At 37.2% G+C, this 288,358-nt stretch overlaps 1 protein-coding gene and 2 pseudogenes across 3 annotated transcripts; 1 reads left to right on the forward strand and 2 right to left on the reverse strand.

The window, feature by feature from the left end:
• Window positions 1-12,175: 12,175 nt before the first annotated feature.
• On the reverse strand, window positions 12,176-45,075 carry PTGFR (prostaglandin F receptor). Its single transcript, XM_081055849.1, has 3 exons — window positions 44,743-45,075; window positions 42,446-43,315; window positions 12,176-16,095 (listed from the first exon to the last, which is right to left on the reverse strand). The coding sequence occupies exons 2-3, from the start codon at window positions 43,241-43,243 to the stop codon at window positions 15,808-15,810; spliced, it is 1,086 nt and encodes a 361-aa protein (XP_080911975.1). The 5' UTR covers window positions 43,244-43,315; window positions 44,743-45,075; the 3' UTR covers window positions 12,176-15,807.
• A 34,986-nt stretch (window positions 45,076-80,061) lies between these two features.
• On the reverse strand, window positions 80,062-202,032 carry LOC308501493 (peptidyl-prolyl cis-trans isomerase D-like; annotated as a pseudogene). The gene is made up of 2 exons: window positions 201,841-202,032; window positions 80,062-81,173 (listed from the first exon to the last, which is right to left on the reverse strand). The product of its transcript is annotated as a peptidyl-prolyl cis-trans isomerase D-like (transcript).
• Window positions 202,033-254,519: 52,487 nt separating this feature from the next.
• On the forward strand, window positions 254,520-255,333 carry LOC308500640 (small ribosomal subunit protein eS1-like; annotated as a pseudogene). The gene has a single exon. The product of its transcript is annotated as a small ribosomal subunit protein eS1-like (transcript).
• Window positions 255,334-288,358: the final 33,025 nt, after the last annotated feature.

The raw sequence follows: 288,358 nt of genomic DNA on the forward strand, positions 1-288,358 counted from the left end.
AATTAAAAATTAAATTAATTACCAATTATATATAGTAAGAAAGGATGAAGAGGAAGGGTACACCTTTATAAAAATATTTTTTTCAACTTCCACATTGTCCCCAGTGGATGTGAGTTAAATTTGAGACCATTAGTAATATAAAACTAAGAATACTTACCGCCACCACCTGCCCAAAAGAAGAAATGTGCATCAAGCAAAATCACTGGACTAGAGTATACTCAAATATGCATATTTCACCCTTCTGTCCTATACACATACATATCCCCCCTTTCCCAGCTGGCCCCTTGCAATTGGTACAGAAGTATACAAGCATTAGTAATGTCAAGTGATTTTATTGCCCCAAAATTTCTTAAAGCCAATTTTCAACTTGAAGTAAAGATTTCTTGTTAAAAATATGCATTCATTCTGAGGGCAGACTCAAGTTGGTGAAGTAAATAAACACTGTGCTCCAGTCCTCCCATGAACACTTAAATTTACAACTAAATTATAGAATAATCAACCTGGAAAACCATCTCAAGTCTAGCAGAACAGAAGTTTTATAACTATGAATATAAAACTAAATACTGGTAGGAGGGGCGGAGACCTGAAATGGGCCCAAAACCTTCGTGTGGTGCTGGAGAATGATGAGGGATATCTCAGCTATGGAGTTTCCCCGTAGAGGAACAAGGAACCCCAGCCCCCCACGCCAGGATCCCCAGCCCAGAGTACCAGCGCCAGGAAGGGGAGCACCCACAACATCTGGCTGTGAATAGCAGTGGGGATTCCGACCATTTGGGAGGCATGGAAGGCTGAGGGAAACCCAGGTGTCCTTTTAAACAGCCCGAGCATGGACTCACTTTGCTTGCAGGCACTCACCTTGGACTCCGGTGGAGGGATGGTAACTCAGATGGCGTCGGAGACATACGGGAGCAGACTGAGATGTGCACCTTCATAGTGAGGGCTAGAGGACAGCCACCATTTTTCCTGTGTGAGGTCCTCCTCTCATCAAGCCCGTAGGCAGCTGCCATCTTTAATTTATTAAGCCCTCCCCTTACGCTTACAGCCAAATCTGAATCTCATTAGTCTGGTGAGCTCCAGGGCTCTGTTCTGCTGACTCACTGAGACCCCACCCCACACAACTGCCCCAATGCTGGAGGCACTTTCTCCAAGAGCAGCCAGCCCCACCTGAATTGCATTCTTCCTTGAAAAACTATTGGAATCTTTAGGCCCCAGATGGGCGGCAACCAACCTCCATGTGCCCTGAGACTTTTGCTAAGTAGTTCCAGGCATAGCACTGGCACCAAAACAGATTCACATTGGCCTGGTGACCACAACTCTTCCCACTCTAGTGATGCCCTTGAGATCGTGCCTCACCCAACTTGCATACTACATGAGGCTTTATCAGTGGCTGAACCTTAAGGGAACTGGCAGGTGGCAGCAGGCCTCTGGGTATCCTGGTTTTTTGTAGAGCTACCCCAGGCCCAGTACTGGTGGCAGCCATCCTTGGTTTGCAGCGTGGCCTCTTCCACATGCCTCCAGATTTAGCACCGGCAGCAAAACACTGTGGATTATTTTGTAGCTCCTATCAGGTAATCCCTGGCTGGTCACAGGCAGTAGGTGACTTGGGCCTGCACCAGAGCCCCTCCCCAGAGGCCCCAGAACCAACATACTTGGAGGCTGGCTTCAGACCACAGCAGAGCACCACCTAATTAGCCCAACAAGCAACCCATAAAAATGGTGGTCTCAATAGGCACGAGAGTCCACTGGGGCAAATCCCACTTGGTGGAGTAAGCCCACCCACATAGCAGCCCATAAGCTGTGGACGTGGTCAAACCTCATAGCCAATTAGCCTGAGGGTCAATCTGTCCCACTTATATGATAATAGCAATCAAAGCTCAACTATAACAGTAGGGCACACACAGCACATACAAGGGACACTCCTGGAGCACCCAAAGCAGGTGACCAGGGAGATTGTGCCAGGTCCCCACAGAGCACCTACTAATAAGGTTACCCAGCTGAGACTGGGAGACATAGCACATCTACCTAATACATGGAAACAAACAGACAGGCAGCCAAAATGAGGAAACAAAGAAATACATCCCTAATGAAAGAATAGGAGAAAAATCCAGAAAAAGAACTAAATGAATTGGAGACAAGCAACCTATCAAATACAGAGTTCAAAACAATGGTTATAAGGATGTTCAAGGAACTTAGCAAAAACTTCAACAAAGAGATAGCAAGCATAGAAAAATGACATAGACACCATAAAAATGAATCAGTCAGAAGCGAAGAATACAGGTATAGCATAAGGATTATAGTCAATAATATAATAACTACATGGGCTATCAAATGGATACTAGATTAATTGGGGTGATGGAAGGGGGCTTGGGGGCAGGGTGAAAAATGTGAAGGGATTAAGAAGTACAAACTAGGGGCCAGCCCAGTGGCTCAGGCGGTTGGAGCTCCGTGCTCCTAATTCCGAAGGCTGCCAGTTTGATTCCCATATGGGCCAGTGGGCTCTCAAACACAAGGTTGCCAGTTTGATTCCTCGACTCCCGCAAGGGATGGTGGGCTGCGCCCCCTGCAACTAATAACAGCGGCTTGAACTGGAGCTGAGCTGCGCCCTCCACAAGTAAGATTGAAAGGACAACAACTTGACTTGGAAAAAGTCCTGGAAGCACACACTGTTCCCCAATAAAGTTATGTTCCCCTTCCCCAATAAAATCTTTAAAAAAAAAAAGTACAAACTAGTAGTTACAAAATAATCACGGGGGTGTGAAATAAAGCACAGGGAAGATAGTCAATAACATGGTAATAGCTACGTATAGGCCAGACAGGGGATCGCTTATTAAATTATATAAATGTCTAACCACTCACCTGCAGACCTGAAATTAATATAAAGTAATATTGAATGTCAATTGTAATTTTAAAAGTTTTTAAAGGGGGAAAAGGTGATGGGGAATAAGAGGTCCAAATTTCCAGGTATAAAACAAATAAGTCTTTGGGATATAATGTACAGCATAGGGAATATAGTCAATAATACTGTGATAGTGTGGTACGGTGTCAGATGGTTGCTGGACTTATCATGGTGACCACTTCTTTAGGTCTATAAATGTTGATACCACTTTATTATAGCACAAAACCATACAACCCCCATATATATCCAAGCTCCTTTTCACTCAAGGTCTTGGCACATGGCATTCTTCTTGAAAAACTCTTCTTGATCATCACAAGATTCTGATTATTGCAATCAATAAGGGCTGGGAAGCATGTCCCACAAATCAGAAAGAGGGTAAGATGCATAGAAGCCATAAATAGATCTTCTGTAAAATTGTACCTTATGGGAAATGCCATTATTTCTTAACGCATCACTAAAGGACAATTTTAATATTTGCCTAATTACAATTTGGAAAGCAAATAACTATGTAGTACTTCTCATTTTAGATTCTTTAATTCTTAGTATGTTTTTGAGCTCTCTGTTTTTCATTTTCTTTTGAGTTTTCCCTGAGGAAATCTCTAATCTTATAAAACCCAAATCAAAAAGTGATAACAAATTGTCATCATCTTCAGGAGGCGATATCCTATTGCTGTTTTCAACTCTTCTAATAGTTCAAGTTTTGCAAATTAGTATGTTTTACACAGAGATTTCAGAATTATATATTTAAAGAAGTGACTACTGAAAACGTTTTTATCTGTGTTCATGCTTGATAATCTTTGCAAGTCTCCCAGTAACCAATGATATATTACTCTTAAGAGGGAGAGGAACTTTCCTGGGTAGAATTGTATTTTGAAAAAGCACATCTTGGGCTTTTGCTTCTGTAGCTTTCTTCCCCTTACCTTAGAAATACCATTTATTTGGAATTGTATAAAAGAACTTGTATTTTTATTGCGTATAGAATGAAATTTTGTGTTCAAATATTTTTATTCAGTTTTTGTCCACTTATGCGCTACTATCATTCTATTAGATTGGTGCAAAAGTAATTGCAGTTTAAAAGGTTAAAAATAATTGGAGAAAACACAATTATTTTTGCACCAACTTAATAATTGTTTCTAATTACATCCACTCTAATAGTTGACTTGTCCCCAAGGTATTAGTATTATACAAGATCAGACACCTAAGTTTGTGAACTCATCCTAGACAAAGTACTATATATCTCATTACTGAATATCACTATGGTCACCTTCCAAATATTCCCCGTGGGAAGCTATGCACCAATACCAACGCCTAGTTCACCCTTCAAAGCAATTTTGGAACTCTTTGTCTTGAATGGCCATCTGAGCTGTCATCATATCACCCTTGTTGTTCTGAATGTTATCAAAATGTCTTCCTTTCAATATTTCCTTTGTCTTTGAGTAAAGAAAGAAGTCAGTGGGGGCCAGATCAGGTGAGTAGGGAGGGTGTTCCAATACAGTTATTTGAATCAGTTAACTGAATACAGTTATTTACTGAATCAGTTATTTGAATACAGTTTGCTGGCTAAAAACTCCCATGTGAGCTGGTGCATTGTCATGATGCAAGAGCCATGAACTGTTGGTGAAAAGTTCAGGTCATCTAATTTTTTCATGAAGCCTTTTCAGCACTTCCAAATAATAGACTTGGTTAACTGTTTTGTCCAATTGGTACAAATTCATAATGAATAATCCCTCTGATATCAAAAAAAGGTTAACAACATCGTTGGAACAAGTTCGCGAACTTACTTGTCACACCTCGTATTTTATTTCGAAACTGAAAAAGTCAGTACCTCTTTGGAAAGACAACAACTGACTAAAGATTTATTTCACTAGAGTAGAAAATTATTTAAAAACCATCTGGACTCAAAGAATGGAAAATGCAAGGATCAAAGAAGATTATAAACATTTGAAGTGTAGGGAGGACAATGCAAAATTTATCCAAATAGCTTTGTACTTTTTCTTTCAAAAAAAAAAAAGGCTTTTGGTTAGAAACATAAAATGTAAGCAATATTTTCAGGTTACTATGGGAATATTGCCTGCCTACACTACAACAAAATTTCTTTTGACGCCAGTAAGAGATTTGCAATCAGCTAATCCACGGCCTCACCTATGTCTGCTTTGTTTTTTTGTATGTGATTTTTACTGTCAATCTATATCATCTCATGTTATTTTAGCTCTTAGATTTTTCAGGTCAAATTTTTGGGGGCTTGGAGCAAAAAAGTATTTGGGAAAGGAATTAAATTTCCAATACTAGAATAAAGGTACATTTTGCATTGTCAAGAAGCTTTATGGGGATTAGGCAAATGCTATGCATATGGCATCCCAGGATCACACGACATTACAAATAAATTATAGAATAATCAACCTCAATAATCACCTGAAGACTAGCTGAACAGAACCCCTATAACTGAGGATATAAAGAAGAGGCCACACTGAGACTAGTAGAGATGGGGAGATGTGAAGCAGGCTTACCCCAAGACCACCAATGGTGGTTGAACAACAGGAGGGACACCTTGGTGGCAGAGGTTCCCCTGAAGAAGGAGGGGTCCCAGCCGCAAGCCACACTCCCCAATCCAGTGGTCCTGTACCAGGAAAAGGAGTTCCCATGGCATCTGGCAGGGAAAATCAGCAAGGACTCTCTCTGCTCCTCCCAGTGGGGCAGAGAGCACCTGGAAATCCAGATGCCCTCTTATAAAGCCTGCATACAGACCCACTCGCTGGCAAACACTCACCTGACCTCTAGTAGAGGGGCAGCAGCTTGGAAAACGCAGGGATGTGCAAGGAAGGACTGATTTGTGTGGCTTCAGGGCAGGAGCTGGAAGAACAGGAGCCATTGTTCTCCCTGTACGGAGCCTGATACATAAGAGGCCTACAGCAAGACGCCATCTTTTCAATATTAAGCCCACACCCAAAGGGCCAACTCTATGACCACATTGGTCTGGTGGAATCCGCACATATGCCCACCACCTTGGTGATGCCCTAGATCTCTGCACCACACCACCTCCCCCACAGAGCTCGTGCTACATCACCTAGGACACTCTTGACTACTGGCTGCTGGCCCCACCCCGCAGGCTGTGGAAGCCTATTTGCCATGGCTCCAGGCCCTCAGAGGCCCAGAAAATATTTACTGGTGGGCGGTCACCCAAGATATGTGCCACAGTGTCCCTTGGGCAACTCAGAACCTACAGGCCTGAGATGAGCAGTGACTGGCCATGGGGCCCAGCACCAGGGGTGGAAGCCGAGACTGCATTGACTTTGTAAAAAACATCAACCATACCCCTTAGATTCCTGGAACCCCACCCACTTAGAGCTGCATTGCCGGGGAGGGGGGGGCTGCCCCTCACCCCTGACAAGCCCCAGAGGCCTTTTGTAGCAACTGAGGGACCCTGAAAGCCCAGAGAGATTTTGGTGTTAGACAGTGACCCAAAACCTGCTCCATAGACACTCTTGGGGATTTGTGAGCCTGAGGCAAGTGATGGCTGGCTGCAGTGTACTAAGCGCATTTCCCAAAATGGTCACAGGCCAGGCACTGCCCCAAGGAGAGCGGTGGCTGGCTGCAGGGTTCTCAGGGCTGTGCAAAGGGGTCACAGGCTGGGCACTGGCATAAGCATTGAATCTGCATTAATGTTGTAAAAACCACCAGCCATGTCTCATGACTCCCTGGGACACCATCCCACCCAGCTAATGCTGCACCACTGAGGACACTTTCAACCCTGGGTCAGCCAGCCTGACCCACACACCTAAGGAGGTTCTTTCAGTGGCTTGGTCTGATGAGCCATCAGCAGCAATAGGCTGAGGGGTCCTGGGCTTTTTGCTAAGCTTCATCAGGCCTACTACAGGTGGCAGCCAGCCTCGGTTCACAGTGAGGCCACCCCTACATGCCTTCAGGTCCAGCACAGGCAGCAGCCAACCAAATACAGCTTTGTGGCTCCTTCCAGGTACAGACTGGTAACAGGTAAGGCTGAAATTGACCTGCGTGAGAGCCCCTCCCAAGAGACACCAGAAACAACACACCCAGAGGCCAGCTTCAGACCACACCAGAGTACTACCTGGTTAGCCCCACAAGCGGCACACACAAAGGGAGGTCTCAACAGGCACAAGAGCCCGTAGGGGCAAATCCTCCTCTATGGGTCAGCCCATACACAGCAGGTCATACACTGTGGGCGAAGCCAATCCTCACATTCAGTCAGCCTGGGAGTTAATCCTGTTCAATGTTGTGCCAATAGCAATCAAGGCCCAACTACAACAGGAGAACACATACACACACTTAAGCATCCTGCTCAGGAGATCAAGGAGACTGCACCACTGGACCACTCAGGACACATACTGCATAAGGCCACCCAGCAAATACTGAGAGACATAGGAGATCTACCTAATACATAGAAGCAAACACATAGAGGCAGCCTGAATGAAGAAACAAAGAAAAATGTTCCAAATAAAAGAACAGGAGAAAACTCCATGAAAAGAACTAAATGAAAAGAAGGCAAAAAACCTACCAGAGACAGAGTTTCAAATACTGATTATAAGAATGCTTAAGGAACTTAGAATTTCAACACAGATATAGGAAGCTTAAAGAAGGATGTAGAAACCATAAAAAAGAACCAATCAGAAATAAAGAATAGAATAACTAAAATGAAGAATACACTAGAAGAAATCGACAGCAGATTAGATAAAACAGAGGATCGAACCAGCGGTTTAGAAGACAAAGTAGAATAAAATACCCATTGGAACAACAAAAGAATTAAACAAAAATGAAAATAGTTTAAGAGACCTGTGGGACAACATCAAGCATAATAACATTCACATCATAGAAGTACCAGAAGGAGGAGAGAGAAAACAAGGGACTGAGAACCTATGTGAAGAAATAATGACTGACAACTTCCCTAATTTGGCAAAGGAAATAAATATATAAGCCCATGAAATACAGAGAGTCCCAAACAAGATGAACCCAAACAGTCCCACAACAAGACCCATTGTAATTAAAATGGCAAAGGTTAAAGACAAAGAGAGAATCCTAAAAGAAGCAAGAGAAAGACAACTAGTTACTTACAACTGAGCTTTCATAAGACTGATTTCACATCAGAAACTCTGCAGGCCAGAAGGAAGTGGCAGGAAATATTTAGTGATGAAAAACAAGGGCCTATAACCAAGAATGCTCTACCCAGCAAGGCTATCATTTAAAATTGAAGGAGAGATAAAGAGCTTCCCAGACAAGAAAAAGCTAAAGAATTCATTACCACCAAGCCAGTATTACAAGAACTATTAAAAGGACTTCTTTAAGTAGAAGAAAAAAGAAAACGAACAAATTTTGTGTGTTTAACATAAAGTATTAGTTAAGTACGATTTGTTTTTGCCTGTCAGATTGGTGACAATGAAAAGATTACTGAAATACATAGTGAGTGACGTCAGAAATAGGGCATTTTCTCTTAGAAGAGAAAGGGAGCACGTGTTGCACAATTTAGCAGTACATATCAACACTGAAAAATGAACACGCATTAACCCAGCAATTCCACAAAACACAAAGACAAAAGTATAAGGATGTGCATATTGAAATAGCATTATTTGAAAGAGGGAAATAACTGGAGACAAAAACAGCTCTCCCTCAATAGAAAATTGTTCATTTAAATTATGGTATATCTATATTATGTAATACTATGTAGCTGTTAAAAAATATTCGTACAGATTGACATAGACTATTGAAATAAAGAAATGGAGAACACAACAGCATGTCTAGTAAGATCTCATTTTTTTAAAACTTAAATTACATCGGTGTATACTAATGTAGTTCTGGTTCATTAAACATGGGAAAGTTAGCACAACAGAGTGCATTTTGTTAATCTGGGTTTTATCAATGAGAACTTGAAAATAATTCAAACGAAATTAAATATGAAACTCTAAGACAGAATTTATAACTTTCTATAAGTAGAAATGTGAAACGCTCTCCAAATTCAAAATATAGTTTCTTTAGATTTCAATAATTCTGCCTCCATTATACTACGAATAAGATGTTTGTAAAATGGTATTTTCATTATTCTTTCATAAAGTATATTGTTAACTGAAATATATACTTTAGCAAATACGAGATTTTTGACAACCTAAGAACCTTCAAACTACTTTCTCATAATTGCACGTCAAATATTTATCATATTATTTTCAGTTGATATTTTTGCAGGGCAGAAAGATGGCTCTACCAGAAATTCTTCACATAACTCCCTATGGAAGCTTTGAACAGAACACTTGGTATATAAACATACATCTCCAGAGTACTGAGATTTAATATTAGCCAAGATTCTGATTTACTGTCATGTTTGGGTTCAAAATGAAGGGACTGTTCTCACTTGGAGAAAAAGGAAAGAAATGTAGCTTAATTTTGTTTCAGTGCTATAATACTACTTCAGGTTTTCTGACAGTTTGATAGAATTAAATGGCATGGGTTATATCAAGGTGCACATATTCTAGCATAAGGATACTGAAAGTGCAAAGACAAAAATATGTTTCAAATATCCTCACTTATTAGAAGCAATAATTTCAGACAATACTGCAATTAGACAATGCCTGGGCAGTATATAGAAATGTCTCACTTCCTGTATTCTAAGAACGAAGTTTTTCACTTTTTATTTTATAGTGGGTTTTTTATCATCTAAAATTTCTATTAATTGCAAAGAGCATGTAGCATGTATGTGGCATTCATTCTTCCTTTTCTTTATAGATTGCAAGATACTTAGAGGAATTAGTCCTAAATATTTTCATTCCATGATGTTTTTGTTTTGTTTTGCTTTGCTTTGTTTTTTGTATTCAAAATAACAGTATTTTATTAAGTAACACTTCTTTTTTTTTTTAGAGTCAGAATAGAGACCACGCCCTGGAAGTGATCTCAGCAGTTGAAGGAATAGTTGTTTCCGAAAATTAAGTATTAAGGACCTAATACTGGAGTACAACTTGGAAGAATGATTATAATTTTGTCTTATAAATCAACTTTTTATTTATAAGTTTAAAGAACAGTCCCCACATTTTCACAAACTGGCAGATAGTTTCATTGGAAAATTTAATTCTGAGCTAACCTAAATTAAAATTGGCTTTATTTGGTATCCGTGTAGCAAAGGAAACTTCAGTTAATTCAAATAAATTGAATACGAGTAGCTACCTTCATTCAGCTGGCCTTTCTCTCTGGTCTGGAGTAAGCAGTCGCCATTCTCCCTTCCAGAATTGGCCCTTTATATCCCAGACTTTAGATCCCAGTCTTTCCATTTTCTTCAAAAAATTATCAATTTTGTTGGCACCTTTCATTTTCTGGCTCTACTGTATCCTTTCATCTATGTCTGTAAGTGGTCTCTCTGTCCTGGAATGAATTATATCCATTAACCTATATCCCTCTCTAGCCCTGACATCCCTCTAGGATCTAGTCCTTTCTCTTGTTTCTTTCGCCGAACCTTTCTTGATCGGCTGTCTCCACCCATTCCTTCGGTGTTGACTCCACCCAAGCTCACCTTTACCCCTGTGGTGAAGCTCCTACTCCACCATTCTACCCACAGCAATAGTTTCCTGTTCATCAAATCAGTGGATTTTTCTCAAACAGCATTCCTCTTGAACTGTACACCATCTGGCCCTATTGGTCAGCCCTTCTTCGGTAACAACCTTCCATTCATTGGTTCGTGTAAAATTAGATCATTTGAGTTTTTGCAATGGTTGACATAGACTTTGTTGTCAAGCAGACCTGGCATTACTACTTAGTAGCTATTTCACCTTAAGGGGAAATTTTTAAGCTTCTCTCAGTCTCAGTGTGCTCAAATTGGATAACTCTTCTTCCTGGGGGACGCTATGAGGATAAGAGAATATATGTAAAATTTTCAGTACATTGAGAGTGCTCAATAAAAATTACCTGTACTTTCCTGAATGCTCCCCGGTCTCCTTTGCTGACTCCTCTTTATTCTTCTGTCCCCAAATGTAGATTTTATTTTCCATGATGTTTTTAATAATAAATTAAAACAAATGTGATTCCACTTTCAATTATATTAGGAAGGCAAGAATGATTTTTTTTTTACCTAATGTGGAAATCATTAGTGTTGTCCACCAATTATTTTTAGTTCTCTTCCTGGGCATATCATAGTATTGTACTTACCCGTCCCCCTTGAAGTTAGTAGGGCCATATCACCTGCTTTGGCTAGAGATGTCTGAGTAAAAGTAATATGAGATTTGACAATTAAGTTCACGAACTTGTTGCAAAGATGTTGCTAGCCTTTTTTGATATGAGAGGGGTTATTCATTATGAATTTGTACCAACTACACAAACAGTTCACCAAGTTACTATTTGGAAGTGCTGGAAAGGTTGCATAAAAAAGTTAGATGACCTGAACTTTTCGCCAACAACTCATGGCTCTTGCTTCACGACAGTGCACCAGCTCACACGGCACTGTCTGTGAGGGAGTTTTTAGCCAGTAAACAAATAACTGTATTGGAATACCCTCCCTACTTACCTGATCTGGCCCCCAATGACTTCTTTCTTAACCCAAAGATAAAGGAAATATGGAAAGGAAGACATTTTGATGATTTTCAGGACATCAATGGTAATATGACAACAGTTCTGATGGCCATTCCAGACAGTTCCAAAATTTCTTTGAAGGGTAGACTAGGCATTGGTGTCGGTGCGTACCTTTCCAAAGGGAGTACTTGGAAGGTGACCATAGTGACATTAATCAATGAGGCATGTAGCATTTTTTCTAGGATGAGTTTGCGAACCTAATTGTCAGACCTTGTATGTGTTACCTCTAGGTGGAAGCTCTAAGAGCCAGTGCATGAGCCACCATGCTGTTTTTTCCCCGTAGCATGGCAAACAGCAACATCTAATGTGGTGGCTACTTTGTCACCTGAGGTCACTGAGTGATTACAATAATAAGAGTTCCCCTTATGAGTGAATCAGAGCCATAGATGAGATACAAATCTTTGTGGGTTTATGGCACTGAGATTTTGGGGTTTGTTATCACAAACATACTTTGGCTATCCTGACTGAGACAGGCCACTGTATTTTGAAAATGATCAGATTCCCATCAGAATTATGACCTATCTAGGTAAGGTGAAGCAAAGGAAAAAGAAAGCAGATGTCACAGAAGAATAAGCAAGAAAGGGACAGCAAAAGGTAATAATGAAAAATAAATTGAAATGCCTCCCATCTAATAAATAAAAATAGGAGTTTAGGTTCAAGAGTTCTAAGTCTTATATGACCTTCCTGAAAATAATCACTCTTCATAAATGCTAGTGCAAGTTTATTATAACATCATTTGTTTGAAGTTTTAAACGAGTCAAAGCACTAAAATTACATGAGTTGCATACTGATACAAGCAACAAAATACACATATCACTATTTAATCTCTGATACAATCCAACAAGTTTGAAGAACACAAAATACACTTATTCACGTAAGACATTCATCTACTGTTAAAATGTGTCAGTTAACAAGTTGAAGTCCAACATTACTTACTAGGTGGTAAAGTATTTTGACACTCAGATGAAGTAAGAAAATGTGTATTTCCATCCTATGAATTCTGACCTTAGACAGTTAATTAGTTTGGAGCAATGATGGTGATACAGGTGAAGCTAGCAACAAGTTTCACAAAAAATTCACTCTATGTACGTATTTAACAAGTTCTCTTTTTTGGGTTGTAAGATTAGACACAACACCAAAGCAGGTTTTTCTTTTTAAGTCTGAAAATGAGCCAACAAGACTGTTTGTTACATAAGACAGATATCTCTGTGTGTGTGTGCGTGTGTGTGTGTGTGTGTGTGTGTGTGTGTGAACTTTTAGGTATCTTCCACTTCAGCAATACAGATAAGTAGAAGTAAGTTTCTGCCTTTAGAAAAAAAAGAAATGCAAAAAGCGTATTTCTATCATCTATTTAAATCCATAGTAAAAAGTCTGATATTTGGGGACCCACCCACAGCTAATTGTGAGTAAGCATCATTTGTATTTGTATTCATAATCATAAAAACCCATGTGCTGTTGGATTTCTTTCTCTCTTTTGGTCTCAATTTTAAAAAGTTTACTAACATCAGAAAAAGTTTGCTATTTTCAAGTCATTTGCCCAGAATAATATCCAGAAATAAGATAATCAAATAGCATGAGGAGTTGCTTAGGTACTATTTTACCCAGTGACAAGAGAAAGTCAGTTACTGTGTTGGTTTTAACTACAAATTTTAAAATAGAGCTTAAAACTTCTAAATTGGTAAACTTGTTGAACATTGTTTGTACTACTTATTTCCAGTAATCTGAATAAATATACTTCTACTTTGAACATTTGTATGAAAGTTATTGGGGGATGCTTCATTCTATTATTCATTATACAATAAATTGCCAAACTACACTATATAATATATGTATAATGCCAGGAATAAAATTCCAAAGTCATATATACATATTATTTCATTTTTGTTGGATGAAAAGGCTAAAATGATGTAAATGCATTTTGTTTTACTGATGTTTTTTTCAGTTTTTCGTGTCTACTTCTTGGGTTTAACATCATCATAAAACCAATTTAGTTGCCCTAAACCTGTGCTCAAATAATACAATTCTTCCAGGGTATCACAGAGTGAGTCCCTTGTCACTCCTCAAAACCTTGCATGCTAATGCATTCCCGTACGTGGTCATTTCACAATATCTCCTCAATATAGATACACATGGCCAGGGTGACATCATGGCAATAGAGCAACAATTCTGCCATTCGATGACAAGAAGCTGCAAAAAGAAGAAGCCTGGAACTCTCAATAAGAGTTTCTCCCCTGCATCTGTCCTAGGTCCCAATACATGGAAGTGTTCATTGCAATATCCTACACAGTATAAGGAAAAAGGATGGAGCTTTGGTTCCTTGTGCCTCAGTTCACAGGATACTAACTTCTAAGTAGCTGTAAAAAATAGATACCTCCTTTAAATCAACTAAAAGTTCTGGGCTTTAAGTCCTCTTGAAACTGAAGAGAACATGTATGTAATAAAATAGCAGTCATAAATTGCAATGGCTTTTTAAAGTATATACACTGGAGGTGTGTCTGTATATCTGCACACACAAATATATATGCATATGTATACATATATATCACAATAACCAATAGGTAACTGTCAGTTTAAATTAAAAATGTACAAAAATTTGCAATTTCATGCTCATTTTGCACCAAGAATTTTTGAGATTTGGCGAGTATTTATTGAGCACCTACTGTGTGCTCTATAAATGAGAGTAACCTAAAATTGTGGGATTAATCATCTACTGGTCTTAAATTAATTATATCATGTACCAGTGTATATAAGTTTCTCTTCTTTAAACTTAGTGGGGGGAAAATGGTTGTCTTTAAATCTTCAATAAAGCTATTTGTTTAATTTCTTTTAATTTATTCATGAGAATTTTCTAAAATAATGACTTCCAATGTAAATTACCAGTCAAAAGCAAAAATCTGTGAACATAATAACCTATGTGGAATTGAACTACACAAATTTCCCAGAGAATCTGAAATCAGTCTCACAGGGAAGATTAATTTTAACATGGACCTCAGTTAATGAAGGCAATGAACTCTTTTCCAAAAATGCATTTCACTATTATAAAGCAGAACTACTTACCCTAGGCTGTGATGGACCCAGGACATTTTTAAAGATTTCTAAAATTCTTTGGGTTGAATTACACAAATAAGGAAAGAAAAGGTCTAAAGTATTACTTGGAAATTTGAGGAGAGATTATCATCCCTTCATCTCTTCGTTACATTAGAATGATTTCCAAATGCCTGGCTAATTGCCAATCTTCCCCTTGACAGTGTAGCACAGGCTTTAGAAGATGCCATCTTACAAATTTCATGAAGCCACTTTCAACAGAAATTTCTGATGTCCTTGTGTGTGTGTGTGTGTGTGTGTGCGCGCGCGCGCATGTGTGTGTAAAAGTGGAAAGCAGAAACACATTACCTGCAGATAGTCTTAGTATATTACATATAGATTGTATCTTTTGTCTCTGACACAGAAATGACAACTCAAGGTAAAGTGCCTTTGCCAGTGTTCTTGCACCTGTCACTGGGTGTAGGTTTTGATTGTGTGCATTATCCATGGCAGAACTTCAAGGAACTGCTATAATGCAAATTGCTGATACATGTGCTAAGATAGAGACTTTGTTTCTCTAAAAATTGTTACTGTACACTAGAATTTTCCGAGGAAAGGGGGATTATTTGAAAACTGTGCAAATCTATGACTTACCAAGAAAACCTTCAAACAACTGACCTTCATAGTATTAAATGCAAGCAGTCGTATTTATCAAATATGACAAGGATAGGCTCACTTGAAACAGGTTGCAAGATCAGGCAACCTGACAGTCACAGCTGGTGTTTACAGAGGTCATTATAAGCCACAGTGAATCTCATGTGACTTAACCACACTTATATTGACTGAGGATACACAATGAGGGGTAAGACAGACCAGATCAAAAAATGAGGGCGCTCCATCTCATTGGGCCTAGTCTATACAGAACATCTGCAGAGCAGTGACCCCCAAATAGCCATTTCACTGTGCAGGTAGTTTTACAATGTTCTTTGGCAAAAGGGCCTAGTAAATGCTTTAGGATTCAATAGTCACTCATTCAAGAAGCACAAATAACACAGATAAGCCCAAAATTGTTTTCAATTTGACTCCCATGGCATTATTTCATCAGGTTTATCTCCAGTTGACAAAACAAATGTGCAATTATACAGTTAATTTAACAAATTTCAAAAGCCAAATCTGACAAAAGTGCCCTCAAACTACCCACCAAGGTCTGAATTTTCCAGTTAGGCTTTGTATATCTATACAATTAACTAAAACATTGTCAAAACTTTTCTTAATTCTGTCCTCGACATACACTGACTTACTGTCCAATTAAACTAGGTACTTTGCTGATTTATTTTCTCTGCAACTGGTGACTCAGAGATAGCAGCAACCTTTAAGGAATTTTTAATGGAACTGAGTTCCCAAACATGTAAGCTGATGACATCCACTCCACAACAGCGTCTGGCAAGCTTGAAGAGATTCTTAAGGACAGCCTTCCGTAGAAGAATATACACCCAGGGATCTAAGATTTGGTTCCACGTTGCCATTCGGAGAGCAAAAAGTGTTGTTTCACAGGTCTCCATAGAATGATTTCCATTTATTCCAATGTTAGCCATAGTCACCTGCAAAACAAACAATATAGGGAAATCGGTTGATAGACATTTTCTCAGTCCTATAGCTTTTATTTTAATTTAACTAGCTATGCTACATAGTATTCATTTCACCTTCCACAAAAGTGATGTTATTTTACAAATGCTGACAAAAAGAAATGAACAGTAGCAGAAACATTGATGCATACATCTAAATCCTTTGAATTCAAATTGACATCAAACCTATAAAATTTATAACTTATATGGTAAGCCAAATGTACACAAATAGAATAACTCAAGAGAGGACAACCACTGATACTAGTAACTGACCTCTTTCTACTTCTGTAAATGGTAAGTTCAAAGTCAACACACATTTGTACATCTCAATGAAGAGAACTAAAGTTTATTTATATAAATAAAGTATAGGTAAGCTAAAATATACATAAAACTATAGATAAGAGGTTTTAAAAATGAATTTACACCATCTGATATTAATTTGCACATGGCATAAGATATTTTTCTGAAATGTTACTTTTAGAATTGTCTGCTTGATGACTACAATGATACCAATGTCTTCTATTTCATTTTCCCTCTCTCTCACCCTAGTCTTAATTTAACTTGGCCAAAACTTCCCCAAAATGCAATGGAATTTTGTAAGGGCTCTGAGGACATGAGTTCCCCTCTGTACTACCATTGAGATCTAATGTAGATTTTTGTCTTATATGTCCATTTGCTGACCACCAGGGATGTAAAAGAGATCGTTTTGTGGATTAAGTTCCATGAATGGTCCCAGTTACATGTTAGAACTGGTTTAATCACTGAGCCCAGTTTTAACTTCCAAATAAATAGTTGCAGAACACACAAACAAGGCAGAAGAGGAGGGGGCTTAAAACAGTTTGGATACAAAAATAGATAGATAGATAGATAGATAGATAGATAGATAGATAGATAGATAGATAGACAGACAAATAAATAGATAAATAAAAGGTGAAACTGAAAAATTAAGGGAAGCCCGGACCATTATGCCACCAGGATTAAGAGGAAATATAACAAAGCCAAATAAGAAGAAAACCAAGTCTTCTTGGTCTTCTTAATGGACGATTATCAGAAGAAAATGTCTTAATTTGGTCTGATGATACTCATGGTGGAAGGATAAATGTTCCTTATCAAAATCTTCATTATCTGCACAACAAAGTATAAACTCCTTAGTCAGGCCCTTGACAAAGCATATGAAGTATATCTCTACAATTCGACCTCCTCTGCGTATAACCTAAGCTCCAACAGCTGTGAAGGCCTCACTTGCCCCAGATGCACCTCGCCCTTCTGAGCTTTGGCTTGTGTGACTCTGTTTTGAACTCTCATTCCACCCTTTGAACCTCACCTCCACGAAACTTTCCCCAAGTTCATTGAGATGAGTTAGCGCCTTCCTTTGTGCTCCCACAGCTTCCTGTTCATACCTAATTATATCACTTACCACACTGCAAGATAAGTATGCTTTTATTTTGTATATCTATGAGCATCTCTTATTTTTGTTTATAATATCCAGAAAAAAGCTGACACCTAAGATGTACACAGTAAGTGTTGGAATGAATAAAACTGTATTATTTTTACTCATTGAGGTTATTTCTAGAAATCATCAGAGAAATATCGGATCATTCATCACTATAGTCTAACATGTGGAAGCTTAAAATGTTTCTAAAAGTTTTAATATGACAGCATCCACCAGTGAAGGATTCCAACCGACGTGGTTTGTTGTCACTAAAAGGAGCAAGACTTACAGTCCATGCAGATCCCTTGGGAAAAGGTTCTTTCCCTTGGGGTTCATTTCCTAGGGGAATAATGTGTAAACTGCAGGCCTAAAGAGTCTACAGCTAAATAAAGCCAAGCAAGTTTCAACACAGAAAAAGATTACAGTTCCCACATAATAGTACCTGGGTCAAGTACAGACCCTTATAACACTGTTCCCCAAGTTAGTCAACAGGATTCAAGAACTATACCTCTATATGCCCAGTTTCTTTTAGAAAAAAGCAAGGCCACGACCCAATTGGCAGTTAAGTTGAGATATTGTCATTTTATATTTTTTCTTTACTCATCAAATATGTGTTGATTATCAGCAGATAATGTGCCAGGAAATGCGCTTGGCACTGAGGACACGATGGCAGACCAAGCAGGCGTGGGCCTGCCCTTGTAAAACTTACAATCTATTTGCTAGGTTTGGGGAGGGGATTTGGTTCAAGAATGAATGAATAAATATTTCTCTTGCCTCACAAGTATTAAATGAATGCATTTTCTATATGACTAGGTGTGTTCGTGGGGATCTCAGAGCTCCACACCGTTGTTCTGCATAGTTGGGAACAGATGGTCAGTGTAATTGCATGGAACAGCTGGGCCTACTTTAGAGACGTGCAAATCTAAAATGCCCGAGTTACATGTCAGGCACTTCTCTGACTCTTCCCTCACCTCTGCAATCAGCAGTGTGTCACCAGCCATGAGAGGACATTGAGGTCCCAGTACCCAGGCAGTACCCAAGCATTAACTCTCACTCTCTTCCTCCTTCCACCCCCAGCTGAGCCTGAGAGAGAGGGTATTCTAGGGTCTAGCTTGTGAGAAGCACCAATCACTTAGCCACTAACAAATATGTGGGTGGAATATTTATGTAAGACAATTATCATTAGTACATTATTGATGATAGTATATTATTAAAAATGTGGGACAATCTACATATGCAATAAAAGATAAAGTATAGTAATTTTACATCATGGAAAAAATATGTAAGCATTAATGTTTGTAATTCAGGATTAACGTTTTGAAGAGCAAGTTGTGTGATCTCAATTTTGAAAAAAAAATATGCAATTTTGTGCTTGCTTAGAAAAAAGACTGGGGTGTATTTCAGTGTTTTCATTGGTAAACTCTAGATAGTAGAATGACAAAGGATTTTGATTTTCCTTTCGTTTCTGTTGAATTTACTAATTTTTTAGATAGATCATGCATTGCTTTTATAATTTGTACTTTTTTTCTTAAGTCATTTATTGAAATATATAACTGCACTAAAGAATCATAACGAACATGGATTATTTCTGCATATCTATGTGCATGTGAGTGAGGTGCCACAGAATTGCCTGAAAAATTCAAGCCCTAATAACACTGGCACAAGTGTGGGAGCTGGGTTAAGAATAAGGAAAGTCTGCCATTTTTCATGAACTCTGTCAAGACAATTACATCCATTATTAAGGCCACCAAAATTAATGAATCTGCCAGGATGCTCTACTCATAGGTAGCAGAGCTCATGTTCACTAAAGTTTTATTCTGGAAGTTATTCCATCATCCCACACATACCCTAAGTCTATACATCTGTTGGTCAGTACCAGGACTCCAGAGCCTGTTCATAATTAAAAGCAATGGTAAATTCAAGAATTATGCTTCTGTTCCTTTGAGTAATCGTAAAAGTGAACCAATCCAGCAGTGAGTACTTTTTGAGTGTCTGCTATTTCCAGGCATTGTGCTAGATGCTACTACTGATGCAGAGATAAATCCTATCTAACATATGGTATATTTTGCTTGTTTATCTTTTTCTTATTACTTTCTCTCACACTAAAATACACTCTTCTTGAACGCATATGTTTTTGTCTGATTGATTCTCTGCTGTATGCCCAGCACCTGGTATTCTGTAGGGCATTCAATATTCGTTGAATGAATGAGTTCCTCTGAGGAGAGACTGACAAAAGCAAAGTTATGATGTTATAAGTAATAAAGACATGTAAAATGTGTCACAGACAACTGCTAGCCAGATGCGGTCATTGAAAAGTGTAACTTTTTGCAATTTTTCTAGGCCATCAAAATCAGTTATTCAGACTTGACTAACTGTTGTTAACTTATGGTGATTCTACTGCAGTTTGTCTGAATTTCTCCTTGGCACAAGTTTTTAAGGAAATTTAAATGAACATATAACCAAAACCATTTCTGGTGGAATGTCCAATTTCTTTAGATACAAAACCATATTTTAGAATATCATCAACACCTATTTTCATATAAACATTGTCTATGACAATTATACATGGTTCTCATCTAGTCACTGACGCATGAATTTTCACATGTAGTTACCTTATTCCAGTAAGCAGACCACTCCTTTCCTCTTTTCTGTCATTACAGAAGACTAGTTCAGGGACAGTTTCTTTGGGGGAATGAAAGAGTACACAGAAGTACAATTCACTGATTGACAAGTTATTGTCCTTTATAACATTATCATCCAAAGACTGATCTTAAGGTTTGGCACCTGAATTACCACAGAGATAGGGGGCTAATTATGATTATGCGATTACAATCCAGCCTTAACAGATGATGAGAAAGGTCCATGGGGAAGCTCTGCCAAGGGATTACTCCATTCCATCTCCATGAGAGAAGTTTAATCTATCTGTTAATTTGGATAACTAGCGACTTAAGAACTATGTGTAAATGGTTGATTTTTAAATGTTACAGTACCCAGGAGTTTTTGCAAATGAGAAATTTCATTTTAATTTAACTTCAATAGCAATTTTGGAAAAGACACATTATATAAATCACTGAATCCATTTCAATTCAACAGGTGACTTTTAGAGTTAAATATATGTGTGGTGATTTAACTAGTGTTTAGTCTTAAAATACGAGATTGTTTCATCTCTGCAACAATGACTACAAGAACCTTCAGAAAAAAAACTTACTCTTGTGACACTACAGAATAATAGGCTTTAAAAAAAACTTTAACAAATTGAAATGTAGAGGCTCTAACAGGATATATCTTTCAACAATGAACTTTCTTCATACCTAAATTATATAAATTTCTACATTGTTGAATATAGAAGGTTATGATATTTCAATCATTTCCAATTTATTGAATAGTCCTTAGAATTAAGGCAGCACTTTGCACATGGTGAATGATTCAGAGCTAAGACATAAGTATTACAATAGGGAAAAATTAAAGAACAAAAGTGTATGGTAATTCTTATAGCCCAACTCTAGAACAGCTGTGAAATGTTGCTCCCCCCAAAGTATACATCAGTGCTGCAAAATACAAACACTTGTGCAGATTAACTTTTTTCTGCTTGACTTGTTGGCAGAGGACTAACCAATGGCAAAATTGACCACACATTCCTGTCTCTGCCTAACGACTTTGAAAGTTGCAAAGAAATAAGAAAACAGGACATGCTGTGTACATACTGTTCTCCCAGCAAAATGGGACAATCCCAAATCATAATACTTTACATGCATCTTCACTCCTTCATGCCACCTGAGGAAATGATTGTAAAATATAAAATTTTAAATGGAATAGTACATAGAGAAGAAAAAAAGTATGACACTTGAAAAACAAAAAAGTTAGTCTTTCTAGAGAAGGTTCTCATTTGCAGAATCCAAGTATTGTCATTTGCTATTTCAGTCTCTTCTCCCAGGCCTGCATTGTTTGGTGGGAAGCTTTATGCCAGAACTCCTAGGAATAACTGACATGGTCCCTTGCACCTAGTCCTTACAAAATGATGTTGTAATTTATTTTTATGACACTTTTTGAGGGAATAAAATATAGTCATTTATCCCAGAATGCCAAATAAAACAAAAAGTAAAATTAAATAACATTGGTATAGATGTCACATCATGTGGTAATTTCTTTAAGGAAGTATAAAATGAATACGATCAAAAGATATGTTCTACAGACCAAATAGAGATTGCACTGAGTTACATTCAGTGAAAGTAAATTAGTCATGACAAAATGAGAACAAACTACACAGTTAAGAGAACGTTCTTATTACCAGCTACAGATTCTATCATAGAACTTGACCACTATCAAAACACAGGCTGGCACCAATCCACAAGAACTGGTCATTCTGGCAGTTATGGGATCCTGAATCAAGGGAAAGGCAGGAAGTTTCCTGTAAAGCAGAGCACCATGCTATGCAACCCAGGAGTGAGAGATCAGACATGAATAATAACAAAAGGTAGAACTGAGTATGTCCTTATGCTAGGAAGGCTTTTTTTCTAGTAGGGCAACGAATCCTCATAACAACCCATGACATATTTATTGTTATCTGTATTTTACTGATAAGGAAACTATGTTTCAGCAAGATAAGGGAACCTGCCACTGGTGTCACTGATTGAAGAAAAGCCTGCACAGGCCCTGTCCTCCTAATTACTACGTTAGCTTGCCCAGGGGCCCTGCAGTTTACTTGCTCAATCTTCTACCAAACTACAACCAGGAGAATAGAAAAGGCTTCCTCAATAGTGGGAGACACTTAGAGAGGCACGTTCTAAAGGAACAGAGACCTCACGGCAACAAGACCTCCAGAAGGAGGCCCATGGAATCTGTTGCGGAAGAGCTGCTGCTCCTGCCAACATGTCCATCCACTCCAAAGAAGCAGCGGAATGGAAGGAGAAAGCATATTATAATGCTTCTCTCCCATTATGGGCTGGGTAGGACAAATTTTAGCCTTTCACTTTCTCTGAAGAATTTCTCTCAAATAATTATCTTTCCTGTAGCCAGGAAAAAAAGGGAATAGGACACAGATCAACAAGGCAATATAGCTTACTTAAAAGACTGCACGGAGCAAAAAATAGAGATGACATAGAAGGGAGAAGAGCGTGTCTATGAAGAAGGAGAACAGGAAAATCAGAAACGGGAACTATCACGTGGCTTGCACCTGACCAGCAGGCTAACCATCCTGTCCTGCTTGAGAGGACAGAGTAAAAAATGTGTAAATGTGTAGGTCAGATTTCATCTCCCTGCATGAGCTCAGTTGTTCCAAGAATGTGAATGCTGGGGACGGTGACATTACCTGCCTTCAAATTAGGAAATGATAAGGTTAAAAATCCCTCGTGGAGCTTGATTGTCAGACCCCGGCAGTAATCAAAAGATAGTAATTAATGCACATTGACATACTTCATAAGTACTTTTACAAAACCTACCAGAGTGGTACGTAATTTTACCATAAAAAGCAGTTTAAGATTAAGGTCAAATTGTTTTCACTTTATAAACACATTCAAGATAGGGTATGGAGATACCCTCTATGTACTTTAACCATAAATGATCCCAAGCTGAAGGCAAATCATCACCAAATTACACTGATGATTCACTCATCTCACTAAGAGTGAATCTAAGTAATCCAATCTGAAAATGACCACCAAAAGAATCAAGATGGTTCTCCTTCCCTTAGAAGACTGTCAGCAAAATCTCAGGAAATTTCTTCCTTGTACTACTATAAAACTGTGGCTCCAATTCCACTCCCTTCTTTCCATTGTATAAATTCTCTGTAATTTTTTCCATCAAGACACCAATTTTTGTGGTATTATTTGCAATACCAGAAAGCCAAGCCCTTCTTCTGTGGTTATAGAGAAGAGACTGTATTCTTGAGAGGTTTTGCAAATAATACCACAAAAATGGCCTCACTTAAAAGAACATGACTTTTCCCAGAATAAACAAGAGGAAATAAACATGTGTAATCCACAAGAAATAGGGCTTTGCATTCAGGTAAGTGATTTGATGAAGAAGATGGGTTGAACTACGTATCAGATTTTCCTTGTGGGATTAGCCAGTGAAAGATACAAGATCCAAAACCCCTCAAACCTTGAATTTCAAAGGCCCCAAATGCCAAAAGGTAAAATGGTCTCTGGTTGGCATCTTACAGAAAAATTGACCTTATTAATGACATTCATATTAAGAAGCACATTACGAAAAGAAAAAAGGTGGTGCTAACCTAAAACGGCAGTTGCTACAAGTTTATGGAAAAGACATCATTGTGAGGAAAAGATGAAGTAATTTAATCCAAGGAAGAAAACAGTTTATAAATCAACGATAAAATTAAAAGAGAAGAATTGCATTTCTAGAAAGAACTCAGTCAGTGATTGGTAATTAAGAACCTATTTCACTAAACCCAAAGACCACCAGAGACCACAATAAACCTGAACCCAAGGAGGCTTTGGTCAAGAACTCTCTACCCTTCGTCGTTTGGCATAGACTAAACACAGACAAAGTTTCTCAGCAAAACTGCTCTTTGGAAAGCCATGGGCATTTGCTCACATGGTTCTTTTGTAACAGAGCCAGTTCTGCTCATGTCTCCTCAAATAAACTACAAATTCCTTTGAAGTTGGGATCCCATTTTAGTCATGTTTATACACCCATATAGCACATGTGCAAAGCCCATGGAAGGCACTCAGTGGATGTTTTTCAAATTACCACTGAGTTTCCTAAAACTCAGTACCAAATGGAATAATGGTCAGAACAGTAATAACAACAATCACGCAGCACTTTCACTGGACGCTTACCCAGGTATCCTGTGAAAACTCACGTCACATGATTAAATGAGTGATATAATCAGCATTTTTATCAATATTGCACAGAAGTTAAACATTGAAGCTCACTACAGCCTTAATAATTTGCCAAAGGACGTGTGGCTGGCATGTCCCAACTCAGGTAGGGAGACATTTTTGCACCTTCCAATAGCTACAGCAACTTACCTAATTAGAAGTAGAGATTCAAGCATAGGCTTCGGAGAGTTAGGATACTCATATGTTGTGGAGTCATTGGTATAGACAACATAAATCAAGACATCTTTGCGTACAGTAAGTGCCTACTAAATATTTGGTAAATGAATGCAGAACTGAAGTGGGAAACTCAATTACCTTTCTAAATCAGGACCTCTTTCGGTCCTAACTGTGGAATGAATACTGATCCTTTCTTCCCAATAACAGAAGCTGGAGAATAGTAAAGTACCTTGACTCACAAAGCACAGTCACTTCTTGAGTAAGAATTTGGTATGGCGTGTTAGGTGGGGCCATCTCTCTTTCTCTGTCCAGAAAGATTTGTTTCTACAGGGTATTCAAATTTTAAAAATATTTTAAGTCCCTATAGAAAAGCTCTGCAAAATAAAATGATTTGCTTCATTCATGTTTTATACAGTTTAAACAATGAGAACTGTGGTATTAAAATCAATAGTAAAAAATATATTTTTTTTTATCCCAGCCTCAAAGCCTAAATAAATCCCAAACAAGGGATATGCAAACTCCGGGCCAATGGCCCATGACATTGTAATACTTGTTCTCCTATATGTATATGTGTGCCCTTCATACTATAATCACAAATGTAACAATGGCTGAAAATTTCTCTTTTGTAGTAAAATAATTATTAGGACATCTCAAAGATGATTTCTCTAAGATCAAGAAACAGAAAACTATTTGTAACTAAAACATAGAATCTAATGTGTGTGTGTGTGTGTGTGTGTGTGTGTGCGTGCGTGTGCACACGTGAGTGTGAAGCTGTCCAAAACCAAAAAATTAACAATAATTAAGAGAATTAAAAGAGAGCCAAATAACTTCATCTCAAAAGCAAACTACAAATGGATAATTGCATATTGTCAACTACATGAATGCTCATCAAAATGCCTTTTGCTAAACAAGCAGAGAAGATATATTGAGAGTATTAACCAAGTAGAAAAGATAACATATGACTAAATTTTTCCTTAAAATTTTTGCCACAAATATAATTGTATTTTAAGCCTAAAGGAAAATCATTTTGAAAGTGTTTCCTCTGTTACAAGCTAATCTCTATTAATGATGTATTAACAAATCATTGATAATGATTAATAATGATTTATTATTTGCCTTACTTCCCAATATAAGTTCTAGAAAATTTATTCATTACTTTTGTGTGAAATGAGATTTCAAGCAAACAATTTTCTACTACCGTCCATGCTCCATTGTAATCCAGTAGCCAAAGTGCTCTTTTTACACCATGCATCAGATCCTATCTTTCCCTTGTTAAGAAACCCTGCCATGGTTTCCAACCAAATTTTAATCCAAACTCCCCGATGGACTACAAGGTCCTAGACAATCAGACCCTTGCCTTCCTCTCCATCCTCAAATCCTACCACCTTCATCTGTGCTCCCCTTGCTCCAGGTAATGGCCCTGGTTTTGTCCCTGACTACAAGTAGCTCATGTCTACCACTGGGCTTTCTGCTGGCTGTTCCCTCTGCCTGACCATCCTGCCCACGTATCTACCCAGAGCTGGCTCCTTCTGTCATCTAGGGCTAACCTCATCATGAGGCCTTCCTTGACCATCCAGCTTAAAAGAGCCCCATCGCCACCACAGCATTTAACCACTATTCCAGAATATCCTGTTATTTGTTTTCTTATTACCTCTCTCTCTCCAAAGAGCCCCTAGCTCCTGGCAACCACCACACCCAGAAGAATGTAACCTCCATGCGAGAGGGCATATTGCCTGCCTTGTCAAGCGCCATAGCCTTAGCACCTAGAACAATGTCTGACACGTGGAAGGCACTGAGAGAAATATTTACTGAATAAATGAATGAACATATTATGTGTATGAATAAGCTTTAATCGTTTTATAGTGCCATGTCTTAAGTACATGTCTTGGGCTCTCTTTAAAAATCAAGAACTGTGGCATTGTTCAGCTGCAGATATGCCTTGGGATGACTGCAAACAGTAGTGTCTTGATAACAAAACTATCAGATTTTGCAAGACGTTTGGAATAAACAGGCTGTTCAGTGAGAGATGAACATATTTTCAAGATAAAAGTTTGTTTTGTTGTAACCAAAATTCTGAAACTGGCTCCTCATGGCACCCTCTGGTTTTATAATCAAAGCCTCCCTGGTCCCTCAAAACATTCAGCAAGGCCTTTTCTCCCCTGGATGAGGTTTAATCTTTCAATGACAGGAGAGAAAAAAACATGTATCGAAGGGTAAAAAAATTCTGCACAAAAATCCAGGTTATTTTTAATACTCAATACCAACTAACAGATCTGCCATGTTATTTTAATTTGGAAGCTTTTCATTTACCCAGATAAATTAGGACCCATTTAGGTTGGGAACAAAGGAAGGTAGGAGACTAAGGGCATTGTCAATGCACTGGAAGAGAGAAAAGCAAATTTCTTTTTTAATTTATTAAAGGCAGCCTTTTTAGCAAACTTGTTTAAAGATTTTTAACAAACTTGTTCAAAGTCAGACCTATGTCAGTACAACAATAAAGTATAAAACTAATTCTTTTAATCATGTTTATCTTTCTTCACAAATCACAACCAATTCAATATCTTTGAGCTGCCTTCATGTCAGAACTCTTTCCCATAAATCTCGACTTAAATCTGAAGTCATTTTAATTTTCACTGAAGTTTCAGTTATAACACACAGCCAATAATGTTGTGCAACAATAATGTCTGCTTATGATGCTACATGTAAATAATTCAAGCCTCATATGATTGCATCCTTTTTGTAAACCCTCTGAACATAGTCATAAATATTTTCCAGGTCTGAGGAAATATACAACTGAAAACGAAATATGGATTCAATGGGTTAACATTTATAAAGTGTTGAGAGCATATTCTGGCATACAGTAGTAGTAGTAGCTACAAATGAGAGTTTTTAATTAATTGATTCCTACACCGCAAAACAAAAATTTCTAAGCAAGAGCTTTACATTTAAAATTATCATCACAGTTAAGGTTTTATAGCTATACTTCAAAAATTTTACTTTCTTTTTCAAAAAATAAAATTTGTTTTAAGAAAATCCTTATGTGACATCAGATGTGTTTAATAATCATAGTTATAAGAATGTTGTTTCATTCACTGATTTATTTGCAATTAAAGAATTCTAACAAATGAGCTGCATTTTCCTTGGACCTTTCCAAGTAGTGTACCAGGCAACGCAGGAAGTAAAGTAGGAAAACGTGACATTAACTCTGTCACTAAGGAGCTCCCTATCCATGTAAGAGGTTAAACAGTCACAAAACAAACAGTGCAAATTTTATTATGTAGAATTAGATGCTAAATTTTTATCCATAGAGAGATAAAAATATGCACGAGAAAAATCAAAGCAGGTTTCATGAAGAAAACTATTACAAATTAAATAAAAACAAATCAAGACTATCAGAACTATAATTCTCTCTAATAAGAAAGTCAGATTTGAATCAGTTTAATGTGCTATGGTAACATTCTTCTTAGAGATAATTTTTAGCCACATGGACATTTGACTACACTTCATGGTAAACCATGCAATTTTGGCATTATATTTGTGAAAGATTGGACTTTATTTAAACAATTTTGAAAGTAAAAATACCTAATTACTTAACCAGCATTTATATAGGAGTGTTCTGTTTTACAAAGTTTAATTATAAAAGCATTATTAGTTAATGAACATATTTACCTGTTCTTAAAGTCATGACAGCACATTCATCCCTCCCCTCTTCAGTCTGGGCAGACTGAATAGGGAGGCCTAAGGCCAAGTTTCTTTCGCCACCCACCACCAAGAAGGCTCCTGACTGTGCCACAGATCCAAGTGGCCTTTGGTGACAGATAAAAGAAGGTTAATTCCAAAATACAGAACTTCATCCTCAAAGCTGAAACATTTCTGAGTGCTTGGCCTGATTGTGATGTGGTGTGGAGATGGCGGGTGGGGAAGTAACAGACAAATACAGCAGGACTCATTTGGGTTCTATTACTTTGTTCAGTTCCTGAATATACCGGGCATCACTCAGAAATCAACGTGATGCATGATTTTTAATTGATTGCTTGCTTGTTTCTTTATACTGTTGAGTAGATAAATAATCTCTGGGTGAGTTGAACTGATTTGAACTTGAGTTTTAGGCAACCATGTAAAACAAACCAAAAAGTCCAAGAGAAAGGTGGTACCAGTGCTGTGGTCACATATTAATGTCAATTCATACTCAAGGAAGGTATTAGAGACCAGGGCACTGATATAGAGAAAACAGGTTATTCATTCATCTTTACAACCAAATATGAAATGGCTTGCTAAACAGACCACATGGAAGTCCACATCAATCTAAAACTATGTAAATAGGTAAACTGGTTTTTATATTCCTACCATTTGCCCTAAACAGACAAACCTAAAGTGGGCAATTAGGAGAAGGTAAACAGCACAAAATGGAAATTACTCCTGGACAAACTGCTATCTTCTCCACCATCCAGGAAAGCTTTTAGCAAGCTGGCTTCAGACTCTGTATCCATAGATGAGCCTGATATGAGCCTGGAGATGAATTAAAAAGGCAAAGATCTCTAAATGCAGTGCATTTGGAACTGCTTGATATATTTTTGTTGATGGAAAACAGCAATTCTTTATACTCCCTTGCAACATGATACGTCTACCTTAGCTGTGTTTGTACTTTCAGAGGAGAAAAGAGTCACCACACATCCTATAAGAGGTTTAAAACCACCTCATGCGATCAAAGTTTATAATGACTACAGAGTTTTTCAAAAATTCTTTGGTATGTCAGGTAGTTTTTTTTTGGTTCAAAAATTGTATATGAGAGAAATATTGAAATTGTCAGTCACAAAATGTCATTATAGAAGTGTGTAAAGATTAAACTGTCAGACATTAATTCTCTGTTCACTGCAATGAACACAGGAATATCGATAGAGATATCTACTGCTACTTTTGTGTTGCAACTTGGGGGGCAGGGAAAGCTTTTATATTAGGAAATGAGGAGTAAGAAGGCATTCACACAGTTCTTTCTTGCTATATGCAGTTCTAGTCTATCTTTTCCCCCAAACAGCACATTTCTTATTTAAGCAGATCTAAATGATATGCTCAGTTGAAGGAACATTCTCAGAAGTTTCTCCTAGTGCTCAGGTCTTGAACAATTCCAAACTAAAATCTCAAGCCGAACTGGATGAGGGTCAGGCCAATTACAGATGCTGAAGTCCGCTATTGTCTGAGGCAAATTTCTGGGTCTTGGCAGAACTGACCTGTATTCTAAACAGGAAATTTACCCATGCTCTTCCATTCACTGACTCCCTTCTGATTTAACTTCATACTTCCTAAATTAGCAGGATTGAAGCAGCTATCAGAATACAAGCAGCAGGCTATAAGAAGAAAATTTATTCCCTGCATTCCATTTTTTTTTCAATATTAGAATTCTAGAGCCTAAACAAGAGGTATTGGGGCATGAAAGAGACAGGGAAAAGCACTACTTGTTCTGTTTGAATGCTATGATGATACTGTATTCCATTAATAAGAATGGTATTAAAAGTTTCTTAGACTATACCAAAAATAGTAAATGCACAACTAAATCCAAAATACTCAAAAAGACTATTGCTATGATTGCAATAATAATACCTTCATATGAGATAAAGAATTCAAGGCAAAGTGTATTAGAGTGGAAAGGGAAGGTTACTTTATATTTATAAAAGGAGTAATTCACAACAAAGATAGAATATTCAAACATGAATTTTTAACCTCTGATGACATTACACTGAAATCTACATAATCAAAACACACTGTAAACTATTAGAAACACAAATATAAACCAACAAAACACGAATGTAATGAAATTCTAAGTTCTCACACACATTGTTTGATAGGACAGTTAGAAAAAATAAGGAAATAGGGTTCTATAAATAATAATCTTGATTTAATAGCTGTGTATTAAACTTTGTGACTTTAAAAAGGAGAATGTAGATTCTTTTCCAATGCCCATAAAAGATTTACAAAATCTGATAATGAGAAGTTAACTAATTTGAAAACAGTATGATTAATCAGTCGATATAAGAAAATTTTAAACTATTGAACTAGACAAGTGTCTGGAAAAGCTAATTGTAAAAAATATATAAATGTTATATGAAATGTTGGTGGTGCACAGGAAGTGGGGAATGACTGTTTAATGGGATTTCCTTTTGGAGGATAAAAATGTTTTGGATGAGACAGTAGTGATGGTTGCACAACACTGTGAATGCACTAAATGTCACTGAATTATACCCTTACAAGTGGTTAAAATGATAATTTTTATGTGAATTTTGTCACAAAAATGAATAAAAAATAAATGTGCCAAGATCAGTGCTTTCTTAAATACTGTTATGAAGAAACTACAAAATTATTATTTAAAACATGATTTCAATAATAGGGCAGCTAGATCATGATCATGAAAGGAAATACTCTATATTGTAATTGACAAATTGAATACAAGTCTCAATAAAATGTGAAGATGACAGTTGTAGAGAAAGTTAGAGTTAGATCAATAGGATGAAATAAAGGGTCCAGAAAGATCCAAACATATTTAACAATTTCTGAAATGACACAGGTAGAAATTTAAAACGGTTGCAGAAAGATCATTCAATAAATTATTTGGGGACAACTAGCTAACCATTCAAAAGAAAATTCATATTATTAACTTGCAAACTAAAGCAAAATAAACTACAAATGTATTAAAAACATAAATAAAAAAATGAAAGGGCAGAAGTGCCATAAGATAAAAGAGATGACTACTGGTATTACTTTAGCGTAAGAAAAGTATTTCTTAACATGAAACAGAAAGCAGTAACCACAAAAGAAATTATCGATTCATTCACTACTTTTATAAATTAAAGTACTAAATTAAAAGGCTAACAATGAACCTGGAAAAACAATTGCTTTTACAACAATTGCTTTTATAACAATATATATATAACAATATATATATGTCTATATATATATATACACACATATATGGAGCACTTCATGAATTTGCGTGTCCTTCTTGCGCACGGGTCATGCTAATCCTCTCTGTATTATTCCAATTTTAGTATACTCATATGTGCTGCCAAAGCGAGCACGATATTTATGTTTATATATTAGCATTACCTGTTCTTTGTTAACCAAAGAGTTCTTAAAAATCATTTACACATAAAGAAAGAAGATAATACTCAATAATAGAAGAAAAGAAAGTTTAGCTACTCTATTAATCAAAGAAATTAAACTAATATATTTTCCCTATTGAATGAGTAAAAAAGGATGTACCCAGAATGCTAACAGTAAGAACTACTGTGATATAAAAGATTCTTTCTATTTTAAGTTACAGTTTACTGTATTTTATTTTTACAACACGATTTAATAGTTAATGAAAACACTGCATTTTTAAAAGTAGCTTGCGGGAACATAATACACAAAATTTAATATTCTTCGATAAGGAGACCATGTCCACGGAAATAAAGGGAGGTCTTTTCTCTCTAATGGAGTTCCTAATACCTGAGAGTGCCTCTCTCCACCCTTCCACTTTGTACACCACCTTGTACCTTGTACACCACCAGCTTGTCCCTGTTCCTCTCCCCTCTCCTGCATTCTGTCTCTCTGTCATTCGTGCAGCTTTTATTTTCCTTGTTTTCTGGTCCTCTGCTGTAAACATAAATGCAAGAAGCAAAACAAAGGACTAGATAATCAAAGGAATATCAATAATGACTGTTGCTACTGCTGCTGCTGCTGCTGCTGCTGCTGCTACAACAACGTTATTATTTAATACTTATTAATGTACCTTTGGGACCAGAGGTGCCTCCCTTTTACTAAAGCAATTAACCCTCTGCCTTGCTCTCAGGCAAGGCCAGAAAATTAGTTATATTTATCCGGTATTAAAAGTGGAGAGAGACAAAAGGAGGATACACCTAAGAATTAGAGGTTGGAGAAGGGAGTTCAAAGATCGTTGATTAAAATAAAGTAGCTACAAAGTATTATTCCTACAATTTGCCTCAGGATCATTTCCCCTCTATGCTTTACTCTCCACTTGGAGAGACAACCAGGCTTTTATTTAGCAAAAGCTTGCCAAAAATTAAATGAATGAGAAAATTAATAAGTAAACTAAAGGATTAATGAATATTTTAAATTTTATTCACTTATACAGAGGATGCCAAAAAATGTACACACATTTTAAGACAGAAAAACTATTAAAATTGTAATACTCAATACATATCGATAACAAAAGATGAATACAAGTCACGTTTGACTTCTGCAATTACAAGAGGTGCTTAAAGTGGTTACCATCAGCATCCAGACACTTCTGATTACGGTGAACTACTTGAGCAATGTTGACCAAAGTGTCCACTTGTATACATTTTTTTGGCACCCTCAATATTAATGTTCACAGCAATTTTTTTTCTTCTTTTTTGTCCTTTTTAACACTTGCTTAACTTAAATTCTTAGAAAGAGTTGTTAATTTTTGTAATACTTCATCAGATATTTCTCTTGTAATTCTGAGCCTCTTTCCTTATCAAAAGATTGTATAAAATACTAATTTGAATTATCAATTTTTTACTATCTGATTTAATTTTTCTACTACTCATGTTTCATTAGTTGAAAATTCTTCTATTTTTTAATATTAATTTATTACAACCTACTGTATTCTAATCTTGTCAAGCCTGAAAAAGCTTCTTATTCATAACTTTTTATGTCCCTACAAATTGTATGCATTACTATCTCTTTTCTCCTTAGTTTTTCCAATTTACATTACTTGAGAAGATCACATTAATTTCCATTAATTTTTCCTTCTAAATGACATACTATGAAAGTTTTTTCCTTTTATAAATAATCAAAATAATCTCATCCGTATACATTCACAACAGAATACTTACTCTAACAAAAAATATAATTAAATATGTTCAGATTTGAATTTACTACACATGTCCTCTCTTTTCATTTTTTATAAGTTCTGTTGCTTAAAGCCATAGATATCATGAACAGTTAAATCACAGAGATTGTTATTCTACTATATGGAACACTGCCTGGCACATGGTACATGTTCAATAAATATCTGTCAAATAAATAAACATATAATTACTTGTGGATCACCAATTTGGAAGTGACAGCGCCTTACTGTAGTACCCACTATTCATTTAAAAACTAATTTAAAAGTACCTTTGCTCATCTTGACAAAATTATTTTCTGGCAGCATTAATATTTAATGGTAACTACCAATAATGATAATAGCATAATAACTGAAGCATATGGTACTTACAATGTCAGGCACTAGTTTAACTTACATATATTAATTCATTTAGTCCTCACAACAACCCAAAGAATCAGGTAGTATTACTAAATTTATTTTGCATCTGAGGAAATTGAGGCAGAGTGGTTATAGTCCCATAGTCAGAAGTGGAAAAAATAGGACTTGAACCCAGAAGCTTAACAATATATTACCTCTCCCAGAGTTATCTTATCTCTTAGATAGGTGCTATGTCTTTTATTCCAACTAAATTATAAGCTCTTTGAGGAAAGAACTTTATCTTTTACTCCCTGCAAACATGACTACAAGAGTAGTACTTTATACATAACTGCCTCCATAATTTTTTGCTCACTTTAACTTGATTCCAATAATTTAAAAATTAATACCTTATAAATTATTATAACTATCATTTATAGCATATTTATATTTGAATAAGATGTGAAAGATTAGCAGGCAACATCTTCACGTCTAGTGAGACAGTGAAATAACTTCAAGTTGAAAATGTCCAAGAAAGTTTTCTGAAGCTATGAGCTCCCTCTGTTCTTTTCCACTGCAATCAAACCTTCCTAACAGAGGAGAAAATGGAAAACATCTAAACTAAACACAGATGACTATTTCTAATTGAGATGGTGGGTGCCAATAATAGCATTAGACTTTTCGAGGGCTTTTGGATTTTGGTTGAGCATTTCCTATGTGCCAATTGCTGTGTTCTGAGATTATAGGGAGGTCAAATCATTTTTTTCTGTTAGTACTTTTAAGTACTAATATTATATTAAGTTCACAGATGCACAAAATTGGCTTAAAGTGACTCCAGGTCACACCAAGAGGCAGTGGGGCCGGAACCCTGTCCCCTGCCTATACTTGAATAACTAAAATATTCTAAAGAGAAGGCTTGATGGGGGACTGTGCACAAAAAGCTAAAACAAATGTTTTTTCATAATCCAATTGTCTCTGTCTCCTTCACTGTCATGCCACAGCCACACTCTATCTGGGCATTCCACAGTCTGAATTTTTATTTAGGGATTCACTAGGTTAGGAAGAATGAGAAAAACCACCTGCCTGTCTGCATAAAGCCACAATATATCCATTCCTCTGTGACAATATCTTCCTTACACCCATGACAAAGGATGAACAGAATGACAAATTTACACAAGCTTTGCAAGGTGATATTTGCAAATAACAAAAGACAAATTTCTATTGGATAAAGTCCTCTCTAAATACAGACAAATAGCACTCACATAACAGGTAAAATTTGGTATAGCTATAAATGCCTACCAAAGCAAATATAAATGGAATCCATTTTATACACCTCCTGTAAGGATAAGACCAAGCAAATGAAGTTAAAATTGGTAACCCAGAGAGATTTGAGGCACATCAACATCTGGAATTGTTCTTCAAATGTTTGGGGGCTTGATAAAAACCCCAAAACACAGTAAGCCAGAAGATTTTTATATCCATGAGGATATAAATTTAATCCACATGTTTCTGATTTGTTTATACTTGAATCATTCAAGGACTGTTTGGTAAGTGCTGTCTCAATGTCTATGATATCTTTGGGCATGTTTATAGATCTTTCTCCATAAAAACAGAAAATTATGTTTTGCCAAGAGTAAATGAACGTAAAATACCAAAGTATTCCAGACTACCATGCATATATAAAGCAACAGATTTCTGTGTAAATTCTCAACCCAGAACTGTCTTTTTTTAATAGACTGGCCTTTGAAAGGCCAGTTTTTACACCATACACTTTCATAAAGGGAAATAATGTACTCAAATGAGTTCAATTCTAAAGGTCTATATATAGCTCAACATATTTATCAAGTCATACTGTAAACCTATGTGTAATAAAGTCCATACTTTATATTTAGATAATGTATGAATAAATGGACTTCTTGAAGATTATCCTAAGGAAATAGGCTTTGAGACAGAAATCTCATGCAGGAAGTTTTCTGGGGAGTGTGAAGCAGTGAGGGAGGCAGGATTTGGCAGCGGGAGAAGCAAAACTGCAATGCAGGTGCAAGAAAGGCCTCACCAACTTCTGAAGCTTAGATGACCCTTCAGAAATGTCCCCCAAACAAGGCAAAGGGGTAAGTTATTTGTATCCTCATATCCACCTATCACTGCACACAGAAAGACCAAAGAAAGGAGAGCACAGCCATGGGCTCAGCAACTCCATTCAGCTGAGGGTAATTTTGCCAAAAGCAAGACTTACCCAAAAGGGTATCTGGATGGGGAACCACAGTGTCCACTAAACAGGAAGAGTGATAAAAACCACCTGTCTATCTGTATAAAGCCACAATATATCGTTTTCTGAGAATTGGAGTTTTCTGAGAATTAATCCTCTGTAAGTGTAAAACCTACCCAGTCTTTTAGTCTGATTAGCAACGTCTGATTAGCAAAGTCTGGTAAGTCATACTCGTATATACACTTTATCAGCTGGTAGAAACATTAGGTAAGCAAGCCCATTTCACAGAAAATTTTCAACTCTTACTACAGAGATTTTTATTTACACAATGAATAACCAATATCTGTAGGTCTTTACTCAAAGTTTCTCCACTTGTCTCCTGGCATGACCCCGTCAAACACAAAACATCAATAAAAAATAAATATATTCGGGGTGGGAGAAAGTGTATGGGTACAGAGAAAGGCAGTGCTGAAGATAATGGGGCAAAAATAACTTACAATAAGTTCTATTACGTAATTATTTTCCTTTGTTTTCAATACTTCCCATTCAATACTTGGTTCCTTAGTTTACTCATTCAACAAACATTGGTTTATGGCCTACCATTTGTAGAATCTAAAATACAAACTACTAATATAGAACCTAGCCACCAAGGACCACTGAGACTAACAGAGGGAATTTGCATAAAAACAAATGATTGTAATACCATCATAATAAAATAACACAATCATAGTTTATCCATGAAATTTCTCTGGGTGCTGACAAAATTCCTGAATTCTAGCATCAGATTCAAACTGTAGAATGTACAGGAGGCTCCAAGACTCCACTTTCAACTAATACTCCTGGGGAACCTCTGAGCACATTTCCCCTGCTCAGACCTCTCCCGTAATAAATTCCAATTTGAAGTATGAGAAGCATCCCCAAGGCTGAGTAGCTGAGTCCAAACCTCATCAGCAGAGTGGCTCCCCGGTGGTAATGAGTACGTCACTGACTGAGTCCTCTTTTACATGAAATTCATTGAGCAAATTCCTATCGACCACAACCATGTGCCAAGCATTGGTCTAGCAATAAACAAGGTCCCTTTCTTGAAGGATATTACATGCTAGAGGCAGAAGTCAAACAACAACTTAATAAAGAAATGTATCTATTCTACGTTATCAGCTATGGCTAAGTGCTATGAGAGAAATCACAGAGGAAGGGAAGAGGTAAAAGAAAGGGTGCTTTTTAAGACAGCCTAGACAGAGGAAGTGATATTTAAGAGAAGGGTAAGGGAGAGAACATCAGGGCTCAGAGACAGGAATGTGCTCTCAAATATCCTAGAACCCGTCTCCTGCCAGCTATTGACATTGACCTCATGCCACTTATTCCATGTCCACCCAAACACAAAAGCAGCCTGAATTCTCATACTGTAAACTACATTAATATAGCTCTAAAATACACTGTTTCTTCTTAACATGAATTTTGAGTTCTAAGTGCCTGACTTGTTAAAGAATTTTGTAGAAGTAGAACCCAAGTGTCATCATCAGTCCTTTATCATGGCTGCTTCCACATTGCACTTCATAAAGAAAACCCCACTTCATAAAGAAAACCAGCTAAAACAATTTAAGACAATATTGTCTCTAAAATCAGCAGCAATCCAGAACAAACCAAAAAGGCCTACTTCCCAAGGACTTTTTAATTTTTAATTTCTAATCCATTAGAAGTTTCTAATTTAGTGCAGTTAGATCCAAAGATGGATTGGCCAATTAATGTTTTTTTTTAACTTTGGAAAGAATTTACACATGTACACAGATTATGTACATACATGTTTATACAGTTTCCACATTTTTCTTTTTACTTAAAAACATCTTTTTGGTGTACTGGCAAGTGCATAAGACACATACACAGATTACCATTACAGTTCTTAAATATGAAAATGAGGGCCCGCCTTTCAAAGAAAACAATTTTCACTCAGAGTCGAGATGTTCTATGATGTTGTTTTGTTCCATCATTTGCCATTACCTTTCTAAGACCTGGTCATTATGATGCCAATACCTCTAGTCATTCAGTCAAAATCCAATTAACTAAGTCTGTCATTTATATCTGACAAACGTTTTAGTGACCAAATGTTTAACTACATTGACTAGAAATACTAGTGTTAAGAGTAACAAAATCAAATGCAAACTCTACATATGCAAGAGAACATGTTTTTTAGGAAAACTCACCTCCATTAGAAATCATTTTGTTCTTCATATACTTTATACTTCTTTTCCCAATTCAAAATGATCCTCTAACCCCAAAGAGAAGTTAATCAAATGTGTGGCCTTCTAATGAAAGATCCCGGAAGTTTAATAGTCTCAGAAGTCTATAGTTGTTAACTTAGAGAACAGATTAAAAATTACCATTTGGTTTCAGTATTTGCTTAATTAACTCTTACCTACAAAACTCAGAATCCCCATTCTGGTCAATCATTTGCAATCTCTTGACATTCATACTACTTAAGTTACAGTCAACCAGTCAACAAGTATTTATGGCTCTATCAAACTAGTGAAATAAGCATAGCAATAATAATAAATTCCTTTTAGGGTTACATATTCTAGAAATGAAACATCACAAAGAATCTTACCTGTATAAAGACGGAAACAAAAATATTAAGAAAATGTTACTTGAAAGTGCTGGCAAATGTCTTTTTTCCCCCTCATTTGAGAAACATCAAAAGAATGTCTTCAAGATTTATTTATTAGGGAAAATGATTCACCTACTATGCACACAAGACAATTTTAAAATTGCCATTTGACTCTCAAAAATTTTGTATTAAGATATTGATAAATGGAATTATCAGCTAATAAATGCCTATTGCAGTTTCCTGTATTTTTCAGTTGTGATTGTAATTAAGTTAATTTATATGTGTTAACCATATAAATTGGTTAACTATAAAATCCAGATTTTGAAAATTTGAAAAGTCACTGACAAATTATATTTTAAGCTAATATTATGATTGTACTACATTTCTAAATCTCAATTCCTGAAGACACACACATATTTCCTCTTAGGAAAAATGACATATTAAATTAAAAACAAAAACTACAGGGGATTTTCAGGGCAGTGAAATTATTCTGTATGAGACTGTAAAGGTAGAAACATGTCAACAGACATTGGTCAAAACCCACAAGATGTAAAATACTCAGAGAAAACCCTAATGTAAACTGGAGACTTTAATCAATAACAATACATCGATAATGGCTCATGAATTATAACAAATGTACCACGCCAATGCAAGATGTTAATAATAAGGATGACGAGGTGTATAGTGGGAGATGTGAGGGGGTAAATGTGAACTCTGTGCTTTCCACTCAGTTTTCTGTAAATCTAAAACCACTCAAGAAAAACAGTCCGTTAAAATCAGAGAGAATTCAAATAAACATTCTGATCATCTTGCCTTCATATGGGTTAAACTCAATCATCAAAATTAATAATGTATCCCCTTTGTCATCAGCTACAAATTTAAATCATTTTAGAAATTATGCCACTGTTGATAAGTGTCGATGCAATAAATCATGTCAAGCACAAACTCCATCTGCATTTCCTCCTCTTAGTGTATGCACATGTACCTTTATTCTAGTTTCAGTCCTGAAAATAACAGTGAACACAGGTGGAAGAGTATGTACAGATGTTCATTAAAATTACAAAACCAACAATTCATACTTATCAATCCAGAGAGAAGGCACATGGCATAAAGGAAGGCATTGATCTAGAAGCTGTCACTATCATAGTACATCTATGGGAATCTAGAAGCTTGGGTTCAGAGGTATTTTTAAAACTAAGAAGCTTTTAAAATATAGGGTGGAGAACAATGGCTCGGTCATCAACCTCTATGCAATTCCTCCTAGGCATTTAAGGAAAAAGGGAGAAATGTTTCAACTGAGATACTCATGTTCGATATTATTTTGGCATTCCCAAGCCTGAGTTTTTGATGAGGCCTCCATTTAGAGCTGTCTGAATGGTCTTAAGCTAATGTCCAAGGCACTTGTATCCAGACCACAAAAGTATTAATCCGTTAGCCTTAACTTGCCATGAAGACCCAAGTGTCCACAAGAGAAACCAGGAATGCAAAGAATGCTTAAAACAAAATATCAATCCATCATGGAGTATCTGTGGTATATACCTACAAGGCATCTAACACAGAAATCATTTTCACACTAAAAAGCATTTTGGAAGGATTGCTACATTGATGCCATGGGTATATCAATAATTTATAGTTAGGTGCAATGTTGACCCCAAAAAATGTTTCATGATAATAAAATTACGTTTCCATTAGAAAATATGTTCAAAATATTAATGAAAATGTAATATCCATTTTAATAGTGAAGGAAACCAAAAATTCAGGAAAAGACATTAGAGAAAAACATAAATTCAAACTATCCACAGCAAAAGTGAAATTTACTGCCTTCCACAATCTTACAGTAGTTAGCCTATCACTCCGATTTCTCAAAGTCAAAAGCCAGAACTAAGCAGTTTTAAAGGCGATTTAGAACAAACAAAAAGCAAAGCATTAGTAATTACCTCAGTTGCCACATTATCTGTCTCCCACTGAATTCACTATTTCATGGTTCTCAGGTTTTTTTCCAGAGCTATGACCTTCATTTAAGAAAATGTCTTTAAATACCAGGGGTGCCAAAAAGATGTATACACATGACTTGTATTCATCTTTTGTTAGTGGTATATATTGAGTATTACAATTTTAATAGTTTTTTTTTTCCTTTCTTAAAATGTGCATACATTCTTTTGGCACCGTCTGTATTCTCAGCTACCTCTTTTCTCACCTTCTTCATATTCCCTTTCCAACCCCCAAATTAATTTCAATTTTAGTCAGACACTTTTTATTTTGAAAAGCTACTCTATTCAAAGTTTAAGAAGAAAAAGGAGCATTATTTTAAGTACATTACCTTTGTGATGTGGCATAAATTAAACTCTTCAAAAATGAACATTAAAGTGATTCCCAGTATTGACAGAACTGGTCTCTGCTATTCAGATTCAAATAACTATATTATGAGCACAGGTCAGATCTGTTTGAGTTCACCTAAAGCCTCCTAAATTAACCACAAACGGGCCTCAGAATGTTGACTTGCCACTAACAGACCCAGCCTCACCTCCCCTTGGTTGGGTTCCTAGAAACACCACGAAAAAATCTTTAAATGACTTAACAATTCAAGATGCTAAATTCAAATGGTGAGAAAATAATATGAATAAAAAATACCTATTCAAAAATTAAAAGTCATTTTTTTAAAATAAAATTGTTTATCATAGGTTCTGCCTGCAGCAGCAGCTCTTACAAACTTTTCAGTGCATTCAGGGTCATCAGAATTGTTTATTAAAACTTCACTGGCAACAATCCTTGGACAATGAGCCTGTTGGGTGCTTAGGAAAACTATATGAGTAACAAGCACCCTCATACTACCATGTAGGGTATAAGCATAATCTTTGTGTTGTGTTCACCTTTGTCTTACCCCTTTGCCTCACGTCTACCTGTATATCAGCTGTATCACAATCTCTGAATACCAGCCTGTTTCTCCACTGGTACAGAAAAAGTAATGAAAACAATCAGTAGCTCCATACAGAACGATTTTTTTTTCTTTGCTTTTTGTCACTCTTTCCATCACAAAGTAAAATGTTGAAGGGAATTAAGGTATACTTATCAATCGTAAGTATTTTTTTCTCCTACCTGGAAAGTAATAGAAATGACTTGTGTTTGTTGATAATTCCTTAACCTTAACCTTCATTTCCAATAAAAATAGCAAGCTGTCAAATTAGCTTTCAGCCAATTTTTTTAAAGGAATGAAATGATAAGGGAAGGATTCCTGACTCTCCTGTCAATCATACCTCTCCCTGCACTACTGGCATTATTCCTGGGGTTCTGAACTAGTGATTTCTCCACCTGATCTATGCATATAGTTCACTGGAACTATCCAACCATCTCAACTTATCACCTCCCTTTGCAAGGTGAGGCCTGGTCATTGTGTGTTTAGAAGAATCCTGTAGCTAATACACATTTTTTAATAAATAAAAGTCTGTGTGACTTTCTACCAAGACTAACTGGAATCCATTCCAATATTGTATTTGAGTTTATCACTTATTTTCACATTTGAGAAACAAATCATAATCAGTATATTAAAATTATGTTACTTCTGTTAAAATTACTTTATATTGCACTACAAGCCGGTAATAACACAGTTAGAACTGGTTAGCAAGACATTTCTTTCAACTCAAAGCCTCTGAGAAAATAACCATGTGTCATAAATAGCATAATTCGGAGTCAGAGGTGAGTGCTGAAATAAGTTTAAAGTAGGAGTAAACTCTAGTATTTAAAAGATTGAACAGTGTTGCCCATCAAGACTAACAATTTTGAAGAAAAAAAAAGACAACAAATTTTGTATTGAACCTGAAAAAAAAAAAAATGGAAGAAAGCAGAAATTGTCAAAATGTTAGGCTCTTACCAGAAACGGACTCCAGCAAATGCAGGAGACACACATTATAGCCAGGAGCTGGATCACCATTTCGAAATGATGAGACCTGCCTTGTCTGTGCTGCTGACCCTTAAATTTAACTCTTAAAAGTGTAATTCCTGTGATGGCGTTGCACAAGAATGAAACAACAAGGGATAAGAGCCCCAGAAAAGAAAAAAGGAGAAGATAAAACCTATCTTCCCAGTCTTTGACGTGTTCTGTTTTGTAGAAACACCAGGTCCTTGAAGCTTGAATTTTATAGTCTCGATGTCCAAGGATGGGCAGCAAAGCTATGAAAACAGCAAACAAGCACACACCACTCAACATCACTTTCACATGTTTGGATGTGATTTTCGTAGAATGAAATATTGGTTTGGTGACTCCAATACATCGCTCAATGGCCATCACACTGCCCAGAAAAAGTGGGCACAGACCAGAGAAGACCATGCTGATACCAAAAATACTGCAAAGGACGTTTGATTGGTCAAAGCGGATCCAGTCTTTATCGGAAGCATATACAAATACCGCTATAGCTCCATTGATGAGGTGGCCAAAGAAGTCTGTGATTACCAGGCCACTAGCCAAAAGCAGAAACGAAGCCTTGGACTTCTGTCTAAATCTCTGATATGCCTTCATGAGTATAGCAATGGCAAGACTGTTTGACAAGATTCCCACCGTCATGAAGATTATTGAAAAAAATACTGAAAGCCGGTTTTCTGTCTGGCAAGTTGTATTTGAAAGGAGCCCAGCTGCAGGAGACACTGGCTGTTTGGAATTGTTCATGGACATTGTTGTGGAGATAAAAGCTGGTCGCTCAAGTCATCTCCCTCTCAGAACCATACAGGCTTGTAGTTCAGGTGTCTGGAGCATAAAGAAACAGGAATTATGAGCACTGCCTCACTGCTGATCTGTCATTGAAGAATGGAGGGCACCAGCACCCTGTGGTAGGAGTCGGATTCATCTGACCTATCATAAGCAAGGTTGCGTGTACTGAAAGCAGCACACATCTGCCTATGGTTCCACATTTCTTTTTCAAGGTAAAGAAGCTACCAAAATTGAGCCTCCTTGATTAACCTCCATGGCCCCTCTGCATATGAGCACCTCATAAATCTCCTCTTGACACTGAACAGTCACAAAATCACTAGCAAGATTAGATTAAAACCCAACTAAGTATTTAAAAGAATAATAGTCTATTTAAATAACTTAGATGACCTTTTAAAGTTTCTGTTTTTTTCTCTGATGGGCTTTGTCCCCAAACTACAGATTATTCCTCAGCTGAACTACCTGTTTGTCAAGGAGACAAAACCATTTTTTCCAAAACTTGGGAAGAGGCCAGAGTGGACCAGCAAGGTCACTTTCGCGAATGTCAAATGGAGCTTCTCTGAGTAATTTCTAAAACTACTTGACTGATATCAAATAAGAGCAAACCACTCGTATCAGTAACCCACAGGAGGTTTTCTGGTCCAGCCACCACCTGTGCAGAATTCCTGGATCTCCACAGGAAAGGAGGCGAGTCCTGCTCACTGTGGGTACATCTCCCCAGATGCTGTTGGTTAAGCTACAGCTTCAGGGTAGCAACATCCAAAACGAAATGTTTATCGTGGCTCTTTCCCTAGGGAGTTGAGGCCTGAGTCACAGACCCTGGATAACCAGGACCACAGCCACCCCGCCCCGAACTAATCCGATTGGCGTTTCCCCGAGCAGCTTTCCGGGAGGCTGGGAATTCTGGAGCCAGCCTTTCCTAGTACCCTCCGTGGTGGGTCCGGCCGAGCTGCCCCGAGGACAGCCGCCTCCTCCAGATCTTACTCACCGCTCGACTTTCGCTGGTTAGTACCTCGCCTCCCTCATGCGACAGCTTGCAACATCCTTCCCAAACCTCCTAACTTGCTGAAACTTTCTGCGATTGCTCAAACGCCAGGGGGCCGGTTTTCCTCCCACCCCGGGTGGCGTCCAAGGCCTGCGCTGGCCCCGGTGCGGGACTCGTGGCGCGGGCAGGGAACCACGGGGCGCAAAGGGGATCTCTTCCTTTGTCCGTGTCCCTCCTCTGAGACCTTTCCTACCTAGCTGCTCCCCATTCCGCAGCCCAGGAGCGGAACAGGTCAGCCGGAGTATCCTTCTCACTCGGGTCACCCCAACTTGGGGCGTCTGATCCCAACTAGTCACGCGCAATCTCAGGTGCCCTCCAGGGCGGCCGGCTGCAGCTGCCGGGGGTGGGATGGCTAAACCGCAGTCGCGTCGAGCGTGGGGCGGCGGGCGCGAGGGAATCCAGCGGTTGGAGGAGTGGTTACCTTGTCATTCTTGGCCGCCCGCAGGGCTCACGGTGGAGCAGAAGAGCGCGCAGCTCCGTGAGCCATCGTGCGCCCGCAGCCGCTCAGCCTCGCCCCGTCGCCGCCGCAGGTGGCCGGGCGCAGCGCCGCCCTCCGGTCCGGCTCCCGCTCCAGGTCCAGCTGCTTCTCCGCACGCGTCCCTCCCCGCTCTCCTTCCGCGCGGCACCTGCGCCTCCTTGGATCCCTGAGCACCTAGCAGCACTCGTAGACTGGGCGACACCGAGGGAGAGGGTGACTCCCACCCCCTTCCTCTTCTCTCTCCTCTCCGCCCCCTTTTCAAAGAGCCCAGAGCGCGATCAGGAGAGACCCGGGCACAGCGCCCAGGGCTACGCCCCCACCCCCTCCCATCAGCATCAGAGCTGCCCTCTCAGCAGCCCGACCCCTTAGGGAAAAGTTTTGTTTTAAACTCATTTTCAAGCTAAAGGCGCCATCTCTAAGGTTGCACAAGAGGAATCTGGAAAGCTGAGGAAAGTCTAGACAGCTGTCGTGACAGCGTGTTGGACGGTCAGATTGTAAGTCTGCAGACTGAACTCATTCCAAAATCCAGCTCGAAGAGGGTAAAGAAACCAGGTAGAAAGATGGTGTATTTGAGGAAGGGCTTAGTGGCCAATATCCAGGGGATTCAAAACAGGGATTCAAGCAAACCACGTGTTGTAAATGGAAAGGGTCACCGCTTAGGATTCACTGTCACTTAGCGGACTGGACTATGTTTCCAATTTTCTAAATAATGTGAGAAGGGAAAGGGATGTGAAGAAGTCTTGAAGGACACCTGCAGGTAAGGGATTAGTAATATTTTAAAGATTTCAAAAACCTAATGGTGAGAGAATTTCTACTGATATGTTTACCCAAAGAGATGTGAACCTAACAAGTTTTGTGGAGATCATTTTACGATCAAGAAATATCCACTACTTCATTAGGAATTATGATTTGAGCCATTTTAATAATGTAACTTTTTTTTGCTAATATTGTTTTGATCCATACCTATTAACGGGGTCTCATTTTTCCAGATAAACATTTATGGGAATCTATTACTGACCTTTGCTCTTTTTATTTTAGTAAAATACTGCCACCACCTATGAGAAAAACCAGTACATAGAAATAAACACTCTTTTCTCCGTTCTAAAAGCAGAAGGGGCCTCTAAATTCCTGGAAATTGAAAAGGATCATAAAATGCTTAAGCAAGATAAAATAAATTAGCCATTAACTATAGAAAAGAACAATTGTACAGTTTTCCCCTGGGGTAGGTATTGGGGTGTTTTTTTAATGATAATAATTATAACTTGTAAAATAAAGTCTTACTCAGGTATGGTCAGGGAATTGAAAATTTTGGTTAATTAAATATTCTAGTTAGTAGAGAAATATTATATCTGGATGGCCAGTATCCAAAAAAAAACTATGTAATAAACCACAGTAAAAATATGAATGACATGGAGCACTATTCGTTCTTTTAATGATTAATAGCACTTAACCACATTACATTGCAATTATCTGTTTACTTATGTTTCTCCCACTGAACTGAATTCCTTCAGAGATCTTGTTCATTTCGTCATCCACACCTAGTCCTATGTCTGGTTATTTATCAAATGTTGTTTGAATTCAATGTTACAATCAGCATTTCCAGTATTATAGTTCGAGATCTTGAAAACTCTCCATCTCTCACTAGTGTACCTCACTAACATCAGCAGCTCTATCTACCGGATAAAAAAATAAAAATTCTCATATTGCAGTGTCAAATTATAATATTCATTATGTAACATATTCAAAAAATATTAATTTAGTTTTCAAAGTACTAGATAAATCCCATTTTTAAAAAAATAAATTATCTAATTTGCATATATTCTTGGAGTTCGTTTTTTAGAATCCATTCCTTAATCAAGATATATTTAACCTGAGTAGCAATAAAAGATTCTAAAGCACCCACACCTCCTTTCCTCAAGCTAAAAAGAATATATTACAATTCATAGTAATATGGGAAATTAAAGAAATACCTACTCTTAAAAGAAACACACACACACACATACACACACGAGTGCTCGGATAAGGAAGAAGAGCTGCTGAATCAGCAAACGAGGGGAATAAACAGCTAAAAAATTAGTGGGTGGTAGGGAATAGCTGATAAATTCTTCTGAACAGTAGTAGTTGGTATTGTTACTTCTGAGAAGTGGACACTCACATAAAACTATTCATTTACACCTTCATTCAACAAATTTCTTGAGCACCTATTTTGTGTCAGGCACTGTGCGAATAAAGCATATCCTGCTCTGGTGGGCTTCTAGTCTAGGGACAGGCACTTATTTTTGTGGCATCCATACTCAAAGCCTTGATGTGATTTTACATGTCCCGGATTCCCTTTGTGTTACGTGTCAGCCTGTCTGCATAAAGATAACATACCATGACAGGTGGGTGCTTGACAATCACCTTCATTCAGGATTAGATGCCGGACTCTTTGCTCAGAAGACGTGCACACTATAATGAAAGTCACAGAAACAGGGACTCACTGACACTGAGGTTGAAATAAATACTCCATAAAAATCAAAGGGATTGTTGGAAGTTGATTTTTATAGTTTTAATAAAACTGTCTAAAAAGCTTTTCTGGAATTCCCCATAAAGATTAATAGTAGAAACATGCCCCAGTTTACTAGCAATGAAAATAATAGTAACTTCTTTTGTCTTTTTATTTTTATGATATAACTATTTGATACATAAAAAGTAACATATGTAACACATTTATAAGTTGTAAATGATAATATAAAATAAACACCCATTAACCTACTACCTAGTTTAAGACTGCAATAATTTCTTAGGGCTGCTGTACCAAAGTACCATAAATTGGGTGGATTAAACAACAGAAACTTACTTTTTTTTTAGAGTCTGGAGGTTAGAAGTCCAAAATCAAGGTGTTGACAGGGTTGGTTCCTTCTGAGGGCTGTGAGGGAGAATCTGCTTTATATCCCTCATCTAGCTTATGGTGTCTTCCTGGCAATCTTTAGCATTCCTTAGCTTGTACAGGCATCACTCCAATCTCTACCTTCATTTTCACATACGATTCTACCTGTGCCTGTCCTCACATGACCATCTTCTTATAAAAACCCCATTCATACTGAAGTAGGGAGTCCACCCTACTCCAGTATGACCGGGTCTTAATCAATTACATCTGCAATGACCCTATTTCCAAATAAGGTCAAATTCTGAGATTCTGGGGGTTAGGGCTTCAACATATCTTTTGAGGGTGGTGGGAGCAATTCAATCCATCACAAGGACTACACTAGAACATTAGTAATATTATTACATCTATCTGTATGTTTCTGCCTCCATTCCATTCCTCTGTACCCCTCCCCAAGACACAGCAGAGATAACACTATCCTAAATTGTTCATCATCATTCTCTTGTATTTTATTGTTTTGTCACATAAACATGCAGATGAACCAATATATTATTTAATTTTTCTTGTTCTGTAACTTATCCTTCTGAAACTCACTTTTTTCATGCAAGATTTATAACATACATGCATATTGTTATATGCAGTAGTTTATTCATTTACAAAGTTCTTTCTATAATACCTCAACATTTGGATATCCAAATATTTTAATATTATTCTGTCAATAATAATAGGGGTTATTTCCAGTTTTTTGTTCTTAGGAAGTATTCTACTATGAATGTTCTCATACTCATCACCTTGTGTAGGAGTTTCTCTAGGATATATACCTAGAATGAAATTACTGTGCCATAGGGTATACGACTGTTCAACTTTGCAAGAGAATGCTAAATCTTGTATCAATTCACACTCTTTCCAATCGTGCATAAGAGTTCCCCCTGAGTCACATTCGTGGTAAGACTGGGAATTGTCTAGTTTTTTAATTATTACCAACCAGATGGTTGTAAAATGATATCTCATTGTGGACCTAAATTATATTTCCCTTTGCATTCATTTTTCCTCTCCTATGGAATATCTGTTCATCTTTTTTGTCCAATGCTTTACTAGGTTGTCCTTTTCTTAATTCATTATATGTTCTAGGTACTAGAACATGTCAGTTATATGTTTTACAAACATCTTTTTTCAAATCACAGCTTATCTTTTCATTTTCTTTATGCTATCGTTTTTTATAAACAATTCTTAATTTTAATGCAATCAAATTTAAATATTTTAAATCTCATCTTTTGTGTTGTGTCTTGGCAATTTTATGTCAAATTTTAAAAGTCCTTCCAGAACCTGGATTATAAAGGTATTCTACTGTATATTTTCTAAAAATTTTAACATTTTTGCCTTCCACATTTAAGTCTTCAATCTTTCTGATAATGATTTTTTAGTATTATGTGAGGTAGGATCTAGGCTTTTCTCCATATGGATAACCAATGTTTTTGGTGTCGTTATTAAATAATTCCTCTATTATGGGCTGAATTGTGTTCCCCCAAAATTTATATGTTGAATTTCTAACACCCAGTACCTCAGAATGTAACCTTATTTGGAGGGAAGGTCTTTACAGAGGTAATCAAGCTAAAATGAGGTCATCAGCATGGGCCCTAATCCAGTATGACTGGTGTCCTTATAAAAAGGGGAAATTTGGAGACAGACACACATACAAGGAGAACACAATGTGAACATGAAAATGGCCCACTATAAGCCAAGGAAAGCAGTCTGGAACAGAATCTTCCCTCACAGCCCTCAGAAGGAATTAACTCTGCCAACACTTTGATTTTGGACTTCTAGCATCCAGAACTGAGACAATAAATTTCTGTTGTTTAATCTACCCAGTTTGTGATACTTTCTTATGGTATCCCTAGCAAATTTATACACCCTCCCTTCCCCCACTAATCTGGAATATACCTCTCTGATATATCAAGTTTCCATATATGCATGACAAAACTATTATTTGTTGACTGCCTACCATATAGTAAAAACTATACTAGGTACTTTGATCGTGTTACAATATTTAATCCTCTACACAAATGTATGAAGTTCAAGTGGCCATCATTTCTCACCTGAACCCATTTTGTTCCATGACCCAATGCAGTCAGATTGATCAGTTGAGCATAGGATCCAAGGCCAGACTGGCCAAGTTCATATTCAAAGCCCTCCATTTATAACTAGTTTCATAACCTTAGGAAATTATGAAATTCTTTTATGCCTTAGTTTCCTCCTTTCAACAATGTAAAAAATAGTAATACCTACCTCATGGGCTTGTTATAAAAATTAAATTAGTTGAGTGCTTTGAAGAGTACCTGGTATTTCATATGTGGTAGCTATTACTATACTCTGATAAAATGCAAATATGGTTATACTGAGCTCCAACTTACAACCAGAAAATGGCTTCCAGTTTTTCATCATTTCCCCCAAGCAGATTTTCTGGGTCCTTATTTCAGAATAGATTAATTTTTTAAAAATATTAATTAGGTTTGGGAAAACTATTAAACAATTGTTAAACAGAATTCTTTACCAAAGAATGTTAATCGATACTAATGTGCACTGTGAATCTTCTGGAAGGGAGAAAATGCTCAGGGGGTCCCAGTGGACTTGGTCCCTCCCACTGGGAAGCATACTGTTTAGGAAGTGCTACTGCTACCCTTAAGATAAACTCAGAATTCTTTAACATGGTTTTCAAGACCCTTCCTACTCTATTCAGTTACTTCTCCCCTGAGGCTTAACTCTCATTCCTCACCCCTAGAACTCTATGCTTCAGCAACACTGGCGTTCTCACTACTGAAACCTGTCTCTTTGCCTTCATTCACCCACTATTTTGAACTACCTACCTTCACACCTTCACACATTGCCTGACCCCTATTCAAGCTTCAGGGCTGAACACCCACTTAGTGGTGTGCTTTCTGCACATCATGCTAACTGCACATCTGTCATCACCAGTGTGCTTCCAGCATTTTGCATGTGCCATGCAGGTGCTCAGGAAGGAATGGAAGGAGGGAAGGAGGGAGGGAGGGAGGGAGGGAGGGAGGGAGGGAGGGAGGGAGGGAGGGAGGGAGGGAAGGGAAAGGAACACAGATTTAGAAACACAAATATAAAGAAGTGAAGTAAATTGCCTGATTAGGATGGCAAGCTCATGTGATAAAATCAAATCTGTTTCCCCACAAAACCCATACTCACGCCAACTCTTTGTATTGCCTCTGGGTTTAATAAATCATAAAGTGCTGTCCTTTACACACACGATTTGTTGCTGCTAATCCTACCACCAGGAGAACAGATGCCTGTATTGTTTTTCCTCCAGTGCAAAAAGTTTTGCAATAATCCATCTACATTCTTTCACAAGATTCAAGACCAATGGTGGCACTTTTTTAGCACTAATGTTTTTGTTAACTGTTCATGACAAGGGCAGAAAAGAAAGTCTGGGAGGTAGAAAGAAGGGAAAGGTTGGAAAGAGGCAGAATAGCAAGATAATATTTATTGATTTCCTGTCCAGTGCCCAGCACTGTGACAGGCTCTGCTAGTGCCCACATTAACACCAGCAGGTGGTTATTTGATCTTCATGATACGGAGGAGAGACAAGGAAACCAAGCCCAGAGAGCATACACTATTTGCCCCAGATCACAAAGCTATGCTGATAATGAGATACAACCCAATCCATGAAGTACTCTGCTTCATTTCGGGGGACAGGCAGCAGTTCAGACCCTCTTAAAAACCTCCTGTTTATTCCCCAGCTCCCTTCAGCCCGGACACTAAGATGGCCACTCCCTCCACAACCTGGGTGTCTATCACTATTTGTTATTTATTCTACAAATTTCTTGGGCTCTTAACACGAGCAAGGTATTATGCTACGGACATTTAAATGTAGAGGTCGTGTAGCCCCAGTTTCTGCCCTCGAAGAACTTAAAATCTAGAGTGGCATGCTAGTTCTTATTAACATTACCCCTTATAATTATTTTTTTTTTTAACTTTCCAATTCACCTTCATCCTTTTCCAGGCTCTCATTTGCTCTTTTGGAACTTTTCTTCCTGACTTATCTGATTTCAATATTTGATATAGATATGTAGGATTCAATTAAGAAACAACTTTAATCCACCCAGTAAACTATCTTTTTAAATGGCCCTGAGCAGGTGGGACACAAGACATACAACATGTGACCATTAAGTTCACGAACTTGTTACACTGATGTTGCTAACCTTTTTTGATATCAGAGGGATTATTCATTATGAATTTGTACCATCTGGACAGTTAACCAAATTTACTATTTGGAAGTGCAGAAAAGGCTGCGTGAAAAAGTTAGATGACCTGAACTTTTCGCCAACAATTCATGGCTCTTGCATCACAACAATGCACCAGCTCACATAACATTGAGAGGGGGTTTTTAGCCAATAAACAAATAGCTGCATTGGAACACCCTTCCTACTCACCTGATCTGACCCCCAATGACTTCTTTCTTTACCTGAAGATAAAATAAATATGGAAAGGAAGACATTTTGATGACATTCAGGACATCAAGGGTAATATGACAACAGCTCTGATGGCCATTCCAGAAAAAGAGTTCCAAAAAGTGCTTTGACGGGTGGACTAGGTGCTGGCATCAGTGCATAGTTTTCCAAGAGGAGTACTTTGAAGGTGACTGTAGTGATATTCAGCAATGAGGTAGCACTTTTTGTAGAATGAGTTCACGAGCTTAATTGTCCAACCTCGTATAGTGCTTGACAAGAGTGAAAGTTAGCAAGCAAGAGTTTGTTGCGTGGAAGGGAAAGGGCCAGGTGCAGTATCACAGAAATGCCTGAAGGCACTAGGGCCCTCAGCACAGGGTGCCAAAAAAAAGGACAGTGTTGTGCAAAGAAACTTTGCCTCCTTCATGTCTTTTGTTCTTACTTGCATATGACAGATATAGAATTTGCATCTTTCGAGAACTGACTATGTCTTGAATACCATGCTAAACACTTTATGTGATAAACATCCATTAATTTTTATAAGGACTCTATAAAAAATGCAAAACCATGATCCTCATGTTGTACATGAGGCAACTGAGGCACAGGAAGATTAAGGGATTGAGTCATACAACAGCACAGTATGAACTCAGTCCCAAGTCTGGTCGACTCCTGAGTCCCTTGGCCTTAAGCCCTGGCCCACACTGCCTCACTGAAAATGATAAGCGGCCAACACTCCTCTGCACAGTGTGGTTGGACACACAGGGTTGTCCACATATTGGCAGCTGTCACGGAATATCCTGTCGTGGCTAAGTGATTATCAGGAGTCATCTTGATTCCTTGACTGCATTCAATACTTGTCTACAATTTTCATATGAACTTCACTTTAGTAATGCTTCAAAACCCAAATCCAAACCAGCAGCAACCAAATCCAAAGTAAATCTGAAACCACCATGAAGAATAATGAGATCATCCTTGGAAAAGTAAAGAAAATCAACCCTTAAAAAAAAACATTAAAAATTAATCTTGAACTGCAATCTAAGTAAAGAGAGACTGAACGGGAAAATATTGATAGGCTCACTGTTCCCCTAACTCAGCATGAAGAGGAAACTGCTTTCCCTGAAAGATGGAGCCATCAGAGCTGTGGGAACAATATCAAAAAGCCCAACTCCAAAATAGGACTGGCTTCTTTGGCATGCAGCCAGTGTGATCTTGAAATTCTGAATCATTTTACTTTTGAATTTGTGTTTTATAAGTAAAGTCCAATGGGACAGTGGGACATGCACCAGGGCTTAGAACCTCTGGTTCCTTTCTGCACAATCCCATCTTACTGGGATGCGCCTCCTGGAGACAGGTTCTTGGCCCCACCCATTCCCCTGTTCCAGACCCCAGTCAGACTCCCCCTCCCTCACTCCCCTCCTCATCACTACTGCCACTCTCTAGCTAGGAAGGGGCCTGGCCATGAGCTTGGGTAAGGTTAGAGTCAGGCACACACCCTGTGGCATCTGAGGGCCAGGCATACTTGCTGCCATTGCCACTCTAGGTGAGACTTACCTGGGCCAGGGCAGGGGCAAGCCTTTCACCCACCCTCATCCAGGTACTGAAAACAACCTGGCATAGAGGCTTAAGATCTATAGTGGTTGCCCATCTACCATGGGCTGGAGCAGTAGGCCCATGGAAATAGGGGATACTTGGTTCGACTCCCCTGGCCCCAATCCCCTGCTGAGGCATTGCACATAGATAGTCCCTTCTCTGGTGGGAAGAGGAACCCAGAAGCCATTAGTCCCAAGCGAATATGCACCCCAAATCACAAAGGGGAACCCCTGGGTGCCTGTGAGGGTCTGCATTGGAGCTATGAGTACCCCTATGTCCAAGGAAGCCCTCAGCCAGCTCCATGCCTGGGGGATCTGCTCTTTTTCCAACCTTTCTCATTCTGTCTTCAGTTTGTCTCTGACCAGCTAGAGGCACCCTTGAAGGACAAGCCACAAAATACAAATTTTGTGAGTTTGGTGACTCCACACACAAATGAACTATTCTGATATTTGCATTTGAATTGGCATTGCACAATACAGAGATGAACGATAAAAAGTCACGCTAATAATTTACCATTTTAATTTTTCTTTACTTAGAACATCAAATAGCAAATAAATAACACGATGACAAAATGAGAAAGAGACTACAAAAAAAAAAGTTTTCTATTTTATACCTTTAACAGAACTTTCTTCCTGCTTTTTGCGTTTCTCCCAGCTCCACACATTGAATGCTGGACCTTAGCCATCGATGCATCCCCAATTCTAGTGCCTAGGCTCTAACATACAATCAATAAATATTTGGTAAGTGACCAATTATTCCCTCTGGCACTAAAACCTTTCTACCTGCTAACTGGCAAAGAGGCTGTGTCTTCCTTTTTTTAATCTTCGATAAAACTTAGCACAATTCCTTTGTTGATGCTCATTAACGTGTATTGAATAACTATAAACAGTTGTGTTTTCCCTTGTCTCAATTACCGTATTTCTCTAGACAATATGAAGTGGAGACAAAATTACAGACTGAATAAATTAAAACAAAAAATACTCACAAATCATTCAACACACAAGGCAGGGGGAAAAAACTGGGAAGAAAAGTGATTCTCAGCCTGAACTGTACAAATATTTACCCACATTCTCCACAACATGTTCACATCTAGGCATAGTTGAAGCACCACATCTCATTTTCTAAAAGCTAGTTATAACTCAGTGGTGACACTGTTTTTTCGACTGAAAAAAAATTTTAAATCAAAATGAAAGCACAGTATTGTCATATTTTTTTAAAGATCAAAAAAATCTTGGCTTTCAGAGTGTGACTTCTTTGACAGTAAGAGGATCTCATCTTGTGAAAGTGTCAAAGCCAGTTATCACTAACCAGAGAGAACAAAGCTGCTGTCAGAATGCTGTGTCCTTAACAAATGGAAAGTGATTTTTTTCACACATGTTGGAAGTTTGTTCTTTCACATAATCAAATCTTTATTCCCAATAGGCTAATCATCAGACAGAAATGTCTCCCTTTCCAGAATGCCTCTCCTACACATTGAGTGCCTTCTGCATCTCTGCCAAAGTTGATGCTTGAAACACAACTGAATGAGGGTAAAACTTTGTCTCAGAATATGTACCTTCTGACATATCTATTCCTTCAAACAATCCCAGATATCTATCTGGTCAATATATTAGTCATTGTTAATGCCTCCTCTCTCCCCATCCCGCCAATAGGTCAACATGCCAAGTTAGTCACGAATTAGCTGTTTATCTTGGACAAGTCACTTGACCTCTCTGAGCTTCAGATGTCTTATCTACATAGTGGAGAGCAACAGGCAAAGGAAAGAAAAAGAGGACAAATGGCTAGGCCAGTCTTTAGGATTCTGTACCAGTCAAGGTTCTCCAGAAAAACAGAAATAATAAGGTTGTGCATGTGTGTGTGTGTGTGTACATAAACATTATATACATATATTAATATAACATCACATCACAATACAACACAACATAACATAATATGAGGTCTGACAATTAAGTTCGTGAATTTGTTGCAATGATGTTGCTAACCTTTTTTGATATCAGCGGGATTGTTCATTATGAATTTGTACCAACTAGACAGTTAATAAAGTGTACTCTTTGGAAGTGCTGAAAAGGCTGCGTGAAAAAGTTAGACTACCTGAACAAATTATTTCAGCAAAATTATGAAAGTTTGACCTCAAAATAATCAATCAGAAATTTATGAAATAAAAGGAAGCGGTGACATCAGCTGAAATTCAGTGGCTTCAAGTAGAATCCTTACATATTTACACTCACAAGCAATGGAAAACTTTTGTCTCACCCACATATACAGTTGACTGATATCATTCTTCTAAACTACTTGGTATTCTGAAACTAATTTAGAAGATATCTCTGTGTCTATGGCTACCCTCTAGTTTACATTATCAATAATTTATTTCAATTGAAAACTGTTTAATTGAATTGACCAGATATGTAATATCTTCTAGAAAATAACCGCTAATAAATCTATAAAATGGTTTCCTTTTCCCAATATAGGCTTCACAATGGCCTATGTAATCAGCCTGCAGCTATCTTTCACTCAGATCTTGAACCCACATACAGCAGTTGCATTCTCAACCTCTAATAAAACCAACAAGGGATCAAGGTTGAAATAATACATAATCAGGAATAGTAAGAATTAAAGAATCTAGGAAAACTTAGAGTATAATTACTGCATGTTGTTACTCATTTTATGACACACAACATGTTATGAATTTGTAACATTTTTTTTACATTATAATTTTTATATATATATAAAAATATGTATTTACTTTGGGTGGTGAGCACATAATGCAATATATAGATGCTATACTACAGAATTACACACCTGAAACATATAATCTTATTAACCAATATCACCCCAAGAAATTTAATAAAATAAAAAATATGTACTTATTTTATACATTGTTATATTTTATATATTTTATATATTTATAAGATTTCTCACATTGCAATTTCATTAAACACTTTTATAACCTTTTCTCATTTCTTTTTAAATCAAACTGTTTCCATACAAAACATAATACGTAATTATATAGTTTTCTACACTGTTACAAACTGAAAATATATATACTAGACACATTCTACTGCAATTTTCTCCTTCATGGTTTCTGAAAGTCATTTCACAACTGAATTTTTTTTATGATGTTACCTGGGATGGAGAAAGGAGCAGCCTGAATGTTCATTTTAGAGTCCATTGTTCTCCCTTTCACTCGATCCCTACGCCATTCATTGTAGCAGATAAGCAGAATGCAGTTCTATGAAGCTGTATTACACACTGAATAAGAGTACCAGCCCTAACACCAATTTTCTGGTTCAACTCCAGCTTCACCACGTTTTAGTTGAGACCTTAAGCAAGTTACTCGATCTCTTTGTGTCTTGATTTTCTCAACTGTATACCAGGGTATAATAACAATATTACTGCTGTGATAATATTCCCCAGCATGCACTACTATGGAAGATCTGGTTCTTAAAATATGAAACACCTTCATGCCAGTAGATAAACAGCTGCCTACTCAAGCACCCCAGTGCCCCCACACCCACCACCTCCACCAGACCCCACACCCTGAGTCTCCTCTATATAATGTAACATTGAATTAAGAAAAAGCTAATGCCTTGAATAGCAAAAGCCCCGCACCCCCACCCCCCACTCCTTCCCCAACCCAGCTCTGTGTCCTGAATCTATTCTAATGCATCAGAACTCATGTCTTACAGGTTAAATGTTTTGAATATCACTTCTACCTACCTCAGGGTTGTAGAGTGAGGTACACTCTACAAGGAGAAAAATTAATCTCACATTTCTCCTTTTCTGTAAGGAGAAAAATTAATCTCACATTTATTACAGTAAATGCTCAATAAGTGTTTATTTTTACTCTTATCAAAAATATTAGGGAATATTCAGTGACAACCACATGCACAACTTAAAAACAATACCCCTAAATATTTTCTTAGTTATCACATACCATCAATTCTTAAGTCTCTTTGAAGGACAAAGCAAGTACTTCTCAGACTAGTGAAAGTCAAACAGCAAAAAGAATTCCTCTGAAAAAAAGGTCATTTGTAAATGTGTGCTTATTATTATTACTAATAATACTAAGCAAATAGCTTTTTTTAGAACTAACAAATTTGAAGGGGTTAAGAATACTCTCAATAACAAAGGATGTTGCTATGTGTGGATATAGTTGCAATACTTCTCCCAGTGTCAAACATGAGCTTTTCTAATATAATAAACACTTTCTTAAAATGTCTATTTTCTAGAGTCCAGTAAAAACTTAATTAAATTGTAAGAGCTCTTTAACAGCATTAAAAAACAAAAGCAAAATTTCAAAATAATCGTCCAGAGAGGTTTTGTAGTGCTTTTTTAAGAATTAGATTGATAATTGTCTGAGCAAAAAAGTTGATTTGTATAGATCAATCCTTAAAAACATTTGATTTTAAAATCTCAGGAAAAACTGTGTGTATAGGCTGATACTTTTTCTTTCTCCTGGTGGTTCCAAGGTATCTAAGTTCAAAACCAGACTTTGCATGTATGTGTGTGCAGTGAGGGGTGCAGTAGACTGAAACTTGTGCAGGCTAAATTAACCAGCTATGAATTATTAGAAGTAACAACAAGCGGCTCAAATGAATTCATTTTTTTAAAACAACAAATAACAATTAAGAAAAAGATTTTTAATCACTGAAACATTAACAATCTTAACTGTTATTTCTTTGTCCACCAGCATATTCTCTCTATAAGCACTGAAGACAGGTTTTATGATGCATAGCACTCAAAAATTATCTTTGGTATTTTTATGAGGTTCAAGATAATTTTACTAAAACTGAAACCTAGATTCTGGACATCTTCCAGGAAAGGAAGATACGGGGTAATATGAAAAACAATGTTAGCCAGCATCACTGTAAAACCCAGAAAAGTAGACCAAGTAATTCAGAAGGACAGAAAGTATAAGTCCAAAAACTCTGGGAAGACCCTCTAATTCAGGCTGTTCCCAGCAGCTGCAGACAGCAGGTCCAGCCAGGCAGGAGTCTTAAAACTGAAGGATCCTGTTCTCTCCAAAATCGGTGCCTTTGGGGAAGAAGTAAGTATTAAACTACTGGGAATTGGCTGGGCAGGAGTTCCAAAAAAACGCTTGAGGCTTACTATTCCTCATTAAAAAGGGGAAGAGATAAAAAGCTTCCATGGAAAAATAGTCATTTTTCATTGTTTATCAAAGGAAAACCTGAAATCTGTACATTCCAATTGTTTTCTTTTTGTTGTTTGAAAAACACTGCTGATTAACGGCTAATGGATACCGGAGATGATACTGAAAGCAATATGTTTTTTTTATTATTTTTAAGTAGAAGTTCAAAAAACTGCAAAATAAAACTATACATTATGATTAGCTTGAAAATATTTCCTCCCAAACGACAAGATAAATATTCAGGAAGAAAATTGTGTTCATACACAATTTTGTATGAGATAAATTTTTGTAACTTTTCCTATTATGTTTTAATCAATATCACAAATCTTAATATACACAATAAGAAAAAAATATCAAGTGCAAAGAAAACTGGATCACAAAATATAATTTCCCTACTCCCCTGTCCTTCCTTTTTTGAAGTGGAAAAAAAATAGTTTGTGGAAAGATCATGAAAATATAAAGCACAACTAAAAGGTGGAATAAAAAAGAACAAGATAGTCAAGGCAGAAAAGTAATAGTAACAAAAATAATAATTATTTGCAAACTTTCTATAATTTTGTAAAAAATAGTATACCAGAAATCCATAGGTGCCCTGTCATGAGATATCATTAAAAGTGAAAATGCATTTACTTAACAACAATTTTTGAGGCATTGTACAACACTGGCATTGGACAACACTGTGAGGACACAGCAGAGAACAAAACAGACCAAAATCCCTTCCCTCACAGAGCTCACATTCTAACGGGAATAGACAGTGGGCCCTCGCACTAACTGTTCCCTCTCTTATGGCTGCTCTTACCATGTTCTCAGTTGACTCCCTCTCATACTTCAAGCCTCCAGTTAGAAAGTAATCATATAGTCCAGGAAGGATATGATAAATGCTTAGACCAGGCTGTGGAAATGTGAGAAGTTGTTGGATGTATTTTGAAGGTAGAGCCAATAAGATTTGCTGATGGATTTGATGTGGGGTGGGTGAAGAAAAGGGAAGATTCAGACACCTCCAAATATCTGGCCAAAGCAACTGGCAGGATGGAGTTTCTATTAGTTGAGAAGGGTAAGACTAAGGGTAGAAAAGGTTTGGTAACAGAGACAGGAACTCAGTTGGAGACATGGTAAGTTTTAGATGCCTGTCAGAAATACAAGTAGAAGTATTGACCAGATAGTTGTATACATAAGCCTGGGGATCAGATTAGAAATATATATTTGGGAATTGTCCTCCTATAGATAATATTTACAACTATGAGACTGAATGAGATCATCAAAGACGTAAGTAAAGACAGAGGCAAGAAGAGGAGAGGCTCATGTTCAGGTTGACGAAGAGAGAACAGCAAAAAAGACTAAGAAGAAACAGATAGGTAGAGGGCAAGTATGACCTTCTGGAGAAAAAAAGGTAAAGAAAGGCTAAAGGACTAAACAATGACCAACTGTGACAATTGGAACCAATAGGTCAAACAGAGTCCTAAGAATTGATGTTTAAGAGAGTGGAACAGGGAAACGTCATCAAAATGGCGGCGTGAGGTGAGCCTCTGTAGAGCTCCCCTGGAATTTACAACTAATTGAACAACTATAACTCCACAAAAGACTCCCTGCACAGCAGACAGGCAAGACGAAGAGGCCCACTACTGAATCCACCTAAAGGTGGGTGAATCATGCAAGCGGGGGAGGAGGGAAGGGAGAAGTGCGGAGAGGGAGCCGCGTGGGCACAGGACGCAGACCTAGGTCAGTGCTCCGAGCTCGCTGCATCCCAGAACTACCGCAGCTGAGGGACAGAGAAGAACTCAGATTGTTGGGGCTCCGTTTATGGCCCACAGGGCTGAGGGGACAGCATATAACATGGCTGAACCCAATGCTCACAGCAGAGACCTCGGAGAAAAGACTGAGGGAAGCAGGCTAAAAACAGTGGTTTAAACCCTCACTGCCAAGCAGAGAATGGAAGCCTTAGGCACTCAGACTACCCGCCCCTTTCTACCCTCTCACAGCTCGCCCCGTCCCCACCTGCCTGGTACTAGAAGTGGAATAGTAGCAGTGTCAGATCAAAAGAAAAGAATATTTGCTGTTCTGGGAACTGTGGACCACAGACACAGATTTGCAGCCCAGCTAGTTCCAGCAAAGGGGAGGGAGCTGTGGAAGCAGGACCAGCTGTGGTGGTGGTTGCTGCCATTGCTCTGGGCCACCTCTCACAACTCACCCCGCCCCGGGCCCCACCTATCTGGGCAGATCCCTGCAGGCGTAAACAGAACTGCTGAAACATACGAGCTCTGAATCTGGTGAAGGAAGAGCTTTGGAACTTCAAAAGCTCTCCGCATACCCACACGGACACTGTGCCCTGTGACACAGGCGAACTATTAACAGAAGAGAAGCCCATCTCCCAGGAAATTCCCCCATTGTGTGAAAAGCTGAAATACTTCAGAGAAAACATAGCACTACCATGTGAGAGAGAAAAAAAGGCTACAGTCAAAGAGAAAATGAAACATTCTACCCACAAGTACTGGAAAACAAAAGAAAGACCTCTTGCTATCACCCTGTTGCAGAAGCCACTCCTGTAGATGTCTAGGAAGAAATAATAAATCATTAATTGCCATGAATAACCAAGACAACAAGACAGCTCAGAAAGAAAGTGAAAAGTATCTAGAAATGGAACTCAAAGATATGGAAATATGTGACTTAAATGACAGAGAATTCAAGATTGCAGTTCTGAAAAAACTCAATGAGATGCAAGAAAACACAGAAAGGCATTTTAATGGACTCAGAAACAAAGTCAAAGAACAACATGATCATTTTACAAAAGAAATTGAAATTTAAAAAAAAAAAAAACAGAATTTCTTTTTGAAGATTAAGAACTCAATAGAAGAAACTAAGAATGAAATAGCCAGCTTAGGTAGTAGAGTTGACCAGATGGAGGAAAGAATCAATGACATCAAAAATGGAAACCTGGAAATTACACACATGGAAGAAGAAAGAGACTTGAGACTTAAAAGAAATGAAAGAAGTCTACAAGAACTTTCTGACTTGCACAGAAAGAGCAATATAAGAATAATGGGCGGACCAGGAGAAGAAAGAGAGAAGGGAACAGAGAATATATTCAAACAAATTGTTGGTGAGAACTTCCCAAACTTGAGGACAGAACTGGATCCTCGAGTGAAGCAAATAGAACACCTAATTACCTCAACCCCAACAGGCCTTCTCCAAGGCACATTGTATTGAAGCTGTCTAAAATCAATGACAAAGAAAGAATCCTCAAGGCAGCCAAGAAAAAGAAGACAGTAACCTACAAAGGAAAGCCCATTCGATTATCATCAGATTTTTCAGCAGAAACTCTACAAGCGAGGAGGGAGTAGAACCAAATATTCAAACTATTGAAAGAGAAATTATGAGCCAAGAATAATATATCCAGCAAAGATATCCTTTAGATATGAAGGAGGAATAAATACCTTTCCAGACATACAGAAGCTAAGGGAAATTTCTAATACACGACTTGCACTACAAGAAATACGAAGGAGCCTATTCAACCACCATCAACATGGACAATTTGTGGAAACCAAAACATAAAAAGGTTGGAGGAGGGGATTAAAAGCCTGAACCAGAATATGGGAATAGAGAAAGTAAGCGTGCTGAAGAAAATGGAATACTCTAAATATCAAACTTTCTTTTATATAAACTTAAGGGTACCCACACACAAAAAAAAATCCAGAACTGAAATATATACTGTAATGAAAGAAGAAACAGAGGGAAACATCATAGAATACCACCATACAGAAATAATAGACAACAACAAAATTCAAAGAAACAATGGAGACACAGCCTTACCAGAAAACTAAAGATAGAATGATAGGAAATCCTCACATATCAATAATCACCCTAAATGTAAATGGACTGAACTCACCAATAAAAAGGCACAGAGTAGCAGATTGGATCAAAAAACTAAACCCAACCATATGCTGTCTACAAGAGACACATCTCAGCTACAAGGACAAGCATAGACTCAAAGTGAAAGGGTGGAAATTGACACTCCAAGCAAATGGTATCCAGAGAAAATCAGGTATAGTCATACTGATATCAGATGAAACAGACTTCAGGGTGAAAAAGGTAACAGGAGACAAAGATGGACATTTCATAATGGTAAAGGGGACTATACAACAAGAAGACATAACAGTCATCAATATTTATGCCCCCAATCAGGGAGCACCAAAATATACCAAGCAACTACTAAAGAACTAAAGGGAGAAATTGACCAAAACACAACTATACTAGGGAAGTTAAATACATCATTGACAACTATGGATAGATCATCCAAACAGAAAATAATAACAAACTAGCAGCCCTGAATGACACATTAAATGAAATGGACATAATTGACATTTATAGAGCACTTCATCCTAAAACATCAGACTACACATTTTTTTCTAGTGTACATGGAACAGTCTCAAGGATAGACCATATATTGGGACATAAAATCAGCCTCAGCAAATTTAAGAAGATTGAAATCATACCCAGCATATTCTCTGATCACAAGGCTTTGAAATTGGATATCAACTGCAAAAAGAAAGCAGGAAAAAAACACAAATACATGGAGATTAAACAATATATATTTAAAAAATGACCAAGTCAAAGAAGAAATTAGAGGAGAGATCAAAAGATACATAGAAACAAATGACAATGAAAATACATCCTACCAAAATTTTTGGGATGCAACAAAAGAAGTTTTAACAGGGCAATTTATATCATTACAGGCCTATCTCAAGAAACAAGAAAAATTCCAAGTAAATAACCTCATGTTACACCTTAATGAACTAGAAAAAGAAGAACAAATGAAACCAAAGGTCAGCAGAAGAAAGGAGATAACAAATATCAGAGCAGAACTAAATTAAATAGAGAACAAAAAGACAATAGAAAAAATTAATGTGACAAAGAGCTGGTTCTTTGAAAAGATTAACAAAATTGACAAACCCTTGGCTAGACTCACTAAGATAAAAAGAGAGAAGACACTAATTAACAAAATCAGAAATGAAAAAGAGGAAGTTATCACGGACACCACAGAAATACAAAGGATCATCCAAGAATATTATGAACGACTATATGCCACCAAATTCAATAACCTAGAAGAAATGGACAAGTTCTTAGAAACATATAGCCTTACTAGGCTGAAACATGAAGATCTGGAAAATCCAAACAGACCGATCACCAGTAATGAAATTGAATCAGTCATCCATAACCTTCCCAAAAGCAAAATTCCTGGACCAGATGGATTCACTAGTGAATTCTACCAAACTTTTAAAGAGGATCTAATACCAATCCTGCTCAAACTCTTCCAAAAAATTAAAGAAGAGACAGTACTCCCTAACTCACTTTAGGAGGCCAACATTACCCTGATACCAAAACCTGGTAAGAACAACACAAAGGAGAAAACTACAGACCAATATCTCTGATGAATACTGATGCAAAAATCCTAAACAAAATTCTAGGAAATCAAATACAATAATACATTAAAAGGATTATTCATCACGACCAATTGGGGTATATCACTGGGGCACAAGGATGGTTCAATATCCGCAAATCCATCAATGTGATACATCACATAAACAAAATAAAGGATAAAATTCATAGGATTATGTCAATTGATGCGCAAAAAGCATTTGATAAGATACAACATCCATTTATGATTAAAACACTTAATAAAATAGGTATAGAAGGAAAATACCGTAACGTATATGACAAGCCCTCAGCTAATCTCATAATTAATGGTGAAAAACTGAAGCCCTTTGCTCTACGTTCAGGAACACGACAGGGCTATCCTTATCACCTCTGCTATTCAACATAGTGTTGGAAGTCCTTGCCAGAGCCATCAGGCAAGATAAAGAAATAAAAGGCATCCAAATTGGGAATGAAGGAGCTAAATTGTCACTCTTTGCAGATGACTTGATGCTATATATAGAAAACCCTAATGATTCCACCAAAAAGCTATTAGAAACAATCAACGAATACAGTAAATTTGCCAGCCACAATATCAACATACAAAAGTCCATTGCATTCCTATATACTAACAATGAAATCTCAGAAAAAGATATGCAAAAAAAAAACACAATTCCTTTGCAATTGCAGCAAAAAGAATAAGATACCTACGAATGAACTTAACCAAGGATGTAAAAGACCTATATGCTGAAAACTTTAAGACATTTTTAAAAGAAATTGAAGAAGATATAAAGAAATGGAAAGACATTCCATGCTAATGGATTGGAAGAATCAACATAGTTAAAATGGCCATATTACCCTAAGTAATATACAGATTTAATGCAATCTCCATCAAAATCCCAATGGCATTTTTTAAAGAAATAGAACAGAAAATCATCAGATTTGTTTGGAACCACAAATACCCCGAATAGCCAAAGCAATCTTAAGAAAAAAGAACAATACTGGAGGTATCACACTGCCTGACTTTAGCTTGTACTACAGGGCTACGATAATAAAAACAGCATGGTATTGGCAGAAAAACAGACACATAGACCAATGGAATAGAATTGAGAACCCAGAAATAAAACCACATAAATATGGACAGACAATTTTTGACAAAGAAGCAAAAAACATACAATGAAGAAAAGACAGCCTCTTCAATAAATGGTGCTGGCAGAATTGGATAGCCACATGCAAAAGAATGAAACTGGACTGCTATCTGTCACCATGTACCAAAATTAATTCAAAATGAAAGACTTAAGCATAAGACCTGACACAATGAACTGCATAGAAGAAAACATAGGTACTAAACTTATGGACCTTGGGTTCAAAGAGCATTTTATGAATTTGACTCCAAAGGCAATGGAAGTAAAAGCTAAAATAAACAAATGGGACTATATGAAACTTAAAAGCTTCTGCACAGCAAAAGGAACCATTGACAAAATGAGGCAACCAACTGAATGGGAGAAGATTTTTGCCAATAGTGCCTCCGATAAGGGGCTCATATCCAAAATATACAAGGAACTCATGAAACTCAACAACAAAAAAACAAACAACCCAATTGAAAAATGGGCAGACGACCTGAAGAGACATTTCTTCAAAGAGGACATACAAATGGCAAATAAACATATGAAAAAATGCTCAATATCAGTAATCATCAGAGAAATGCAAATAGAAACCACAATGAGCTATCACCTCACCCCAGTCAAAATGGCTATCATCAATAAGACAAATAGTAACAAGTGTTGGAGAGGCTGTGGAGAAAAAGGAACCCTCATACACTGTTGGTGGGAATGCAGACTCGTGCAGCCATTATGGACGGCAGTGTGGAGTTTCCTCAAAAAATTACAAATAGAATTACCATATGACCCAGCAATCCCTCTCCTGGTTATCTACCCAAAAAATCTGAAAACATTTATACATAAAGACACGTGTGCTCCGATGTTCATTGCAGCTTTGTTTATGGTGGCCAAGACATGGAAACAACCAAAATGTCCTTCGATAGATGAATGGATAAAGAAGTTGTGGTATATATACACAATGGAATATTATTCGGCATTAAGAAAAGATGATATAGGAACATTTGTGACAACATGGATGGATCTTGAGAGTATAATGCTAAACGAAATAAGTCAGACAGAAAAAGCAGAGAACCATATGACTTCACTGATATGTGGTATATAAACCAAAAACGACAAAAGAACACGACAAATAAGAAACAAAAACTCATAGACTCAGACAATAGTTTAGTGGTTACCAGAGGGTAGGAGGGGAGTAGGGTGGGAGATGAGGGTAAGGAGGATCAAATATATGGTGATGGCTTAGAACTGACTCTGGGTGGTGAACACACAATGGAATTTATTGATGATGTAATACAGAATTGTACACTTGAAATCTATGTAATGTTACTAACAATTGCCACCCCAATAAATTTTTAAATAAAAGAAAGTGGAACTCTCTGGTGACTTTGACAACAATACGGTCCTAAAATACTATATTAAATATTAATACTACACACTAAATTCTATATACTATATGCTATATGAGTATATATACTATATACTAAAAATATATATTAAATCTTCAATACTATAAATTTTTCCTTGTGCTGTGTCTTGAGAAAAGTTGGATGCTGAGTTATGGAATCAGGTCCCAAACTTAGATTCAGACCCTAACTTTCTGTTCTCTTTCTATGTACTATGCACCCTTTTAAATTTATCTGGTCTGCCAGGCTGGAGACAGTTTTCATCACAACAATTCTCTAAGGGTTATATTCTATTTCTTGAGTTGGGTAGTGATTACTTTGTAATAAATTATCAAGAGGTAGACTTAGGATTTGTGTGTTCTTCAGTGTGCATATTTCAATTTTAAAAGTTTATGAAAACTCAGTTTCTAGCTGCTGTGTGAAAATAATGGATTGACAGGAGCAAAACTGGCATCAGAGAAACGAGGTAGATGTTCATTTGATTACAGATAATTTTCTAATTCTACATATGGAACAAGAGCAGATTTATTCCTGTAGTTACACCAGACTTTGCACACATAGTGCAGACTCCCAAGAGAGCAGTAAACCAAGAGCAGGCCTTATTGCTTCTTTCTGTGTCCCTAGAATCAGTGAGCAAGAAAGGAGAGAGCTTAGGGAAGGGCATGAGGCAGCCCATACAGTTGGAGGATGGGTGACAATCTGTGAGCCATGAATTTTCCAAAAAAGACTGGTCTCGCTTCCTGTGGTCAAGGGGAGAATAACAATTGACCCAGAGAGTCTTAGGAGGTACAGAAGAAGCAGCATGGCCAAGATGGGGGTCTGGTTGTGTCAGGCTGTCCTAGAGATAAAGTTTAAAAACAAAACAAACATACAAAAAAACCTTGCTTCTATGGGGCTAGCCAGATGTCACGCTGGATCCTATGGAGAGAAACCAGGCATTCAGGGTCTGGCCTTCTCAAGCACGAGTAATCCACAAATTCTTTTACAATATTTTGTTACATTCCAATAACATCCTTATATTGTAAACATAGCATTGGTACCTAAATTCAAAGAAGTATGTCACATTGTTAATTTTCTGTCTAAAGCCCGTTAGCTTCATTTAACTTAAGTGATGTAAGGGAGAAAGTGTCATTATAAACTGGCATTTGGAAGAGACGCAGACCCCAAAATACATCTACTGATATTTGAGCTTGGCAGAAATCCAGATGAGAGATGAGAGACTAAAACGATGGCACTTGTGATACAAAAGAATGGGTAGATACAAAATATATTTTGAAGATAGTAGTGACAGGATTACAGAAGAGGTGAGTGAAAGGAAGAGGAAAAGAATGCCTAGGTTTCTAGATTTCATGTCTGGACAGATAGTGAAGCGCTGTTTATTGGGATAGGGAAGAGAGGTGGTAGACCTGAGTATAAGACTATCAAGAGCTCTGCTTTGGACTTTGAGGAGATACTGAAATGAAAATAACAGCTGGGTATCTGAGTCTGGAGGTCAAAGGCGAGGTTTGACATGAAGATATACATTTGGAGAATGTTGACAGGTACACAGTATTTAAAATCACAGTTCAGAGCGAAATAACCTTGTTCAGGAGAAATGAAGATAAACAAAAGAGGAAGGCCACTAAGATGTTAAGCACAATAGAAACAAAGAAAAATCAACATAAATACAACATGAAGGTCATTAGTGAAATTAACAAGAGAAGTTCCAATGGGGTGTCAGGCTAGAAGCCAGATTACAGTTGGTTTAAGAGTGGAGGTAAGGAGTAGGAAACATATAGAACATGTCTTTCAAAGAGTGTTGTGTTACGTGGATTAATCTGTTTTATTCTCTCACCAACTTTATGAAATGGGTACTCTCATTATTCTTATTTCACAGATGAAGAAACTCAGGCTTAGAAAGAGTAAGTAATTTGCCCAGGGTCACACAGCTATTAAGTGTCAGAGTTGGGATTTGAACCCAAGTGACTCTAACTCCTAAACCCATTCTCTTAACTACTATTCAATATGGCAAGCTACATGGCACAAGATGAAATGCAGATTTTGGTATTCCCTAATTCATTTGTTTAATGTACAAGTTAAATCAAACAATGAATTCAGAGATGTTTATCTAAAACAGAAGTAATGTTAAATGCCTGAAAAACTAGATTTGGTGTTCAAAAACAAATATTGTAATTGGGGTTAAAATGTTAATTAATTCATCAACAATATCTCATCCTGTAGAAAAGGACAGAATGCAATATCAATTCCTGGTTAAAAAAGAGAAAAAGAAACACTCAGCTTCCTCTACAGATAAAATATTTCTCAAAAGCCAACAGAAACCATAACACTCTAGGCTGAAACAAAAGAGTACAGATCCTCAAACTGGTATTAAAGGAGGAGATGTCCATAAGTAGTTTAAAAGAAAAAAAACCAGTCTTCCCAAGAATAAATAAGTTCATTTGTTTAGCTATTAAGCAAATTAAGCAGGTTTCTTTTATAGTGGGGTACTTCTCAGGAGTTTTTAGTTGCTAATGTGTTTTTTCTGTGACTTCCCTGAAACGAAATTTAATGGACTGTTTCCCAAGCTTCTTTTAATATGAACCCTTTGGGAACCAGTGTCCACACAGTTTAGAAAAGGCTGCTCTACAGCACTGAAAGCATGTGCACTAAAATTACTAACAAATAAGGATTCCCACTCTGACAGCTACTATCCACCATTACTCTAGATGACTTAACAGATGCAAGAGGAAAAGAATAAGAGATAAATATTGAAAAGGAAGAAAAAATACTATCTGTAAATGACATGATTGCCTACATAGATCAAGACAGTCAATGACAACCTCAAAAAATACAGTAAGTTAGTTAGATAAGTTGTTAGATACAAAGTAAGTATGTCTGTGAACTGGTTTCTACTCTCAATGAGCTCACAATTTGTCCAAGCAGGTTTATGTGTAGTCACAAATATCAGCTGGAGTATCATTTTATTGATGTAGTAGTATTCTTGCTCAAACTTTGAAGAATGAGTTGTCAGAAGACACCCTGCCCTTGCTAGTGTAAAATAGTCATGATTTTAAAATAAATTATTCAAATTATTGATCTGTTTTTGAAATATTCTGTGCCCACCTATGAAATGTCTATTCTGGGGTTAAGGTAAGTCACAGCCTGAAAGATGTTCAAGTAGCACGACTACATTCTTCATTGCCATTTTGTTCTGTTGTTCAAGAAATCTCATAATAAGTCCATCTACTGAGTAAGGAGTCAGCCAAAAGAATTATACCATCCATTTCTACATGGGAGATGAGAGAGAGAAAGAGGCCCATTGTTCAAGAGAAATTTCTTAGTCCCAAGGATTTATAAAGATTCGTAGTAACAGAATAGTTAAAAAAAAAAAAAAGTTCCAATAAAAGCAAACAAAAGTATATAAATCATCCACGCAGCCCTTGTAAAACCGACTTAGTCATACAGGAAGACTTACAGTATAAAAATAAGAAGAAAACAAAAATATGGTATTGAAATACAGGATTGAGGAAAATGTGGTCACATTCAAGTATGATAAAGGCTAAAAGACACTATACCAGTCACATCTCTGGACAGAGGGTTGGGTGAGAGCCATCGGAGAAGAAAGGAGGAAAGCATAGCCGTCAGTCCTCTCTCACCCTGAAGCCCTCTCAATTACTGAGACACCTTGGTGTATAGTATAGGGAAGATAACTACAAAGCAATGCTCTGAGTTGTCTCCAGTTCCCTGTGGTATTTTACAACTGAGAGATTAAGAACACAGTAATCCTCCCTAAACTTTATTTTGCAGTTATCCCTGCTGTCCTGCCTTATCAATGTCTCCCCCTCTATTCAATGTTCCTGAAGCATTCAGACGTGCTGTAAGGTCTTCCCTCCTGGACCCACACCCCCTCTAGCTATCGTCCCATATCCCTGCTCCACTTCACAACAAAGTTCAGCAAAAAGTTTCACAATATTCTGCCACCACTTCCCTATCCTCCATTCCCTTTTCTTCTCAACATGTTTATTTATTTATTTTTAATTAAGTAAATGATACTTATTCCTTGTGCTTGGTGAAGAAATGCTAGGGTATAAGGATGTTTTGTGTAAGGTAACCAATGTTAATAACATGGTTTGCATTGGTCCACACCTTCTCCCATGTGCACAAACATATATGCATGAATAGAGGGGTTTTGTTGTTATTGTTGCTTGTTCTTACAGTGTGAAATTGTATGGCAAGAAGTATTTGTTATTTGCTTTACTGATTTGATAAATTATGATAGAATCCACATCAATCTAGCTTCTGTCCTCCTTTCCATGCCTCTGAAACTGCTTGTCAATTGCTATACTACCCCCCATTATTACCTATCTCCATGCTGCAAGTACAGCAGTCACTTCTGTGGTTTCCCCCTCACTCCGGCATCCACTGAGTGGGAGAGGTGACTACCCTCAGCTTCTGAAAGCACAGTGCTCACTAGTTTTGTGATGCCTCAATTCCTCTTGATTTTCCTATCTCACTGGGTGTCCCTTTAGTCTCCTTTGTTGTCCCCTCCTCTACTGACCCATAAATGATGGAAGTCTTGAGGCTCCATCCGGGGCTCTTTTCACTTTTCTATCTTTGCAATGTTAACTTATATCTGACAGAAATTTCATATTTCTTATGTTCAAAATGGAATTAATTTTCACCAACTAACCATTCACTCCAACAAACATCCAAGTGGATCATCACAATGGCAGTTGAAGATCAAGGAAGAGTTGTAATATATTAGCCATCAGTAATAGATGGTATTTACAGCCTCAGACACGAATGAGATAATCCAAGGAGAGATTATAGTCAGAGGCTTTCCCAAATCTTTTGTAGAAATCAAAGAAAGGATTATTCTATTAATTTAAATCTTGAGTGTTTTTTTAAAAAGAAAAAGCAGTGTGGAGACCGCAGTATATTATGTCATGACATGGATTAGCCCTCCAGCCCTAACAAAGAAGAGGCTCTCCTTGCAACTATTTGAATAGCTCAGAAAGACAGGACAGTCAGAGGGTTATAAAGGTCTACAGGACCCAAATTGAGTCTAGCTGCCTCCAGTTAGGGCAGCAGATGTAATGCTTTGGACCCCTTTTCCTAATCAGCTTTTACAATACAACCTTTACTCCAGCTGCATTTCTTTATCAAAAGCCAAAGAATAACTATCCTCTTCATTAGCTTTAGAAGGAAACCTATACCATGAGTTACATGCTGTTTTGAGAAACACAAAAATATTAAATGAGCTTTTCTGGGTTTCTTCTCTGAAACTCAAGCCCACTGCTAGAGCTGTAGGTACCGACTGAGCCAGATGAAATACTTACATCAAGTGACTGATTCATAGAATATATGGGCTGAACAAATAGTCACATAAAATCAATGAAATAACGATGAACTCCTGTCTGCCAGATAAAATTAACTTTCAGCCTTAAAAAAAAAATGTAGTTACCATAAACAGATTGCTCAGGATAGCAGTTAGCCTTTTTGAAAAAGATAATGTCATACGTGTAATTTAAGATTTACGTCTGAGTTATGGAAAACTCAATTAACTAAATACATTGTAAGGCTGAGCCTATGTAATAATATTTAACCAATAATGTGTCCAAACAAGGACTTAATGTCATATATTGCAAGCATCAGGAGAATGAACTACTGTTTTGAATAATGTTGGTTCCACGTGAGGAAATTAAGAATATCACCTATGAGTGTTCACAGAACAAAACCATTCATATTCTACCCTAGCAATTCATGCCAACCCATTATCATATCAGATATCAAGTAAACTCTTGGAGGGAGGATGTATAATCTAGGTAGTAACCCAAAGAAGCTACATCTCTCAAAGCAACACTCATTCCTTTGTTCAATAGACACTGATGGACAGCTGTGATGTGTTAGACACTTGGCACTGGAGACACAGCTGCATGACACACAAGCAAGGACATCATAGCCTAGTGGGGACACACTGATGAACTCAGAATATTGTAAATACTATAATGGGATGTATATATACTATGAAGATTTGTTTTTCACCTTTGACTAATGAGAAAGGAGCTTACACAAGACTAAAGATGAAAGGGACCTTCAGAACAATAGTAAAGTGATGATGGTGAAGAAAGGGTCAGTACAAATCATTGACATAAGAAAAAAAGTGGCAAGCAGTTCAATTTCAGAAAAGGATAACATAGAAAAATGTTGAATGTATAGGAAGTTTATCCATGTCAGAGTTGAGAAAATTAGCTTATCCTTAAGAAAACAATGCTCAGTACACAAGAAGATATACTCCCTCTGTAAAAGCAAGTTCAGCAACCTAGAAAAAGTTCTGAACAAAAAGTGTCTAAACACCAGAAATACAAAGGACCATGTAATTCCTGAAACGGGGTCGAATAACATGAGAGCTAAGAGCTGAGGCCCCTGAGACAGATTTCCTAGGTTCGAACTCTGACTCCACTGTCTATTATGTTGTGTGACTTTGGGCAATCACTAAACCTCTCAGTGCCTTATTTTCCCTGGTTATATATTTAGACGAAGTCAATAATAGCTTCTGCATTACAGATTTATTGTGAGGCTTAAATTAAGTAATCTACTTAAAGCACTTAGCTCAGCTCTTAGCACCTAGACAGGACTCAAATAAGCATTTTCTATTATTACTAGTTTTCTAGAGAATTCATATTTTAATTTTTCACATATTTACTGGGCACCTTAAGTAGATTATACTCAGCCTGAGCTGTCACTGAGGAGACATTGGGAAACTAAATTGACAAGATCTTTGCCCACAAAGGGCTTTCAATTGGCAGAAAGAGGAAGAAATATTAAGAATAGGTAATCACAATGTAATGTGAAGATAGAAAAGAAAAATGGGGATATACGTAATTCCCATAAAGATGATAAAAACTAAAAACTTTTAGTCAAACTTTGGATTGACTGACTCTATTTATTAAATGTACTGATTGATTAGGCAAATTGAATTGACCATCTGTTTCAGTATTATAACACAGCATGACAGTTTTCTAAGTAAAGGTAGCTGTAGTGGAGAGAAGGCAGAGTAAAGAACGCAGCAGGAATAAGGGTGTTAAAAGAGTCCAAAAAGATCAGGCTCCATCCTTCCTGTAAAGCAAAATAGCAAATGTGAGTTCTCTTCTCTATGCTTTCTCCTTCTCTGACCTCACCTAGAGTAGAAATTTGCAAATTAAAAAATTGGTAATGGGTTATGGGGAAAACAGTCCAAACAAACAAAAAATCTGAATTAAAGAAGTTTTAATTACAGTTTTACTACATTTAAGCATATAAAATAACCAAGTTATTTTATAGGCACCAGGGAGGATATATATCTTGAAAGCAGGAACTACATATAATCACACACACACACACACACACACACATATATAATCATAGTGTGTATATATATGTATATACACATATATGTATGCATATGTACATACACATACATGTATGTATATGTACACATACATATATAAATATACATAATTCCCTGCTTTCAAGATGCTCAAAATCTAGCGAAGAAAATAACACAGCCTCTGCAATTGTGTCTAGCTTATCTCTGCCTCTATTCTCGCTGCCTTCCAATCTATCCAGGAACCTGGATGATCTTTCTAAAAGCCATCTGATCAAGACCCTCCTCTGCTTAAAAGCCCGCTTTGCTGTTAGGATAAAATGCAAATTGCTGAGCATCGTACAAGGCCACCATAATCTAGTCCCTGTTATTTCTGCAGTTTCATCCTTTGTCATTACCTCTCCATCCTCCTCTTGCTCCCCTCCTTCCCTCCTCCTGGACCCTACCCTCCCAGCCACACTGAGTGACATACATTTCCTTAAAAGTGCCTGGCTTTGTTTATGTGTCTCTCTCTGCCTGGAATACCTTTCCTTCTATTCTACCTGATAAACGTCCATGGCACAGGGTATCCCAAGCATCGCCTCTTCTATGGAAGCTTTCTCTGACACACACACACACACACACACACACACACACACACACACACACACTGCCTCTTCATTCTCCATAGTATCGCCAAACTGCTCCACGACTGAGTCATACTATCGTGTACCACGCTGTCGTGTGTGCTGTCCAGATCCCCACTTCACAACTGAGGCACAGAGTCTCAGTGGAAAACCTTCAGGGAAATTTTCCTTGCCTGAAATTACCCTGTTTTTCCCAAGGCAACTCAATTTCCATGATTAGTCAGTGAAAAGGGTAGGATACAAAAGTGCCCTTGCTGCAAAGTGAGACAGCTGTGAAGTGTCACCCCTGCTCCAGGGCTCCTGGGAGGACCATATGGTAACAGTTTGACTCCTTCCTCTTCCCGATCCTCTTCGGTTCACGTCCCATAGGCGTTGACCAATGCAATCCCCAATAAACCTCATCTCAGAGTGTGTTTCCCTGGGATGCTAAGCTAAGACACTCTGTTTTACACTTACGTTTTTAGAGCTATTTTCACAAACCATCTGTAAACATTTTAAGGTGTGGTCTGTGTGCACTGCTGTGTCCCTCGGTACAGCCTGTCAATAAAGGCATGCAAAATAATGAATAAACAATATATGAACCAAGTTATATGAAGTTTGTTCCTGGTCAAGACTTCATGATATCTCCAATAATAATCTCCCCTCTTCTACACTCAAAAAATCTTTACATTTTAACAGACTCATGACCACCCAGAACGAAACCTACATTTCTCAGCTACCCTTATACCTAGCTATGGCCACATGACTAATTATTGGTCAGGGGGATATAAGCAAAAGTGATACGTGCAACTTTTGCAACATACCCTTAAAACAGATAAATGTGCCCTCCTTTGTCCCTGCTCTGCCCTCCCACTGGCTGTGATGTGGATGTAATGATTTATAATGGTTTGGACCTTCTTTGACCCTTTGCACCAGGCCAACCAACACCTTGGGATGGAACAGCCTGGGTCCAATATCAAGGAGCGTTAGGCTCAGTCTGTTAAATGAAAGAGATATCAATTTCAATTTTAAGGCCTCAGATCTTAGAGTCTATATTATAGCACCCTATAACATTAACATAAACAACGGTAGAATGCTAATTTGCCTAAAGATCAATTTGTTAAATGCCAATTTGTCAAATTTACCACATGTATCTATTAACCAAGAACTTTTTCTTTTACATGTTTATAAAGTTGTCATAAGTTTATGGTCCTACAATAAAATAAAATACTACAAGACTCTAAGCTCCTCAGACTCTCCTCTGTCTCCATCCCTTCCCTGTCTGTCTGCTCATTAGTCTCCCCACTCTCCAGAATAGACAGCTGAGGTTGTGCCTGACCTACTCGTCTTCTTCCTTCAATAGAGGGTTGCTATCTTTGCCCTGGCTCATTTCAGCTGCAGTAGTGTGGTGGTGGGGCAGAGACAATCTCAACATTCCTTTAAAAACTGTTGTGAAGAAAAAAGGAAAACTCATCAATACCTAACAGAAATTATCAAAATCTGCTAAAAATTATTAAAAGCATTACTATGCTATCCAATATAAACTTTTATAAATTTTATAAATATTTCAAAGAAACACAAGCATTTAGTAAAAGATAAATTAGGAACTTGTTTTAGGCCATATTTAGGCCAGGAGCAGAAACCTTATCTTCAAAGCCATCTTGTCTTGATCCTGTCTTGCTTTATCTCCTAGGGGCCTGTGATCAGCGGGCCTGGGCAGGCCTGGGAGGTCTGGACGGCCACCTGGGGCAGGGTGTGGAGCCAGAGGGCTTGGTCATGCCCTGAAACTCTTTGTCAACGAAACCCTCTGTGAAGCATTGAAGGGGGAACAGCTCGTTTACCCCCTTCCTATAAAACTCCATACCCCTCTTTGCTTGGGGAGGCTATGATCGTTTCCCTCTGCTCTAGCCTGACCTCCTGCAGCTCAAACATGCCAAATAAATTCTAATAGACCAATCTTGGTCTTCTGCAACTCATTCCTCTGGTTGTGCCTAACAACTTGATCATTTGATTCTTTAGTGAACAGCAATTCAAATAATTGATTTCAGTTACTTAGACTGGGATTTCTCTTTCTGGAAATTATGTATTGGCTTATTTCAAATCTACCTTACAGCCGAAAACAAAGAGAAAATATGCACATCCCAGTTTTGCAAAACTCTACTTGAGGGTATCAGTAATGCAAGCTCAAGAGAAGGAAAGTACAAAGAGTTAGCGTGGAATTTGAATTGCTGTTCCTCTTGAAGCATTTGCTGATATAAAACCTGCAGCTGAGGATCTGAAGCGACAAAAATTGAAATTCAGGACCCACCAAGGAGGAGGAGGGGGGTCTTGTATAACAGCTAAAGTTTTCAAGCAGGTCATTGAAAGCATATACTTTAGAAGTAGAGGTAAAGTAGACCTGATCAGTCCTTCCTAAGACTGAAGACCAGTGGCTATTCAAATCAGTCCTTGACTAAATTGAAGAGCTCTGCCCCTGCTCTACGTGCTTCTCAGAAGTAAAGTAAATTCTCTCTGAAAAAGAACATTATCCACAGCTTCAAATTATCTCTATAATTCTTCATAAATAAAGCTGTTATAGTGAAATTGTATCACTTAAAATTCATATACCTAAAGCAGGGGTGTCCAAACATTTTTCAACATTTTCTACCAAGTGCCATATGCGGTAAAATACACAAACAGCTAGGCCACTCACTCAAGGTGAAGTACGTATTGCCTCACCTGGTTTATTTAAGTAAACTAAATATACTTTTGGAATTTGCTGCGGGCCAATTAACAATGGATTGCAGACCACAGTTGGCCCAAGGGCCGCAGTTTTGACACCCCTGGCCTAAAGGCAAACTCCCAGTAGTACATAATATGACTGTCTTAGGAGACATGGCCTTTAAAAAAGTAATTAAGTTAAAATAAGGCCATTAAGGTGAAACCTAATCCAATCTGACTGGTGTCCTTATAAGAAAATGAGATTAAGACACAGAGAGACACCAGGGATACACAGAGCAAAGACCATGTGAGGACACAGTGAGATGGCAGCTATGAGCATCTCAATGCCAAGGAAAGAGGTCTCATGAGAAACCAAACCTCATACCACCTTGATCTCAGATTTCTAGACTCCAGAACTGTGAGAACATAAATTTCTGTTATTTAAGCCACCCAGTCTGTAGTAGTTTGTTATGATAACACTAGCAATCTAGTACAACTACCTAGAAGTTAATTTTTAATAAGAAAAAAAAGGAACTGACCACAAACTAAGGGGGAAAAAAAACACAGAGCAGACCCATGGGAGATCCAAATATTAGAATTAGAAAATATTTTGAAATAGTTGTTATTCGTATGTTCAAAAAGTGAAAAGAGTAGAAATAAAAGAATAGACATCCTAGAAATTTTAAAAAGGCAACAGTTGAAATTAAGATGAGTTTAACAGCACAGGAGACACAGGTAAGGAGAAAATTTGTGGATGGAACATTAACCAGAAGAAAATTTCCAGATTGATGCAAAGAGAGACATAAGGAATAGTGTAAACGTATAACATACATGTAATTGGAGCTCCAAGAAGAGACAAGGAGAAAGAACTGAGCAGAACCAATATTTAAAGAGACAATGGCTGATAATTTTCCAAAATTAATAAATGACATCAAACCATACAGTCAAGAATCTCTGCAAATGAGATGAGAGTGATCTCAAAGATGAGAGTGATCAACTATGTAAAATGCCCCCAAGTAAGTCAAGAAAGATGAGAATTAAAAAATGACTATTGGATTTAGCAACAGGGGTCACTGGTAACCTTGACAAGAGCAGTTTGGATGAACTGATGAAAGTTAAAGCATGACTGAAGTGTGTTCAAAACAGAGAAAGACAACAGGCATCAGATACTACAAGTACAGACAACTATCTGAAGCAGTCTTTCGCTAAAGGAGAATGGGAGATTGAGACAATGGCCAAAACAGAAGTGGGATCAAGAGAGGTGCCTTTTTGTTTGTTTTGTTTTTTAAGGAGGATGGGAAAAAGAAAAAAAAAAAAAACAGCCAGTCTCTGTGATACTGGAAATCATCCAGTGAAGAGAAAAAGGAAAATTTCTTAAGTGATGCCTTAAGAAGGTAGAAAGAGATAAAAACGCATGTGCAAGGGGAGACATTAGCTTTAGATAGGAGCATGGACATTTTATACACAGTAATAATATAGAAGACACAGACTCCGTATGTACAGATGTGCATAGCTGGATGGATGCAATGGAAGCTCAGGGATGTTCCCTGCATAACGCTTCTATTTTCTTAGTAATATAGAAAGTAAGGTCATTACCTAAGTGTCAGGATGGAGGAGGAAATGTTTGAAGTTTGAAGAAAGAGGAGAAATAATGAAATAATTGTCTAGGGGAGTGGAAGAGAGTAGACTAAAGAAATAGGGTGTTATTGCTGAGCAGCACTGAAACTTCCAAATAAAGTCAGCCTGCAAAGTATAAAGGGAGTAATACTAAGCTAGCTAAGGTAAGAGAAAGGAAAGGACAGAGGGCGGGAGAGAGGGAAGGAGGGAAGAATGTAAACTTGTAAACTACTTCCACCTATTTAGACTCAGGATCTTGCTTGGGGTCTCTTCAGAGACTTGTCTCATAAATCCATGCCTATGATCATATTTCTTTTGCCTAAAGTAGCCTTTCTTCTTTTTTTCCTGGCAGAACTCGTTTTCATTCTCTGTGGCTTCCCCTGACCCACAGAAAATCTTTGTGTTTTTCCATCCTTTGTGCCACCATTGTCCTTAGTACATACTTCTATTACTGTATTGAGCACAATGTGATATTTTTAATGTTAGTCTTCCTACTGAACTATGCGCTCCCTTAGGGCAAAGACTATCTGAAGCATCTCTGTCTTCTTACCTAACACCCTGTCTAGGTATTCAATAACTGTTTATACTGGGAACTGAATGGACATTTTCTTATCTTTAAGGAGAGTATCAGAACATTCCTGAATCTTTTTTCTAACAAGGAAAATTAAAACCTGCACACAAAAAAAAGTTTTTTAAGCTTTCATCTGTTTATTCAATAAGATGTGTCTTTAGGAGTTTAAAAATAGGTTGGACCCCATTATTCTTTGTGAATAATGCACATCACCATGAAAAAAATCAACTTCACTATATTTTATAACACTTTTATTAAGAGTGAACCCATATCAGTATTCCTAAACTATAAACCATGAGGAACTGAAGTATCAAAGGATACACATTAGGGACTATATGTAGTAGATTAAACCCCTTAAATTTCCTTATTGCCTTTATACAATCAATGTATAATATTTAAGCAAAATTGAATTCCTTATTAAGCAAAGATGTTTGCATACACTGCCTTCTCTTTACCTTTCTGTGCCTTTTTTTAAACTCAACTTTCAGCAATTCTGCCTGGATAGCTTTATCTGCCAGTGCTATCTCCTGAGCTTTCTTAAGATCAGCTAATGCTTGATTGTGTTCCTTTAATCCTTGCCATCCTTGAGCTCTATAGTTCAGTGGTATTTGATGGGTCTATTTCAAGAGCCTCCAAACAACTGTCAGTTGCTCCCTGCCAATTTGACGTCTTCAGTTTACGAATACCAACATTAAGCATGCAGCTTAAAAGCTACAGATTGCAGTTTCAATATACCTGCTTTCTCCGTAATACCCTTTGAACCATCTACATATCCTCAAACTTCTGTATATTTTTAGTGGTCATCGCTCAGTTCTGGGATTTGAAAAATGTATTTCTAGTGTTTTCTAAATCTCCTGTTATTAACATTTCATATGTATCTTTTAAATCTATATCTACATCCTCGGGGAAATCTGGACGACTGTCACCAAAACCATCTTTTGGGAATATTCCCCAATCATGCCCTTTCCTTCAATTCTCCGCATTCTGCAGTAATGCAAAACTTGGCCAGTTTTTCACCTTTCACTTTTACACTTTCCAGAATTCTTCCCACACCAATTCCTTTAAATACTGGCCAAGTACCACACATTTCCCATTCGAGTGAGGAGTTGGAAGTGTTGTGATAAAAAAAACCTGAGAACCATTTGCATTTCAGACTTCATTTACCATGCTCAATAAATCCTCCTGGTCATGCTTATAATAGAAAATTTGATGTTCAAATTTTTCATCATAAATACTTTCTCCACCTGTCCCATTCTGATTTGAGAAGTCTCCATCCTGAACCATAAATTTCTTAATAATTCAATGGAACAACCATCCTTTGAAACAAAGAGGTTTCCCAGTGGTGGCTCCAATGCCTTTTTCTCCTCAAATATAATGCACGAAAATTTTCTGCAGTTTTGGGTACAATATCTGCAAACAATTCTAAGACTTCAACCAACTCACTCACCTCCCATGTCCACATCAAAGAAGACTTGTGTGTTACTGGGGTTGGAGGGGTAAGCTTGGGGGTACGGATGTGACAGTTTGACCTGCAGATGTACTTGGAAGCAGGCTCAGAGCACCTCATGGTTGCCAGGCAGCTGAAATCCCAGAGCAGCTCTCTGAGCGAAGACCTGGTGGCCAAAATCTGCACAAATTTTTAACAAAATATTGTTAACATGGTCTGTGTAATTTTCTACAACTGTTATATGAAAAGCAGCATTGTACATTTCCTTTCTCTTTATTCATCTCTACTAGTTTGTTGCAATGCCCAATAAAATCTACATTAGAAATCCACTCTTTCAAGTACATAAAATATAAATAAGGAATATCCTAATCTTTTTAAGAGGAAAAGTAACAGTTAAATATAAGCAACCTTTTCTAACGTGTACCTATTGAATTGTCCTCCAGCCCCTGTTTCTGCTCAGCCTCCTCCCTCACATCCACCCAGCCCCATTTCCATGGGGAAAAGAATGGCTCCCAATAATCATGCTTGTACATATGACTCCCATCTACTGGCCACAACAGACTAGAGTGAAAGTAAATATCTTAACCAAGTTGGGCTAGTAAGAGTTCTGCCTCTAAAATTTGGAATGTGGAGCAAAAGAAAAATTTAGCCTCTCTTCTGGTGGCTGAACTTGTTACAAGTAAATTCAGAAACTAGGAATTTACATGTTCTTCAATGTAAACCAAAAAAGTAGAAGAAATCTGTCTAGAGGAGAGAAAACTGATACAGACTCATCTAGGGTAGTTAATGAGAGACCCAGACAGAGTCTGATAGTATACCAACACCTGGTTCCAGATGTCACTACTACTCAATCCTTGGGCGCCATGAGATATCTATGTATCCTCTTTCTGCTTTAACTGAGCTCAAATGGAATTCTGTTGCTTGTACCAAAAGAGTCATAAGAGAAATTTATGAGAAACTGTCCAATTAAAGCCTAATGTCATGCTTCAACAAAGTAATGTGAGCAATTATCATTAAATAATGGAAGACATTTCCAACACTCCGCTCCGCAGCGTAGTGCTGGCTATCCACAAGGTAAACTGTGATGAGAGAATGGTTTTCGGACCCCACAGTGGTGAATTTAAATAAATCTGTGTGGCTGAGACTGTAAGGAGTAGGCACAGCCACAGAACACTGGGCACCTGGAGAGAAGCTAAGAGTTACAAAGGAGGAATAGGTTTGCTGGAGTGGAAGAAGAGTAGGGTTGACATTTGCCTACTTTGCAATTCACAACATTAAATCAAGGATACTATTATTGAGATATATTCAAGAAAAACAATGAAATAAAAAAAGGGGAGCAAGAGGAAGAAGAGTAGAAGGAGGAAGAGAAGAGGAGAGGGAGAATAGAAGGAGAGAGGGAAAGGAAAAGAATAATGACGGAACAAATGAGATAAACTCTCAAGTTCTCTTCAAATTTCAAGAGGAAATGAGCTATGAATGGAGAGAAGCCAATTCTTGAATATAACAGTTCAACTGTAATAAGAGTATTGCTGCATATTTTTAAAATCAAGCAAACAACATGCCTGTTAAATTACTGGGTTTTCAAACTCCAGCAATTCACTGAAAAACGAAAATTTGATCTCCCTTGAATTTCTCATAATTGGATTTTTTTCTTTAGTAAAAGAAATGAATGATCAGACATCACAATAAAAAGTTTCTAAGTAATGGGCTAACTTCAGAACACTTTGGGTTTGGTGATTATTTCAAGATATTTTTCAAATGTCTGTGGCTTTACCAAACCCAAAACATGTTCTGTGTTTTACCAAACCCCAAATAAGTTTTGCCAAGTTCTTTTTTTACATTTAATTTTTTAAGTCATGTGTATTTTATGTGAAATTTAATTCATATGTTTCTGATTTTATACACAAATAATCAAAATTGTTTTGTAAGAACTATTTGATGTTTACAAACACATTTCACAAACTATGAAAAGTATTTTAATAATCTTTTAAAGCCTTTTTTCCTAGAAATGGGCAATTTTTTTTCCTTGAATTTAGTTAATGCTTCTCCTTTTTCCCCAAACTTAGACCCCAAAAGTAATTAAAATATAAAAGGCTAGATTTTTTTGTTTGTTTGTTTTAATTACAAATGAAGAAAGTTCCATGTTTTTCTGAATAACACAAAGATAGAAAGCTGGGGAGATTTTCTTACTAATCCCTTACTCCTTTTTGCTATTCTTTCATTTCTTTTTTTCTACACTTTATTAACAAAAAAAATATTATGTATGTTTAATGGGAAAATTTAGTGCAAAGAATTTAATCTCCTAAAAAAGTGGCAACTTCAGTAAAGTCTGTGTAGAATAGGCAAAGATGAACAATAGTTACGTAAAGAAGTAACAGCACAGTACCATATTATCACCGATAATGCTAACACCAAAAAGACACTAGGCAAAATTGACAAAAAGCCATCATTGATGGTCAGTTCTCTAAAATAAGATGTAATCAAGGGATCTAATTAAAATATTCTTATGCCTCCTTTACCATTCGCTCTTTCACCTGTCTCTCTCTGTCTCTCTGTCTCTGTCTCTCTATCTGTCTCTCTGTCTCTCTGTCTCTCTCTCTCTCTCAAACACATACACACAAACACTTTTAAAATGAGACCTTAAAATTTAACATTTGAAATCACAATATAATCCTTTTTATCTTTTCTTCTGAATAACCTGGAAGAACTATGCAAACTGTCTTCATTAGTTTGAAGAGGTTTTTGCCTCTCTGTAATAAAAATACCAACAATAATAAAATTTGTCTATTTAATTAGAAGATCTAATTTTATATAATTATTTATATTCCTACATTAATAGTTTACCCCTTTAATATTCTCTTCCTCTGTGAGAATTCTTCCTATTCCTACATTACTAGAGCTTACCTCCTTAACCTTCTATCCCTTTGCCTAAGTATTTCATTCATTTTTTAAAAATAGCATTTATTAGACACTTACTATATGTCAGGCATTCTACTACATTCTAGGGATACAGATGTGGCCAAAACTGACAAAAAATCTGTCCTTTTGGTCTATGCTCCAAAATATTATCATAAAATTAACTAGACAGAAAGGATGATAGTAGTAGTTATACAACTTACAATTAAATGTTTTGTTTAAGGATATGATTAAGTGGATTAACTATGGCCACATTGACACTTTTATAATCAAAAGTATTTCATTCTTAAGTTGTTTACAGTTTTACCTGATACTTGAGCACCTTTCGTAATGTTTGCATCAAAAAATATGAATAAATATTAGGACTAAAAGCCACAGCCCTGACATCTCTATGAATATTAAGTTTCTGCTTATATAGCATATCATTCTGTTAGATCAAGAAACTATTTAAAGGATTCCACCCACGAAGGCTTAGAGAAATTAAATTATCATCACAAGAACACAAAATTCTCAAATAAGTGTCACATTTATTTCATTACACAAAGTTTCGGATATCAAATTTCCTCAAACTGATTTTCTATATGTGGATGTAGAAACACCTTGCCATTGGGAAAACACAGCTTGCCTGCAGCGCTCAGCTTACAAGAAGGAAATTAAGAAATTTGCAAAACATTGTATTTCAAGAGTAAAAGAGGCATAAAAATACATGCCTCCCAGTAACCACAAATTATTACTCAGAATAGACTTTAACAATAATACACTTTTTGTTTGGAATTTCTGGCCTGAGATCCCGCCTAGTACATGTGTTGTAGACAATCATCTAGCAAATGCACTATTTTGTAGTCATTCAGTGTGGCAGGAGTGAGGGCTGTCGGGTCAATGCAGATTAGAACACAACCTTGATTATTTTCTAGTTGTGTGACATTGGCTGGGTCACTTTAACCTTGTTGAGATTTAAAGGTTGTTATCAAAATTTAATGAACCAGATACTACCTATTTTATTTCATTTAATCATCACAACAATCCTGTAATAATTCAATAAGTAACATCCTGTAATAATTTAATAGATATTTTAGAGTTAAAGAAATAATTTAAATAAAATGTCTGCCATAGTACTTGGCACATAGTGAACACTCATAAATTAAGTCCCTTCCCTACTGCGTGAGAGTACATAAAGTCTCTTGTATGCAGAAGGAGAGCAAAATGTATATTCAGCTGTTTAGTTACTTAATATTGTCTTAGGCTTAATAAACACTGTTCATCCTTTTTAGAATCAGTTTGCATGACTAATAGATGGCCGTAAAAAGTAGGTCCCTAACCTACTGCTCGGTCCATCCTTTCACAAGACAGAAACAGCGAGGCTTATAGTAAAGACTAAAGACAAATGAGTTTAGTCATCTCACCTTCCAGTAGATTCCTTTCTTTCTTTTGGTGTCTCTTCAGGGAAAAAGAAGGGCCAATTCTCCTCTTCCTTCCATTTCCCCATTTTATTTCATTTTTGTCATATATTTTTATTTCTACATGTGCTATAAATCCCATAATAATTTATTCCTTCTACTTTAAACAGTCAGTTAGCTATTAAAACCTAACACAAGTTAGTTGCTTACAGTTACGCACATATTTTTCATTTTCTATGCCTTTCATTCCATCCTATGGATCAGTATTATTCTCAGTGGCTAAAACAGGGAAACAACAAAAGTGTCATTTCACAGGTGAATGAATAAAGATGTGATTCATATATACAATGGAATACTGCTTAGCGATAAGAAAAAATGAAATACTGACATTTGTGAGAACATAGAGGGGTCAGTCCTGAGAATGTCATGCAAAGTGAAATAAGTAAACAGAAAAAATCGAGAACAATATGATTTTACTCATATGTGGGTTATAAAACTGAAAGCAACAATCAAACAAACAAAAACTCACAAATACTGAATAGTACAGTGGTTATCAGAGAAAAGGGGGGAGAGGTAGAAAGGGTAAAGAAACTCAAATATATGGTAACAGAAGGATATTTGACTTTGGGTAGTAAAAACACAACACATTGTACAGACGATGTATTGCAGAACTGTACACTTGAAACTGTGTAACATTATTAACTAATGTCACCCCAATAAATTTTTATGAGTTAAAAATACATAAATAAATGCAGTCTAAAGGGAAACATATGGCTTATGATACTCTATATGACTTTACTTATATATGTATTATACATGTTAAAATGTATATAATATGTAATGTATATCCTTATATGTATATCTATCTATATATATATATGTAAACTCAAGAAGGGTCAATTCTTAAGAGTGACATCTTCCATAAAGAAAGGTGAGTGGGTGGATTTCCGGTCAAGACAGTGGAGTAGGTGAACACTGTGCTTGTCTCTTCTCATGACTACATCCAAATGACAACTGAACTACAGAACAACATTGAGAATTTCCTGAAATCTAGCTGAACTGAAGTCCAACAAGTAAGGACATACAGAAGACACCTCATGACTGGTAGGAGGAGTAGAGACATGGAACAGGTTGGTACCAAACCTATGTGAGACCATTCAACATCAGGAGAGATATCTTGGCTGCCAGGGTGCTCCCAGAGTGATGGGTCCCAGACCCCACCAGGCTCACCAGCCCAGTATGCCAATGACAGGAAGAATAGGCCCCATAACTTCTGGTTGTGAAAACCAGCAGAGATTGTGGCTAGGTGAGACAGAGGATGACTAGAGTTCCAGGGGTTCCTCTTAAAAGGCCAACACATAGACTTACTCGCTGACAGACTCACTCACTATGAGCTCCAGCTCTAGGGCAGCAGCTTGAAAAATACCAAGTACATACAGGGCAGAACTGAGTTGTCTGGCTTCAGAGAGAGCAGGAGGCACAGCTTTCTCTCAGAAGAGTGCTGGCAGAATGTATTGTTTCTTTGTTGAGCCTTCCCTGTTCCCAGAGTGCAGATACAGGTGGCTGCCATATCTGGGTTTCTATCAACCTGGCTCACACCATTTGCCTGCCCTACCTCATGATTCCCTGAAACCCCAACCCACCCAACTTTTGGGTACGCCCAAGCCACTTCTAGTAGCTTTTCCAGGCAAACAGCCTATCTTGGCTCCTGCTGCGTACTTTACTAAAATCTCTCAAAGGTTCACAAAACCCAAATAAGCAGCATCTGATTTCCACATGTCTTATATGTCTTGTTGAGTAGCCCCAAGTTTGGCACTAGTGGCAGCTGGCCTCAGTTCTCAGCTTGGCTTCTTGAAGCACCTCCAAGCCTAAAACAAGTGACGACCATCTGCGGATTGCTTTGTGGCTCATGCCAGGTGGCTCTGGGCAGGGTACACGCTGTGGCTGAACTTGTCCTAAGGCTGGGCCCCTCCCAGGAGGCCCTGAGGCTGGCATGCCCAGTGGCCAGCTTCAGAAGAAGTGGGAGCATCACCCTGCCACCCCCAAAGACAACACACCCAAAAAACAGACTTGGCAGGCACCAGAGCTCCATTAAAGCAAATCCTGCTCTGCATGGTTAGCCCCTGCACCACAACTCCTCCACAGCAGTCATGGCCAGTCCTCACAACCAATGAGGGTCAATACCTCCTATTGACCTGCAAAGATCAACAAAGACTCAAGAACAACAGGAGGGCATATGCAACCCACACAAGGACACACGTGAAGTACACAGCTCAGGTGACCGGGAAGACTGGGCCACTGAGCCACACAGGACACCTACCACATAAGGCTGCTCTACTAACACTGGGAGACATAGCAGCTCTACCTAATACATAGAAGCAAATACAGGGAGGCAGCCAAAATGGGGAGACAAAGAAACATGTCCGAAATAAAAGAGGAGAACAAAGTTCCACAAAAAGAACTAAACAAAATGGAGACAGGCAATCTACCACATGCAGAGTTCTAAACACTGGTTCAGTGAGCTCCTGGAGAATTTCAATAAAGAGATAGAAAACATAAAAATGGAGATACAAAACATAAGAAAAAACTAGTCAGAAATAAAGAATACAATAATGGAAATAAAGCATACATAAGAGGGAATTTAAGTAGATTAGATGAAGCAGAGGATAGGATCAGCAATTTGGAAGATAAGGTAGCAGAAAACACCCAATCAAAACAGCAAAAAGAGAAAAAAAGAAGGGTTTAAGGGGCCTCTGGGACAACATCAAGTATACCAACATTTGTATCATAGAGGTGCCAGAAGGGGAAGAGAGACAGCAAAAAATTGAAAACTTATTTGAAGAAATAATGACAGAAAACTTCCCTAACCTGGCAAAGAAAACAGACATAACAAGCAAGTACAGGGAGTCCCAAACAAGATGAATCCCAAAAGGCCCATACCAAGGCACATCTTAATTAAAATGTCAAAGCTTAAAAACAAAGACAGAATCTTAAAAGCAGCAAGAGAAAAGCAGATAGTTACCTACAAGGGAGCTCCCTTAAGACTGTCAGCTGATTTCTCAACAGGAACTTTGCAGGGCAGAAGGGATTGGTATGAAATATTGAAAGTGATGAAAAGAAAGGACTAAAACCAAGATACTCTACCCAGAAGGCTATCATTTACAAAGGACAGATAAAGAACTTGCCAGACAAAAAAAGGTAAAGAAGTTCATCACCACCAAACCAGTATTACAAGGAAAGTTAGGGGTACTTCTTTAAGATAGAAAATAAAGGTCAAAAATATGAATAATAAAATGGTAATAACTACATATCAACAATTACTTTAAATATAAATGGATTAAATGCTCCAATCAAAAGACATAGGGTGGCTGAATGGATAAGAAAACAAGACCCTTACAGATATTGCCCACAAGAAATTCACTTCAGATCAAAAGACACACTCAGACTGAAAGTAAAGGTATGGAGAAAAATATTTCATGAAAATAGAAACAAACAAAAAAAAGTAGCAACACTTATGCAAGAGAAAATAGACTTTAAAACAAATGCTATAACAAGAGACAAAGAAGGACCCAGTAATATCATTTTTGAGAATTTTTTCAAAGAAACCCAACATGATACTTCGAGGGACGTGTGCATCCATAAGTTTATTGCAGCATTGTTTACAATGACCAAGATGTGGAGGCTACCTGACTGTCCATTGATGGATGAATGGATAAAGAGGAGATGGTACATGTATACAATAAAATATTGGTCAGACATAAAAAAGAATGAGATCTTGCCATCTGTATCTACAAAATGGACCTAGAGGATATTGTGCTGAGTAAAGTAAGTCAGATAGAGAAAAATGGACATAATGTGATTTTGCTTATAGGTGGAATCTAAAGAACCAACCAACCAAACAAACAAAACAGAAACAAACTCACAGATACAGAGAATATTTTGAAGGTCACCAGATGGGAGGAGGGTTGGTGCACTGGGAAGAAATTAAGGTATACAAATTGGTGTTAGAAAGTAGTCATGTGGATATAGAGTATTGCATAAGGAATATAGTCAATAATATGTTAATATCTACACATAGTACCAGGTGGGTACTAGACTATTTGGGGGATCATTTCTTAAATTATGTAAATGTCTAACCACTATGCTGTACACCTAAAATTAATATAAAATAATATTCAATGTCAATTGTAATTGAAAAATTAAGAAAGGGGGGAAAAGGTGAAGGGGAATAAAAGGTTCAAATTTCCAGGTTTAAAACAAGTCATGGGGATGTAATGTAGAGCACAGGGAATACAGTCAGTAATATTGTGATATTGTGGTATGGTACCAGATGGTTGCTGGACTTATCATGGTGATCATTCCTTTAGGTATGTAAATGCATAACTATGATGTACACCTGAAACTAATATATATTAGCTATATTTTTAAATAAAATATTAAAAATAAATAAATTTTATTGTTCCTCTTTTTTAAGCATTACAAAGGATCAGACATTGAAGAGAGAAATTAAAGAAGAGACAAATAAATGGAAACATATACCATGCTCATGGATAGGAGGAATTAATATAGTTACAATGCCCATACTACCCAAAGCAATAAATAGATCAATAAAATCCTTATGAAAATACCAATGACATTTTTCACAGAACTAGAACAAATAATCCTAAAATTTATATTAAACAATAAAAGACCTCAAATAGCCACAGCAATCCTGAGAAATAAGAACAAAGCTAGAGGGTACCATGCTACCTGACATCAAATTATATTACAAGACTATTGTAATCAAAAGAGTATGTTGTTGGCATAAAAATAGACACATAGACCAATGAAACAGAATAGAGAGCCCAGAAATAAATCCATGCCTATATAGTCATTTAATCTATCACAAAGGAATCAAGAATTCACATTGTTGTAAAGATAGTCTACCTAATAAATGGTGCTGGGAAAACTGGACAGATGGACAGATACAAGCAAAAGAAATGAAACTGGACCACCGTCTTATGGCATATACGAGAATAAACTCAAAGTGGATTATTTAAGACTTAAATGTAAGACCTGATATCATAAAACTCCTAGAAGAAAACATAGGAAATAAACTCTCAGACATTACCCTTAGTAATATTTTTACTGATATATCTACTCAGACAAGGGAAACAGAAGAAAAAATAAGCAAATGGGACTACATCAAACAAAAAAGTTTTTTCACAGCAAAGAAAACTATCAACAAAACAAAAAAACATCCTACTGAATGGGAAAATATATTTGTCAAAGATACATCTGATAAGGGGTTTAATATCCAAAATTTACAAAAAAAACTCATATAACTCAATACCAAAACAATCCAATTTTAAAATGAGCAGAGGACCTGAATAGACATTTCTCCAAAGAGGACATACAGATGGCCAAGAGACATATGAAAAGATGCCCAATGTCACTAATCAGAGAAATGCAAATAAAAACCACAATGCAAAACCACTCTTGTCAGTATAGCCATCATTAATAAATCAACAAACACGTGCTGGTGAGGGTGTGGAAAAAATAGAGCCCTTGTGTACTGTAGGTGGGATGCAAATTGATGCAGCCACTATGGAAATCAGTATGAAGTTTCCTCAAAAACTTAAAAATAGAACTGCTTTATGACCCAGCAATTGCACTCCTGGGAATTTATCCAAAGAAATCCAAAACACTTAGTCAAAAAAATATATACATCACTATGTTTACTGCAATGCTATTCACAATAGCCAAGATATGGAAATAATGGCAATGCCCATCAATAGACAAGTATATAAAGAAATCGTGGTACATTTATACAATGGAGTGTTACTCTGCCATAAAAAGAATGAAATTTTACCAATTGCAACAACATGGATGGACCTAGAGGATATTATGCTAAATACAATATATCAGCTTGAGAAAGACAAATACCATATGATCTCGCTTATACATATACAGAACCTAAAATAAATCAATCAATAAATAAATAAATAAAAATAATAAACGAACAAATAGTAGAAATAGACTCATAGGTACAGAGAACAAACTCATGGTTGCTAGATGGGATGCGGGTTAAGGGATGGGTGAGAAAGGTGAAGGGACAAGGAAGTATAAATTGGTAGTCACAAAATAGTCACAGGGCTGTCAAATACAACATAGGTACTAAAATCAATACTGTTATAAAGACTATGTAGGGTGTCAGATGGGTATTGGACTTTACAGGGGCTCACTTCATAGATTATATAAATGCCTAACCACTGTGCTATACACCTGAAACTAATATAAAATAATATTGAATGTCAAAAAAAAAGAAAGATGGTGACTACCAATTTTTTTTTGTTTTTTTGTTTGTTTTTTTTGTTTTTTTTTTTTACGTGAAGGGGAAATGCACACAATAGTTTGGTTGGTTAGTACTGAAGAAAAGTACCCAGAGAGGAGACAAAGGAATCCCTGCCCGGCCAATAAACTTGAACTTTTTTGAAGGGTACTGGGAGAACACTTATTTAATTGTTGTTCTTATTGCTTTCTTCTCCATATACCACTGAATTCTTAGTCACTGACTCACAACAAATGTGCCCACTGAAGATCTCTGAAGAATCACCATGTTAGGACAAACAGCCAGGCAACAACTCTCTTCATGTATCTCCCTGTATGCTCTGAAGTTTAAGTCCTGAGTACTGTTTCCATTCGGAGCTCCCTGACCTACAGGGACCACTTAATGGTTTCCTTATACTGCAGGGTTTTCCTCCTATAACTTCAGTACTTAATAATGCTATAACTACAATAGAGCCAAATTTTAGGGTAGATGGTTTCTCTAGTCATACTATCATATTTGTATTCTAAGTTTAAACTCATGCTTGGCAACTTATTTGTATATTTGGAAAACTTTTCTGTAAAGAGTTGTCTCAATATTTATAATTTTTTTTTTATTTCTTAAGACACATATTAACATCTAATTCATTAATATAAGGCAAGTCCTCTACCTTTATACTTACTTTATACTTGAGATTTCAAACTTGTTAATAACTTAAAAGTGAATTGTTGACAGTGAGTAAGATTTTGGCATATATTTTTAAGTTCTAACCTTTATTAAGCTTCTAAAAAGTTACTGAATTGCTAACATGTATTTATTGAAACTTAAGAAACATCATACTTCCTTTGTGCACAGCATTATGCTAGGTTCTACAAAATAATATGTTTGAGATTTAAACCAAAGTAACTGCAGCAATGTCCATGTATTACTAATACCAACAATAATAGAATCTCTACAATTCACTTAATAATATAATTGCATATAATGTAATAATTATTTCTCCCCTATGTTAATAGTTTGTAAACCCTTTAATATCCTAAAATCTTTTCTTTCCCTACTTTAGTCTGGCTATTTATTATTCTATTTTAGTTTAGCTATTTATTATTCTATCCGTGTGACTAGGATACAAATTAATTTGTTAAACTAAACAGTAAAACATAGAAACAATCTTACTTTTTTTTAAGTGGTGGCCCTATCTCCCACTTCTGTAGAATATATTGTAACTACCTAATAAGTACCTGTTTTCAGCATGCAGCCATACTATTTTCTTCAAGCAGCTGAGTAACTTGTTTTTCTGTTTAAGACTAAGTGGTCCAACAGTTTATCACCAATATGAAGCTCAGTCATAAAATTTAAATAATCTTCATAGCAGGGTCCAGCTCTCTGGCAAAAGCAAAAACCACATTAGAACTTTATCATTCACAGAAAATTTAAAATAATTCTCCAAATAAATAGCCCAAGATTGTTTTATGAGATGACTGTTAAAACTTTCTAATGTGAAAAACCAACGAATTGCTCAATTCTCCACATCACTTCATATAGACAAGGATCAATTCCTCCATCTACACAATATGTACAGTGATATTTGTTGCTCACCCACCCAGGCATAGAGTCAAAATATATGAGTTAGTGTTAAAAGCAATGAGGGACTCATATAAAAAGATAATGTAAATACCAAGTAACATCACATCATTAGAATAACGACTGCTTGAGTAAACACAGCAAATGGAAAGACCTCGAGAACCTGCCATACGATTTTATTCCCTCCCCCTAGAGCCAAATTCAGGCTGGCCCTGCTCTCCTATGCTTGGTTCCAAACATTTTATAATACCCTACAAAGTTTCATAATTTTATGGGCTAGGCTGTCTGGTGGAATTTGTTTTATAACTCTGGGCCAGACTCCTATTTTCATTTACAAAGTCTTTTCTTTCTTAATAATTGGGTGAAAGAGAGCTATAAATTTCTTTTTGCATAAATCACGTTTTTTTATTGTTGCTTATTTGAGAGAAACTATAAAACTAAGACTACATTCTATTTATTATAGAAGAATTAAAGCATACCAACTGAATAATTACAACAGGTGCCAACACCAGACTAAAGCAAAATCCTGGAAATCTAAGCATGTTTTCCCCATTGTGATGCTGGTATCCAAACAACCAGCAGGGTGTCAGCAATATTATGTGACATACAGGTCATCAGAATAATTTTCTGCTACTCAACTTCAAGGCAGATGTAGAGAGAACACTGACAAAATGAGAGATTCTCAATGCCCCTGGAGCCATCACCTAACTTCAGACATAAATATTTATTGAAATTGTCATGATTTCACTTGGCTCCTGACCAACAGAAGTTAAAGGAGTGGGAGGTGGCCTTTGGAAACAAAACAAGGCAATGATACAAATATTTATTAGCTCTTTCTTTCTACAGCTTTCGTACTGGGGATGAATACTCTCCCCACACAGATTCCTTTAAATATAAAATTCGTACATCAATACAGAGATAGACGTTAGATAGGCGGGTAGATAGACGGAGAGACAGATAGTAAGTTTGATAAGGAATGGGGGATGTCAAGGTAGTCTCAAACTAGGTCCTTACAAAATGCTTATTACAAAGAGTAATTAATCACAAAGATAGACTGGCAGACACCACCTTAATCAAATGATTAAAGTGAACATCAACAATAATGGGACAAATAGAAATCGTGATGGGATACAATGAGAAGAACCCTGCACCACTTCTGTGATATTCCTGCCAAAGACACATAAATGGAATCTAATCGATAGTAAACAAGGAAAACCTATATTGAGGACACACCACAAAAATAAATGCTCTATAATCTTCAAGGTCAGAGAAGTCAAGGAAAAAGTGAGGAACAGTTGAAGGAGGCTAAAGAGGCACACGTGGCAACTGAAGGCAATGTGAGATTTTGACCTGGATCCTTTTGCTACAAAGGACATTTTCAAGATTATTTATGAAACTTGCATGGTATTTGAGGACAAGATAATAGTCAAATATCACTTTTAATTTCCTAATTTTGATGTGCTTTTGTGTGTGTGTGTGTGTGTGTGTGTGTGTGTGTGTGTGTGTGTGTGATTCCTTCGAAGAATGCTGGCAGTAGTAAGAAATAAACTAAAGTATCCAAGGGTAATGGAATTATGAAGGCAACTTGCCCTGAAATAGTTTAGGGGGAAAAATTGTTTTGTATACTCTTCTTGCAATTTTTCTGTAAATTTGAGATTGTTTCAATGTAAAATATGTTTTTATAAATTAACACACTGATGTAAATGCACTGATGTTCAACAACTTTTAATACATAATGAAAAGACAAAAGCAGAGCTTTCAGAACAATAATTGCTGCAAGCTACCTGGCAAGTTTTATATGAAGGTTTGTGAAACAAAAATGCTTTTATTGTTTGTTGTATGGCCATTTCATTTCTGATTGGTTGCTGCCACCAGTGCTGATTCTGCCACTGCTTTTCAAGTGGAGCACATAACGTAGTAGACACTGGAACAGTAAAGTGACTCTGTCTCTAGTAAGAGTACAGTATGTTCCCATGACAACTTTGAATTCCAAGATCCACCAGCACAGCCCATATCTTTGTTTACCTACTGGCATGGGAAACCCTTCATGTCATCATGATTTCATACCCAAGCTAATTTTTTAAAACTAAAACTGGCACTCCATAAGACTCATTCAGTACCCGACAGACAGCTTGTGATATATGTGGTTTTAGGAATGTGTCATTCAAGAGGTGACAGGAACCCTACACCAAAGTGGCTGACAGGTTGATAGTCAACAGCAGTAAATACACAGCCTAAGGACGCATGTGATGTTCAGCACTGGTGACATAGAATGCAGTGTTAAAAAAAAAAATCTTGGCCTTTGTGTCTCTGGTGATGAATCATTTGAGAATTTTCACATATAAAATGTATCTAATCAATGATCTCATACAAAACCTATTTCTCAAATATAATCTAGGTCTAGGCCACAGCAAATATGAATCTATAGCTAACAGCCACACAGATATAGTGATATATCTTTTCTTGTTTTAATTAAAGTTTATTGGGGTGACAATTGTTAGTAAAGTTACATAGGTTTCAAATGTACGGTTCTTTCTTTAAATTGACTCAAAAGGCACTGCTGTTCTAGCACAAGCTCCCAGCTCCAGGAGGGAGTTTATAACACATCACAAGTAAAGGCAATCTCAGTCATTTTCAAAATTAATTATTTTTTTCCTATTGTGGTTTACATCCTCTCAAGTTTCCCCAGGCAAGGACATATATTGATCTTATTTTTATTTAAATGGTGTATACATATACTCTATATATTTACTTTGGTCTATTTTTTTCTTCCCTTAGAAACATATTACGATAGAATTATTTCTTATGTCAAGAAACATTTTTCAGAACCTGGCTGCATAGAATTCCCCTGAATAGATGTACCTATCCTATTTCCTTGTTAGTTGACAAACAGTTGACTCTATCTGAATCTCTGATTATTTTCTTTGTATAATAAAAGTTAAACCACTGAGTCAAAATGTGTGCACACATTATGGCTTTTGATAGTACTAACAAATTGCCCTCCAGCAAGGTTTTAACAATTTGTTGTCCCATGAGCCTCTTCTCCTTTCCCTTGTCAGCACTATTATATTTCAGTGAAACAAACTGAATTATTAAGGAATTAAATAATTATATCTAATTGGGTAGCCCACTCCTTGAAAAAAAAAATTTCTTTGAGATTGATGTCTTTTGAGCACCAAAGAGTTTTTTTATTTGTTTTTCAGAGAATACTATTGCCTTAAAAGGCTGGTTCTCTGCTTATCTCAAAGAATAAGCATATTCTTCTGGATGCTACCAGACTTCATAGAGATGGCTGGCTAAAGAGATGGATAGCTTTGCCCACAAAGCAAAGAAATATTTCTTGGACTTCTTTCTGAGTTCTACACCAGTCACTTCAAATATTGCAACTCACTTCCTTTTGCCAAAATCAGGTCATTCACCAACTGTTTTTAATTATCTATGGTTGAGATGATGTTTTCATTTTGCCCCCTCAATCCCCTTTTCTGAAACCTAAGTTTCCAAAACAATTACCTATTAGGCTGGAAGTCTCATGCTTTTTGCTAAGCTTGAGGGTGAAGTGAAGATTTTTTGTTTGTTTGTTTGTTTGTTTTTGGTTAGCACTTGTTTTGGAAAGTTTGTAAACCCATCTAGTTCTTTCTGAGGATCAGATAGCCAAATAAATATAGGTGCCATTTTGACAGTATAGTTATTAAAATACTGTACATTCTTGTTATTCTACTTTGTTTTGGCTTTCTGAAGTACTACTATAGAAAACACACAAGATTATTGACTCCATTCACATTATTATAAAAATAAAGGTGCAAAGACAAGATAAGGCACTTGAATTAAGCTAATTAAATATATTCAGAGAAAAGTGTACTTAAATGTATGTGAGCAAACGTCTAACTTATTTACTTGGGCTTTTCAAAATTAATCTTTCTCATATTACCAAGAAGTAGAAATTTCTCTCCTCACTATCCCATTATTATTTTTTATTTGAAATATGTTATAGTATAAAAGGTAATATAATATTAAGAAAGAGATTGTAAGTGAACTGAGGGGGAAAATCTTTATATTACTATTATTGTGTAGCCCTTTTCATTTTAATGTTTGCTGTGGTATAATGAAAACCTCAATCTAATGTTGCATAAAAAATCATTTTTGTATTTAAATTTTCTTTCTCCTACACAATATCCATTTGGAATAAGGCACATGGAATTGGAATTTTTTGTTAATTAACCTAGAAGAATGATGCCTCATGAATGGTTTTCAGCTGCTATTGCACGTTCTAAATTACGTCTGCAAAATAATTCAGTCCAGTGACACAAGGAAAAAAATAATCAAACAGTTGTATTTCTTCAGAACTCCTAGACTGAGCATGTTAAATCAGGAAGCAAACTTCACAGTTTATGAGGCTCCACAATATTCAGCTTGACTCTGTAATAACTCAAAAACAAAATCCATTTTAGTTTCAAAATGGAGCTTTTGTTCTTCTACACATCCTTTTTTTTTTTTTTAATCTTGAGTTCTCTTATCTGATACTTTTGAGATGGTATGTGGATATTTCTTTTGCCAGAGCAAATAATTTTGGGTACGTCAGGGAGAACAAGTTAATTGCTAGCTAAACTCAATATATTGATCATTAACCCCATTTCTGCATGTTGTCAGGACCAGTTCCCAGAGGAGTTGTGTCCACCAAGCTCAGACTGAGTTTTGGACACAACAGACAAGAGCATTTCTGGATGTGGTGTCAATCCCATTTCTGTCACTTGCTGACTGTGTGACCTTGTGTATGTCATTTGACTTTCATGTCTCAGCATTTTCAACTATAAAATGGAAAAAATAGCAATACTTGCCCGACAAGGTTGTTGTAAGGATTAAGAAATATAATGCATATAATCCTTTGCAGGGTTTGGGACATTATATGCACTGTAATATATTAGCTATGTTTATTATCCTTTTATTTTACTCTGTCTATAGTCCAGAAAGCATTCACAGAAAACATAGAAACTAGATTATAGTCAAAATTTAAGTTCATTGGAATGTTTCAAATTTTATCATTTCTCTTTTTTTGGTCACTCATGATATAGCTAGCTTTATAAATTTCAGCATTTCAAATACTTATATATAAGATGTAAATACGAGACTTTCATATGTATATATTTCTCACATTTTAAAAATATTTTCAAAATTTAAAACAATGACAAAATTGCATGTTTGGAAAGACTCAGAATAACTTTAAAATATAACTATTTAAAATGTTTTTGTAAAGTAAAATTATTGATGAAGAAAAAAATTATCTTGATGCTCAAAGAGATATATTTTTTCCCGTATTAAAGGCTAATTAATTTATTCAACAGAAATCTCATTTAATAAGCATTATCAAGTACCTACTATGTTAAGTACTGCTAAGTAGGTACTAAGTACCTTCTTCAAGGAACTGTGCTTGGTGATGAGCAGATGGAAGCAGATTCTGGCTTCCTCACAGAGCTCACTAACACCATTCAGATCACCTTGTTCACAGTCTTAGCACACTTGATAGGAAGGTCCTAGGATTTATCTTTTCAAACATACACCTGTTTTTAAAAATGAATAAATAAGACACTCAGATTCTATTTACAACTCTTTTTTTTCCTGGAGCTTTTCCCATATAAAACCACGATTTCTAAGGTCTGTGAGGAGAGTTGATGTAGCCTAACTTATTTTTATAAAAATCTAATGGCTGTGTCTATACAATGACAAAGTATATTATTTTTAAATTTTCAATTTCAGCTAAGCTCGTTGCTTGAAATCACATAAACTGACCCATAGAATAGTTCTGAAGATTAAATGATATAATGTTTATACAACACCTAATACAATATAAGAACACAATAAATGACAGCTATTAGTATTATTACTTACAGCTCAGGCAATAGGGAAAAGGATTCATATCCGCATTTTAGGCTGCATAGCATTAATCTTTCATCTTGTGTGGCCAGTATGCTTCACAGTGCAAATGTAACCCATGTAATAACAGCTTTCATATTATAATTGTAAATATTTTCAATTATTGAGAGGCTTTCTCTGGTCTAAATTTCTATACATTGATTTCTCATAATAATTGTGAAAGGTATATATTCATTTCATCATTTTACATAGAAAGAAACTGAGGTTCCCAAAGTGAAATAATCATGCCAAGTTGACATGGTTAGTAAGTGACAGAACCAGGATTCAAAACTAGACTTGTCTGGCTCCAGAGTCTTTCCATTTGTCAGGCTGCCTCTATCGGAAAAATTTGTTAATAAAATTGAATTTATAAAGTTGTTTTCTCTTGAGTCTAGAATTCCTAAAGACTCCAAAAAGATGTCTCCAAATAGCTCACCACTATTTCAATAAAACTATACACAACTCTTTAGTTTGATTTTGTTACGCAGAATAATTTCCCAATATCAGAAAAACTGAAGATGATTTTAGAGTACAAAAGCCTCATCTGGACAGTTTAAGGTTTGGACTGATAATATACAAATCCTTTCTCTCTCTCATTTTGTCTCTTACATAACAGAAACCAAAAGACAAAATGCAGGAATCTCAGGTAGATGTTTTCTCACTAAAGTGAACACACCCACACTACCTGGTGATACCTACAGTCTTCTCACATGGCTGAAAAGACTATGGCAACTTAGAAATCAGACCAAAATTGGGTGACAAACATGTTCTTACAGCAAATAGAAAGTATGAAATGTCTTTTATTTCAAAACGGAAATACAGTCACGGCTAAAATTGCTCGTACTTGTCAGCTTCTAGACTGACAAGCTAATTCTGTAGGGAAAACTTTGATGGATCAAAATTTGGTTCCCATTAGAAAGTCCAAGACAGATAGAGAGGCAAGCTGAAGAGTTACCCCTGAAATAAATAAAAGCATATTCTTAGGGCAGGCAAGGAATCTCCGAGAAGTACAAAAAGGAACAAGACTTGAAGTTTGTTTTTTAAGGCAGAACATGAAATTAAGCAAATTAATATGATTTAGTAGTGAATTCATGATTTTTTTCAAATCACATAGCAGTAACTTTAGAGGCGAGTATTCATTTAAATACTCTGAATTTCCCTTCAATCTGATTTCTCATTTCCTTTCTTAATTAAGCAACTTTTTAAAGACACTTAACATATTCACTGATGGTATATATTTTGTCCAATCTCTTACCTCAATACGAAATCAATATCTTTAATCTGTTCAATACTCAGGAATTACAGTGGAAGGGAGAGGAAAATCCCCAGAGTTCTTTTGCCTGGTCATTCTAGTCAGCCCTACAATCTCAAGCAAAGCTGATTGAGCCAAACACTTATCAATACAAATAAAACACTGCAAGAGACTTGGCAGGCCTTCGTGTGTTGTCTGAACATTTTCCACTAGGCAAAGCCAGCTCCATCACCACTTAGCTACTCCTATTCTTCTTGCAGTCAAAACTCCAACATCTGGAAAGAATAATCATAATTTTTAACATGTCAGTCCTTAGAGGGCTCATGAAAGTAGAGAAAATAAGAATCCCCCAGGATGTCTAAGTCACTTAGAAAGTTAAGTGGTAAAGAATAGTCTTTCTTTCCCCTACATTTGTAATTAAAGAGGGAGAGCAAAATTTAAATACGCACAGGGAGCTGCCTTTTATTGGCATTTACAATGTCTTGTAGATTCTACTGGCACTTGCAGTTTAGCAGGAGTATTCTCCCAGTGAACTCTTAAATGCTAGCTTCAGGACAAAGTCATTCTTTCTTGTTAAATCCTCTAAATCTTAACTGACTATTGATCATGGTGGTGTCCATACTGAGAAGTAGCATGAGGCAACAGAAAAAACAAAGGATTTATGGTCAGACAGCCCTAAGTTCCAATCTTAGTTTTGTCACTTAATGGCTTTGTTACCTTGGGCAAATTATTGAACTCTCAGATCCTAGATTCCCTCATTTGTAACAGAGAGCTAATTGGGTAACCTTCAATTTCAAGAAAATTAAATGGAACACTCTACGATCTAGCATATTGCCTAAGACATAATAAGTGCAGAATAAGTGTTGGTTGAAATAAAATTAAATAAAAAATCTACATGTATCAGACCTGTAAGCTCCTTGGAAAAACAATAAGGAAGACTGTGGTATAATGTTCAAGATGAATACAGTAAGCATAACAAAGAGTTGCTCCAACTTGAGTAGGAAATACCCACCAAAATACTATAAAAAACTCACTTTAAAAGTGGGAGTATGTCAAAAGACTCAGGTGCAGCCCTAACTGGATCACTGCTAGAGAGTGATGACTTTGAGTTCATAGGAGTGAGGCCCATCCAATATCCCCAGGTTACCTTTTGTGGACACAAAATCTCATGCTCTGTGGAAGAATATTCCTCAGTTCTAAGAACAGGGTCACTGACTCCAAGAGCAGTGGCAGAAGTGAAGACACTAAAAGATGGCAGCCTGGGGTCAACTCAAGAGAAAGAGGACGCAGCAATAGTGCAAACCACAGCTCACAGCCAGGAGCTCAGGTTAGAGCCAAAAAGACCAGTAACCACCTTGAGGAATCAGCGTGCAAACCATCATCATAACCACCCATATTCTTGGTAACTTAGTAACAAGGACTACAGAGAGGAATCCTACATATTTTATTCAGTCAATATTTATTCAATGCAGTGTGAGAGCCATGGCTTGGGTTCCACTTCTGATATGACTACATTTTTGTGGATAGTAATCCTATAGAATTTTTGGTGTAGATAGATAGCAAAATGGAATAAACAGAGCACTTCCTTGATTGTTTTGAAACAAACACTTCACATATCTGAGCTTCAGATTCCTTGACTGTGAATTGGAAACAATTCTATTTTCCCTCAATGCTCCACCAGGTAATTCTAAGTTTGTAATGAGATCATGTGCATAGCAGTTCCTGAAAAGGTAGGACATAGTTTTGTTCTCGCTTTGGGAAACTAAAGCAATCTCCTAGGAATTAGTACGGAGGAAGCCCCAGCCCTAGAGATCATTTAAGCTTAAAATGCATCCAGTTTAGAACCCTCAAAGAACTTGTTATCCAATCCAGGATACAAACATAAAAATAACTATAATAAATTATGCAGTACATGCATAGATAAAGTGCTATGGAAACATAGTAAATTATGCTTGAGAGATCACTGAAGAGGTCACATATGAGTAAGGAGGAGTTTGCCAAAAGCATGAGTGTGGAGGACATGTGTGTGCAAGTAGGAGGGGTAGGACCTTCTAGGTAAACGGAATCATGTGAGCAAAGGCAAAGAAGCATGACAGTGCATGATATATGTGGGGACCAGGAAGTATTCTTGCTTGGCCACAGCCTAAGACACATGAGAAGGAGTAGGTAGAGACTGGAAAATTAATCAAAGATCAGAATGCAAAACCGTACTAAGGAATTTGACCTATTTTCATTAGGCAACAAGAACGTCACTCAAGGTTGTTAAGCAAGGAGAATGACATAGTCAGATTCCTGTTTCAGAGAGCTCACCCCAGCAGCAGTGAGCAAAACAAATTGGAGATAATTGCAAATGGCTTCATATTTATTACCAAATATGTGTCATTTAAGTGCTTTTCTCCAGGAGACCAGGAAGAGTGCATGTTTTGTCTACTGCTGTATCTCATTGGATACACAGTGCCTAACATCGTGCCTTGTTTATGGTAGGGCTTCATAAATACTTGTTGAATTAATTCATTGTTATTTGAATGATTATGGAGATTTTTTATAAATGTACCTTCACCATATTTACCCTTAATCTGCAATATGCCACCCTGTTCTCACCCTGTATTTATATCTTAGTCATCTTCATATTCCCAATAGCTGGCTCACTCTCTGGTATACAATACAGGAGCTCAGTAATTCCTTGTGAACTGGACTGAACATAACAGCATTCACAAAACCTGCCCAAATGGACACAGGAGATGTGAGTACTACTCTTGATCTTTAGCAAAATAAAGGTGTCCAAATTATTACTGGCACGTTTCATTTTGACCTGAATTTACAAAAGAGGTAAGTCCACTCCTGAAAAGTAAAAATCATATGTATGTTTTCACTGGTATGTGCACTATGTGATATAAAAATGTGACAAATCAGTTAACCAGACAATGCAGAAGCTCATCATTGACCCATTGGACTTCTAGAAGTAAATGAGCAGAGCACTTTAATTTCAAATTTGTGATGAAAACATTAAATTTTGAAGGGGAAAATCGGTGAGTTTATAAAAATAATTAGTAGTATTAGTTGCCATTTTTGTAAGTCAAAAATGGCATAATAGCAATTTTATGTAGATCAAGCTGTTTGTTCAATACAAATCTGTCATGTTTTTTGAGTAATTCTTCGTGACAATGTATCTCAATGAGTTCAAAGACAAGTAAAAAAAATAGACACGGGTCTTTCTTGCTGTATATGTGAAACCAGATAGACTATGTTAGGAAGCTTATTACACATTAAATTCTAAAACTTATTAGCAATGTTAGGTAGACTTAGGTGCCATGGAAAATTTTATTTACTTTGTGGTAAAGATTTTTAAAACTTTTGAAAATTTTCAATAAGTTAACAATTCTTATGGGTCATATCTACACATGACTAAATCCAACAGCCACAAATCTGAAAACGTCATTAAATCAGTTACTCATCATTACAAAGAATAATGAAACTTAATGGCTGAATTCAGTCAAATTGATCTGCATGTGTGAATACAACCACATCATGGGAGAGATTTGCAAATGATATTAAGACTTATTATATCCTAAAATGGCTTGCCCCAGAGGGAAACTGACTTGACAAACAAAATAATTTATAAACAAGTAGAGCTTAGCAGTCCAAGAGTTACTGCTTGAACAAAGAACAACTAATTCACCAGTAGAAAAAATATAAACACAATTCAGGAAAAGAGAACTTTGGTTATGAGACATGTTTCCAACAATCAGGAAGAGACGTGGTAAATATGAGAAAATAAAAGCGGACAAACAACATACAAGTCCCATGGAACAAAAGGAAAGCAAAAGGACCCCAGTCAACAGGGGTCCCCACAGTCATAGATCAGGTTACTATAGCAAAATACCTAGACTGAGTGGCTTGGACAACAGACACATTTCTCACAGTTCTGGAGGCCGGGAAGTCCAAGATCAAAGTGCTGGCAGATTCAGTGTCTGATGACGGCCATTTTCTTGGTTCACAGATGGCAACCTTCTAGTGATATCCTCACATGGCCTTTCCTCAGTGCCTGCACACAAGAAAGATCTCTCTCTCTCTTCTTCTTCCAAGGGCACTAATGCCATTATGAGAGTCCCATACTCATGAACAAATCTTAACCAATTTCTTCCCAAAGGTCCCACCCGCAAAAACCATCACACTGGAAATTAGAGCTTCAACATTTGAATTTTGAGGGGGCACAAACATTCAGCCCATAACATCCATAAATCCCTAAATTTCATCATTAGCAATTCCTTCCATAATATTAGGTTCCAGTGCCTTCTGTCTAGAGGTACTTTAAGAAACAGTATACCTGGGAGGGGTCATACCCCACCTGGAAGATGCTGAAGGCTACATGTGAGATGAGAGAATGTCTGTATTAGGGGCACAGGAATGAAATACTAACAGGCACAAAAAGAGAATGTAGGGTCACTGAAGACAAAGAACTGACATCCCATCATTTACACTGATAAATCGTAAAGACTGCATATAACAAAAATATTCCAATCAATTCCTGAACAATACATTGTGTAATTTGATAACCATCATTTTAGGAATGTGCAATATGGTCTATCTTCTAACTATATTCTCACATGCCCATTAAGAATTTCTTCTTCATTTGCTATAGTTTTGTGGGTCCCCTGGACACAAGATCTGTTGGCTTTCAGTACTAGGTATTCGGGTAGATCATCCCTTTAGTGGGAGTCTTAAAAGTTGGGGTGCTAGGTGTAGAGGCCAAACTTCTCCTCTGGGACAAGCTGGGAGTTGAGGATTCCCTCCCAATGTTGTGACACTGTGCTGGCAATGAGGTTTATGGTGACAGTGTGCCTCAGCCTCTCCTACCTGTTTCAATGGGGGTGTTTTCTCAGTTATCAGATGTATGGGAGTCACTCAGCCAGCTTCTGGGTCTCTTTCAAAGGGAATTGTTCCATGTGTAGCTGTACGTTTGGTGTGTCCACGGGAAAAGTAGAACTCAGGAGCCTCCTGTGTTGCCATGTTGGACAACTTCCGTTGTGAACTCCAGCATGAGATAGTCTTAATGAAATCAGGTACTTTACCAATAAAAAAACTAAAAATTAGTTTCCACAACAAATCACTTTTCATATACTTAAGTTTTTCCGGTTATATGGCATAATGTATGTTTTTCTTTTTTTAATTCAATAAAAATTGAAAAAATATATAATTTTTAAAATATATAAAGAACATTTATCCATAGTACTCTGCCAAAGATAACTAAAATTAACATTTTAGTGTATTTTCTTTTGCTTTTTTTCCCTATTTATATTTTAAATATAAATGTATATATCCAGATTTTCCTAAATCCAAAGTCAAATAATATTGCAGTGGACATGCATAAGACTTTCATTTTTCTGTTTTTTGTTCTTTAAATATCATTTCTTTAGGATACATTGCTAGGAGGGGAGACTATAAAGCCAGGAATGGGCCATGAATAAGAAATGGGTCAAAAATACTGTATATGATGTATATTACCAAATTGTCTTTCAAAGTGTAAACAATTGCCTCTTTCAATCTCTCCCTAATATAAGATTATCATTTTTTAAATCTCTACTAATTTAATAGGTGAAAATGAAATCCCATTCTTATCTTATTTTTTATTTATTTGATTATTAGCTGTATCAAAGATTATTTCATATGTCTGTTGGCCATTTGTGCTTCTTCTCTTAAGGTGCTTTTTCTTTTCATGCCCTTTAACCATCTACTATTGAGATCTCAGAACTTCTATTAATAATTTCTATACACCCTGCATATATTAAGAGTAATACTGTTTTATCATATTTGCTATAAGTATTTTCCTATTTTTATTTATTTTAAAATTTTTATTACATTCATTAAGTAAAGATATTTTAAGTATTTTTGTATTGAAATCTGTGAAACTTCCCATTTTTTAGTAGAATATATTTCAAAAGAGAGAGTTTAATCTGCCCCCCCAGCTCATTTTGGGATAAAAATAATAAAGGCATGCTCCTGACATATGTAATGTAAGCTCTTGTTTTCTTTGACTTGGAAGAATAATAAATTCTAAGACATGACCTTCTGCAAGATGAGGTTCAAATAGAAGAGTCCAAAGCATGAGATAGAATAACGGTCATCTTCCCAGATCAGTCAGTTAAGAATCACTCAAAACCTGTGAAAAATGCATGCCTAGTATTTTCCAAGCCTAAGAATCTATCCACTATTTTTTTCTGGGAAATCTTGCCCTTTTGAAAGACCACAAACCACTTTTAGGCCTTCATAATAGTAGGGAAATTGTGCCAACCAACCTTTGAAATCACATAACATAAATACAAGATAGTAATCACAGTAGGGCAACCACATACCACTATCAATATGCTTACTCAATTGATTACCAGGAAGAAGACAACGCTATTCTAGAGAAAAGGCCATTTCATTTTTCTATCTGAAATTTCTGTCTTCTCCCCTGTTACCCCCACCTATTGAAAACATTCAATATCCACTGTGATAATTCAGTTTTGCCATGTAGGATGGGGAAGTTGGAGGAAGATGCCACCTCCAGCAGGAGCAGTGTCAGGATCCAACCTGGTGAAAACCAATGAAAGTCAAAAATAGGCCCATCAGAACCAGTAAGACCATCTACCAGGGTACAACAAATAAATCAAATAGACACTGTTTATTTTTTCAAAATTCAGCCAAAGTCCTCCTCTGGGTCTATTCTATGCTAGGCACCTTTGAAGAATATGATGTATGATGATAAAAAGTCATTTCTATTGCACATTAGAATTTTGGAGGTGCTCACACATGCATTAACCAACTGACTTCTTGAAACAATCCAGTATAGAACATAGTCGAATGCTCATTTAGAGGTACGGAAACTAAGGCTCAGTTTCTGAGAGGTAAGGTGGCAGAGCCCAGACTAAAGGCCATTTATTCCTTCCTTCCTTCTTTCCTTCCTCCCTCCCTCTCTCTTTCCCTTCTTTCTTTCCTTTCCAACCAATTGAGAAGTTGGTTTTTCAGAATTGATTTTGGTGTAGATCTGTCATCTTTCAGAAAGACTGGCAGTTGAGACCAGAGGATCCAGGGGCCTGTGAGTTAAAAGAATGTCTGTTTTGTTAATGTGGTCTCCCCAGGAAAGTGGTTGCTCTCTTACATACAGAAAGAGGTAGAAAAGTGAACTTTGCCTCCTTCAGATTGTGCTTCTTCCTTTTGCTCAGCTCCCTATAGTTAAGAGACTGATCACACCGATGAAACCAAGGAAGCCAGCAGCTATCAGTCACACAGGCGATGAGCTGTCACTTTACACTCTTGTTTCATTTCCTTGATATCTCTGTAAGTGTGTGTTAAAACCCCCACATTACAAATGAGAAAAGCAGGAGAGAAATAGGAAGCCAAGATCTGCTGCATTCTTACAACTGCTCTGCAGGTCACCAGAAGCCCCCGATTTTCTCTCTCCTATACTACTGCAATAGTTTCATTTGACATTCTTTTAAAAATGTATGTATATATTTATTAAGAACCAGCAATGTTATGAGCTCTGCTGGACATTGGGGATATAATGATGAGCATGACATAGTGCCTGCCATTACAATGAAGGACACTATAGGAGAACAGACACTGCTAACTAACACGCAGGATGAGGATTGTAGCAGGGAGAAGTCCAAGTACAGCGTGAGCTCATGGCAGATGCACCAGTCCAGCGGAGGGAGGTGCTGGGAGACCCGGATTCTTGGTCCAAGGGAGGCCTGGACCTCCAGGATGAGTCCAAGTCAACCATCTTCCTAACAACTCCTTTTGTGGGCACTTTGGAAAATGGAAATCCAAGCAAACCAGTCCTCTTTCTAAAACCCTTCAGTGGCTCTCTATCACCAACAGAATGAAGGAGAGGCTCCTTCACGAGGCCCACACAGTTCTCCAGGTTCCTACCTCATCTCCCACGGTACCCCAATATTTATACATATATGTCTCCTCCACAGTGGAAGCACCTTGAAGGCCGGGCCTTGGGGCAGTTTAGTTCTCCATATCCAGGGCTCGAAACAGGGCTACTATATAATATGTATACTTCTGTATTTATCAAAAGAATGAATACATTCCTGAGGTATGAATCATTGTCCCAAAAGAGAAGGCCAAATTTGCTTTCCTTTTGTTCTCAGGGTAGAAATGGCCCAAGCCTCCTGCAATTTTGGTTAGTAAGTGAGGGGAGAAAAGAGATTTAATAAGGAATGGGGCACATGACTTTCCAGGATGGAAGCACCCCTATTTTCTGTGGAGAACCCTATGAAGAATTCTTCCTAAGTCTTGACACAGAGGAGTGCTTGGTCAGTTTACATATCCTCTGAATGCAGAGTCCATGGAAATTCCTCCATGTGACCTGTCCCTTCCCCCAGTCCTTCATATTCCAGTCCTAAAAGGCCCAGCCCTGAAACAGTTCTCTATGTAAACCAAGCACTTAGATAGTTCTGTTAGAAAGTTGAACACTCTACACATCCCACCAGGATGGGATTTATAATAGAGAAAAATTCTCCCACGCTAATTTTCAAGGAGAAAAGAAATGCACAGCAAGCAAGAAAATCAGGTGTCTGGAAAGGTCTCCAGCCAGGAGATTTTTTACTTTTACCTTTTGACTCCCTTTACCATATAACCTCTTTGTTATTACTATTATATTTCTTTGTGAGATGGCAGACAGCAAGAGAAGAAAAAGAGAAGAAAAAATAGGAACCGTTGAGCAAATGTACGCTATAGGCAGGCACTATTCTGGGCTTTACCAGATTTAATCCCCATCAGAATCACCCTTCCAGGAAGGCAACATCATCCCTTTTTTACAATTGAGGAAATTCAGATTCAGGGCCTGTAAGTAGATTAATTGCCCAAGATCAAAGTGAGAAGTCCAATGTCAGTAATTTGACTGCTTCCTTCTCAGTTAACCATCAAGAAAATGATTGGAACAAGGATTTGAGCTCAGGCTTTTCTGCTTCAAAAGCTTAAAATATTCTGCAATTCTGATGGACTACAGAGGGCTGCCTTGGGAAACAATCACCCAAACAATTCTAGAAACTTCTATATGTTACCAGATATTTGACTTAAGAAGAGATTCCATCATTTTCCTATCTAGAGTTGATCAAATCCTCCAGTATTACCTCCACATCATTTCTCTGTCCAATACTAAAATGCAAACAAAAAAAAACGATTTTTTACCAAGAGTTTCGAAAATCCTACGACTGTCATAAAACAAAAAGTACTTAATATCAAATATATGGTGATGGAAGGAAAACTGACTCTGGGTGGTGAACACACAATGGGATTTATAGATGATGTAATACAGAATTGTACAACTGAAATTATGTAATTTCATTAACAATTGTCACCCCAATAATTTTTTTAAAAAAGTACTTAATATACAGTCAGTACTGAATATATATTGTACTGAATATACATTTTAGAGCGTGTTGGCAAACTCTAGTTTTAGTTGAAATATAAAGTAGACAAATCTGTATGATGAACAGTCTCCTAGAACTATTTGTCACTTGATAAAAGAGGCCTCCAAAATATATGACTGGAAAGCACTTTTCCATTATAAGGTATTACTACATAAGTATCGACCGATAGTAATGGAAAACCATTACTAAAACCAAGCCAAACTGCAATACGATGGCCCTTATGAATTGTATAAGCAAAAGCAGGATCAAGCATAGCCAGCCACTTTTCTGTATCCTTTACAAACTTCAAGTGGACTAATAAATACTGATAGGCTTTGAAAGAGAAAATTTTAAACACATACACTTCTAGGATAAATAAGGTACTTTGGTTTTTGTAAGAGGTGAGAGGAAAAGATGTTTCGGCCTAAACTTTACTGGCTAGAAACAGGAGGCCATTATGGTACATAAGGCAGCCATAGTTTGAGAAAAGTGTTCAGAAAGAAAGTCAAGACACATCATTTGACCCAAGTGTTTAAAATTTTTCAGAGCTTTTCACATCTGTTAAGCCAATTTAATTCTTCCCAAGATCCTAAGAGGCCATGGTCTTAGATTTTTCACGTTCTTCTAGTAGACATCAATGGAAAGAAAAACAGAGTTCTTTGCCTTTATTATGAAACCTCACCATAGGCCAAAACAAAGCCTGAGAGCCGATCAAAAGAGCCACCAGTTTCTCAACATGGCTGCTTTCAGAGAAAGGAACACACTGCATTTGGGAATAAAATTTAAAACCAACCACTCTCCTCAGCACTCTTCACAAACATATTTATTAACTCAATGACTATTTATTAAGCATCTACTGCATACCAGACACTGTGTTAATTGCTGAGGTTATAGCAGAAAACCTTCATTTAATGATTCAGCGTTGTTACTACCCCCATTTTCCGAAAAGAAGACTGAGGTTCAGAAGAGTTATGTACCCAGCCCAAAGAAGTCGTGTAGGAAGTAAGGCCCAGGACTGACATCCCAGCCCTTACCTGACTCCTCACCAGCTGAGCTCCAATTAACTGAAGCTCAACGATGTCATAAGGTTCACTTCTTCCAGTGGCTGACCTCCAGGCCACAGGGAAAATCACACTCTTCGTCTCCAAGACTGAAGGAATGAATTATGGCTGGAAGGAGACAAAGTGTCAAATGTGCAGATTTCTCCTGTAAATGAATAAACTGCAAATTAACTTGTTCTCAGTTCTGACTACCCAAATATTCCACAAACACAAATAAGCAACCTGTCACATCTGAATTCTCATTCATTTCTTTCATTTCTATATCTATATTTCTTTTTGCTCCATTAAGCCATCCTTCCAGTTCTCTTACACAGTCTATCTTCTATAAGCCCAAACGTGGCTCTACCCAATCCCTAATATAAAATGTTCCTCTCTCTAGTTATTTCCTTTAATGGCATTTAACACAATGTGTAATTATATATGTATCTGTGGTTTTAACATCTCTCTCCTGTACTAAAATGCAAGCTCCACACAACCAAGGACTATAGTTCCTTTTTCCAAACTCCTGACACAGACTAAATATAGTAGGTGGTCGATATATATTTGTTAAGTTACTAAATGAATGATATATATTTACCTATACTCTGAAATTATAACCAAATATTACCTGTACCCAACTACTTATTTAACATTGTACCTTAACCCTGGAGATGAAAATTACTCTTTTATATCTCCTTTTTTGTCTTTTTCCCATGATTATCACCATCTGATGCATAAGATTATATTTATTTATTTACTTACTTATTTATGGTTTGTTACCCTCCACAAAAATGTAAACCTAACAAGGGAAAAGATGGCAAAGGCCTAGGACTATGCCTAGCTCATAGTAGATGCTCAATAAATATTTGTTAAACGGATGAATGAAAACCTCTCTTAATCTTTTAAGATTAAGTATTCAAAGGTATACTGTTTTTTTTAAATTGTGATACATACATTTTTTAAATTGTGATGTGATATATAATATATAACATATAACATATAATATATATAATTTAATTTCTGTAAGCCTCAGTTTCCTAATGGGCATTGAAATTACAACTCCAAGAAAAAGTTTTCAATGATTAAAAAATAGATTCACCTATTTGCATGTTATTACAGGTATTAAGGTAGAAAACCTAATTAATATATTTTTAACTGATGTTCAGCAAAATGTTTTTTCAGTAGATTATCCAGGGTTATCAAAGTCTTCTGTCTCTCAAAGATCCAAATTAACTGAGGCCTTATTTTTTCAATATCTTTTCTCCCAGATTCCTTCGATGAAATTGCAGTTTGAAAGAGGCATTATGTTGTCATAAGTCTCATGTGAAGATATATACTTTGCTATGTAACCAGATGGATGAATTGATTCCACAAGTATTTATTGAGAGTGTATTTTATGCTTTGCACCATGCAAGTCATGGTGAGGTGTCAAAGTAAAAATGCTATTTTCAAGGAGTATTTAGTATCTTTCACTAAGGAATGGGGCACACTCATAAAACTATGAAAAACAACAAGAAATCCTCTCTATCCAAAGTTAAGGATACAATAGCTAAATGAGGTTCTATGCGGGTAGGAATGGGCAGGGATCTGTAAGAATCATAATATTCAGAAAAGATGCAAAGAGAATGTATGACAAACTTTTTTTAAAAAGAATATTAGATATGAGTCATCTGCATAAGAATGTGTGTACTGCCTGAAATAACAAAATAGCACTGAGAAGTTTTAGCATTATGTAGACAATCATTAGCTCATCAAAGATTCTAACAGCCTCTCTCCTCCCTCAATGGGCTTGAACTGTCTTGAACAGTTATGGACAGTGTTGAGTAGTTTAGGTGACTAGGAGTTCTTTAATTTTGCTGGAAATCCCACATTTCTGTAAGAGCTCCTATAAAGTAGTCTTGAAAGATTATAAATAGGTCTATGTCAATATAACTGTATCCATCTGTCAAGAGAAATTTCCATTTAATGGGAATATCAAAATGCATCATCAACAAGGAATCTAAAACACTTCAGGAAAATCAGCATGGAATGTGTAACAAAACTTCCCCAGTGGTTTAGAGATCCAGCACATGTTAAGTTGGCTCAACCCTCACCATTTGATATGTAAACACAAACATCTAGCACTGCAGACAGTCACACAAGAGAGACAAGAGGAATCATTTCTGCCTTGAGGATGTGACCAGACTAACAAGATTGCACCATAAATTCACACAATAGAGCCATGAGTTGTTTCAGCATATCAGAGGACTTATTATACATTAGTCTTAGTCAACATTACCATCCTCAGCAAAAGAAATTAATGCAATCGTGACTCTAATGAAAGTTGGCAAATAAAGAGTCACTGTCTTCAATTTCATTTATTTAAAGAACAACTTATATTGTAATATCTCAATACAATTATTTTCTGCATTACATTTGAGTTTTAGTGTTAAAGTTTTCTTTCCCCTCTATTCCTTTTTCGTATTTTCCCTGGCTTACAGTGAGAAGAAGACTCATAATGGGAAGTGATGAATAATTGTGCTTCACTCCCTGGCCTCTACCTCCTCCCATCTATAGATGTGGTCAATTACATGATAAACTCATCATATGGCCATGTCAGTACCCATTTACAGCAACTGTAACTTTTACATTGAAGATTAAAGGAATTCTGTAACAATTTCAGCCAGTTCATTAACATACAGCACCAGAAATATTAGCAAGTATAACAAGGCAGTGAAGAAATTGGGTGGCTTGAACAAAAACAGATTTTCTGAAAATATGTGAATCAATAATAATGTTATTATTTTATTAACAAAAATGTGATGAGTTATATAATTTAAGTACATAAATTGATAAAAGAACTAAGGAAAAAGATATACTTACAGAGCCTATTTGATAATTCTATATATAATGAAATAATAAAGACAATTTTCATTATACACTTAAAAGGGCAGACTGGGCAGGCACCAGAGCCCTGCTAAAGTGAGTCCTACTTTGAAGGGTCAGCCTCTACACAACAGCTACACTGCAGTCATGGACTGTCCTCACAACCAATCAACCTGAGGGTCAATCCTTCCAAATGATGTGCCGACAGAAATCAAGATTCAACTGTAATAGGAGGACACATACAATGCACACAGGGGGGAGATGACGTCATAGGAATGGCGGCAGCGGGGCACATTTTCTGAGTTCTCCTCCGGATTTTATTACAAACGGGACATATAACCCATCAAACAACTCTTCGCTCATCACGCAGAACAGCTAAGAGACTCCTAAGAGACTCGTGTAAGGATTACTTGAAGCTGCGCAAATTGGGCGAGCAGGGGAAGAAAGAAGGGAGCAGAGAGGAAACGCGCGGTCGCGCGGTGGAATCAAGCCGGCGGCGGCGGCTGGCGGTAAACTGCAGCTCTAAAGACACAGGGAGATATAGAACACGCAGAACAGCGGGGAGACTCGTGGAGGAATTTGCCTGAAGGTGTGCGCGGATTACAAGCAGGGGAGGAGGCGGGACAGCGAAGTGGAAGCGCGCCCCCCCACCCGCACCCACGCGGAGCCGAGGCCGGCGGCGCCGGGACTACGGAACGCAGACTCCTGGAAGCGGAGCACAGGCCGTGCAGCGTTGCTGCGCGGCTCCCAGTTCGGACGGAGGCTCGTGGAAGGTTTGCTTTGAGGTGCACTAGGTGGGCGAGCGGGGGGGAGGAGCGTGCTCACAGAAAAAGTGGAGGGCAGCACCCGGGGCTCTAGAGTCCCACGGGAGCCCAGGGTGTGGCGGAGAGCGTAGGGTCCAGGAGGTGAGCTCTTTCCCTGCGTCCCACAGTTGATCGCTCCCGCCGGGGCGGGCAGCTCGTGGGCCCTAGGGCAGACAAAGAACTGAGACGCCACACCTGGGCCCCTCACCGCGCTTTTCGAATCCTCCCCCCGCCCTTCCAGAGACTCAAACTACCCCTAACTGAGAAACAGTGTCAGATTACAGAGGGGCGTCTGCGCTCAGGCGCTGGGAAGATTGGCAGCCGGCTCTGACCATCGGAAGAGGCTGGGAGGAGGGGATTTTCGCTGGACGAGGAGAGAGGAGACTCCCACACCCCCAGCCACCACCTTTTCAGGCCTGCGGGAGGAGTGTGAGTGGCTGGCCTGGGAGGGAGGAGACCCCTCCATCCCCAGGCCCCACCCTTTCTGGCTGGCCTGCGGCGGGGCAAGGGCAACCGCGGAAGCAATCCCTGAGTTCAGCAGTAAGCGGCAGTCGCAGCTCCCGGCTTTCAGCAGCTTAGAGATCTCCCGCCCGCCCCCTCCCACTCATCCTTGGAAGGAGGGCCCTAAGACTCAGGAGTACTGGGCACAGGGCTGTTGGAGCTACTCTCAGCGTGCATTTGTGCAGGAAAGGACAGAAACTGCATGGTCTCTCTGAAAACTGTCATCCAGACCCCTCAGCCCCTCGCATTTAAATCTACACTCCCAAATTCACTCTGGGCACCAGGTGACTAGCGATGCCTGCGCACTAGGCAGGGAACTCTTTGGCACAGCGGAGGACAACCTGGAGATCACCTGGTGGGCTTAAGCCAAGACTGGTGCTGCTTTCTGTTTTGCTTTGCTTGGTGGTCTTTATTTTTATTTATTTTTTTATTTTTATTTTTTATTTTTTATTTTTTTATTTTATTTTTTTTTCTTTCTTTCTCTTCTTTTTTTTTTCTTTTTTCTGCTTGTTGTGATTTGCTTTGTTCTGTCTTTATTTCTTTGATATCTTTGCCTATGTAGAGTGGGGATTGTCGGCTGTATTTTATTTGTGAATGTACTTGATTTGTTTTCTTTGTTGTTGTTGTTGTTGTTGTACTTGCTAACTTTATTTGTGCTGAAACTGCCCTACCAGGGCCCAGCTTAAGAGGCACAAGATTCAACATATCCAGAAGCCAACTCTGGACCAAACCAGAGTACTACCGGGTTTGACCTACAAGTCACCCACGGAAGGAGGGCCCTAAGACTCAGGAGTACTGGGCACAGGGCTGGTGGAGCTACTCTCAGTGTGCATTTGTGCAGGAAAGAACAGAAACTGCATGGTCTCTCTGAAAACTGTCATCCAGATCCCTCAGCCCCTCGCATTTAAATCTACACTCCCAAATTCACTCTGGGCACCAGGTGACTAGCGCTGCCTGTGCACTAGGCAGGGAACTCTTTGGCACAGCGGAGGACAACCCGGAGATTACCTGGTGGGCTTAAGCCAAGACTGGTGCTGCTTTCTGTTTTGCTTTGCTTGGTGATTTTTTTTTTGTTTGTTTGTTTGTTTGTTTGTTTTGTTTTGCTTTTTTGTTTTTTTGCTTTTGTTTTTGTTTTGTTTTGTGTTGTTTTGCTTTGTTCTTCTCTTTTTTCCTTTCTTTTCTTTTTCTTTTTTTTCTTTCTTTCGCTTCTTTTTTTTTTTCTTTTCCTTGCTTGTTGTGATTTGCTTTGTTCTGTCTTTATTTCTTTGATATCTTTGCCTATGTTGAGTGGGGATTGTCGGTTGTATTTTACATGCGAATGTACTTGATTTGTTTTCCTTGTTGTTGTTGTTGTACTTGGTAACTTTATTTGTGCTGAAACTGCCCTACCAGGGCCCAGATTAAGAGGCACAAGATTCAACATATCCAGAAGCCAACTCTGGACCAAACCAGAGTACTACCGGGTTTGACCTACAAGTCACCCATGGAAGGAGGGCCCTAAGACTCAGGAATACTGACCACAGGGCTGGTGGAGCTACTCTCAGCGTGCATTTGTGCAGGAAAGGACAGAAACTGCATGGTCTCTCTGAAAACTGTCATCCAGACCCCTCAGCCCCTCGCATTTAAATCTACACTCCCAAATTCACTCTGGGCACCAGGTGACCAGCGCTGCCTGCGCAATAGGCAGGGAACTCTTTGGCACAGCAGAGGACAACCTGGAGATTACCTGGTGGGCTTAAGCCAAGACTGGTTCTGCTTTCTGTTTTGCTTTGCTTGGTACTTCCTTTTTTTTTTTTTTTTTTTTTTTTTTTGCTTTGCTTGTAGTGATTTGCTTTGTTCTGTCATTATTGCTTTGATATCTTTGCCTATGTTGAGGGGGGATTGTCGGTTGTATTTTATTTGTGAATGTACTTGATTTGTTTTCTTTGTTGTTGTTGTTGTTGTACTTGGTAACTTGATTTGTGCTGAAACTGCCCTACCAGGGCCCAGCTTAAGAGGCACAAGATTCAACATTTTCCAGAAGCCAACTCTGGACCAAACCAGAGTACTACCGAGTTTGACCTACAAGTCACACACCCAGAGGGAATTCTCTGAAGGCACAAGAGCCCATAGAGGCCAAACCTCATTTAAGTGGCCAACCCTCACCCAGCAGAACACCCTGTGGGGAGCAGAGCCAAGTTTCACAACTAGACGGCCTAGGAGTTAAGCCCACCTACTCACAAGCAAAAAGCAATCAAAGTTCTTCTTGAACAGGATGATATACTAAACACACGAGCCTCCTGTGGAGCACATGCAGAGAAGAACGAAGTAGTCCAAGTCAAATATAAAAGACACATACTACATAAGATAACCCAGCAAGAACTAAGAGCTCTAGGGGATCTTCCTAATACATCAAAGCAAACACAGAGAGTCAGTCAGAATGGGGAGACAAAGAAACATGTCCCAAATAAAAGAACAGAAGAAACCTCCACAACTGGAACCAAATGAAGCAGAGGTAACCAACATGTCAGAGACAGAGTTCAGAACACTGGTGATAAGAATGTTTAAGGAGCTTAGAGAAGACATAAAGAAGGATATAGAAATCATAAAGAACAACCAGTTAGAGCTAAAAAAGGATGTAGAAATCTTAACGAACAACCAGCTAGAACTAAAAAACACAATTACCGAAATTAAGAACTCACTTGAAGGAATGACCAGCAGGTTAGATGAAGCAGAGGATCGAATCAGTGACTTAGAAGACAAGTTAGCAGAGATCACTCAAACTGAACAACAGAAAGAAAAAAGAATAAAAAACAATGAAGATGGGTTAAGAGACCTCTGGGATAACATCAAGCGCAACAACATGCGCATCATAGGAATACCAGAAGGCGAAGAGAAGAAGCAAGGGATTGAGAACATATTTGAGGTAATAATGTCAGAAAACTTCCCTAACCTGATGAAGGAAACCAACATACAAGCCCAGGAAGTGCAGAGAGTTCCAACCAGGATAAACCCAAACAGGCCCACACCAAGACACATTATAGTTAAAATGGCAAAGCTTAAAGACAAAGAGAGAATCTTGAAAGCAGCAAGAGAAAGGCAGAAGGTTACATACAAGGGAACTCCCATAAGACTATCAAATGACTTTTCTACAGAAACATTGAAGGCAAGGAGGGAGTGGCAGGAGATACTCAAAGTGATGGAACACAAAGGCCTACAACCTAGATTGCTTTATCCAGCAAGGCTATCATTTAAAGTTGATGGAGAGATAAAGAGCTTCCCAGAAAAGAACAAACTGAAAGAATTTATGACAACCAAGCCAGCATTGCAAGAAATACTAAAAGGACTTCTGTAAATAGAAGAAAGATGAAAACAATTTACTACAAATCTAAAAATGGCAATAACTATGTACCTATCAATAATCACTTTAAATGTAAATGGATTAAACGCTCCAATCAAGAGACATAGGGTGGCTGAGTGGATAAGGAAACAAGACCCTTGTATATGCTGTATACAAGAGACTCATTTCAGATCAAAAGACACACACAGGCTGAAAGTGAAGGGTTGGAGTAACATATTTCATGCAAATGGAAGCAAAAAAAAAGCTGGAGTTGCAATACTTATATCTGACAAAATAGACTTTAAAATGAAAAAAATATTAAAAGACAAAGATGGGCACTATATAATAATAAAGGGATCAATCCGACAAGAGGACATAACCCTAGTAAACATCTATGCACCTAACATAGGAGCACCTAAATATATAAAACAGGTACTGATGGACATAAAGACAGAGATCAACAGCAACACTATCATAGTAGGGGACTTCAACACACCTCTGACAACAAGGGACAGGTCCTCCAGACAGAAAATCAATATGGAAACAACAGCCTTAAATGATACTTTGGAGCAGTTGGACTTAATTGATATTTTCAGAGCATTTCACCCCAATGCTGCAGAATACACGTTCTTCTCAAGTGCTCATGGAACATTTTCTAAAATAGATCATATGTTAGGACACAAGACAAGCCTCGATAAATTTAAGAAAATTGAAATCATACCAATTGTCTTCTCTGACCACAGTGCTATGAAATTAGAAATGAACTACAGGGGAAAAAAACCAGGAAGATACACCAATTCATGGAGGCTGAATAACATGTTGCTAAATAATGAATGGGTCAAGCAGCAGATCAAAGAAGAAATCAAAAGATATCTTGAGACAAATGAGAATGAGAACACGACGACCCAAAATCTATGGGATGCTGCGAAAGCAGTCCTAAGAGGGAAGTTCATAGCACTGCAGGCCTACCTAAAGAAACAAGAAACATCACTAATTGACAGTTTATCTTCACACTTAAGGGATCTGGAAAAAGAACAGCAAAATAAACCCAAAGGGAGCACAAGGAAGGAGATAATAAGGATCAGAGCAGAAATAAATGAAATAGAAACCAGAAAAACAATACAAAAGATCAATGAATCCAAGAGTTGGTTCTTAGAGAAGATAAACAAAATTGACAAACCTTTAGCCAGACTCATTAAAAAAAGGAGAGAGAGGACCCAAATTAATAAAATCAGAAATGAAAGAGGAGAAGTGACAACAGACACCACAGAAATACAAAAAATTGTAAGAAATTACTATGAGCAACTATATGCCAACAAATTTGACAACCTTGAAGAAATGGACAATTTTCTAGAGGCGCACAACCTTCCAAAGCTAACTCAAGAAGAAACAGAAAGCCTGAACAGTCTGATTACCACCAGGGAAATTGAATCAGTAATCAATAATCTCCCAACAAACAAAAGCCCTGGACCAGATGGCTTTACAGGTGAATTTTTCAAAACGTTCAAAAAAGAATTATCACCTATTCTCCTCAAGCTCTTCCAAAAAATCCAGAAGGAAGGAAGACTCCCAAACACTTTTTACGAAGCCACTATCACCCTGATCCCAAAAGCAGACAAAGACACCACAAAGAAAGAAAACTACAGGCCGATATCTCTAATGAACATAGATGCAAAAATTCTCAACAAATTATTAGCAAACAGAATTCAGCAATACATTAAAAAGATCATACACCATGATCAAGTGGGATTCATCCCTGGTATGCAGGGGTGGTTCAACATCCGCAAATCAATTAATGTGATACACCACATTAACAAAATGAAAAATAAAAATCACATGATCATATCAATAGATGCAGAAAAAGCATTTGATAAAATACAGCAACCTTTTATGATAAAAACCCTTAAGAAAGTGGGAATAGAGGGATCATATCTTAACATAATAAAGGCCATATATGACCAACCCACAGCTAACATCATACTCAATGGGGAAAAGCTAAAACCATTCCCCCTAAGATCAGGAACAAGACAAGGTTGCCCACTTTCTCCACTTCTATTCAACATAGTGCTGGAAGTTCTAGCCACAGCAATCAGACAAGAGAAAGAAATAAAAGGCATCCAAATTGGTAAGGAGGAAGTAAAATTATCATTATATGCAGATGATATGATACTATATATAGAGAACCCTAAAGACTCCACCAAGAAACTATTAGAACTGATAGATGAATTTAGTAAAGTAGCAGGATATAAAATTAATATTCGGAAATCAGTTGCATTTGTATATACCAATGATAAAATAGCAGAAGGAGAAATTAAAAAAACAATTCCATTTACAATTGCTCCAAAGACTATAAAATATCTGGGAATAAATCTAACCAAAGATGTAAAGGATCTGTACTCAGAAAATTATACAACACTGAAGAAAGAAATGAAAGAAGACATAAATAGATGGAAACACATTCCATGTTCATGGATAGGAAGAATTAATATAATTAAAATGTCCATACTGCCTAAGGCAATATACATATTCAACGCAATTCCTATCAAACTACCAACGACGTTTTTCACAGAAATAGAACATATAATCCTAAAATTTATATGGGACCATAAAAGACCCCGGATAGCCTCAGCAATCTTGAGAAATAAGAACAAAGTGGGAGGTATAACGATACCTGATTTCAAACTATACTACAAGGCTACAGTAATCAAAACAACATGGTACTGGCATAAAAATAGATACATAGATCAATGGAACAGAATAGAGAGTCCAGACATAAATCCATGCCTATATGCCCATCTAATCTACGACAATGGAAGCAAGAATGTACGATGGGGTAAAGATAGTCTGTTCAATAAGTGGTGTTGGGAAACCTGGACGGACACATGCAAGAAAATGAAGCTGGACCACCTCCTTACACCATATACAAAAACAAATTCAAAATGGCTTAAAGACTTAAATGTAAGATCTGAAACCATAAAATATCTAGAAGAAAATATAGGAAGAAACTTCATGGACATTACCCGGAGTAAGATTTTCACTGATATATCCCCTCGCGCGAGCGAAGTAAGAGAAAAAATAAACATGTGGGATTACATCAAACTAAAAAGTTTTTTCACAGCAAAGGAAACCATCAATAAAACAAAAAGGGATCCTACTGTATGGGAAAAGATATTTGCCAATGATATATCTGATAAGGGATTAATATCACTAATCTATAAAAAACTTACTCAACTCAACTCCAAAAAAACAAACAACCCAATTAAAAAGTGGGCAGAGGACTTGGGGAGACATTTCTCTAAGAAGGACATACAGAAGGCAAGAAGACATATGAAGAAATGCTCAACCTCACTAACCATCAGAGAAATGCAAATAAAAACCACAATGAGATACCACCTCACTCCAGTCAAAATGGCTATTATCAATAAATCAACAAACAACAAATGCTGGCGCGGATGTGGAGAAAAGGGAACGCTAGTGCACTGTTGGTGGGACTGCAGATTAGTGCAGCCACTATGGAAAACAGTATGGAGGTATCTCAGGAATCTGAAAATGGAACTACCCTATGATCCAGTAATTCCACTCCTAGGCATCTACCCGGAGAAATCCAAAACTCCAATTCAAAAATCTGTATGCACTCCTATGTTTATTGCAGCACTTTACACAATAGCCAAGATATGGAAACAACCGAAATGCCCATCGGTAGATGACTGGATTAAGAAGCTGTGGTACATTTATACAATGGAGTATTACGCAGCCATAAAGAAGAAAGAAATCTTATCATTTGCAGCAACATGGATGGATCTAGAGAACATTATGTTAAGTGAAATAAGTCAGAAAGAGAAAGACAAGTACCATATGATCTCACTTATATATGGAATCTAAAGAAAAGACTATGTGAATGAACTAATCAGAGTCAGTTTTGGGGACGCAGAGAAAAAACCGAGAGTGGTTAGATGGGTGTGTGGGAGGGGGTTGGGGATAAGGGGAAAGGTGAAGGGATTTGGAAGCAGCTGGTAACCACAAGATGGCCTCAGGGTTTTTCTTTTGAAAATTAATTTGGGGAAGGTATTCTATAATGTTGTAAAGATTTTGTTGGGTATCGGATGGACATGCGTCCTATTTGGGAGACCACCTCAGGGATACTGTGGATACCTGATCATGGCATTGTACATCAGAAGCTAAACATTAATGAATGCCAACTATAATTTTATATATATAATGTGATGGTTCAGTGTGAGGTCGGAGGGATAGTGGATGGGGGGAGGGGGGTTCACAGTATGAGGGATATAAATGATGAACGTCTAAGTATTACCTTGTTTTGTACACCTGAAACTAATAAATAAATTAATTAATAAAAAAAAAAAAAAAAAAGCAATGCACACAGGGGACTCATCTGCAGCACCCAGCTCATGTGACCAGGGAAATTGCATCACTGGGCCCCACAGGACACCACTACATAAAGCTACTCTACTAAGAGCGGGACATATAGCAGCCATACTTAATACATAGAAACAAACACAGGGAGGCATCCAAAATGAGGAGACAAAGAAACATGTCCCAAATGAAAGAACAAAACAAAGCTCCAGAAACAGAATTAAACAAAATACAGACAAGAAATCTACCAGATGCAGAGTTCAAAACTCTGTTTATAAGGAGGCGCAATGATCTCAGTGAGAACTTCAACAAAGAGATAGGAAATATAAAAATGAAGACAGAAAACATTAAAAAGAACCAGTCAGAAATGAAGAATATAATAACTAAATTGAAGAATACATTATAGGGAATCAACAATAGATTAGATGAAGCAGAGGATTAAATCAGTGATTTGGGAGATAAGGTATGGGCTGTGATCAAAACATACAGTCAATATTTAAATTTTTAAAAAAATTATTACAGTAAAAGACACATTATCATTAATCCCCCTCAAAATACCCCCCCTCGCTTCGAACACACTTATCCCATCGTTCTTGCCACTTTCTGAAGCAGTTCTGGAAGTCCTCTTTCACAGGTGTCTTTAGTTGTGCTGTCGAGGCTGCCTCAATGTTCTGAATCAATTCAAATGTTTACCTTTCATGGTCATTTTGACTTTGGGGGAAAGCCAGAAGTTGCATAGTGCCAGATCCAGTGAATACTGTGGATGAGGACACACAGCAATGTTTTTATTTGATGTAAATTGCCGTACCAGAAGTGATGTATGACACAGAGCCTTTCCAACGCGATAACATAATATGATGAATGCTGCTGCCGAGTGCCATCCAACGGAAAGGCAGGGATCTTCAATACAGGAAGCTGCATCTTGAACCTTAGTAACAGTATGTGACAAGTTTCTACTTGTTCAGTGCAGTCAGTCGAGTGAGAGCTATGGTTCAGAGAAGGTGTGTTTTAAAGTGTGCTGTAAATCATCCTCTATCATGACAACACTCCGTGTCACACATCACTTCTGGTATATGGCAATTTCTTTTAAATAAAAACATTATTATGTGTCCTCATCCATCTTATTCACTGGATCTGGCCCCATGCAACTTCTGACTCTTCCCCAAAGTCAAAATGATTCAGGACATTGAGGCATCCAGGATAGCACAGCTAAAGATACTCATGAAAGACGACTTCCAGAACTGCTTCAGAAAATGGCAAGAACAATGGAATAAGTGTGTTTGAAGTGAGGGGGAGAATTTTGAAGGGGATTAACGGCAATGAGCTCAATGGCCATGAGCTCAGCAGTATTGTAGTATTTGCAGAAAAATTTAGAGGTAGAAAATAGAAAAAGAACGATGAGAAAATCTGTTTGCATTTCCCGTGATTATACTTACTATGTACTGAATTGTTTCTCCCCAAAATTCATATGTCGAAGCCCTAATCTTCAATGTGATGGTGTTTGGAAATGAGGCCCCTTGGGAGATAATTAAGTTTAGATGAGGTCATGAGGATGGGTCCTCATGATAGGGTTAATGCCCTTATAAGAAGAGACATCAGATAGCATGCTCTCTTTCTCTCTCCACCATGTGAGGATACAGCGAGAAGGCAGCCACCAGTCAGATGAAAGCTCTCACCAGAACTCTCATCTCACGCTGCTAGCCTCCAAAATTGTGAGAAAACAAGTTTCTGTTGTTTAAGCTACCCAGTTCATGGCATTTAGTTATGGCAACTTGACTTCACTAAGATAATACTTTTTCAAAGGATGCCCCAGTTTTTGGTTCCTCTCTCCAAAAACAAAGGCTTTCTATACCTACTGTGTCAGGCACAGCTTTGAAAGTGGCCCCTCTGGCCCCCACCAACCAGAATGCTGAGGCTCATCTTCTAAGACCTTTGTCCTGTCCTTCCTACCAGAAGACCTCCTTGATTTTTTTAAATTAAAGTTTATTGGGGTGACAATTGTTAGTAAAGTTACATAGGTTTCAGGTGTACAAGTCTGTAATACATCATCTACGTATCACATTGTGTGATGAGGGTAAAAGGGATGGTGATGGAGGGAGAACTGACTCTGGGTGGTGAACCTCCTTGTTTTCTATTCTTTCTTCCCTTTCAGGCCTACTTTCTATTGCTCAAAATGATAGCAACCTACCTGATAAATGTATCACTTCAAAGTAATTAACAATAAGCTTCCTGTTAGCAAGAACATTTTCTTTTTAACCAGGACCCATCACAATGACTTTCTCCAAGAGGAAACTCTCATTGTGACTATTTCAGATATTGTGACAGCTTAACTGGGAAGACATGACTGAGTAATAACACATGTTGATGTCCACTCAAGTTATGCTTCATCTATGCACACAGCCAAGCTTAGTTGTACTGATATTTCTAGATCAGAAATTTAATGCTGAATTATTTTCCTCCTTTGCATTTTTATCACCTGCAAGAAAGATCCTATTAGGCTTTCAAGAAGTCAAGAAATAAGTTTATTTATTCAATATACATTTTTTGCATGTGTCTATATATACATTGTAATACAAAATAATGACATTATTTTAGCACTTAGCTGAAGGAGAGCTTTCACAATCATTAATCCTTTTAAGATTCATAATCATTAAAATTTGGTAACATAGATAATGCTATAACCAGTATGAACCTCATCAGAAAGTTCTCAACAGGAAATAAGAGATTAAGGGAATGGATAAAGCTAGCTGGGGCTGAAGTGAACATAGTTCTGGCTCATAATAAACACTCAACTACATGTTGAAATAATTAATTAATACCCTCAAATCCTACTGGGGCCTAACAACAATGCAGATGTTCACCTGAGGATGGACAGAACGATGGGAAAGTATAAGCAACTAAGGCCTTGGCATCAAAGCAAGGAGATCCATTTCAGATGATACAAAGAGCAGGAGCAGGGCTAGTCCTAGAGGTGAAAAACTGGCCACTAATAGGTAACAGAAATTAGAAGCCAGGCTATAGTCCCAGCAGGTAACTAAGTGAAAATCAGATATTAGCTCAGAAAATCAACTAAAACATGACCACCCATGATAAAGTTTAGGTAGGAAGGCTGAAGTCTAAAACTTACTCAAGTGCTCTCTGTACAAAGATTCCCCCAACACAGACACTAGTCATAGGATCCACAAAGCACCATTGTCAAACTATTCTTAAAAACTGAGAGGGCACTCCAAACCAAGATCTAGAATTACTTCTTACTGGTTAATGGCTTTAGGGGGACTAAGCTAGCAGATAGCAAATTACTAGTGGCAGTTGGGCCAACCTAGAGACAACAGAGACAGCAGAGATTGACAAGCAGGTTACTACACTCATTTTTCAGAAGATGAAGCTAAAGCTTAGTGAAATTAATTGACTTGCGTAAGACTGCACAGCCAAGAAATGACAGGGCCAAAAATGCAACCTAAAGCCATAATCAAATCCTAGATTAGTTTAGCATAATAGAACCTGCTAGTTAGTACTTAGAGCTGACCTGCAGCAGGCTTAAGCAATGGTTATTCTGTTTGTTCATATTAACATTTCAAATCATTATTCACCTTTTCTACGCACAGTGTGGCCCATGGAGCCACACAGCAACATCATGGAAACTTGCTAAAAATGCAGAATCCAGACCCCAGCCCAGAACTACTGAATCAGAACCTCGCTTTAACAAGATTCCCAGGTGATTTGTATGTACATTAAAGTTTAAGAAACATTGCTCTATTCCATACTGTTTCTCTTCTTTTCACACAAGTTTCTTCTTTCTCCTGAAGAATAACACATTGCTTTTAAATCAAGAGCAGAAATACTTTGCAGCATGTAGAAAAAAGTGAGGAGTTCAGAGGAGGCCAGGAACTTCCAGCTGAAGAGATTTAGACAGTGCATTCAACGTGATCTTTGAAGAAAGGATAGAATAGGTACACACATTAACTGGGGACAAGGGGTGTACCTTGCACAGGGAACACGTTCATGAAAACATGTAAGGCAGGAGAGTGCAGAACATGTAGGAAAATGGCAGGTGGTTCTGGCTGGCTGGAGCACAGGGTGGGAAGAGCAATGAAATATGTGCTTGAAAGAAACATTAAGGACAGGATAGGGAGGTTATAGGGTGACAGGAAGTGGAACTTGATTGTGTAGGAGTGCCCTACAATTGAAGGGTTTCGAGCAGAGGACTAACAGTTTCACAATTAACCTTTAAGGACATTAATTGATATTAGGTTGCAGAAATAGAGGTGGAAGACCAACAAGGAAACTAGAACTCTAATGGTAGATGAAAGGCAGCAAGAGACAACTTGGGGGAGGGTAGCAGTAGGAATAAAGAGAAGATGGCAAGTTGAAGAGATATGGCATGGCAACCTTCAAGCTAATGCAGCTAACAGGATGGAGCTCTTCAGATTGCACAGCTCCTTTAGCTCTTGCTTATTAACACCACAGTGCTATATGTAGGCAGAAACTTACAGTAATTCTATCACTAAAACATGAATATTCAAAACCCAACAGAGCCCCTACAGTGTCTTACCCATTCTAAATGTCCCAAATTTGTGCTGAATATTGCTGAACATGTGCTGAATATCAGGCAACAAGTTATATGTACCCTGAGAGCAAAGATATGAAAAATATATTCTCAACTTGGTGACTGTCACATTTGGTAGAATTCTCTCTCTTTATAGATTTCTTCAATCAAAATGGCATTTAACGCAAAAGAAACATAGAAGTATAAATTTACATTGGAAGTTGTCCAATTTAAATGACTGACTACTGCAGCAAAGTAGAAGCTCTTACAGATGTCTGATTGTCCTTAATGAGCTGCTAAAGTTTAATTTTCTGAATTTCCGACATTGAGGATTAGCCTGAATTCATTATGACCCCACTCAAGATATCTCTTAGACGGCATGCTCACTCTCTCTCAGAAAAATACCATCTTAACTGCAATTACTACTCCTTCAAATCTCTGTTTTTCTCTCTGTGTCTCCCACTCCCCTCCTTCCCTCCTATAATATAAAAACTCATTAAGAACAAGAATCAAGATTACTTGTTAGTTATCTATAGACAACTGTTAACAATGCAAAGTTGACATTTTGGGTCAGATAAATCTTTAGGGAGTATAACGCAGAGGTGGGAGGAGGGACTGTTCTGTGCACTGTGGGATGTTGCTAAACCTCTACTTGCAGACCTCTACTCACACTAGATGCCACTTTCATCTAGATGCCTCCACTGGTTGTGACAACTCAAAATATCTCCAGACATTACAAACGTCTTCTGGGGGGCAAGATCGCCCATGATGGAGAACCCCACTGTTATAAAGCATAGCACACTGCAGACACGTGATTCATACTGAGTAACGTCATGAATGCAAGAGAGACCTGGGGTTTTTTTTGAAGCCTGAGAACCCTGAAATGTGTTCGTTATTTGGAGCAGCTTAACTTAATCAAACCACAGGTCTGCAACATTTATTGTCTGGTTGATAATGTCCTCTATAGAGTTTTCCTATGCCCCGCAGAACCATCCAGGATTCCAAATTAACCTGGAAAACGTTCACTCTACGTTGGAAAACGATGTTTAAGTTCCATGCCATGAGGACATACAGTACCTAAGGTATATTTATAAGAGGCTGCAATTATAAATCTCTTTAACAATAACTCTAGGGTGGTGAGTAAAAACAAGAATAGAGGACTACACCCAGCAGAGCAGGAATTATGGTTACCACTGGGCTGGGGAACTTGAAAAGAAATAAGCAAAGTACTGTAAATACGCCTTTTCATCAGAGTTGATTCACATAGCCTCAAACCTCAGGAGTTTCAGCCAAAGCTCTCAATGCAGTTTAGTAGTAGCCAAACCACACAACTGAAACATTGAACTTCAGAAGTAAAGCAAAACCCAGAGAAGTTTTGCCAACTCAGACCAGAGCCACACTTATAAAAATGGCCAGCTTAATAAGAAAGCTATCATGGAAATGGAGTTTTCAGCATTTCTCCATTTGCCGGCACTGGTTATTGGTCTTGCCAAGTCTTCAGTCATATATTCAAGCCCATAAAAACGTAGACTCCTTTGGGATTCTAGAGTGCCATTCACATATTGTTTTGCTGTTATTGTGGACCAGTGGGTAAATACTGCAGCAAATCTTTCAGTTATCTTAAATGGTTATAGACTTTAGAATTTGGAAGGAACAGCTACAGATAATTTTTCTCTAAAAAATTTAGTTGCATTTTTATAGTCTGTTTCTTATTGTATTTGAGCTATTCAAATTATGCACAGCCCATAAAAGCTTATAAAGAGCCACAAATAAAATAACAAGAGTTAAAAAAGCGTAATAGGGTTTTATACTTCCAAATCGATCATAGAAGACAGCTGCAATAACATACAGCTCTTATTTGTCTTGCTCTGGATCAAGGTCTATATAATTATTCTGATAGAAGTTTTCTCTATCCTATATGAAGGGTCACAAGTGACAGATACTCAGAAAATAGACCAACAACCAGAGTATGTAAATGAACATTCGAATGCATGGACTAGTCAGATAAACAAGTGATTGGAATAACTTCTTCTTGTGTGTGGCTATGATAATACACAGGGTAAGGCATGAAGTCATCATCATTTCAATTTCCATTAGGAAAACACATGTATGGAAGAGAGATATTAGTAACCATGTCAACTGATTGTCTCCAAGGTAGGTTTGCTGTTTATTCACTTGAGAAACATTTTTCGAATACCTACTCTGTGAGTCATGCTTCCTGGTTTCAGTGAGCTTATGGTAGCAAGGAGAAATAGATTCATGACAATGACCTAGTAGATAAGGCATAAGACTCAAAAGCACAATAAGAGATGTGAGAAAGATTGCTGTTGGAATTTAGAGGAAAGAGAGATTGGTTCTTGCTGTAGGAATCAAACCAGGCTCCACGGAGAAGACATTTTATCTGGAACTTCAAAGCCTAACTGGAATGCGTTCCTAAAGGAAGACTTCACAATTCCTATTGTCAAAAACTCCCCAGAAGCACTTTTTTCCAAATTCTACTGCAGCTTTGGCATTAGTAAGTGTCTGTCTGTCCTCCCACTAGAATAATGCTCCTTGAAGGCTGGAGTATGTCAATTGTGTTATTTCTATTCCCCCTGCTATTGCCCAGCACAATACCTTAAGTACAACAGCTACTTAATAAACATTGTAGATTTGATCTGACCTGAAAAATAAGGTGTTTTGTTGAATATTGCTATATCTGTGTGATTCCCTGGAGTGGAAGCTTACTTCCCCTTGCTTTTTCCCTGGCCTTGGAGTTCTCACACTCTCTCATGAACCATTAAGAACACCATCCCCAACATCTAGATTTAGAAGGGAACGTGGTTTTCTCTACACCTCTAACACTCCCTAAAACTCACCCAACTTCTCTCTTTGACTCACATCAACACAGGAGAGATGGAATGGCTTATCAGACTAATGAATTGGGGAATAATTCGGCGTTCTCCCCATTTTTTCTTGTAGGGAGCCTGCTGTCATCACAGACCTTTCCTCACGTGAGGTCTATCTAGCACTGCCTGGGAATGGGTAGATGGGAATGTCTAACTAATCCCAGGATTAAATTTAAAGACAAATTCAGTCTCACACTAAACTACTTCTTCAATTTTTATTATTGAGAAAGATTATATTTTGTATTCGATCTACCTATTCTTAGCAGAATATAACCAACTGCCTGACCAGGAATTTGGGTCTGTTTTGTTCAATGAGTTTATCCCAGCTTCTAGAACAATGTCCAGCTCATAATATGCAGTTAATAAATATTTGACCATTTGTTGAATTAATTTGTTCAAAACCTGGTCGAGAGGGGATACTATTTATTGGTCTCCATCAGAGGTCCCAAAACTACATCAAATCAATATTTAATAAAAGAGTGCGAAGTGAATGAATGAATGATCCTTTCACCAATCACAACTTCCATATATATATTGCAAAAATCTTATCCTGCTTATTATCTTTAAAAAGATATACAGTTTAAGACATGAATTTTTCCTATATTCTAACATAATATTTTATTTAGCCAAAAAGAATCTCAAACTTTGCCTGTTAATAGAAAGTGCTCAGTGTTTAGTCTAATTAGCCCCCCAGCCCAGCTCCAGTCTTTGACCTGTGAAATAGATTTAACCAAGGATAGCTGTTCTTCTGTTCAGCCAATCAAGTGCAGCCTCGTGTACTGCCAGAGTATAAACTGCTCAGAGAAAAATAATATGAGTGTGTTTGAACTAACAGGAATCTTAACTCTGAGATTCTAATCTAAGGTTTCCATTTTGAACATAAGTACAAAGAAGATAGGAACAGGTACTTCTAGAACCTGACCTTCAGCAAGTAATAATGTGAAATAAACTCATTATCTTGTTATCTTTTTGCTATTATATTATCTGCTGTTGAAGAAAAAAAATGTTACAAAAATGGAGACAGAAAAAAATTACTTTTTTCTTCTTTGGAAATGAATAATGAAGTCATTTTGGTAAATTAAGACCAAAGTAATGATCCAAAAATGAAATGCATTAGCAATGAAAAGCTTTAAGATAATTATTCAATGTTTTAAAGTGTTTTTTTAATATTTAGACTAATTTAAGATCAGTCTAATTTGTATGTTTAGACTAACTTAAGATCCTTATATGGGCAAGAGCTCTGATGCAATTGACAAAAACTCCTTAAGATCTTGAAAAAATTGAAACTGACAAAGATCTCCAAGATGCAAATAAATAAAGCTGAAAGTATATTTAATGTATCTAGGTATACAGTAGTATTAGGTTGCCTAATAAAATAAATGATTCTAACAAGAAATGCTTTTTGGCTCAAGATACTACTATTTCCATTTGTTTTTGTTGTTGTTGTTGTTGTTGTTTTTTGTTTTCCTATGATAAAGCATTTTAAATCAATCATTTGTCTTCTCACTATGTTCTTTGTGAGCCAAATTAGGTAGGCAAACATTTTTACCACTTCTGTAATTTTATTTAAATTACAGAGAAGTAGATATGAGGAAAGATGAAAGAAAGGGGGAAAGAATATAGAGTTGGTAGTATGGTCTTAAAATATATAGAAAAAAACAATCATCAGCCTGAGAAATGAGCACAGAGCAAGCAATAAACATGACAGAACGAAATTGGAATCTGGAGTTAGCAAAGATAAAAGCATAGAAAGATAGAACACAGGTAGCAACTTCTAGAAAGATGAGTTCACTAAAGTTGACCTGAAAGGAATTTCTCCTACCACTTACCTCTCTGTCCCTATATCTCTGCAACAGCAAACGCAGTAGCATTCCTTACAGAGAGTATTGTTAATAAAACCACAGCAAAAATCATTTATGGATGCAAAAGCCTACTGTATCTGGATTTAGCCTTCTCACTCTCACTTATCTATTCCTTAGTATGACCTCCCCTTCCATGTATCTGACCTCAAGATTCATCATGCTTAACAATGACAGAAACAGGACTGGGCTTTGACATTGTGGGGGATTAAAGACATCCACACATACTCTAACACTCCTCCAATAGAAAGAGGGAGTCTATGTCCCCTCCCCTTGAATGTGAATGGACTCTGTATCTACTTTGACCAATAGATTATAGAAGTAACACTGTGACAGTTTCTGGGCCTAGACCAAAATAAACTAACAGTTCTATTTCCTATGTCTTGTATCATTTGCTTTCAGAACCCAGAGACCACATTTTGAGAAAACCCAAGCATCCCAAGGGAGAGACCCAAATGGAAAAGAAATAAGACCCCCCAGCCTTGTTTCCCAGCTGAGCTACAAACTAGCAGTCAGCACCAGCTTATTAGCCATGAAATGCGCCATCTTGGAAGTGGATCCATCATCCACAACTGCCCCAGCTGACACCATGTGAAAAAGAGAACAGTCACCCCTACCAAGACCTGTCCAAACTGCATATTTGTAAGCAAAATGAATAATGTTGTTTTAAAACACTAGGTTTTAGTGTAGTTTATTACATAGTAATAAATAACTGGGATAGTCCTCCAGCAAAATAAGTACATTTCATGTAAACAAAACATCTCTGAAAGTAGATAAAGGTTGAAAGAGGAAAGACATTTTAGTATCCAGATAAGAATGAAGACATTTTCTTCTTTCTTTTCTCTCTCTTTCTCTCTCTCTCTCTCTCTCTCTCTCTCTCTCTCTCTCTCTCTCTCTCTCTCTCGACTCATCCTTCAATCTTTTGTTTTAATATTGTGAAAGACAAAAAAATAAATAAATACCCTTAAACCAGAACCTTCTGTCCTCGGTTACATGTGGTTTATTGACTCACATGGCTCTTTAAGACCTCAAAACATTAGAAACAATGAATAAGCTAAGCAAGTTAAGAGAGGCTCACATGTAATGGTCGATTTGTTCGCAGGATGCCTGTTTGCCATGTGTAGCTGTAATCTTTAGGAAAGTCTTACTGGCAGAGGCATTCCTTCAGAGGATGTTTAACTGACCTTGTTTTGAATCTAAACAGCTAGTCAAAGAGATTGCTATGAGCACCTTCCTAGACATCTGTGCATGGCCCACTTTGTTTTCTTCAGTAGTTATTGATTTGAAAATCAGCAGCAAAATGACAAGAATCAAACTAATCTGGTAAGTTCATTCAACAGCTTGTTTGGCTTCTGCATCTAGAAACAGTTACTTGCCTCTTTGCCCACATTACATGGTATCATGAGCTTCCTTATGGCATTTCCCACATTGCTTTGCAATGTTTACTTATCTGTCTCCCATACTGGTCTGCCTATACCTGGAGAGAAAGAGCCAGGCCTCACAGACTTTGTACGCCCACTTCTTAACAGTACCTGGCATATTATTAATTGCTCAATATAAGTTTGTAAGTGAACTACTTAGAAAAATAAATATTATTCATATTAAAAGATAGTCTAAAGTTCCCTGCAGATGAGCAGCCAACTCCTGGAGGAGAAATAGGAAACTAGCTTTTGTCCAGAGCTTTTCAATTGACTCTTTCTAAACACAAACATGGATCCTATCTCTGACTCGATGTCTTTGGGTGTACTTTGATGTTCAGTTTTATGACTATGACCAAAGTATAATATTTATTCTGGGTAATGTTTAATTTTCCAAGTTGTGGCCACTTCATTCCAACCAGAGCGAGAGGATGAATTAGACATGAGAGAAGTTTAGACAAATGTTCTGCATTTAATGGTTCTTGGCTTCTATTTTGGCTTCTTCACCTTTAATAGGTAATAGTGTTTGTTGACCAAAAATGTAAGAACATTAAAATTTTAAAACATTTTTAAATTAAAGAAAAATTTATTTCCAAAGGGAAATACATTCTGTTCCTTTTAGAACGGAAGTCTGAATTTTCAGAGATAATTTCCATCAAAGAAAAAAAATAAAAAGATGATTTATTTCAACAGTATTTTGATCCTTTCAATAGAATAATGAAAGTAAATTTAACAGATTTTTCTCTATCCCTATAAATAATTGCCTCAAATTCCTTTTTGTATAATATTAATATTGCTTCCTTTCTTTTTTGTTAGTATTAGCCAGTACACTTATTCCATGCCTTTGATTTTCAAACTTTATGTATGAGTTTCTTTGAGATATTTGTCTTATAAGCATCACATAATGCTGGATTGTTCTAATCCAATCACATAAACTTTTAAGATATGTTTAACATATTTCCATTTATTGTTATTACTGACATATTTGAAGTGATTTCTAATGCATCATGCATTTTCTGTTTTCCATCTTCTTTCTTTGATACTTTTTTTTCCTTTTCTGCCTTCTGTTGAATGGATAAAGATTTCTGCAGTCCCTTTTTTCCTTCTACGTGTTTGGAAGTTATAGATTATAGTTTTATTCTGGGTGTTACATTTAATTATCAAAATACATATTTGTGACAGAGACTGACTAACTGTTCATAAAGCCTATTCTTCTTCTCTCCTGGGCACACAGCTAAACTATATTTTCCAGCCTCTCCTGAAGATGGGTAGGTATGGTTATTAGGCTGAGCCATAGCCAAGCCAATGGAAAGTGGGTAGAAGTGAGAAATGTCACTCCTACGCTTGTCAACACCTTTGAAAGCTTTATTAGGAAATAGAACATTTATCAGCCTGGTTCACTGAATGATAACATGGAACAGAGACATCACCGCCACCTCTCTCCGCCACTAATTGGAATATAGGTTATCAAGAAATATATTGCATTGAAGTGCTGAGTTTCCACAGCTAAATTTACTTCAATTAATATGATGCTTCATTGTAAATTTTCATTTAAAAAGTTAGACTTATTAAGTATCTCTGACATTTTACACAAGAATTTAATATGACATGGCTACTCACTGAACCCTTCTTTCATAGTAGTAGTAGTATTATTTTGGAGCTTCTTTTCACATTCTTTTTTACAGTCATTAATTAACTGCACTTATTCACAGATTTTTAGAAAATTCTAAAAGTGCTACAGTGATTTCTTTCAGGATCTTAAAATGAAAGCAGTATCAAATGTCTTTTTGAATATAGTATCTGTGTATTCATGTGTACATTTAAATATACTTTCTAATATCTTCTTTAAAAGTAACAGAAGTGTCCCCTGAGGTCATCTTATGCTCATTTTTAAGACCATGAGATGGTTTATGTCAAACCAGATATGTTGTTGAAATTTCTGCTCCTAAAGCTGTTTTCCTAATACTCCCTCTGTCAATCATGGAATGTGACCCACAAGAGTTACTCCAAAAGAGAGGCTCCCTAAGGTACACCTTTGGATTAAAGCCTCCTATTCTTTTTTACTATGTACATATTCGCTATAAGAGATCTTACTTCTAAACTGATTTATAAAACTTTTTTCTTCCAATTGGCTTCTGAAAGTCTCATTTTCTAATGACTCCAAGAAAAAACTTTAATTAGAAACTCAGTGAAGCTGTAGTCATAACAGCAACAACTTATGGGGAAAGCCCATTATGGAGCAGGCACAGCCCTTCTAAGAGCTATCATAGTCATTTTCTCATTGAATTCTCTCAACAATCTTAAGGATGTTCACTTTTATTCTCATTTTATAAAAGAACAAACTAAGGTTCAGCGAGCTTAGGTAATTTATTCGATGCCCCAGTTAAATATGGCTGACCTGGTACTCAACACCAGGACTGACTCTAAGTCCTACAGTCTACTTTACAGACTGCTCAAGGACTTTCTAGGTAAATGTATGTTTTATTATTAGCTAAGATTTCAACTCCAAATTACTGTCAGCTCCTTTTCTTTATTGAGATAAGCTGTGCCTTGTGGGCTTCAAGTACCCCTGTGGCCCATTTGCAATAAGTTGTAGGCTAAAAATAAACCTTTAGTAGCCTGGTCCATCATCCCTTCACCCTTATGCTCATTTGGTAGTTTTTGGCTATCGGGATCTTCCCACTCTAATGTGAAAGAAAGAGAGAAAGAGAGAGAGAGGGAGGGAGGGAGGATACCCTTCTCCCTAAGACTTCACTCTGATCATCCCAAGCAAGAGAAACCTGTAGGCACCCTGAATGCTAAGAGCATGAGAGAGAAGAAAGGCAAAAGAATAAATCATGAAAAAAAGAAAACTTTGACTCCATTGTATTATACCCCCTTATATTAAAGACTACTGATGTGACCTTGATAATTCCATTTTGTTTTTGACAAGGCCAGAGCTTTTCTATCTTGGGGAGCAGGAAAAAATGCTTTGAGCTCCTCCTAGAGCAGAGCTGACTAAACATTTTTGTCTCCATCTTTAGAGGTTGTGATATTGTCCCCCTTGGAAGACAGTGCCCCAATTGAGAATCACTGTGATTTCTCTATATCCACATCAAATAAGATTCTGTTGAATTTTACTTTTTTGTAATTTGTATTATTAAAACAGTAGGTTTCATTTTCATTTTCAGATGTGAACTTATCTACTTTTATGTACTGAATATACTTTTAAAGCTATGTATGCATCTTACCACAGAGTCTGAGGTTATTGAGAAATCACGATTGAGAATCACTTCTCAGAAAGATAAAGTGAATAATCAACTGTTCTGTCTTGAAAATACAGTACTTTATGAATTTGCCTTGAAGTTTTAGAAACATGAGACTATAAAATGAGGTTACATAAAGAATATGGGTTTTTTTCTCAGCCTTAAATTGCCAACACACAGTAATAAGTTCATAGCATTCCTATTGTCAATTTTACTACAAACGAATTTAATTCCCCATATACAAAAAAATTAATAATGCTGACACTTATTGAGTTCTTGTAAGTGCCAGACACTGTGCCATGAGGCTTTCATGCTAAGAGTTCTATCTTTCCCTTATCCCTAACAACGAGTTCATTAGCAAGTTCTGTAGGTTCTACCTAAAACATATACAGAGTTCATTTCTCTCCATCTCTACTGCGGGCACTCAAGCCCCAGACACCATCCTTTCCTGCCTGCCTCACTGCGATATCTCCTAATTGCCCCTCTGCTTCCACACTTGGTGCCTTACAATCCATTCTCTAGAATACATTTTTATATCATTAATCAATATTATACCACACATATCAACCCAATCCTCCCGGCACACACACAACTCAGTCATACCCACACAACACCCTGGCTTAAACTCTTAACTGGCTAATTATAACACTTAGAATAAAACCCAAATCTTGTCTGGTTTATAAGGTCTTCCTTAATCTAGTTTCTACTTATCCATCCAAACTTACCGCATGCCACATTGAATTCTCTCAACAATTTTGAGGATGCTCATTTTTATTCTCATTTTATAAATGAACAAACTAAGGTTCAGAGAGCTAAGGTAAGTTACCCAACCTCCATAAATTTTGTTTTTCTTAAACACACCAAGCTCTTTGTACCTTCTGGCTTTTGCCCACCAGTTCTCTCTGCAAAGAAGTCTTTCTTTGCTCAACTTTTGATGTATGTCTCCCTCTTATTATTCAACTCTCAGTTTAAACATCACCTCCTCAGGAATGCCTTCCTTATAGAGTTGCCAAACTAGCAAAAATATATGTCTCCTAGGTAAATTTGAATTTAAAATTTTTAGCGTAAGTATATCCTGTGAAATATTTGAGAAATAATTATACTTTTAAAATTTTTATCATTTATCTGAAATTCGACTTTAATTGAGAGTACTGAACTTTTTTTCTGTCAATCCTACTTCCTTGACCATCCAATCAAAAGTAGCCCTCATGCAACTCCAGTCACTCTCCACCAAATCCTCTACTTTTTTGGTCCCAACTCAACTAGCTGATATTATTTTATTTGTTTATTGTTTATTTCTCCAATGGCTTTCTGAATTGATATCAAATTCAAGCTCACTATAATTAACCAATTTCTGTCTATCACACGTATTCTTATCCAGGGCTTGCTCCGATTTGGGTGAAGCTTTAATGCATAGAAAGAGCTTGATATACGACTCTGAAAATGTAAAATATTATTTTTAGGATACCATTTTAAATACCTTTGATAAGTTTCCATTTTATCAAATATATGTGTTAACTACAAAACTTTTTAAAATTATATGGTTATTGACCCATAAATCAATAATTTTATTTTAATTATATATATAATTTTATCGAATTAAGTTCTTGATATTAGAAAAAGTATATGGCATAAATGTTGTCTTCAGGAGAATCAAAAAGAAAAACAAAAAAGAAGCAACACAGTCAGAACAAAATAGCCTTTTAAAGCATCTAAGTAATAAATAATTAAATCACATGGTATGCTTGCACTTAAGTATCTACTCATTCATTTACAGGAATGTCAGTTCTCCTGAACTTCTATTGTTCTGACCATCAAAAATATCCAAACAATCCTAACCACAAGGCAGAAAGAAAAGGAAAGAACTGCTATTCCTTAGATGGGATCTAACAATGTATTGAAGGCAAACAATGTAAAAGGAATAAACGAAAAATATTCTGGTGGTAAAAGGGGTGTACAGAGAGAGTCACACAAAAGAACAACATTCTTTGGTAAATTAGGCAAGTTTTTGATGAAACAACCAAAATTTATTCACCTTAGAAACACAAAATAAAAATGCAGGGCATAAAATGGTTTTAATTGCTGTCAGAGTTAAATTTAAAACCATAGAGTGAGATTGGCACATTTTGTTCTCCACAGGGACACTCCAAAAATTTTGTGGGACACTACAAAAATATTTGCCCAAGCCTTCTTAAGCTTCAACACACACATGAAGACCATGCATATTTGCAGATCTAAAACCAACTATTTTTCAAACAAAAAATGTCTCCTGAATTTTATAAAGAGAAAAATTTTGCACATAAAACACATTTTAATGTAGCTGTTACTTTATTTTACAGTAGGTGAACATACATTTTAATAAGATAATGAGCCTATAAAAATGGTTTAGAGATTGTTTTCAATGGATGGGCATGGGTATACATGTCTGTACCGAAGAGAAGAATCTTTGAAAATAACTTTCATTAGAAAGTAAATCGAGAACTGAAATGACTTAAGAACCAAATCAAATTATTCCTAAGGATCACTTCTGAGCAGTGAACAATTTAACTTAATTTAATTTAATTTAAAGTCATTATGGAGATTTCTAGTCAAGATGTCAGAGTATGTAAATACTGTGCTTGCATTCTCTAATGACCACATCAAAATTACAGCTAACCTACAGAACAACCATCTTTGAGACTCACCTGAAGTCTAGCTGAACAAAGTCCTACAACTAAGAATATACATAAGAAGCCACTGTTGAGATTTGTAGGAGCAGCAGAGACACAGAACAAGCTGGTCCTACAACTACCTGTGGCAGTTAAAAATTGTAAGGAATATTCAGCTGTTAAGGTCCCACTCAAGAAGTTATGAGTCCCAGCCCCATCCCGAGTTCCCCAGCTCAGGGTTCCAGTGTTAGGAAAAAAAGTCTCCATAACTTCTGGCAGTGAAAAGCAGGAGAGACTGTGGCTGAGTGAGATGGAGGGCTGCTGGACTACCAGGCGTTCCTCTTAAAGGGCTCATACAGTGGACTTACTCACTGATAGACTCACTCATTCTGAACTAACTCCAGCACTGGGGCAGCAGCTTGAAAGGTTTAAGGGACATATGGAGAGGAAATGAATTGTCTGGCTTCAGGAAGAGGGCTGGAGGGACAGCTTTCTTCCAGACAGAATTTCTGGCAGAAGCCACTGTTCGTTTGTTGAGCCCTCCTCACTCCCAGCATGCAGAAGTAAGCAGGTGCCATTCTGAGTCTCCATCAACCTGGCTGACACCATTAGCCTCACCCTGGTGATTCCCTGAGACTTTGGCCTACCCAACTTTGAGACCAACCCAAGCTGATTCCACTGACTTTTCCATACAAATGGCCTGTCTTGGCTCATGCTGCAGACTTTCTTAAAAATCTCTCCAAAGTTCACAAACCCCAAACAAGCAGTATCTGGCCTCAGTGTGCCCTACCCACACATTTTGTTAAGCAGCCCTAAGCCCAACATTAGTAGCAGCTGGCCTCAATTCGAGACTTGGTTTCTCAAAGCACCTCTAAGCCGAGCATGGGTGGCAGCCATCTGCAGATTAATTTTGGTTCATTCCACGTGGCCCTGGCAGAGCACAAGCTGCAGCTGAAATTGGCCTGCAACGGGGCCTCTCCCTGGAGGCTTCAGGGCCAGCACGCCCAGTGGCCAGCTTCAAACATAGCCAGAGCACCACCAGGCCACCTCCACAGATGACACAACTAAAGGGCAGACTGGACAGGTACCAGAGCCCTGCCAAAATGAATCCTGTTTGGTAGGGTCAGCCCCTGCAGAATAGCTCCTCCACTGTAATCACATCAATTTGTCACAACCAATCAGCCTGAGGGTCAATTCCTGCCACTGACATGCAAACAGCAACCAAGGCTCAACTACAATAGGAGGTCACACACAACCCACCAAGCGACACACCTGGAGCACCTGTTTCAGGTGAACAGGCAGACTGTGTCATTGGGCCCCACAGGACACCTACTACATAAAGCCACTCCACCAAGACCATAAGACATAGCAGCTCTACCTAATACCTAGAAACAAACACAGGAAGGCAGCCAAAATATAGAGACCAAGAAACATGTCTCAAATGAAAGAACAGAACAAAGGACTAGAAAAAGGCCTAACAAAATGAAGACAAGCAATCTATCAGACACAGAGTTCAAAACACTTATTATAAGGATGCTCAGTGATCTCAGTGAGAACTTCAAGAGAGAATCTTAAAAGCAGTAAGAGAAAAGCAGTTTTTTACCTACAAGAAAGCTCCCATAAAACTGTCAACTGATATCTCAACAAACTTTAGAGGCCAGAAGGGATTGACATGAAATATTCAAAGCGATGAAAAGAAAGGACCTACAACCAAGATTACTCTACTCAGCAAAGCTATCATTTAGAATTAAAGGAGATAAAAAGCTTCCCAGACATGAATAAGCTAAAGGAGTTCATCACCATCAAACCAATATTACAAGAAATGTTAGAGGGACATCTTTAAGAAGAAAAGAAAAACAGATCAAAAATATGAATAATAAAATGGCAATAACTACATGCCTATCAACAATCACTTTAAATGTAAATGTAATAAATGCTCCATCAAAAGACTGAATGGATAAGAAAACAAGATTCTTAAATATGCTTCCTACAAAAGACTCACTTCATATCAAAAGACACACACAGATTGAAAATAAAGGGATAGAAAAAGATATTTCATGAAAATGAAAACAAACAAAAAAGCTTGGGTAGCAATACTTATACAAGAAAAATTAGACTTTAAAACAAAGGCTATAACAAGAGACAAAGAAGGACCCAGTAATCTCATTTCTGGGTATTTATCCAAAGAAACTCAAAACGCTACTTCAAAGGGAAATATGCATCCATATGTTCACTGCAGCATTATTTACAACAGCCAAGATATGGAGGCAGCCTGGGTGTCCATCAATGGAGGAATGGACATAGAAGAGGTGGTACAGATATACAATGGAATATTACTCAGCCATAAAAAATAATCCCATAATTAATGCTACAATGAACATAAAGATACATATATCTTTACAGATAAATGTTTTCAGGTTTTTTAGGTAGATACCCAGAAGAAGGATAGCTGGATCATATGGTAATTCTATTCTTAATTTTTTTGAGGAATCTCCATACTGTTTTCCATAGTGGCTGTACCAATTTACATTCCTACCTCATATGATGCTAACTTTCAAAAAAAAATTAGTGTACAACTCATCCAAATTTTTTTGATCCACAAGTAGGCAATATAATTGAGTGGGTACCATCAAGAATTCTAAATTAGCATGGATTCAAATTCTGGATTCATCACTTACAACCTCTTAAGTCTTGGGCAAATTATTTAACTTCTCTAAGTTCCAATTACATCATTCTTAAACATAGATCTTTACCATATCTGTACATCACATTGTGATCAGAGTTAAATAAGCCATCTCATATTAAATGTTTACATGGTACCCACCTTGCATACTGTGTTTCTCTGTTTATCCTAATTAAGAAAAGCCTGCATATCAGCCCAATAGACACTATGAAAATTATTATTTATAAGAAGAAAGAAAAACAAATAATAAATTCGACTACAACTTTCAGATTCAATCAATATATGCTGACCACCTATTGGATACCAAACAGTACCATACTTAGTGATTTTATATTCAATCTTATTTATGACAATTTATTCATAGTACAGAAATCCTAATAACTTCATTCAAATATGGTAAGAGTAATTTGAGTTAAGAGAGAATAAGTAATATATCTAATGTCATACAAATAGGTAGTAGTACAACTGGAACTAATTCTTGCACCTTCAACTTCAATCATAATTAATAATTAATAATATGGCATATATATCATAATAAACATTTCAAAATAGAAAGCATAATGATACATTTTCACATTTGCTTCCATTCAACATGATATGGTTGACTAGAAAAATATAAAGACTTTGTAATCATGAATATAAAGTAGGGGGCACTATACTATGGATAAACTTGAACTACAACCTAAGAGACCCAGCTTCAAAATGTAGCAGTCTAACAACATAAACTTAGCCAAGTCATCTCTTTGGCCTCAGATTCTTAACTTGTCAAATTAACATATTGAACTAGATATTTTCTCAGATTGTTTCCAGGTCTGATTCTAGGCCATTAACTAAAATTTGCAAGATAGAGTAAACCATTAGTGATTGGACTTCAATCCAAACACCATCACAGTGGCTTAGTTCTGTTACTCAGCTAAGAACAATAAGAAATGTGGGGTCTGGAGTCTGAAAAAAGAAGATGGTTCTGCAGCTGAAAATCAAGCTTATTCTCCATTCCTGGTGATGTCTTCCAGTCAACCACAACAGGTGAGCACTTTCATGAGTGTGCCTCTCCCTTCATTCAGAAGCATCCACAACTTTCCACATACAGATAAGCTATCACCAAAAACCTTTTTGGGAAATCAGACCACTGAGTGTCAGCCTTGAGCTCTGGCCTGGTTCTAATGTACAATTGAGTGAGTTGCCTTTGATCATTAATCAAACTGCACCTCCTTTGATAATGTTGCCTACTCAGGACCCAATCAACTAAAGTTTTTGCTTTACACTGTCAAGAAAAGAAAGATTTTAACTAACCACTGCCAAATTTTTATGCAAGGAATTTTGAAATGGGCTGACTTCAGCTTTGTCATCATGCTTATGTTAAGCAGCAATTAAATAAATTCTGTGGACATCTATTCACTGGAATACTAAAGTTCTACTCTGAAGCACATGAAGCCTTATTAGTCTCACCGAAGCACTGTTCTAATGCAGAAGAATCCAAAATGCCATGAGTCACATAGAAAACAGTTCTGTTTTTCTATTTGAAAATTAAAGCTTCCATGCTTCCATCATCCACAAGCAGTAACTTTTTGGTCTAAAAATAATAATGACAAAAGCACTTTCAGCCTTAATACTCATATTTTTCATTAGTTATGAAATTCTATTTCTGCTGCTTCCTTCATTAGATCTTTTGCATTCCCTACTGGTATGTTTCCTAGGGCTACCATAACAAATATCATAAACTATGTAGCTTTTAAAAAACAAACTTATCCTGTCAGAATGGCTATCATCAATAAATCAACAAACAACAAGTGTTGGGAAAGATGTGGAGAAAAGAGAACCCTCAAGCACTCTTGGTGGGATTGCAAATTGGTGCAGCCACTATGAAAAACAGTACAGAGGTTCCTCAAAAAATTAAAAATAGAACTACCTTATGACCCAGCAATTCCATGCCTGGGTATTTATCTAAAGAAATCCAAAACACTAATTCAAAAAAATATGTGCACCCCTATGTATATTGCAGTGATATTCACAATAGTTAAGATATGGAAACAACCAAAATGCCCATCAATAGACAACTGTATAAAGAAATTGTGGTACATTTATACAATGGAGTATTACTCAGCCACACACACAAAAAAAGAACGAAATCTTATCATTTGCAACATGGATGGACCTGGAGAGTACTATGCTTAGTGAAATAAGTCAGACTGAGAAAGACAAATACCATATGATCTCACTTATATATGGAATCTAAAGAACAGAATAAATGAGCAAACAAAACTGAAATGGACTCAGAGATACAGAGAAAAAACTGATGGTTGCTAGATGGGAAAGGAGGTTGGGAAGTGGGGGAGAAGGTGAAGGGATTAGAAAGCACAAATTGGTAGTCACAAAATAGTCATGGGGTTGTGAAATACAGTATGGGGAATATAATCAGTAATGTAAAGATCATGTAGGGTGCCAGATGGATACTGGACTTATTGGGGGATCACTTATAGATTGTGTAAATGTCTGACCATTGCACTGTACACCTGAAGTTGATGTAGAATAATATTGCATGTCAACTATAGTCACGGGATGTAAAGTATAGTATAGGGAATATAGTCAATGGTATTGTAATAGTTATGTACAATATCAGAGGGGTAGTAGGCTGGGAGGGGGATTATCACTTTGTGAGGAGTGTAAATGTCTAATCATTATGTTGTTTTGTACACCTGAAACTAATTTAAAAACTGAAAACTAAAAAAAAAAAAAAAAAATAGAAGAAGAAGAAGTTTATTCTCTTACAATTCTGAAAGGTAGAACTATGAAATCAAAGTGTCAGCAGGGCCATACTCCCTCTGAAGTGTCTACACTATGAGCCTCACTTGTCTCTTCCACCTTTTAATAGTCCCAGGCATTCCATGACTTGTGGCAGCATAACTCTTGTCTAGTCTATGAGCTCCTAAAAGGTAGTGACTGGAAGGATTGGACTGGCAGGACAGAAGTGGACCAGAGAACCCTGATAAAATGATTGTCCCCCACTTCCTGGAAAATTGATCAGGCTTGAGCCCTAATCCAGCCATTTTGCTCTCTCTGAGTAGGCCTCGACTCCCACCTGAAACAGCTAAGTCATCTTCAGGGTCTGTAACCCTACACCACCTGGTTAGATAGTGACAATCATAATCCTAATCATAGCCATCATTTACTGAATGCTTACAGTGTGTCAGGCATTTGCTGCTGTAAATCTTGTGTTATATATGTTATTTCATTCAATCCTCACAGATGATCCTTAACCTTCAAATTGGAGTGACTCCTATTTATTCCTCCGTGCACAAAAACAGGAAGAGAATGCACTGCTAACTCTAATTTATTCCTCTTATTCACAGTGATGCTGTCATTTTTTTTGTCCCCACCTCCACCCCCTTACCTAGTGGTGTCCTGTTTATATGAAATAACCATGAGAGACGAGCCTGTTCCCATTCAGCCTTCCCCAATGCAGTAACCTTACAAGGCTAATATGGACAAGCAACGATCTTCCTCAGTCACTATGGATTCAGTTTTTAAATTGAAGGCCCCAAAGCGGAGGTGTTTTTGTTCCAGATACTGAGGTAACTGAAATGATTAAATAGCTTAAATGTTAAGTTATGGTGACTAAAGCTATTAACAGAAACTAAAATTGTTTCAAGCTGAAGTTAATCCATGTATTTTAGAATATAAACTTGTTATTTTGAGCTATTTTCCAAACCTGCCGTACTGTTAAACTTAACTATTGCTTAACACACTGTTAAACTTGCAAAACTTAACTATTGGCCCCTATTTGACCATGTTTTCAAACAAATGTGGTTAGAGAATCAGCCACAAAAGGCTAAAGTTTATCTTGTGACCTAGAGATCTGGACAGCATGAGCTGTTCCAGGGACCTGCTCTGGATAGTTTACTTAGAGTCCTCTGCCCAAGGTGACCAGTCACATATGCTGTAAATGTAGCCTGCCTTCTTATTAGATGAAGCTAGAAGGCTTAAGAATGCCTCTCAATGTTTTTGTGTGTTGACAAAACTGTAAAGTTCATTAAGTTGGAATCTCAGATTTAAAACTATTCATCCTTCTGTAGTATTACTGGCTGAGTAATTGTCTAGTCCATTCTTAAATACTTGCTTCTCCAATTCAGAACTCTATAGAATTCTTCATTATGTTGAGCTGAAATCTATTATCGTAGTAGACAATAGTTCTTCACGCACCACGTGATAGTTCTTCAAATGTCTGAGGACAATTCTCATGTTTTCTCTGAATCTTTTGTTTTTATGTGCCTTCAGCCATCATTCTGAGGCACAGTTATTAATTCTCCCATCCTGATCATTTTCTCTCATATCAATCTCTCTTTGTGTTTAATATTTGTCACCACAATATGTGATGTGCAATTTGGCAAATATTAAGTAAGAAATGACTACTACTTCTCTCTCTTCTGGGCGTTATAATCTTCCTAATGCAACAACTAAGAGTTGGCTTTCTTGGTAGCCATATGTTGATTCACACTGAAGTTACTGACATCTTCTAAACAATTTTTAGATGGGCTTCTTAGTCATATTTCCTTGATCTACCAGTTATGCTATTTATTTAGTGAAAAACATAATTTACATTTATTTTCATCAAACTTCATCTATGAATATCTTGCCTATATTTTTATATTAATTATTTTGCACAATATATTCCTAATGCTTATCTAATGCAAATTAATGATGAAATAACTATTCTGAGGTCATTGATAAAATTTGAACAGATTAAACCAGTGAAAGAATTTTGCCACTATTTCCCTTAGGTTCAAATTAATCCATTTATAGTTATAATAATATTATTAATATTATTAATCCATATAATAGTTACTGTTATATGTGTTGTCTATCAAACAATTACACAAACATCCAACACATATGTCTATCATGTCTACAAGAATGTTGTGAAAAACACACCATTTCTCTATTCTAATTCTTAATAAAATAAAGCATTAATTAAACTGGGTATGAACTATTTTTAGTGAACCCACACTGGTTACTAGTGATCACAAGTACCTTTTTAATAAAACATTCTAGAAATTTTCTTGAACCAAGCTTATCAGTCTAACCTCTGAAAAATATTCCTCTGCCCCTTTTTGAAAATCAAAACCACATTTGTTCATTGTCATTCTATTTTCTCTGATTCTTCCAAGACTATTCAAGAAAAACTAAAATTAGAGAGGGTTTTCCAGTTTCTTTTGCTGGTTATGTTGGAAGGCTAGCGTTACTGGTCCAAAAGTTTGCATACCTGATGTTTCAAAAGGCCAATATTCAAAATGTGAGAGTTTGGATAAGGAAAGTTTTATTGATCGAGAAGGTGCCAGCTCAAGAAGATGGGAGCCTTTGAGATTCCTCAAATCCATCTTAAGAGAGACCAGAATTCAGGCCTCTTTTATGTCAAAGGAAAGGAGAATAGACCAGGCAAGAAGTGATTGACTACCCAGACATCTGGGCGCCAACAGGGATCCAACGAAGAGAGCAAAATCTCTAAATCTCTTTGTTCCCTCTGGACCACTTCTGATATGAGTCTGGTCTTGAGGTTCCTGTAAATCTTTGATAAATCATTATTTTGTACATATTTCCCCACCTCCTCGAGAAAGGCACCCTCTGGCAAGAGGCTGTTCTTCCAAAAACTTAAGCCTCATGCAGAATTCCTCTAATGACTAGCATACCTATTGCAGGAGATATTTGCCTAAAGGTCATGGGGAAAATGCAGGCTAGAATTAAGATAGAGTCAGAGGGACACCAGCATGTCACTGTTACACTAAGGCCTAATTCATCATGGCAAAAAAAAAAAAAAAAAAAAAAAAAAACCTAGAAGCCACTTAACCAGTTTCTTCACTCTTCCTAAAACTTTGCTTTCTCTCTCTAGTGTACACTTCACATTTCTAGTCCAAAGTTTGCTTTCCTTGACAAAGATGTTGAAAACAAAAAGACAGTTGAGAAATTCAGCTTTCTATAACACCCACAAGCATGACACTTCAGTAGATGAATATTCACCCAAAATATAAGGGGGAGACAGGCCTTCCTAAACATAGCACCAAAGGCAGAAATAAAGTAAATTTCATATTTAAAAATCAAAACCTATGTACATGAGAAAATGCCATGTAAACAACATTTTCAAGAAAATTACAAATTTTCAAAAGGTTTGTAAATTAATATTTTCAAAAAGGTTTGATAGCCTTTTATAGAGAGTTTTTAAAACTCAGCTAGAAAACATAGACATAATTTAAAAATTATGCAAAGTTCAAGAAAAGGAAATTGAAGAAAAAAGGAGCCAATAAACCTACAAAAAGATGTCCATCCTTCTTAGTCATCAAGTAAATTAAAATTTAAGTAAAATATTTTATGTTTAACAAGTTAGGAAAATATTTTTTCTTATTAAATACAAAACATTTTGATCTTTTAAAAGTCAAAGATCTAGAAACATTGACAGTCTCATGTACAGTGCTATACATTGGAATATTAAGAAGTAATTTAATGTCTATCCAAAACCTTGCACTAAGTATTTTACAGGCATTATCTTAATGTGTCTTCAAACATTCAGTTCTCCTACAGCTAATGTTTATTTTATGAATCCAGAGATCTGGACACTAAGATGACAGGATCACTTTGGCATACAGTTCTTGTTATTACCACCTCATTAATCAGGTGCTCATTCTTATTGGGAAATGAAGCTGTCAGCATCACAAGTCAAATAGTCTTAATTAGATGGATGTGCTTAGTTTAGCTGAAAGACTTTCAGCGTGTGTCTTGACAGTTAAAGTGCTCCTGACTATGACAATCAACCTGATGTCCATCTTATATTTTGAATTAAAGGAACATCAATCACTTTTTCCTGTCTGCTCATAGGAGGTGTGATCAAACAATACAGTGAATGTCTAAATTAAAAAAAATTATTACAGTAAAAGACACATTGCCTCTCAAAATACACCCCCTCGCTTCAAACACACTTATCCCATCATTCTTGCCACTTTCTGAAGCAGTTCTGGAAGTCCTCTTTCATGAGTGTCTTTAGTTGCACTGTCATGGCTGCCTCGATGTGCTGAATCAATTAAAAACGTTTACCTTCTGTGGTCATTTTTACTTTGGGGAAGAGCCAGAAGTCCCATGGTGCAAGATCTGGTGAATAAGGTCAATGAGGACACACTGTAATGTTTTTATTTGACAGAATTTGCTATACCAGAAGTGATGTGTGACACGGAGCATTGTCACGATGGAGGATGAAATAAAGACACTCAAGAGAGAGGACTTCCAAAACTGCTTCAGAAAGTGGCAAGAACGATGGGATAAGGGTGTTTGAAGTGAGGGGGAGTATTTTGAGGGGGATTAATGGCAATGTGTCTTTTACTATAATAAATTTTTTTATTAAAATATTCACTGTATCTTTTGATCACACCTCATAGTCCCTTAATATAATTTCAAAATGTTAGTTCTACGATCGTCTCATTTTCACCTAAACATAATTTCCAACAGTATGTGTTGACTCTATAGTGGATTACTATTTATGTACTTTGTATATAGGATATCTATTCTCTCCTCTTTAGCAAATTTGTATATTTTCTAACACAATGTGATAATGTGACTTATAATAAGAAGTATATATTTTGTCTTTGTCCTGTTTCTGGTACGGAACTCTTAAAAGCCTTGGAATGTCCTGTGATGAGAGTGATTGAAATGTCTTTTGTTATATTAATGAGGTGACTTAAGGATAGGGGCTGGTCACCAGAGGAACCAACCATGTGATTAGAGAACTGGAATTTCAGTCCCATCCTCCCTACTTCCAGGGAGGGGTGATGGCATAGAGATTGAGTTCAATTACCAACTGCCAATGATTTTTTTAATCAATTATGATTATGTAATAAAACCTCCATTAAATAAAAAATAAAAGGTCAGGATTCAGGGATTTTTAGGATTGGTGAACATCTGGAGATTTAGGGAGAATGTGGTACTTGGAGAGGGCATTTGAAGCTCTACACTTTTTCTCCATACTTGGTCCTTTGCATCTATTCCACCTGGCTATTCCTGAATTATATCTTTTTATAATAAACCCATAATCTAATAAGTAAAATGTTTCTCTGAGTTATGTGAGCTGCTCTAACAAATTAGCTGAATCCAAGGGGGAGGAATTATCGGAACCTCCAATCTATAACCATTCTGTCAGAAGCACAGATGACAACCTGGACTTGCGATTGGTACCTGAAGCAGGTGAGAGGTAGGGGCAGCAGTTTTGTGGGACCTGTGGGATGTGATGCTATCTCCAGGTAAATAATATCAGAATTGAGTTGAACTGTAGGACACCCAGCTGGGGTCCAAGAATTGTTTGGTAGTGTGGGAAAATTTACCCCACACATTGGAATTGAGTGCAGAACCATTCTATAGATCCCTCATTTTAGGTTCCATCTCACTGTGTATCATTTTCTCCTATTTATTACCTTGTGTTATAAGTCAAGTGCATTTTGTAATTAACTATGCTTTTAGACATATTGGAGACATAACTATTTTTATGACTTCCCTACCAATTATTTTCTTCAGTGAATTACTACAAATAATTACTACTGTTGTTTTTATTTTTTATAATAAATGGTTTGATAGCTTTACACGGATGGCTTTTTCCCTCCTGTTCCATATGCATCACAAATTATTTCTACGTAGGATGGAGGAAATCACTCAAGAAAGAAGCCGAAAGAAAAATATTCCAAGGAGGCAGACAAGATTCAAAAGTCAAAGTCAAGGTGCAAGTGAGTAGAAATTTTCATGGCAAGTTAAAAGAAGTGAAGAAATTCAGTAGCATTGGAATAATTGAATAATAGTAAAATGTTACCCATGGAAGACTAATTTAGACTTTCTACAAGAGACAACAGCCAGTTTTACATTCAGGGATTGGAAACATGAAGCCAACCACACACATAAAGAATAGGGGAAAACACTCTATCCCATCTCAAGTCTTACTAGAACAGGTATCTGGCATCTATCAGAGAAACAAAAACTAACATTCTATAATATTTCACAAAAAATCCTTCACATAAGAATTTCATTTAAGACTCTTAAAAACCATGTAAGGAACATATTATCTTGCAGATAAGAGAGCCTTCCTAAAGTTGTTAGGTTGCTAAGGCTAGTAAGAACTAAAGCTAGAACTCCCCAAACTAAACTAAATCCTATGTTTACGTTATTATATTACTGTACCAGACTGCCCTGTAAGAGAAATCAATACTAATAAATTGATAAATGTTAAAAAGGAAAAACCTAGTCTCTAGTTTCTCACCAGCCACCTCTCCCAGACAATTCATTAGTAGGAGGTGACACAAACAATGCAATCAGTCAGAATGAAAAGTAAACTTAAACAATAAAGTGGGTAGATTTTAGATACATGATATTTTTTGTTTCCATTTTTTGCTAAATGAGCCAGTTCTTGGCAAGAGTATTAATTCATCATTAGATTTCCTGCTGAAGTTTCCAACAGTGATCTATAATATTTATGCCTTGGATAACCTGAACTAGGCCCCTTTACTGTGAATAAATCTTTACTGTGGATAGAATTTATTGTCCAGATAATAGACACATTTTGTTTGTATACCTGAAGTATCACTATAAGATATCACATTCGGCGTGACCATGAAAAATATAACTCCGTGTTTACTTTTATGCTTATCCATGAAATGATTAAATAATTAAATATTGTTTATCTCAGAGTTAAGTGACATTGATTTTAAGATTAGTGACCTATTGGTTCTGTACTAATTTGGACAAGGCCCACACTGCTTCATTGGACTGTTGACTTTTGAAGTTCTTCTGGAAATGAAATTTTGTGTTTCAGAGCTAGGCTAAACTAAGAATTTTTGTAGCATAATTTGGCAGGCAATTTATTCTGCCTGTTTTGTAACACTCCAGAGCACCTGCTAGAGAGAACCCGCTGACCTTAGAGATGAAAGGGAAGTAGAAAACAAAGACATCTGGTCTCCCTGAATCTAACTGGGCAGCAGGAGACAGCCACATTCTACTTTGCTAGTTCTTGCTTTGTCCTACCAATGTGTTCTGAGATTTTTCTCAGAGGCCCAGCTCTCTGGGACCTAAATTCAGAACTCTAAGCCCTTGTGGAGAACCCCAGGCTTCAAAATTTATAACACTGTTATGCTGAAGAGAAGCTGTTTCTAATCTAGTACATCTCACAAACAACATTCCTTTTATGTGGTGCTGATGGAGTGCCAAAGTCTGTACTTCTGAGTACTGTTGTTGCAATATGCAAAACCAGATTCTGCGGCAAGATAGACTTATTTTGGACATCAGTTCGGATATTTTGCCTTAAACACATTTCCTAAAACTCTTCATTTCGCTAACAGCTTTCTGGTCACTCTATGGTACCCACGTCCATTGTGATAAAGACCGAGCGCTGGACTACGAATCAAAAATACTGAATTCTGACACATCTTCTTCCATTGAGTAGCTAGTTGTGCAACCTTGGAAGTCACTTAACTTCTCTGTACCTCTTTTTTCCTCCAGTGCGAAGTGAGAGCACGGACTGGAGCCATGACTTTCAAGCTGTTATCCTTGGACTATAGAGATCAGGGCTCTGGAAACAACAAAGTATTGTCTGCAAAAAAGAAAAGGAAGAGGAGGACAATGAAGAGAAGGAATAAAAGGGAATTTATTCCAAGCAAGGAACTTATGTATTGCTTTTATCTTTTTCTATAGATTGAGATTCCTAAGATTTTATATGGGACTATATGTAGGTCGTTCTGCTGCTGAAAGAGGTAAAGAAAAAACACTGGGTACAATGATCACTAGGGTTGTTCCCAGCTCCAAAACCTTTAGCTACCATTTATTTAGTGTCTCCTATGTGCCAGGTACTGGACCAGGTCCTTTTTATCTACTATTTTATTTAATCTTCATGACAGCTCTGCAAGGTCATTAATATTCCATCTTCTTATCCATGGCTTACAGCTTCTTAGGATTTATACCACCATGATCTGTCAAGTCCAAAGCCCATGTCTTTTTTTTTTTTCTCACTATAGAATTCCATAATTGAAGTTAAATCAAAATTATCTTTAAGGAAATTATTTACAATATTAGCAGGGTGTGTTGGAAAATAATGACTCCCAAAGATGTCCATTTCCTAATCCCCAGAGCTTGTAAAAGGGACTTCACAGATGTGATTAAACTAAGGAACTTGAGATGGGAAGATTATGCTAGGTTGTTAAGGTGGGCCCAATAATAAAAAGTGGCCTTACAAGGAAAGAGCGGACAAAAGAGTCAGAGGAGGAAATGTGATGATGAAAGCTAAGAATCAGCATAATGCAGCATGACACAGACCCAAACAGCCCTTGCTGGCATTGAAGATGGAAGACTGGGGCCATAAGCCAAGCAATGAGGGCAGCCTCTAGAAGCTGGAAAAGGCAAGGAAACAGATTCTCTCTTAGAGCCTCAGAAAGGGCACAGCCCTGCCAGTACCTTGATTTTATCTTGGCAAGATAATTTTGGACTTCTAACTTCCAGAACTGTAACATAATGTTTGTACTATTTAAGCCACTAAGTTTGTGATAATTTATTACAACAGCAATAGGAAACTAATACACAGGGTACACTTAAGTGGTTGTCTGTAATTTCCCTTAAAGGTCATCAGAATAGACAATGTAATGGCACATTATTATGTTGAGTTATAAGCCAGGTACAAGTAGATACTCTAATCAAGAATTTGAATTCCAGAGGAGGTCAGCTGGGTTTACACACCTTACATACTCCAGAGGTGGTTATTACAAATGCTCCTGTTGCCAGTTTCACTGAACATCAATAGATGTTTTATTTATTAGCATCCTTCATGTCAAAAATAGAATCTTATTGGTAAAATTAGGGCTTGTTAGTTAGCAAAATGAATGTTAGAATCCATTCACATTTGGCGAATTCAAAGGATTCAAGATATGTGGATAGGCTAAAATGTTTTGGGAACAGTCGCTACCCTTGGAGGAGCAGAGTTTAAGGATCTAGTGAGACCTTTCGCCTCGCCATCCTTTTGGCATGGCATGTAGCTTGATCTTCAAGTTGTCCTGGGTCCCGTTATTGGAGGATTTGGGGTTGCCTAATATCAACCACAACAGAAGCAGAATCCTGCCTCTACAATGTCATTGTGTCCACCTTGAGAGAACCATTCTTCAAAGGTGGTGTCAGATCACTAAAATGATCAGAAAACTAAGACTTCATCAACACAAGATATACAAAGTATTTTATGCCTGCTATCTAATGAATATTTGTTTAACAAATGTCTATCTGTGTTAAACCCAGTCTGGCCTCAGATGTATTTCATTACAATCTTATAGCAAAGCTGTAAATGTTTAACCCCTGAAAATGTTTAAGAGCTATCATTAATTACCAAAGAAACCTGAAAACAGCATAATGGAATTAGTCCAGGTTGGTTTGCAATACTAGTCAATTTGCAGGAGCTACAAATATTTGGAAAACATAAAACTGAGCGTTTATTTGAAGCAGTTGAGACACGCTCTATTACTAATGGATCTTCCGAGGTAATAAACTGTTGTTTATTAACAATGAATAAATTTCTGGGCTTGCACTAAATTACACTTCAAGTGATTCAATGGAAGAAAAATGACAGACTTTCACGAAGGTATCTCCTGAGTTATCACCGTGACTGTTTGATATATAATCTTCTATTATAGGCAGTCGTGAGATCATCAGCCTTTGTCCAATGTTCCCAGTGGAAATTTTCTGTCCAATTTACAAGCATGAAAGTCAAAAAGCCAAAATAAATTTGTCAAGAAGCCTTCAGGAGGCTAAAGAAAAAAGAAGCAGGTAACATCTAAGATACAAGGAAATTTAGCACATGTGAAGATCTGCCAAATTTCAAAAGAACAACTTATCCCACCTGTTTCATGTACTCCTGGGAAAAAAATACTGGAAAACAAGCTCAACTAAGATAAAATGTACTTGACAGAGCAGTCACCTGTATGAAGTTGTACTGATCTTTAAGGAAGGGTGAAAGTAGAGGAGATAATAGGGGACACAATAAATCAGATTTTTCACACACACGAAAACCACCCTAACAAGTGTTTCATTGCAACATGCTGTTTCAATTCTCATTCTCTTCAACATTCTGAGGGGAAGTTTCCAGGAAAAATGCCCTATGATGGCTACCAATAGGACATGTGGAAATGATGCACAAAATGTCCATGTTTGCTTTCACACACATGAACCAGTCTAAATGATTTGACTTTACCAGACTTCTCAGTCAAAAAAGAAAACTGTAGAGTCAGTTGCTTGTTTTGCTTCATAGAATATTAGGCTAGAATCTTAAAAGCCACCTATCCTATCCCTTTTATTTTGCGAAGTAATTAACTTGCCCAAGGTCACATGGCCATTTAGTGTCAAAATGAAGTGATCATTCTACACCATCATTGCTCTATTATATCTATTTAATGTATTTGCACTATTTGGATATTTTTCTTGTATTTTCACAAAACTAATAGTTAATCTAATGGCAGTCTAAATAAGATTTCTTCCTTAATTTGTTGACACTTTAAATAAATCGTATTTTCATTGTTGAAACATCCTTTGCTTCTGTTCAAATAATACATGCAACATGCTCTTTTCCACCTCCTTGCCTTTGCCTAAGATTTTCCATCTGCCTGGAATTTCATTGACCCAGGTCTCTGTGTGGCCAACTCTGGTCCTTACAAAGACTCAGGTCACTTGTCAGTCCCTCTGCCTTGAGAAGCCTGCCTTGAGTGGCTCAGGAAGAGCCGACCAACGGTGCTCCCTCTACACTCATTTTGTGCTCTTCACATACCCCCATAGTGTTTCTCATGCAGGTTTTAGACATCTTCATGAGTCTACATCTCCCAGTAAATCACAAACTTCTTAAAGTTTTTGGTTATTACTAGTCCTGTTTTCTTTCCACCCTCCACCTTCTTCCCTAATACCTAGCACACTGTTGGTTATATAATAAGGCTCACAAAGTGAATTAAATTTTGACAATAAGGAGACACACTTTAATGTCATTGTAACAATTAGTAATATTTAAAATGCAAAAAATAAATAAATAATAAATATAATTCATTTATTATGCAAGATGTGAAAAAAGGAAATGCTGATTCCCCCCCCCCCATAGGAACTCATAGTCTGGTGAAGACAAGTAAACAGCTGCAAACAGTTGTAACATGGATGTTAAAAATACAAAACTATACAAAACTAATTAATTTCAAAACCTTTTCCCTGTTTGTTTGCTTTTTCCATTATTTTCATACATTAACACCAGAATTTGGTGACTATATTTTAAATTAGCTAGCCAATCACATTCTTAAACAGAATATGTATTTGAGCAATAGCAAACAAATGTCTGTTTATATTTGGAAATTTCCCATTCCAACTTTACATTAAACACTATTTTGGTAGGCATAGTAGGCACAATAATGGCTCCCAAAGATGTACATATCCTACTCCCCAGCAACAATAGGAAATTATACAATGAGAATCTAAGTGAATGCAATCATGTATATAGGTATTTCCAAATCTGAATATAGGTAGCCAACAATTTTTGAATGACCACATTTCACAAATCACTAAGTTACTTTCGGTCTTTGATTTTTATTTTTGGGAAATATATTTATCAATTTCAATTCATTTTTACCTATTTATGGCAATGTCTCTGACTTCCCTAATGAAGGTTAGCTTATAAAACTAATAAAATGTCAATGGTATCAGGTATCACTGAGCAATGACCAGGCACTCCATTGATAAATCTTTGCAGAGATATGAAAAGGGAACGAATTCTTAGGGATAATTATGAGGGGTAAAGATTGGGTAGTAAAAGAAGCACTGTATAAGATCATTATTTATAAATGATATGTATTTTATTCTATAAAGAAAGAAACTATGTTCTAATGTGAGTTACTCTGATATAATTATATTCATGGATTTTTCTACATTTATAAATAACAGATACAATGGAAAAAACATAAACAACCTCAGTAACTGATATATTGTTCTGCTTCCATTGCCAGTGTTACAAAAATAGTCTCTAAAACTTTTTTTTTAATTAAAGTTTATACGGGTGACAATTGTTAGTAAAGTTACATAGATTTCAAGTGTACAATTCTGTAATACATCATCGATATATCACACTGTGTGTTCACCACCCAGAGTCAGTTCTCTTTCCATCACCACATATTTGACCTCCTCATCTACCACACCACCACCCCGTTACTCTCTGGTAACCACTAAACTATGGTCTGTGTCTATTAGTGCGTGTTTCTTCATTTGTTTGTTTTTTTCTTTTGTTGTTTTAAGTTTTATGTACCACATAACAGTGAAATAATATGGTTTTCTACTTTTTCTGTCTGACTTATTTTACTTAGCATGATAATCTCAAGATTCATCCATGTTGTCACAAAAGGTACTATTTTATCTTTTCATTTGGCCGAATAATATTCCATTGCGTATATATACCACCTCTTCTTTATCCAATCATCTGTCAAAGGACATTTTGATTGTTTCCACGTCTTGGCCATCCTGAATAAAGCTGCAATGAACATTGGAGCACATATGTCTTTATGGATAAATGTTTTCAGATTTTGGGGGTAGATACACAGGAGAGGGATTGCTGGCTTATATGGTAATTTTATTCTTAATTTTCTGAGGAACCTCCACACTGCCTTCCTTAGCAGCTGCGCCAATCTGTATTCCCACCAACAATGTATGAGGATTCCTTTTTCTCCACAGTCTCTCCAACACTTGTTACTATTTGTCTTGTTGATGATAGCCATTCTAACTGGGGTAAGGTGATATCTCATTGTGGTTTTTATTTGCATTTCTCTGATGATTAGCAATGTTGAGCATTTGTTCATATGTCTATTGGCCATGTCTTCTTTGGAGAAATGTCTTCTTTGGAGAAATGTCTATTCAGGTCCTTTGGCCATTTTTTATTTGGATTTTTTGTTTTTTTTGTTGTTGTTGAGTTAAATGAGTTCCTTATATATTTTGGATATTAGCCCCTTATCAGAGGCATTGTTTGCAAAAATCTTCTCCCATTCAGTTGGTTGCCTCTTTATTTTGTTGATGGCTTCTTTTGTTGTGCAGACGCTATTTAGTTTGATATAGTCCCATTCATTTATTTTAGCTTTTACTTCCCTTGCCTTTGGAGTCAAATTTATAAAATGCTTTTTGAACCCAAGTTCCATAAGTTTAGTGCCTATGTTTTCTTCTATGCAGTTTATTGTTTCAAGTCTCATGTTTAGGTCTTTGATCCATTTTGAATCTATTTTTTTACATGGTGACAGCAGTCTAGTTTCATTCGTTTATATGTGGCTTTCCAATTCTCCCAGCACCATTTATTGAAGAGGCTGTCTTTTCTCCATTGTATGCTTTTTGCTTCCTTGTTAAAAATTGTCTGTCCATATTTATGTGGTTTTATTTCTGGATTCTCAATTCTATTCCATTGGTCTGTGTGTCTGTTTTTCTGCCAACACTACACTGTTTTGATTATTATTGCTCTGTAGTACAAGGTGAAGTCAGGGAGTGTGATACCTCCAGCATTGTTCTTTTTTCTGAGGATTGCTTTGGCTATTTTGAGTCTTTTGTGGTTCCATACAAATCTGATGGTCTTTTTGTTCTATATCTTTAAAAAATGCCATTGGGATTTTGATGAGGATTGCATTAAATCTGTATATTGCTTTGGGTAATATGTCCTTTTTAACAATGTCAATTCTTTCAATTCATGAACATGGAATATCTTTCCATTTCTTTGTGTCTTCTTCAATTTCTTTTAAAAATATCTTATAGTTTTTAGTATATAGGTCTTTCACATCCTTGATTAAGTTTATTTCTAGGTATTTTATTTTGTTGCAATTGCAAAGGACTTTTTTTTAATTTCTTTTTCTGAGATTTCACTGTTTCCAAAACTTTTGAGCGTATGTAGCCAGCCTCTTAAAATGACAAGTGCATACATAACTGTAAACTTTCAGTAGGGAAGTTTTGGCCATGGCTCCCCAATCTATTTCACAGCTCCTGGTCCACATGCAATACAGAATTATTGGAGATTACGAATGATAAGAATAATAAATCCTACAGCTAACATTCATCCATTGCTCTCTGGCACTATTATTAAGTCAATCAATAATGGTAATTACTTTGATTTCCATCCTCTGAATTAAGTTCAAGTTATGTTGATCAAAAACTAATTCATGCTCAACCCTCATCTTCCAAGTATGTCAAAAGCCATTAACATTCGATACTTAACTAATACATGTGTCTTGGTCAGTTTGGGCCGATATACCATAGACTGTGTAGCTTATAAATAACAAAAGTGTATTTTTCACAGTTCTGGAGGCTGGAGAGCCTTCTTTTGTGTTGCAGACTTTCTGTTGTATACTTACATAGCAGAAGGCAGTAGGGAGATCTGTGGAACCTCTTTTACAAGAACATTAATCCCATTCATAAGGTGTCCATCCTAATAACCTAATCACCTTCCAAGGGCCTCACCTTCTAACACCACATTAATCATTAGGATTCCAACATGTGAATTTGGGGGTGGAGGGCATAAACATTGACCATAGCAACATACTAGCCAACAGCATTGTCAATTTCTTCCTGAATGTCACCCTCTCTATTCTACCTCCATCCCAAATCCAATCACTGTCAATTCTGTCAGCATTGTTTCTCAAATCTTATGCCTGAGTTCATCCCATTATAAATGTTTTAGTTCAAGCTGTTCTCTTCTTTTACCTCCAACCTTCTGATCTAGTCCATTGCCCATATCACCTCCAAAATCACCTTCCTTCTCTGCTTTGAAGCTTCTTTGGCTACCAATTTCCTACAGATTCATCATCAAATCCTTTATCAAGGCATACAAGACTTCAACAATTCTGTGCCAAACTACTTTTCTAGCAGCATAATCCATTTTTCTTTACCTCCTACAATGCATCCAAATAAAAATTTCCATTATGCCCCTCAAATAAGTCATATCATTTCACGCTTTGGTGCCTCTGAACAGTGTTTCATATTCATGTATTCCCTGCTTGGCAAACTTCTGTCATCCTTTTAGATTTGACTCAAATGGGACATCTTTGAGAGGTCATCTCTAGTTTCTCTAAGTATCAAATCCTTTCTCTATGATTCTACAGGTTTTTGCTAATACATTTATAGTGGTTATCACATTGAATTATAATTGTCCTTTTACATATTGTCTTAATGAAACACAGACAAAACCTCTGACTTAAACTGAGCTCCTTGTCTTTGGGGCTAACTACCAAATAATTAGTTTATATCTACCTTCTAGTTTGTGCAAAATATATAGGATATGTAATGAAAAGCCCTAGTGGAAGAATGTCAAGCCAAATCTCTTCTTTAGCAAGGGAAGTGCCACTTATAGTTACTGTGTGTGTGTGTAAATTAAATTAATATTATATATTTGTCAAAAATCACCTTAGAATCACTAAATGCCACTTCGTTTGGAAGACAGGCATAGTGGGAATAGCTCAGTATTCTGGGGGAAGGATAACTATTTATTTCAAAGGGCTGGTGACTTAAAACAACAGAAAATTCTTCTTTCAGTTTTTCAAAGCCAGAGGTCTTAAATCAGTTTCACCAAGGCAAAATCAATGTGTTAACAGAGCAACAATCCCTTCAAAGGCTCTAAGAAAAATACATTGTTATGCTGTTTTCAGCTTCTAGCGGCTGCTGGCATTCCTTGCCTTTGGCTACATTATTCCAATCCTTAATTTAGTCATACCTACAAAGACCTTATGCAGCCTAACATAAAGACTTTAAAAAAAAAAAATTTCCCGATTAAAAAGAAAAGCAGAAACAGGTGTCATCAATAAAAATGGCAAAACAAGAAAACCCAAATTTTCATCCCTCCACAGAGAACTGAATAAACCCACAAAATGGTTATAATTACCTTGTTTGGAACACTGTAAACTAATCAAAAACTTACAACATGCAGGGAAATAGTAAAGAAAGATGCTGCTAAATTTCAGTATTTAAGAAATCTCTGTGAAATCACTAGCTGATAAGCAGAGACTTCAATGGCCACACACAATAAGGCATACAGACTTTTCAGCAATAGTTTTGAAAAGCTCCTAAACAAACAAACATTAACAACCTGCAACATGCAGCACACAGGGAAAGAGGAGTAATTTGAGTTCCAGAGCTGCCACATTATAATATGAAAATGTTCCTTTTTCAACAAAACATTGCAAGTCATGCAAAGAAACAAGAAAATGTGGCTCACTCATAGAAAAATCTAAATTAATAGAAACTGTTCCTGAGGAAGCCCAGACATTGGACTTACTAGACAAAGATTTTAAATCCACTGTCTTAAATATACTCAAAGAGATAAAGAAAACCAAGTGAACAATGTCTCACCAAATAAAAAATAGCAATAAAGAAATAGAAATTATAAAAAGGAACGAAAACAAATTTCTGGATGTGCAAAGTCCAATAACTGAAATGAAATGTTCACAAGAGGGGTTAAACAAAGATTTCAGCAGTCAGTAAAAAAGAATCAGCAAACTTAGAAATAGGTCATTTGAGATTAACCAGCCTGAGAAGAAGAAAGAAAAACGAATGAAGAAAAATAAACAGAGCCTAAAAGACCTGTAGGACACCATCAAGCACACCATAATGGCAGTCCCAGAAGGAGTGGAAGGGGAGAAAGGGGCAGAAAGAATATTTGAAGTAATAATGATTGAAACTTCCTAAATTTGGTGAAATACATGAGTCTGCACATCTAAGAGGCTCAATTAGTTCTAAATAACTTCAAAGAGATCCACAGCCAGGCACATTATAATCAAACTGCCAAAGAAAAAGACAAAAAAAGAACCTTGAAAATAGCAAGAGGGAAGGGATTCATCACATACAAGGAATCTTCAATATGATTAACAACCAATTTCTTATTAGAAACCATGGAGGCCACAGGGAATTGGATGATATTTTTAAGTGCTGAAAGAAAAAGAAAAAAAAAAGAAAAAAACTGTCACCCTAGAATTCTATGTATTGCTAAACTATCCTATAAAAATAATGGAGAAATTAAAACATTTCCAGATAAACAAAAAATTGAGGGAATTCATTAGTAGTAAAAGTTTCCTACAAGAAATGCTAATGAGAGCCCTTCAAGCTGATACTAAATACCATTAGATTGAATCAGTAATCAAAACTAACCAAACAAAAAAAAACCCAGGACCAGATGCCTTCACTAGTGAATTCCACCAAACATTTAAAGAACAATTATCACTAATTCTTCTCAAGCCTTTCCAAAACAGAAGAGAAAGGAACACTTCCTAACTCATTCTATGAGTCTATCATTATCCTGATACCAAAGTCAGACAAAGATATCAAAAGAAAACTGTAGACCAATATCCCTGATTACTATAGATGCAAAAATTCTCAATAAAAGACTAGCAAACCAAATCTTGCAGTATATTAAAAGGATTGTACACCATGACCAATTGAGATTTGTCCCAACAATGTAAGAATAGTTCCATTTAGGTCTTTGATCCATTGTGAGTGAATTTTTGTATATTGTCTGAGGTAAGAGCCTAACTTCATTCTTTTGCATGTGGATATCCAGTTGTCTATAGAAAATCCCAAAGAATACACGAATACACACACACACACACACACACACACACACACAAACACTACTATAGCTAATAAACAAATTCAGCAAATTTGCAGGATACAAGATCAACATCAGCAAAGCTATGTTTTTATTCACATCAATGAATAAAGGAAATTTTTAAAAAATTTTATTTACAATAGTATAGACCTAAAAGTAAGAGTTAAAACTATAAAACTTTTAAAAGAAAACACAAGGGTAAATCTGAAGATTGGCAAGTACCTTGGATTTGGCAAGTGGTTCCTTACGTATGATACAAAAAACACATGAAAAAAAGATAAAAAATAAACTGGACTTTATCAAAATTGAAAAGTTCTGTTCATCAAACGACACTATCAAGAAAGTAAAAATACAATCCACAAAATGGGAATATAATGAATATAATATAATGAATATAATATAACGAATAAAATGAATATAATATAACTGATAAGGATCTAGCAGCCAGAATATATAAAGAATTCTTACAACTCAATTTAAAAAATGGGGAAAAAACAAATTGGGCAAACAAACCAATTAAAAAATTGGGCAAAGGACTTGAATAGACATTTCTCCAAAGAAGATATACAAATAGAAAAAAAAATACATAAAAATATTCTCAACATCATTAGTCATTAGATGAATGCAAATCAAAACTTCAATGAGATACCATTTTAGACTACTAAGATGCTTATCATTTTTTAAATGGAAAATAAGTTTTGGTGAGAATATGGAAAATTTGAAATGCTTATATATTACTGGTGGAAATGCAAAATGGTATAGTCACTGTGGAAAACAGTTTGTAGTTATCAAAAAAATTAAACATAGAAATATCATATGATCCAGCAATTCCACTGCTAGGCATACATCCAAAGTAAATGAAAGCAGGTATTCAGGCAAAACTTGTACACAAATATTCATAGCAGCACTATTTGCAATCAACAAAAGTTAGAAACAACTCAAATGTCAATCAACTGATAAATGGATAAACAAAATGTGGTATATGCATACAAAGGTAAAACCCACTCTTAAAAAGGAATGAAGTACTAATTAGTCTACAACATGGATGAACCTTGAAAACACTATACTAGGTGAAAGATGCCAGACACAAAAAGCCACATATTATATTATTCTATTTATATGAACTATCCAGAATAGATATCCAGAATAGATAAATCCATAGAGACAGAAAGCAGATTAGTGGTTTCCAGGCACTGGAGAAAGTGAGGGAAATGAAGTGACTGCTTAATGGGTTTGTGGTTACTTTTGTAGTAAGAAAAATGTACTGGAACTAGATAGTGATAATTGTTGCACAATATTGTGAATGTACTAACTGCCACTGAATTGTACACGTTAAAGTAGTTAAAATGGTAAGATTCATTCTATGTGAATTTTACCTCAATAAAAAAGTAAACAATTTAAAACAATAGAAAATGCACCTCATTTCTTAGAAAGTCAATACTGAAAGAGACAGAGAAAACAATGGATCTGGGTCCATGATATAGTAAACTCTAAAACCTGGTCCAGTCCAGCACTCTAAGACTGGCTTGCCCTCCAGAACGTGCCTGTGAATTTGAACTGAAAAATCTTATAAAAAGGGCTGTAATACCCTGACTGACAACTGATAGAGCATGAGGGTCTCACGACGAAGTATACTACTGAGGGGGTATCTTCCTCACTGGCCCCCATTCAATACTCATGGTAGCAGCTGAAACAAGGATCCAATTTCTGCCACTGTGCTCCTGGCCCCAACTTTATAACTGGCTTCATTACACTGAACAAACTTGTGTGTTCCACTGAAGAGCTTTATCTACCACCATATTTCTGAGCTGTCCAGAAAGTGGTGTCCAGCAGCACTGGCCCCTCCAGATAAATCTCAACATAACATTGGGTGTATAAGAAGACTGTTCTCCAAAAAACTAACTACTGCAGGGTGAATGCTCTAATACTCACTGCTGACTCTACTGTAGGTCAGAATTCACAAAGGCCAACTTCTACTCAGTCACTATTATAATCCCTCAGCTGAAGGCCACATATCAAAATTTAAAAAAGCAAGACTCATTTTCTCTTCCAACACACTCATAAACACAAGGGGACTCTGGATAAACTGGATTTTTAATACCCTCCTGTTTCTGACAAGTGGGGTGCTCAAGATTTTGCACTCTGTAAACTGAAACACATTGTTATGCTAAGACAGTGTAGAGTGACAACAAGTGACAGGGAGATACTCAAAGTTATTTTTTGGTATTAGTTCCCAAATGGGGAACTAAGCATGTATCCTTCCTTTTACAGAACTGTTTATGAGGCCATCACATTTTACATGGATTGCTTTGTGGCACCTACAACAACTAAGGTCACATTGCCCTAATGTAAACCATAGCTAGAGAAACAGAAAGTCAGAAATAGGTAAGATAAGCCTTCAGTGTCTTTTGTGCCCTTTGTCACCAATTCCAAAAAATTTAATATGACCAACAACTTCTCCCCCAAAGATGTGGAGAAAATAAAAATTCAGCAAAAGGTACAGAAATGGCTGGGGATGAGGTTTGCCCACATGTCACCATGCTCATCCACCAAGGGATCCAACTGAGATTAGAAGCCATACTCTCCTGGATTCAGGAAGATATCCTCACTGCTAACCAAATTATTTTTACTATGTCTTCCCTCTCTCCCTTCCCTGGGGCAATCTAAGGCTGCTTTGTTTTGCTTTGCTTTGTTGTTCTTGTTGGTGGCGTGGCAGCAATGAAAAGGAAATGCAAAGGTGATGTGAAAATAATTGGGGCACTTTTCTGTGGATCTAACACAAGCACTAAGATATTAAGTCTTAAAGTCTAGTGTATGTATAAGAATTACCTGGGATACTTGCTAATAATGTAGGTTTCAGGGCTTTGCCCCAGGCCTATTAATGATATATCTGCATAACAGACTCTAGAATCTGCAAATTTGCTCTATTTCGTAGGTCATCCTGCTACATATTAATGTTTGAAGCAAAGGCAAAAGGCACTAAAGAGACCTTTTCTTTCTGTCCTCCAAACTATTTATCAGGCCCACTGGTGTATAATCACCTAGAAGGCGTAGACCTTGTATTTACCTACAAACTCATTCCTCAATCCATTATCCAAACTACCTTTGTTAAGCACCCAGTATGTGCCAATCATTGGATTATATGCTGAATAAACAAAGCAGAATAAACACAACAGGGATTCAACAAATGTTGAATGAATAAATGAACAAATGAACAAACTGAATCTTATGGGTAACAACCTTGGAAACATGTTTTCCCTCTCCTATTGGGAAACGAACTCATTTGGAATCTTCTGGTCAACAATTTATTACATTAGATATCATTCCAAATCATTTTGGTGAATAAAAATAGCAACTGCACAAGAATATATATCCCAAATCTTATCAATGTTTCACTCTAAATGTCTAAATGGAAATGAGCATTGCTGTCATCTATGAAATTGGTTATCAAGGGTAATGGTAACTAGAGGGTAATGCTAACTAGAACTGTTCTTTATGTTGTGGAAGGTAAACATTACTCACAAGAGATCTTTACCTAGTATGTGAGAACCAAAAGAAGACCACACATTTCCAGAAGTCATCTGCCTGGAGGCACTACCCTCTTCCCCATTCTACTCATATTGAGAAACACATTTATGGGTTAAATTTAATAAAAAATGTAATTCATCCATATACATTCCTTGCCTTATTTAACATATGAGCTCGTAGAAAGCTCTGTGTAAATCGATTCATTTAAATGGAGCATAGTATTTGAAGGCAATCTGTGGCAAATCCTTCCATAATGAAGAATATTAATCTTTAATGAGTATTCATTATGTGCCAGGTAGTAAGCTAAGTGCTTCACATGCCTTATCTCATTGAATTCTCAAAACATCTCATTGAAGTAAGAACTATTATTAAATCCAGTTTATTGATGGGGAAATTTAGGTGAAGAAACTAGATAACTTGCCCAAAGTCCAACTAGAAAAGAGAGAAGTCAGAATTTAAACAAAGATCTGTCTACCCTTGTGCCCTCGCTCTTAACCATTAGGATTTTTTATAACTGATTTCTTTTAATAAAACACAGCCCATTAATTATTATTTATGATTTACTTAGCATAAAGATAAACAGCATACTGCTAGGAATACTGTATAAGCTAAACAAATGTTAGTTCTCTTCTTCCCATTTAAATGAAAGATTTGTTAAAAGTGCTGTTTTCTTAAAAAGCCATATCCCAAACTATAAAAGGTAGTTAGTGATCTGGTGAATGTAACTATCAATGGGGATAATAACAAAATTGTGATGGATAAAACCATCTTACAAAATTCTCATGAAGCCATCCAGTAGGCCTATTATTACTGAACTACTTAATCACTGAAATAATTTTCTTACAAATGGCTGTGGTTTTATCACCATAGTTATTTGAAATTGTACTATGTGGGGGAAGGGGTAAGATATTCAATCACCACAAGTGTCCTTTTGCATGACATGCATTCTTGTATCTTCTTGTTTCTAAAAAGGATTTCAGAATGTTGTCTTGTCATCCAACTACTTCTTAGGTGATTTATTATTTGATCTACTAGGAAAAGTTTGAATTATAAGCACAATAAAGAATAGTATCTATTTCTATAGAGAAAATGCACACTACATTGCATCATCTCACCATCAGATGATGACTTCTCAAAGACACACAGAACCATCTCCCTTCATTCATTCATTTCAAGAGTACTTATGAAAAATCTATAACATGCCAGACATTTTGGTTAGGTACTAGGGATACAGTGAATAAAATAAACATACATGCTACCCATGTTTTCAGAGAATTTGCTGATCTGAACAAAGTCACATAAGCAAAAACTTCAGAAAATAATTTCAGCCAAGCAAACCAAGTGATAGCTCTATGCTTTCCAAAGGACTTCTCCCACAAAACTTTTTGTAAAAATGTCACAAGAATGCTACTGTCAGAATAAACTATCCACCCAAAACTTAACTAAAACAGAAGAGGCTAGCCTAGCTATCTTTAATTGACCCTAATTCCACAGTCAAAATTGTTGTCAGATGGTTTGAAAAACTGTAAAGATGAATCACTTGGTTTGACTCAATCTACTGAGTCATTCTTACTGTAACAAATCATTCTACAATGTTATATTTCTTAGTTTACTCCAGGTCTATAATAATACTGCTACTTTTCCAATTTAAATTGTTTGTGGACACAGCATTGAGTCAAATTCTCCTCAAGAAATTAGTCATTTAGAACAATTACTTCCATTTTTTTCCAGGCTGTAGATTAGTCCAAGACATTTCTAATTCCTTTTCTTCCTCTTTCTGACCCCTAGGTATAAATACATAAACACTCTTCCCAAGGTATTATCTAGTTTTCTTTTTTTCTAACTTTCAACCTCCTCTACACCTACAGTTTCAACAACCACCCTTCAGAAATGATTCTTCATTTGGTATCATTCTCCTATCTTTTTCTCCTGGGAAGAGTTGTGGTTGCTGCAGAAGCAAGTTGAGTCAGAAAGGAACTGCCCCTGAACTGCTGTCTAGCAGCCCACAGGTGAGATGGAGATGTGGCACATGTTTATTCCAGATGCATATTTAGTGAGTACAGATTGAGCCAAGCAAACCACAAACAGGTAAGAAATCATGATGAACTGGCAATATGCATGATTCAATGAGCAGGCAAAATTGGTCAGCATTGGAGGCAGGAACTGGGATTAGGGACAAATTCCAGCCACACAATTGTTTATTTATCTCTTCCTTCCCTTCCTTTCACAAACAATTCCATTCTAAAGCCGTTAGTGCGGGGCATACCAATACAGTCATTTATGCTGAAAGTTGGAGGTTGCCATGGTGACCCTGGTTGGATATTAAAGTCCAGCCAGGGTGAGGAGGGCATCTACCCAGAGTGTCAGCGTGTTGTGAGGTATCATTATTGGAAGATATTAAGGAGGACAACATTGTGAAGGTGAGGTAGGATGAGGAAAGTGTATGCACCGGAGGGTGATCAATGTGGGGTTTCAAAGCCTAAGGAGGGTAAGGCAGAAATCCACAGAAAAGGCAGACTGGCAGAAGATTATTGGGGCCCATAGAGGGTAAGGAGTATGTCTCTGAATGATAACCCAGTGTGTGGAGAAGGCATCTATGTGAAGGGGGTGATAGGGAAGTATAGCCTACCATGAATTACTAAAGTCATGGAAATGTAGAAAGGGAGCCTGACATGTGGTGTCAAAGTCTGAGTGGGTCAGGAGGGCACCTTTACAGGGGAAGGAGAGACAGCTGAAGTGAGAGATTAGTTATACTCAGGAAATCTATCAAATAAGTAAAAAGTACTAACATTAAAGGGAGCCAAGTATTTAATTGTCAGAGAAAGGAGGTACAAATATGGAAGGGAGAAAACTAGAATGATCCATGTGGCATTGGGTTGGAATTGGAGATATGTGTCAATTCACGATTTTCATTATATAGATATATATCAAAATATTGACACAAATATATATATGCATATATGCATTTTGTGTGCATACATACATATGTATGGGGATGTGCAGATACACACACACACACACACACACACACACACACACACATATTACCTAGCTTTGTGTGTGATAAAAGGTCCTGGGAGCAACGATACTTCCATAGTAATGAGTATAACTAATGTCCAGATCTTGGCTTTTAAATACTATTCTCCACTACAAGGAACATGGCTTTCTTTTGTTTCTGTTTAGCTAATTTTTTTCAGCAATGTTTTGTAGTTTTCATGCACAAGACTTTTGTCTCTTTGGTAAAGTTTATTCCTAAGTATTTTATTCTGTTGATGTTATCGTAAATAGGATTGTTTTCCTAATTACCTTTTTATTAATAGCTAGTATATTGTTAGTGCATAGAAATGCAACTAATTTTTGTTATGTTGATTTTATATTCTGCAACTTTACTGAATTCATGATTAGTTCTAACAAATTTTGTGGGGTTTTCTCCCTTTGGTATGGAATGTTTAGGGTTCTACATTACATCTTGCCTGTTACTGATCTTACAAGAAAAGCTTTCACTTTTCCACTGTTGACTATGATGCTTTCTATGGACTTTTACATTGGAACTTATTATATTGAGGCCTTTTCTTCTATTCCTAGTTTGTTGAGTGTTTTTATCATAAAATGGTGTTGAATTTTGTGCTTTTTCTTCATTTATTGACATGACCATGTAATTTTTATCCTTCATTCTGTTAATGTAGTCTATCACATTTATTGATTTGTGTATGTTGAATTATGCTATGAATATATGACTAAAGACTCTATGACTAAGAATGTAGCTAACATTTTTTTTATTAAAGTTAAATTAAAACTTTTAATTGTTAGTAAAGTTACATAGATTTCAGGTGTACAATTCTGTAATACATCATCTATATATCACATTGTGTGTTCACCACCCAGAGTCAGTTCTCCTTCCATCACCATATATTTGATCCCTTTGACCCTTGTCTATCACCGCCCTTTTCCTTACCATCTGGTAACCACTAAACTATGGTCTGTGTCTATGAATTTTTGTTTCTTCATTTGTCTGTCTTGTTCTTTTGTTGTTTTCAATTTTATATACCACATACCAGTGAAATCATATGGTTCTCAACTATTTCTGTCTAACTTATTTTGCTTAGCATAATAGTCTCAGGATCTATCCATGTTGTCACAAATGGCACTATTTCATCTTTTCTTATGGCACAATAACATTCCATTGCATATATATACACCACATCTTCTTTATCCAATCATCTATCAATGGACACTTTGGTTGTTTCCATGTCTTGGCCACCATGAATAAAGCTGCAATGAATACTGGAGCACATATGTCTTCATGGGTAAATGTTTTCAGATTTTGGGGGTAGATACACAGGAGAGGGATTGCTGCATCATATGGTAATTTTATTCTTAATTTTTTTAGGAACCTCCACACTGCCTTCCATAGCAGCTGTAGAAATCTTCATTCTCACCAACAGTGTATGAGGGTTCCTTTTTCTCCACAGCCTCTCCAACACTTGTTACTATTTGTCTTGTTGATGATAGCCATTCTGACTGGGGTGAGGTGATATCTCATTGTGGTTTTTATTTGCATTTCTCTGATGATTAGCAATGTTGAGCATTTGTTCATATGTCTATTGGCCATTTGTATGTCCTCTTTGGAGAAATGTCTCTCCAGGTATTCAGCCCATTTTTCAATTGGGTTGTTTGATTTTTTGTTGTTGAGTTGTATGAGTTCCTTGTATATTTTAGATATTAGTCCCTTATCGGAGGCACTGTTTGCAAAAATCTTCTCACATTCAGTTGGTTGCCTCTTTATTTTGTCGATGGTTTCTTTTGCTGTGCAGAAGCTTTTAAGTTTCATATAGTCCCATTTGTTTATTTTAGCTTTTACTTCCCTTGCCTTTGGAGTCAAATTCATAAAATGCTCTTTGAACCCAAGGTCCATAAGTTTAGTACCTATGTTTTCTTCTATGCAGTTTATTGTGGCAGGTCTTATGCTTAAGTCTTTGATCCATTTTGAATTAATTTTGGTACATGGTGACAGATAGCAGTCAAGTTTCATTCTTTTGCACGTAACTATCCAATTCTCCCAGCACCATTTATTGAAGAGGCTGTTTTTTCTCCATTGTATGTTTTTTGCTTCTTTGTCAAAAATTATCTGTCCATATTTATGTGGTTTTATTTCTGGGTTTTCAGTTCTATTCCATTGGTCTATGTGTCTGTTTTTCTGCCAATACTATGCTGTTTTGATTATTGTAGCCCTGTAGTACAAACTAAAGTCAGGGAGTGCGATACCTCCAGTATTGTTCTTTCTTCTTAAGATTGCTTTGGCTATTCAGGGTCTTTTGTGGTTCCAAACAAATCTAATGATTTTTTGTTCTATTTCTTTAAAAAATGCCATTGAGATTTTGATGGGGATTGCATTAAATCTGTATATTGCTTTGGGTAATATGGCCATTTTAATTATGTTGATTCTTCCAATCCAGGAACACAGAATTTATTTCCATTTCGTGTGTGCAATTTTTTTTTTAAAAAGTCACAGTTTTCAGTGTATACGTCCTTCACATCCATGGTTAAGTTTATTCCTAGGTATTTTATTCTTTTTGTTGTAATTGCAAAAGGAACTGTTGGTTGTTGTTGTTTTAATTTCTTTTTCTGAGATTTCATTGTTAGTATATAGGAATGCAATGGACTTTTGTACATTGATTTTGTAGCCAGCAACTTTACCGTATTCGTTTATTGTTTCTAATAGCTTTTTAGTGGAGTCTTTAGGATTTTCTATATAGCATACTGTCATCTGCAAAAAGTGACAATTTAACTTCTTCATTCCCAATTTGGATGCCTTTTATTTCTTTCTCTTTCCTTATTACTCTGAGTAGGACTTCCAATACTATGTTGAAAAGCAGAGGTGATAGGGAACAGCCCTGTCGTGTTCCTGAATGTAGAGCAAAGGGCTTCAGTTTTTCACCATTAATTATGAGATTAGCTGAAGGTTTGTCATATATGGCCTTTACTATGTTAAGGTATTTTCCTTCTATACCCATTTTATTAAGTGTTTTAATCATAAATGGAGGTTGTATGTTGTCAAACGCTTTTTTTGCATCTATTGGTATAATCATATGATTTTTGTCATAGTTAGTAAATTTTAATTGCCATCCTAATCAACCATGAATTCTGGGCTTCAGTTCTTGTGGCAGCTCAGAAACTACTTAGAGTTACCAGCAATATGTGATAACAGGACAAGAATAAGGCAGGATATGGGTTAGAGTTAAATATTAACTAAAGAAATAGACAAAACCTCAATACTGATATTTTTAGGAATTGAGATGCTTGAACATGCTTTTAAACCAAAGAGAAGAAGGCATGGGGTTAGATGGATTAAACATAGATGGTATATAAAATATAGCTCAAAATCTTAGAGGAAATGGATAGGAAATAGTAGAATGTGTGGATGGGTAGAATAATTTCTTTCCTAGGCAATCACAATAAAAATAACAACTAATCCTGCTAACTTGTGTACTTACTTTGTGCTAAGCACCACACACTTTATGGATATTACCTCATTTCTTCTAATATGAAGCCTATGTAGTATTATTACCCCTATAATGCAGAGAAAAAAACTTAGGCACAAAGTGAGTAAGTAATATGCCTAAAGTCACACATCTAACAGCTTGAAGAGCTGAGATGCTCAGTCTGACTCCAGAGCCCCTGCTTCCTCTAAGGAATAAAGGAAAGTATACTTAACGTCAGGAGTGATAACTGGAATACTGAAGAATGCTCACCTGTTCGCCTTCATGGTCTGAGTAAAGGTGGAATCATCACCCGCTCAGGTAAGGGACACAGGTGAGGCTGAGGATTGACAAAAGGAGTAGAGGTTTACAAAATACATATAAACTAAAACAGGAACCCTAATGAATAAAAGAATTGCTAAGCACCGTCAGAGATCCAGCTGAGTTTGGAACGTGTGCACTGGTAATGGCACCATCAGCATGGCTATGCAACTTTCTTGAGCACTTCTCAGAACCCAGAGGCAGAAACCAAGAAGACAGATTATTGATCCAAAGCTGGGGGCCTAGAAAAGGGGTGAGATGAATAGTAAATGTCTTAAGGGAATTAAGGATGATGGTGAGAATAGTTGAAATAATTGACTATTGAGTCCAGGCCAAATTGGAAGGGAAGCAAAATCAATGAATGTCTGTTGACTCAAATAGTAAAAACGAAAGGCACTTTCTTTTTTTTTTTTTTTTTTTTTTTTAATTAATTTTCTTTTAGTATGTAGGAACTTTTGAAATTGTCTTAACCGTTCTATTTTGAATCTTTAATTACATAAAGCAATTTTTTCCATGGTTGAAAGTTACTTTACATTTTATTCTTTAGTTGAAAAACACATATATCCATTAATTACTAAATACACGAGGTTAAGCATCAAGAGACTTGGAAATAGCACAGCTTTGTACTAGTGGGGGGCCTAGAAATTATGTAATAAACTAAACCACCCAGCTACTTTCTGTCTCAGCTTTCTTACCTAAAAAAAGAGAGAGAGAGAGAGAAAGGAAAAGGAAATTAGATTTAATGATCTCATAGTCTATGCTTCATTTCTTCCTTTCATTCCATAATGAAAATGAATTACAGAAATTTCCAAGCTAGTTCTCTAGCTTTAACATAATTGGAAAGCTACTTTCTTGAATATGTATTAAAATAAAACATTTTTAAACTAAAGAGCTGCACATCCTTTAATATCAACTTCATAGTTTTAACAGCCAGTAAAATGATCTACAAAATACGATAGAAACCATTAGCTGCTCAACACCTCCAACTTCAGGGTCTCAATAGTCTTAAAATAAAATGATTATTCACACAGCAACATGTAAGACAATCCCTAGTCTTAAAGTTGGCTAAATTAGGTTTCATTGTTAGCCCCAGATCCAATGAATCTGTATTTGTTTTTCAATTATTTAATTTCAATTATTGTTTTATTTCAATTTCCTCATCACTGCTTTATATCAGAGAGTTCTTATTATTCAGAACTATATGTACTTACTGATCAATATTTACTAAATGTTTTCTGAATTCAAAGGGTAAAGGGGATCAAATATATGGTGACGGAAAGAGAATTGACTCTGGGTTGTGAACACACAGTGTGATATATAGATGATGTATTACAGAATTGTACACCTGAAATTTATGTAATTTTCTAAAATTGTCACCCCAATAAACTTTAATTTTAAAAAAAGCAAAAAATAATACATATATAATAATAATAACTGAAGTCCTTATAGGCTCTAAAAGCCACTGAATTACACAATAAAACAAGGAGATTAACTTCTTTCAAAAAAAATGCAGAAGTGTACACTTGAAACCTATGTAATTTTACTAGCCATTGTCATCCCAATAAATTTCAATTAAAAGGAAAAAAATTATTCTAAACTTGGAGTTAATTAAAATCAATGTTCATTTAGTCCAGAGCTTCCTGGTCTGTGCTGGACTCAGACAGGGAGAATAATATTTAAAGGCCCTTCAGCAAGCTTCATGGCTGTGAGAACAGTACCTGGTATCCTTAAGGCAGCATGCACTTTGGATTGAAGCAGACATGACTCTTAAGTCTTAGTTCAGCTGCTTACTAGTACTGGTGAGAACTTGGAAACATTTATTTACATGTCAGAGCTTCAGTTTTCTTCTTCATTAAAAATGGGGAAGAGTTTTTTTTCTTGACAGTATGGTCATAGGATTGAAATAGATAATGCATAATCTAAAATTTCTACCAAATATTAGAAAACAAATATTTGTTCTCTCCCCAGTTCTTCATAAAGGAAGTAATAGAATATTATCTTTACAAACATGAAGATTTACAAACAAGAGACTGACATACTCAAAGGGTATGCTGGAGAAATTACCAAGCAAAAGCTTCCACATAGGCAATGCTGCCTCTAGTGGACTGTCTGTGGAAGTACTTCCCAATTACAAAATGGATTAAAAATGCTGGGAAGTGGAATGAATATATTTTACAATGAGAAAGAAAGCATCTCTACGAAGACAATATCATAAATGGATTTATTTAGTCAACAAGTGTTCATGTAGTTTCCTACTATGTGTCAGCGAGTGTTCTTAGCATTGACAATATGACAGTTCTGCTCTCAAAAAGATCTCCAGAAAATCCCTACACATTCCCATTTATATAGGTATGTTTCTAATAGTTGTGTCACATCCCAACTTGGGAACTCAAGTTATGTTGACTTTAGCATTCAGATGTGTTTAGGATTCAGTTGTGTACAGAGGATTAGGTGGACCCAGCACAAGTTTATTTAACTAGAGATCAAGGAACGTTCAAAAAAATCACCCCTAGTTACTAACAAACTTTGTCCAGGAATGTTGATTCAGGGTTAGGGGAGGTGTAATTTTGAATTTGTAGCTGACTTTATCCTATGGGCCAGATCATACAGGCTAAAACCTGAATTCCAGGGGGAAGGTGGGTATAAGAAATGAGCAATTAATACATAAAAGAGCTGTCTTCTCACTGAATTCTCATGGGCATATTTTAAGGGAAAAGTGACACCATTAGAGTCAATAATTTTGAGGGAAGAAAATTCCCTTCTGACTTCCTTGTACAAATATATACACAGCAGCTAGCCTAGTTCCTACTGCATAGAAGACTCCATAAATATGTGTAAATGGATTAGTATTGTATTTCTTCTTTTATGTTTTGTGAACTCTGGGAATATTAAGTTGGTGCAAACACAATTGCAGTTTTTGCAATTATTTTTGGCCTTTTAAACTGCAATTACTTTTGCACCAACCAAATAAAAGAATAAGACACAGTCCTCATCTTTAAGAGACTAATTACAATTAACACTGTAAAAAAAGAAAGAAAGAAAGAAAGAAAGAAAGAAAGAAAGAAAGAAAGAAAGAAAGAAAGAAAGAAAGAAAGAAAGAAAGAAAGAAAGAAAGAAAGATATGTAAATAGTTATAGAATAACAAAGCCAGGAGAAATTCATTTACCTGGTGAGGTTAGTGTGGGCTTCAAAAGATGAATTTAGAGCTGAGCAATGAAGGGTAAGGAGAAGATCAAATGTGCAGAGGGGGATACCAGGTAAAGAAAGAAGAAAACCAAGGCACCTGAATATTTTGATGAATTAGGAACAATAGCAGTCACTAATGAATGCAGAGAATCAGAGTTTTCTTCTTTAATGGTGAAAAAGAATGGAAAAAGTATAGAGAATGATAACTCATTTTATTATGGTTTCCTCACTATCCTGATATATTTCATGTTATTCTATGACTGACTATGTAAAAAATACGAATTTTTATTTTCTAAGAATCACACAGCCCTCTGTAAAGACCCATCATAAGTTATACACACTGGATTAAGTCATGTGTATTTTCCTTGGGAAAATAATTTTTTTTCCCCAGGAGGCACCTTCTTGCCTCAAGGAAGTAAATCCCTACTGGGCTCACCCAGCAGGATCTCCAGATAAGCCTCTACAAATGGGTACATCAGGGTCACCTGGTTCCTTACGCAGTACATCCCTAGCCATGTTATCAGCACATCTAAGTCAAAACGGAAGAGATTGGAGAAAAAAAGAAGGGAAAGATAGGAAGGAAGACAGAGTGGGGAGAGAAAGAAAGGTGGAAGTGAAGGAGTGAGGAAGGGAGATTGGGAGATGGAAAGGGAGAGATAAAAGAAGAAAGAAAAAGAGGAAGATGGTTTTGCGATCAAAATGGCGGCATGAGGTGAGCCTCTGTAGAGCTCCCTTGGAACTTACAACTAATAGAACAACAATAACTCCACAAAGGACTCCCTGCACAGCAGACAGGCAAAACAAAGAGGCCCACTACTGAATTCACCTAAAGATGGGAGAATTGCATGAGCGGGGGAGGAGGGAAGAGAGAAGTGCGGAGACAGAGATGCGAGGGCGTAGGACACAGACCTAGCTCAGTGCTCCAAGCTCACTGCATCCCGGATCTTCCGCAGCTGTGGGAGAGGGAAGAACTCGGACTGCTAAGGCTCCACTTATGGCCCACAGGGCTGAGGGGGCAGCATATAACACAGCTGAACCCAACGCTCACGGCAGAGACCTCGGAGAAAAGACTGAGGGAAGAAGGCTGAAAATGGTGGTTTAAGCCCTCACTGCTGAGCAGAGAATGGAAACCGTAGGCACTGAGACAACCGGCCCCCTCCCTACCCTCCCAGAGCTCGCCCCGCCCCTACCTGCCCAGTGCTAGAAGTACAACAGTACCAGTGTCAGATCAAAAGAACAGAATATTTGCTGTTCTGAGAACTGTGGACCACAGACACAGATTGGCAGCCCAACTAGTTCCGGCAAAGGGAAGGGAGCTGTGGAAGCAGGATGAGCTGCGGTGGTGGTCCCCACCATTGTCTGGGCCACCTCTCACAACTCACCCCACCTATCGGGGCGGATCCCTGCAGGAGTAAACAGAACTGCTGAAACATACGGGCTCTGAATCTGGTGCAGGAAGAGCTTTGGAACTTCAAAAGCTCTCCGCATCCCCACAGGGACATGGCGCCCTATGAACTAGGTGAACTATTAACAGAGGAGAGGCCCGTCTCCCAGGGAATCCCCCCATTGTGTGAGAAGCTGGAGTAGTGCAGAGAAAACATAGCACTACTGTGTGAGAGAGGGAAAAAAAGGCTGCAATCAGAGAGAAAATAAAACATTCTACCAAGAAGTACTGGAAAAAAAAGAAAGACCACTTCCTATCCACCTGTTGCAGAAGACACTCCTGTAGATGTCAAGGAAGAGAAATAATAAATCAGTAATTGCCATGAATAACCAAGGCAACAAGACAGTTCAGAAAGAAAGTGAAAAGTCTCCACAAAAGGAACTTAAAAGTATGGAAATATGTGACTTAAATGACAGAAAATTCAAGATTGCAGTTCTGAAAAAACTCAATGAGATACAAGAAAACACAGAAAGGCAATTTAATGAATTCAGAAATGCAATCAAAGAACAACATGAGCATTTTACGAAAAAGATTGAAATTTTAAAAAAGAACCAAATGGAATTTCTGGAGATTAAGAACTCTATAAAAGAAATTAAGAATGAAATAACCAGCTTAGTAGTAGAGTTGACCAGAATCAGTGACATCAAAGATAGAAACCTGGAAATTACACGAACAGAAGAAGAAAGAGACTTGAGACTTAAAAGAAATGAAAGAACTCTACAAAAACTTTCTGACTCTATCAGAAAGAGCAATATAAGAAGAATGGGCATACCAGAAAGAGAAGAAAGAGAGAAGGGAACAGAGAATATATTCAAACAAATTGTTGATGAGAACTTCCCAAATTTGTGGACAGAACTGGATCCACGAATCCAAGAAGCAAATAGAACACCTAATTACCTCAATCCCAACAGGTCTTCTCCAAGGCACATTGTATTGAAGCTGTCTAAAATCAGCGACAAAGAAAGAATCCTCAAGGCAGCCACGGAAAAGAAGACAGTAACCTACAAAGGAAAGCCCATTAGATTATCATCAGATTTTTCAGCAGAAACTCTACACACCAGGAGGGAATGGAACCAAATATTTAAACTATTGAAAGAGAGAAGTTATGAGCCAAGAATAATATATCCAGCAAAGATATCCTTTAGATATGAAGGAGGAATATAGACCTTTCCAGACATACAGAAGCTGAGGGAATTTTCTAATACACGACCTGCACTACAAAAATATACTAATGGAGGCTGTTCAACCACCATCAACAGGGACAATTTGTGGCAACCAAAAAAAAAAAAAAAAAACATGAAAAGGGGGAGAGTAAAGGCCTGAACTGGAATATGGGGATGGAGAAAGTAGGCATGCTGAAGAAAATGGAATACTCTAAATATCAAACTTTCTTTTACATAAACTTAAGGGGAACCACACAAAAAATCAAGAACTGAAATATACACTGTAATAAAAGAAGAAACAAAGGGAAACATCATAGAATACCACCACACAAAAATAATAGACAACAAAAAGACAAAGAAACAATGGAGACACAGTCATATCAGAAAACTAAAGATAGAATGACAGGAAATCCTCACATATCAACAATCACCCTAAATGTAAATGTACTGAACTCACCAATAAAAAGGCACAGAGTAGCAGATTGGATCAAAAAGCTAAACCCAACCATATGCTGTCTCCAAGAGACACATCTCAGCTACGAGGACAAGCATAGACTCAAAGTGAAAGGGTGGAAATTGACACTCCAAGCAAATGGCACCCAAAGAAAATCAGGTATAGCCGTACTGATATCAGATGAAACAGACTTCAGGGTGAAAATGGTAACAAGAGACAAAGTTGGACATTTCCTAATGGTAAAGGGGACTATACAACAAGAAGACATAACAGCCATCAATATTTATGCCCCCAATCAGGGAGCACCAAAATATGCCAAGCAAATACTAACAGAACTAAAGGGTGAAATTGACAAAACACAATTATACTAGGGGACCTAAATACATCATTGACAGCTATGGATAGATCATCCAAAGAGAAAATAAATAATAAAATAGCAGCCCTAAATGACACATTACATGAAATGGACATAATTGACATTTATAAAGCACTTCATTCTAAAACATCAGACTACACATTTTTTTCTAGTGTACATGGAACATTCTCAAGGATAGACCGTATATTGGGACATAAAAATAAACTCAGCAAATTTAAGAACATTGAAATCTTACCAAGCATATTCTCTGATCTCAAGTCTTTGAAACTGGTTATCAACTGCAAAAAGACAGCAGGAAAAAACACAAATACATGGAGATTAAACAACATACTTTTAAAGACGACTGAGTCAAAGAAGACATTAGAGGAGAGATCAAAAGATACATAGAAACAAATGAGAATGAAAATACATCCTACCAAAATTTTGGGGATGCAGCAGTTTTAAAAGGGAAATTTATATCATTACAGGCCTATCTCAAGAAACAAGAAAAATCCCAAATAAATAACCTCATGTTACACCTTAAAGAACTAGAAGAAGAAGAACAAAGGAAACCCAACGTCAGCAGAAGAAAGAAAATAATAAAAATCAGAGCAGAACTAAATGAAATAGAGAACAAAAAAAAATGGAAAAAATTAATGTGACAAAGAGCTGGTTCTTTGAAAAGATTAACAAAACTGACAAACCCTTGGCTAGGCTCACTAAGATAAAAAGAGAGAAGACACTAATTAACAAAATCAGAAATGAAAAAGGGGAAGTTATCACGGATGCCACAGAAATACAAAGGATCATCCAAGAATACTATGAAGGACTATATGCCACCAAATTCAATAACCTAGAAGAAATGGACAAGTTCTTAGAAACACATAGCCTTTCAAGGCTGAACCATGAAGAACTGGAAAATGTAAACAGACAGATCACCAGTAACGAAATTGAATCAGTCATCCAAAACTTTCCCAAAGGCAAAAGTCAGGGATTAGATGGCTTTACTAGTGAATTCTACCATACCTTCAAAGGGGATCTAATACCAATCCTGCTCAAACTCTTCCAAAAATTTGAAGAAGAGACAGTACTCCCTAACTCATTTTGTGAGGCCCACAGTACCCTGATACCAAAACCTGGTAAGGACAACACAAAAAAAGAAACCTACAGATCAATATCTCTGATGAATACAGATGCAAAAATCCTAAACAAAATTCTAGTAAATTGAATACAACAATGCATTAAAAATATTATTCACCATGAACAAGTGGGGTTCATCGTCGGGGCACAAGGATGGTTCAACATCCGCAAATCCATCAATGTGATACATCACATAAACAAAATAAAGGACAAAAATCATATGATTATATCAATTGTGCAGAAAAAGCATTTGACAAGATACAACATCCATTTATGATTAAAACACTTAATAAAATATGTATAGAAGGAAAATACCTTAACATAATAAAGGCCATATATGACAAACCTTCAGCTAATCTCATAATTAATAGTGAAAAACTGAAGCCCTTTTGGTCTACATTCAGGAACACGACAGGGCTGTCCCCTATCACCTCTGCTTTTCAACATAGTGTTGGAAGTCCTCGCCAGAGCAATCAGGCAAGAGAAAGAAATAAAAGGCAACAAAACTGGGAATGAAGAAGTTAAATTGTCACTCTTTGCAGATGACATGATGCTATATATAGAAAACCCTAAAGACTAAACCAAAAAGCTATTAGAAACAATCAACGAATACAGTAAAGTTGCCAGCAACAAAATCAATGTACAAAAGTCCATTGCATTCCTATATACTAACAATGAAATCTCAGAAAAATAAAAAAAAATTCCTTTTACAATTGCAGCAAAAAGAATAAAATACCTAGGAATAAACTTAACCAAGGCTGTGAAAGACCTATATGCTAAAAACTACAAGACATTTTTAAAAGAAATTGAAGAAGACACAAAAATGGAAAGACATTCCGTATTCATCGATTGGAAGAATCAACATAGTTAAAATGGCCATATTATCCAAAGCAATATACAGATTTAATGCAATCCCCATCAAAATCCCAATGGCATTTTTTAAAGAAATAGAACAAAAACCATCAGATTTGTTTGGAACCACAAAAGACCCCGAATAGCCAAAGCAATCTTAAGAAAAAAGAACAATGCTGGAGGTATCACACACCCTGACTTTAGCTTGTACTACAGGGCAACAATAATCAAAACAGCATGGTATTGGCAGAAAAACAGACACATAGACCAATGGAATAGAATTGAGAACCCAGAAGTAGAACCACATAAATATGGACAGATAATTTTTGACAAAGAAGCAAAAAACATACAATGGAGAAAAGACAGCCTCTTCAATAAATGGTGTTGGGAGAATTGGAAAGCCACATGCAAAAGAATGAAACTGGACTGCTATCTGTCACCATGTACCAAAATTAATTCAAAATGGATCAAAGACTTAAGCATAAGACCTGAAACAATAAACTGCATAGAAGTAAACATAGGTATTAAACTTATGGACCTTGGGTTCTAAGAGCATTTCGTGAATTTGACTCCAAAAGCAAGGGATGTAAAAACTAAAATAAATGAATGGGACTATATGAAACTTAAAAGCTTCTGCACAGCAAAAGAAATCATCGACAAAATAAAGGGGCCACCAACTGAATGGGAGAAGATTTTTGCAAACAGTGCCTCCGATAAGGGGCTAATATCCAAAATATACAAGGAAGTCATGAAACTCAACAACAAGAAAACAAACAACCCAATTGAAAAAAGGGCAGAAGACCTAAAGAGACATTTCTCCATAGAGGATATGCAAATGGCCAATAGACATATGAAAAAATGCTCAACATCACTAATCATCAGAGAATTGCAAATAAAAACCACAATGAGATATCACCTCACCCCAGAGAAAATGGCTATGATCAACAAGATAGTCACAAGTGTTGGAGAGGCTGTGGAGAAAAAGGAACCCTCATGCACTGTTGGTGGGAATACAAACTGGTGCAATCGCTATGGAAGGCAGTGTGCAGGTTCCTCAAAAAATTACGAATAGAATTATTGTATCACCCAGCAATCCCTCTCCTGGGTATCTACCCAAAAAATCTGAAAACAATTATCCATAAAGACACATGTGCTCCAATGTTCATTGTAGCTTTATTTACGGTGGCCAAGACATGGAAACAACCAAAATATCCTACGATGGATGAATAGATGAAGAAGTTGTGGTATATATACGCAATGGAATACTATTCAGCGTTAAGAAAAGATGATATAGGAACATTTGTGACAACATGGATGGATCTTGAGAGTATAATGCTAAGTGAAATAAGTCAGTCAGAAAAAGCAGAGAACCATATGATTTCATTGATATGTGGCATATAAACCAAAAACAACAAAAAAAATAAGACAAACAAATGAGAAACAAAAACTCATAGACACAGACAATAGTTTAGTAGTTACCACAGGGTAAGGAGGGAGGAGGGTGGTAGGTGAGGGTAAAGGGAATCAAACATATGTTGATGGAAGGAGAACTGATTCTGGGTGGTGAACACACAATGGGATATATAGATGATGTAATACGGAATTGTACATCTGAAATCTATGTAACTTTACTAACAATTGTCACACCAATAAACTTTAATTTAAAAAAAGAAAGAAATATGGTGTTTTATTGCTTTAAATTCTATTGTGTCAGTTATTCAGCTACTTACGCCAGATTTACTCTGACCTATAGTTGGCTGGTCTCTTTTTGTAATCCTTCTATCTTTCTGTGTCTTTTATTTTAAGTGTGTCTGATGAAGATCACATATTCTTGGATGTTGTTTTCTTAATCCAATCTGAGATTCTAGATTTTTAATTGATAAGCTTAAATCATTTGTATTTATTTTATCTTCAGATATGCATATATTTCAGCCACCTTATTTCATATTTTCCATTTATTGTTTTTTTCCCTCCTTTTTTTTCTCTTCCATGATTTCCATCTGGATAGAATTACTTTTCTTCTGTTGGTTTAAAGGGAAAACATCCTATTTTTATTCCTACGGTAGTTGCTCTTAATGGAAAACTTATTTACTTATCCTTATTGCATTCTTTTTTTTTTTATTAGTTTCAGGTGTACAAGACAAGGTAATACTTAGACGTTCATTATTTATATCCCTCACACTGTGAACCCCCCTCCCCCCATCCATTATCCCTCCGACCTCACACCGAGCCATCACATTATATATATAAAATTATAGTTGGCATTCATTAATGTTTAGCTTCTGGTGTACAATGCCATGATCAGGCATCCACGTTATCTCTGAGGTGGTCTCCCAAATAGGACGCATGTCCATCGGATACCCAACAAAATCTTTACAACATTATTGAATAAGTTCCCCAAATTAATTTTCAGAAAACCCTGAGGCCATCTTGTGGTTACCACCTGCTTCCTAATCCCTTCACCTTTCCCCTTATCCCCAACCGCCCCCCCCCCCGCCCATCTAACAACTCTCGGTTTTTTCAAAACTGTTTCTGATTAGTTCATTCACATATTCTTTTCTTTAGATTCCGCATATAAGTGAGATCATATGGTACTTGTCTTTCTCTTTCTGACTTATTTCACTTAACATAATGTTCTCTAGATCCATCCATGTTGTTGCAAATGATAAGATTTCTTTCTTCTTTATGGCTGTGTAATACTCCATTGTATAAATGTACCACAGCTTCTTAATCCAGTCATCGACCGATGGGCATTTCGGTTGTTTCCATATCTTGGCTATTGTGTAAAGTGCTGCAATAAACATAGGAGTGCATACTGATTTTTGAATTGGAGTTTTGGATTTCTCCGGGTAGATGCCTAGGAGTGGAATTACTGGATCATAGGGTAGTTCTATCTTCAGATTCCTGAGATACATCCATACTGTTTTCCATAGTGGCTGCACTAATCTGCAATCCCACCAACAGTGCACTAGCGTTCCCTTTTCTCCACATCCACGCCAGCATTTGTTGTTTGTTGATTTATTGATGATAGCCATTTTGACTGGAGTGAGGTGGTATCTCATTGTGGTTTTTATTTGCATTTCTCTGATGGTTAGTGAGGTTGAGCATTTCTTCATATGTCTTCTTGCCTTCTGTATGTCCTTTTTAGAAAAATGTCTCCTCAAGTCCTCTGCCCATTTTTCAATTGGGTTGTTTGTTTTTTTGGAGTCCTTATTGCATTCTTGAAGTTATCAACATGGATATCCCTGTCAGTGAAGGTCCTTTAGCACGCTCTCATGTCCCTTTAATTCCCTATACACAGTCGTTGTTAATATTTAGATATTTTATTCTAGTTCATTGTATTTGTACTTTCCTTTTTTGATTTCTTTGATATTGCATTCATTTTTTACAATAAACTTACATACTATTTTATTACTTTTAACTCCCAAATCTCTGCTGTTTGAGGACTTTCTCCAAGATTATTTGGTGGTGATTTGTATGACAAGGCCTTGTTGACCAAGAGTATTTTTATTATATTCTCACATTTAATGACATTTAGCTGGATTTAAAAAAGAAAATTCTATTAGTAGTTCAGTGACTTTTCTTCAATACCTTAAAAATACTACTCCATTGTTTTCTTATATATAATGTTGGTATTGAGAAATGTGGTGTCAATCTGGTTAATTTTCCTTTGTGAGGAATCTCTTTCTGGAAGCTTTTAGAATTGTCTCTTTGCCCTCAATATTCCTAAATTTTGCTATTAAATTTCTGGATGTGGATATTTCCTTCTCTCTCTTTTTGGCCCTATACGAGCCCTTTCAAGCTGGGATTTTTCATCTTTAATAATAGGATATTAATCCTTATTATTTATTTAAATTTTTAATCCTCTTTTTCTTTTCTCCTATGAATCCTATCAGCTGGATATTTGAACTTCTCCTATCTGTCATATCTCTTAGCCTTTATTTTATTTTTTTCCTCTTTATTGTATTGTGTTTTCCTCTGGATAAATTCCTCAATCTTGTTCACTAATTCCTTCTTCTGCTACACCCTTGATAATACCCCAATGCATATACTGTATTTCAATATCACATCCTTCATTCTGGATGTTTTCCCTTGGTTATTTATAATTTCTTGTTCTTGCTTCATATTACTAATAAGTACATTTATCATGCATATTTTGAATTCTTGATACATTTTCCCAAATAATACTGCTTAAGATGGTATATCTTGCTCAGTTTATTGTCTTTAATTTATAATAGTTCTACTCATAGGGATCTAGTGGTATTTTGTTTTGTATTATGTGCTTGCAAACAGCAGAGCATCAACTATTCTGTCCAGTATTGTGTAATGAGAATGACTTGAAGGCCAGAGGATGAGAGGAGGGAGGGCAGGAAGCCCTAGGCATTACAAAACCACTATTCACAATTCACTTTGTTGCCCCTCCAGAGGCAGACCTTTTAGTTAGGTTTTGACCCTTAAATACTTAGGAAGAAGCACCACTGGCAGGAAGCAGTCTACCTGCATTGTAACCCCATTATTCCTGGGACTTTGGAAGGAGACTGGATGGAGGATGAAGGTCTAAGAGTAGATGATTTCTCAGTGGCGACTTTCAGCCACATCTGAACCCAGCAGAGCTTTTGTGCTACTCTGTTATTACCCCTGGGCTGTTATTGCCAATTTCTGTGGCCATCAATCTCCCCAAGGAAATGGGGAAGAGGAAAGAGCAAAACTTGAAAAATTCCCTCCATCCTCTTACTGCCTCTGGGACTGCAGCAACCACACACACACTAGTTCCAGATAGCCTTAGCTCCACTCCGTCATTTTATAGTTTCTTCAGGGTTGATTTCTCCATCTTGACAGGAACCAAAAAAACAACTTTTTGCTCTGGAAGATTTGTGCCTCACATCCATGTTACTTTTGATCATCATCCAAAATATAATTCCCAGCAGTCAGCTCTCCTTTCCCCCAGTCTCACTCCCATTTTGTTTGGGCTTCTTTCCTCTAAACCAATTATAATGCTCCTCTCTCTCTAAAACTTATTTATTGTATCTCAGAGAAGTTCCTCTCAGAGTAAATATATCTTTGCAACATCCCCAATTTCTTCCAACTCCTTGCCTTAACTGAAACTTGGATGCACAGCCTTCCCCACAGTGCACTCAAGGACCAGTGCTCATTCTCCGATATGTACCAGGCTAGGTTTTAGGATCAGCCTTTTCTTTATTCCCCACTGCTGTTGTCCAGATCTTTCTCCATTGCCTTCAGGTAAAACTCCTTGCTCCTTTAAGGATCATGCCTCTCTTATTCCTCTTCACTGTTGTTTACCAGCCTCCATCCACACCTCCCTGATTAACCAAACACATTGGCAGACAACTCAGACTTTCTGCCCCTCTCCTGCCATCATCCTGAATGACTTCAACATCCACTTGAACAGCCCATTTATCACATTGCGTCCCTTTAATACTCTTAATTCCTATATTCCAATGTCTTCAACTCTAAGCCACTGCAGGTACTATCCCAGTGTTAATAATAACAAAAATCATGTTCATTTATTAAGTACTTACTGTTCACTAAGAAATATTCTTAGTGTTTTAAGTGATTCTCTTATTTAACCCTGACAGCATTACCATGAATTAGGTACTGTTATTTATTTTATCCATTTACCAAATGAGAAACTGAGGTTTTGAGAGTTTAGGTACATTGTCCAAGGCCAGCCACATAGTTTGTGATTAAAAGAGACAGGATTCAGGAAGGAAGTGAAAAATGTACTTGAAAATTTCAAAGTTCAAAATATATGAATTTTTATTATATTATCTATACTCTTCTCTCCTCCCTCTGGCACTCAAAAAGAATCAAGAATCAATCCAACAATATTTGGAATCTGCTGTATCAAAAGCAGCTGGATAAATTGTTAAGTTAGCAAATAACTTGAATCATTTAAAAAAGGATAAAACACAGTTCAATCAGTTTTAATCTTTGTTGGAAGATGTAACTCTTTTGCCAGAAATTCTTGGTGCTGACATCATTATTACCAGAATATTTATGAAAGTTGAGCAAAGTTGGTCCCAGGATAGTTAAAACAACTAGCTAATGTGCTGACAAAAAAATAAATGTCTTTTAAACTCTGATTCCTGAGAGAATTCTAAGATACCGTGAGCTTACTTCCTCTTTTTCAAAAATACTGTCTAATCTTATTCTATGAATTAACATTTTATTAGTTGTTAAGCATTATCTACTGACCACATCTACATAATATGTACACACAGACTCATGAAGAAATAGAACAAAAAATCATTAGTATCTCCTGCTTTGAAGATGTTCAACTTTAGTTCTAAATGTCTGCATGCTTCATCAAACATAATTGTAAAAAAGTAAAACATAAAAATGATCCTGGCTATTGTGAATAGTGCTGCAATAAACACAGGGGTGCATATATTTTTTTGAGTTAGCATTTTAGATTTCCCTGAATAGATACCTAAGAATGGAATTGCTAGGTCCTTAGGTAGTTCCATTTCCAGTTGTTTGAGATACCTCCATACTGATTTCCACAGTGCCTGTACCAATCTGCAATCCCACCTACAGTGCACGAGCCTTCCCTTTTCTCCACATCCTCACCAGCACTTGTTTGTTGATTTATTGATGATAGCCATTCTGACCGGAGTGAGGTGGTATCTCATTGTGGTTTTTATTTGCATTTCTCTAACGATTAGTGAGGTTGAGCATTGTTTCATGTCTGTTGGCCATTTGTATGTCCTCTTTAGAAGAATGTCTCTTCATGTCCCCATTTTTTAATTGGGTTGTTTGTTTTTTTTGGTGTTGAGTTGAATGAGTTTTTTATAAATTTTGGATATTAACCCCTTATCAGATATATCATTGACAAATATCTTCTCCTGTTTGGTAGCATGTTTTTTTGTTTTATTGATGGTTTCCTTTGCTGTGAAAAAACTTTTTAGTGTGATGTAATCCCATATGTTTATTTTTTTCTCTTACTTCCTTTGCCAGAGGGGATATATCAGTAAAAATATTACTAAGAGTAATGTCTGAAAATTTACTTCCTATATTTTCTTCTAGGAGTTTTATGGTTTTAGATCTTATGCTTATTTGCAGCGCTATTCACAATAGCCAAGACATCAAACAACCAAAATGCCCATCAATAGATGATTGGATTAAGAAACTGTGGTACCAATGGGATTTATAGATGATGTACTACAGAATTGTACACCTGAAATCTATGTGAATTTACTAACAATTGTCACCCCAATAAATTTAATTAAAAAAAAAAGAAACTGTGGTACAATTATATAATGGAGTATTACTTGGCCATAAAGAAGAATGAAATCTTACCATTTGCAACAATATGGCTGGACCTAGAGAACATTATGGATGTTCTCAGATGGAGAAAGACAAATACCATATGATCTCAATTGTATGTGGAATCTAAAGAATAGAATAAATGAGCAAACTAATCAGAAACAGTCTCAGAGATATAGAGAAAAAACTGAGGATTGCTAGGTGGGAGGGGTGGGGATGGAGGAGAAGGTGAAGGGATTACAAAGCACAAATTGGTAACCACAAGTTTGCCACAGGGATACGAAAGACAGTTTGGGGAATATAATCAACAATGTTGTAAAGATTTTGTACGGTGTCAGATGGACACATGTCTTATTAGGGAGACCACTTCATGGACGGTGTAGGTGCCTGACCACTGCAGTGTACACCTGAAGCGGAAACTGAATAATACTGAATGTCAACTATAATTTAATATATATGTACTCAGGGGATGTGGAGTACAACATAGGGAATAGGGTCAATGGAATTGTAACAGCTACATACGATGTCAGAAGGGGTAGTAGACTGGGGGAAGGGGTTATCACTTTGTGAGGCATGTAAATGTCTATTACATTGTTCTGTACACCTAAATAATAATAATTATCCTGAACTTGAATGATCACTATAGCAAAATTTTAAAACTGTCTGAAATGAAAAATGGCTTATTTTGAGATTGAGAAAGGATGTAATCATCCAAGAAAAAGGAAGATTTTGCCAGAACATCATTTACTCATAAAATTTAGTACTTTTACATTACCCTACCTTCACTCTTCTTCCTTAATTAAGGTAGCAATGGAGGGAAAAAGTTTTAAATCACAGTGGTTTGATTTTTAGTCAAAAAGAAAACAGAAAAAATTTAAATTACTTTCAAAGGTAAATCTTTTTTCTTTAAATCCTCCCTTCATCTCCAAAGCAGCAGACTATATCAAGTATCTGGGAAATATTTTGGAATTCTTTACACAGGAATCAAAACTGTCATGCTTCCCCCAAACATCATGGCTGCAGTCCACAGATATGCTTTTGGGTCCCTATCTCCCATGAAGAGAGAGGCATGTGGGATCAGATGGCCTCTATGTTGAGTAAATTGCTTCCATGCACAAGTTTCCAGAAAATTCCATGGTGGCTCATTTAAAAGCAACATTTCCCATAATACAACACAGTTGCCATCTAGGCTGCTTAATCCAAGGAAAGTGACTTGTGTGTTAACCATATTATGCAAATGTAACTCAACTGATCAAGCCGGTCCATATTTTTTTTTACCAAATTGAGACAAACAAAAACTAATAGGGTTTGTGATCAACACCACCACCGCAAGGAAATTCTACAAAAATGTGTTGTAAAAGGAAAGAAAATAATTCCAGGTTAAAGTTTGAGATGTAAGAAGAAATGATGAATAGAGAAATTAGAAAATATTGTGGAAAAGCTGAATAAGCATTTATTGTAAAACAGCAAAAACAAAACAAAAAAACGGTATATACATCTAAAACAACAGTGATAGTGTCTAACTTGCAATTTTTTAAAAAGCTAGAGCTAGAATACTGCACATGTATAGCTTAAAAAATAGGATGGGCATAATTGAGTTAATGTGTTTACGGTTATATTACACTATTCACAAAGATAGTAATTTTATTGATCAACTTTAGATTTGCTAAGCATGCATGTTAAAATATTTAGGGTAAGCACTAAATGAATAGAAATAGTGTATAACTTCCAAATTAGTGGGAGACGGAAGAGGTGAAATGAGAGCGAAAAGAAACTAAACAGAGAGAAGGTTGTAGATTTCAACGATTAACCCACACAGACTAATACACCAGTAAGATTACATAACTGCATAGCCCATGATCCAGAAGTCCTATGCCAATAACATACCTTCTAAAAACTCTTGAGGATGTGCACCAGGAGACATTTTTAAATGTAAATAAAACAACCCCCTCGAAATCTTTGCACTGTTCCCTCTGCCTGGAACATTCTTTCCCCCATTACTGCACGGTTCTTTTTCTCAACTTCAAGTTGATTTTCAAGTGTTCACATTCTCAGTGAGGTCTTTTCTGATCATACTGTTTAAAATCGCAATTCCATCCCCAATCCAAGCACTCCTTATCACTTTCTACACCTTGTTTCTACACACTTACTACATTCCAACAATCATATAATTACTTATATTTTTGTCTGTCTCTTTCAACCAGAATATAAGTTCAATGAGAGTAGGGATTTTTTTGTCTTTTCTGTTCACTGATATATCCCCAGAATTTAAAACAATGTCTAGCATATGGTGGGAATTCTGCTGAAATAATAGTGTTTTTTTTATTATTTTAGCAGGAAAAGCATGGAAATAACCCTAATGTCCAAAAACATGAAAATGAATAAAGTATGGCATATTCATACAAGAACACGTTATGCAACAGTGAAAATGGATGAACTATAAGCAACAACAAATAAATTCAGAAATTTGAAAAGTAAACAATATATTGTTTAGGAATACATGAGTATTTTCTAGAACTAAGGACAAAAACAAGAGAATGAAAACACAAAGTCAACAAGATGGCAGAGCAGGTATAGAAAGCATAGGGAATATATTTAATGACATGGTAATAACTATGTATAGCGCCAGGTGGGCACTAGACTAGTTGGGGAATCACTTCTTATATTATATAAATGTCTAACCACTATGCTGTACACCTGAAATTAATGTAAAATAATATTGAATGTCATTGTAATTGAAAATTTTAAAAAGAGAGGGAAAAGGTGAAGGGGAATAAGAGATTTGAATTTCCAGGAATAAAACAAATAAGTCATGGAAATGTAATGCACAACATGGGAAACATAGTCAACAATATTGTGATAGAATAGTACAATGTCAGATGGTTGCTGGACTTATGGTGATCACTTCTTTAGGTATATAAATGTTGAATAACTATGGTATATACCTGAAACTGATATAATATTGCATGTTAGCTATATTTTAATAAAAACAAAAAAAATGTACTGGGACAATTCTTGACATCTAAGAGAACTCAACTTTATGGCAAATTGTTTTTTTGTGTGAAAATGCTTTTGTAATAAAAATAAATTGCAAAAAAGAAAACACAAAATCAAGATAGTGATCATGTCTGGGTACTGAAAGAAATGGACAGGATGAGGAAAGAGTACAGAGGTTTCATTTATCAAGCTGGATGGTAAGTACACAGGTGTTTGCTTTACCATTATTTTTTGTTATTTTTTATATATTACATATGTAATAAAACCAATTGATTTGAAAGGATAAGGCAGGTTTGGATCTTGTCTCTCAAAGGTTTTCTCTGCTTCTCTGGCCACTGAGATAGATGTAAAACACACTGCCTGTCTCCCACGCTGCTGAGAAGACAAGAGTCCACTGACAAAGTGTCAAGCAAGCAGCCTCTAGGGCTCTATTTGGGGGCAGAAAATAGTAAGTCTCAGTTCAGCTCCAGGCCTAAGTCTTGTTTTCCAATACAGTCTATGGAAAGCCCTATATTTGGGTTTAATAAAGTAGTGTGTTGATATTCAACCTTCTCAAAACACAATACAATAACACAAAGAATGAGCAGATCAAATCCCACTATTGAAAATACATGTAAATGCTTACAGAGAAATATTCAGAGATTTTTAAAAGTTATAATAACAACCAAAAATGCCAGGTCTTTATTCCTTTTCTTGATGAGTCAAGGCACAATTTTTCCTCAGATGATATGAATAATAATTTCTTTCAAAAGTACAAATAAATCATTTTAGCACAATGCCACAACTCTACGGCATTACTCATATGGCACAGACCATCGGTCAGGGATTTAAGTCACTCTGCTTGAAGTGTCCATGGTCTGTGCCATGGAGTTAATGGCATGCACTATATTTAACTTTTTAACACAAAGCAACTCCTGATGATGCTGTAATGAATAGATTTAAGTCTTACATCCTTGTAAAATGTTGCTACCTTGGATTTAAATTTTATAATATTATAAATAGTAATTAAAGCTGACCATTAGCCAGGTCCCATCACTTAAACTTTGACCAGTCTATATTAAACTTTCAAAGATTATTCCCAACATACAAAAATTAATCATTTTCTGATGTTATACTTGTCATAGCTACAATATCTAAAAGTTCTTCAGTCATATCTAAATTTCCCATCAATACCAAGATATAGACAACGGGGTGTCAGTTATAATTTTAAAACTCTACAAATGCTCCCAAATATACTGTCCACATGATGAGAAACAGCATTTCTAGATAGGCTCTGTCTGTAATTACAGACTTTGCAGAAAAATACTTGTACTTCTGGTTAAGCAACAAAACAACAGATCTATGGTCTACTGTCAGGGTCGCTTAGGGCAGTATTTAAATGCAAAGAGTCAAGTTACCTTTTTTTTTTTTCTTTCTTTCTTTAACACAGTGAGGTTACCATTCTTTCCCTTTTCCTCCCCCTTTTCTGTCTTATCAAATCTGAAAATGTGTGTCATTTTCTGGCTTTCCAATAGTAAAAGTACCAGAATGTCTGAATCTACCAGAGAGAAACAAAGAAATACATATCTTCATAGCCATAGGGAATATGGAAGACAGTTAATTTAACCCACATTTAAATTCAATAATTCAGTCATAAAGTTAAAAAAAATCTGTCTGAAAAAGCAGAATAAAGTAATTTCTGAAAAAATTCCTGGTGACTTGATCGTCTAATTTTATGTGGTTCTGAAGAATGACTACCCTTTTAGGAGTCAATTAAAAGCAATCAAATGAAAAATTTTTAATGTTAACATTATCTCCAATTACAGATCTAACTTCACCGCAATTTACAGAATTTATTCATCAACATTATGTCCTTCAGTGCTTAATTAGTATTAACCTCATGCATTTCTATCATCTGTTTTACCAAATTAACTTTTATGATGTAATGAAAAAAATACAAGGTACAAATCACAGACAGCACTTAGGAAATTTACAGACAGTGATAATAATATTAAGAACCATTTAATATTGTTTCTTAAGTAAAGGGCCCCCATGAGCTTTAAAAGCTCTTAATTGACATGCTGTTGTAGGTCAGACAGACCCAATCAAGTATATAAAACTAATGTTAATACCTGTGGATAATATTTTGAGGAAGCACAGTAGTCCTGAAAACTTACTCATTGGTATATAGTTGACCCTTGAATAATATGAGGTTTGATCTGCAGGGGTCCACTTATAAGCAGACTTTTTTTTTTCAATAAATATAGTCAACCCTTCCTATCAGTTTCGCATCTGCAGATTCAACCAACTGCGGATAGAAAATATATTTTCACATTCCCAATCCCAGTTTCCCAACCACTGACTCCTAGCCTTGGTTACCCAATGGCAGATTCCCCACCGCCAACTGAAAATACTGTTTTCTATCAGCAGTTGGTTGAATCCGCATTGCAGGGGAGGAAGGGTGGTGCCCCTAATGCCTGAGCAGTTCAAGGGTCAAGTGTATTACCCGCAACAATACTTATTCACTTCACAAATGTTAGTTAAGCACTGACAATGTGCCTACCCATCCTTCTATACTATGTGCTAGGAATAAAATGGTGAACAAGCATGCAGAAATCTTTCAGAATTAGTATTTATTGAGCACTACACCATGTATAAACCTGTTACGAAAAGATAGGCTAACTTGAACTGGAAAACTGAATCATAGCCTACTATAAATATCCTTGTAGTCTTTCAACATTTTCTGCTTGAACATTTGGAAGTTCCAATTGTGTTGTTACATCAAATATTTGAAAACCTTTGGGATTCATTATTTAATCAAGTGGTTTGGGATTCATTATTTAATCAAGAGGCAGCTAGCATGTTATTAACCAGCTTCTCTACTCTGCCTAAAAATGCTTGTGTACAGAAAACAAACACTAAACTTGAAACAGCTCTGTGAGGTATTTTATTTTAATAAAAAATGTATCTACATATGTATATGTAGATATATACAAACATATATATACATATGTATATAAACATACACACATGTATTATGTATGTATGTCCTAGCTGTGCACTTAAGAAGCCTAGAACCTGATCAAAACGGTAGTAAAATTCCCATTGGTGCAATTAATTCTCATTAAAAGAAGACAGAATTTCTTGAAAAGAGTATTGATTTCAAGGCTGCGACAGAAAATTTTCAAAAAGAACCTGGACTATCTTGGCATACCAGACATCAAGCTGTCACAGGACTTAAGAGTCAACTTAAAGAGGATATCACTGATCAAAGATAGGGCAATTTGAGATTCAATTAAAAAAATAAATAAAAAGAATTGCAATCGGCTAAAAATCATCAAATATGTTTAAATCTATAATATTTTTGTAATTCAGAAGATGATAGAGAACCAATTTATTGTCTTAAATAATGTCTTAAAAGGGGGGAAGAGAGACTTAGCCTTGATAAGGGATCAAATGATTTATTTTACCCTTCTTACATAAATTGAAAGAAAGCAAAAGAGCAAAGCATTTCTTTATAAAAGTATTCCAAGGGTGGCTGTATGGCTCAGTTGGTCAGAGCGCGAGCTCTCAACAACAAGGTTGCTGGTTCAATTCCCGCATGGGATGGTGGGCTGCGCCCCCTCCAACTGAGACTGAAAACCACAACTGGACTTAGAGTTGAGCTGCGCCCTCCACAACTAGGTTGGAGGACAACTTGGAGCTGATGGGCCCTGGAGAAACACACTGTTCCCCAATATTCCCCAACTTAAAAACGAGAATTTTTTTAAATATTTTTTAAAGTACTCCAATTATGAGATGAAAAAGAAATTATAGAATTAGAATATATCCATTGAATTAATAAATCATTAATTTATAAATTAAAGCATTGAACATCAACAGCTGCTCACATTAAAAAAAATCAAAATTTGATGAAAATCAAAACATGATGTACCTTCTGATAAAAGAAAACAGCACTACCTGTAGTCTTGCTCAAGGGTTAGAATCTCAGTCTGATCATTTCTCTGGATCCAGTTGTCAATTTGCAGGAGATACAAGGAACAAAGGAACAAGGAAAACTGCACAATGAGTGTTCAATAAGTAAACTCCAGATGGTGGGAATTTCTAGAAGTCAAACAAAACAGCCCAAGTTCTTCAAAGGATAATTTGTAAGAGAAAGATAGGAATGAAAGAAGAATTTATAGATTGAAAGAGACTCAAAAAACACATCAAATTTTCTTTTATTTGGCAAGACTATTACATCTAGGGATGCACCTTGGATGATAGAACTATAAAGAACTGCAAGGAAATTATTAGTACAAAAGTCAGTGGCTACTTTGGAGGAGGATAGGAAGCTGTGATTGAGATGTGGCACACAGAGGGGCTTCTGAGGAGGCTGGCAAAGTTCCATTTTTTGACCTGAGTGCTGGTTATGAGGGTCTTCACTCATTATTCTATACATATGTTTCGTATGATTTTCTACATCAGTATTGTTTAAGGCATTTCTCACAGTAGAGAATAGAGCATAGGTACCACAGTGTTGATGGAGAATTATTCTTGGATGTATATAGTCCGCATTCTATTCAGTCCTCACATTCTGAAAATAAGCACAAAGTGAAGTCATTCACCAAATCAGGCAATTAGGAAATATTTATTAAGATCTAGTACGTTCTTGGCACTGTTCTAAGCTTCTCCCTAGACTGACATTAAGACGAGCTGTCGTGACATCACTAAATAATGAGTTTTTGCTTTATTAATTTAGTAACTATTTATTGTGTGTCTCCTTGGTGCCTAGCACTGTGCTGAGCATACAGAGAAGAACAAGATGGACATGTTGCCCAACTTCAAGAAATACATATAATTTCCATTTATGAGTTGCGTGGTATATTTTATAATAACAGGTTCTCTATAAGATACTTGCTATGCAGGCTCTCATTTCCATCTCCCAGAATCCTGGTTTTATACTAAAAGGAACTAAAATTTAAGAGAAATTAAGTAACGTGCCCACTTAGGAAAAGGGAGACGCAATATTCAAACTAGGTCAGTCTAAATCTGAAATCAAAATTCTTAAGTGTTTGCCAAATCTTCTGAAACTGAGATTCTCATTTTTACAGGAATACCAAATGATATGCAATGGCTATTTGTGTGTGTGTGTGTGTGTGTGTGCGTGCGTGTGTGCGTGTGTATGTGTGTGTTTAATCATGGGCTAAACATGGAGCATTTTCCTGGAATGATAATTGTACTAAATTGTAAATAATTTTGAACATGTTTGATACTAACATAGATATATTATAGAGTGTTCTAACATGGATATATTATAGAGTGTTGCATAAAATTCAAGCACATTTTTCAGATAAAACATAAGATAACAACAAAGTCAATTCATTCTAGAAGGTGAGAGATCATCTTTCTTACTCAGTGCAAGTAGTTTGTGCCTCTTCCTATAATTCTATGTCCCACCTTTTTATATAGGTAATTCTATTCCTCCTCAAGACTCAATTCAATTATCACCTTGTCTGTGAAACTTTCTTGCTCACCTGCCTCTCTAGCCCAGCCTGGACTAGATGTGCCTCATGCCCTGTCCTGTAGTGGACTGGCACAGCTAGTGCTATCACTGCACTGTACTCATCTTCTTGAAATTGTCTGTTGAGGGTCTACCTGTCCATTTACACTGTGAGTCCCAAAAGGGCAAAGTCTATATTTTACTCATCATTATACCCCCAGCAACTTAACAGTGCTCGTCATAGAGTAGATAATCAATAAGTGTGTATGTTACTTATTTTTCTTAGTTTACCTATTAATAATTACTAGTTATTGATAATGTATCCTAATGAAGTCCTTGATAATTCTTCCAGATTTGTTGTACAGATTAGGGTTCTAAGAAAATAAATAAGACATATAAACTACATATCTTTTCACTGTTCTAATTAATCAAAATACTTCAAAAGATGTGATGTTAAAAGAATGTATTCAAAGTAAGAAAGAGCTTTAAATGGAACCTGGTGGTTTGCAAGTGGTGGAGCTACACTGACCAAAATAAACTATAAGATTGTTGATAGTGAGCTGAAATTTCATTCTTCATTCTTCAGAGCCAAATTGTGAGACCTTGGGTAAACCCAATATACATGTTGTCCAAAAGTGTTAATAAGTAGTAATAAAGAATAAAAGCATGAATAAAACAAAAACATGATAAGTAGCAAACCCCTTTGGAAGAAAGTAGCTAGAGACATTTACTGGCTATAGTCCTGGGTATAGACTCCCCTAAGGTGCACATTTTCTCAGGCATGTGCCAAAGACTCGAGATGGGTAGAGTGGGAGAATGAGTCACTACTACCAGGACAGCCATCCCAAGAAAATTCTGTGCCAGGAGTGAGGAAATCGTTGATTGGGAACTGATGCAGAAGGTTCAAGGGCCAAAAGAGTTTAATTGAGCTAGGACTTAAACTGGAACAGTCAAGCAGACAGAATGCCAGAGGAAAGGATTATAGGTCAAAACTGGGCAGAGATGAAATTAAGATACAAAAAAGTTAAGGCCAGTGTAGAAACTGAACTTAACACAGCCCCGTAGAACCATGCCAAACAACAGGCAAGGATGCCTAGTACCTTTAAAAACTAAAATATATTGTTACATCATAGAGCTTTTATTGAATGCTAAAAGTAGCCCTAAATATTTAACAAGCACAACCAATTGAAAAGAACTCTTCTTTTTTGGGAGGCAAGAAAAAAGTCAAAATTGATGTAGTAGTTGTAGGTGAAAACAAAACCTTGAAAATAAATTTTTATCGTATGATAAAGAATTTTCCTCTATCCCATGTTGTTCTATAAATCAAGGGAGAAAAAAAATGTACTGTATAATGTTAAATAAGTAACTCAAAAAGCAATAAAATTCAATATGGTCACTTCTCTTTGAGAAAATAAGGATGGTTTGTTTCAATTCCCCAGCCTCATATGTAGTGGACCCTGAATACACATTTGACAAATAAATGAAGGATAATTTTTCGTGTCTGGCCAATATAGCATTCCTTTATCCTGAATTCTTAGTGAAAATTATAATCTTTTTCTAAACTGAAATTTCTTCAAAATTATACTTAACTATAAGTGAATTTTTCACTTTGAAATTTCCATATAAAAATAAGTAGGGCAGAAAGATTGAATTCCATGAAATCTGTTTCTAAAATGGTTCACTATAAAAAGAAATGTTTCATAGAGGTATTACTTAGGCTTCAGTATTTGGTGATGTTCCATTCCAACTTCAGAATACAAATCTGCAGTGTTTATACCTTGTACAGGGATTGCTGCCTCAGGACCTCTTACTCTATCGCTCCTTACTTTAGAGTCAACAAGAGGTGGAATTACTTGTGCAAATACCAGTGACAATAGCACTACAGTAATTAGAAAGCTGCTGGTTTGTAATTTATAGTTCATTTCAGTTCTTTCATAGTCAGTGAACACATAGCATGAATAATTTCACATTTGACTGGTTAGGTTGTTTGTTTTTAATAGATTATAATAATACAGGAGGGCAATATCTGGATAAACTAAGAGGTATATGAGGGGCCTGCATTTGCTCAACACATTTTATAACCCATATAGATCTTGCAGCAAAAACTACTCTGCAGTAAAAACTAATCATTGGTTAGAGATATTTCTTTCAAGAAGCCAAGGACTGTCAGAACTGGATTTTCACTTTTTTAATCTATTTCTCTGCAGATCTTCCTGAAAACTCATTCTTTAAATTAAAAAAAAAAAAATTGTTCAACATAACTAAAAGGAAAATGTTCCACTGTGGGAGGTTTGGACCTGCAAAGAGGTAGAAAACAAGTTAATTTCATGGCAGGCCTTTGTTTATATGTTTAAGAAACAACATAGTCTAAGAATATTTGTGGAGAAACACATTACTCTTAGCTATCAATCAGAAATCAACATGTCAGGAACTTTCACTTCCAGCCAAGATAGAGTAACAGGCACTGGTTTACCGTTCCTCCGTAAACAAGTAGAAGACCAAACAAAATATATGGAAAAAAACGGTTTTCAGACATTGGACAACAGACCACTTGAAGCTTGATCCCTGGGAAAACAGAAACAGATGAGTCTTGCTTATTGCCTAGAAGTTCCAGGCTGCAGCTAAAATGTGTGGGAAAGAATACCAAAGAAGAGGGAGCTGCACAGAGAAAGTACAGAGGGATCCCCTCCAGTCTTGACAGTTACAGTGTGACTATCTTAGCATGCATGAGCGGGAACTGCCCCAGGCCAAGTAAAAAACCAACAGGCCCAATAATTCCCTAAACTCACATAGGGCTGGGAGTATTTTCATTCCCACCAGCCAGAATGGAAAGATGCCGTAACACTCAAAGTACAAGGTAAAGTCTTCAGGAGAGTATCGTCTTAGAAGTGAGACTAAATTAGCCCTAGACAGCTCTGGATCTGTCCTAATAAAGCTTAAAAGCAACCCTCAGAATGATTGAGCTGATTTTCAGTAACTTAACTGCATACCAGAACAAAGCCTGACACCACTGAAAGAAATATGGGCAAATCTACCACCCAGTAACATAAAATTCACAAAGTCTGGCACCCAACCAAAAAATACCAGTAATATATGACTCATAATCAGAAAAAAAAAATCAAACATTAGGAACAGATCCAGATATCATAGAGATGATGGGATTAGCAGAAAAGGACATTAAAATAATTAGTACAACTATAATTCTTATGCTCAAGAGAGAGAGGAAAACATGAACATGAAGAGGAGAAAAATGGGAGATTTGTTTAAAGGCCCCAATGAGACATCTAGAGATGAAAAATACAACTTTTGGGGGACAAAAAAGTTAACATGTTCAAGGAAATTTGTTATGGGGCAAATCCACAAAAATGCTGGCATCACACATTAACCAGTGGGGCTGTTATGTAGATAGCTGCTATGAGGGCTCTCTAACCAAACAAATAACGGTCTCTTTTGTAATAGAATTATTTGCCAAACTCTTTTAGGACACATTCTCAGAATTCATAAAGCTTCTTTCATCTTAAGACATGTAATCATGTTTGCCAGCTAATAGCTTCATCTTCCCTATTCCCTATTAAGAGGCATCCTAGAGGAGTGGGAGAGGAGTAACAAACAGAATATTGCTCATGTACAATGAGGTCAGGAATAACCTTGTATCCACCAGGACTTTTTCCAGTCCTCATCTCGCTTAGGTTCTCTGTGGAAAATGCTACCACTGGTATTTCTTCCTTGAAACTCGTTCCATACTTGTTTTTCACCACCATTTCTCCTGTTATGTCCTTCTTTCCTTATCACTCCCTTTCAGCCCCACTTGCTGATGCCCAAATAAGTGATTTAAGCTAAGAAAGCTTAAACTTCAAGACCCCCAACAATGTGCTCCCAGAGTCATTCATTTTATCAAATTTATAAAAATGTATAAAAGTTATGTTCGCTGCATTTTGGAATCCAGGGAACGCTGAGTTGGTAATATAGTTAGTGGAGGCTTAACGGGACATATTTGTGTGGCTCACAATCACTTCCATACGTCACAAGTTACTGCTCACCATCAGAGCTAGAACACTCCTACTGATCACCATGCCAGCACCATGCCTGACACTAACGTGCAGGACCAGAAGTCACATTGTGATATGAACACATCCCAGCCCCAGACATATGTGGGGTGGAGGAAAAATAAGGTTAGAAATGGACAGAGCCAGAGCAGTGTTGTGGGAAATATTTGTAATTATTAGTTGAGGAAAATTATGAATGGAGGATTCACTTCTCAGCAATGCCTAATCTAGAAAGAAATTTTTTCCCATCAAAAATCTATTCAATAATACACTATGCATAATTATACCTCTACATCCAAATGAAAATGTTATTAGAACCCTTGTCTTTGTAGGGCACAAATTCATTTGTTACATAACAGAGAATATATCTGTTTCTGATGCTTTGTGTTTTTATACATCCCAAAATATAAGTTCACATCTTAGCATAATAGACACATCTTGTCCTGACCAAGTGCAGTAGTAGTTCAAGCACTGCAATACAGGTTTTGGCATGGCTAGTAACACAACTGGTGTGGTCAGTGTGGCCATATTTAGGGATCTGGCAGGTTATGGGTAGCTTGATGAAAGCAAGTCCAGAACCAGGGATCCAGCCAGTACCATCATCAAGGTCAGAGCTGTCTGTGTAAGTAATGAGGTCCATGCAGCCAGAGTGGTTTTGGGTAGACCTGGGAAAGAGGCTAACACAGCTGCTATGTTTAGTGGGGTTGGAACCGAGGATTAACCAGTACAGGTGGCATGTTTAATGAGTCAGGACCAAGAATTCAGAGGGCAGGGCTGATGCGTTCAGCAGGTCAAGGATTTGGCAAAAGCAAAAGGAAGACTCCTGTAATCATTTTTTTTCTTGAAATATCAAAATGCCAATCACAACATTTTTCATCTACCCAGTATAATTTTTTATTATGTTTGAGCCATTATGTATTTTGGATCTATTTGTTATACAGTTAACCTATTCTAGGCCTTGCGTGTGTCTGCACACGTGCACACACACACACACACACACACACACACACACACATCAATGCTTTGTTATCTGCTCAGTCTGAGAGGCTTTGAAAGAGAGGGAATGCTCCTGTCAGAAAGGCAGGTTTCTGTTAAAATAAAAAATAGAAATAGGATTCTGTAGAGATGTTTGAAACAGAGCAGAGACTTGGTAGAAGAAGATTTCTAAAAGGCACAATGGAAAAGATTGCCAGAAAGGGAAACAGGGTAGCTATGAGCAGGGAACAGGAAGATTACAACAGTGTTAGGATGTATGTGGAAGCTTCAGAAATGACTGGGAGGGCTTACATCTGGGGTCTTGGCACAAGACAATGATGACAGCATGTCTGCATTAACTTCAAGACTCTGGTTAGACCTCTGACAGATGATGTCCATCAGTGACCCTATGGAAACGATAACCTACATGGGTCAGTCTCCAAGCCCAGCTGCATTCCAAAAGCATACTCTCATAGCTAAAAATTTAGCTTTAAAGAAATTTCATTCTTTACTTACATCTCTTGAAAGATATTAAAGGAATCTGATTCATAATACCCAACAACACTTGTCATATCCCTTTCTTCTTGGTCCTCTAATTATTTCACAACTTTTCATTCACCAGTTCTCCCAAAACTCTCCTCATCAAGCCCTGGACCACATGATCTATCTGTCTCTTCTTTCCTCCCAACTTGCCCTTTCTGCCAAGTCTCTGGTTCTAAATCACAAAAAACTAGGGACAAGTCTAGCCTAGACTGGGGAACACAGACAGATGGGGCAGGACAGTGAACATGGAAACATTTTCACACTGACAACTTTAGCTTCTCCGCTCATAAAGATCTAAGTGGAGACAGTGAGTGTTTTTTTAGAGGTTAACTGAGGTTTATTGTTTGCTTTTGGAGTCCATTCAGCACTCTGTGGCCTTAGTTTTGCCCAAAGCTCCAGGCAAAACAATAGTAAAAAAAAATTGTTTTGGATTTTAACAAAATTGAATCCCCAGTGGAAAGGCAGGCATGGTGAGGCCCAAATCAGGGTGGCAGAAACATTGGCTCGATGGGGAAAGGAGGCGGTGACAAGCCTGAATGTGGGAAATACCAGCTCTGCCCACCACTCCTGAGGCCCCACAGTAGGAGGTAATGTTTTCAGACCCAAGTAGGGGGCTGATGTGGTCTTTCTGCCTCATGGAGCTGAGGCCCATATTCATAGGGCAGGAAGAGTTAGCCGTGTGTTCCAGGTAGCAATTGAATTGATTCTTTTTGTTTCCTATCAGGGCTAAGCCTGGGTAAGATTGTTAATGAGGTAAAGGTTGAAAATCTCTCCCTCCCTCCCCGAAAGCATCCTTTTCCTTCCTTCTAACATCTGTATCTTTGTCCCAAGTGTTCATATTCTTCCAGGTTCCCATTCTTGTTCCTAGATGGATGCTGGAATAAAGTTCACTACAATACGGACAGATGCCAGGTTAATCCCTCTGTAGCTATGGGAATTACCCTTCACAAAGCCCTTTTACACACATAACACGTAATCCCCACGACAATTTGTGATATGGATATTATTACTACTGTTTTACATATGAAGGAAGGGTTCAAAACTATTAAATAAGGAAGGAGCCATGCTTCAGGGCCAAGAATCCCAGACCTGAGTAGAATAGCTAGCATTTGAAATTTGGCCCTGCAGTTACAACCTGTGATAAATCTATCACATGCTCTGAGCCCCCTTTTCTGGAGAAGGGAGAAGTTTACCTACCTCACAATTTTGTTGCTAGGATTACAGTTTTAACTGAGGTAGGTGTCAGGCAATAGGTTCAGGCAAATAGCAGCAAATGTCGCTTTGAAGCAGGTTGGAAGTCAGAGGGCAGAGGGTCACTGTGACCATCAGGATCTCTTTCTTGCAGCCTTCTGTGACACTCAAGTGTTGGAGCAGAACTGCTGTGCCATGGAGCTCTGCTCCGGAGCTGTGCTCCTGGTGGGGGACTCCACCCACTCTCTTTTTATGTAATGAGCATGAGTGCATCTTTGACAAAGGAAATGAACACCCGGGCTCAGGCACCAGACAGCTAGTTAGGCGTGTGGGGAAACCAGAGCAGCCCAGAACCTGGAAACCTCGGTGGACATGGTGGTGAGGGAACCTGAAGTCAGAAACAGCCACTGTCATTGAGGGAAGAGACAGCTCCTGGCCCAACTAATTCGTCACACAACTCTGAATGGATCTCTAAAGCAACTCAGAGGACTCATCATAATGTTTTTCTCCACAATAAACTGTGGGTAAAGAGTTTGAAAATCTCATGTTCATTACAAATCATTAATGGTTTATACTGATTTTCCTGTTCTACATTTAAAACTGGTCCTTGGCACCAGCCACTAAGCACAACGTGAGAGAAATGGATGTTTGCAGATAAAAGTACCTCTGCTCTTCCAACCTCTGCTCTCTCTACTCTGGGATTTAGAAGCTTGATGATATCAGGCTTGTACCAATTATTGTTAACCATTTTGGCTTATTAACCCCTTTGAGAAAGAGGCAAACTATTGACTCTCAGCCCTGGAAAAGAGAATATATACTCATACATATGCACACCCAAAAATTGCATATAGTAATTCCAAGGGCTTCCAAATAGATCCCAAGTTTACAATCCTGTGAGACAGTTGACTGCATCTCTTCTTATTTGAGAAAACTGAGTCTCAAAGGAGTCAACTAATTTTCTCAAGGTAGTGAATTGATTAACAAAAGTATGAACCTGGATCCTCTGACTCCAAATGCAGTGCTTTTCCTACCATCCACACTGAGTTTTATCTCAGCTCTTCACAAGCATACATAAGTCTGTAGTTTGTGATCATCTGCCATTCCACTTCCCAGGGTGCTTCAGAAAGGTGGGAGTCACCTATAGGCATCTGCACTGCACCTTTCATTTTCTGTGGGGGCATAACTACACAAATTTTTGGCATTGGCTGATTTATGCTACAAATATTATTTAAGCCCCTCTTATAGGCTTTGCACTATAGGTTTCAGGGATACAGAGCTGAAAAAAGTGTGTGTGTGTGTGTGTGTGTGTGTGTGTGTGTGTGTGTGGTGTCACTGGCATCAGGGAGCTTATGATCTAGTTTGCTACCTCTCCTCTGAAAGGCAGAAAATCCCTGGAGTGGTCATGTGTTTTTATAGCACTCTACATATTATAAGAAAAGGTATAAAATATTTACCATAACTTTTAACACATATATGTGTGTGCATGTGTCTATAAATATATGCATATGTATATATATAATACATAACATATATGTATATATATACATACATACATATATAGTATACATACTATTACATATATAGTTAGTAAGTTTTGATCTGGTTCATTGATATATATATTTTACCTTAAAAGAGATGTTGTTGGTAATTAATGGTAAAATATGATTGATGGGTTAGTAAGACATATTTTATATTTTTATTTCTGAAAAAATAAACTAATTGGCTTGACCTCACTGAAATAAATAATTTAAAAGACATTATGAACAACTTGTCCTTCATGATTCTAGACTATCTACAGATTTATTATTCAATAACTCTATGATGTTATGGCCACAAGGTACTCAAAACTATTGTTTCTTGAAGGTGGTGTGGGAGGAAAATAGCACGCTTAAAAGGGGTAATAGCACTCCATGGCCCAGTGGGAACCTTTTGGAAATTAAAAAAGCTATGTTAGCTCAATACGTTCAGTTTTATTTTTAATTGATCAAGATAGACTAGGTTGCTACAGTAACTAAAATTTCAGTGACTTAAAACAACAAAAGCATATTTCTTGTTCAAAAAGTCCATCGCCAGTCCCAAATGCTCTCCAGGGCAGCTGTCCCCCATGTGTTGGCCAGGCACTCCTGGCTGCTACAGTGTAATGGCATCTCCATCTTGACATGTGCCTCCAGGACTGCCAAAGTAAAAGCCAGCGTGGGGAAACACCCGACTTTCGAATGTTTCCACCCAGATGTCTCCTGTCCTCATGTTTCATTGGCAACAGCTGGTCACATGGCCACACCTAGCTTCACACAGACAGCGAACTGTCCTTCCCACATGGCCAGAGGGAAAAGGTAGAAATCAGATGCAGTGCACAGAAATGATATCTACCAAGCATAGCTTCAAACTTATTATCAACAGCATGATTCCACAAATAGTGCAAAGTTGAACTGAAACTAATTTTCTTTGTTCCGTTAACGTAAGGTGATACATCAGTTTCTTTGAATTATAACTTTTAGTAGTATATTATGTTAGGTAACTGTCCATGATACAAATGTAGTATTTTAGCTATTTCTAATATTTTCATTAGATTACATCTAGATTAAGGAAACTATCACCCCATAGTCATTCTGAAATAAAACACACAAATTCACATAGCATATGCCCAAAGTCACAACCTAGTAGTCACATTTGAGTGTCAAGTCCTGTCTGATGTCCAGGTCTAATTTCACACCCAGTAGTCAGTGATTGGGTTACCTCTTGGGGGTTGCTATTCCAGTCAACCATGGACAATATGCCCATCTCACAAGGTTGACATGATAAGCAAATTAAATAATAAAGATAAAAATGCTGTTAAATCTCTAAATGAAAATAATATTAATATACTACTAATAATATTCGTAACTTGGCTAAAAAAATAAAATCTACTCTACTGTTAAATTCAAGATAACATATTAGTCAAAATATCTGATTTAGCTCTTATAATATCCAGACATATGGCAGAGAGTTTTGGTAGGGTTTTTGATAGTGTTTAATTATTGCTTTTTTAAATTTTATTATCAACTGGGCATATCTACTCAAGTTCTTAAACAACCCTAATGAGTATCATTTATGCAATTCCTTCTATGAGATCACTCTCGTTTTTGGCTCTCAGGAAAAAGCATAAGGTGGTCCAAAGTGAAAAATTACTCAAATTAAACCCATCTGGTGATACTAATAGAGCTAACTTGGATATAAAAGGAAAAAACAATCAGGGTTTTACATAATACATCTTGTTCTAGGAATAAGAAGGGCTTGTGTTCATTTTAACTGAGCTGTTTGGCTTTGCATTTAATGTACACATTATGTGAATTGTCTATCTATGTAAAATCTCATTTTAAAACAAAAGATTTGTCTAATGTTACTATTTTTTTAATAATAGATTCAAGCAAAAAGGAGGAGGAGAAAGACAGGAGAAGGGAAGGTAAAGAAGGAAAAAGGGAGGAAGGAATAAAATCAATTTGAGATGTGGTGAGTGATCAGTCTGATGGATAAACTCTTGTTTGAAATGTATATATTTGTAATCTCATCATAAAATATACATAGAAATGTCTTTCCCAGGCAACAAAATTGAAAATATTTTTCTCTTGGTAAGGAATTAATACAAGCCAAAGAAAAAAGCCCATATTAACATATGACCTTCCAACTCTTGGGAATAACTTATTACTAATAATATTTAATCTAAGAAAGTCATTTTCTTCCATAAAATACCCTCTCCACCTTTCCCCACTTTTCCTTCTGATTGAACAGGACAATGTTCCAAAATAAATTTTCCTTTCTAGCACAACTATTCTAGTCTTGCTGCTTCGTACCAAATGTGTGCTTCTGAATGTGTTTTTCATTCAGCCTTGTGATAAGAAAATCCATTCTTCATCAAACCAAAGAAACCAATTTTCTACAATGGCATTACATTACTGTTCAAAGTCTCATCAGGAAACATCATCTCAAAAGCTAATTATCATTCAAGAAGAATAAAAACTAAAAAAAAATTTAAATAGTAACACATAGTCTGGACTGAACTAGAATCCTGAAAAAGCAATGGAATACTTCCTAAATATGTTTTTAATTTTGGTTACCAGAATACAATAGCATCTTACTAATGAGGCTCATTTTCTCTGTAATCTATATGTGGAAACTTTGTTTTGTGAAATATCTGAGTCATGAGCTCTTTTTTCCCCTTAGTATTTTTTTAATAAAAGAAACATTACACGTATACACATACAACTGAGTAGGCAAAAATGTGTCTGGCCCTGCCAGATGTCAGTATGTTTCAAATTAACAAAGCTGGCATAAGACACTAAACATATAGAACACACCGACGGGCCTGTAACCTAACAATTAAATTAATACAATTTCTCCTGTGCCCACAACAGTTTGACCCTGTCCGTAGATCCAGAAATTCAGCAGTATTAACAAGCATGGTCACCAAAGACAGCTTTGTCCGGCAAACAAAGCCGTGAAAATAAACCATAAGACAGACAATTTGAAACTTGAAATATAACTGAGATATAACTGCCCAGCACCAGCATTGTAATCTAGCCTAATATTTGGAGACACACTTCCGGCAATTCTGGCAAATAAAACCTGTAACTCTCAGATGGCGCAGATCATCACTGTAAATGTACTAAAACCTGATCATGACAGCACACTTTTCATACCACTTTGAAGCTAATGGAAGTTAAAATGATTTGGTTACTGCCCCATTTGTTTTCTGTTTTAAATCTCTTTAGATTGACTATTCTCTTACTGAGGAATAGAGTGGGCCTTACTTAAGCACAATAAATATAGTTTTAGGTTTACTGGAAAACTTCCTTCCTCCAAAGTAATCTCCCCTCTGACATTGTGCTGATTCCTCAAATTCTAATAATGTAGTCCCCACTTATCCATGGGGGATACATTCCAAGACCCCCAGTGCATGCCTGAAACCACAGAAAGTCCTGAGTCCCATACATACACATACACTTTACAGCTTCTCTTTGGCATATCCAGATTACCAATGTTACTACTCTTGCACTTTGGGGCCATTATTAAGTAATACAAGGATTACTTGAACACAAATACTGTGCTACCACAACAGTCAAACTGAGATGGCTAGTAATTGGCTAACAGGCAGGAAGCGTATGTGGCGTGAATACACTGGGCAAAGGGATGATTCTTGTCCCAGGAGGGACAGAACAGGACAACACAAGATTTCATTGAACAACTCAAACAATGCACAATTTAAAACTTACAAATTGTTTCATTATGGAATTTTCCATTTACTATTTTGGGGCCTCAGTTGACTGTTGGTAACTGAAACTGAAGAGAAGGGGGCACTATTGCACTAGTCACTGGTCGGTGTTAAATGAAGCTTTCTCTCTCAGGATCCATTAAAAATGTCAATTACTGTAAGAAAGGTATCACAGTGTGTTCTAATGAATTTTGGGTTGACTTGTGAAAGTGCTCTTATTCTTTCCAGTAGTGGTTAGCAAACTGAGCCAAAGTGCTGTTGGAACACAGTCACATTCATTCCTTATCTATTATTTATGGCTGCAATAGCCAAGTAGAGTAGTTGAGACAGAGGCAGTATGGCCTACAAGCCTAAAATGTTTACCATCTGGCTCTTTGCAGAAAAAGTTTACCAATTCCTAATACAAAGCAATGGGCTACTTGTATACCTATAAGTGAGGAAAAAAAGAAAGGGGAAATGGGGAACATGAAGTAACAACGCTTTACTTTACACTTGAGGAACACAGCATTTAAGGAATGATTTTTGTGTGACTAATTCTCACAATATAATCTGCAGAGATAGATATCACAGGCTCTGGCACACAAAATTACTCAAGAAATATCTGTTGCCTAAGTGTATTCACTCGTTCATTAAATATGAGTCGAGGGCTGACTATGTACGAGGCACTATTACAGAAGGTGGGGAAAGAAAACACTAATCCAGAAAACAGCAACAACACTCTGCACTTAGAGCTTTTATTCTAGTGCAGGGAAACAAAAAATAAACACATAAGCATACAAGTGATTAAATAATAACATGCTACGGTAAAGGAATAGTGGAGGTGCAATTTTCCAGCACAGTCACAGGAGGCATCCCTGATTCTGAAACATTTCATCAGAGGCCTGAAAGAAGTGACGGGAAGCTGTGGGCTGGCTATCTACCTCTGATCATAGACAACAGACTGAGAAGCCATGGGCTGGCTAACTGAGGGAACTGCAGAGGTCCTGAGGCATGAAGGAGCTGGGTGGATCCCAAGAAGCCACCGTGGCTAGAGCCAGGAAGAGAAGGGTCATGGCAGGTCAGAGGTCAGACAGGGAACCTGGAGCAGCAGCACTTTGGTCCCCAAAGGTGGAATTTTAAAGAGGGCCAGAACTCCAAATTTTACTTTGAACTGTAAAAAGTTTTAAGAAAAGGAGACGCCATCAAAGTTGTGTTCAGAATAATCACTCTGTTTGCTGCATGGAGCATGGACTACAGGACAAACAAGGTGACTATATTTACAGAGTAAAACAATTGCTATGGAAACAAACCAAAAAAAAAAAAAAAAGAAAAGCTTTCTTCCATACACTAGACTCTTTCACCTTTGGGAAACACCTACATGAATTTTTCGGGTTATTAATAGTAAGTCCCATCACCCACACATTGGGCAGATCCTAGAAGGGAGAGGTTTAAACAGAGAAGAGTTAAGTTGGCCTTTATAATAAATTGACAGAAATTTTTAGTATTTCCTGGCAAGATGGGTTAGGCACAGATTTGGTCAACTCTGCTATGGGATAAAGGAGGAAGATGCTGGGAAGGAGAAGTGGCCTGAGCTGCAGAGCTGCTCTCAGAGCCCTGAGAAGATACCAGTGGGTGGAGGTGGCCAGAGAATTTGAATAAAATGATTCTAATATTCTGTTTCAGACTGTTTATTTCTCTATGTTTGGATGTAACTACACCACACACCCTCTCCATGACCCCTAAATATTCATGAAATATATCTGCTACACATGACTATTTGGGGTTGGTGTCATTTTTACAAATTTTTTAAAGAGGGTCAATAGAGAAGCAGTTTCATTGTAGCCTGCATAAGCTCTCCCATTCTCTCCTCTAAAAAAGAAAAGAAAAGGAAAATTACTCAAATAAAAATACTGGCAACGACATGCTCACGTGGATGGGTTAGGAAGTTAAGGTAATTTATGCAGACTTTTTTTTTATTAGTTTCAGGTATACAAAACAACATTGTGATTAGACATTTACATACCTCACAAAGTGATAACCCCAAGTAGTAACCCATCTATGCAGATGTTTTTTTAAGGATCACCCCAGAGCACTAGGAGATTTATAGCCCTACATCCAATCAGCCAAAACTTTGGTTGTATACGCAAATTCAAATTAGGGAAATTGAGGCACTAATAAGATAGGTGAACTTGCCAAAGCCATAGAGCTGATTGCCTGGTAAAGCTGGGAACCAAGCCCAGTCTTCTAATTCCAGGTCAAATCTATTCCACCACAGCTGCCTCACCAACAAAACTTTTCCTAAGCCCAGCTGTGCTGATGGTGTGTTGAGCCAGATATTCCCAAAGACTCAAGTCATTTCCTGAGAGAAATTACTCATATAGGAGAACAGGCTAGTGGTTATTGCAAACAACTCTAAGTGCTGATTTAAAGAGCTAGTATGCCTCCCTGAAGGGCATTCACTAAGGTAAATAAATCCTTTGGCCCTAAATATACTTTTTAGCAAAAGCATGAAGACTTTCAATTCACTGATCCAGAAGTGATGTAGAAAATGAAAAGTTCAGCCAACCAAAATGGGATGCTCCAAGGGACCCACGTAAGGTCAGAGCTGCACAGGACTGTTCTCGCCCCTAACACAGGGAGCCCCCACCAAAGAAAAAACCCCAAGTATAGCCACAGGCATATCTACCACACCTGGAGCAGAGGCCTGAGGAATAATAACATGGTCAGAGAGGTCCTATAATTAGGCACATTCACTAAGAAAAGTTTAATTTATCAATGGTGGTGCACAAGAAGAATTAATAAAATTCTGTACATTTTAACTTTTTATAGAATCGACCATTGCCAGATGGGAGAGGGGTTGGGGGTGGGTGAAAAGGGGAAGGGATTAAGAAGTACAGATTGGTTGTTACACAGCAGTCATGGAGATGTAGGTATAACATAAGGAATATAGTCAATAACATTGTAATAATAACTACCGTGTTTCCCTGAAAATAAGACCTAGCCGAACAATCAGCTCTAATGTATCTTTTGGAGCAAAAATTATTATAAGATCCAGTATTATATTATATTATATTATACTATATTATATTATATTACATTAGATCTGGTCTTATATTATAGTAAAATGAGACCGGGTTTTATATTAATTTTTGCTCCAAAAGATGCCTTAGAGCTGATTGTCTGGCTAGGTCTTATTTTCAGGGAAACATGGTAAGTGTGGTGTCTGATAGGTACTATATCTATCGGGTTGATAGATGGGAGGGGTTGGGGCAGGGTGGGAAAGGTGAAGGGATTAAGAAATACAAATTGCTAGTTACAAAATAGTCATGAGAATGTAAAGTATAGAGAATATAAGCAATAATATGGTAATAACTATATATAGTGCCAGGAGGTACTAGTCAGGGGTATCACTTCCTAAATTATGTAAATATGTAACCACTATGCTATACACTTGAAACTAATGTAAAATAACATGGAATGCCAACTCTCATTGAACAATTTTTAAAAGGGGGAAAAGATCAATTATATTGTGATAGCGTGGTACAGTGTCAGATGGATGCTGGAGTTACCATGGTGATCACTTCTTTAGCATAGGGAATATAATCAATAATGTGGTAATAACTCTGTAGAGTGCCAGGTGGGTATTGTTGAATAACTATGATGTACACCTGAAACTAATATAATATTATATGTTAACCAGCTTTTAATAAAAATCTTTAAAAAAAGAAAAGAAAGAAAAAAGAATCACTCATTGCTAACATTTCAGATTAAAGAATGAAACTGACCAAGTTTAAATTGACTTAAATTTAGGACCTGTATAAATTAACCTCTCCAATTCCATTACCAGTAAAATGGAGACCACAGTGCCTGCTTTCTATGATGGCAGCCTGCCTCACGCATTGTCCGGGAGAGCAGTTCAGACTTAATTGTCTAGGGCCTTCTCTTGCTTGGCCATCCTGACCTAAACATTTCCAGGATTACTTCTTGCATTCAGTTTTGACCTTGATAAAGTTAGTTGTCTAAATAAAGGGTGTGAAGGTTTGAACTGATAGGGAGTAAATAAATTATGGCTTCTATTTCTCAAATCTGGTGTTTAATAAAGTTTTCCTGGCTATAGCTGAGGTTATGATATTTACACAGTGTTTTAGTGTGGGGACAGAAGCAGATGATGGTGTCCAGAGATATTTATGCAGATTGCAAAAATTTAAAGCCTACTGCTATCTTGACCATGTTGTGCTATTTGGGTCCCTGTGTTCTTAGAAAGATAAGTTGCTCATGAAAGTATATGGCACCCTTAGGCTGAAAATTAGCTATTTCCAGCAGGCACTCTAAGGTACTCCACAAAATATGTGGGTGGCCCTCACCACTACCTCAACACAGAACCAGCTCTGCTTACTTCAAGTAATTATCATTAATTATTAATAATGGGTACCACTTACTGAGTGCCATCTCTGTGCCAGGCACATGTATACATTGTCTCTAATTCTGAAAATGATCACACACACAAAGTAGGCATCATGACCTCCATATTGAGATCTCACTGCTCAAGCAAGCAGGTCTGGGTTCTGGTCTTTACCTCCACCTCTTGTCAGCCAAATAAACACATGCAAATCAAGTACCTTCTCCAAACCTCAATGTCCCTAACTGTAAATGGGGGATAAAAACAAAATACCTTCTCTAATGGAATACTGAAAAGACATACATGAAGCTGCTTGATGAACTATGAAGTGCTATGTGTAAGCTATTACTGTTAGTTATCATTTCTGCTCCACACTCAGTAAAGCAAATAAGCTTTCAGTTTTTGAGAGCCCTGTAAGCTAACAATTAGCTATTGGGGACATTTTCTGTTATATTCTTTTGTTTGTTTGATTCATTATTTCCAAAATGACCTTGATCCTGCTTTATACATGTTCCTAAGATGGGGAGTAAGTTAGGCAGTGGGCCCTCTCTTAGGCCATCGAGCAACCCTGCCTTTAGTGAGTTCATTTTCACCGCACTCATGATCTCATTAGACACAAGCTTTGTTGTGGGCAGGATAAACAGAACCTCCTGCACAAAACCTAAAAGTCAGTGACTGGTGTTTGGCAATCCCCTCCTCTCCATTTGAGCTCTCCTTCTTTTAATTATATCCTATACTTCCTCAGTGCTCAGGATCATCATTCTAGTCCCTAGAAACCCAGAGACCCCACGGGCAGCCCATTTAGATTGACATCTTAAGAAAGGACCCCTAGTTTGGGCCGTTCTAGTCCCCCATCCTCCTTTCTCCTATCAAATTACTTCTGTCCTAAGTGGTATCATCCTTTCTAAGACCTGCTTTCTGCTAATATAAAAAACTTTCTGCTAATATAAATGTCTCTCTCAGGTAAGGAATTTTCATTCAGGTCTCAGATAATGCTTACATCCCAAAGAAGAGACTCTTGTGATGGGAAATTTGAAAAACCAGCTCAAGAGGTATTTGAGGCATTCACACATACCCTCACTTGTTCATTCATCAAGCATGTATTCAGGACACACACACAGTGAATGAGGATCAGTCAGGGAGGGAGGAGATTGCAGAGATCACAAAAATGAAGACACTGCAGGCCAAAATAGCCCCAACACAGCTAAGCCCAAGAGTCAGTATCAATCGCCCGAGGCCCAGTTATGCAGTACATGACAAGGGACTGGTGCACATGCACCGGGAAGAAGGCTGCTCTCTGCTAAGCCCAGGATCTCTATCGAGGTCAATACCCAAACCCATTACATCATTGTTACCCAACAACAGAGCCCCAGCTGCAATGTAGCATTTCAAGTTGCAATTTAAAATTAATTGGAAAATGCAGAAGTTGTCATTCTTGCCCTCAAAGATCTCCCAAACAAATAGGAAGGGCAAGTAAGAAAGCAATTCATTATAATACAAGGAGATATGAGCTTATTGTTGATGTAATCAAATACCCCTAATACCAGATAAATGCCAGGAACTAAAAGAACGTTATCCCCTACCAACAGGATGCATGTACCATGTAACACTAATAGCCTATAAAATAGTCACGGAAGTTAGCTTGTGCATATCCAGAGTAATATTCTAAGGATACTCTCAAATTTAAAACTAATGACCAAAACTTTAACCTTGAGAACAAATGGGACATTTAGTATAATAGCTCAGCTGCATTTTCTTACCACATTGAATTGCTCAGCAGTAATTCAGTTAAGGAGATCAACTTATTTCAAAGAACCAATTTTATAATTCCTTACTTATGGTCTTTTTAGGCAAGACAAATAAAAGAACAAGGTATTTATCCCTTTGTCTTAATTAGACTGCGTTCCGCAGAGCTTTAAGATTTACTGAAGTGCAGTAACTGCCTAACAACAAGGCTATAGATGGACCATTAGAATTAAGTAATGAAGTGAGACCAAATGGTGGGGGGCTCACTAACTACTAATCCAGTCATCAGCTATCTGGACTTCTGTCTTTCAGTTAATCCAAGAGAGCAGACAAACTGACCCACACACAGGTACCACAAGACAGTTGGTTAATGCTTGACTCCCTCTCTTGAACATACTTACTATTGAATATGAAAGTGTTTTATCAAGAAGTTGAAGTTTAAAAGACTTCAGCACACTGGCCTCACTTAAACTCTGGGCTAGGACAACACTTAGCTGGCAATGGGTTTAGACCTCCACTATCTCCCTTCTTTGGATCATCCACCCAGTTCTCCTTGACAGTTTTAACTTGAAAATCTTTAAGGGAAGCCCAGTCATGGCCAACAATGATAAATGTGATAAATAAAATTTCAGAAATTTGTATTTCTCTCATCTCCTTCTTCCAACCCTGATCTCTGGTAACATAAGAAATATCCATTTTAACGTATTTGTTTTAGAATCTGGATAGTGTTTCCATTTCAAATAGAAGCCAATTGTCTGGAAAAGGAATTGGTTCAAATTTTATCAATACAGAAAAAGGCAAAACCATGTTTGAGAAAGAATCTTTTCAATCAAATAGTAAATAATAGTAAATAGCTTTAAAATATCTTTAGAAGTACAAGTAAAGAAAGAATCCACAGATAAAGTGTAAAGTAAAGGTGGCAGGGATTCTGGGTAATATTCTCTCCTTACAGAAGGTCTGATTCAAAACACAATGAAGAGAGTAGAAGAAGACATGACACTTGATCACCTGCTTCTTCATTCCAAATGAAGAGAACACACAGATAATTAAAACTTAGGGTATTTTCTTAGACAAACTAGCTCACCTTGCATATACATATAAAATAATAAACTTTGCCTTGAAGTATATTATAAGGTTAAAGGAAGTAACACCTGAGAAGCAGGAAATATAGTAATCAATCAATAAATGTTCTTATTCATTTTCTCAGTCAATAAATGTTTAATAATTATCTACTACATGTCAGACACTCTGCAATGGCAATACAAAAATGACAAACAGTCACAGCCCCTGCCCTTCCAAAACTTAGAGGCTACACAGAATTCAGTGAAGGGTGGGGAAGCCTAGACTCATAGAAGTCTCTTCCTGTGTACCGGGAGGTTTGCTGTGGTAGTCACTAGTACTGTTCACAAAATACTTCTGGCTTTCCTCTTTCCAAGTCCATGGTCTTCCCTATGTGTGTGTCTGTGTCCTAATCTCCTCTTCTTTCAAGGACATCAGTCATATTGGATTAAGGCCCATCATAATGACTTCATTTAAATTAACTACTTCTTTAAAGACCCTATTCCCAAATATAGTCACGCTTGAGGTACTAGGTATCAGGACTTCAACATATGAATTGCGGGTGGAACACAATTCAGCACATACATTTTATGCAAATAGGAAATTGCATAATCTAATTTACATTTTAAGAGCAGTGCATAAAAGATTGGGGAAGAGAAAAATTGGTGATAGGGAGACAAGCTAGGAGATCATTTCAATATCAATAATCCAGACCCCAAAACAGACACATTCTTAACCATAGGTAGGCTTGGGTGCGGGTGAGCCCCCATTTCCCAATGCCGTATCTACAAACCATATGAGGATGCTTTTGTACCCATAATGTGATTGAGTCTCAAAGTCATGTCCCATCCAAGGAGCACAGTACAACATCAAAAATAAAGTCTTTGAGAAACCCCATGTATCACTGATATTGTTCAAAGAGATTCAAACACAGAATGCATAAAAGTACTTACTGCAGTACCTTTCACTCTCCTGTCGACTTTACTCCTTTCCTATAGGAGTTATTCCTACAGTTATTCCAGGATCTTGTTCCTCAGAACCCCCAGAGACAAACAATCCTCCATCAACCTCCTACAGTGCAAAGCTTTATCTCTTCTTCCATTTCTAAGAACTTTACTGTGTAGATCAACTTCTGCAAAAAAAGGGAGAGAAAAAATGGTTCCACTGAGACTGAGGATTCTGTTTGTGAGGCAGAAATGTGGTGGAAAAATATCTCCGAACCTTCCCACACTAATCATTTTTGATCTCACACATTTTTCTTAAATAAAGAGTCTTAGTTTTCATCAGTTTCTCAGAGTGGTTGTTCAGTATATTATCATCGAAAGAAAAAGAGAGACAACTGGGAGAGGGGTGGGAGAGAAGAGGGAATGGGGTAAAGAGAGAGACTATGATTCTCTAGGAACTGAGCAAGGCCATCTGACCATTCTCTAATAGTCAGACTGGTCCATAATTAGGCCGTTACATCTGTGGTTATCCACTTTGCCCATAATGCATCCCAAAACAACCAGCTGTGCACTGACGAGACCAAACAAACCTACTGGAGTGATTAGGTATCATCTCAAAGGTCAGGCTCTTATAAATAAATGTATTCTGCTTTGAACATGATTCATTAGGAAACCCTGAATAAACTGCTGTTTTAGGTCATTCAAACCAGAAATAAGTGATTTTTCATTCCAGTCAAATAAGAAGTTAATGAAAATCTGTAAACAGTGATTCTATCAGACTAGCTGTATACAGACCATAAAGACGCTCTGTGGAAACACACACACACACACACACACACACACACAATGAAACAGAGAGTATCAAAGATGAAAATAAAACATACCCTAATCCCACTTTCCTTCCCCAGTTAATTTCTTCTCAACCTTTAAGTCCCAGCTAAGGGCTCATCTCTTTGTGAATCCTCTCTCTAGGCTTGGCTAAATGTCTCATCGCTTGTTCCACCCTATCCTGTGAGCTCTATATCATTTCAGTACGTCATTGTTATTAAAATTATCTGTCTTTTCTACTCAGTTGTGAGCTTCTGGAGATCATGGACAGGGTCTTATTCTTTGTTTTCTGAGCTCGTATCACAGTGCCTGGCACACACAAAAAAAGGTAAATATTCACTAATAAGGCTGGCTTCAAATTTTATGCTATTTCTGCTATACTATGCTAATACTGGAATAAAAAGATCTAAATGATTTGCCTATCATTTAGTATCTGGGAAGTTTTACAGAGAAACTAGTTCCATACAGGAACTGGAAGCATTCTCATTCCAAATTTCTGCCTAAAGATTAAATAGTTGAGCCCTATTTTCTTGGAAAGCAGCGGGAATTGGGAGCAGGAAGTTGATGGTGCTGGTGGAGAAATTAAGGAAAGAAACTTCCTCCACTCTTCAGTTATCTATGGAAGCACGTTTCTCATATTACTTGACCTTTTGAACAGAACTTCCCAATCTGCTTCTAACCATATCCCATGAAAAGTTTCCCTCTGAAGCATTCAAGAGCCCTGCCAATGTGGGTAAAACAGGCAGTTATTGCAATAGTGCTTTTCTTAAGTATCATGTGTATTACAATATCTCAGTGAGGTTACTTATGGTTTGAACCTCCTGGATCAGCCAAGTCCAACATCTGAGGTCTATTTAGTGGAGGCAAAAAAACAGCCTGTCATTGAATCCACCTGCATTAGGATCACCTCCCACATTTGGCTCTACCCCAGATGTAGCAAATGAGAGTCTCTGAGATTGGGGGTTAGAGATACCCCTTCTTAAGAAGTTCCTAAGTAATCCCATCCTCCAAACTCAGCTCTGAAATTACATCTCCAGGGAAGACTTTTGTGAACCCTTATCCAGTCTTCTCCAACACCTCCTCTCGTGTTTACCACATTGTCTATCTCCCCTGCTATGTTGGGTCGCAAGACAGCAGTAGTTTTGTCATTTTGTTCAGTGTTAATCTCCAGAGTTTTGTAGTGTTGATGAATTGAACAAACAATTCTTCTGCACTCTAAAGACGAGAATCCAAATGCTATGGATGAAGTTCCTGTCCAAGGCATACAAGGGGCTCCCAGGTCTGCTCCCCAACTCCCTGCTTCACACTCACTACTCCAATAACATTCAACTGCTTGTTGTTCCTTGCACACTGCCTTAACTCCCTATGTTTTTGCTCAATGTCTCCCTTCTTATTCTGAACCCTTAGCACTATGTGAACCCTTAGCACTCCTCTAGTCACACTCTCCTCTATACACACCTCCCTGCCATCGTCCTAAAAATGTCTACTCTTTCTTTTAAAGTTTCTGCTGAGGCATCTTCTCCTTGCAGGAATTTTCTCCACTCCCAGAAAAGCCTCTCTTCTCTGGGATCAGTGACAGCCTATACATGTTTCCATTTTTTCCTTTACCATGTTGTTTAATAATTCTGTCTCTCACTGTTGGTCTTCTAAATTAAGATATGAACTCCTTGAGAAATAGAGCATAGCTTACTCATCAATCCATTCATAGTTTCTATCCCAGTTCTTGGCACAAAAGAGCTGTTCAACAAATTATTGTTTAATGAAGGTGTCGTGCAGGGCGTCCGGTCCTGCTCCCCACATAAGAACGCAGGACACGGTAAGGCCAAAAAGGAACACCCATAGAGCCATAGATAGGGAAGTCAAACCAATATATTCTCGCTGGCGGCTGGGCTGGAGACACAGGAAGCAGGATCTACATAATCTGCCTAATAGCAGTCCGTGCTTGCCAGCCACCATCTTCTTGCTAGCCCCCATTCCTTTCTGCTAGCGTAGCCATAGCAGTTATATTAGTGGCCAATGGCTTACAGGTTACAGCTGACGGCCAACTAGCCACAGCTGCTGGCCATCTGATCACAGTTGATGGCCATTTACTACCCGAGCCAGCACCTTTCTATTGTGAGGCCGAGAGCCTGGAAACTGCTTTTTGGGGCTTTGTCCCCACAGAAGGAATGACTAGGTGAGCAAACAGTCAAGTGCTCAGGCACAACTATAAACCTAAACAGGAACCTATGTATCCAAACTGTGATTGGATTTGTTGATCCCAACAGGCACCAAGAGTTGAGGACCTCGATGCATAAAGCCAGTCACCTTATCCGATTGGCAAGGAGGTTTAAGCCAGAAAGGACCAATATGTGCTGACACTCCAAACCATGTAGAAAAGTTGAGAATTCCAAGGCTTATTAACTAGTCATATAAGAAACTCACAACCCTAGGTGCAGGTGAGGGTAAGTGACTAGGCAACGTGGTATCCAAAGAACATAGAGGGAAATAAAGAAGGTGGGAAGAAAGGGGTCCAAAACAAAGTCCATAAGACAATGAGTCAGTCGCTGTGATTTAAGGGTGAGTAAGCCCTCAGCTGCTTTGATGCACTCATCATGACATCTTAAAGTGACAGTGCTCCCCAGATGGGATCGGAAATAATCTGGCACTGAGTTCTAGGTTAAACTCAGTATGTTTCAGTATGTTTCTTTCATTTGTTTTTTTGTTTGTTTGTTTTTTTCCTATCTTGGATAAAATGGAAGAGAAACAAAAGAAAAGTTCAGAGCTCTTTTTAAAGCTTTGATTGAGGGATCATCATTATTATTATTATTCTTAAAACAGCTAAGCTTATCCCTACAAAACTGTTCTCACTTTATCAGGTCAAGTCACATAATTTTAAAAGAGTTGAGGACTTGGTTTTTTTTAAAACCAAAAAGATATCAGAATGTTTAGCAGAACTAAGGAAGGAGCCCATAGAAAAAGCTAAAAAGATAATCCCAGAGGAAATAACAAATTGAACCCCGGTATGATCTTTTTTAAAGAATGGGGGGGTGGGGAAACACCAACACAGAAGGAATGAGTGGATATGTCTTTCTCAGAAACTGGCGGAAAGCTGAGATAAAGCTATGAAATTTTGTGGGGATTGGGACAGGACTCTGAGTAATTTTATCAGGAGACCCTTGAAGTTTCTCTCGTGAGGGCAAGGCAAGCTTATCCACTCATTTGGGGGGCAGGAGCAAAATAAAACAAAGTGGAAGAGATTTGAGGGCAATGATAAAGTTTTGAAATAGTCACTGAGAATAATTAGGAGAAGGAGCTGCTCAGTTTTGAAGGCCTGTCTGAGATTGGGAAACACAAATTTATAGAGGAAAAAATCCACACAATTACATTAATTTTTCCAATAGCCTAAATGCAGAAGTAGAAAAAGTGGACGGCTGGATTGATTTAAGTTTGAAAGTTTTCAGGACCAATAAAGTAAAAGAAAAAAAGGTGGGGCGGGGGGGGGGGCACAGGGGTCCAGGCTGAACAAGCATTGAAGCTGCAGAAGAGAATCTGTGCTGGGGAATTAGAGAAACATAAACATGGAAAGGACAAGGCCAAAGTGAGTTTTGACTATATTCTGACTGCACAGTGGAAGATACAACTGAAGAGGACAAAACCTGGAGGCAGAGAGACCGTGAGGAAGCTATTACACCAATCCAAGTCAGAGGACAATGATCTGAACCAGCAAAGGCAGTGTATTAGTTTCCTGTGGCTGCTACAACAAATTACCATAAACTGGATGACTACAAACAACAGAAATGTATTCTCTCACAGGCTCACATTTCTGGGAGCCAAAAGTCCAAAATCAAGTTCTCTGGAGGCTCTAGAGGAGAATGCTTCCTTGCCTCTCCCAGCTTTTTGTGGCTGTCAGCATTTCTTGGCTTCATTGTCTTGTGGCCACATCACTTCGATCTCTGCCTCTCTTTTTACCTTCACATGTCCTTCTCTTCTGTGTATCTGTGTCTTCTCATCTTTTGTCATATTTCTACGTCTGCCTTTCTCTCATAAGAACACTTGTCACTGAATTTGGAGTCCAACCAGATAATCCAGGATAACCTCATCTCAAGATCATTAACTTAATTACATATGCAAGACTCTTTCTCCATATAAGGTAATATTCAAAAGCTCCAGGGATTTGGATGTGAACATATCTTTTGGAGATTGCCATTCAACCCCTTACAGTGCGAAGAAGGAGAAACAAATTGAGAGCTATTCAACAAGTACAGGCAGCAGAAATCGATGATTAGATGTTTAATTGACTGAAGAATGAAGGGAGGGAGGAGTCAAGAATAACTTTTAGATAGGGTACTTACATGGTACCACCAACTGATATAGAGAACATGGATGGAAGAGCCTATTTAATGAAGAAGATGATTTCCTTCTAAACATGTTGATTTTGAAGTGCTCATGAGACATCTACGTGGAGATGCTCAGCACATAGCAGAACCTATGCATCTGAATCTCAAGAGAGAGAGCGGGGCTGAAGAAAGAGATTTGAGAGCGTATGCGCATATAAGTGGTAATTAAAAACCTCAAAGAGAATCATATTGCTCAAGAAAATAATAAATAACAAGAATTATAGAGAATTATAAATGGATACCTGGCAGTAGACAGAGTAGGGGTTGACAGAGGAAGAACAGCACATGAAAGAAATCACAAATAAACGGTAAAACAGGTACAAATAATTCTAAGAGGATGTAGTGTCGAGGAGCCAAAAGAATAGTTTCTAGATGTGGGGGGAAATAAACAATGTCAACTGGAGTAGACAGAGCAAGTGAGATGAGTAACGTGTTGAAGCAAATAGATGATAGATGGGGAGGGGTATCATGTGGGTCTCCAGATGAAAAGCAGTCCGGACGATGGGAAAGCACGTGCAAAGCTATGAACATTTCAGGCCTGCTCAAAGAACAGAAAAGAGGCCCATGTGGTTGGAACAGAGTAAGCAAGGGAAATAAGAGAGGGATTGAGCGGTAACAGAAGTTCTGGTGGTGTAGGACCTTTCTGGCCATTGCGAGGACTTGGGTTTTCATTCCAAGTGAAAATGTGAAGCTATCAGATGGGTTTCTGCAAAGAAATGACATGATCTGAATTCTGTTTTAAGAGGATCACTTGGGCAACTTGTGAGAATAAAAGGCAAGGCTCAAAATATATATTGGAGACAAATTGTAACAGCAAGGATGAAAGTAGGGAGAGCAGTTAAGAGATTATTGCAACATCTGAACCAGAGATAATAGCAGCTTGGACCAAAGTGGTAGCCACAAAGGTAAAAATAGATGTAATTATGGACATATTTGAAAGTGGCATCAACAAGATAGCTAAAAGATTAAACATACAGTGAGAAAAAACAAAAACAAAAACGAGTCAAAGATGATCCCAAGGATGTTGGCTGGAGTTACCTTTAGGGAGCAGCACCCCTTCTATGTGTCAATAGTGGGTTTCCTATACAAATGAAACTTCAAAGGAAGAATGTAGTCCTTTATTCCAACTGGGTTGCCAACCCTAACTTACTCTTCTTACTCTTCTATGTAATAGCTTTGATGTAGCCAGTGTGTATGATGTGTCCAGGGGCATGTCACAGGCTGTCACTGAAGTGCAAAGTACAAATGTGAGAACAAGAAATGAGGTTCAAAATATATGTTCAAGACAGATTGCAGAGAGCTAGAAAAGAAACTAAACGACTTTTGAAAAATCTCACTTGACTGTCTTACCACATAATGCAATGCACACTACAAACTTGAAAATGCACATATGTTCCTCCCATAATTCACCAGAAAACCCAGTGATTCACTCCTCGGCAAGAAAGATCTTGGAAAGTTTTGATTAAATTGAACCCACCAGTGCCACATCATTGCTGAAAAATTTACACAGGAGAAGAAGTAAATAAGTGTATTCTTCATGAGACTATGAGCCAACTGCGCATTCTTAACATCCCCTCTACATCAGGAATCACAAGCTATTGTGTTGTGAAATGATCCTAGCAAGTTGGTTAGGGTTGCTTCCTGAACTCTCTGGATGTTATATGAGACGTTTAAAGGGTCAGAGCTTGGCAATAGTGCAGCACTGTGCGGAAATGATTGAGGGATGTACTCTACCTTTGGAGCTTCTCAGTCACTCAGGAAACTCTGAATTACGGGAATAAGCTATTGCACATGCAAATTGTATTTACTCTGAAATTTATTAATGTTGCGCCAACATCTTCTATTCAAGTGTGGCCAGAGTCTCTCCCATGGGCGTATGATTTCCACCAAGTCCAGATGGAATTATGTCAACCTGAGAAGTACAATGGATCCTTCAGAATTTGGGAGCAGAACTAACATTTCCATGCTGAAAAGCAATGTGAGCATCCAGGCATTCTTTCCCATAGAGACATATACTAGTACCTGAAGATTAGATTCCCAGATCAGCCCACAAATGTTTGTTAATTCACACTGTTTCTAAGACACTCTCTAAACTGTTCTCTGGGACCTACCAACATGAAAACCTTGTTTCTGTTGATTTGAAGAGTATTTTTGGAACACTGGTTATGTGCCAGGCATCACGCTCATACTGGGGATTCAGAGTTGCAGAACACAGAAAACGCAGCCTTTGGCTTCAAGGAGCTCACATGTTCAGGAACAGACAAGAAGAACATCAGATCCACTAGAGAGCAGTCAGTGCTGTGACAGTAACATGCAGAGGATGGAAGGAGCATGGACAGAAGTGATGGAGGAGGGGGACACCTAGTGCTTACATATGAAGGAAGAGTTTTCGAGGCAGATAAAAGGGTTGTGCAAAAGTACAGATGTAAAGCACACTCAAAGCTAAAACTTGGATCATATAAACACATCTCCCCTACAGTTGTTAATTCCTCTTGCTCACAATGCCTGTAGTCTACCAGGCTGTGTGTTCCTGGTGGGGACTCTGCTGAGCTGGGGCAAGACTTCTAGCAAAAGACCACTGAGGAGGGTGAAGAGCCAGAGTAAGTACCATGAGGCATGGAGCAGCAGGGAAGAGCTAAGAGAAGACTGCAACATCTCCAGGAAACAGGAATGAGGCACTTTGAGGGATGACTGCCATAGATCAACTATTATGAAGAACTTATCCTATTTCTAATACTGTGCACGTTCTGGGGAAATAAGAATCCATAAAATATGTTCCCTGGAGGTCTAATGGGGGGAACCAAGTGCAGTAACATGTTATAAAATAGTGAACATGACAGTATGTACCTCAGATGATTATTATAAGGATTATAGAACATGATAAAGTGCATAGTACTTGGCATATGGTAAGAGCTCAATAAATGTTAATGTTATTAAATGTAAGTATATACTTATGTTCAGGTACAGTGTATAGGGTGAAGGAAGAAATGATTAATTCTAATGGGGAAGGGCAGGAAAAGTTTGGAGGCTTTAACAAGGAGGATGTTCCTCGCAGAGGCAGAAAGATGAAGACTGGAAGACATTTGGACAGAGAGCAGCAATGCAGAGGAAACATTAGCCTGGGGTGTGTTAGCCTCAGGCAGAAATTCAGGACCACTCTTTGCTCCCCTCTCCCAACATCTTTCTCAAGAAAAAGATGTTACTACGGGTCAGTTAAGTTCAAAAATATTTATTAGATAACATAATAGTGGTTTCAATTACTATTATTATTGTTGCTAGCACTGTGTCCTAGATAGAGGGCTGAAATCATGACAAACGTTCTTGTCAGTTAACCCTCACAGTTCGTCCATAGGTGTGATAATGAGTCCCGTTTTAAAGGTGACAGAGGTTCCTCTTGTAAGGGCCATGCTCTTAATCTCTTCTCTACTACGTACTACCTACCACATTAAAGGGCGCATGAGAATCAAGCACACATATTTTGAAATTACTCTTCTTAAGTTGGTGACTTCCTCAGTAGTGTTATATTTATTTCCAAATTTTTTAAGGGGGTGGCAGGAGAATGTAATAAAGAAAAGGAGAAGAGGTGTATTTCTTTCATTGTTTAGAAAAAGAAGCAAATAACAACAAAGGAAGCTGTTGGCTGGGATTTTGGAAAGAGAGGAAGGGAAGAAAGAATGTAGGGAGGAAAGGAGGAAGGGAGGAAGGGAGGGAGGAAGGAAGGAAGAAAAGAGAAAATTTATTTCAGGAAAATACCCTGCTGTTGTATAGCTCCAACCCAATCTTTTATACCATCTATTTGCCTTTATTGTCTATAGAGTATAAAAGATTGGATGAAAATATTTGCAAACCACATATCTGATAAGAGGTTAACCTTCAAAATATATAAGGAACTCCTATAACTCAAAAGAACAAAAACTAATAATCCAATTTTAAAATGGGCTAAGAAATTGAATAGATATTTCTCCAAAGAAAACATAAAAATGTCCAACAGGTATATGAAAAAAATTTCAATATTACTAATCATCAGGGAAATGCAAATGAAAACCACAATGAGATATCACTTCATACCTGTTAGGATGACTATCATCAAAAAAACAAAACACAAGTGAGGAAGTGGGGAAATTGGAACACTTGCACACTGCTGGCAGGAACACAAAATACTGCAGCCACTGTGGAAAACAGTATGAATGTTCCTCAAAAAAATTAAAAGTAGAACTACCATATCATCCAGAAGTCCCACTTCTGGATATTTATCCAAAAGAATAGAAATCAGACTCTCGTAGAGATGTCAGCAGTCCCATATTAACCACAGCTCTATCCACAAGAGCAAAAATGAGGGAACAACCTAAATGTCCACTGATAGATGAATGAATAAAGAAAATGTGGTACATACGAGGTCAGACAATTAAGTTTGCAAATTTGTTGCAGCGATGTTGCTAACTTTTTTTTGATATCAGAGGAATTATTCATTATGAATTTGTACCAACTGGACAAACAGTTAACTAAGTTTACTGTTTGGAAGTGGTGAAAAGGCTGCGTGAAAAAGTTAAACGACGTGAACTTTTCGCCAACAATCCATGGCTCTTGCATCACGACAATGCACCAGCTCACACAGCACTGTCTGTGAGGGAGTTTTTAGCCAGTAAACAAATAACTGTATGGAAACACCCTCCCACTCACCAGATCTGGTCCCCAATGACTTCTTTCTTTACCCGAAGACAAAGGAAATATTGAAAGGAAGACATTTTGGTGACATTCAGGACATCAAGGGTAATACGACAACAGCTCTGATAGCTATTCCAGAAAAAGAGTTCCAAAATTGCTTTGAAGAATGGAGTAGACACTGGCATCAGTGCATAGCTTCCTAAGGGAGTACTTTGCAGGTAGTGATATTCAGCAATGAGGTATGTAGCACTTTTTCCAGGATGAGTTCACAAACTTAATTGTCCTACCTCGTACAAACAGTGGAATATTATTCGGCCTCAAGAAAGATGGATCTTCTGCAATATGAGACTACATGGATGAACATTGAGGACATTATCCTAAGTGACATAAGCCAGTCATAAGACAAATATTACATGAGTCCACTTATAAAAGATATGAAATTCATAGAATTAGAGGGTAGAATGGTGGTTACCAGGGGCAAGGGGAGGGGGAAATGGAGAGTTACTAATCAAAGTGCATAAAGTTTCAGTTAAGAAAGATAAATAAGCTCTAGAGATCTATTATATAATGTTGTACCTATAGTCAATGATAAAGTACTGTACACTAAAGATTTGTTTAGACAGTAGATCTCATGTTAAGTGTTCTTAATAAAATTTTAAAATGGAAAATAACAAAAAAACTTCCTGAGCCCAGTGAGTTTTTTCAAGCCTTTGAAAAATCAGTTGCCTCTCTACTATTTATACTTTTCTAGTATAAATAATATAAAAAACCTTTTATAGAACACAAGAGAAGATTTATCAACTCATTTTATGAAGCTAGTACATTCTTGAGGGAGGAAAATCCTAACAAATATAGCATAAAACATTACAGCAATAGAAAAAGATTCTAAAAATATTAACCACTCAATTTCTTTAGTATATTTAAAGAATAATAAACCATAAAATGTGCAAGATCTAATTCCAAGAACAAAGAATGGCTCAAAAAAACTCTATGGATATTATATATATTATATAATTTATCATCTTAAATATCCTAAATCTTTTGCCTATTTGATTGATTGTGGATCTGTTAATTTCTCATTAAATTACAATCAGTATTTGCATTTTATATTGTGAAGTTATCAGTGCATAAATGTTTATAATTGTCATCTTCTTTTTGGTGGCTTATATCTTTTATCGTTATGTCATATATTAGTATCTGTATCATTCATGATTTCACCTTTATTCTATTTTGTCCTTAATTAATAGAAGCTATATAAGCATTTGATCAAATTCGGCATCCGTTCTACATTTTTATATAATTTTAGAAAGCTAGAACAAAGAATATCCACTTAAAGAAATTAACCTACCTAATAGAAAATAAATACATTTCTATCTTAATATCAGAAATAAGAAAAAAGATGTTTATTGTTACCATTACTTTTCAATTCTGGAAATACTAACCAACCATGAAAAAAACAGACAAAAGATATAAATACTGGAAAAATACATATAAAATCAAAATTATTGGCAAATAATGTGACATTGGCAAATCAAACCAGTTGTACATTTGAAGAAATTACTACACAATGACCAGCCATCCTTTATTTCTCAAACTAGAAGAAATAAATGTAACCATTTAGCTATTTTTGAAGGGAAAAGGTCTTTAAAGACAAATGGAAAGTATTTTTTTAATTAGAAAGCTGTCACTTAAAATCAATGTAAAACTTCTATACAATCAAAAACTTAATTAATACGGGGGGGAAAATGTGAGAAAAAAATGCCACACAAAATGTTAGTATTTCTAAGATACAAAAAGTTCTTCTAAAAATTAAATCAAAAAATACAAGCATACCATCAGAAAAATAAAGCATTTTCATGGATAGGAAGATTCATCACTGTCAAGATGTCACTTTTTCCCAACTTGATCTATAGATTCAATGCAATCCCAATTGAAATCTCAGAAAGTTGTTCTGTGGATATCAACAAATTGATTCTAAAATTTATATGGAGAGGCAAAAGACCCAGAATGGCCAAGACAATATTAGAGGAGAACAAAGTTGGAAGGAAGAATGAGGTTGCCTGACTTCAAGACTTACTATAAAACTATAGTAATCAAGACAGTATGGTATTGGTGAAAGAATAAACACAAAAATCAATAGAACAGAATACAGAGCTAAGACATAGACCCCCACAAATATAGCCAACAGATTTTTACTAGGAGCAAAGGCAACATACTTGGGTAAAGATAGTCTTTTCAACAAATCACACTGGAATAACTGGATATTCACATGCAAAAAGAAAAAGAATTTATAAACAGACCTTACATCCTTCATAAAAATTAACTCAAAATGGATCATAGACCTAAATGTAAAATGAAAATTGTAAAGCTTCTAGAAGATAACATAGGAGAAAACTTAGATGACCTTAGATATTGTGACAATGTTTTAGATGTAATACCAAAAACATGATCCATGAAAGAAGTGATTGATAAGCTGGATACCATTAAAATTCAAAACATCTGCTCTACAAAAGACAATGTCAAGATAATTAGAAGACAAGCCACAGATTGGGAGAAATACTTGCAAAAGACACATTTGATAAAGTACCATTATTCAAAATATTTAAAGATCTCTTAAAACTCAACAATAAGAAAATAAATAAAAGAATTAAAAATGAGCCAAAGTCCTAACAAATACCTCATCAAAGAAGATATAAAAATGGCAAATAAGCATATGAAAGATGCTCCACATCATATATTATCAGGAACATGCAAACTTAAATCATAATGAGAGACGACTACACACCAATGAGAACGGCCAAAATCCAGAACAATAACACCAAATGCTGGTGAAGATATGGAGTAAAAGGAACTTTCATACAGTGTGGCAGTTCCTTACAAAACTGAACATACTCTTCCCATACAATCCAGTCATCAAACTTCTTGGTATTTACCCAAAGTAGCTTAAAACTTATATCCACACAAAAAACCTGCATACATTCATAATTGCCAAACTGGGAAGCAACCAAATGTCCTTCAGTAGGTGAATGGATAAACTATGGTATATAGCCAATGGAATATTATTTGGCACTAAAAAGAAATGATCTATGAAGCCATGAAAAGACATGCAGAAACCTTAAATACATATTACTAATCTGAAGAGGCTACATGCTTGTTAATTCCAATTATATGCTATTCTGTAGGCAAATCTATGGAGACAGTAAAATGATCAGTGGTTGCCAGGAGTCAGGAAAGGATCAGCACGAAGAGCACAGAGGATTTTAAGGTCAGTTAAAATACTCTGTACGGTATTTAATGATGGATATATGTCATTATCCATTTGTTCAAACCTATAGAAAAGTGAACCAAGAGTGAACCCTAAGTTAAACTGTGGACTTTAGATAAGAATGTCGTGTCAATGTAGGTTCATCAGTTATAGCAAAGGTACCACTCTGGTTAGTGATGTTGATAATGGGGGAAACTAGTCCCATATGGAGGCAGGGGATATATGGGAAATCTCTATAGCTTCCATCCAACTTTTCTGTGAACCTAAAATGACTCTAAAGAAATAAAGACTTTTTTTAAAAATTTTAAATGAGGATAGACAAAAGCAATTCAAAAAAAAAGAGAAAATGCAATACAAAAGATCAATAAACAAATTTTAATCTCACTAATAGTTTTTTAAGTGCAAAGACAAATAACATGCCACTTTTGCCTCCCAGAGATTTTAAAAGGGAACATGAGCACTCCCATACATTCCTAGTGAGGGTGTCTATTGATGAAATAGCTGTCAAGACAAGTAAGCAAGTCATATCAAAAACCTTAAAAAGACACACAATTTTTGACAAAGTGATTCTATTTCTAGTAATTTATCCTAAGTAAATAACTATGCATATGCAAAAAATGCATACATAAGGATGTTTGTAATAGCAAAACATACATACACAATAAAAAGTTAATTAAGTAAATCATAGTGCACCCATACAGCTAAATACTATGCAATTCTTTTGTTGTCTTGTTTTTTGTTGTTTTCAGTTTTATATACCACATATCAGTGAAATCATATGATTCTCAACTTTTTCTCTTTGACTTATTTCGCTTAGCATAACAATCACAAGATCCATCAATGCTGTCACAAATGGTACTATTTCATCTTTTCTTATGGCAGATTCCATTGTGTATATATACCACATTTTCTTTATCCAATCATCTATTGAAGGACATTTTGGTTTTATCTATGTCTTGGTCACCATAAATAAAGTTGTAATGAACATTGGAGCACATATGTCTTTACGGATAAATGTTTTCAGATTTTTAGGGTAGATACCCAGGAGAGGGATTGCTGAGTCATATGGTAATTCTATTCTTCATTTTTTGAGGAACCTCCACACTGCCTTCCATAACGGCTGCATCAGTCTGCATTCCCACCAACAGTATATGAGGGTTCCTTTTTCTCCACAGCCTCTCCAACACTTGTTACTATTTGTCTTGTTGATGATAGCCATTCTGACTGGGGTGAGGTAATATCTCATTGTGGTTATTATTCGCATTTCTCTGATGATTAGTGATGTTGAGCATTTTTTCATATGTCTATTTGCCATTTGTATGTCTTCTTTGGTCCTCAGCCCATTTTTTACTTGGATTGTTTTTTTGTTGTTGTTGAGATGTATGAGTTCCTTATATATTTTGGATATTAGCCTCCTTATTGAAGGCATTGTTTGCAAAAATCTTCTACCATTTGGTTGGTTGTCTCTTTCTTTGTTGATGGTTGCTTTTGCTGTGCAAAAGCTTTTTAGTTTGATATAGTCCCATTCATTTATTTTAGCTTTTACTTCCCTCACCTATAGGGTCAAATTCATAAAATGCTCTTTGAACCCACGTCCATAAGTTTAGTACCTATGTTTTCTCCTATGAATTTTATTGTTTCAGGTCTTATATTTAGGTCTTTGATCCATTTTGAGTTCATTTTGGTAAGTGACAGATAGCAGTCTAGTTTCATTCTTTTGCATGTGGCTTTCCAATTCTCCCAGCACCATTTATTGAAGAGGCTGTCTTTCCTCCATTGTGTGTTTTTTGCTTCTTTGTCAAAAATTGTCTGTCCATTTATGTGGTTTTATTTCTGGGTTCTCAATTCTATTCCATTGGTCTGTGTGTCTGTTTTTCTGCCAGTACCATACTGTTTTGATTATTATTGCCCTGTAGTACAAGCTAAAGTCAGGGAGTGTGATACCTCCATCATTGTTCTTTTTTTTTTGAGGATTGCTTTGGCTATTCGAGGTCTTTTGTGGTTCCAAACAAATCTGATGATTTTTTTGTTCTATTTCTTTAAAAAATGCCATTGGGATTTTGATGGGGATTGCATTAAATCTATATATTGCTTTGTGTAATATGGCCATTTTAACTATGCTGACTCTTCCAATCCATAAACACAGAATATCTTTCCATTTCTTTGTGTCTTCTTCAATTTCTTTTAGAAATGTCTTCTAGTTTTTAGTACATGAGTCTTTCACATCTTTAGTTAAGTTTATTCCTAGGTATTTTATTATTTTTGTTGCAGTTGCAAAAAGAATTGTTTTGTTTTGTTTTCTGCGATTTCATTATTAGCATATTGATTTTGTAGCCAGCAACTTTACTGCATTTGTTTATTGTTTCTAATAGCTTTTTGGTGGAGTCTTTAGGGTTTTCTATATATAGCATCATGTCATCTGCAAAAAGTGACAATTTGACTTCCTCATTCCCAATTTGGATGCCTTTTATTTCTTTCTCTTGCCTGATTGCTCTGGCTAGAACTTCCAATACTATGTTGAAAAGCAGAGGTGATAGGGGACAGCCCTGAACATAGAGTAAAAGAGCTTCAGTTTTTCACCATTAATTACGATAGTAGCTGAGGGTTTGTCATATACGGTCTTTATTATGTTGAGGTATTTTCCTTCTATACCCATTTTATTAAGAGTTTTTATCATAAATGGATGGTGTATCTTGTCAAACGCTTTTTTTGCATCTATTGATATAATCATATGATTTTTGTCCTTTGTTTATGTGGTGCATCACATATATTGATTTGCATATGTTGAACCACCCTTGTGTCCCTGGGATGAACCCCACTTGGTCGTGATGTATAATCTTTTTAATGCACTGTTGCATTTGATTTGCTAGAATTTTGTTTAGGATTTTTGCATCTGCATTCATCAGAGATGTTGGTCTGTAATTTTCTTTTTTTGTATTATCCTTACCAGGTTTTGGTATCAGGGTAACATTGGCCTCACAAAAATGAGTTAGGGCGTATTGCCTGTTCTTCAATTTTTTGGAAGAGTTTGAGGAGGACAGGTGTTAGATCCTCTTTGAATGTTTGGTAGAATTCACTAGTGAAGCCATCTGATCCTGGACTTTTGGTTTTGGGAAGGTTTTGGATGACAAATTCAATTTCCTTACTGGTGATTGGTCTATTTAGATTTCCCAGTTCTTCATGATTCAGCCTGTATGTTTCTAGGCTATATGTTTCTAAGAACACGTCCATTTCTGCTAAGTTATTGAATTTGGTGGCATATAATCTTTCATAGTATTTTTGGCTGATCCTTTGTATTTCTGTGGCATCCGTGATAACTTCCCCTCTTTCATTTCTGATTTTGTTTATTTGTGTCTTTTCTCTTTTTATCTTAGTGAGTCTCGCCAAGGGTTTGTCAATTTTGTTAATCTTTTCAAAGAACAAGCTCTTTTTGCACTAATTTTTTCTATTGTCTCTTTGTTCTCTATTTAATTTAGTTTTCCTCTGATTTTTATTATTTCCTTCCTTCTGCTGACTTTGGGTTTCATTTGTTCTTTTTTTAGTTCTTTAAGGTGTAACATGAGGTTATTTGTCAGCAATTTTTCTTCTTTCTTGATATAGGCCTGTAATTATATAAATTTCCCTCTTAAAACTGCTTTTGCTGCATCCCAAAAATTTTGGTAAAATGTGTTTTCATCTAATCTGTTTCTATGTATCTTTTGATCTCTCCTCTTATTTTATTTGTCCCAGTTGTCCTTTAAAGGTATGTTATTTTTTCTCCACATATTTGTGGGTTTTCTTGCTTTCTTTTGGCAGTTGATATCCAATTTCAAAGCCTTGTGATCGAGAATATGTTTGGGATGATTTCAATCTTCTTAAATTTGCTGAGGCTAGTTTTATGTCCCAATATATAGTCTATCCTTGATAATATTCTATGTACACTAGAAAAGAATGTATAGTCTGATATCTAGGATGAAATGCTCTATAAATATCAGTTACGTCCATTTCATCTAATGTGTCATTAAAAGCTGCTATTTCATTATTTGTTTCCTGTTTGGGTGATCTATCCATAGCTGTCAATGATGTATTTAGGTCCCCTACTCTAATTGTGTTTTGGTCTCCCTTTAGTTCTGTTAGTAGTTGCTTGGTATATTTCGGTGCTCCCTGATTTGGGGGCATAAATATTGATGACTGTTATGCCTTCTTGTTGTCTAGTCCCCTTTACCATTATGAAATGTCCATCTTTGTCTTTTGTTACCATTTTTGTCCTGAAGTCTGTTTCACCTGATATCAGTATGACTACATCTGATTTTCTCTGAATACCATTTGTTTGAAGTGTCAGTTTCCACTGTTTCACTTTGAGTCTATATTTGTCCTTATAGCTGAGATGTGTCTCTTGGAGACAGCAATCCTTAAAATTAATGCACTAGAAGCAAATTTAATTATTGAAAGATTTACACTAATGTACACTGAAGATACATAAATAAATGAGAAAATGCCCATTAATAGATTAACAGTGTTGGGATTATGGGATTTTTATTGTCTTTTTTGTGTGTATCTATCAGTCCTAAATTTTCTATAATAAATATGTGCTGCTTTTGAATGAAACTATTTTCATTTTAGACTCCCCTCACAAAAACCTATTAAAAATAATAAATTTCCTACCCCACGTTAGGCACTTTGAATAGACTGTCTCTGACCCTCACTATAGAGTAACAAAGTAGCTATTGTACCTTCATTTTCAATGAGGAAAATGGAATACAAAGCAGTAGTGATTTTCCCAAAATCACTCAAATTCTGTGGTGGTTAATTTTATGTGTCAAGTTGACTGGGCCACAGAGTGCCCTGATTAAATATTATTTCTGGGTGTATCTCTAAGAGTGTTTCCCCAGGAGATTAGCATTTGATTGGGTAGACTCAGTAAGGAAATTCCCCTTCCCAATGTAGGTGGACATCATCCAATCCATTGAAGATCTTCATAGAGCAAAAGGTAAAAGAAAGAAGAGTTTTCCTGCTTCCTGTCTGCCTGCTTAAGCTAGAACATCTGTCTTCTCCTACCCTTGGACCAGGATGTACACCATTGACCCCCTGGTTCTCAGGCTTTTGGACCCAGACTGGAATTATACCGCCAGCTTTCCTGGGTCTCCAGCTTGCAAATGGCAGATCATGAGCTGACTCTTCATAATAAATCTCGATGGATGGATGGATGGATGGATGGATGGATGGATGGATGGATGATAGATAGATGATAAATAGATAGTGGTTCTGTTTTTTTCTGGAGAACCTTGACTAATAGAGATGCTCAGGAACAAAGCCATGTTTTAGGCTAGAACTGGTTGAATTCAGTTATTACTCTTTTTACTGCGTCCAGTTGCCTTTAAGATTACTGCATCCTTGACCACCCATCAAAACTTATCTACAGCACTGAGAGCAATGGCTCCTAACCACCACTGTTGTCCAAAGTTTAAAAGTTGCTGAAGCAAACCAAGAAACCAATAATTTTTTTAGAAATGTTTATATTAAAAATAGGCTTCTATCAAAGGATCTAGGTGGAATCACTGTAAACTGCAAAGAGGTCAGGTGGGCTTACTTCCTCTGGAAACTTCATTAATACAAACAACTATTATGATGTAGAGAAAATCCATCAAAATCCCAAAACATTGATGTTTGACACACTTGAGTAGACAATCAAACAACTTGCTTCAATTTTTCAAAAATGTTGATGTAAGCATTCTACTTACTACTTCACAGTCTCAGTTCTTACCTACACGTAGAAGGATGGAGGCATCACAACTCATAAAGTTGCCATTTTTAAAAGTTCCCTCATACATAATACTAGTGGTCTGCCCTGGAAGTCTTTGGCTGACAGTGGTACCCATCATACTCTTTAGGTCATCCTTCACATTACCACCTTCAGAAGCTTTGGATTTATCCCAAATTATCTACTTCCCTCAATAATTTCATTAGGGCTTCTTAACTACAGTCATACATTTAACTTTGAAATATTAAGTTCCATAATTTATCACCCTCTGAGAGGGCAGCATTTCTATATTTTATGTTATCTATTACTTTAAACTTCAACTTCAGCTTTAGTCTTTCTAAAATCTTCAACCAAAAGAACTTTTCATACAAGATATGAAAACTCTTGTATGTTTTCTATGTTACAAGAGTTTGTATCTATGTTACCTCTTAAATTGCTTAGAGAAAATGGCATACAGATGCACCACCTTTATCAGAAAGCCTAAGAAATTGTTACAGGAAAATTTATAGATGGGAAAAGAGGAGCACAAAAATAAGTATCCCTGGATGCATTTTCTAAACATTTTTTAAGTTGTTCCAAATCTTTATAAAAATCTTTCTCAAAAATATTTACCAAGTCTCACTGCAAGACACTCTACACCTGAGATGAAGATCTTTTCTCTCGTTCTAACCTGACGCGAAGAGAGGAACAGAGGAATTAGATAAAAATATCTGTAAACTATACTGTAATATACTATAATATACTGTAATATATTATAACATATTTTTATGTTGATGTTTTAAGACTGGTTATGATGTGCCCTGTTTACTTGATTTTACTTAGACCTTAGAAAGTTCTACATAGTAAGGAGTATAATTGTGTCTCATTTGTTGTGTATTAGATATGGTATAAAATTTGTGGTCATCTGATACTGGAATCTAGGTCCATCGTCAGTTGTGTAACCTTCTTCTCTCAATTGTAAAATAAGAATATTTCACTTTTTCAATTTTTATCTCCACTTTACCATGACAGCAATCTATATCTATATCTAACTATCACCTATGATAGTTCTACTATTCTCTCTATCCTACCCTCAGCTCATAGATAGAAGAGATTCTACACTAAAACAAAGTTATCTCAACCCTGCAAAAATGCTTTTTTTTTAAAAAAAAGTTAAAAATTTTTTCCAAAAATTGTAAAAGACGTCAGCAGCTACTGTGTTTTATAATAATACAAGATAATAATCTTGTGGAAAAACTTGGGTGAGAGTCTGGAAAGCATCTAGAGTAATTTTTCTTTCTGAAGTAAACATCTGTATTGATGGGAAATTAAGAAATACACACATATCTCTATTCAGAATTCAAATACAATTCCCAAGTGAAGTGTTCAAATTCCACTGGTTTTTATGGGGGGGGGGGAGGAAAGCAAGAAAGAGCTCCTAACCTTTATAAAATTTTGTATAACAGCAGCCAAATTCAACAACACAAGGCTATGTCTTACATCTGTGTGTTTTGGGAAACAATTAGAAAAATTAAAACTGATTGCTTTTTTAGGTTTTTTTAATAACTTGAGTGTCTTCAACAACCCCTCCATCAAGCCTAGAGTCCTTCTGTGCCACCAGTGCCTGCCATGGTGTTAGTCTTTGATGACAGTTTGTTTGCTAGTCTAATCATGGATTTTTTCCATTGTACAGAACACTTAGTCATAAATGTGTGTTTATATGTTCTGTTACAGAAACATTCCTGTCCACCACAAGCAGCAGGGCTGTCACTCATGTGACACTACCTTGAAAAATGCATCTTCCTCCCTCCCATTCCCATTCTCCCTTCCAAGGATAGCTCTCAGTGGAAAGATTACTTCACTGGTCTTATAAAATGCACTAGGCCAATTCCACTTCCTAAAGGAACCACACCCTTGTCATCAGAAAAAAAATAATAGTGGAGAAATACAAAAGTTAGATAATGATATATGCAAGCCCACCCTGTGTCCTTTTGAATGTCAGCCCCCTCAGGGCAGGAAACATTTCCTCCTGGTGTTCTTTGTGGTACCAAGTATCACTTTATAGACAAGTGAATATACAAAAGAAACTAATGATGGAACCCAAAAGGTTTTTCTGAATCTTTCCTTTCCTTTGTTTATTGTTAGTGTCTTCTTGTAAAACCACATTTTAAAAAAGAAAGGGATAAAGGAGCAAGGATGAATGAAGGAGAAAGTATGAAGAAAGCAAAGTAGCAGTTTATATACTCATCTCCATGCCTCAGAGACAACGCACAAGAACTATTATGCCCATTTTACAAATGAAGAACTTGAGGTTTAGAAGGGAATAAGTAACTTGTCCATGGCACACAACGAATAATTTACAGAGCCAGGTTTCAAACTCACTGATGAGTATCTAGAATTCAGCACCTACGTACTGCCGGGTAAATGAAGAGCTTTTGACAATCAATTGAGCTAATATCCTGAATGAAAAAGCCACACTACTATGATCTTGAAATCTGATAAAGTTGGTGTAGTCAAAAACTCATCTTGACCAGGAAGCAATTTCAAGAAATCATCCATTAAATTTCTAGTTTTAAGTAACATAACTTTTTGACAACAAATTGCTCGTTTTACACAACATAATTTCTCTGTAATAAAATAACTACAAATGTTTATGTAATGAGGCGACTTGTTTTATGAGATTATTACCGACAAACTAGTAAAGAGTTGGGTGACTATTGCTTTTCTATTGCTGAGTAGCAAATTACCACAAATATAGCAGCTTAAAAAACAATACTACACATCAGCGAACAGTTGTGTAGTTCAGAAGTCCAGCATGGCACGGACTTGTTCTCCACTCCCAATATTACAAACCTGAAATCAAGATGTCAGCCACCTTGTATGAAACTTTGGACAAAAATCCACTTCCAAGCTCATTTTGGGTTTGGGTCGAATTGAATTGTTTGAAGTGGTAGGACTGAAGTCCCCATTTATTTGGTAGCTGCCACCAACCAGAGAAGAGATTCTGCATTTATTTAAAGGGATTATGTGATTAGATCAGGCTCCCCTGAATAATCTCCCTTTCTAAAGTCAACTGTGTTGTAAAATATAATCTAATTATGGGAGTAAAATCCATCTAACTCCCAGTTTGGGGGATTTGGCAGAACATGTGTACCAGAGAAGGGGTTAGAAAATCTTGGCGTCCTCCTAGAATTCTGGTAGGAAATGACATCAGTTGAAAACAGTGTACAGTAGTAGTCCCCCTTATCCATGGGGGATACCTTCAAAGATCCCCAGTGCGTGCCTAAAACCATGGATTGTACCAAACCTTATATATACCTATGATAAAGTAGAATTTATAAATTAGGCACAGTAAGATATTAACAAGTGATAATAAAATAGAACAATTATAACAAAAGATGTGAATGGGATCTCTCTCTCTCTGTCTTTCTCTCAAAATATCTTATTGTACTGTGATGATGTGAGATAATACAATGCTACATGATGAGATGAAGTGAAGTAGATGCTGGACAAAAGGATGATTAATGTTCCAGGCAGGATGGAGTAAGACAGCTCAAGATTTCATCACACTACTTAAAACTTTGCACACTTTAAAATTTATGAATTGTTTATTTCTGGAATTTTCCACTTAATTTTTTTTTGACCACTGTTGAATGTGGGTAACTGAAACCACAGAAAACAAAACCACAAATTAAGGGGGGACTATCATATATGACATGTTGAACAAAAGAAGTCAAACACAAAAGAGTACGTGCTATTTGATTCCACTTATATGAAATTCAAAATAGGCAAAACTAATCAGTACTGCCAGAAATCAAGATAACGATGACCTTTTGGGTCAAGGAGGGATAGAGATAAGAGCATACTGCAAAAAGGATTTATTCACTCAATAAGCACAGCTTGAACATCTACCAGATGCTAAGTAAAATGGATTGCATCACAATCAAGGCAAGGTTTCTATCCTCATGGAGCTTAAAAATCTATCGGGGAACATAGGGACTATTAAATAAACATCTACCATAGATGGTGATAAGTGGAGACACTCTGAGAGCATATAGCAAGGGGGACCTAAACTAGTTTAGAAGGTCAAAAATTGATATTCAAACTAAGACTTAAAATAATTTAGGCCGGCAAAGAAGGGATAATAGTAGATTTAGTGACATTGGTTGAGTGTGGACTGATCCTTACTTACCCGTAAGACATGACCAGATAAAGCTATGTCATCTCTGTCTCCATCATGGTGAGAATGGTCTATGGAATAATGGAGACACTAGTCTTACTCTAAACTACACAGGCCAAACAACTCCTTTAATTTTATGACATTATCAGTTCTGGACGTTCTTCCACGGAATGAATATTGACGAGCTAGAGAGTGACCTGAAGGTAACCACTACAATGACATAGGAGCTTGAATCCATGTAAAAGGAGTAGAGCAGAATGACAGAATGGCTTCAAGCTCAGGCTGTGGAATCAGACTGCCTTGGTTAGAATCCTAACTCTGTCACTTGCCGTGTGTCCTTAGTTATTTACCTTCTTTAAGCCACAGTTTCCTCATCTCTAGAATAGACACTGTACTGTTAATAAGTCATTAAAGGGTACCTTCTTTAAGTAAAAAAAAAAAACAAAAAACAGAGTGGACTATATAAATGTTTTCAGGTGGAAAGTGCATTTAGACTCATTGTGTATAGGTATTGAATGCATATGAGGGACAACTCATCTCCTTCCACTCTCTCAGACTCTCTATGACCAGCCATATCTATATGTCATTGTCCAAACACACCAAGCTCTCTTAAATGCCTGTACATTTGCCAATCTTGTTGCTTTCTTCTGCCATGTCCTCCCCATGCTTGGAGAGCTTCCACTCATCCTCCAAATCTCAACTTATGCATTGACTCATCAGGGAAGATTTTCCTGACTGCACAAGAAAGACTGGGGGAACACTTGTCCATGCTGTCATAGCATTGTGAACGTCTCTAAAGTAACATGAATCATGTTATATCAAAACTACTTATTCATATATTTGCCTCCTCACTAATTTGAGTCTCCTGAGGGACGAGACCATAAACAGTACTTGTCACTTAGCAGGCAGAAAAAATGTTCACTGAACGAATTGAATGAATGAATACCCATACTTTAAGAGGCAATGAATTCCTGACACCAGAAATATTTAAACAAAGCCAACCGTTTAGCAGAGATGTACACAAAGGATTGAAGCATTTGATACTGAATTAGCTGACCACCAAATGAGACCCTGCAAACCTGAGATTCCTTGGAGGTAGGTGAAGAAAACTAGGAATTGCAAAGTCACAGAGAAGGGGAAGTTGTATATTTGGAGAATAGAGTCTCTCAGTTTGCCCGGACAAGAGAGGACAGGAGGGAGATAGTCAGGATTCCAGCAAGAAAGAGATGACACACCCAAAAGAGTAAAGTAAATCATTTAATAAAGATACTATTTAAGAGGAGTGGGTAAGGTAAAGTACCCATCATAAAATAATAAAGCCTACAGAGCCTAGTCATAACAGGCAGCCATTTCTACCCGTAGTTCCAAAGTAGCAAAGGGAAGGAAAGTATTTAGCAAAACCCTGTGAAAGGGGATGAATTGATAGGAGCTATGGCTTAGGTAGAGGAATGGATTTAGTTACCGCCCAAAGCAGGGATCTACAGGAGGAGAAAGGGGAGGAATAAATACCTGGGCGTCCCCTCTCCCTCTGCTCTCACCCTCCAGTAGCCTGCCAGTGCCTGGCAATGGTCAAACCTGCCGAAAAGTCAGATATCAAGGGAGGGGGGAGGCAGCCTTCTGAACCCCAGAGTAAGGCAGACAATGAGTGGCAGATTAATGACATGAACATCATCTGTGAGCCCTCAAGGGCCACCACAGAGTTTGGGGCATGAGGATGACATGATCCAGACTTTGCCTGAGGATGATTAATTTCGTGGTTATAATCAGAATGAACTCTGAATAGGGAGAGGGAGATGGAAACAATGAAACAAACTAGGAAATCATTGAAATGGTTCAAGCAAAAGGGGAGGAGCCTCAGCCAAGGAACACTCTCATTATTCATGTCAGCTACTTGAAAGGCTCCTGATTCTCCAACAGATTATGCATTCCCTGAGCTGTTTACCTTACCAAGTCATAAAGACGGAGAAAAAAGGTCTCTAAACAGAAAATATTTCTGTTGTGTACCTTTGAGTCTCCTTCTGATGTTCACTTTTTCTCTTTTCTGTTGAGTCTAAAATTACACTGAGCAAGGCCAGAGGAAAGTAGCTGCAGGAACTGCAGGTCACACTTAGAGCCCAGGATAGTAATTGGATTTCTTACAATAAAAAGCAAAAAAAAAAAAAAAAATGGAAGAAGAGGTCTACAGGAAGAAGCCCTACTTGTAAGTAACCACGTCCCCAAGACTGTGACATCTTAATGCTTCTTTGGCTGCCTCACTCAGTGACCAAATCCATCCTTCCTTCCAAACTGTCTTCCTTGAGCCCCATCTCAAAGGTACTCATTGTCAGCTGTTACATTAAAAAACAACCCAGCAACTAGATCAGCACAGAGATGACTAGGAGAAGCTTAATATTTGCTCTTTGAAGCTTTCTCTTTCTGCAGCAGCTCCTTCTCCCATTTCCACTACATCTACAGGAATCTCCATGGTGGTGTGCATCTGAACAGGTCACTGCTCTGCCCTGGTGGGTGCAGCCAGAGTAGATGTCTGATGTTTCCTTTACTAGATAGATGGGAAATAGCTCCAGCTGTATTTCTTGTTTTCTGTTCAGATTGTCTTTTTTAAAAAATCAGTAGTTTTATCTGAAAAAAGTTTTCTGAAATAAAAAGAGCAGCTACTGTTTGAGTCCTTAGCCGCTTTCTGTTATTCTGTGCAACAGGGCTTTACTGGGTGGGGATTTATTTCTTCTTTTCTCCATTCTCATTAGAAACTCAGCACCCCTAAGAGTATTATTTACAACATGGTATCACTGAGCACATGGAGAGCCTGTAAAGATTTGTTTTCCTCTCATTTGTTTTCCAGTTTTGTTTTGTTTTTTTCAAGGTATAAAAGGAAAGAACATCTGAAAAAGGAAAAAGACTAAGTTATCATACACTTAGAAACTCTTCCCATGCTTGCAGCACGACCAGATATCATCAGCAACATGAATCATCAAATCCTGATAAATAGTTCCTGTTTTCAGACTGAAGGGTAAAGATGATAAAACCAGCAACACCACCTGTGTGAGTGAGTTATTTCCCATCACATGCTCACACACTGATTCTCTCCCACCTCTTCTAAGGTTTTTTCATGATTAGAAGCCACAAATTGGAGCTGTTCCAACAAATGACGTGTTCATGAGAATCTCTCCCACTTCCCCTACTCCGCCAGTATGTCCATTCCCAAGGACAGCAGGAACAGCAGTTGGTCCCCAGGCTTTTGCTTAGACTCAGGGCTGTGCTGGAGACAGTCAGATGCCCCTCAATGGAAAAATAGCAAGGTCAATTGAAGGTCAAAGTGGCAAGTAACCACTTGAAACAGTCACTAACATTATGCAGACTTAATAATTCATTCTCTTGATGAAACCAGCATATAATTATTTGTCATGTTACAAATTTGTTTTGTTTTCTAACATCTTTTTAAAAACCAATCTTCATGACAGACAATACTTTCTTTAATCCTGATATTTGTACCCAGATCTGCATTCTACTCGTATACTGAGAACTGCAATTACTCCAATCATTGTCTCGAGGCAATCTAAATCTCTTTCATTTAACTATGCTGTTTTCTTGTCTTTCAAATAGACACACTACAGCTGTCTTTCCTGTGGAGCCCAGTGTAAAAACTGGGGATGTGTGGTTCACAAAGGACAGAGATGGAAGTATCCTCCGTGTGACAATACTGCCAGAGGCAGGAGAGTGGAGGGGAGGGCAGCATGGATCTGCACTGCTACAACCATCATTCAGGTAACAGCTCATTCTCTGATCTTCTGAGATGTTGGCTTAGCTTTCAAAAAGCACAACACTTTCCCAAGCCTCATGGATCAGCTCCTACTTTTATATCTTATTTTCTTTAGCAAAAAGAAAAGCAATCAGTAGGAAAGCTCTAAGATTCAGGGAAAGTAAGTAAACAGCTTTTGTTCCCCTTCAATGGAACATAAGTTTTTCAAGGACAGAAGCATAATGTAAGTGTCTCATTGTATACTATTAATGTACTAAAATAAGCCAATCAGAGGACGGCTGATCTTCTATTCAAATCAGACCCTGGCTGAGCTGAGGAGTAGAAGAATATGAGGGGTCTGGAGTTTTTTGGTTCTTCAATAAAAGATTGTTTTGTTTTGTTTTCTGAGAAACATCATTTTCCTGGCTGTGATATGAAATGCTTCATTTTACCAGCCTGCATTAAACAGTTCTGATTATGACCATAAACGGTGTCTGGCTTTTGTCATTAGAATGAGTTGTTCAAGTGCAGGGTACTCAAAGACAATGTCCTCAAACCATTATAAGCAAGATTCTTTCATTCTTCATCCAAGTAAACATGTCTTAAATAATGTCTATGTGTCTGGCATGGGCCAGAGTCAGTCTTTTAGAGTCATTTTCCAAGTAGTGGTCCATAGTGACCTCCTCCTCTTATCCTATCAATTAATAGTGGCATGCACTTGAGGAGCAGCTGACCAGGGTCTCACCAACATAACCTGTACATCTGGAACAGGAAAGACTAACTGGCACTAAGGCATGTAGGAGAAGCCATGTACTACAGCAGTTGTGCATTCTGACTCTGAAGTTTGCCTGGGTTCACTTTCCACATCTGAACTTGCTAGGTCAACTAGGATAAAAAATTTAACCTCAGAGTAATGAATACAAAAGACTTACATAAGGATGCAGCCAAAGTAAGGACTACACTCAGTGCTAGTTATTATTATTAAGAGTCTGACTTGAACAGGGCTCGAAGCCACCACCAAGAGGAATGGCTAAGGATCTAATGCCTCACCTTTCTCCTACTGAAGTAGCCGAGTCATGGCCTACACTATTCAGTAGCCCCTGCTGATGCTGCCCAGTCTTGCTGGTGATGCCACAATAACATGAATTTCCTTCACCACAGCCCTCTCCAGCTCTCCGTGTTGTCCCACCAGTGTCCTAGGTTGATCCTGTTGCTCTCACAACTATATGAGAGGATTCTCTTTCCACTATTGTTGCATCTCTTTTTCAGACTTCTAACTGTGACCTTGTTCTCTCCATTTTTAAAATAAATTTCCCATAAAGGGTAGCTTCACCTTTTTAATTTTCAACAGGACTATATTCCATATAACTTCATAAAAGCTATCTTCTGGGCTAAGGAAGAAAATATTTGGGTGGCAGCTCAAATAACCTGTTCAAAACATCCCTTGCCACTGTTTACAAATTACTGGTCCAGGTAAAACCACAAACAAGGGTAGATTAAACAACATGCTTTTAAAGAACAACTGAGACAAAGAAGAAATAAGAGGAGAGATCAAAAGATACCTAGAAACAAATGAGAATGAAAATACATCCTATCAAAATTATTGGGATGCAGCAAAAGCAGTAATAAGAGGGCAATTTATATCATTACAGGCCTATCTGAAGAAAGAAGAAAAATCCCAGATAAACAACCTAATATTACACCTTAAAGAACTAGAGAAAAAAGAACAAATGAAACCCAAAGTGAGCAGAAAGAAGGAAATAATAAAAATCAGAGCAGAGCTAAATGAAATAGAGAATCACAAAAAAAGACAATAGAAAAAATTAATGCAACAAAGAGCTGGTTCTTTGATAAGATTAATAAAATTTACAAACCCTTGACTAGACTCACTAAGATAAAAAGAGAAAAGACATAAATAAACAAAATTAGAAATGAAAGTGGAGAAGTTACCACGGGTATCACAGAAATACAAAGAATCATCTAAGAATACTATGAAGGACGATATGCCACCAAAATCAATAACCAAGAAGAAATGGACAAGTTCTTAGAAACATATAGCCTTCCTAGACTGAATCATGAAGAAATGTAAAATCTAAATAGATGGATCACCAGTAAAGAAATTGAATCAGTCATCCAAAACCTTCCCAAAACGAAAAGTCCAGGACCAGATGGCTTCAATGGTGAATTCTAACAAAAATTCAAAGAGGATCTAACACCTGTCCTCCTTAAACTGTTCCAAAAAATTGAAGAAGAGGCAATACTTCCTAATCATTTTATGAGGCTAACATTATCCTGATACCAAAACCTGGTAAGGATAACACACAAAAAGAAAATTACAGACCAATATCTCTGATGAATACGGATGCAAAAATCCTAAACAAAATTCCATCAAATCGAATACAACAGTGCATTAAAAAGATTATGCATAAAAAATAAAAATAAAAGAGTGCACATCATGATCAAGTGGGGTTCATCCCAGTGGCACAAGGATGGATCAACATATGCAAATCGATCGATGTGATACACCACATAAACAAAATAAAAGATAAAAATCATATGATTGTATCAATAGATGCAGAAAAAAGCATTTGACAAAATACAACACATATTTATGATTAAAATACTTCATAAAACAGGTATAGAAGGAAAATACTTTAACTTAATACAGGCCATATATGACAAACCCTCAGTTAACGTTATAATTAATGGTGAAAAACTGAAGCCTTTCGTTCTAATTTCAGGAACAAGAAAGTGTTGTCCCCTATCAACACTGTTATTCAACATAGTAGTTATGGAAGTCCTCACCAGAGCAATCAGGCAAGAGAAAGAGATAAAAGACATCCACATTGGGAATGAAGAAGTTAAATTCTCATTTTTTTGCAGATGACATGATTCTTTATATAGAAAACCTTAAAGACTCCACCAAAAAGCTATTAGAAATAATAAATGAATACAGTAAAGTTGCTGGCTATAAAATCAATGTACAAACATCTATTGCATTCCTATATACTAATGATAAAATTTCAGAAAAAGAAATTAAAAAAACAATTTCTTTTGCAATTGCAACAAAAAGAATAAAATACCTAGGAATAAACTTAACCAAGTATGTAAAGGATATACACTGAAAACTACAAGATATTTTTAAAAGAAATTGAAGAAAACACAAAGAAATGGAAGCATGTTCTGTGTTCATGATTGGAAGAATCAACATAGTTAAAATGACCATATTACCCAAAGCAATATACAGATTTAATGCAATCCCTATCAAAATCACAATGGCATTTTTTAAAGAAATAGAACAAAAAATCATCAGATTTGTATGGAACCACAAAAGACCCTGAATAGCTAAAGCAATCCTAAGAAGAGAGAATAATGCTGGAGATATCACACTCCTTGACTTCAGCTTGTACTACAGGGCTACAATAATCAAAACAGTATGGTACTGGCAGGAAAACAGACACACAGACCAATGGAATAGAATTGAGAACCCAGATGTAAACCCACATAAATATGGACAAATAGTTTTCAACAAAGTACCCAAAAACATACAATGGAGAAAAGAAGCCCCTTCAATAAATGGTGCTGGGAAAATGGAAAGCCATGTGCAAAAGAATGAACTTAGACTGCTATTTGTCACCATATATGAAAATTAACTCAAAATGGATCAAACATCTAAATATAAGACCTGAAACAATAAACTGCATAGAAGAAAACATAGGTACTAAACTTATGGACCTTGGATTCAAAGAGGATTTTAAGAATTTGACCCTATAAACAAGGGAAGTAAAAACTAAAATAAGTGAATGGGACTATATCAAACTAAGAAGCTTCTGCACAGCAAAAGAAACCATCGACAAAATAAAGAAGCAATCAACTGAATGGGAGAAGATATTTGAAAACAATGCCTCAGATAAGGGGCTAATATCCAAAATATTTAAGGAACTAACACAATTCAACAAGAAAAAGACAGACAATCCAATTTAAAAAAATGGGCAGAAGACATGAACAGAAACTTCTCCCAAGAAGACATACAAATGGCCAACAGATATATGAAAAATGTTCAACTTCACTAGCTATTGGGGAAATGTAATTTAAAACCACAATGAGATATCACCTCACACCAGTTAGAATAATCAACAAGACAAATATCATCAACAAGACAAATAGTGGAGAGGCTATTAGTGGAGACAAATAGTGGAGAAACAAGTGTTGGAGAGGCTGTGGAGAAAAAGGAACCCTCATACACTTTTGGTGGAAATGCAGATTGGTGGAGCCACTATGGAAGGCAGCGTGGAGGTTCCTCAAAAAATTAATAATAAAATTATCATATGAATCAGCAATCCCTTTCCTGGGTATATACCCAAAAAATTCTGAAAACATTTATCAGTAATGATATATGTGCTCCAATGTTCATTGCAGCATTATTCATGATGGCCAAGACATAGAAACAACCAGTGTCCTTTAATAGATGATTGGATAAAGAAAATGTGATATATATACACAATGGAATATTACTCTGCCATAAATAAAGATGAACAACATTTGCAACAACACAGATGGATCTTGACATTATCATGCCAAGCGAAATAAGTCAGACAAAAAATTCCAAGAACGATATGACTTCACTTACACATGGGACATAAAACTGAAAGCAACAAAGAAACAAGACAAACAAAGAAGAAAAAACTCATAGACACAGACAACAGTTTAGTGGTTACCAGAGGGTTAGAGGGGAGATGGGAGAGTAGAAGGGGTTAAAAAAGGTCAAATATATCATGATGAAAGAAGAACTGACTCTGGGTGGTGAGCACACAATATTTTATGCAGGTGATGTATTATAGAATTTTACACTTGAAACCTATGTAATTGTACTAACCATTGTCACCCAGTAAGTTTAATTAAAAATAAAATTACTGTTCCAGGGATATAGTTAACGTATCTTAATCTCTCCCTACACAACAGTATCATTACACTTTATGCATACCCGTCCCATGCCACACATCAATACACACACACAAGCACACACATGCACACACACCCAGTCTTGCACAACACCTTACTGGAGAATTATAATCTCCTTATCTTGAGGCCTGATCAACATTCTAAACTCTCTTTACCATATTCTCTGGACACCTATCAAGTTCAAGTGCAAATAGAGATCTGAAGCCTATTTGGGACATGCTAAGGCTCTTGAGGTTGGTATTATAGATTAGCCCCTTTTTAGGGCTACGTATAAGACTTCCTTGATTCTGTATTTTTCCTAATGTTTCCATATTAGTGTTTCTTAAACTGTGGTCAAGATTATTGACATCAAAATCATCGAGGTAAGCTTATTAAAAACAGATTGCCCACATCAGCTGAACCAGAATCCCTGGGATTTAGGCTCAAATTTTGAATTTTTACAAGGTCTTCTTCCTATGAAAGTTTGAGAACCACTGTTCTACATCATTTGAAATTTACATCATTTTGAAACAAACATTAACTTCATTAACAATAACTGTGTCTATCTGACCTATTAAACTGTTGAAAACTATTATAGTGATCTTTAACATAAAATTCTGAATGCCATCCTTTATTGTTTAAAATATGCTCTTGTTATCACTATAAGAATGTCTGCAAGGCAGGACAACCTCTGGTCTCAAGAACCAATGAAAGCAAATCAATTTTCCTCCTTTAAGATCAAAGAATTGATAGAAATATACAAGTAAAGCCCATAATAGCAAGTCCAAACAGCCTGTAGGGGTATCTTAGTGGTTAATACATGAGCCTGGTAGTCAGCAAGTCAACAGTTGATGTCCCAGATGAACACTAATTAGCTGTGTGACCTTCAACTTTCTCAACCAGTCTGTACCTTGATTTCCTCACCTGTAAGATTTAGATACTAATACTGACTTCATAGATTTGTGTAAAGATGGAGAAAACGTAAGTAAAACATTCAGTACATTACTTCCAGAAGAGAATCATTCCTGACAAATTCTGAAGTAAACCAAATTGTTCTCATGTAAACAAAATATTCAAGGTGGTTAGTGAGGTACTGGCCAGACACCATTTGCTTTCTTTTCAGATACCTGGATACCTTGATAGTGCAAGCTGCAAAGCAACATGGAACAAGACAACAGAAATCAAAATAGCCAGATATTCTACCAGAGAACTCAGCCCTAGGGAAGAGTCTAAGGAAGGGATGGAAAAACAGGAGTGTGAGATGGAGTTTTCAAAGGTGGGACTGATTCACTCAATAAATAATTATAGGACATTATGTGCCAGGCACCGTTTGAAGCCAGGAGCATGGAACAAAATGGACAAAAACTCTTCCTTTTTAGGGCTCATACTCTAGTGCAGGGAAGCAGAAAATAACCAACTAAATTAGTAAAATATAAAATATACACTACATCTGATGGTGAAATGTGCTATAAAGAAAAAGAAAGCATGAAATGGGAATAAACAGAGCAAGAGTGGATAATGGTTTCTCAAGATAAAGCAGAAAAACCTATATATTACTCCACCAATATCATCTCCCCTTGCCCTAGATCCACAAACAAAAACAGGTGACTACACCATTAATTAATATTCATTAACTACAACGCCTGACAATTAAGTTTGCGAACTTGTTGCAATGATGTTGCTAACCTTTTTTGATATCAGAGGGACTATTCATGATGAATTTGTACCAACTGGACAAACAGCTAACCAGTTTTACTATCTGGAAGTGCTGAAAGGGTTGCATGGAAAAGTTAGATGAAAACGAATCTGAACTTTTCACCAACAATTCATTGTTCTTGCATCACAACAATGCACCAGCTCACACGGCACTGTCTGTGCTGGAGTTTTTAGCCAGTGAACAAATACTGTATTGGAACACCCTCCCTACTCACCTGATCTGGCCCCCAATGATTTATTTCTTTACACAAAGATAAAGGAAATATTGAAAAGAAGACATTTTGTGACATTCAGGACATCAAGGGTAAAACGATGACAGCTCTGATGGCCATTCCAGAAAAAGAGTTCCAAAATTGTTTTGAAGGGTGGACTAGGTGCTGGCATTGGTGCATAGCTTCGAAGGGGAGTACTTCGAAGGTGACCTTAGTGATATTCAGCAATGAGGTATGTAGCACTTTTTGTAGGATGAGTTCGCGAACTTAATTGTCCGACCTCGTATTTCCTGAATGAATGACATACTTCAGGAGGAAACCAGAATCTCAGAAAATTCAGCAACATTTATACATACCTGTTCCAACTGGATAGTATTAGTATCTGGTACAATTAAATATTCTAATAATTGCTGCACAAATCAATGGCTCAGCAAATAAGCGAAAGAATTACAGCCTTTCTAGAAGAATGATTATAGCTCCATCCACAGAGCCATACTGCTCTCTATAATGATTGCAATCTATATAAGAATAGCAACAATACATGCCTGATTGCCTGTCATATAAAATTCTCCTAAGCATTTTATGTGGGTTTCATTTGAACCTTGTTTGACCTTTCAACTATATTGAACATTCAAGGAAAGAATTGTCCAGTAAAGGACCTGTGAAAGCCTTCTCTATTGAGTAGAACCCTTCCCTGTTGAGAAATGCATCCTTATCAGTCAATAAATTGGGTCCTGAGTATACTTCAAAGCAATAATTCTGATTACCAATCAATCAGGTACTCTCCAAATTGTCAAACACGGATATTCACATCTTCCCACCCAGCTGCCAGTCTCTTCTCAGCATAGCACTGTTTCTGATAACCCTTCCAGTCCAGATTCAGAACTGTGTAATGTCTTTCCCCTTTCAGTCATTCTATTGATGTTATCCAGTACTCACTGCGTCCAAAGCTCTACATGCAGTAAGAGACCCTTACCATCCAGGAGTTCACAATCAAACCTAGAAATAAGGCTCAACACTTTAAAATGAAACAAAGTAAAGCAATGCACTTATTCTGGGGTATAAATAACAGCTATAAGAGGAGACTGAAGACTTTTATCTATACCTTTGGAGGCTAACGGAGAACCATTGGAAGGAGTGAGGATAGAGAGATACCTATGGGTCAGAATAGATAGCTATATCCCACTGGGAGAAGAACTAGGTGGAACTGTGCTCTGTCTACACAAAAGAAGACCCCAAAAAAGGGCTACAGCATGAGCCCCATTGGCAGCTGTCTGACGAAGGAAAGCCAGTCAAGCTACAAGGCTTGTGGAGCCCACGCTTGCCCTGCTAGATCCCAGTTTGAAGATTTAACAGTTGAAAATCAGTGCTGATTTATAGGAGGTCAAGCTACTAAAAACCCAAACAATAATTAAGAAAGAGAGGATTAGATTTACCAGGAAAAACAAATTGCTTCAAAGGTAGTGTTATAACCAGTTCTGAGAACAAACAGTACCCATTTCATACAGTTTTCCAGTGTTTCTAAAGGAAAGAGGTAGCAGTTAGAGAGAAAATGGAGACCCACCAAGAAACAGAACTAAAGGGAGGGGACCTCGTGACCCTGTGCCAGATGTGGTCCAAGTTGAATGCTAATCTGATCACGTTGCTCCTCTGCTTAAACCCTGCAGTGACCTCCCACACTCCTTTAAATGAAGCCCAAACTCCTTCATCTAACCCGTAAAAGACTAGCAAAATCTGGTCATCTCCTTGGTTTTATCTCACCATTCGCATCTTCACTTCATCCATTCTGGACTTCTCTCAGGTCCTCACAGTTGCCTCAATTTTTTATAGCCATTGGGTCATTGCGTGGAACACACTTCCCCTTCTCCTCCCCATCTTCATCTGATTGGCACCTACTTACTCCTCAACTATCAGCTTAAACATCATTTCCTCAAAGAGGTTTTGCTTATCCTGGTCTGTGTTAGAACCCCTTGCTCTGTTCTCAAAACTCCCTATATTTCCTCATCATATCTCATAGCACTCACCGGTTTTGTAATTAATATTGACTGATCTATCAGTCTTCCCTGCTAAACAGTAAACCTCATGAGGACAGAGACCTTTGTAGGTGCTCATAAACACCCGCTAAATTAATCAGTTGATTGAATTGAAACAAAATTTCTTTTGTGACTCTAGGTCTTTCTTTCTCCCTGAATTCTAAATTGCAAGAAAAAGAAAACTGGGCAACATCTCACGAGAGAAGAGAAAGAATAATTATTGCCTCTGGTGGCCCAGCAATTTAGGCTTTATGATCATCCCATTTCTTTTCTCATTAGCATTTTCACCCCCGAAAAAATATGTTCTATATAGCTATTTCCCTTCCCATCACCACCCACCCAAGAAATATTACCTTTCCTCTTTTTAATTTATTCTTACTTTTATTCATTTTACAAACATTTATAAAGCAACGTCTGAATGCCAGGTACTGACTCTAAAATTTTTGTTGTTGTCAACATTTTGCAGTTGGTAATTTAGGAGCTGACTATAATAAAACTATGGAAATAAGCAAAATTTTATCTTAGGGATAAAAAGATTGCTAGTCAAAAATATATTTAGTGAACCCTCCCTCCCCAAAAAAAGTTAAGAATTTTTGAGTTTATGGAAACAGAAAAAACAATTCGAGTTGGCTTAAACCTATGTCTTCATTGGCTCACAAGTATTTAAAAGGCCAGCGGTTGTTTTAGGCCTGGTTTGTTCCAGAGCTTCATAGAGTCACCAGGCTCTGGCTCCTTTGGCTCCTGGTGACTCTGCCCAGATTCACCAGGCTCTGGGCTCTACTCAGCTTCCCTCATAGTAGCAGTTACTCCACATCTTGCTTCTTCTCCACATTGGAAGAGAACCTCTTCACCTGCTCCTCACAAAAGAAAAAGGAAGCCTCTTTCCCAGGAGCACCCAGCAAAAGGAATTTTCTCCCTCTCAGTGGCCTGAATTTGGCCAGATGCCAATCCTGGAACCAGTTGCCTCATCCAGGGAATGGGATACAATGGTTTAAGCCAGAAATGATGTTCATTTCATATTTGTTGCATAGCTGAGTAAAGTAGAACATGTCTCTAAAAGGGAAAAAACCAAAGGCTATTGGAGAAATGAAAAAAAAATGGTACCAAAGAAGCAATCAACAAATGCCCATTACATGGGTGAATCGACTTTTCCAATGCAGAACTCTAGTTTTTCCACCTCATGAGAAATATGTCATCACTCCTGCATAGCTTAGGGAATCATCAATTCTTAGAGTTAGAAGGAATTAGAGAGATAGAGCCCAGTCCAACTCCCTCATATTATAGCATTTAAGGCTCGGAAAAGTGAAATAATCTGCCCAAGGTTATATTTCTAGTTAATGCCTCTGAAAAGAACATAAGCCACCCTTTTGGCTCTCTGAGCAGTTCCATGGCAGGTGGCAAGAACAAGCACCTTATGAAAGGCAGCGAAAAGGGAGACAAGAAAAAAGTGGTTGACCCATTTACTAAGACAGATTGGTATGACGTGAAAGCACCAGCTATGTTCAATATAAGAAATATTGTAAAAACACTAGTCACAAGAAAACAAGGAAGCAAAATTGCATCTGATCGTCTCAAGGGTCATGTTTTTGAAGTAAGCCTAGCTGATCAGCAGAATTATAAAGTTCCATTTAGAAAATTCAAGCTAATTACTGAGAATGTTCAGGGCAAAAAACTGTCTGACTAATTTCCATGGTATGGATCTTACCTGAGACAAAACGTGCTCCATGGTCAAAAAATGGCAGACCATGAATGAAGCTCATGTTGATGTCAAGACTACTGATGGTTATTTGCTTCGTCTATTCTGTACTGGTTTTGATTAAAAACACAACAATCACATTTGAAAGACCTCTTATGCTGAGTATCAACAGGTCCACCAAATCCAGAAGAAGATAATGGAAATCATGACCCAAGAGGTGCAGACAAAGGACTTGAAAGAAGTGGTCAATAAGTTGATTCCAGACAGCATTGGAAAAGACACAGAAAAGCCTTGCCAATCTATTTATCCGCTCCATGATATCCTTGTTAGAAAAGTCAAAATGCTGAAAAAGCCCAAGTTTGAACTGGAAAAACTCATGGAGCTTCATGGTGAAGGTAGCAGTTCTGGAAAAGCTACCAGGGATAAGAGAGGTGCTAAAGTTGAATGAACTGATGGATATGAGCCTCGAGTCCAAGAATCTGTTTAAAATTCAGACTTTTAATGGTGACAAATAAAAAATCCTATTGGTGAAAAAAAGAACATAACCCAGGTGTTTTTATTTTTGACCTAACATTCTTACCCGTATGTCAATACTACACAATCAGGACAAAATCAGACCATGTGATGTGTCATTTCTGTTATTCTCTAAACACAGAGTTTACTTGCAAAGAAAGTGTGTTTTCTGGGTTTGTGAGGAAGGGGGTAGGTAGGAGAGAATGAAGGAATGGAAAGAGAGAGCAATTTTAATATATTTTTAATTTTGTTTTACTTCACACAACTTCATAACACATTTATTGATCCTAAAAAAAAGGACTTTTCTCAGAGCTGAGAAAAATGTGACACGGAGACTTCGATAATAAGAATCCATGTAGGGACAACAATTAGGCTGATAAGTCCTGGTCCCAGGGCTGAGTATCACTTGGGGAAAAGCCAAGTTACTGACTCTGCTCTCAACAGTGAGTGTTTCAGACCTGCAAGATAATGCTCATTTGGCTTGATTTGAGGAAGGACTCTTCAGTATAGAAAGAGCTCATGCTGGTCAATTGTTTAAAATCACAGAACAATCTGTGCTCTGGGGCCTTTAAACTCTCCTCCAGGTCATAGAACTACATTTCACTTTTCAGGGCAGACCAGCTAGCAAGGGCCAGCTATGGGTGTGGGAAAACTGGACAAAAGACAACAAAAAGTGCCTGGCGTGTCTCTCCATTAGTATTCAGACCTCCTCCGGGTATATATAGCCTTCTCAAATACAAAAAGCTCACTCAGAGGGTTCTTATCTTAAACCATTATTTACCATTAATATCTCAGCAGGAATTAACTTAATTATACTTTTGCTCACCCTGCTCCCCTGCCCAAATTCCTCCCAGCCTCTCTCCCTCCTCCAGGCTTCCTCTACCCAGCGGTCCACATTCACTTATGTTTAGTAAGTTCAGTTGTGTAATTCCACTGTTTTGAACACTTTGACAAACCCAAATGTTGATAAAATAAACCTTGCCTTTTTAACACGACCCACAAGGTCCAAAACGCACTACCCCTGATTGGTCCTGTGCGCTCACCCACCAGACCACGAAGACCCCTCCCAGGTCACTTTCATTTTCATGCCTTGCTACCCTTGCTCTGGCTGTTTTCTCCACCTGGGAAGCCCTTCACTTCCTTAACTATGGAGCAAATCCTGCCCAGTTCTTAAGTCCCAGGGAAACATTATCTCTTCTTTCAATTTCCCTGGATAATGTCTTCTGTAACTTCTCCTCTAACATTGTATTTTGGTCATTTCTTTACCTCTTGGTCTCCTCCAGGGCAAGGACTGTATTTTATCATTGAGTTGTCAGCCATTGCACAGAATAGGTGCCCGATTACTGTTTGTCAAGTTGTATTGAATTTGATGTTTCTCTTGCCTTCAAAGCAGATTCAAATCACACTTTGCTCCAGAATACATCCTAAACTGTCCTAACTCGAGGTTCAGTCTATGCCATGAGTTGACAAGGTTGCACCCTCTATCCAACTTCAGAATTACAAGTGCAGCCCCAAACTCCACTCCCAGGACCAAGTATGAGCTGACCCAGGAGACCTTTAGACCTCTGTCCACATTCCAGAGCTCAGCATCAAATCACCCTTTGATTTGCCACTAGTCCAATCGTGTATGTATGTATGTATGTATGTATGTATGTATGTATGTATTTACTTATTTATTTAATACACATTTGAAAGCCTACTTTTGTGTCAGGCCTTATATTAACTGCAAAAGAAATATATTGCCTTATATTAAGTGCAAAAGAAATAAGAATGAAGAAATTATGAGCCGAGTCCTCATGGAGCCACAGAGTTGGGGAGGGGAGGAAATAAACAGGCAACCCTGTTACAAATTCTGTATTCTATCTTGCCCAATCCCCAGTCTCTCCCTTCCATTTCTTGTCCTTGAGATTCTTTCTGCTTTCATTCTTGTTCCAGAAGCCCCAACTGTCTTTCTAGACTGACACCTTGCAATCCTACTACAGGGATAAAAGACTTATCCCCAGATTTCTTTTCCATGTAACCAGTCGTTCTGCAAACCACTCAACAAAGAGTGAGGAAAAGCTAACTTCTATAGTCACTGATCCTTTGTTTCAGGACTCTGAGACCTGGCTCTCAAGTCTGGCATCTAATATGAATTATTTAGTGTTCTTTAACTTTAGCGTACATACTATCCTCTGCATATCTTGTTTAAAATGGATATACCCCAGATATTCTAGTTATCTGTATTTATTACAAGATTCCCAGGTGATTTTGAAACAGATGGTCCAGAGACTTTGAGAAGTATTGTCCTAAGTTCCGCATGTTTGCTTAAGTTTTAGAATCATCTGCAGTGTCCATATCTCATCCCTCCACCACAGTTTTGGACCCTACAAACCTCCAATGGCTGCGCTGATTCCCCAAGTCTCCTACCAAAGGAAGTGAAATTTAGACAGCAGAGGACCCATTATGCATGAATGCCTGCTTTGACTTTTGAATACCATCATCCCAAAAATCCCCATTACTGGGCACTGCCTACCTATTGGGACATCTTAGATTCTTTACCTCTGCCTTTTTAGCCTTTTTAGTTGCTTGCTTGGATTCCAATCTATTTCCATTACCACTGGGACACCATGTTTTGCCCATCCATACCTGAAACTTTCTCTCATCTCCCTATCTGCTGTCCCTACCTCACGAGGTTCCAGCCCCTCCACCTAGTCTATCCAAGTGGAAATGATGGACTGTGTCTACCCAAATCCTCAGCAATCCTAGTTCATGGTCATGTTTTCTTTATCTGAAATCCCATAGCACCAATTGTCTACATCATTCATTGACACTTGCTCTGCCTACTCCTGTTACCAATATCCTATCTCCCCAGAAAGATGGCAAATTAATATTACTGAGTATTTGTGGGTTAATAATCATATGGGCCCTAGCTTTAGATGACATAAAATAAGAAATTTATAATAAAGGTAAAGGTCCAGAGGAAGTGGTACTTCCAGAAAAGTCAGGCTTAGAAGAGATGCTGGAGTTTACACTGAGTTCTCAGGGAAAAGAGAGAGAGAGAGAGAGAGAGAGAGAGAGAGAGAGAGAGAGAGAGAGAGAGAGAGAGAGAGGTTTTAACTACTTTAATAACATTTCCCATTTATCAAGGACCAACTTTGTGCCAAGCACTGTACTAGCTGTATTACATGTATTTCTTCTAATCTTTACAACCATCCTTTGAAGAAACTGACTCTCAAGGAAGTGCAGGAACTTTCCCAAATTGACACAGCTGGAAAGTGATAGAGTAGAGATAACAAAGCCCATTGTCTTTCTACTACACTGCAAATTAAGACTCTTATAGCACTTGGAAATTTCCAACAAGTTCAAAAATTTATAAGAAAGGACACATTTTTCTGGAATAATCAGGGAATCATGTACAATTGGGTATACAGAGCAATGAGGGAAAATTTTCTGCCCAACAGCAGTGTTCATTCTTCTGTTCAATGGTACTGAACGGAAAGCAAAATGAACTCTGGACATTTTAATGGTGTTTTCTCTTTGGAGAATCTGACTTCTATTTAATAGGACAGGAAAACAGACTACATAGCAAACTGTTGCATGGTGGTTCATCCTAACAAGGCTTTATGGCTGAGCTTTTAGAGTTTCTGTGTCTGCTTGAAAGGTCCCCTGGCCCCTTTCCTAATTGCAGAGGCTGCTCCCAGCATGAACACTGGATTGTCAGACCTCATTAAACAGTACTTAGGGCCCTGCTGGCCAGAACCCCTGCATGGCTTCCAGGCTGCTGCGATACATCCTGAGAATTGGTTAATTAATGTCAATGTGAGTTGTAAGTTTGGGATGAGGGTTCCATAAAGGCTGGAAGCAGACACAGCACAGCCACGGACCTTACTCCCTGGTACTACAGCTGCTGTGTGGAGCAGTGATGAGACCATTGGGTTTGGAATCCCGAGCCCACATCTGGGTCTATGGGAACTCAGATCTTGCTAATCTTTCTGAAACTAATTCCTCATCTATAAATGAGAACAATAATCCCTCTGCTACTCATTGCAGAGGCCTTGTGAGGCTCAAATGAGGTATTTGTAATGTAAAAGCTCCATAAAGACTGTAACTAGATTAAATGCACCCTCAAATACTCCCATAGCAATCTGTGCTTCCCCCAACAAGCAGTCAACATATTTTACAGCTATTACTTCTTTGTCTGTCTTTCTCTTCTAAGCTATATATACCATAAGGACAGGGATGATATCAGTATTGCTCACCACTGTTTCCTAGTATCTACCACAGTGATAGGCACTGTGCTTAATAAATATTTGTGAGATGAATAAATGGATGATGAATATAGTCCTACATAGTGTTCATTTCTTTTGTGAAAATTTTATGTCATGGTAAAATAAATCCCATGTTATCATCACTGTCTTAATTTATGTCAGCTACTGGCAAGTTTGTTTCACTTTTATAATCATGTTTCAGACACAGTGGTGTCTTCCTCCTAAAACGAGCTCCTCAAGAAGTATATGGTCCAAGCTGAAGTTGAATAATATTGAATGTTAACTATAATTATATATATATACATATATGTGTATATATATATATATACATATATATATATGTGTGTGTGTGTGTATATACATACACACGCGCACACACACACACACACACACACAGTCATGGGATATGGAGTACAGCATAGGAAATATAGTCAATGGTACTGTAACAGCTATATAAGATGTCAGAGGGGTAGGAGATTAGGGGGTAGTAATTTTTAGTTATTGCTAAACCTAAGCCTCATTGATACAGAAAAGGTTTGTATTCAAGATAAATAAGAAGCAGTCCCCAACTTCAAGAAGTTTTAATGAGTGAATTAAAAACAAGAAGTTTTATAAATTTGAAAAGGACATGAGTGGTATGCACATGGCTATAAATTTGTGCAAAGCATAAAATCATGAGTGTTGCTAGATCAAAATATTGTCATTGGGAATAGGAACAATAAAAAAAAAGGGAAATCACTTCTGTTAGAAAAGAATGAGTGAAGGAATTATGGCTCAGGTGACATTTGAGATTGGCTCTGAAATAGGAACAGTTCCTTTGAAATAGGAACAGTCTATCAAAACAGAATTTTGATAGATGAAAATAGAGAGAAAGGCAAAACAGACTGAAGGAACATCATTATAGAGGCATGAAAGTAGAAAAACATGGACTGTTCAAGGAAGTTTAGGTGATTCAGTTTAACGAGATCACAGTTTGTAGATAGTGATCCTTATTTATTGCTCATTTGATCTATTTCCTTTTACTGCTGCATTTTTTTCATGACCTTTGTTGCTATCTGATGCTATATTATAGTGACTCTATGCTATCCATTTATTTTCTAGAATAACTAGACTTGCATTATCAAATTTTGTGGTCTCAGGACCCCTTTAAATTCTTAAAAATAATTAAGGGTCCCCAAAAGCTTTAATTTATGTAGAATATATCTATAAATACTGTATTGGAGTGGTTATAAAGTTTCGTTGTGCAAGATGAGCACATTCCAGAGATCTGCTTTATGATAGGGCAGAGTTAAGAACAATATATTGTGCACTTAAAAATTTTGTAAGGAGAGTAGATTTCATGTTAAGTGTTCTTACCACAAAAAAAGGGGTGGGGTACATGAAGAAGCTTTTGGACGTGATGGATATGTTTATTACTTTGATTATAGTGATGTTTTCATAGTTGCATGCATATATCCAAATTCACCAAATTGTATCTATTAAATATATGTAGTATATATCAATTATACCTCAATAAAGCTGTTTTAAAATTGTTTTAATTGATACATTTTAAAATATTTATTTCTTAATTCATTTTAAAATAACAAAAATAAATCCATTACATGTTAGTGGATTGATCTTTTTCCATTTTTATGGAAAAACAATTTCAAACAGTCAAAGAGTAGCATTGCTTTATATTTTTACAATCCTCCTTAATGAATGATCTAATAGCAGACTGCTGAATTCCCACATCTGCTTCCACATTCAATCAATTGTAATATTGCATATTAGGTAGCCTCTGGAAAACTTTACTGTACACACGTAAAAAAAAGAAAATAAAAGTGAAAATGACAAATAACATCTAAATATTATTATGAAAATAATTTTCACTTTGCAGACATCCTAAGTATGTCTCAGAGTTCATCAACGCCCCCTGACTACACTTTGAGAACCACTGAACCATAATATAATCTCAGCAAGGGCAGAGATTATGTTTAGTTCACTGCTATATTCCCAGCACCGAGAGCTGGCATATAGTAGGCACTCAATACTCCTTAAATAAATGTGTGTGCCAGAGGCTATATCGTGAAAGACACTGAGTAATAGGCTGATGAGTTTGGAACTGCCTTAGTAGACACTGGGGAGTCAGTAGAGGTATCTGAGCAGGAGAATGTAACAATCTGATTAATCTGACCACACCAAAGAAGATGGGTTAGAGAGAATGGCAATTTAGAGACAGAGGTGCCAAGTAGGATGCTCTTCATTTAGTCCCAGTGAGAAATAGTGAGTTTCTAAAGAAGGATGGAAAGTGTACCAATGGAAAGAGGACAGAAGTGAGAAATTACTGGGTGCAGTGTATTAGCCCTGAACTGGAAATACATGAATCTAATCAGACATAACTATCCGTGTGACCTAGTCAGTCTATCCGTTCACCAAATTAGTCAACAACTTGTTCAAGTACATTTCCTCATTAGTAAAATAAAATATTGTATTATATGGATTGTCACTTTGTTTTTAACTATTCTTAAAGTAATTTGTAGATAACACAGTTGTATCACCAAAATATTCATTTTAAATGTCACAAAATCTTAATTCCTTAATTTAATTATTCCTGTACTTATTGATGCTGATTAGTCATTAATCAAGCTCTTTGAAAGTAAGATTAGAGAATCAATAATAAACTTTAATGTTAAAGTGTTTGCTTGGGGAAAAAAATCATTTTTTAAGGATGATTTTTAACTTATTTAAATCTCAAGCAATTCCTATGATGTAGTTGTTTTTCCACATATTACTAACCAGGAAATATTAAGAAATACATTCAAGGTCGTGTACTTTGGAGTAGTAACAGTCAGGAATCTGAAACAAATATGTCTGATTCTAAAACCTATGGTCTTCCCAATTCATAACACTGCCTCAAAGATACTGAGATACTCTTCAAATTTGGATATGTTGTTATCAGTTTGGAAGTTTGCACTGACAACAAGAAAAATATGGCACATGTGGAATCGTACTAAGTACCACCTTAGTTAATCTAGAAATATCAAAGGAAAGTAGACTTTATAAGGTTAACATGGCAGGAAAAATGACCATATCAAAATAATTAAAATGTATAGAAAACCGTGTGGAAAGGTAGAGGAAAGAGTCAAGAGCTTGGAAAATTTGGAAGGAAACAGAGATGGGGGTGGGGGAAAGTCATCTCATCTTATTTTCAGACCTGAGCACCCCACTGAGAAAGAAACAGGCTCTATTCATTTCTTGGTTCATTGTTGGCTGAAGAAAATTAAGGTCATCCACTCTGGGAATAAATGGGATGTACGCTGAAGTAGTTAGCAAATCAGCAGAGACACAAGTAGTACTGCTAATGAAAATGATTCCAACTGTCTGACTCAGACGTCAGCTGAGATTTTAACTCCCTGCGGCCATTTGGTTGAAAAGATTTCATAATAATTTTCAAGAGAGTTTTCAAAGTTTGTGTGTCATTTCAAGGAAAGAGAGGATGCAGTTGTTCTGCACTTCAAATCAGAAATGTGATTGACTTTGTCAAGATTGCTTGGAAAGAAAAGTCACCTGTAACCTCTTAAAAATTATTCCTCATTGCATCCCTCGTCTGACCAATTTCCCAGTAATTGTTTGAAGACCAACTCGGCAACCTTTCCTTACCTACTTACATGGTAACATATTTGGAAATTATAACATCAGAGCTTATTGTTCTTTACAGTACACTGAGATACATCAGTAAACCCCTGGTTATTATTCTTTTATTCGTTAAATTTTGCTCGAGAATCTACCATGTGCCAGGCAGTGTGTTGGGTACTAGGGATCCAAAAATGGATAAAACAGATAGCTACCTCCAAAGTGGTCACTGTCTAGTGGGGAAACAGACAGGAAAATAATAAATAGTTCATTGATGTGTTCATATCATCAACAACATGAGCAGCTGCTATGTTTCAGGTGTTCCACTTAGATGCTGGGGATACGAAGATAAAAATCTGCTCTTTACCAAAAAGGTAATACTATCCAGGTAAAGCAAAAATACATTCCAAAGGGGAAAAAAATAGTTTAAAAATCAGGAGGAAATGAGCATTCTGAAATTAGCTATGTGGAAATGACATAGACTTTGCGTGGGATAAACCTATCCCTTTGGAAACGGGATGGAAAGAATATGAAGAAGGCAGTCAGAAAGACAGAAAATGGGGAGGAAGAGGAGCAAGTACCCCAGAAGCTCTGCCTGGTGAGTAAGCCAACTGACAATGTCCCCATCTGGCTTTGAGGAAGCAGGCCAGCCAAGGTCACTGTGTTGTCTTTAGAGATTTTTCCATGTGTTGCATTAATGCCACAAGATTAGCAGATTGTTTACGTGAAAATCAAGCCTAGATGTTTGAGGGTGGGGAAGGAAGGAAAGGGTGTGTAGTAGCTGAGTATAAAATTTGCCTAACATAATTATTCTGGTGATAAATATCAACTGCTGTTTGGACACATCCTTTTACCCATTTATTTTTATTCTAAACCAGAACCACTCTTTATATTTACTAAGCTATGGGGTTTATAGTGACTTCCAATTATTTCATTTGAGTAACACTCTTAATCAGTATAAGCACAAGTCCTTTATTTTCTCTGAAACAATGCCAAGTTTAGCTTTCCCCTCAGCAAGGGGAAACTTAATTAACATTCTGTTAATTTATAGAACTGTTTCTGTTTTCCCTCCTCTAGGATGTCCACCTGCTCAGAAAAGGGGGACATTGTTCAGAAAGAATACAGTTAGTTAAGGTATAAAAATTAACAGGGAACTAATCCAATTCTCAGGATGATTCAGAAAACGTAGACTGTTTTGGAAACTAATGTGACAGGTTGTATGTGAAGTGTTAACCCTTATACTAAGGGGAAAGGCAGTCTCGAGATAACCTTGCAATCCCTTTGTTTACCCTGTAGCTCCTACCACCTCTTTAAATTAATCCTGGCCTATGCTGGTCCCAGAAAAGCTAGACCATATTTGAAATGCAAATAGGAACAAAAAAGGTTAATTTTTAGCTTTTACGCTTACAGAGCTGAGCTCCTTACGTAAGCAAAAGACTTGAAAGACTATTTAACCAGCCATCTCTTCCATCCCTCCCCCCTCCCTCAATGAAAAAAGCAAATAAAACCTTTGCGGATTGAAGGGAGTGGTAAAAGCTTGGAGAAAAAGAAAAAAAATAGAAATGATTTGAGTCCTGTTCTTTGCCCACCCCACCCAGGGACTTGCAGGATGGAAGAAAGGTGGTTCTCTCTTTAAATTTAAGGATCTCAGACAAACCTCCATGAGAAGCCTGCAACCCTGCAGGCCGTCAGCCACAGAGGTGGACTGTGTGACAGGGCTGCAAAGAGCCCTGAGTTTCCTCTCAGTCCCTGAGTGATGCAGCAGTGTCTGAAATTCCCATGCCCCAGACTCCAAGAGAGACACAGAAGTCAGCAGACAGAGGGAACCACATCCCTGAGGGTCCCTCAGTATAGTCAGCAGAAATCTGAGATAGATCCAAGATTTCCACCCCCTCGTGTCTTCCCTTGAGTGTGGATAGCGTTTGGGAATATGATGAGATTTTTACAACTGTGATTAGGTTATCTTATATGGCAAAGGTGAAGGGAATTTGAAAATATAATTAAGGTGCTTAATCAGTTGACTTTGATGAAGGAGATTATCCCAGGTGAGCTGACCTAATGGGGCGAGCCCTTTAACAGGTCTTTCCTATAGGGAGAGATTGGAAATGAAAGAGATTCTTCTATTGGCCTTGAAGAAGCAAACACCCAAGTTGTGAGGAGGGCCACATGGCAAGGACCTGAGAGTAGCACTGGAAGCTGAGAGTGATTCCTGACTGACAACTAGCAAGAAAAATACGGACATAGGACATACAACCCCAATGAAATGAACTCTGCCAACAGCCTGAGTGAGCTTACAAACGGATGTTTTCCCAAAACCTTCAGGTGAGAATATAGCCTAACTGACCTCTTGACCTTAGCCTTGTAAGACAACTGAGAATTGGGCCCAGCTAAACTGTGTGTGGACTTCTGACCCATAGAAATTGTAAGATAACATATGGGTGTTGTTTTATACCACTAGGTTTGTGGTCATTTATTATGCAGCAATAGAAAACTAACTCCCACAGCCAGGAATGAGGGGATTCAGGATTGGACCATAGGCTAAAGGCCGGATGGGAAATGGGTAACAACGCTGTGGCTGCCAGCATGGATGGGAACACTGAAGTCTCAGCAAGACAAGCACTTGCTCAGGGAAAACAGCAAAGGCCTGGAAGTATTTATTTTAACTGAGACACAAAAATATCCCATCTATTTGGGAGGCATTTGCACCTCTCCACAAGTCATGCTTAGCAACAACTCCAGGGGCAAGGAAGTTGTAGAGAGGGATATTGAAAATCCTAAATTCGACTGAGTTTAAACCTGAAATGTGTAAGAAAAATGTCAGAAGTGCCTCAGTTTATTTCTAAATAGCTGGATCAAGATTTCTGCCTCAGACAAAATAGGGGTTCAGGCTAGAAACGTATGGTTGTGGGAGAGGGAGAAGTTTCATTATTACACAGTCCAGTGAAATTCATTTCCACCCCACCATCTTTAGTAGAATGTTTTATCAATGGACAGAGCCACTCTAGAGAACCACAAAGTCAAGGGTAAAAATAACCTCTTCTCTCCAACATCGTTACCCTGAAAAAAATCAGTTTAAAATGAACATCAAGGGCAGTGTTAAGAAGTTGTCTGAGAGACTTCCAGGATAAAATGGCAAAATAGAGCAAAAATGCAGACCCTAGTCTACTCCAAACCTAACAAAATGAACACCAGATGAATGTTAAAAACCAGCAGCAAAGGAAAGATCACAACTTGAAGACAATATGTGAAATACTGACTGGACAAAGAGAAATGGAAGATTCCAGAAATCAAGGTATGTTTCCTCCCTCTGCACTCTCTCACACTGTCCCATCCTCCACCCCCAATCCTCAAGCAATCCATAGAACAGCGGGTGAGGTGAAAATGTCCTGGGGAAACTTCACTAATTTCTTCAAAGAGGCAAGAAGTAAATAGAAAGGGAAACACCCTGGAGACCCTTTGACAAGAGAATTTTCCTCACTATAAACTTACCATTTTATGCTTTCTAGCCAAAAGTAAGCAAGCAAATGACGATGCTACCCAAAATATATAAATAACATCAAGAAAGCTACAATAAAGGTAAATAATCCGATAGAAAGATGGGTAAAATTCACAAATAAATGTCTCAAAAGAGGAAACAAAAATTGTAAATATGTAAAAAGATGTTCAACCTCATTACAAATCAGTAAAATGCATTAACACCACAAGGAACTTTTTTTTTTTACACCCAACAAATTGGTAAGCATTAAAAGACATGGTAATAACCAGCTTGGGTAAGGATATGAAGGAATAGGGATTATCATAAACTGCTGGTAGGTGTGCAAATTATAAGCCCTGGAAAGCAATTCAGTGTTGTTTTGGGTTGGAGGAACTGACCACATTCAGGTGTGCTACTAGTTTTGAGTGGGGCCCAGAGCTACAGCAGTCTCTGCAGCAACCGACCTTAGAAACCAGTATGGAGCTTCCTCAAAGAATTAAAACCAGAACTACCATATGATCCAGCAATTCCACTTCTGAGTATTTATCCAAAAAAAAAAAAAAAAAGCAAAAACGCTAACTTGAAAAGACATATGCTCCCCTGTGTTTATTGCAACATTATTTACAATAGCCAAGATATGGAAACAACGTCATTGATGGACAAGTGGATAAAGAAAATGCCATATATACCTGGGATGCCAGAAAAATATATACAAGTAGACACTTTGGTCAACTTTGATCAAGCAGTACTTCGCCGTAATCAGAGGTGTCTGAATGCTGATGTTAACCACTTTGAGCACCTCTTGTAATTGCAGATGTCAAACGTGACTTGTATTCATCTTTCATTATCGGTATATATTGAGTATTATAATTTTAATGTTTTTTTCTTTCTTAAAATGTGTATACTTTTTTGGCATCCTCTGTGTGTATATATATGGGGGGTGCATTATGCTAAGTAAAATAAGTCAGACAGAGAAAGACAAATGATCTCATACATGGAATCTAAAACAACTAAAACAAACTCATAGATACAGAGAACAGATTGGTGGTTGCTAGAGGTTGGGAGTGGGGATGGGGGAAATAGATGAAGGTGATCAAAAGGTACCAACTTCCAGTTATAACATAAATAAGTCCTGGGAATGTAATGTACAGCATGGTGACTATAGTTAAATAAAAAAGAAAGAAAGAAGTCTCTGCAGGAGGTCCAAGCTTTGATGCACTCCACCCTTCCACTCACTGCTCATGATCCAGGGGAACTTCAAGTGTCTGTGGTAAAGACATGGTATGGAGTCTCTGGCAAACCCTAATAAAAAAAAATTACAACAAAGACCCCTAGGGTCTTCCTCTGCTGAGAACTACTCACCTTTTAAGAAACACCTCCTAGCTTGCTACTGGGCCCAGTTAAGACTACAAGTCTCTACAAGACCCAGCAATGAACCAGGTGCTATAGATCCATTGTTTTAGTTATCTATTGCTGTGTAACAAATCACCCCAAAGCACACTGGTTTAAAACAACACGCCAGGTAACAGAGTTCTGTGTGCAACAATCAGAAAGGAGAGATAGATTCAAATGGTGATTTTTAAATACCCTGATGACTTTTACATTACATTCAAAGGTTTTAATAATTCCACCAGTGAGTACCTTCTACCTCACTCTGCAAATGATTTCTGAAGTTGTACTGACTTAAATAGGTATGCCTATGTAGGAATGGGGAACTCTAGGAACTATGGAAATAAACTGTAGTAAGAAATAGACAAAGTATTTGCTATATGATTCCTCACTTTCCCAGAATTACAATACTTGGGAAAATTTTGGAACACAGTTATCCTGAAATTATAATGTAAACGCAAATTAGTGTGGCTGTTTATTCTCAAGTGAATCCTTACTAGGAAATCAACCTGACAAACCTTGTCTGCAGAGAAAGATGGTAAATACCTCAAATCTCTCTAGCATCACTCTCTCAGCTGTATCTTCCCCCAGGCAACCATGGACATAGGTCTCCTGAGAGTGCATTTGAGAGAGAAGGAGATGAATAGAATGACAATAACCAGAACTGAACAAATGACTGATCTCCTGGCACCCACAGATGAGCTATTCTCTTGCATATCAACCTCTGGAGGCTCATTACGAAACATCTGTGCAGCCAGACAAGATGAACAGAATAAACAAATTTAGACAGCCCTCTGAGCTCCCCCAACCAACAACAACAAAGAATCTTTGGTCAGGATATTTCCAGTTAATATTTAGAATACTTTGCCAAGTTTCAAAAATGTTCCTGAACACAGCAGCCCACTAGAATTTCCAGGGTAACAAGTAAATAACTCACTGCCATTGCTCCCATTCCATATAATCCGCAGAAACTTTGTTACTCTGTAGGTAAAATTTACCCTGCTCCAGCTATATACAGCAAAAGTTACGTTATGGGCTATTTCAGGTCACAAGAGCCCTTTAAATCATTTCTGCTTCAAGTCAATGAAAATAGAACAAAATGAAAGTAATAAGAACTCCCACAAAAATATTTGATTGAGGGGCTAAGTGCTGGGGAAAGGAAGGTAAACAAGTGCATATATATACATATGGTCCCTGTCTCATAGGCTTACTGCCTCATTGAGGGTTGGGGGGCTAGAGATAATAGGTTAACTGTACAGCTGTGATGAGTGCTCTGAGAAGTTCATGGTCCTCTCCAAACCCGAAACACAAGGATCTGACTGAGTTAGTTGATCAGAGAACCTTCCCTGAGGCAGTGAAGCTTGAGCTGAAATCTGAAGGATAAGGACGAATTAGACAAAGGTGAAAAAGAATGTACTGGCCCCAGGAACAGCATGTGTGGAGAACGTGTGATGGGAGGGAGAATGCCATGTTCAGTGTGGTTGGACAGTAGGGACAGCATGTCTCCTGGTGGATCAGGCAGAATCTCTATTCTTTGGCCAGTGTCCAACCCTCCAGAAAGCAAGCATCCTACATGTACTGTCAGAACCAATCTCATTACCGTGCTTGCTTGGCTCCTTGTCTGGCCCCTTTAAGGACCTAAAACAGAGCGATTCGGAACACATTCTTTACTAGTTGGCCCATAACTTATCTTCCTATCCTTGTTATTGATTGGTAAATTATTGGTTTCATTCTTGGCTCGGGTGTGGATTTCTTGAACGCTTTGTCTCCCATCCCTCTCCCAGAAATATAAAATGGTCCTGGTTCCTTCAGTCTCTCAGATCCCGGCACACTTTCCCTGATCAGCATCTAGGACAGCACTTACAGCACTGTAGTATAATAGCGGGGCTCCCCTTCTGCATCACAAACCCCCTGTGGCACCGTGCTTTGTTCATTTTGCTAAGTGCTCAGCCTAAGGCATGATACACGGCAGTTTCTCAGTCACTGTTTTTGAATGAATGACCTGCCTTATTGGCTATAACTCTGGATGGCACTTCTGAATGTAGCTTCCAACCACACTTCCTTCCCCAAGGTTGGGACCTTTTTCTTAAACACTGGCCTGGACTTCCCTGAGCAGCCGACCCCAGCTGCAGAGGCTTCACATCAAAGTACTGTGACATTCTGCTGCTCCCTCCTGACCACAGGCAGACTTGTGCCACCCCGCAGCCTTTTCCTCTATCCCAAGTGAGCAATAAATGTACCATTGGACACAAAGGGACTAGCTGGAAGAACATAGAAGAACCAGTGCAAATATATCTCCACTACTTGAAATACAGTTCTAAGTAGTGCTATCGGGTCTGCCAAAGACCAAGTCATAGGCACAAAGCCATGCTTTCCATACATCCTCTCACTTTATCCTGTGAGGACGAGATCATTATCTCCATTCTACAGGTGACAAAAGGAAGATTCAAAAGTTTATGTAACTAACCAAAGATAACATAGCTAAGTAAATAATGAGGTCTGTCCAACTTCAACACCAACACCAAAGCTCTTTCCACTATGCTACCAAGTCCTACTCTAGTGGGCTTAAACATGGAGCTCCACCCAGAAGTCCTAATACTCTTGAAATAATGAAAAACATATCTTAAAAAAGACTAAGAAACGGGTGAGGCTTGGTAAATAAAGAAAAAAAATCCTTTGGTCAAAGGAATTTGATGACAGTAAAGATAGATGTAGCAATGTTCTCGGTCTGGATGAATTGGATCAATGATGGTGTAACATGTTAATGAATCATAGTAAAATTTAAGAAAATTAGAAATATCAGACTGGTCTTTATAAATAAGATTCTCTGATTTTAAAAAGAAGCAACATAACACTATTTGAACAAAGAGAACACTACACATGAACAAAGAGTTAATTATAAAATTGTAATAATTTTCCCACTCTGCTTCTTCAAGCACACAAACTGTTTCATTAGTTGTTGTGAATATTAAATAACCTGGGCCAGAAGTTTCTAACACACAAATAATTGAAACACAAAATGTTCTCCTACAATCAGATGACTGAGCAAGATAAATCAGAGAAATCATTTTCATTTTCAGATAATCTCCAAATACTTACCTAGAGAAAGTATTTAACTATTTCCTTGATCAAGTGACAGATAATAGTGCAGACAACATTTACATGGGAGGGGAGGGAATGATGTTTTAGGAAGAGCCAGAGTTTTAATATATAAATCTGGGCTCCTTAATCTAGCTTCAAGTCACCTCTGATTTGCCTCCTTTCCCCAGTACCCCTCCCCCACTGTCTGACTGCCATGATTCATTGCCAGCATGAAAAAAAAGTGCATTCCAGGCACACTGACCTTTGGTCCCTCAAACATGCCAGCTCTTTCCCACGTCAAAGCCTTCACTCCATCTGCTTCAGTCTCTCCAGTACATCCCTTGCTCAGCTGCCTCCTCAACCTTTGGGTCTCAGCCTAAGAGTGTTGCTTCCTTGGAGAGACCTTTCCTGACCACTAAATGTGAAGCCATCTTCTACACTTTCCTCCCTTGCCTCACCCATCTCTGTTTCATGGAAGCACTGGGCCACTCTTTAGAAAGACACATTCCTATGGCCAACAGACATGAAAAAATATTCAATGTCCCTGATTAGAGAAATGCAAGTAAAAACCACAATGAGATACCACTTCACCCCAGTCAGAATATCCATCATCAATAAATCAACAAACAAGTGCTGGTGAGGATGTGGAGAAAAGGGAACCCTCGAGCACTGTTAGTAGGATTGCAAGTTGGTGCAGCCACTATGGAAATCAGTATGGAGGTTCCTCAAAAAATTGAAAATGGAACTACCTTATGACCCAGTAATGCCACTCTTGGGTATCTATCCAAAGAAATCCAAAACACTAATTCAAAAAAATATATGCACCCCTATGTTTATTGCAGCACTATTCACAATAGCCAAGATATGGAAACAAGCAAATGCCCATTGATAGATGATTGGATAAAGAAACTGTGGTACATTTATACAATGGAGTATTACTCAGCCATAAAAAAGAATGAAATCTTACTATTTGCAACAACTTGGATGGACCTAGAGAATATTATTATAAGTGAAATAAGTCAGACAGAGAAAGTCAAATACCATATGGTCTTACTTATACGTGGAATCTAAAAAACAGAATAAACAAGCAAACAAAACAAATGGACTCATAAATATAGAGAAAAAACTGATGATTGCTAGATGGGAGGGGGGTAGGGATGGGGGAGAAGGTGATGGGATAAGAAAGTACAAATTAGAAAGCACAAATATATATATACACACACACACATATATATGTATGTATATATGTGTGTATACGTGTGTGTATATATATAGTCACAGGATGTAAAGTACAGCATAAGAAATATAGTCAATGGTATTGTAACTGCTATATGTGGTGTCAGAGGGCTAGTAGACTGGGGGGTTATCACATTGTGAGCAGTGTAAGTGTCTAACTATTACGTTACTTTGTACACCTGAAACTAATTTAAAAAATGTAAATAAGCTTCAGGAGCCCTCACTTTACAGTCCCTTGTCAATGGGTGATACTTGTGGTTGTTTGTCAGCTTGTCAAATGTGTCATTTGTTGTAATTTACTTATCATCCTAAATAAATGTTCACTTTGGCACAAAAGAAAGAAAGGAAGGAAGGAGGGAAGGAAGGAAGGAAGGAAGGAAGGAAGGAAGGAAGGAAGGAAGGAAGGAAGGAAGGAAGGAAGAAAGGAAGGAAGGAAGGAAAGAAGGAAGGAAGGAAGGGAACATTCCTGTGTGTTTATTTGTGTAACTCTCCTACACTAACCCCATAAAGATAGGAAATTGGCTATTTTGTTCATCACTGTTTATCCGAGATCCAGAATAGTGTCCAACAGTTACTAGGAGCTCAAAAATATTTGCTAAGTACTAGATATATAAGTGTCTCATTAAGGGGATTCATTTGGGCTAGAGATTTGGATTTAGTAATTATTAGCATACTGATGGTATCTAAAGTCATGAGGCTTACATTACAGAAATGCTCCTGAAATGTGTATAAAATATTTGTTTTTGTAAATTGCCTACTTTAAAGGCATTTGGAGAACTTGTTATTTTCAAGGCTGGTATGGATTATTTTGTAAAGAAAATTACATTACATTTTATATTTTGAGTAAATCTCTTGGTCCTGTGTTAGAATTACTTCATGTCAAGTGCAGTTATAAAAGGTGAATAAAGTAAGTCATAACTAAATTAAAATATATATATTAAAGTATATATATAATACATATATTTGCTAAATGAATCAATACCCATAATATCCCTTTGTCTTTTACCAAGTAAGTCCTCTATCAAAACAAAAAACCACTACCCTTAAATACACCTTTTCCATTACATCCTGATTGACTCTGAACAAACCATCTTTTTCTAGTCCTGCACAGTGAGTTTCAATAAAGGTTGATTTTATTTAAATCAAATAGTTTCAGAAGTTTCACTTCATTTCTCCTACTCATATAAATTATGTTAGTTGATAAAATCTTAATAATTCTGATAATAACTGACTTTAATCCACATGTCACTTTTTTAAGTGGTACTTTACATACTCTAAAGCTAAGGCTTGATGTGTTTGCAAAATTAATTTTTTAACTATATCAGAAAACTTAATGTCCATACACATTCTATTTGTTCTTTTCTAAAGATACCGTCTTCAGAGGAAAGTTTATACATAGTTTAGGTTGTGCAAGCACATCTGCCACTTTTCATTAGCTGTTTTAGAACTATCTGCTTCACTCACAAGAGGATTTCATGGAACTATTGCCCCTCCTCCCATCTATCTAATCCATCATCAACTCCTGAGATTTTACTTCCTAAATATTTCTTGAATCCATTCACTCCGTTCCATCTCTTTCATTTCCACCATAACACCATCCTCTTCTAGCTGGGTAGGACTGCAATAGCTCCTGACTAGTCTACCTACACCCACCCCGATCCCCTCAATCCACTCTCCACCATAAGAATGTTCTTTCCCTGGCTCTGCTTGTTCTGGCCATTCCAGTCTGCTTCTCACACATGCTGTCCCTACCGTCCAACCATACTGGACAAGGCATGCTCCCTCCCATCACACATTCTCCACGCATGCCTAATTCCTCCTTATCCTTCAGATTTCAACTCAAGCTTCACTACCTAACGGAAGGTTCCCTGATCAATTAACTCAGTCAGATCCTTGTGTTTCGGGTTTGGAGAGGACCATGAACCTCTCAGAGTACTCATCACAGCTGTACAGTTAACCTATTATCTCTAGCCCCCCAACTCTCAATGAGGCAGTAAGCCCATGAGATAGGGAATATATATATCTGTATTTGTTTACATTCCTATCCCCAGCACTTAGCCCCACAATCAAACATTTTTGTGAAAACTCTTATTACTCTCATTTTACTTTATTTTATAAAAAAGGAAACAGTCTCAAAGAGGTTATATAATTTGTTGTGTCACACTGCTCCTAACAGAGCTAAAAATTCAAATCCAGATCACACAAAAGACAAAATAGCATGAACAGTATGATTACATCTTATTAAGAACACATGCAAGTGGTCCAGAACTAGAAGATAATATTCAAATACAAGAAAAAGTTATGTAAAGGTGTTTGTTTTACTTTTTTAAAAAAGAGTTTATCATTCTAAACAAGTGCAATGGTTATTCAGATCCACTTTCCTTCTTTGGGGAAAGTGAGAATTTCTCTCAGGTCCACTTGTGAGCTGGGCCATCCATTCAGCAGCCACTCCTGTTGCACAACATGTGCTCTGCCTCCCGGCCCAAACCCCCACCCCTCCACCCATCACCCCCACCCCCCTCTCCAAGCCCACTGTGTGTCACTGTGGGATCACAAGCCCGTTGGATAGGATGCTGCTGCCGCCATTGGGTCTCAAAACAGACATGACTGTGGGGCAAACCACATATCCTTTCACTGCCCGATCCCTTGATTCTTTACTGATAGATCGGGCTTTACTAACAGGTCAGGTATAGCCAAAGGAAATTATGCTGTGGAGTGTGAATGTTTTTAACCATATAATTAAGACTGCCATTAAAATCCAAGGGAAAATTACTAAGAAGTTAAAACCCTTCTCAGTGTTATCCTGTCGGTCACATCCCAGTTTCTGGTCTTGTTCCTTTGCCTTCACCAGACCTCCAGAATGAAACTCTCCATCTCCTTTCAGGATAACCTCACCCTCTACCCATTGGGAACTGGTCTTTTTCTAGGGCACATCCTCCAATTCTCCACCCATCCCAGCTCTGAGTAATCTGTAGGATACAGTAATCACTCAACAGAATATTTCCCTAAATCTAAGTTAATTCAAACTAGAATATTATCACTGGAGACTACTTTGAGGCAGTTCAAGGAAGGCTGTGCCAATCTCACCTGGCTTCTGGAGTCCATTCACCACTGTGAGAGGCTAATGTGCCTCTTTGTACTTCCTGATCATCCAATGGTTTGTTAACCATTGACTCAAACACATATACATTCATTTCCCAATGACAAATGTTATGGTTCAGAGGCAATATATCTCAGACTCAGACAAAACACTAATGTCCCTGACCCCATGTATATAATCTGTACCTCTGTCCACGATAAGGACTGCAATTTGCATTATTGTCATCATAAAGAAGAGTTACAAAGAAGAAAAAAATCCCACTGACTGCAACATCCTCAGGATTATTGAAATGATGTTCTCAAAATGCTGAGAATTTTTTAAATCATCAGATTTGTACGGAATTGCAAAAGATTCTAAATAGCCAAAGCAGTTCTGAGAAAAAAAGTTCGAGGCTTGAGATATCATACTCCCTTACTTCAATTTGTAATACCAAGCAACAATAACCAAAATATTAATTTTGATTGTGTGTCAATCAAAAGGCTTCCAGAGAGAAGAGACACAGTACTTATTAAGGACAATTAGACTGATAATGACTTTGATTGTGTGTCTGGCATGGGCAGAAAAACAGACACACAGACCAATGGAACAGAATTCAGAACCCAAAAATAAACCCACATGTATACGGGAAAATAATTTTTGACAAAGGAGCCAAAAATATACAATGAAGAAAATAAAACCTCTTCAATAAAAGGTGCTGGGAATATTGAAAGCCACATGCAAAAGAATGAAACTAAACTGCTATCTGTCACCAGATACCAAAATTAACTCAAAATGAATCAAAGAACTAAATATAAGACCTGAACAATAAAATTCATAGAAGAAAACTTACACACTAAACATATGGACCTTGGTCTTAGAAAGGATTTTATGAATTTGACCTCAAAGGCAAGGGAAGTAAAAGCAAAAATAAATGAATGGGACTATATTAAACAAAAAAGCTTCTGTGCAGAAAAAAAAAAAATCAGCAAAACAAAGAGGCAACCAACCAAATGGGAGAAGATATTTGCAAACAACACCTCCAATAAGGAGCTAATGTACAAAATACTATACAAAGAACTCATACAACTCACCACAACAAACAATCCAATGTAAAAATGGGCAGAGGATCTGAACAGACACTTCTTTCAAGATGACGTACAAAAGGCCAACAGATATATGAAAAGATGCTCAATTTCACTAGCTATTAGGGAAATGCAAATCAAAACCACAGTGAGATACCACCTCACACCTGTTAGAATGGCTGTTATCTATAAGACAGAAGATAACAAGTGTTAGAGAGGTTTTGAAGAAAATGGAACCCTTATACACTGCTGGTGGAAATGTAAACTGGGAAAGCCACTACAGAAAACAATATGGCATTCCTCAAAAAATTAAGAATAGAATTACCGTAGGACCCAGCAATCCTTCTCCTGGCTATCTACCCAAAAAAATCCAAAAACATTTATCTGTAAAGATATATGTACCCCTATGATTATTGCAGGCACTATTCACAGCGGCCAAAACATGGAAATAACCAAAGTGTCATTCTATAGAGAATTAGATAAAGAAGATGTGGTACATATATACAATGGAACATTACTCAGCCATAAGAAAAGATGAAGTACTGCCATTTGCAACAACATGGATGAATCTTGAGATTATCACACTAAGCGAAATAAATCAGATGAAAAAAGTCAAAATTATACGATTTTACTCACATGTGTGATATAAAACTGAAATCAGTAACAACTACAAAAAACTCATAGACACAGACAACATTTCAGTGGTTACCAGAGGGTAAGAGGGGAGTGGGGAGGTACAAGAGGGTAAAGGGAGTCAAATATATGATTACGGAAGGAGATTTGACTGTGGATGGTATACACACAATGCAATATACAGATGATATGTTATAGAATTGTACATTTAAATCAATATGATTTTATTAACCAATATCCCCCTAATTAATTTAATAAAAATAAATTTTTTTAAAATGCTGAGGATTTTTACTATTCTATGTCATGCAGAATTTGGTCATAAAGAGAAGCCACACCAGATTTTTCAGTAAGAAAAATTTTAATATAGGTAATTAGAGGTTTATACCACTGTTGGAAGACTGAGGATCAAAGTCCACAAGGTTAGTTCTGGACATCGCCAAGTCCACCGAGTCAAGAAACGTCTGCAGCAGCAAAATATGCAAACTTCAGAAAGTCTCTGTTGCTGCTGGGAGCCATCACCAATAATCCCAGGAAGGTGTTAAATACCTGTGGGCAAAACTCACACCTGCCATCAGCTAATGACTACATGACTGCTGTAAAATAATGACCTTTTTATTCACCCTCCAAATATCAATTGGGTGCCTATCATTAGTAAGCTCTAACAAGAACCACGCTCTTAAAGGAGTCTGGGAAATACGGTTTCAAGGATTGAGTCCCTGTAATTGAGGGGAGATGTTAGAAGGGTAAGAATGGTTCTATTTACAACAATAAAGAACACATACTTCTACCCTTTATTGTACTTAGTGTGTGGTATGTTTCATATCCCCTCTGTAACTCTCCAACCATACATAAACCCCTAGAGGGAAAATGTTTTTCCTATCCCTCTGTTTAACACCTAGCACAGAGCCTGGAACTGATACTCAACATACATAGGATGGATGGATGGATGGATGGATGGATGGATGGATGGATGGATGGATGGATGGGTGGGTGGGTGGATGGATGGATGGATGGATGGATAGATGGATAAAAATTAATGTATATACAATTATGTATATACAATGTGTCATCAGACCACCAAGGAGAGCGGTTTACACTATCTTACTACAACTGTCTAAGAGAAGAGGATATTATTTCTATTTCTAATTTCCTTAAAGTAGTACAGTTTTTATAATGGCAGGTATTTTTCTCTACATTATTACTGAGCTGTTTTTCAGTCTTACTCTCAATCTTTTAACAAAATTATATAGAAATATTCAATTTTCAGAATCTCCACTGAAGTCTTCAGCTCCCTGGAAATACCAGGAGTTAGGAGACTTGGCTCCTGATTACCTACATAGCCCTGAACAAGTCATCAATTCTGTAAACCTGTATATGCATCCTAGTTTCCTCTAACTCTCTGGGAACCACAGTTTTACTATTACCAATCATTCTACAAATTTTAAGTACTTGTTATGAGCCTAACATTGTGTTAGGTTCCAAAGAGACAATGACACTAATAAAGCTATCATAAAACACCAGAATTTCCTAATAGAGATGTGTCCAGAGTCCTGTGGAATCTCAGAGCAAGAAGCAGCAGCACTCAGGGACAGAGTATCAAGGACATGCTAATAAAATAGGTGATATTTGAGCTCATCCCTGAAGATGGATTGAAACACAACAGAGAAAGAAAGAATAAGGCATTCCTGACAGAGAAACCAACATATACAAAGGCTGAGAGACATTCTATCAGACAGAGCTCAATCAGGGAATCAGAATCACAATGACTGGTGGGCTTGCTTGTTTGTTTCTTTATTTGGTTGTTTTTGCAGAGATTAAATTTTACACAACTGTAGGAGAAGCTAGGGAAGTAAAAGTCTACAAGGGGAAGGGTGGCGGATCAGAAAAAAGTCACTACCCAGAGACCATAAAAACGGGAGCTGGTGAAGGAAGAAATGAAAGCAGTTGCCTCTGTGCCTGGTGGTCAGTCTGAAGTCACAGTGGGTCAGCAGGTCTGACAGATGAGAAAAAGAAAAGTGGATATAAATTATGGGAGAGCAAGGACAAACCAGAACCTGAAGACAAACAGAACCTGTAAGGAAAATCTGGAGCATACAAAGAAAAATTGGAACAACATCTGTCTCTTACTAACAATGCAGGTGCTGTGTGGAAGACATTGACATCCCTTACCAAGGAATGCACTCATTTCTGGTCCAGAACTCTGAGAAGTTGAAGGAGGAGATCTAGCAAGAGCTGGAGTTGCTGTGGGCACAGTAGCTGGCCCACACCAACCAAGAGAGCCAGCAGATCAAACAATACACATGGGCTTCAGCAGCATTTAGAGCCCTGAACTGCCCTCCTGAGCACAATGCCTGCTGCTTCATTTCCACCTTTTGTGTTGGAACAAACATGGATCTTTGTCTTTGCATGCAGATTGGCCTAGTGAAAAGAGCACAGGCGTTGGAATCCAATATACATGGATTCAAGCCTGGCTTTCCCCCTTTAAGGTAAGCAGAATTCTAACATGTCCCCAGTGACTCATGCCTTTATAAGATCCCCTCCCCTTGACTTGTGCATATGATGGAATACCACATCCTTAATTAGTTTATATTACATGCAACAGTTGATCTTTAAAAAGAGATTTGGGGTGGCCGGTTGGCTCAGTTGGTTAGAGCATGGTACTAATAACACCAAGGTTGCCGGTTCAATCCCCACATGGGCCACTGTGAGCTGCGTTCTCCTTAAAAAAAAAAAAAAGAGTCCTAGTGGACCTGACCTAATCAGGTAAACCCTTAAAAGGGATGGAGATTTTTCCCGGCAAAAGAGATGTGAAGCATGAAAGGGATTCCACACTGGGAGAGTCTCTATTACTGGCTGAAGATGGAGGGATTCCTCTGGCAGGGACTGCAGGTAGCTTCTAGGAATTGAGAGTGATCTCAGTTGAAAGCCAGCAAGAACACAACAACTTCAGTCCTACAACCCCAAGGAATTGAATCTCGCCAACAACAAGAATGAGCTTCTTGTTGTAAACAGATTCTTCCCCAGAGCCTCCAAGAAAAAGAAAAAAGAAAAAAAAAAGCATCTGGGCCAATGCCTAGATTTTAACCTTGTGAGAACATGAGCAAAGAACCCAGCCTCATCGTGACCAGGCTTCTGACCTACAGAACTGTGAGCTAATAAATGGGTATTGTTTTAAGCTGCAAAACTTATGGTAATTTATTACACAGCCAAGAAAATTAACACATAGTAGCTGAATGAATTTGAATCCATTCCTTAACCTCCCTGAGCTTATAGATCCTCATATATAAAATGGGCATAATAACTACATTGCAAGATTGTAGGGGAAATTAAAATAGGTAGTGTAAGTAAAATGTTTGCTGTGGTTGCTGTGGCATGTTGCACACAGGCACTCAATAAAGTCTGCATTATTTCTTATAAGTATAATGTGGATCACCAACATTGACCCTATAAGGAGAATCTCCTGGGATGGGAGAGATATGGCTAGTCCACAAGGTCCCAACAAGAAGGATTTAACTTCTTGTGGGAGATAAAGTAATGGCTTTCCAAAAATACCCATGTCCTAATTCCTGGAACCTGTGAATATGTTAGGATACATAGCAAAAGGGAGTCAAAATGGAATTAAGATTACAGCTGACTTTGAAATGAAAGTATCCTATATTATCTGGGTGAGCCCAATGTAATCACAAGGGTCCTTACAGATGGAAGAGGAAGATAGACGAGAAGGAACCAGAGAGATAGCACAATAAGAATGACTCAGCCATTACTGGCTTTGGTGACAGAAGAGGGTCACAACCAAGGAATGCCAGCAGCCCCCGGAAGTTGGAAAAGACAAAGAAACTGATTCATTCCTAGAGCTTCCAGAAAAGAATAGAGTCCTGCTGACACCTTGATTTTAGCCCAGTGAAATCCACATTAGACTCTAACTTGCAGAACTATAAGATAATAAATTTGTGTTGTTTTAAGGCAGTACATTGATGGTAATTCATTTCAGCAGCAAGAGAAAACTAATACACTTCCCTTGTATTTCTTGTTCAGTGTCACATCTCCTCCACTCTAGCTTCTGGGAGCTGATGCATATTCCTCCACACATATCCCACCCCTTTTAATCACAGACGCGGTATATCTGTATGTGGATACCCAGTAGCAAAGCCATGACATGGATAAAACACTTAAATAAGACTTGCCCAAAACTTGGGGAATGACACAATGGCATTACCTTAATAGGATACCAAAACTCACAAACTGACTTCTTCTACATAAATGTGTTGTGTTAGTTAAATGACATAATAGATGTGTTGTGTTAGTTAAATGACATAATAGATGTTAAGTGCTACACAGTTCAGCCGGAGAAAGCAGTCAACAAACATTAGCTGTTGTTATTGTGGCAATTGTTGGTTTTTTGTTTTTTTGTTTTTTTAAATTTATTGGGGTGACAATTGTTAATGAAATTACATAATTTCAGGTGTACAATTCTGTATTACATCATCTATAAATCCCATTGTGTGTCCACCACCCAGAGTCAGTTCTCCTTCCATCACCATATATTTGATCCCCCTTACCCTCATCTCCCTCCCCACACCCCCCTTGCCCTCTGGTAACCACTAAACTATTGTCTGTGTCTATGAGTTTTTGTTTCTCATTTGTTTGTCTTGTTCTTTTGTTGTTTTTGGTTTATATACCACATATCAGTGAAATCATAGGGTTCTCTGCTTTTTCTGTCTGACTTATTTCACTTAGCATTATACTCTCAAGATCCATCCATGTTGTCACAAATGTTCCTATATCATCTTTCCTTAACGCCGAATAGTATTCCATTGTGTATATATACCACAACTTCTTTATCCATTCATCTATCGAAGGACATTTTGGTTGTTTCCATGTCTTGGCCACCGTAAACAAAGCTGCAATGAACATCGGAGCACACATGTCTTTATGTATAAATGATTTCAAATTCTTTGGGTAGATACCCAGGAGAGGGATTGCTGGGTCATATGGTAATTCTATTTGTAATTTTTTGAGGAACCTCCACACTGCCTTCTATAACTGCAATTGTTGTTTGTAACCCCATAGTGAAGCAGGGAGGCTTTGGCTGTAAGCACCCGAAGAAGCTACAGCAACTGATGGGCCATGTTGAGATAAACAGTAGAGACAGGGCTGCATTTAGATGGAGATGGTGCAGAGCATGTAAAGAGAAAGGGCTGAAACACCAACTACAACCACAGTGACACCAGCCTTCATCCTAGAAAACAGATCAAATGGGAACTTAGCACAAAAAATAAAGCACAAGTCAACTGTTCTTTCACAGAATTTTTAGCAACTTGTATTTCCACATAATATGGTATCAAAGAATCATAACAGAGACAGGCGTAGAAAAGAAAGATGCAAAAGAAAATTCTTTAGCAACAGCAATAGCTAACATGTATTGAACACTCATTTTGTGTCAGACTGTGTGCTAAATCCTTTACAAATAATATGAGTCACTTTTCGTCAATTATTAAAATTAAGAAAATATTCAGTGAATAACGTTCCTCAATGCTTATAGTTATGTGTCAAAGTGTTATTTTAACTCCCTTTTAAGCTATGCCTGAAGTGTTTAGAATCAGAGGCTAATTACATCTACTAAGGACAAATTTAGGCTAGGGTTTATCCCACAGGCCATTTCACCATTTTTTAAGTGGAGATGGAAATCCATAAGCCTAACAATGTTGCTTAGAAACTACAAATCAGCACAGAACAGCACTTTAAAAGGACATTAGCACCACAACAATTTGACAAGTTCTGAAAGACATAATCCAGCACACTTCAGATAAGTGGATCAGGGCTAAAGTCTTCTCAAAAATCTCCCTCTAAATGCCAACCTTTAACTTCTCTTAGGTGGCAGAGCAGTCCCAAAATAACCGTCTCCTCAGGTGAAATTTACAGTATAAACAGTGATGAAAAACAAGAATGGCATATAATTATAATAAAACTAAGAAAGGATTAGGACAATGAGAAGGACTTTGTTGAGCTATGTTCATGGCAGAAAAAAACAGTGGTAGGATCACTTGAGGGCAGACAGTATATGTTCATCTGTTCCATAGATATAAGTATAGATATTAAGTCCCAGGTATTATATTAGATGGTGAGAATGCAGTAATAAATTAGATACTGCCTCTGCTCTCAAGGAGCTTACACTCTAGTCTGGTGAAGGGGCGTAAGATAAGAAAAAGGTAAATTGAATTATTCACCTACTATTTTTTTTCTGTAAAATAAAAATGGTCTTTGCTCTGCATAGGCCTGTCAGGTCCAACAGCTCTTCCAAAAAAACTGTCCAGCATCTGGCTGCAGATGGGGCAACTGTATTCAATCTTGTTTTGCATCACAGAACCTATTCCACTTTGTCCAGCTACCTCAGTCAGAGGAGGGCATTTAACACAAGGGCAACTTATCTATAGAATTGTCTGCAAAAACTGAAGCGAAAATGATGCATTCAAAAAGAAAAAGGGAGCAATAAGAAAGTCACACTTTCAAGGAAACAAACAATGAGCAAGCAAAAACAATGAGTAAATGTAATCCTAGCACAGAAAGACAGGAAGCCGAATTGGAATGAGAAGAAGGTGCAAGAAGACACGTCTAAGAACTCTAATTTCCGGTCCAGATGAGGTAATAGGGACCAGATTTACCTTCCCATCTGAAACAACTAAAAACCCAAATAAACATACTAAACAATGCTTTTTAAGACACTGAACACCAGGCAAGGAGAGACATTGATCCCTAAGAGATAGCAATCATCATCATCATCATCATCATCATCATCATCATCATCTAATTTAAAAATGGGCAAGGTACCTCAACAGACGTTTTTCCAAAGAAGATATTCAAATGGCTAACAGGTACATGAAAAGGTGCTCAACATCACTAATCACTAGGGAAATGCAAATCAAAACCAAAATGAGACATCACCTCATATCTTTTAGGATGACTATCACCAAAAAAATGAGATAACAAATGCTGGCAAGGATATGGATAAAAAGAAACCCTTGTACACAGTTGGTAGGAGTATAAATTGGTATCACCACTATGGAAAACAATATGGACTTTCCTCAAAAAAATAATAGAGTTACCAAGTGATCCAGCAAGTCCACTTCGGGTATATATCTGAAGAAAAACAAAATCGTCATCCTGAAGAGACATCTACACCCCCATATTCATTGCAGCATTATTTACAGTAGCCAAAACATGGAAACTGTGTAAGTATCTAACGTGGATAAATGGATAAAGAAAATGTGAGACACACACACACACACACACACACACACGAATACTATTCAGGCAAAAAATAAGGATATTCTGCCATTCAATCTTGAGAGCAAAGACAAATACTGTATAATACCACTTATATGTGGAATATGGAAAAACCAAACTCATGAACATAGAGATCAGGTTGGTAGTTGCCAGAGGCAAGGGTGGGGGAAATGGGTGAAGGTGGTACAGACTTCCAGTTATAAAATAAATAAGTTCTGGGGATATAACATACAGCATAGTGACTATAGTTACCAATAGTGTATTGTATATTTGAAAGTTGCTAAGAGAGTAGATCTGAAGAGATCTACAAGAAAAAAATTTATAACTGTGTGTGATGATGGATGTTAACTAAACTTATTGTGGTGATCATTTCACAATATATACATTTATCAAAGTATTGTGTTGTACACCTTAAACTTATACAATGTTATATGTCAATTATATCTCAAAAACTGGGGTGAAAAGATTTTAATAGACACTTCAAAAAAGAAGATATATAAATGGCAAGTAAGCTCATAAAAAGATATTTAACATCATTTGTCATTTGAGAAATGCAAATTAACATGACAATGAAAAACCACTATACTAGAATAGCTAAAAATTAAAAGACTGACCATACCAAGAGATAATGAAGATGATCTTAATATACTTCTGGTGAGAATGTTAAATGGTACAACTACTCTGGAAATAGTTTGGCAGTTTCATAGAAGGTTAAGTATACACCTATCATATATTCCAGCCATTCCACTCCTAGTTATTTACCCAAGAGGAATAAAAGCCTATGTTCATACTATCTCAGTCGCAAATATTCAACTCTGCCCTTGCAGCACAAAAGTGGCTATAGACTATATGTATGCAAATGAGCGACAACGTATTCCAATAATTGGCAGAAGACTCACAAATTTCTTCTGCTGAGGACGTGCTCATGGGCCCCAACCCCATGAAATCCACTGCTCTATTCTATGAGCTCCCTTTCTTCCTCACTGCTACATGTAACCTTAGAATAAGGCTTTCTTCATAGTCTACAGTTAACCTGCTTGACTGTTTCTTAAAACCAAAGATCCAAACTAAAAAATTCTTTGACGTGGAACTAGAATGCCAAGGCAGGTGGGCAGATTATAAGAGGCATGATTTAAATGGTTGATTTAAAGGGATTCAAGTTTCTAAGCCTAAAATGAATTCCTGTCTCAGAAGACAAGAACTTGCAAGTATGAATGAGGAAAATACTATTATATGGTAACAATAAATGATTGTTAGACTATCATATCTCTGAAGAATCAGTGTGAACTGCAAAAGGATCAAAAGATAAAAGAAATGATGTCTTAATTTCCAAAATTTGAAAAGGATAGATTCTACAACTTCCAAATCATGAATTTGAGGTAAGAGAAATGATGTCTTAATTTCCAAAATTTGAAAAGGATAGATTCTACAACTTCCAAATCATGAATTTGAGGTCAATTCCAGAAAAAATTCTGGAAGACACAAAATAAAGAAGCATTGCGAGTACATTCAAAAGGAAGCAGCTGTCACTAAAAGGCAATATGGAGCCACTTATAGCAAGTTATGTTGTACACATACTACTCTGAAATCATTTCCTTTATGACAGAATTTACATCCTGGAAGATCATCAAAGAGTCCTTCTATTCCATTAAATGTTGGCTTTTCTCCAGAATTCTGTCCTTAGTACTGAGTGGAGTTGCTAATTTGGTAAGATGTAAAACTGTAGCTTCTAAGAAATATTTGGGGAGAGGCTGCCTGTGAGTGAAGAAAACAAAGGAAAACAGAGATTAACAATGAAGACAGAGTTTAGAGGATATCTGAGCCCCAGGATCTCCAGCTCTACCTAAAGTTAGACCTACCTCTGACTTTTAATTTGTTAGTCAATATACCTCCTCCCCTTACCTACTTACTTACCTACTTACTGACTTACTTCATTTACCTACTTGTGTATTCATGTATTTATTCATTATGGTAAACTGATTTGAACTGGATCTTTTGTAATTTGCAACCGTGAGTCCTTACTAATACATTCAGCATATTACCTCATTAAAAGTGATCTCTCTGTACTTCATTTTATCAGACTCAATTAGGAGCACTGTCAACGACTTTGGCCACTAACTTTTTAAAACTGTATTGTGAAGTTGCATTTCATCAAAAACAGGGTGACCAAGATAGTGAAGATTGTCAAAACTAAGCTAAATAAGAAACTTGAGTATGTTTATGCTGTGGAAGAGAAGACATGATCGGTGCCTTCCAATATTCGACAGGATCTCGTGTATAAACATGAATAGATTTGTTCTGGAGTGCCAAAGAGTAAAATTTAAAGGAAGGCAGACTTTAGCTTATCTGTGCTCATTTTTGCTCAGCTAATTTTTATTTATCAGTGAAGAACATTGAAGAGGATGTACATCATTTCAAACCTTTCCAACAGTAAGTTTCAATGATATATTCAACATATTCTATTCTATATTCCTCTGATTACTTTTATAGGTAAAAATAGCCCTGGGCAAAATTCAGCAGATATTTACTAAGTATTCCCTATGTGCCAGGAACCATGTGCCTTTATACATAATCCCTACGTCATTCCATCCTTGGTAATATGGCATCCCTGTAAGGTTAAAACTGTTTCAATGCTAACACTCTTTCATAAAATCCATAAAGATGACCTACTTTACTTCTTGTTAAAAGTAAAGTCAGCTCAGGAAATAAACTGCAGCTCCTTTAATTTGCATACCAGATTTGAGAAAAGGCTCAAAAAATTCCTCAATCAGTCCATAACTCAATTTTCCCTGATGTGTAGCTGGGCACCTTAGAATCCATGTCAGATATTGTTAACTGCTCACCCAACAGCTATTCTCCTTTCTTTCTTGCTAAGAGAACTCTGATTTGATTAGATCAGCAATGTGCTCAGTCTCAATGGGTGAATCATATGTTCATTCTATAAAAATGCATTGAATACCTCCTATGTGCTAAGAATTCAAGACTCTACAGATACAAGTGAAAAAGACAATCTCCTATTCTTTTAAAATTTCTATTCTAAGAGAGAAAGATACATCGGAACCAATAAATATATGTAAGTAAGCTACATGGTTTATTAGAAGATCATTGGCATTATGATGAAAAAATGGAGAAGAGTAAAGGGAACAAAAGTGCTTAGTGGTCAAGGTGAGGAGCAGGTTGCAATATTAAAATGAGTGGTCAGGATAGGCCTCACCAAGAAGGTGAGATTTGAGCAAAGATTTGGAAGTCGTTCAGGAGTGAGCCATGCTGATGTGAAAAGTGTTCCAGACACAGGGTACAGCTAGAGCAAAGGCCTTCAGGTAGGAGCATACCTGACATGTCAGAAGTCTGGGCTGGAGTAAAGTGTGCAAAGGAGAAAGCAGTTGAGGACAAGATCAGAGAAGTCACAAGCATCCAGATGATGCAAGACCTTGCAGGGCATTGTGAAGTCTTGGGTTTTTACTCTCAGTGAAGTGGGGCCCCTTCAATGCATTTTGAACAGAGGAGTAACATGTATAACTTCAATTTTGAAAGGATCACTCTGACTACTGTGTTGAGAATAGACTGTAGAGTGGCTAGTATAGAAACAGAAAAGACCAATTTGGAAGCTATTACAGTGAAGGAAAGAGGATGGTGTTTTGTACCAGAATGGTAGCAGTGGAGGTGGTTAGCTGGGGTCAGATTCTGGATATATTTTGGAGGTACAGGCAACAGGATTTGCCTGAGGGTTGGATGCAGAGTGTGAAAAAGAGAGGGTAAAGTTGCTTCCAAAATTTGTAGCCTGACCAACTAGAAGAATGAAGTAGGCATCAGCTGAGAAAAAGGCTGAGGATGGAGCAAATTTATAAAGGAACACCATGAGTTCACTTTTAGATTTA

The sequence above is a fragment of the Rhinolophus hipposideros genome (genome assembly GCF_964194185.1).
Source record: "Rhinolophus hipposideros genome assembly, chromosome: 8".
Lineage (NCBI taxonomy): Eukaryota > Metazoa > Chordata > Mammalia > Chiroptera > Rhinolophidae > Rhinolophus > Rhinolophus hipposideros.

Excerpts from the sequence above, each read along its gene's own strand:
- PTGFR (XM_081055849.1), bottom strand. The coding sequence starts at position 43,243 with ATGTCCATGAACAATTCCAAACAGCCAGTGTCTCCTGCAGCTGGGCTC. Across the intron at positions 16,096-42,445 it reads TTTGCTGGAGTCCGTTTCTG|GTGACTATGGCTAACATTGG; the intron begins GTAAGAGCCTAA and ends TTTGTTTTGCAG.